This window comes from Chiloscyllium punctatum, chromosome 18 (assembly GCF_047496795.1).
Source record: "Chiloscyllium punctatum isolate Juve2018m chromosome 18, sChiPun1.3, whole genome shotgun sequence".
NCBI classification, from domain to species: Eukaryota; Metazoa; Chordata; class Chondrichthyes; order Orectolobiformes; family Hemiscylliidae; genus Chiloscyllium; species Chiloscyllium punctatum.
The window spans coordinates 14,653,604-14,941,961 of record NC_092756.1 but is presented as its reverse complement, the minus strand read 5'-3'; positions in this window follow the sequence as shown (position 1 = coordinate 14,941,961).

Below are 288,358 nucleotides of genomic sequence, written 5' to 3'. Positions count from 1 at the left end.
CTGGCGATGTTACAAAGAGAGGAAAGCACGGCTGGGAATGTAGCAGAGAGAGGAAAGCAAGGCTGGAGATGACAATAGACAATAGACAATAGATGCAGGAGTAGGCCATTCAGACCTTCGAGCCTGCACCACCATTCAATATGATCATGGCTGATCATTCCCAATCAGTATCCTGTTCCAGCCTTATCTCCATAACACTTGACTCCACTATCTTTAAGAGCTCTATCCAATTCTTTCTTAAATGAATCCAGAGACTGGGCCTCCACTGCCCTCTGGGGCAGAGCATTCCACACAGCCAGCACTCTCTGGGTAAAATAGTTTCTCCTCATCTCTGTCCTAAATGGTCTACCCCGTATTTTTAAGTTATGTCATCGGGTTCGGCACTCCCCCATCAGCGGAAATATGTTTCCTCCTGCCAGAGTGTCCAATCCTTTCATAATCCTATACGTTTCAATCAGATCCCCTCTCAGTCTTCTAAACTCAAGGGTATACAAGCCCAGTCGCTTCAGTCTTTCCGTGTAAGGCAATCCTGCCATTCCAGGAATTGACCTCGTGAACCTACGCTGCACTCCCTCAATAGCCAGAATGTCTTTCCTCAAATTTGGAGACCAGAACTGTACACAGTACTCCAGGTGTGGTCTCACCAGGGCCCTGTACAACTGCAGAAACACCTCTTTGCTTCTATACTGAATTCCTCTTGTTATGAAGGCCAGCATGCTATTAGCCTTCTTCACGACCTGCTGTACCTGCATGCTTGCCTTCATTGACTGGTGGACAAGAACACCCAGATCTCTCTGAACAGCCCCTTTACCTAATTTGATACCATTGAGGTAGTAATCTGCCTTCCTGTTCTTGCCACCAAAGTGGATAACCAGACATTTATCCACATTAAACTGCATCTGCCATGCATCTGCCCACTCACCTAACTTGTCCAGGTCACCCTGTAATCTCCTAACATCCTCATCACATTTCACCCTACCACCCAGCTTTGTATCATCAGCAAATTTGCTAATGTTATTGCTGATACCATCTTCTATATCATTCACATATATTGTAAAAAGCTGCGGTCCCGGCACGGATCCCTGCGGTACCCCACTGGTCACTGCCTGCCATTCCGAAATGGAGCCGTTAATCACTACCCTTTGTTTCCTATTAGCCAATCAATTCGCTATCCAATCTAGTACTTTGCCCCCAATACTGTGCGCCCTAATTTTAATCACTAACGTCTTGTGTGGGACTTTATCAAAAGCTTTCTGAAAGTCCAGGTACACTACATCCACTGGATCTCCCTCGTCCATCTTCCGAGTTACATCCTCAAAAAATTCAGGAAGATTAGTCAAGCATGATTTCCCCTTAATAAATCCATGCTGACTCTGTCCTATCCTGTTACTATTATCCAGATGTGTCGTAATTTCATCCTTTATAATAGACTCCAGAATCTTTCACACCACTGAGGTCAGAATAACTGGTCTATAATTTCCTGCTTTCTCCCGCCCACCCTTGTTAAAAAGTGGCACAACATTAGCCGCCCTCCAATCCTCAGGAACCGACCCCGATTCTATTCAACTCTGGAAAATAATCACCAGCGCATCCACGATTTCCAGAGCCACCTCAATCAGTACCCTGGGATGCAGGCCATCAGGTCCCGGAGACTTATCAACCTTCAGACCTAACAGTCTCTCCAACACCAAATCCTGGCAAATATAAATTCCCTTAAGTTCAGGTCCTTCAGCCACTGTTACCTCAGTGAGATTGCTTGTGTCTTCCCCAGTGAACACAGATCTGAAGTACCCATTTAATTCCTCTGCCATTTCTTTGTTCCCAGTAATATATTCCCCTGTTTCTGTCTTCAAGGGCCCAATTTTTGTCCTAACCATTTTTTGCCTTGGACATACCTAAAAAAGCTTTTACTATCCTCCTTTATATTCTTGGCCAGTTTACCTTCGTACCTCATTTTTTCTCTGAGTATTTCCTTCTTACTAATCCTCTGTTGTTCTTTAAAAGCTTCCCAGTCCTCAGTTTTCCCACTTATCTTCGCTAAGTTATACTTTTTCTCTTTTAACTTTATATGTTTCTTTACTTCCCTTGTCAGCCACGGCCGCCCATGTCTCCTCCTGGGATCTTTCTTCCTTTTAGGAATGAACTGATCCTGCAGCTTCTGCATTTTTCCAAGAAATATCCGCGATTGTTCCTCCACGGTTTTCCCTGTTAAGGTATTGCACCATTGAACTTTGGCCAGTTGCTCCCTCATAGCTCCATATTTCCCTTTATTCAACTGAAATATTGTCACTTCCGATTGTACCCACTCCCTCTCAAATTGCAGATTGAAGCTTATTGTACTATGGTCACGACTTCCCAATGGCTCCTTCACTTCGTGGTCACTGACTAATTCTGGTTCATTACACAATACCAGATCCAGAATCGCCTTATCCCTGGTCGGCTCCAGCACCAGCTGCTCTAAAAATCCATCTCTGAGGCACTCCACAAAGTCTCTTTCTTGAGGCCCGATACCATCCTTATTCTCCCAGTCTACCTGCATGTTAAAATCCCCCATAACAACTGTCGTACCATCTTTGCGACAAGTCAATTTCAGCTCCTGATTCAACTTACATCCGACATCCAGACTACTGTTTGGGGGCCTGTAGATGACTCCCATGAGGGTCTTTTTACCCTGAGTTTTTTGAAGCTCTATCCAGACTGACTCTACATCCCCTGACTCTCGGTCCCCCCGCGCAAGGGACTGAGTATCCTCCCTTACCAACAAGGCCACCCCACCCCCTCTGCCCGTCAGTCTGTCCTTACGATAGCACGTGTAGCCTTGAATATTCATTTCCCAGGCCCTGTCCCCATGAAGCCACGTCTCAGATACAGAGATAGGAAAGCAATGCTGGACATGTTACATAGGGAGGACAGGGAGGGTGGTGTTGTTGCAGAGATAAGAAAGTAACGCTGGAGATGTTACGGAGAGTGACAAGAAGACTTGAGATATTACAGAGAAAGGAAAGCAAGGCTGGAGATGTTACAGAAATAGGAAAGCACTGCTGGGGATTTTGCAAAGACACGAAACCAAGGCTGCAGATCTAACCGAGAGGGGGAGAGATGATAAGATGTTACATAGAGAGGAAAGCAAGTTTGGAGATGTTAGATAAATGAGAAAGCAAAGATGGAGATTTTACAGAGAGAGGAAAGCAGTGCTGAATATATCACAAAGATAAGAACGCAAGGCTGGAGATGTTACAGGGAGAGGAGATCAAGGCTGGAGACGTTACTGAAATAAGAAAACAACGCTGGAGATATTATAGAGTGAGAAAAGCAATTTCGGAGATGTTATAGAGAGAGGAAAGGAAAGATGGACATGTTGCAAAGATAGGAAAGTGAGTCTAGAGCTGTTGCTGATATAAGAAAGCAAGTCTGGAGATTTCACAGAGAAAGGAAAGCAAATCTGGCGAGGTTACAGAGAGGACTGAAAGGTTGGTGATGTTGCAGAGATATTAAAGTAAGGCTGGAGATGTTACAGAGAGACAAAAGCAACGCTGTAGATGTTAGAGAAATAAGAAAACAAGTCTGCAGATGTTACAGAGAGAGGGAAGCACGGCTGACGATGTTACAGAGACAGGAAAGCAAGACTGGAAATGCAACAGAGAAGGTAAAGCAAGGCTGGAGATGTTACAGAGATAGGAATGCAAGGTTGGAGATGTTACAAAGAGAGGACTGGAAGCTTGGTCGTGTAGCAGAGATAAGTAAGTCCCGCTGGAGGTGTTACAGAGAGAGATAAGCAAGCCATGAGATGTTACAGAGAAAGGAAAGCAAGTCTGGAGATGTTACAGAGATACGAAAGTACTTCTTTGGATATTACGCAGACAGGAAACCAAGGCTGCAGATGAAACAGAGAGGGGAAGCAATCCTGGAGATGTTACAGAGATAGGAATGCAAGGCTGGAGATGTTACAGAGACAGGAAAGCGAAACTGGAGATGTTGCAGCGATAGGAAAGCAAGGCTGGAGAGGGTGCATAGAATGGAAAGTAAGGGTGGAGATGTTACAGAGATAGGAAAGCATTGCTGCAGATGTTGAAGAGAGAGGAAAGCAAGGCTGGAGATGTTTGAGAAATAAGAAAACAAAGCTGGAGTTTTTACGGAGATAGGAAAGCATTGCTGGAGATGTTGCAAAGAGAGGAAAGCAAGGCTGTAGAAATAACAGTGATATCAATGCAAGGTTGGAGATGTTACAGAGAGAGGACAGGAAGGCTGGAGATGTTGCAGAGATAAAACAGCAAGGCGAGTAATTTTACAGTGATAGGAGAGCAATGCTGGAGATGTCAGCGTGATAGGAACACATTTCTTGAGATGTTACAGAGATAGGGAGCAACGCTGGAGACGTTACAGAGATCAGAAAGCATAGCTGGAGATATTAGAGAAGAAAGTAAACAAGGCTAGAGATGTTACAGAGTGAGGGAAGAACTCTGGGAATGTTGCAGAGACAGGAAAGCAAGGCTGGAGTTGTAAAAGAGAGGAGAATGCAAGCCTGGAGATGTTCCAGAGACAGGAAAGCGAGGCTGCAGGTTTTACAGAGATAGGAAATCAAGGCTGGAGATGTTACAGAAATAAGCATGCAAGGCTGGAGATGTTACAGAGACAGGGAATGACGACTGTGGATGTCATAGCGATAGAAACATTCTGCTGGATATATTCCAGGGATAGGGAAGCAAGGCAGGAGATGTTACAGAGACAGGAATTCGAGGCTGGGGATGTTACAGAGAATGGAAATTAAAGCTGGAGATGTTACAGAGACAGGAAAGCAAGGCATCTCCAGTGATACGAACGCAATGCTGGCGATGTTACAAGGAGAGGAAAGCACGGCTGGGAATGTAGACGAGAAAGGAAAAAACGAGGCTGGAGATGTTACAGAGAGGACAGGAAGGCTTGTGTTGATGCAGAGATAAGAAAGTAACGCTGGAGATATAAGCAAAGCTTGAGACGTTATATAGAATGGAAAGCAAGGCTAGAGATGTTACAGAAACCACGGATGCAGATGTAACAGAGAGGGGAACAAATGCTGGAGTTGTTACAGAGATAGGAATGCAAGCTGGAGATGTTGCTGAAATAATAAAACAACGATGGAGATATAACCGAGAGAGAAAAGCAAGGCTGGAGATGTTACAGAGAGATAAAAGGAAAGCTTGACATGTTGCAAAGATAGGAAAGCGAGTCTGGAAATGTTGCAGACATGAGAAAGCAAGCCTGGAGATTTTACAGAGAAAGGAAAGCAAGGCTGGTGATATTACAGGGAGAGGATGGAAAGGCTGGTGATGGTACAAAGATAATAAAGTAAGGCTGGAGATGTTACAGAGAGAGGAACACAAGGCTGAAGGTGTTACAGAGAGGAAAGCGAGGCTGCAAATGTTCGACAAATAAGAAAACAAGTCTGCAGATGCTACAGAGAGAAGGAAAACACGGCTGGGGGTGTAGCAGAGAGTTGGAAATACGGCTGGTGATGTTAAATAGATAGGAAAGCCAAGCTGGAGATGTTGCAGAGACATGAAAGCAAGGTATGTACCAGTTACAGGAACGCAAAGCTGGCGCTGTTTCAGAATGAAGAAAGCAAGGCTGGATATGTCACAGAGATAAGAAAGCAAGTCTGGAGGTGTAACAGTGAGAGGAAAGCAAGTCTGGAGATGTAACAGAAATAAGAAAGCAACGCTGGAGATATTACAGAGAGAGAAAAGCATGGCTGGAGATGTCACAGAGATAGGAACGCACGGCTGGGGATGTTGCAGAGAGAGGAAAATAGGCTGTAGATGTAACAGAGACATGAAAGAATTGCTGGACATATTCCAGAGAGAAGAAAGCAAGTCTGGAGAAGGTACAGAGAAAGGAAATAAAGACTGGGAATGTTACAAACAGGGGAAAACAAGGCTAGAGATATTACAGAGACAAGAATTCAATGCTGGAACTGTTGCAGAGAGAGGACAGGAACACGGATGATGTTGCAGAGATAAGGAAGAGAGCAATACGCTTGTGACGTTACAAAGAAAGGAGAGCAAGGCTGGAGATGTTACAGTGAAGGAAAAGCAAGGCTGAAGATGCTAGAGAAAGAAGAAAACAAGGCTGGAGATTCAACAGAGAGTGGAAAACAGGACTGGAGATGTTGCAGAGTGGAAAGCAATACTGGAGATGTAACAGAGAGGGGAAAGCAAGGATGGAAATGTTACAGAGATAGCATTGCAAGACAGGAGATGCAACAGAGAGGTGAAAGCAAGGATGTAATTGTTACAGAGATAGCAATGCAAGGTTGGAGATGTTACTCAGAGAGGACAGGAAGGCTGGTGATGTTACACAGATGGGAAAGCAAGAAGGAAAGGCTGGACAGGCTCTAGGGACAGGAAGGCACGACTGTAGTTTTCACATAGATAGGAAAGCAAGGTTGGAGATGCTACAGAGATCGGAAAGCAAGGCTGGGGATGCTACCGAGACATGAAAGCAAGGTGGACGATGACACAGAGATTAGAAAGCAATGATGAAGATGTCACAGAAATAGCAATGCAAGGCTGGAGATGTTAGAGAGATAAGAAAGCAACGTTGGAGATGTTACAGTAATCGGATAACAAGGCTGCAGTGGTTACAGAGACAGTAATGCATGGCTAGAGATGTTGCAGAGACTGGAAAGCAAGGCTGGACATGTCATAGAGGTAGGAAAGAAAGGTTAGACAGGCTTTTGAGACAGAAAAGCACTGCTGTAGATTTCACAGAGATAGGAAAGCAAGGTTGTACATGTTACAGAAATCAGAAAGCAGCGCTGGAGATGCTTCAGAGATAGTGAGCAATGCTGGATATGTTTTGGACAGAGGAAAGCAAGGTTGGAGATGTTGCAGAGATATTTAAGTAAGGGTGAAGAGGTTACAGAGAGAGGTAAGCAAGCCTGGAGATGTTTCAAAGAAAAGTAACCAAGGCTGGAGCTGATACAACGATAGGAAAGCACGGCTGGAGATGTTAGAGAAATAAGAAAACAAGGAAAGAGATGTTACAAACATAGGAAAGCAAGGATGGAGATGTTACAGTGATTGGAAAACAAGTCTGGAAATGTTACAGAGAGAGGAAAGCAAGGCTGGAGATGTTACAGAAGTAAGAAAGCAACGCTAGAAATATTACACAGAGAGGAAAGCAAGGGTAGAAATGTTTCCTCGACTGGAAAGCAAGGTTTGGCATGTTACAGAAGCAGGAAAGCAAGGCTGGACAGGCTTTAGGGACAGAAAGGCACGGCTGTAGATTTCTCAGAGATAGGAAAGCAAGGCTGGAGGTGCTACAGAGATCGGAAAGCAAGGCTGGACGTCTTAAAGACTCAGAGAGCAAGGATGGAGATGTTATAAACAGAGGAAACGAATGCTGATCATTTAGCAGAGATAAGAAAGTAAGGTTGGAGAGGTTACAAAGTAAGGAAAGGAAGGCTGGAGATGTTACAGCGATAGGAAAGCACGGCTGGAGATGATAGAGAAATAAGAAAACAAGGTTGGGGTATTACAGAGAGAGGAAAGCACGGCTAGGGATGTAACAGGGATAGGAAAGCCAAGCTGAAAATGATGCAGTGATTGGAACGCAATGCTGGATATGTCACTGAGATAGGAAGCCAAGTATGTAGATGTTAGAGAAATAAGAAAACGAGGCTGGAAATCGTGCAGAGAGAACAAAGCAGGCCTGGAGATGTAACCGAGTGACGAAAGCTGCTACACGAGGATTAATCACAGAAATGCTGCATCTAAATGGATTGAATTGCTTGAACGTGCCGACCATGGGATTGGGGCACTTTCACCCAAAACAGATACCGCAGCAGTACCGAATGAACAGTGTAAATGTGAATATTATATTGTGCAATACCTCAGTGACATATAGGACAGTTGGTTCTTGTGGGATGGAGAGACACCTCAGATAAAGGGTGGTTATGATATTTGAAATGCAAAGATGTGAGACAGCGGGTGTTTGAAGAAGCAAATTTATCACCACGAAGAGTATTTGTTTGTAAAAAAGGATTGATTTTCCCAGCGTATGCTTAGCACATATTTCATGGAGTAAAACGGGAAAACTGCCGATTTCTGTCACTGTGCTGTGGCCACAATTCCAAGGAAGAACCATTTAATGATCCTGGCGCCACATGGAAAAGCACGATGCAAGAAGCAATAAGGATCGTGGCAGAGGTTATGTCAGGAACAAAACCACACATACAAAGGAATACTTGTCAAACAGTGACTGAGATGTGGGAACTCAGATTCAGTTGAATATTTAACTTTAATGTCCCGAGAGACTGTAGAGATTGCAACACTGTGGTTGGAGGCGATTAAGTTTGCTAGATATCTAGAAAAATTCAAAGGGTCATGCAATACTGCAGGGTATTGCTGGAAAGGATTTCTCAATAACACTGTATTTTAACATCAGTTAATTCACAAATTTCCTCACTCATTGACGTAAACATATAATGGCATATCATATAATCCCAGTTCCCAGGCGTGGAATAAGAGAAATTGAGTCTCACTGCACTCAAAACGAATTGGAAATGGTGATGGCGATGAGCGCGAGCATGTGGCTGCAAAAATGCAATCAGTGAGCGGAATGCCATTCTCTCATGATACAGAGGCGCGTTAAATATCGAGGCTAAAAGCTCCAACCTTACCGAAAGCTGGGAGCTCCGATTTGACCTGCACGAACTTCTATTGACATGGCGCAGGGAACATTGGGACATCAGCTGGGGGAAAAGATAGTAAACTATTTTAATCTTTCGTTAAATAGTTTTCAGCAGGACACGTTTGTGGATTGACGGAATATATGCAACTTGGAAAGTCTAAATTACAAAGAAGAATTCTGCACAGAGTCAATTCTTGGAGAAACATCTGTACAGAGAGAAGCAGAGGATTTTTTTTACGTCAAGCTACCATTCCTTTTATGGTTGACTTTGCACTGGATTAATTTCCATGAAGGGAGTCTTTTGCTCGGTTCACAGTATTCACTTTCCTGCATATTCTCAAAGATCGTTACTGTAATCGAAACCTCTGAAAAGTAACTGGTCGTTCTGATGTGGTGATTAGGCGCAAGTTCACATCAGTTATGCTGAAGAAGTGGACTCGAAATTCATCAGACCAGCAGTGATTCCATTGAATGACTGAACAGATAGAGGGTGAATGAAAGCTTCATGAGGACATATGTGGTTTTTATTTTGGAAAATTCGCTGCTTTGCAAGGTGATGAAGATTGGACTGAAGCGGTGACAGTGATTATGTTTACTGCTTGTTCAACTTGTGAACATGACTGCTATTAATCATGTCCGTGCTAACATCACAACTCTTAAGGCGACTTGCATGCAGCGGGCCCGTGGTGTAATGGGTAACAAAACTGACAATGGGTTAAGAGATTGTATATTCGAGTCCTACCTGTCTCGTGGGCAATGCTGACTTTTATTACGCATCCGAACTGATTGTTCAGAAGCCGAAATAATGTATGAGTTTTCCTAATTGGCAGTATTAGGATATTTAATGCCTTCTTTAAATATCCCCTAGAACTGCGAGTCAATGCTCCAGCGTCATCACAGGAGGGACGCCGAATAGTAGCATACATTGCTCATGGACAACTTTCCATTCCACAACGCCATGGATGCAATCACTATTGATCGCGGGAATGCTAAGGAAACAATCTAATTTTCCCAGTCTCAGCTTTGAGCATTTTTCAAAACTCTTTGGCCTGTGGAATCAGAGGAGAATGAAGGGTTAACTTTCTAATTGATCTTTACAGAGAGTGAGTTCCAGAGTCTACCACACGCTGACTGATAAAGTATTCCTACCAATCTGTTCAAAGTTTTCTGCGTTTAATCAGAAATCTACAAACCCTGGTGATCAATCAAGAGCAAAATTTCCTTAATCTGTAATTCCATGTTCCTCATTATTTCGGACACGTCAATCTTGTCTCCTCACAATCAACTCTGGTCTGAGAAAAACGACCCTTGTTTTGCCGAGGTCAGACCGCTCAAAACATGCTTATGCAGGCAATCCAGCGCTATTTGTTTTGATAAATATACAGTCAAATTAACTCGGAATACTTCAGCTAGGTTGACTTCCAGTTTTAAAACAGAGAGAAAATTATTCACAAAATTAAGGAATGAAACACAATAAACAGAATATAGAATGCCCACAGAAATCATATATCCAAAGTAGAATTAATTATGTTTTTCCAAAAAATCACCACAATCCCGATAATTAAACCCCATAAACCCAGAGTAAAATGAATCAGGGGGTTACGGTCGAAATTAGAGGGTCAGAAGAAGAGAGACACGCACATCACTGGCATCGATAGGCATCTTGAAAGCCTTCGTGTAATTAGGTATGGCTGATACTTTGCCAATGGTTAACAAAGTACTTCGGCTGTCAAATACCGTTTGAAAGTCTTGTGTTCACTTTAACGTCTTGCCTGTTTTTAACAATTCAGTGTGTTGAGCACTCCCCACTGCTAACATTCAGCACAAACATTCGTAAAAGCCATTCAATCCGGGGAACTGAAGTAATGCTCTTTTATTCAACAATGTGAAAAAGTCCCCTGTAACTTTTCACATCCCGTGGCGCTATATCTCCGTGTTCAATGACATAACCCAGGAAGGTGGCTTGGGCTTTGGCAGATTCAAGTTCAGCTAGGTTTACAAGCCAGTTTGACTTCCGAATTCGATCAAACAAGCCTGAAAAATGCTGTAAATATTCAATCCATGAGTGACTGAAAGTCACCAGGCACAATATACACCACACAGTTGCGTATCCGGCAATGACTTCGTCAGTTAATCTCTGAAATGTGGCTGAAGTGTTTTTCGTACAAACGACATTATTTTAAATTTCTACAGTCAGAAATTTGGTATTACAAAATTTTTTGGCGTTACAAAATTGCCTTTCTGACAAAGTTCAATGCCAGTAACCTTTGAGGAAGTCCAACTTAGAAATTTAAGTTGCTTCCCAATCTTTTCCACGTCGCAGACATATATATGCATCAGCAATTCTAACAACATTGACTTTGTGATAGTCCACACATAACTGTTGGGTCCGATCTGGCTTTGGCACCATGATGATAGGTGAACTCCATTCGTTCAAACTCACTTCGCTTATGCCATCTTGGAGCATACGTGCTATCTCCTTATGAAGTTGTAGCAAATTTCGAGGGGTATGCCTGCAAGGTTGTTACAAAATCAGAACAGCATTTCCAATATTGACATCATCTACAATTAGGTTATAAATTCCCAGCTTATGGAGGATAACTGAATAATTAGACAAATATTGGACAAATTTTGCATTGTCCAATTTTATTTCAGTAATGTCTAATGCAGAATTCCCTGACATTGGTTCTTCCCTCTGTGTTGTAGTCAATAACATATTGTACTCTTGCGTTCGTTCTCTGCCAAAATACCGTTAGAGCATATTCCCATCACACATCCTGTGAGACTCCTTCATGGCTGGAGTCCCAATCAAGTCGCTACCTGCACCAAATTTCCTCTCAATTTGATAAGGTCTTCTAAACCTTGATTTAAAGTTTCACCGATTAATGAAATTTAAATAAATGCATTATTCCCAGTGGCAAAATTGTGATTTTTTTTTATTTGTCATTAACTTCCAGCTTCACCATATGCTGCGATAATTTTAAATGTTGTATCGACAACTCCCCAACATTATTTAGTCCAACTCTAAAATTTGATACATCGTTGAAATGTGTGGTCTTTGTAATTTGACTTATCCATTTTTCCCTAACAAATTTTAATGGTCCTCTTACTGTGTGCCCAAAAATAGTTTCAGATGGACTTACTTTTGTGGATTCGTTCTGGACATCTCAGATCGCAAATAGGAATGCCACTACTCCCTTACGGAAATAATCTGGCTATTCCTAACCATAAAACCTCAACAGAGTCTTTAATATTTGACGTCACCTTTCCATTGTACCCTGTGATTCTGGATGGTATACAGTAGATTTGAATCGTTTTATTCCCAAGCTATCTATATATTTCTTGAAAAGTTTGGATGTGAAGTTTGACCCTTGATCTAATTGTATCTCGGATGGTAGTCTTAATCTGGTTTTTATTAAAATCATAATTCTTCCAAAATCCTTTTTGCTGTCGTATTGCACAATTGAGCAACATTTTGGAAATCTCGTCAATACATCCATTTATGTTAATTAATACATATTCCCATCTTTTATTGGATGTAGTATATGTCTTCTGATCGAACTACTATGATTTTTTTCATCTTTGTGCTGTAACTCAGTAGCAGAGCGGAGCTGACTATAATTGTATTTTTAACGTTTGTCCCCTGGTGTGTACCACTTATCTAATTAAAAAAAGTACTCATATTTCTGCTTCCTGTCCGTGCGTTTTGATATCTCTTGCTTTAGCTTGTGACTCTGTGATCGCGTTAAGTCACAATCTGGGAAAATTCCTTGAGAAACTTCCTGCATTCTTACACTTGTATGCATCTCGACTGGCTTTTCAACTGGAGTAGGCAGCACGATTACCGGTGATTGAGCTATATCATTTGCAAGCACAAATTGTACTCTTGGGGCTGTGAGTTTGTCCAGAGCTCCCACCACAAAGTCTCCACTCTTTTCTGCCCTCGTATCCTCACTGTACATAACTGAGCAATATTTCAACCCAACATGAATTCCCGTACACATAGTTCTTCAGGAATACATATTTCACCATGCTTCTTCACCACAGACCGAGATGATTCTGTGTCCCTTAATATTGTTACTTCTCTATCATCTACTCCTGGTCAAGGTAAATAAACTTTAACTTTGCAGGTATATTTTTAAAGCAGATCTGGCACGTCCCCCTTACCTACCTCTGATCGGATTGTACACTCTGATGCAGCTTTCCAACCTCCACTGTGCTTTCTATTACCATGCCAACAAAACATCCAGGTTGGTTTTGTTTTACTGCATCTGGCTTTCCAATGCTTTCCCTAGTTCTCCCATACTGATTTCATGTGGCCTACTTTATTGCAATGAAATGCTCATATCTTGTTACATTCAAGGGTTTCCCATTTACCTTGTGGTACGTTATCCTAATGATCTTCACTTAGATTTAACTTTCCCTTTCCACGTGAGGATTTATCTTTGCCCCAATTTCTATCCTTCAGACTTAAAATGATTCCGGAACCCCATCCATCTTTTATGGATCAGTTCATAGCAATCAGACATTTCAGCTGCAAACGTTGCCGTTTTAACATTATGCTCTTATAGACTAAGCTTATCTTCAACCTTTATCTCCAGCCTTTTAAGGTGAATTCCTTTAATAATTGCCAATTTCTGAAGTTCAAACTCTGTCTCCCTTTCTCTCTGCTCTGCTGCTCTCTCTTCTCCCATCTCTCTGCTTCGAATCATAACTCAAACTGCTTCAAATCTGGTGTCCTTTCCCTATCTCTCGAGTCTAACTCAAGCTGGTTCATTTTCAATTAAATTTTACAGATGCTCATGGATTTTCCAGCTTAGTTAAATGCTGAACTACTGCGGGAATGATCTCTCCTTTCCTCACAGAAAGAGGCAAATACAAACTCAGCATGTCTGCTAATTCCAGAAGCCTGACCTGAATCATTTTTTGTAAAACTACCAACTTTACATCGTCAATAGCCAGACAACTCTTTGTACCTAAATGAGACATTGCTTTCCCAAGCATTGTCGACCCCCAGCCAAACAAACATCCGAAATAAAGACGCTAGCATCGATCAGTTGCTCTTTTAATTTATCAAGTACCTCCCAATTTGTTATGGACTAGACTAAACCATTCGAAACTTTATTAAGAAATCAACCCAGACCGTAACATTATATTTTGTTTCGTGAAGTGTACAGTGAAAATTACCCGAGTAAGCTAGTTGAAGAAATTATTCACAAAATGAGGGATTGAAAAACAAAAAAACAGAATATAGAATACCCACAGAACCTAGTCCATCCAAAGCATACTTAATTATGGTATTCTGAAAATACACAACAATCCCAAAAAAGCACCTCAAACACAGTAAAAATGAAATCGAAGCTTACAGGTAAAAATTAGAAGGGCAGAAGGAGTGAGGTTTTTAGTTAGTGCACCACTGCTGCAAAATCTAAAAACCAGAATTCAGCGGTCCAGAATGACCACTCTTTTACCATTGTACAGTTCATTTCTAAAACATAAAATCTTTGGCCTCAAGCCTCAGCTGTTGATGGAAAAATGAAAGGTCTCACAGCGAACGCCTTCATCTCTGTAACACTTCATCGGATTCGGAGCCTGAACTGTTTTCCAACGCCTTTGATCAAAAAATCAAAACACGGTTTCCTTGAGAAAAAGTACAGATCCTTCTTTTTGGAAAAAAAGAACATCTTTCTGAGAGCCCAGTCCGTCCAAGCTATCTTCATAAGTGAAATTCTTCGAACAGACGATTTCCTGGTAAATCTGTTCTGCACCGTTTCCGATGGTATCACATCCCTGCTATAATGGTAATTGCAGAAAGACACACAATACTCGAGCTAGAGCCGATTGAGCAAATGAAATTAACGACGTAGAAAACCGCAGAAAGTGGACTTTTCCAATAAAGTGACTTTTACACAATACCACACCGTGGAGACACTGCAGGTGCGAGAAATTAGAGTCGACAGTGTGGTGATAGAAAACACAGTTGGTCAGGCAGCATGCGACGAGTGGGAGAATTGACGTATTGAGCATAAACCCTACATCAGGAACGAGGTTTGTGGCCGTGGGGGCTGAGAGATAAATGGGCGGTGTGGGGGTTTGGGGGCGTGATGGCTATGAGTCAATGAAGGTGGAAAATAAGATACTCTTTCAGAGAGGAGGTGGAGCGGGTAGATTGGAAAGGTGATGTGCAGGTCATGATGGCAATGTTAGATTAGATTACTTTACAGTGTGGAAACAGGCCCTTTGGCCCAACAAGTCCACACCCGAAGATCCGCCGAAGCGCAACCCACCCATACCCCTACATTTACCCCTTACCTAACACTTCGGACAATTCAGCATGGCCAATTTACCTGGCCTGCGCATCTTTGGTCTGTGGGAGGAAACCGGAGCACATGGAGGAAACCCACGCAGACACGAGAAGAATATGCTAATTCCACATCGTCAGTCGCCTGAGGTGGAAATTGAACCCGGGTCTCTGGCGCTGTGAGGCAGCAGTGCTAACCACTGTACAATCGTGCCGCCTATGGTTGAGCTGGAGTCATGGAATTAGATTAATGTGAGGGGAGGGCGAATGAAGAAACTGGTGGTCCTATGTGGCATCAATATCCCAAGCGGAAGATGATGCCGTCTTCTCTCTGGTGTCACGTGTTTAAGGAATGTCACCGAAGGAGGTGAACGACCTGCATTTGGTTTGCAGATTTGGAGGGTGAGAATGATTTGCATCAATGCTGAGCTTCCAAAGGCATTTCCAAACTATCATTACGAACATGTTGTTGTTACATCTCAGGAACAGTATCTGACACTACCCCACCTGAGGAGAAGGCGGGAAGTGCAGATGCGAGAGATCAGAGTCAGGAAGTATCGCGCTAGAAAAGCACGTGGTTAGGGAACATCTGAGGACCAGGAGTGTCAATGTTTCCAACATTCCTGATGAAAACGTTATGCTTGAAATATCGACTTTCCTACTCCACGAATGCTGCGTTACCAGGTGTACTTTTCAGGATCCACACTTTCAACTCGACACCACCTCAACTCATCTTCGATAGAAAATTAAGTAATACACCTGTCACCACTCAGTTGATTCTTCTGTCACATGCGAGACAAACTGCAACATTCTTTTCCCCATAAATATCAGATCATTCGGGTCACTAAAGAAAGGAAAACTGCAGACGCTGAATATCTAAGAGAAAAGCAGTAATTGTTGTGGAATTCAGCATTCTCTCAGTTCAACTGAATGATTGAATATTAAAATTTGTGAAGGAAAAGAGAAAGCTGCAGTTAACAACTGTTACATTTTGTTTCTCAAAAGAAAAATGAGTTTCATAAAGTGGAATGTTTCGATCAGGAATTGCAGGCTCACCTTGTCAAGTGCTGACCGGAACGGAGGAATATTTATTGGCATCGTCACTGCTGAACTGATGAAAAATATCTATTTGCCTTCCGAATTAGTTGATGCTTCTGCAGAAAAGTCAATGTAACTGATATCCCAGTACAGCCAGATAGGTGTGTATTTCAGAGTCCTGCAACATCACAGTTATTTTAAAAGATCATTGTTGATTGTTCCTTATAAATATGGCATTCTCCATTTTATAGTACGTTGGACAATATTTTACCCAATCACTTACTCATTGGCACATCACTCAATTTTAGTGGCCCTAAACCTTCCATTCGTGATTAACTACCAAACTACTTTCACGAAGAAAATGTTTATTTTTAAAACCGAAGACTGTGCTGAACAAATGCCTGTTAGAAATCAAATATAATTTTTTCACTCTCTATACTTTGTTTAGTGTGTCTCAGTGCCTGTCACCTTAAACCTGTGCCCTCTCGTTCTGAACTTCACCATCCTTCACAAACCATTTAGGCCAGTTGCCTATCCATGCCCCTCATGATTTTACAAGCCATGAAAACGTTACGTGCTGCCTGGAACATTCCAGCGAAAAAGTCCCTGCATACCCCGTCTCCATGCTTAACTCAAGCCCTCAGGTCCCCAAAACATCCTTGTAAATCATTTGTGCACAGTTTCAACTTTCACAAAAACCTTCTTGTAGAAATTGACCATAATTGCAAGCAGTATTCAAAATATGATCTCACCAATGCTCTACATAGCCACAACAGGACATTCCAACTTGGATAATCGACTTCCTGATTAATGACTAAAAGCTTGCAAAGTATTAGCAATAACATTAGCAAATTTGCTGATGAAACTAAGCTGGCTGGCAGGGTGAAATGTGATGAGGATGTTAGGAGATTAAAGGTGTCCTGGACAATTTAGGAGAGTGGTCAGATGCATTGCAGATGCAGTTTAATGTGGATAAATGTATTGTTATCCACTTTGGTGGCAAGAACAGGAAGGCAGATTACTACCTAAATTGAATCAACTTAGGTGAAGGGACAGTACAGTGTGATCAGGGTGTTCTTGTACACCGGTCAATGAAGGTAAGAATGCAGGTACAGCAGATAGTGAAGAAGTCTCATAGCATGCTGGCCTTCATAACAAGAGGCAATGAGTAGAGAAGCAAAGAGGTTCTCCTGCAGATCTACAGGGCCATGGCGAGACCACACCTGGAGTACAGTGGGCAGTTCTCATCTCCAAATTTGGGGAAAGACATTCTGGCTATTGAGGAAGTGTAGCGTAGGCTCACGAGGTCAATTCCTGGAATTGCGGGATTGCCTTTCACTGAACGAGTGGAACGTCTGGGTTTGTATACCGAGGAAAAACAATAACTGCAGATGCTGGAAACCAAATTCTAGATTAGTGGTGCTGGAAGAGTACAGCAGTTCAGGCAGCATATTGCTGCTCGTTGGGTTTATATACCTTTGAGTTTAGAAGACTGAGAGGGGATCTGATTGAGACATATGAGATTATTAAAGGATTGGACACTCTTGAGGCAGGAAACATGTTTCCACAGATGGGTGAGTGCCGAACCAGAGAACACAGCTTACAAATACGGGATAGACCATTTAGGACAGAGATGATGAAAAACCTCTTCACCCAGAGAGTGGTGGCTGTGTGCAATGCTCTGCCCCAGAGAGCAGGGGAGGCCCAGTCTCTGGATTCATTTAAGAAAGAGTTGGATAGAGCTATCAAGGATTGTGGAATCAAGGGTTATGGAGATAAGGCAGGAACAGGATACTGATTACGGATGATCAGACATTATCATATTGAAAGGTGGTGCAGGCTCGAAAGGCAGAATGGCCCACTCCTGCACCTATTGTTTATTGTCTCTTGTCTAAATACTTTCTTCACAACCTTGTCTACTTGTGACACCACTTTATCTGTTTCTACAAATTTTGCCTTGACTGATAAGGTTGTGATTGTCTCCTTAACTATTATGTTCTGCTGCCTTCACGGATATGTGGCCCAACATGCACAGTCTCTCTGTTCCTCTGGGTTTCCTCGTGTGCTGCCATTCATTGAGTCATCCATTGACGTGTTACTTCCAATGTGCATCACCTCATGTTTTCCATGGTTAGTTTCAACTTCCACAAACGGCATTTGACTTTTAATAAATCCATCTCTGATTTCCTACAACCTACGACCTTCTCATCACTGTTAACCACTTTGCCAACATTCGAATCATCGGCAACTCTGCTTATCATTTTCCCCTAATTTGTTCTGTATTCTTTCCACACATTCACAAACGACATGTGTCCCAGTATTCATCCTTCTGGTACACCACTGAATACCATTTCCAGTCATACAAGCAGCCTTCTATTACCATCCTGTGTCTCCTAACACCAGAAAATTAAGTTTGGATCCAACTTGCCAGGGACCTTAAATCCTTTTTCACTTTTATTCTCTTACCAGTCTCCAGTGTGGTGTCTTGTTAAAGGCTTTGTTGAAATCCACACAAACATCATGAACTTCACTACCCTCGTTAAAAACCTGGTCACTTGCGAAAAAAAAATGTTTTTAATCCAGTCTGTTAGGTTTGACATTCTGTAACAAAACTGTGATGATTCTCCCTGATGAAACCTAGCCTGGACAAGGAATTGCTCCAAAAGTTTCCCTTCAACTGATGTGAAACTCACTGCTGTGTGATTCTATGGTGTATCTCTCCCAACCTTGCTGAAAAGTGGAACTGAGTTAGTCCAGTCCACTATCAACCCACAGACGAATGTAAAGCATTGCTCAGAACACCTACAATTTCCTCCCTTGTCTCAGAGAGGAACATAAGTTACAGTCAGTCCTGAATTGGGAATAGGTCCACTTCAAGCCGGTCAGAACCTCGAACAGTTCCTCAGTCCCTATGTCAAACTGCTTAAGAACCTCTTCATCCCTCTTCCAGCATTCTGCCCCTTTATCTTTCGACAAGAGGACTGTTCACCAGCTGACAAAGTAAAGTGATTCACTCAGTTTTCCCTTTTACTAACACAACTGTACTGTCACACTGCAGGGAGATTATTCAGGTATTTTAAATGGAAGTTGCTGCATTCAGCCTTTGTGGCTATAAAGTATTTTGCTTTGATTGCCAAATGGTGCTACAGTGAGAAATGATTTGAATTTTCTGCAGATGAAAAACATTCTCTTAATTCCACCTCTTGTGGAGATTCCTATCTGTTCACACCTGACATGTCGGAAATTGTGATCTCTGTTGTTTATTATATCCAGAACAGAACTGCGGCAAAAATCCCAAGCACCTGATTTCTATATTCATTGACCTACGAAGTCGATACCAATGGCTTACATTGTAATAGGATTAATCAAGATAAGAACTTTTCAGGATTAACACAGTTCTGTTTTATGTGCAGGGGGTGTATTATGCAAGCGCAGCATCAAGCTTCCTCAGGGGCAAGATCAAAAGATGCTGGAAAGAGAAATCGAAGTTAACATCTTCTGTCCAGTGACCCCTTCCTTAGCACTGATGGTTTCCAGGAACATTTTGGACTACATGCTGAAGATATGTGGAGGCGCAGTAATTAGCAGGAAACGAGTTATGGGGATAGAGCCGAAAGAGAGAGACTAACTGTTCAACATAGGAATTGATAATTATCTGTTTGGAGCATTAATATTGACAAAACACAGGTAGTGTGTAATGGATGATATGCTATAACTAGGCCTGGTGGATGTGTAGGGGGCAAGGATTTGGGAGATTTCAGGCTCCGAAAATGATTGAAATTGATATGGAGGGTTGCAGCGTCATCAAGCAGAACATGGTCTGTTTCATTTTCAGCACGCACTGAACTGTGTTGGAAAACTACAGTAAGCTTGAGTTTGGGATGTTTGCCAAGAAACATGGTACTATGCTAAAGGAGCAGTCAACTGGAAGCTCAGGGACATTTTTGGATATAGATCTTGGCATTCTGCAAAGCAGTCATCCAGTCAACACTTTGTTTCCCAAGGTAGTGCCGACCACAATACATGCAGTAAATCGAGTAGAAAGGATTGTGGGAGGTGTAAGGAAAGTGTTGCTTCGCCTGGAAGGTGTATTTTAGCACTTGTGTACTAAGCAGTGAGGTCAGAAATGGACAAGTGAGCAGAAGCAAGAGGTAAGAAGGAAGGATAACGTCGAAGATATTATTAGAGAAGTTGTTAATCATTAGGTAAGAAAGCGACCGTAAAGGCACTATGCTTGAATGCTCGTACTTTCAGAACAAGGCTTGAGAAATAACGGCATAAATCATCACGAACGAATACGAGTTAGTAGACATTGCAGAGACATGGAGACAGCATTGTCCATACTGGGGACAGTAAATATTCACGGCCTTGATACAATTTGGAAGGACGGAAAGGATGGTAATGATGGTGGTGCAACTCAAACATTCATAGTCAATCTTAGCCTGATGCTGAAAGATGATATAGGTTCAATGGAGAATGAGTTTGAATCCATTTGGGAGGATATTAGAAGTTATAAGAAGAAAATGTCACTGATTGTCAGAGTCTATCGGCCTCATTATTTTCAGATCACATTGGGGAGGCCAGTAAACAAAATAACACCTGAAAAAATGGTATGGCTATTATCATGCGGGATTTTAATCAACATGTTAATCGGTCGAAGCAGCTCAGTCAGGGGAGCTTTGACCAGGAGAGTGTTGAGTGTATCTGCGATAAATTCCTTAAATACTGTGTAATTTTACAGGCCAACAAGGGGAGAGGACAAATTAGATTTGGTACTATCGAACGAACACGGTAAGGTGTTAGATTTGGCGGTAGGTGAGCACTTTGGTGATAGTTACCAAAAATCAGTTATGTTTCCTTTCGCTTTTCAAATGGATAGGTATACACCGGAGGGCAAGCGCGACTGCTGTGGGAAAGAAAATTGCAATGCGATTGGTTCGATTACGCATGCACAGGTTGGGAAGGAAATAGCAGGGAATGGCCAGAATAGAAATGTGGAGCTTATTCAAAGAGCAGGTTCAGTTGTCTTTGATAAGTATGTACCTGTCAGAGAGGGAGGTAATTATCAAGCGCAGGAATCATGATAACTAAGGCAATTGTTGAGATGAAGAAGGCTTGTGTTAGCATGAGATGTGAAGGCTCAGTTAGGGCGACTGAGAGTTACAAGTTGAACAGGAAAGACCTGAAGAGAGACTGAAGACGAGCCAGGATGGGAACTGAGAATTTGGCCAATAAAATATGGCCAATGAAGGACAGTCGTGCTAAGTCGTGCGTGGAATCAGAAGGGGTAGGGGAAGGACTAAAGCAATATCTTTCGTCAGTATTCGCACTGGAAAAACAAAATGTTGCCGAGGAGAATACTGAGAAACAGGCTAGTAGACAAGATAGGATTAATGTTCCCAAGGACGAGGTGTTACAAACTCTCAAAATGTGAAAATATATAAATTCCCCTGGGCAGGATGTGATTTATCCCAGAATTGTGGTAGAAGCCAAGAATCAGATTTCCGAGACTTCGGCTTTGATCTTTATGTTGTCATTGTCCAAAGGTAGAGTACCAGAACACTACAGGATAGCAAAAGTTGATCCCTCATTCAAGAAAAGGAGTAGAGAAAACGCTGGTAATTATAGACAGTTGACCCTTCGATCGGTTGTGTGTAAAGTGTTGGAAAACTTCAAAGAGATAAGATTTGTAATCATCTCGATTGGAATAAGTTTATGAGGGAATGTCAAGACTGTTTTCTGAATGTTAGGTCGTGACTCACAAACATTATTGAGTTCTTTCAGTAGGTCATTAAACTGGATGTCGGTTTGCTCACTGAATTGGAAAGTTCATTTCCAGGTGTTTCGTCACCCTACTAGGAAACAATTTCAGTAGGTCTCCAGGCGAAGCACTGATCCTGTATCCTGCTTTCAATGTATATGTTTGGGATTCTTTGCGTTGGTGATGTCATTTCTGGTGGCGATGTCATTTCGTGTTCTTTTTTCTCGGGGGTAGTCCACGGCATCGAACTCGAACTGTTTTCTGAGAGCATTCTGGTTGGGATGCCATGCTTCGAGGAATTCTCCTGAATGTATCCCGTTAGCTTGTCCTAGGATGGATGTGCTGTCTCAGTCGGCTGTAATGTTTGTCTAATGTAGTGTTTGTTACAGTTCTTGCACGGTATTTTGAGAATGTCATTAGTTTTTGCATTTGGCAAAATAGGCAGAAAACGAGCCACCAGGATACATGAACCACAAAACGACATGACCCTCTCTCACTGGTCTCCTAACACGACACACCCATCCGAGCACGAGTGAAACAGAGACACACACGAGAATTCCTAGAAGTATGGCATTCCAACCGGTACTCGATCAAAAAACACGTCGAGTTAGACCCCATTTACCACCCCGTGACAAAAAGGACTGGAAATGATATCACTGCAAGAAATGGCATCACCAACACAAAAAACCGCATACAAATAAATAGAAAGCAGAAATCATGAACAGTGCGTCACCCGAAGGCCGACTGAAGATGTTACCCAGTAGGTAACGAAACGTCTTGAAATGAGCCTTCCAGCTCAGCGAGCAAAGCTCCATCTGGAAGCTAACCCTGAGCTACAAATCGTGTCAAAACTCGCCAAGTGACTAAACAGATGGATGAGGATAAAGCCGTTCATGTTATGCACGTATGGATTTCAGTTAGCCGTTTGATAAATTTTGCCATGGTAGGTGACTGCACAAAATATTGAGATGTGGGCTTGAGGGCGATTGCGTGTTTTGGATCAGAAATTAGCTTGCTGAAAGAAGACAGCGGGTGTTACTTGATAGAAAATCTTCATCCTGGGATTCAGTTGCGAGTGGTGTACTGCCACTATCTGTTTTGGTTTCACTGCTTTTTCTCACTTTTTATAAAGGACCTGGATGGGGGCGTAGAACGATGGGTTAGTAAATTTGCGGATGATACTAAGTTCGGTACAGTTGTGGATAGTGCTGAAGGATATTGTGTGTTACATAGCGACACATTTATGCTGCAGAACTGGGCTGAGAGTTGGCACGTGCAATTTATTGCAGAAAAGTGCGACAAAGAACATGGTATTTAAAATTAGCACAGACTATAAAAATCGACAGCAGAAGTTTCTATTAAAATATAAAATGAAAAGCAGTGGCAAAAGTAAACGTTGATCCATTCATGGATAAGAAAGGGCATTTACTTCTTGGATAAGTGGAAATAGCCGAGACATTGAACAGGCATTTGCTTCGCTCTTCACAGTGGAGGACATTAATAACATGCTAGTCATTGACAAAGTGGTGACGACCTGGGAACAGTCATTATAACAACAGAGCGAGTGTTGGATTGTTGGTGCTAATTTAGCAAAGGGAATACTTGTCGTCAGCCCTGATTGAATGCACCGCAGGGTATGAAATGCGATGGTGTGTGAAAAAGAAGTGCGCTTGTAGTAATTTTCCAAAATTCGTTGGTCTCTGGGGCAGTCCCAGCATACTGGGAAATAAATATGATGTCACTGTTTTAAAAGGGAGGCAGACAAGATATGAGGAATTAGATTAGATTACTTTCAGTGTGGAAACAGGCCCTTCGGCCCAACAAGTCCACATTGACCGCCGAAGCGCAACCCACCCAGACCCATTCCCCTACATTATAGACGAGTTTGTTTAACTTCTGTAGTGCAGAAATGTCGTGAGTGTATTATCAAGGGATACATAGCAGGGTATCTCTACAGAAATTGGACAGACGCAGCATGGGTTGATGAAGGGCAGGTCATGCCTGCAAAATCTTTTAGAATTCTATGATGGCATTACAAGCATGGTGTATAATGGGAACCAGTGAATTGGTGTACCGAGATTTTCAAAATGCCCTCGACAAGAAGCCGCACAGGGACTGGCAGCAAACGGGTGCATGCTTTTAAGTGTAAAGCATGAGCATGGATTGAGGATTGTTTGCCCAACAGCAAGCGCAGTGTGAGGATAAATGAGTGCAATTCTATTTACCATCACTGGTGGGTTTCCGGGATTGGTACTGGGACCGCAATTACGTACAACTTATATGGATGATTTGGAGTTGGGAGTCATGCGCGTCGTGTCAAGGGTTGCAGTTGATATAAAAGTGAGCAGTAGAGCAAAGTGTGCCGAGCACTGTGAAAATTTGCAGAGGAACATTGAAATCTTGGGTTAATGGTCAATATTCTGGCGGATGGAATACAATATTAATAAATGTGAAATCGCACATTTTTGTATAAATGAAATTTAAAATAACTTGTAACGTGAATTTCAAAACTTTGCGGCATGCTACCATGCAAAGGGAACCGGGTATATTTATACGAGAATCACAAGGTTGGACTGCAGGAGCGATAAGTTACAAGCAACGAAATATAATTTCGTCTTTAATTATTGAATAGATTGAGTTTAAAAGCAGAGACGTTATTTTGCAGCAGTACAATGTGCTAGTGAAGCTCACCCTGCTTTACTGTGTGCTGTTTTATTATCCTTACTTGACAAAGGATATATTGAAATGGAGGCGGAGCAGAGGAATTTCACGATTTTGATTCCGTGTTTGAAGGTGTTTGCTGATGACAGGAGACTATGTGGAATAAGATTATATCGAAAACTCAGAAGAATTCAGAAAAATTCAAAATCTTATGGAAACATAATGAATTATGAAGGGCGTGTGTGAGATAGAAGTAGAGAGCATGCTTCCATTGGTGGATTAAACCAGGACAACAGGGCACAGCCTCAACATTAGAAGGACTAAATTGAGAAGGAATTTCTTCAACCAGAGGGTTGTTACTCGATAGAACTGCTTGCCCAACGAAGTAGTTGATGTTGCATCACTCAATGATTTTAAAGCTAGGGCTGATTTTTGTTTGAACAATAAATGAAGTAAAGATTAGGTTTCGAGGGTGGTTAAGTGGTTGAATATCCATGCAAAGATCAGGCAATGATCTCATTGAATGGCGAAGCCGTCTCGAACGGCCGTACAGCATAGTCTTGCTCCTAGTTCTCATGTTATATGAATGCATGTGTCACATCTTCCGCGATTTTAGAGAAAGCTGCGATTGGGCTGTGGATGAGGTGTTGAGAGTGAAGACACAGTGCGCCACTGTGCTCCAGAGGGAATGGTTTCTGGGGAACGCAGACAAGGGCGGCGAGGGGAACATATGTTTGGTAATAGTATTTCGCTGAAGGTGGTAGAATTAGAAAAATATTTCACTGATCACTTTGAATACCATAGCGCTTAAGGTCCCAGTCCAAGTTCTGAAAAGAATGGGATTAGAATGGATCGTTGCTTGATGATGGACATTTGCAAGAGGGATCCTAAGTCCTTCTTTGGTTGTGTAAATGTCACAATGTCTTTGAGAAACTGACTTCAGCAGCCACATAGTATTGTGGCCACAAGAGAGGGTAATAGTCAGGGATTTTCTTGACTCCCTGAAGCCTGTCTATCACATAGCCTGCGATTACACGCCACTTATAATTTGCCACTGGCAGTCTCCATTAACAACTATTCGCTCTCCTAGCAAGAGCTTTATTGACCTCATTGTCCAAATGTTCTTCTCTTTCTTTTGTTCTTTCCTGACCAACTGTTTACTCCTTTATAATACAGAATGAGACATGATGGAATCGTTCCTGCTCGCCTGGATGATTGCAGTGTTAAAGAAACAATGCACAGCAGAAGCACAGCACATCAGTCAGAATCTGAGTAGCAAGAGATGTTTAAATCATAACCTTCTTGAGGTTTCCTGACCGCAGTTGAAAATTCTGAAAAGCTTGATGCTGTCCAGAACAGAGCAATTGAATTGAGCAGCAACACACAACTAACAAAACATCGACAAACATCCATTCCCTCCAAAACCAAAAGCTCATACATGCAGTCTGCACCATACACACGATGCACTGCAGATATTCACAAAGGCTCCTTAAACAGTACATTACAAACTCACAACTCCTTCCATCTAAAAGGAAAAGGGTCGTAGAGAGATAGGAGAGACCTACAACCCATGTAACATCCTGATCTGGAAATATGTTGCCGTGCCTCCAGAATCAATGGGTCAAAATTGTGGATTTCACTCCCGTATAATTTGGGTCTACAGACAGCACATGGAAACGATGGTTCAAGATGGCAGCTCATCATCACCATGTCCAGTCCAATCAGGACTGAACAATAAATGCTGACCTCTTCTGGAATACCCACATCCGACGAAGAATGAAAATCATCTGTTTTGGTGTTTTGAGAAGGTCTATCTTACTGAAATATGTCTGGTTTTAATTGAGGGATATCAAAGATGAGGATTTGCTGTTGTAAAATTGAAACGAAGCATCACATCAGAATTTGATGGAGTTGCTTTGTTCAATGTAGCCTGAACCTCACCGACTTTTGAAAATGAAAGGGGAAATCTACATCCACAGTGGAGTGATCTATTCACTATCTGAACTATCGAGGCATAATTGGAGGGACGCTGGAGAGAAACTGCTGTAAATGGTGACGATTCAATTGCTTCTCTGCACTGAAAATTCAGCAGTGCAAACACACCGGGGAAAAGCCATTCAACTGTTCTGAGTGTGGAAAGGCATTTGTTCATTTTTCTAACTTGCTGACTCACCAGTGGGTTCACACGGAGAAGAAAACATTTAATTGTCCAGAGGATAGAAAATGCTTTAAAATTTCTCACGAGCTGCTGTACCATCAATGTGTTCACACAGATGAGAAACCATACAAGTGTTCTCACAGAGGAGTGGGTTCAGGTCGTCATTTGATTTCACTTTACATCTGCGAACTCAGTGGAAAGAGGCCGTTCTCCGGTTCGAAGAATGGGCAAGGATCCATTCAGTCATTCAGTCTGCTGAGACACCAGCGAGTTCACACAGAGGAGAGACCATTCGTCCACTGCGATTTTAAGTAATTAATTGATTCCGGCAATCTGTAGAAATACAAGCGAATTCATACTGGAAAAAGACTATTCACCTGCTCATACAGTTCTCAAACTTCCTGAAATACAAGCGAATTTATGTTGGCGAGAGGATACTCATATGTTCTGAATTGGGGAAAGGATGCACTTAAGTCATCCATCGACCTGATACACCAACGGGTTCACAGTGACAATATTTTTTTTTAATGACACAGTGTGGGAAATGCTTTATATATTACCAGGAATTGAGGTCCCATCGACATGGTCAAGCGACCGAGAGCGCAATCTTGTGCTTTCACTGCAGGACTGCTGTTTTTTTGATATAAGATGTGAAGAGCCTTCAAAAATGCTAAATGCATCGAAATATTTTTAAGTACAAATCCAGACTTTCCAATGAAGAAAAGGGCAGTCAATGGATCTCCACCATTCTCCTCTAATTGTATAGAAATCAATGGAAAAAGTATTTGAATTTGATGTGTTGAAAACTGAACAATTAAACACCAAATCAATTAAATAGATGAATTGCATTCAATGAAGTAAACCCCTGCTGGCAGAACGAACGTAGTTCAATTCTGAATTCAAAAACACCATAACGTAATTACATGCGACCTCACTGGAATGTTGGTCCTATCACCGTCTTTATCGACCGTAGCATTTACCTTCATTTGAGAAAGAAGGTGCTGGTTATGATTTAACCGGAGCACCACCAGTCCTCAGGTCAGAGAAGACTTCGTGAAGGACAACCTTTAAATTAACCTCAAACCAGTGATTGGAATTGGAACCACGCTGCGAGCATCACACTGGTTTATAAGCCAAGAAACCAGCCACTGAGCGAAACAGATTCCACCAGACTTACCTGTCCCACATGCGAATGAGTAATTGAATCCCTTGCTATCACAGTGCAAATTAACTGCCTCTCCACGCATGGTGGCTCAGTGTTTATCACTTCTGCCTCAGACCATGAGGGGTTGGATTCGATTCCAGCCTCGGAGGCCTTTCTGTGTGGAATTTGCACGTTCTCCACGTGTCTGCGTGAGTTTCCTCCAGGTGCTCAAACTTCATCCCACAATACAAATCGGTGGGCCGATTAGGTGAATTGGCCATGACATATTACCCATACAGTACGTTAATATAAGTGAGGGTAATGGGTCTGAGTGCACTTTGAAGGGTTTGTGTGGACTTGTTGGGCAGAAGGGCCTGTTTCTGCACTGCAAGGATTCTTATATGTTTTCTGGTATTTCGGAACAACCTTTGTATTCCTAAAGCTCTTTTCAAAGTCAGACCATTAAAATTTTCACTCATTTGTGGGAACAAGTCCATAACTGCTTAGATTTGAGACCCGAGTGATGCACTTCCCTGACAAGGAGCAAGTAAATGTTTTTTGCTAGGGTGAGTATGCTCGTGCTCACTGAATAGAGATTTCCAGGTGAATCTCTTTCCACACTCAGTGCAGGCCGCTCTATAGTGTGCCCATTCTTGTTCATCGGATGCTTTGTTGATTAATACATTCCTTCTCATACACAGAGCAGACGAGCGATGTCTCTCAAGTGTCATGTCGATCGGGCGACATTTCGCGGAGCTGTGAAGATAATCACTTACCAAACAGAGTAGACAAACTTTCTCTCCCTTTGTTGAAGTCGTTTGCGTGTCAATAGGATTGATCGCTGAGTGAATACCTTCCCATCCTTGGAACAGCTGAGTGGCTTGTCCCCATGTGAACAGGTTGATGTTGAATTAAGATTTTGAATTTACAACCTTTGCAGATCTTAAAGTTTATTTTTCAACAGTGTGGGAAATGACTTGCAAGCCTGTCTACACACAGCGTGGCCAATAAGAACACAGAAAATCAAGCCTGCACAAGCCATCCAATGAACACCCAGAATTCCTTAGCATTGACCAAACAGGCTGACAAGGGAAAGCATGCATGACCACAGTCATTCACAAACCAGGGAATACAGTTCCCACGACAAACTACTAATAAGCTTCCTGGACCCGATAAACACCGCTGTTCCAAAGTCCGAAGGGTAGTCTAGTAACCCAGTGACAGCAAAGCCGCACAAAGCTCAGCTCCTCCGGAAATGCTCCAGAACACCTTGCTTATCTTTGGAGAGCAACAAGGAAAGTGGCATTTTCACATACCCACGAAGAGAGCTGGAAGCCCCGATTCCATTCTCGAACTGATTGATGCTGCTGAATGCTTTATTGGATCTTGATTGTATCATTCATGGCCAGGCTTGTCCCGTGATCTGGATGCAGTCAGGTGAAAGCCGGATTGCCAGAGAAGCCTGGCAAAATAGAATGAGATACTGCTGATTAAGTTTTTCGAATCATTTCCAACAGATTTCAAATGTGGAAGGAAATCGACAGGGGCTCCACAAGTTCACTTTTTTATGTCTTGTGGTTTCTGAGTATTTGCTGTGGATGTGTCTGTTTGTTTTCCGGTAGCTGACTGCATGTCTTGTCAGTTTCAGGTGTCTCATCTAAGTGTGTTTATCCAACAGACAAGTGTTTGTTTACAGTGCGGTCAGCGATTATACGCTCAGTAATCCTTTATTGCTTGATCTGTCAATCACTGCTTGTGTGTTCTGTGAGTGCTCCCTCTGTCTTTCCTCGAATGCCGAAGTACAGTGCTTTGCAGTCAATACAGGACGTCCACTACGCCATGGGGGCAGGGAAATCCACTCACTGCTGGGATGTGCTAGCTGGGCAACGCTAACCCACGTGGTGAGAACGGCCCAGGACCGAAGTTGAACAAAACATTATTGTGGAGGCATGTGAGATGAGATTCCCTACGGGGTAGACACAGGCCCGTTGTCCCAACCAGTGCACACCGACCCACGGAAGAGTAACCCACGTAGACCCATTTCTCTCCCACTAATGTACCTGACACTATGAGCAATTTAGCACGGCCATTTCACCTGGCTTGCACATCTTTGTGATTGTGGGAGGAAACCGGAGCAGATGGAGGAGTCCCAAGCAGACATGGAGAGAATGTGCAAACTGCACACAGACAGTCGCCCAAGGCTGAAATCGAACCTGGGACCCTGGCGCTGTGAGACCGCAGTGCTGACCATGCCGCCTTGTAAATATGTGAACTTCAAAATAAAAATCGGAGATTCTCTTGTTATATCTGGTTCACTGGCAGATACTGTGCTAAAAGCGATAGGGGACGTCGGTTGCTTTACCCACTTTGCAGGAGACATTCACACATAGCCATAAGGAAATTGGCCATATGGGAAGTCCTTTAAATTCTACTGGACCACGCCATTAAGGGAGGGCGTATTGACTCCTCCTGGGACATGGTATACCTGCTGCAGTGTCTTGAAAGTTTCAACAGGTTGCCCAGCATTATCAGCCCGCGAAGACGAAAGACTGCTGCAATTATAACCGACAGTGAGACCTCAATAACTCCTGACAAGGCTGCACCCCCCTATACCGCACAGTCCCCAACATTTCCCATACAGTCTGCAGATCAACACCCGTTGGGCCTGAATGAAGTGACTGCATGTTTTTCTACCGGAATTTATACAGCAATCACACGATGGGCACATTAGCCGCCGGGCATTATGAATCACCATTGCTGCCCAACACAAATGATAACTGCAGATTCACTTATAGCGCGAGTGCTTCCCGAAAATACCAGGGCACCAATTTCCAGGATCCCCGCATCATGATTACGTCCACTCCCTTCTCTCAGACCTGGATATGCGCAGAGGTCCAGGCCATGCTCCAAGAGGAACCAGACCAATTGAAGTGACTGCTCCCGTTCTACAATTTGATCCGCAAAATTTCCTGTACATACAAATGTCTGCCCCAAGATGTGCGACCGTATCGTAGCTAGTGCATATGACCCACTGTGTGACCATTAGCCCTGTTATTGACATCCCCCATCCGCCCCTCGGACACCGCTGCAGTCTGGGAAAAAATGGCTGGAGAGCACCAGGAAAAATTCAATCAACTCCAGTGCAAGACTGCACGCCGATTTTGGGCTGTTATCTGGTGTATGCAGAGCCTCCAAGCACTTGTTCGATGTCATTGTCCGCTTTCATGAGGTCTGGGACTCCACGTCAGGCATTCCATTAGTAGAGGACGAAAAGTTGGCCGTGCAGGGCTTACATATGCTCATGTTTTCACGTTGCACAATCAAACGACGAGCTGGACGGACACGTTAATTGCACTAAAAAACCGGACGGGAATGCGATGTTCACTACGCCGAAACGGAAGGGGGCATTCTACTTGCTTGCGCAACCCGACAACCACAGGGTCACCACCAGGCCAGTACAGCAAACTAAGGCAATTCAATGAAGGCAGTGCTGGAACAGTGGGGAAATGGAACACTGGGTGAGACACTGCTGGCCCAGGCAATGTCGCCCAGGATCAATTAGCCTCCCCCTCTCCCCGCAGGCATGACAACAGTGCACCACACCACAGAGGTAGCTTCAACAGACTGCCTACACTGTGGCTGATCCCTTGCCGCATGCTTCAGAAACTAACTCGGCCTATCGTGAGAGGGAGGATTCACAAGCGATCTCAATATGTCTCTCAAACGCCCCGTCTGAAATTCGATGATGGATGTGGAGGTGTTGGGGAGCGGCTCCTTTCTTTTGTGGTGGATTCTGGGTCTGTCCAATCGTCTGACGCTCCCGACTCGGAAAATTACCTGAATTACAAGACCCTCTGCACTGAAGGCTTTTCGGCAGTACCCAAAACAGACCCACTCTCCTTAGCCATTAACTTCAGTATTGGACCTGCCACTGCGACTGATGCTGCCACTATTTCAGACTCTTATCCATTCGCCCTCCTGTCCCGGCAGACCTTGTGTAAATTCAATGCCAATATCCACTGTTCCTCTGGGTGGCTCAAATTAGAGAACCCGTCCGTCCATAATTCCATGCTGCGGGCAGTAATTTCACACAGCCCTCAACCATCTGACCAGGTACGCTTTGCTACACTTGGTCATGCACCAAACCAACTACCTGTGCTCATCTCGACCGCTCCTTGCCCTGTTGCCAACGGCCCCTTTCTGTAGACAGTTCACTGACTCCCTACTCCCAGTGGGGTGCACAATTGACTGTATTGACTTGTCAAGAATCCCATCAGAATTAATTGAAAATGCCGACAATCCACGATGATATGAAAAAACCAAAGTAGATTCTTGTGAAATCTAAGGTCTTCAAGGCGACCTTCTTAAAAAATGCGGGTGCGATGATGTTGTACCTCTGCACTAACAGCTGAGGTGATGTCAAGCTGCTATCTGTTTTCTCCATTGGTTTTCATCATTCTGGATCTCTAATTGCCTGCAGACGAGAGGGTGCCGACAACCTGAGGAAAAATCTTGAACGCAATATTGTCCAAATTTGGAGCATTTGGAGGGTTCCACTTGGAAAGTTACTAATTGTCCAGGAAATGCGAGACAAAAATTGCTCCGACCCAACAACATTTGAATAGTCACTTTGGCCAGGTGCAGCCCTCAACACATGCCCAACATCTCGCTTTGCTAACCCTTCCTTTTTAATTCTTCCCACTCGCCCAAAACCCCAAGCCTCCAGCCCCACATCCCTAACACCGCTCAACTCCAGCCTCCCATAACCACTTGTATGATACTCTACCGCCTGAACAAGCTGCCACCTGACCCCACAATTACCTGGATGCGGATTCTTTCACTGCAGCTGTTAGGGTTTGGCTGTGGACCTGAGTGTTTAAATCACATCATTGACTACACTGTCAGTTAACTTTCTGATAACATAAATACCCCTGAATGATCATGTTTAATAACGTATCACTATTTTCAACAGGGGCATTCAGTTTCTGTTCGATTCCTCCCACAAACGTCAACGAAATATTGTAATTGTACCAGTCTCCACCACGACCTTTGGAGAGAAAGTGGGAATATAGCAGTGAGATCGCGAATCAGACATGATCACATTGAATGGGAGAGCAGGCTGTAAGGGCTGAATGGCTTCTTCCTGCTCCTGGTTTCTGTCATCTAAATGTCCTCCTGAAAATCTCATCATAAAAAGGTATCAGTGGTTACATTGGGGAAGCACATCCGTAGCTGTTTTTCGTTCAGACATTCCTGCATTTTGAAAATTTGATTTTATTTAAACTGACAATGCACATTCGGTCTGAGGATCAAAGTGGTCCACATGATTCCTGATAGCGTCTTAGTGAAAAGAAAATCATAGGAAGGCCAATCACATGCTGTTAATGGCCAATCACATGAAATAAAGACAGACAAATCATGGAAATTCCGGATTGTTCATGGACCCTGGATGTTAATTTGCTTTGTGATTTACGGACAATATAAACGTAAACGAATTACAAAGGATATCAGCAAATAACGTGAGGATCGATATTTATAAACACTGTAAACAAAACCTTAAGGTTATCCTAAAATGTTTTAAAGGTAATTGAACAGTTTTGAAATTTATTCAGCGTTGACGATGGAAAGGGAGGTAATTTCAGAAACCGAAAGAGAGTTACAGACACAGGTAGAGAGAAACAGCCGCAGGTACTGGATAAGATTGTCCTGGAGTCGTTTCGGAGCTCGCTCTCTAACCCACACAAGGCAAGGCAGCAGCAGATGGAATGCAGTCATTTAATGGTCATATGGACAATGTTTTGTTTCCTACCTGGCACAGTATTGTCCCTGTCCTGGGAGAGTTTGATGTGGAAAATGTAAAGGAAGCTTTACTCTTCATCGAACTCAGTGCTGTTCCTGCCCTGGGAGTTGTTGATGAGAACAGTGTAATTGGGCTTTAATCTGTACTTAACTCTATGCCGACGCTTTTCTGTGAGAGTTTGTTGGGGACAGTGTCGGGTGATTTAAACAAAACCTAACCTCATGCTGAACGTGACGTGAGTTGTCAAAGGGATCCCGTCTGACGTTAGATTACTCGACACTGAACGTAGTTGTAGTCGCCAGAAACAACAACGATATTTTCTCACTATCTAATCCTGCCGTTCCTGTCATTGACGCTCAAACTTTCATCATTTTAGACCATTCTGAATTCCAGGGTCTCAGTCCTGTGCTTGTGTCATTTCTCTGGCCATTGAACCCGTGCCGTTGAGCTCGAGTTCTCTGAATGTACTCTGCATTCATTTGCACATGGACTCCCAAGTCTCCAACCCGTTCTTGCCTTACCCGGTGTATAAAGTCGCTGTCAGCGCTGTGCTAACGTGAAATGGCTGTCTGTAACAAACCTAAAATGGCTAACTGACACTTTTGGAATCATGTGCCCTGCTTTGGCAGATTAAAATACATCTTACACTTTATACATTATTATCTCTCGGCCTCCTGCATATGGAATAAACTGAGATGAGAATCGATGTTAGAGGAGGGATAATCTAAACCAAATGGTACAATGTTAAACTGGGAGCCGGAGATGAGATGCTTCAGTTTGAGTCTGAATTCTGTCAGCACAGGAGAGGGGCTAAAGAGTGAAAAGCTTTTTTATTCCATTTATACATTCCTAAATTTTAGAAATGTTAATTTACAAATTAAAGTGTAAAAGCTGGATATGGAGAACTCTGTTACAAATTTTCCACTGATTAAGATGCAGATTCCAGAATACTTTTGAACTCCGTGCCCTGAGATTTTTAAATGTCTGTCTAACTTTGCAAACTGGAAGAGGAAAATATTATAGGAATATGATAGGTCAAGTACAGAATTGTAGGTGTGTGGTCTTGTTCAGAATCTGTCAGAGATTTAGCATGGCGTAAGATTATTTTATCCAGAAACCAGGCATTTATCAAGGGCCAGACTGACGTAATTTGCCTTCAAATTTTGTGCTTTCTAAAAACAAAGGAATTGAATTACCATCCAGCAAGCCTCGCAGATTGTGTATCATTAGTACATATTTGTGAAGGAGTAACTGTGTATGTGAACGAGCGAGTGTGGTTTTGAGGTGTCTGTGACTGATTGAATGAGAGTTGGTGACTGAGAGTGTTTGAGTGAGGGGTTGTGTTCGAGTGTAGGATTCTGAGATAGGTAGTTTGCAACGCTCTCCTGTGTCTGTTACTGAGCATGCGTGACTGCATGACAGTGTGACTGTGTGCATGAGCGATGTCAGAGTTTTTGAGAGACACTGTTGAGACAGCTTTACTCTGTTATCTAACACAGAGCTTCCCCTGACATGGGAGCGTTTGTGGACCGATCTGTACACTGTATGCAACCCGATTCTTCCCAGAGCCTGGGAGATTTAGGTGGAGAAGGTTTACAGGGATACATCGTCACCCTCTAAGCCAGTGATATAACTGCTAAGTGTGCTTGATAGGGACAGTGTTGGGATAGTGCTTGACCGAGTCATTATCCAACTCCACGGTTAACATGGTCTGGGAGTTTGAAAAGCTGAAGTGTAGAGACAGCTTTACTCTGAACTTAACCCCATTCTCTACCTAACTACAAATTGAAAGAACTGCAGATTCTGTCAATCAGAAACAAAACCAAAAGTTACTGAAAAATCTCAGTTGGTCTGGCAGCATCTATGAAGAGAAATCAGAGTTATAGTTTCAGGTCTGTTTCAGAGAAAGGGTGACCGAATCCGAAGTGGTAACTCTGATTTCTCTGCACGGATGCTGCCAAACCTGCTGAGCTTTTATCAACAATTTCTGTTTTTCTCTATTTTCTTCCTGTTCTACGAATTGATCCCCTCAATTAGCTTCGACACTTTGTTCTGTTGTACATCAGCTCGCTGACAACACATGGAATTGCAGTCTCGAACGCAGTCTATAGTAAATGAATATATAATACCAGCGGTGTGAAATTCCACTGCCCTATCTCTGTATATTTCCTTGACTACTGCACCTAACCAACACATCTCTGATCACTACGGGCAATTTTTCATGGCCAATATTACTGAATCTGCACATGTCGAAGTTTTATGGAGTACACCAGTTCAATAAGGCAATTCACTACCATCTTCTCAAGGGCTGATGGGAATGAGGGGTAAATGCTGAGCCCAGCCAGTGATGCTCATATCCAATGAACAAACGAAAACATCATCCCTTTGCCTTGCTAATACCTTTCTGCCCCTGCAGAGTAACTCAATGTGTTTTGATATCCCAGGAAACATAGATCCCTCTCTACGTCAGAGTCCGATAACGTCTCCCCATTTAGACTAAAATCTCTTTGTCGATTGTCCCTGACAAACATCACACACTCCACTTTACATTGTAACGGACAATGCTTTGCCCATTCACTTACCATCGCTCCATTGATCTATGTGTCAGCAGCTTACTTCCACTTCACAATTTACTTGTAAACTAGGTTCACCAATAATATACTCAAGTTATAAATCAAGACTTACTTGAACTATGCCTGTTGGAAATCCTAATATCATCCTGTCACTCTCCGTCTCTTAGTTAGTATGTCTGCCTGTTTCGCTCTGCTCGCCCAGAATATTGTGAATTGCCACATTCATCCGTTAGACTTTTGGAGATACTTTATGGTATCCATATCCCCGGTACGATCACAGTAAAACTTCCTCACCTCACTAGACCCAAGCCCTGGCCATAATTGCCAAACCATCCAAATATTTGATGACGCCATACTTCAACTCTCCCAATTTGTGTCCAAGCCTGTGGACAATGATGTTGAATAAAATAATAAGACCCAGAGTCAAGGATTACTTGACTGAAAACAAATACAGTTCTACTAAGGGACTGTAGACAAAATAACATCAGGATTTCCAAACTTCCAAACTTGATTAAACAATCCAAGATGTCAGATAAACAGGATATTCACACACCTGGGTCAGACACAATACTCAATCCCCCCGAAACCGCAAGGTTCCTGTACCAAACAACAGACATTGGAATCAAATGCAGTGTTTGTGAGCAGGACAGAGCACATGGGATGAGGAAAACTGTCCATGGGGATATTACGAATCAGGAATCGACTTGAACGGAATCAATCAAGTAAAGATATCTGTAATGAAGTTGTGTAATCAATCTATTTTCATTGAAAATGGAAATCCTCTTGGATAACAATCGAGAATTTGTGTGTGTTTGTGTGTGTGTGCATGTGTGTGTGCGCGCGCACGCATACTTACGTGTGTTTCTGTGGTGTGTTTCTTGATCTCCATTCCACTTGCAGTATGACAACAGAGTGACACTTTGTTGCCACGTCGGTCCCGCTGTTTTTGATCACACGTCGCTTTCTGAGTGATAAATATCTCCACTATACTGGAAGGGCCTGAGACAAGTCTAGCAGTGACCCTTTCAAAACGTGATGTTCCACTCCAGCCGTACAACACCCAAAGTGCTCAGAGACACTGAATGGGAAAGGCCACTTGTTGGGGGCACTGAGAGTGATGGTTCCATGTCAGATGGTCCTGAATCAAAATTAACTCAGTCAGAATGTTCTGATGGAAAACGAAGGGAGCTCTCCCTGGATGTTTCCCGATTCACAAGGAAAATGATTTTTTTGTGTGCCAATGTGGATATAAGTAATGAACAGTTTATTGTCAGTAACGGGAGTGGGGGTGGGGCAGGACTGTGAAGTTTTACTGTGGGACAGAAGTGATCCGGTTGAAAAGAGAAGTCAAATATCCACAGAGCAGAGAGAGTTGATCGGTCCAGGATCACTCTCCCATATTGTCTTTCTGTACCAACAACAGAAATTGCTGTAAAATCTCAGCAGGTCTTGGAGTATATTGGAAAGCAAAACAGAGTTAAGACCTCGGGACCATGATGTCCATCTCTCTGTGCCTTTCTGCACACGTTTTCTAATTGGATATCACCTGACTTCCATCTTTATATTCAGCTTCTCTTTTGTTAATCCCTCTCCAAACATTTTGGCTCATGCTAAAATCCCCAGACAACATCGATCTACTTAAAACAGCGAGGTAGTGCATTGAGCGGCTGCCAGTTTCGGTGCTGGGCGAGTGTCAGTTGGCACGGTTGCGACGTCGTTTTTTTCTGTTCATGTCACACTACAAACGTCCGCGGTTCAAACCAAACAGGGGTTTGGTTTGTTCCCTTGTTACATGCTGAAGTTTTTTGAATTGTTGGGAACGGAGCATTCGTGCTTGTTGTACTCATTGACAAACTTACTTTGAATTTGCTCGCCTTTCTCTGCCGCTGCAGTGAAAAGAATTACAGTTCCAATTTATTGTTGCGTGAAACGTTGTTCAGCTTCTCTCCTCAGATAAAGTGAGGACTGAGATGATGAAGCGCTCCTGCCAGAAACGCTGTTTCTCCTGATGCTCGGATGTTGCCTGACCTGCTGTACTTTTCCAGCACCACACTCTCAAGTCCATTTCTCTCCTCCCTGGTTGACAATGTGCTTCGATTTGTATATCTCGATGGGCGTCCACTTTAAGGGCACAGTTACCGGGCATTGATCCTTTCTCTACCTGTAGTAAGGTACTTGCTTTACATGTAAAGGCATCTGAGGTCAGTATCAAGGAGAACACCCATTTGCTCCTGTCACAGCAACACTGGAATCCTGATGTACAGTCTCTGTCAAATGCATCCAGAAGAGAGGCTCTGAAACGCCGCATTTGGATTCTCTCTGGTGTCACTCAACATGGATGAACCAAAACCAAAAATCCTCAATCATGTTTTGGAGGAAATCATACATTCGAGTGTCGAAGCACTGGACATGCTTATACCTTTTTCAGTCATGAACAGGAATAAAAAGATGAATACAGACTCAGGTGAACTGCTTGACTCACACTCTCATACAGTCACTAATATTACCGTGTGGTCTGAAATCAATCCACTGAAATTGAGGACCATGGGCACAGTTGACATTTTGTTTTTTTTCATATCACAGAGTTGCAGAAAAATATGACCAGGCAGAGGGAGGAATGCAAGTCAAATGAAATTCTGGTGAAACTCCTTCTGTCTGATTCAGTCATGAACAAGAGACATGAATAAGACTACTGAGGGAGACCATTTTGCATATTGTAAAAAGAATATTCACGTACAGTTAGCACCGCTTCCACATCTCAGATCGCCTTTGACCTTTCCTCAATATGTGTAGAGACTGAGTTTTGTACATCTCAAAGTAAGAACCGTTTAATTTACTAATAGTAAGTGAGTCGCATCTCCTCGATTCCCACACAGGATTCCAAATCAGCTGGCAGCCAGTTGGCAGTTGCTCATGGCTCTGCTGGAAAGTGCATGGTTAATGAGAAAGACAGGGAAAGTTGCAGCTCGTTATGGCACCGCATTTCGAATAACCTCACTACGTGGTCTGCCATTCTCGGATTCGCGATTGAGGATAGTTTTTCAGGTGGAGGAATACCTTTCTGCTGCTTATTCTGCAGGACAGGCGTACTCGCTGTGAGCATGCCCAAGGCTATCGTCAGGCACACGGTCTTCGCTTTCTGCTTTTCGCCTGTCTGCGACGTTCACTGAGCAAGCTGAGACGCTGCCTTTCAGGTTTCAGTTCATAAAAAGGCGTAGGTTTGAATCCCAGCGTTGCCACTTGTGTTAATGGATTAAGCTGGCAACGCTTGGTAGGGATGAGCTGGTCTTGAAGTTGAACAGAATAAAACGTAATCATTTCTTCTGAACCACGCTGTGATGTGGCAGAGCACATAGCCACTAATGTGTGTCCACTGCCGCTGTTTCACCTTAGCCTCCAGCTGGAAAGGCCCCCAGCATAATGCGGGACCCAGATATCCGCGTCATATTCCAGGTGTTTTGTGTGGTTCACCGTTTTCTCTGTAAGTGAATAGAGATCGTTATTTCACCGTTGTTGGGAAATAAGATTCTGCACTGAATCCACTCGCCGTTTTTTGTTGTTGTGGGGAAAAGAAGGGCAATCGCAATGTGCAACTGAGTTCCATTCCTCTCAATTCCTGCATTTCTGTCCACATTAGGGCGGCTGATGATCGGCCCTTTTGTTCTGGGGGAAGCACCAGCACATTGTGAACCTATTATAAAACAGATTGCAATGGGTAATCTTCACTTTTCGTGGTTCACTGCTAGTCTGTTCTGTTTTATATTACTTTAGCACTTTCCAGGTAACGGTGTTGCACTAAGGCTCCAGTGAGTTTGTGAGCACCGTTTGGAATTGCCTCGCTGCCATTTGTGCGAGCAGTTCGTGATCCAGATAACTCAACTTCCTCCCAGAAAGCATTCATGTTTCGGTGTGTCAGGAAATAAGATATATTTTCCAGTTCTGTTTCTATTCCACGTCAATTGCTCTCAGTTTTTGAATTCGCAGGAGAGCAGAGGGGGTAACACGATTTGTGACGTATTTTCTGCAGCCAAGATCTTTGACACAGAACTTGGGAATGTGTCAAGGTGAATGGTCATTAGCAGCAAAAGTTCGGAAAACCTTAACCTCTGGTTGGTTTGGAACCAACCACCTTCGGAAAGACTAGCAACATGTACTAGTTAATTTAAGAGCGCCGTGTGCTCCTGCCAATTAACAATTCAAGCTGTGGTTCGCCATCGAAGCGTCTCAGTTGTGATGTCGTGGAAATTAAATTGATTCGACTCAAATGCGAGCAAGAGCAAAGAAAACATTTATTTTAGATCTTTGCAAATGGACCCGATACATTGGCAAGACGCCTCACGTAAGGGGCGCCTGATAGCTTTCACATATTCCTTTTATTCAATGACATTATACAGCAAAGATTACCAATTGCAATCTGGATTAAATTAGGTTCACAATGTTTATCCTTGTTAACAAATCAAGGCCAGTAGCGTGAAACATTCAATCTCCTTTCGAGATATGCAGTTGTTTTTCTCATTCATTGACATTTGACATGGTCGGTTGACTGGCCTTGTAAGTCTGGTGTTATGTTGGTCTAACTGGCCTTGTAAGTCCGGTGTTATGTTGGTTTAACTGGCCTTGTAATTCTGATGTTAGGTCGGTTTAACTGGCCTTGTAAGTCTGCTGTTAGGTCGTTTTAACTGGCCTTGTAATTCTGATGTTAGGTCGGTTTAACTGGCCTTATATGTCTGCTGTTAAGTCGGTTTAACTGGCCTTGTATGTCTGCTGTTCGTTCGGTTTAACTGGCCATTTACGTCTGCTTTTAGGTCGGTTTAACTGGCCTTGTAATTCTGATGTTAGGTCGGTTTAACTGGCCTTGTATGTCTGCTGTTAAGTCGGCTTAACTTGCCTTGTATGTCTGCTGTTCGTTCGGTTTAACTGGCCATTTACGTCTGCTTTTAGGTCGGTTTAACTGGCCTTGTAAGTCTGCTGTTTAGTCGGTTTAACTGGCCTTGTAATTCTGCTGTTAAATCGGTTTAACTGGCCTTGTCTGTCTGCTGTTAGGTCGGTTTGCCTTTGCATTTTTTCTGTCTGTCTGCAATACCTGCCCCTAATTTCAATCAGGCCCTTACTTCTTTGTTTCCTCTATGCTTTATTGATTTCACAGTAAATGATAATTTTCCATTATATTTCCCCCTTTTTGTCATTTTATGACAAAATGAAAAAGACATGTACAGCGCCACATAGTTGTACATCAAACTGCTTACTAAGCACCAGAGCTTTCCTCAGTAGTTCTATTCATTGCACGCCACCAGGCTACCTCATCCCGCTTCTGAGTCTTGGTTATTATCATTCCTTGATAATAGAATACCTATATCCTGTGTGAGATGTGCATATAACCGTGGTGGCTACTACTAAATGACAGTCGCTGGGACCACAAAGAACTCTACATAAATATTTATTTTCCCATTTATAGTCGTCTTCGTTACTGAACGGCCATGGGTCGCATGTAAAGAACAACTTAGCATCCTTGGTTAAGATTACCGTCTGCAACTGTATCCCTGCCTTCCGAATCGTCCTTCCAGGGAAGCCCCATATTTGTATGAGGCTTCGAATCACTACTTGCACTTATTTGGTTCTGGTGTTGTCCGATGTCTCCTGAAGTACACCTACACGTTCGCAATGGTTGGCGTGCATCAAATGGCTCTTGCAGCGAACCTAACAGCTGCCTGTGCTATAAGGAGACCTTAAAACGGACCCAGACATCTCTTCGCCTTCCAGCTTTTCCTCCTGAGGTCTGTCACCACTATCCATTCTCCAGGTTCTCTGTCGTGCATCTTACCTTCTGCTGATTGGGGTAGTGCTGCCTTCACTTGATTCTGTATTTGAGACAGAAGTGTAGAGAGTTTTATGCAGTAACAGAAAATCTCATCCTCACAGTGGTCTGCTATCTGTCTTACCTTGGGTCTTGGGCCAATTCCTGTATTGGGCGGCCTACCAAACAAGATCGCAAACGGGCTAGGATTTGCTCTTCCTCTCCTTGTAGATCTCATATATATTCGCAAAATTGGAAGTGCTTTTTTTCATGTTACACCTAGTCCTTCACACCAAAACGCCATATTCTGATTCTGAATCGGTGAATCCTGCACGCCTGGTCTCGGACTGCAAATGTCATTAATTACAGTAACACAGTCATGTGCGTCTCCTTCCCCTTCTGTGGGGAGAATGCAAGCAGCATTCAGGACAATAAACCGCTGTATTGTAATGTTAGGTATTTCCACTGAAAATGTGTTGCTGGAAAAGTGCAGCAGGTCAGGCAGCATCAAAGGAGCAGAAGAATCGACGTTTCAGCATGAGTCGTTCTTCAGGAAACTGAAGATTCCCGAAGAAGGGCTCATGCCCGAAACGTCGATTCTCCTGCTCCTTGGATGCTGCCTGACCTGCTGCGCTTTTTTCAGCAACACCTTTTCAGCTCTGATCTCCAGCATCTGCAGTCCTCACTTTCTCCATGTTAGGTATCTCCAATAGCATCGTATTGTATCCGAACCAATGTGCTGTCGACATGTGTGTTTTGTTTTGCTCGGGAAGCATTGCGGATACGTATGTGGGACCAGTAGGGTTAATTCACTAAATGCCGGCTGTGGACATGAATGATGCAACAGCCTTTTCAGCTGCAGCCACGGCTCGCAGGTATTTTGGCAATCTTGCAGCCACGGGTTCTAAGTTTAACCGAAAAATAAACTACCGGCCACAAATTTCCCACATTATCCTGCATCAGCACAGATGTCATGCAGCCACGTTTCTCATCTATCGTTTGCACAAAACGTTTGTTTGGATTCAGAATCCCCAGTGTAGGTGTAGTTTGGAGTGCCATTTTCAAATCAACAATGGCACTATCGGCCTCTGGGTTCACTCCAAACGGATGCTGGCTCTGCAACACTTCGCCATGTGATATGCCACTTGGAGGCGCCTGAATGGTTGCGTCATGTGGGATAAACTTTCTACAGTCGGAGCGCATGACCAAAAACGATAGCAATTGTTTCTTCCTCTGAGGCTTTGGAATTTGCTGGATTGTTTGATCGCTGTCTTGACCAATGACCTTCCCTTGTTCAGATCCTAAGTGACCTAAGAACTTCACCTGCTGTTGCAGAAATTGTAGTTTTGCGAGACTAGCTTTGTGCCCATCCCTAGCTATATGGCAGAGCAACGCAAGCGTGACTTTTTCACATTGTTCCTCTGTTGGTGCTGTTATTAAGCATTCATCTACATACTGCAGAAGCGCTGATCCTGGGGTTAAGACAAGAGTCTCCACACTCCTGCGTGGAGTGTGGAGCCTCATTATTTATGATGGGGGTATCACAATAATCTTGACAAAGTCGCATGAAAGTATACAATTTTCCTTTGAATGAAAAAGTGCACTAGAATTGACTTTCTGGGTGTACCGGTACATGAAAGAAGGCATTTGCAAAACTCATAACAGATAACCATTTACTGTTCCGCGGTAATTGAGTCAATTTCCTATAGGGTTTGTAAACATTTGGGATGTGTGGAACAATAGCATTATCGACTACCTGAAGGTCTTGAACACACCTCCATTCCATCAATTCACTTGGAATGTTCGCCATTTTGACCGGAAAAATCGGGGTTCTCACTTGTGATTATGCAATTGGGATTATCACACCAGACATTAGGAGGGATTCAAATACTGAAGCAATTCCTTCCACAGCCTCGAGTGAGAACGGGTCTTGTGTTCTGCAAGGATGATACTCAGACTTCGGGGTTATTCTTCCGGGTTCACAGCTTGGTATGATACCTACATCACGTTTTCCTTTTGCCCTGATCTCAGCAGGAACCCTTCTTAATCTTGGGGCCGAGACATCTTCCATCGGTAAACACCAGGCTACTCTCCTGGCGAGGGTTTCCTGGACTGCCGATCTGCCTGATTTAGCCAATATAGTTTCTTCCTATATCTCCTTATATCTGCATTGAGGCAGATACCCACATCGACCCTGAAGACTCATTATTTCGTCTTTTGTTCCTTTCATATCCATGGTCCCAAATCATACCGCCTGTCACTGGATGTCTTTGCCAATGACACATTAGGAAAGGAGCCTTCTACATCAGAAAGACAGGGTCTACTTGCCGTCACAGATACTTTAGATAAGTTTTGTCTGACTGCACATCTGTGATCATTCCAATAAAATTCGCACAATAACAACTGATCTGGTTTCACTAATCTCCTGAAACAATCTTTCTCATATGATTTGTCAGGCCCATCGTGGTGTATGTGTTCTGTGCAGTGCAGCATATCCCCAGCAAGAAAATCGGTGTCAGTGGGACTAATATGGTTACTTGCTTCCTGGGCGAGTGAATCGCTCACTAAACTTATCAGTCTCTGACTTAATCGCCTTGCATAAACATGCAGCAATTGTCGTGAGTTGTATTTTACATTCCGCACTGGTAAATCTTCTTTTTGTATTGCCTGCAAGCCCATCGGGGAAATGCGCAACTCCAACCACAGTCTACACTATGAGATCTCGAGCAATCAGATTTAAAGAACAGACTTCCGACAACAGAAATGAAAATTGGAATATTTCCCCATTTCTGGTTTTGCACAATAGGGTTGCGATTAATCTCTCTCGCTGAGGCACTTGGGGTTGTTTCCATTGGAGAAATGAAGGTTTAGGGTTTACTTCAGAGAGGTGTACAAGATGATTAGGGGTTTAGATAGGGTTGACCGTGAGAACCTTTTTCCACGTATGTAGTCAGCTATTACGAGGGGGCATAGCTTTAAATTAAGGGGTGGTAGGAACAGGACAGATGTTAGGGGTAGGTTCTTTACTCTGTGAGTCGTGGGTTCATGGAATGCCCTGCCAGTAGCAGTGGCGGACTCTCCCTCTTTATGGGCATTTAAGCGGGCATTGGTTCGCATATGGAGGATAGTGTGCTAGTGTGGGTTAGGTGGGCTTGGATCGGCGCAACATCGAGGGCCAAAGGGCGTGTACTGGGCTGTATTCTTCTGTGTTCTATGTTCTATGTATCATGACTCCTGATGCACCCATAGAGTTCAGGAACCATCCTCTTATCTTTTTTTGCGTCGACTCCCTGAACTGCCATGATTTAAAAATTGAAAATATGTTGCTCCTGTATCAACCAAAAAGGTAACTGGCGGACCTTCCACATATAACACAGAGGTAGGCATTGACTGATACGCATCATCATTATGCTGAAAAAATGATCCATACTTCGCAATCTCAGAGCTCAATATAAAGTTGGGACATGTTTCAGTGCCCGTAACATTGGTGGAAGAGGTTAGCCTCAGGGAGAAGCAGAAAGCAAAGAGGCTTACCTGTAACTTGTGGCTGCCCACCTCCACCTTAGCCTTCTCAGTCAGTCACCCTGCTGTCCAGCCTCCAGGGCCGACCCAGGCTGTCTGTGCTGGCACGGCCTCGCACAGTGGTCCAAACATAGCACCCGCCAGATCTACCCATGCGAGCTCCTCCTTTCACGCAGCACCTCCCTCCAATGGCTTTCGCGACCATTTGCATCATAGGAATCTGAGCTTTATATGCTTGTTGTTACATCTTTAATTTCCGTTTCTCCTTCTCTTGGGCCAGAACTTTTTCAGCATGAATCGCGTGTTCTATCAAATTAAGCTTTCCCGTGTCCCAGGTAATACATTGACAAGATGGCTCATGTAACGGGCGCCTGGTAGCTTTTGCATCTTCCCGTTATACTATAATTCACTTCTTTTTATCAACACAGATAAATGCGAGGTACTGCATTTTGGGAAATCAAACCTTAGCAGGATTTATACACTTAATGATAAGATCCTAGAGAATTTTGCTGAACAAAACTTGGAGCGCAGGTTCCTAGCTCCTTGAAAGTGGAGTCAAAGGTAAACAGTGAAGAAGGCGTTTGGTATGCTTTCCATTATTGGTCAGAGCATTGAGTACAGGAGTTGGGAGGTCATGTTGTGGCTGTAAAGGACATTGATTAGGCCTCTATTGGAATATTGCGTGCAATTCTGTTCTCCTTCCTATCGGAAAGATGTTGTGAAACTTGAAAGCGTTCAGAAAAGATTCACATGGATGTTGCCAGTGTTGGAGGATCTGAGCTACAGGGAGATGCTGAACAGTCTGGGTCTGTTTTCCCTGGAGCGTCGGAGATTGAGGGGTAACCTTATAGATGTTTTCAAATTTATGAGGGGCATGGATAGGATAAATAGACAAAGTATTTTTCCTGGGGTCTGGGAGTCCTGAACTGGAGGGCATAGGTTTCGAATGAGATAGGAGACCTATAAAAGAGACTTAAGGGGCAACGTTTTCACACAGAGGGTGTATGGAATGACCAGCCAGAGGAATTTGAGGAGGCTGGTACATTTGCAACATTTTAGAGACATTTGGATGGGTATATGAATAGGAAGGGTTTGGAAGGATAAGGGCCGGCCGCTGGCAGGTGGGACTAGATTAGTTTGGCATATCTCGTCAGCATGGACGGGTTGGAGCAAAAGGTCTGTTTCCATGCTGTACATCTCTATGACTCTATGACTCTATGACCTCAATATCAGCAGCTTGAAAAAATCGAGTTCCTTTCCAGTTATGGAGTTTTTTTTTCTCAATTCTTGACTGTTGATATGGTCGTTTCCTTGCATTGTGAGTATGCTATTACTTCGGTACAACTTTACATTTTTTTCTGTCTGTCTGCAAAACTACTTACCCTTTTGCTTCTTTGTTTCCCTATGTTTTTATTCAAAATAAATGTCGATTTTCCATTACAGTGTAAATCACGTTATTTTTACAGGTCGCTGCAATGTCGAGGGCCGAAATGTAAGTACTGCACTGTATCGTTCTATGTTGTAAGCTACATTTCCTGCTGGTTTCATGTATCTCTCCTCACTGTGGAAGCTTCCAGACAGGTCTTCCAGTTATTTGTCTGCATTTCATTCAATCTCGGCAACTCTATTTCCTGCTCAGAATGTGATCTATCTGCAATGGAGAGAGGAAAACAGAGTCGGTGAGAAAGACTTCCGATCTGTCCAGAATCAATAAAACTTATCCCGATTTTCCAGTCTCCTGTCACTTCAACATTAAACTGTGTACACAAGCCACCATTTCAGTTTTCGGTCCGCGACAGTGCTCCTTCAAGGCACAGTACAAGCTGGAAGAACGGCAACTCATTTTCTCCTGACAGGACATGCAATGATGAGGATCCAACATGGAGTTCAATCCTATTTGAACCTGTCCGCAAAATTCCACATTCTTCACCCACACGCACATCCCATCTGTTCCGAACATGGATCATTGTACTGGAAACGTTAACTCTCCTTTGTGATCATAGGTGGACAAGAATTGCTGGTTTTGTTCAGACATTTCGGCTTTTCTTCAGATAACCATTTTTTTTCCCGTTGTAATCGCCAGACTGCAGGAAGCGTCTGATTGCAGGAGGAGAGGTTCGCAGGAGTTGAAAAGAATGCTAGGGCTGGAACATTCCCGTTGTGAAGGTAGAGGAGATAGGCTGGGGCTCTTCATTTAAGTGCAGAGAAGGTTGTGTGAGAAACCGATTAATGCGCACATATTTTGAAGAGGACAGATAATTATGACAAGAATAAGTCTGCTAAGGGAAGGAATAATAACCAGTACATAGATGGCGTACAGGTTAAAGGATGACAATACAGATGGTGTACAGGAGACAAGAATTTCAGTGGAGATTTAGGCGGTACGCTTTCACCCATCGAGTGTCGTTTTTCTGGAATTCATTATCTGAACGTATGGTAAAGTTAAGTGTCATGAGGTGACTCGTCAAAGGTTTTGGATTCGCATCCCATCCGAGATTAGTTTATCGTTTGTAAGGTGGTCAGACAAGACGTGGCTGCTAATCGTGCAGAAACCCAACTGTCACGAAACGCAACATTTTCCTCTCAACGATGAACAATTCGATATCTATAGAGAAGAGAGTTTGATAAATATCTGTTAGCCAGTAGGCAACACGATGATGTGGATAGGCTGGAAAAAGATTTTTAAAAGTTGTATCAGCCATGATGATTTCGAATGTCGTGGCGGGGCAGGAGCGGTGTAAAGAATGTACTTCTGCTCCTTTCTGTCAGTACCTTTTCTGGCCCAGGTTTGTAAACAATCACAATGAGGGCAATGTGAATCTGCACCAAAGAATATTTTGGTCCCAAATCCATCTCCCTGCCCTCCCAGCTGGAATAGATAGCTCCTGTTTCAGCTTTAGATCAAACAGTGGAGGATTCGCACAAGTTCTCTGTCAGGCTGTACGTTCCTTCATATAGGTTTCCAAGTGGACACATGGAGCACAAGATTACATGGATGCTGGGGTTCAGGGACAGATTTCCTCTTTGCTGGGTTGGATTTGTAGCCAAGGTAATGTAAATGAATTTCTGACATTTTGAGTCTGACTCTGGATTCTTGCGACTTCACTAACTAAACTGAAATTCAATTTGCCCTTGCATAGCATTATTCAATCTTCACTATTTATATTTAAAATTGCCACGTGCTGTTGGATGTAGCAATCCGAGGGATTGTTGACGTTGTTTGCAGTGTGGGTCATTGTGTCGTATGAACATTCCAAGGGAAGTTGGTGAAGTATCAGTGAATCGAATTCCCTGACACAATGAAGCCGATAGAAGGAAAATACCAGTACTCTGGCGACATAATATCAATGTGATCAATGCAGGAAGCCACGGTAAATGTACACCGTATTCAATAATGCCTATTTTCATCACACTTTTCTCTGTCATTTTCCTGAACCTGATTCTTCATAACCGATTATCCATCATCAGTATAACCACCTCTGCGCAGTGTTTCATTCCAGATCCACGGCAAAAATTGAGCAATTGTGTTGAGGGGCCCACTGTTAAGATCAGGAGCCGTTAGTCATCACTACACCGCAGCTGCAGTGGTGCAATTCGTCAGTTTGCTGTACTTGTACGGCAAAATGGAAGTGCATGAGCTGACGCAGTTGCACATTCAATTCTCGCCAGGTGTTGGTTTTTCTGATAGTGACCATAGATGACAGCAACTCCAAGCTGAAAAACAGTTAAAACACCGAATATTACACCGCAGTAAAGTTTCTTTGGCCCTCATGTTGCAACGACCTGTGATACAAATCTGAAGGAGGCAACATCCGAGCAAATCTCCTCTGCACCCGTTCCAATGCTTTCACATGCTTCCTATAATGTGGAGACAAGAACTGCGCGCTACGCTACAAGTGCGGCCACACCAGAGAATTTCTGGAGCTGTAAAGTGATCACTTGGATCTGAAACTCAATCCCACTCCCAGTAAAATCTGAGACACCGTGTTTCTTGCAAACAAATCTGTCAACGTGGATGGTAACTTTCAGAGTTTTATGTACATCGGCACTGAGATCTCTCTGCTCATCTAAACTTTAAGAATATTACAAACAACCAAGAACTCTGTATTATTCTTGCTCCTTCCAAAGTAAATGATCTCACCCTTTTCCACATTAAACTCCATTTGCCACCTCCGAGCTCAGCTCCGCAGATTATCCATGTCCCTCTGTAAATTTCAGCAGACGTTGTCACTGTTAACAACTCCGTCGAGTTTAATGTCATCTGCAAATTAACTAATCCATAATTCCATGCCGTAATCCAGGCAATTTATAAAAATAAAAAACAGCAGTGGATCCAAAACGGTACACCATGAGTAACTCAGCTCCAGGATGTGCATTTCCTATGAACTAGCATAATCTGTCTGCATTCAGCGAGCCAATTTCTGATCCAAAACGCTAAATTATCCTCAATCCCAAGTCTCTGTATTTTTTGCAGCAGCAGTGCCTTATTGAAAACCATATCCACCACATCAACCACTTAACTCTCATCCACCTGTTTGCTCACCTTCTCAAAGATCTCAATAAGGTTTGTGAGGCACAACCTACTATTCACAAAATTGTGTTTCCTATCGCGAATCAACTTCTTCCTTTTTAGATGATCATACATCCTAACTCTCATCACCTTTCCCAACACTTTACCAACAAGGAAGCTAAGGCTCATTGTACTATAATTGCCAGCTTTGTCTCGACTCCCCTTCGTGAAGAAAGGGACAATTTTTGCTCAACTCGAGTCTTCTCGCACTAATCACAGAAACACTGATGAAATACAGTTCATTTTCTAAAGTTCTGCAATCTCCTCCCATGATTTGCAGAGAATCCTCAGATACATTCCATCAAGCCCAGGGGCAAAACCATGGGTGGAACGGTGGCACAGTGGTTAACACTACTGCCTCAAAGCGCCAGAAACCACGATTTAAATCCCGCCGCAGGCGACTGAATGTGTGGTGTCTGCACATTTGCCCCGCGTCTGCTTGTGTTTTGTCCGGGTGCTCCAGTGTGCTCCCCCAATCCAATGATATGCAGTTTAGGTGAATTGGCCGTGCTATATTGCCCATAGTGTTAGGGGTTGTTTGTCGGTGTGGAATTGAAGGGCCTGTTTCCACACTGTAAGTGATCTATTTTCAGTTTTTCAAGAATTGTGAACAATTCCACTTTATGAATATCAATTTCGTTTATTCTAATAGGTTGCAGCTCAATATTCTCTTCAACAGCATTGTCGTTTTCGTTTGTGATATGATGAAAAAATATACTTTCAGCGCCTCTCCAATCCCTGTACTCCACTTACAACCTCCGACTGGTATTTTTGATGGGCCCTAATCATATCCTAGATATTATTTTATTCTTGAATTATCAATAGAAAGCTTTAAGGTTTTCATTGATCCTACCAGCCAAAGACGTATCATGTCCCCTCTGAGCTCTAAGTAGCTCTCTCTTCAATCCATTCCTGGCGAGCTTTTAATTCTCAATCGGGCGACCTCAGCCTTCACATCTCATGTTTTCATACGCCTCCTTCCCACTCTTGAGAAGACATTCAACTTCTTCAGTAAACCCATCTTCTTGTCTCAACCTCATGTTCCCTGCATGACGCATACATACTTATCAAAGACATGCAGTAGCTCTTCCCTGAACAGGCTCCATATATCAGTTGCTCACAGCCCCTGCAGATACCTTCTCCATCCGGTGCATCCTAACTCTTGCCTAATCGCATCAGAATGGCCTTTCGTCCAGCAATACCTCATGCTCTGCGATTAATATCTAATCCTATCAATCGCGAAATATACATGAGCGAATTGTGGTCATTATCATTGAAGTGCTCACTTCCCTCCAAATCGAACAGCTGGCTTGGTTTATTACTCAGTACCAAATCCAATGCGGCTTTGCCTCTTGCTGCCCTGTCGATATGCCGTGTCAGGAAACTCTTAAGCACGCATTGGACAAAAACTGGCCGATCAGAGGTACTCAAACGTTAACATGTTCAATCAATATTTGGAAAGCTAAAGTTCCCCAGAACAGCTACCCTGTTACTTTCGTTCCTATGCAGGATCATCTTCTCAATCTTTTCCTCCATATCTACATAACATTTCTGTGGTGACCTCTCCTTTTCTGTTTCTAATCTCAGCCCATTCTAGCTCAGCAAATTCAGTGAGCCCTCACCAAATATTCTTTCTGCTGCCATATTACTGTCTTTTATTAATAATGCCAGATCTCCCCCTCTGGAACGACCTTCATGTTCTTACAGAAAAATCGGAACTGAGATACCAGGAACAACCATTCCTTTCAGTGCTCCACTCATGCCTCTGAAATGGACATAAAGTCGAAGTCCCAGGTAACAACCCATGATGCCTTCCTATCCCAGATGCTCCTGGCGTTGATATAGGCACACTTTAAAATCAGCTTCATCCTTGCCAGTACACTCTTGCAAACCTGAAAAGCTATTTCTGACCTAACCACTCACAGCCTCCTGCAAGCTGGGACTATAATTCATGTTCCCACTCTGCTGCTGAATTCTTTTAAACCATCCTGAAGAGCATTAGCAAACTATCCCCTCAGGATATTGATACCCTTATGGTTCAGTTGAAGATCATCCTGGTTGTCGAGATTCCACCGACTCCAGAATGAGGGTCAACTATCCAGGTATCTGAATCCCACCCTCCTGCACCATCCTTGTAACTACGTGTTCAACTGCTCTCTCCATAGTATTCACCTCACTACGATGTGGCATGGGCAACAAATCAGAGAGGTCAAGTCTGTGTGGTCTAGATATAAGTTGTCAACCTAGATCCCTGAGTTTCTACCGTACATCCTCATCTCTTTTCTTACCTATGTTTTTGGTGCATATATGGACCATATCTTGGGGCTGCTCCCCCTCCACCTTAAGGATCCTGAACACACGATGTGAAACATCACAAACCCTGGTCGCTGGGAGACAACACACCAATCATGAGTCTGCCCTGTACCCACAGAATCTGTAATCTGTGCTCCTCAATATGGAGTCGCCAATAACTAATGCTCTCCTCCTCTCTCACATTCCCTCTGAGCAAAAGGGATCAACACTGTGCCAGAGACCTGTACACCATGGCTTACCTCTCATAAGTCATTTTCTTGTACCTGAAGTATTAGTGCCTCCCTATACCTCCTGTCAATTCCCCTCAGACACCCGAATGATCTGACATCCAGCTCCAGTTCCCTAATGCAACTGCCGAGGAGCTGGAGTTGCGTGCACTTCCCGCAGATGCGGATATCAGGGACATTAATGAAGACTCTTACCTCTCACATTCTAGAGGAAGAACATTCAAATGGCCGACCATCCATTCCTAATGTTCTCCACATGCACACACTAACACACCCACCCACCCACCCACTCACACAAACATATGCACACATGTATGTATACGAAAATGTGTATGCGCTTGCATGTATGCGTGTCTGCATATATATTTAAAAGTTGCAAAAGAACGTTGAGTTAAAGGGCATTTATTCTTTAAAAACAATTTATAATTTTGTGGAGTGTTCTGTTCTTGGGAAATACATCAGTTACTTACGACTAGCCAGAAATACTGCCTGACTGAATATCCATGTCTCAATAGAGGTACAGAGGTGACGTTTGAAGTCGATGACATTTGTCATATCTCTGATCCTGCGCTGCATTATATTCTGGAAAGGATGATTAGCTCGTTTCATATTACTGATTTTGCTGCAACCTCGCACAGGCCAAAACGTATTAGATTTCTCTAACTGGACAATTTAAGTGCTGTCAGAAATGCTGGAATCGAAATGATAAAGTTTTTTTTTCAGTACTGCTATGAAGATTATAGTATTCGTACAGGAGCATTTTTCGAATCTTGTCACTGGATACTTTTGGGCGACATGGGTGAACAGCAAATCGACTTGCTCTCTTCTCTGTGATTGCTGCAACACGTGCAAGGCAACAGATTAAACAAAAAGGTGCATTCCAATGACAGGTCAGTTCCAACTCACTGTAATATAATTTCACTTTGTCGCTATCGTATAAAGGGTTAGGTGAGTGGGAAATGAAGATCCTGATGATAATCTTGACATTGAGAGAATTAATCGCACACTGTTGGCATCACTTTAGATCATAAACCAGTGATGGAACGGACTGAGCTAACAGGTTTCCCTTTAATGCTGAGCTGACACAAACAGCTCAGTAATGTTACAATTTATCGAAGTTCACATCCAACAAGTTGCTAAATCTTTCCTCACAATCAGCTCTTTCGAATATTCGTCTTACTCGGTTGCAGGTGTTATGTGGTTTCTTTCCAATTAACGCTAACCAATTAGAGAGTGTGCACCCAACGTGTACACATCCCGGCCGCCCAGTGAAATTCACTCATTGTGTGGCTGCACGTGTCTTTACAAATATTTTAGAATCAGCTTCTGAAACGTTTTTCCTGAAAAAAAATAATCATTTTCGATTTCAGTGACTGTACAATGAAAAAAAAACACCGAGCTCCAAAATTTTCATTGTCCTTCTTCATTAGTTTTGATGTTAGAAAGACCAGTTACAGATCCATCTGAATGAGGGAATTTCCCTCCTGTTTACTCTCACCAAATATACATCATCTGGAAAATTTCCATATGGACACAACTCAGTTTTACCTGGTTTAACACCACATGATCTGTTCGTCTCTTCCACCATCCCAATAAACTCCGCCTTGTGTTTTCGAATAGCGTTATTCCCCAGTACCTCGTTAACTTACTTTTCATTTTCTTTGTTGCCATGTAAACGCTGTCCATTCTTCCTGACATATTTTGATTCCTGTCATCGCCACCCGTGTGTTTTATCATCTCTTTATATTCCAGTAAAGTTCATTTGATAAAGGATGCTGGTCCAAAGCAACACATGAAAACCCGCTCGAATGGTGTATACTGTCATTACCAGTGTAAGGAAGATGGGAGCTAGTTCAGTCACAGGTGGATCGGTTGGTTGTAACACAATGGATCAATCCCTCACTGGGTAATGACAGTTTTTCCTCACTTTTCTCCCCTCTCTGAACATGTGCTAAATCAACACAGTAAGCGATCACAGAATGCCTACAGTTGAGAAACAGGACATTCGATGCAACAAATTCACACTGACCCTCCAGGGATAAACCCTCACAGAACAGTTCCTTACCCTATTACTCTTCATTTGCTCCTGAATAAGGCACCTTACTGACAGTCGACCCATTTGGAGTCAAACCATGTCTCTTGCACTGTGAGGCAGTAGTGCTAACCAGTGAGCCACCTTGCGGCCCTGCAGTCAAATTGCAAGGCACATGCGGATGCATGTGAAACGAAATCACTGTCAGAGATGCTCTGCTTTTGTTGTTGTCCTTATCAGAAGCAATAAATCCTGATTCCCAGACCACGCAATGATTTCAAACAATAGCGTGGAAAGAGCTGAATCATAATCACGAGTTCACATTTAGGACGGCATGTGCAATTTCGTCTTATCTTTACAGCATAGCTTTATGTTTCCTGCGGAGAAAAGTGTCTTCTAAAAAAAATGATCGTGACATCGAACTTTTACAGAACAGAATAATGCATTATGCCAATGTCAGTCACCAAACAGTCTTCCATTCTCATTTCCAGTTTCCAGTACTTGGTCCGCAGCCTGACGTCTGAAGTGTTCACTTCAATGAGACTTTCCCTGCAAAGTTTTAATCTCAAATAAACCAACGAATGAGACTAAAGTCAGATACCATTAAATTTGTTTTAACAGAGGGAAATAGACAGACCAGAGAGGGAATTTGAGAGGACGGGTTGAAGTGTATTGCCACGGTTTCATCCAAACAAATGGAGACGTGGAAGAGTTTATGATGTTAATGTGGTGCAAGTTGGCTGACATGGTGATGATGGAGATATGTGTTTGAAAACACATCACGAGGTGAAGAATGCCACTTTTTTTATGACGTGTCTCTTTCAGACTCAGATAATTGCCATGGAGAAGATTGAGTCAGTGGCGAGGAATCTTCTCCTTGCACATGTGCGATGATGCCTTCCAGCTCATCTCATCCATTTGCCGCAACTCCGCTCTGAATACAAACCCATCCATCTATGACATGTACTGTCCTGTCTGACCACCTTCCTTCCCACCTATCCGCTCCAATCTGCTCTATGACCTATCAACATTATCACCAACTCCTTTCACCTATCACACTCTCAGATACCTTGTCCCAGCCCCATCCCCTTGTATTTGGCTCTTTGCCCCCTTGGTTCACAAGCATCTTTCATGTGAAGGCTCTTGCCCGAAACGTCGATGCTCATACTCCTAGGACGTTGCCTGTTGTGCTGTGCTTTTCCAACATCACACTTTTGACTCAGTACCAAGGCAGTGGATTTTGAGTTAGGGGCTGAAGACAGAGGTAAAAACAATAACTGCAGATGCTGGAAACACTGCAGACAGAGGCCTCAGTTTTGTCATGATTCAATTGTAAGAAATGTCTGCTCCCACACAACTGGATGTCAGACAAGTCAGGACAGCGTTTGACCTGGTGGTAACAGGGATGTGGTCGTCTTTATATCCACCTGCAGGCCTTGCCGTTGTCTGTGTTGGACATTGTGTGCATGAAAGATTCTGTTAAAATCCTGGTCACATTCTTAGCGTCAAAACTCTCTTACACTCAGACCATATCTTCAGACAGAATCCAGAGTCTTATCAAAGACGCTTTCCCACTCTCATTTTTGGACAACAATTTCGAAGAATATGAGAAGGGTAACATTTACAAACCAACCTCTCCGCCGTGATCTGAAGAAGTTGCGCATTTTATCACAAATGCAACTTGATTAGGTTTTGAACATGAAAGAAAAAACAATCTCTGGTTCTGGTGGGAGAGAAATCATTAACTTATTGTATGTGTGTACAAGGTTTCTACCCATCATCAGAGCTCACAAATCACATTTGCAGTCATACTGAGGAAAAACTGTGGAAATGTGGGGATTTATTTTCTTATCTGAGCTGAATTTCCATGGACGCAATAATACCAGGAACAAGCCATTCACCAGCTCAGAGTGTGGGAAGGGATTCACTCTGTCTCTGACCTGCTGCGACTCCTGCTCAATCAAAATGAGGAGAAACTATTTCAATGTCTGGACTGTGGAAAATGCTTTTAAACATCCAGCGATTGGATAACCGAACATCACGCTCATACTAATGAGTAACATTTTATCATTCCAGTCTTTGTGCTTCAAACCTCTATGTGCTTCCACTCTGAGAAATATTCTCACAGGAATGAGAGACCTTTAAGAATTCTAGAGACCTGAAGTCTGATCCACGTGCTCACCCGGATGAGAGATATCTTCAGTTCCAAATCTGTGAGACATGCTGTAAAAGTCCAAGCTACCGGATGGCCCATCACCTTGTTGAAAGTATTAACAGGTCTTTCTAAATGTCCTCACTGCGGAAGTGCTCCACAAGTTCCTGGAGACTAACGTGTCATCAACGCGTTCACACGAAGGAAAGACATTAATCACTATAAATTTCCTGGGGAAAGTTTATCATGAACGTCTTCTCATTGAGGAGAGACCTATCAAATATATAGTATGTGGGATGTGCTCTCCAGTCTCTGTAGAACTGATGTCCCATCGACATTTTCGCAATGTGAGAGACGTTTCAAGTGTATTTATTCCAGGAATAGTTTCAAGCGATCATCTCAACTCTCTGTACACCAGCTAGATTGCAGTGGGCAGAAAGCATTTACCTGCTCCAAGTGAGAAAAACAAAAAACTCACTCATCGATTCTGCTGAGACAGTAGAGGGATCCCACTGAGGGAATGAATTCACTGACTCACTGTGGTGGAATTTAAAACGACTTGACTCAATAATTAGCAAGAGAGAGCAAGGCTCTTTATTTAAATCTTGCAAGATTGACTCATTACACTAAGTCAGATGCCTCAATGCAATGAGTACCGAAAAAGTACATGGACGTCTGCCTTTATAGCATTCCTTATCACACTCTCAAGGTCAGAGACTGGGGAAACTCAAGTTGTTATCCTCTCAACCTCTGGTCCTAGACATAACAGTTATTCAGCTTTCGGTGAGTTCGACTATTGCAAGGTCGAGTTGAATGTTTCCAGATTTCAAACAGAGATAGTTAACTGCAAACCTTCATCAAAGCATCGTTTGCAAAGCTTTACACAGCATTGATTTAAAATTGGCTCATTCTCTTTATATTTCACAGTAAATGGATAATTACTTTCACAGTAAATGGATAATTTTCCTTTAAGCTTCCATCTTTTTGTCATTTTATGACAACAAGGAAAACTGCAGCAACAATTAAAACAAAGAGCCAGAAAAGCTATACATCAGAAAATGTTTCGGAAACACCAGGCCTTTTCCTCAGACGCCACCTACTCGATACACAGCTTTGTGGTGGGATTGTCACTTGCTCTGGTGTGACCGGTACACAGCCCATGTTCACACGTCCCGTTCGTCAAGGCCATGGTAGGGTGGTGTCCACGCAATGCCCCTGCCCTTATGAATAGTCCTACAAGGGCGCGTGCTAAATGTGTGAGATGGGGCAGCACCATATTCGTATGAGGCTTCTTATCACTACTTGCACTTAATTGGTTCCAGTGCTGTCTGACTTCTACTAAGGACTAGCTACATGCTTGCAATGGCCGTCTTGTGTCCACGTGGTTCTTTCTGCGATCTTAACTGTTGTCTGTGTTGCAATGAGCACTTGAAATGGTCCAAGACACCTCTTCGTCTTCCAGTCTTTGCCCCGAAGTATTTCACCACTATACAATCTCCCGGTTCTAGATCATGGCACTTTCCTCTTGCTGGTCGGTGTAATGCTGCTTTCACTAGATTCTGTATTTGAGATAAAAAATGTAGACAGTTTTATACAGTAGCACAACATCACATCCTCACAGTGGCCTGTTTTCTGTCTTACCTTAGGTCTTGGGCCAATTTCTGTATTGGGCGGTTGACCAACAAAATCACAAACGGGCTAAGATTAGCTCTTCCTCTCCTCCTAGATCTCATATACATTAGTACAATTGTAAGTGCCTTTGCCCATGCCACCCCTCGTTCCTCACAACATTTTGTCAATTTATTGTTTGGAGTAGCATTTTCTCTTTCCACTGCCTCACCTATCGCTGGGTGGTAGGCACTGTGTTGTCTCATGTTTATTCACACGTAATCACTTACCTGCTGTAAGGCATTATTAACAAATGGTGTCCCATTGTCACTACACTTTCAGGTGAGCCCCATCTCGGAATCATCTCAGTTTGCAAAGCTTTGTCTTTTACACTGGCATCCTGTTTAGACGTGGGGAACGCTTCCACCCATTTGGGAAATATATCAACTATTAAGAGACAATACATTTTCCCTTCACTGGGCGTTAGTTCCATGAAATCCAATTGTAAATGTTCAATAGGTTTTTGGGGTTCGGAGTCTGCTGCCTGAGTCATCTGTATTCCCCTCCCCACATTATTAGTGGCACAGATAACACAACGCTCACCATATTTCTTGGAGAAATGAGTAAATCCCTTAGTGTACCAGTGTGCGGAAATACTGTCGTACATCCCCCCTTTTGACACATGGTCCTTACCGTGTGTCAGTGTGGCATAGAATGGAAATAATTATCGTGGTAGACAGGGTTTATCATTAGGACCACAACACACTCCTTCCCTCACACTGCATCCTGCCTTCGTCCAATCAAACTTTTCTTCCGGTGTGGCCTGTGACTGTAACTCCCGTACATCTGCTGTTGGGGTACAAATGTTTGTCATGCACATGTTAATCTGCACACTTATTGGCTGCTGGGCTGCTGTTTTCGCTGCCGAGTTTGTCCTTGCATTGCTTTGATGAATAAAATGATTATTTTATGTGTGGGCTTTATACTTACACATAACGATTGATTTTGGCAACAGGACCACTTCCAGGAGGTCAGAAATCAGGCCACGGCGTGTGATGGGTTTTCCAGTATCGGTCAAGAAGCCCCTGTGTTTCCACAGAGTTCCAAAATCGCGTACAACCCCGAAAGCATAACTGCTAACGGTATAAATATGCACTGTCTTTCCCTTAGCCAATTTACATGCCTCAGTCAAGGCAATTCAGCTCTGCTGATTGCGCTGACAGATGAGAAGTGAGTGATCCCGCTTTGACTACCTCGTAGGTAGTCACTACAGCATACCCAACACAATTCTGGCCTGTCTCCTTGCCCCTGAATGCTGACCTGACTACAAAAACTCCATATCTGAATTCTGAAGTGGTGAATTCTGCAAATCGGGCCTAGGGCGACAAATATCATTAGTTACAGCGACACAATTATGTGGGTCTCCTTCTCCTTCTGTGGGGAGAAGGCTAGCAGTGTTAAGGATTTTACAGATGATTATTGTAATGTTAGACATTACCAATAACACAGTATTATATCTGAGCAAACCTGTTGTTGACATGTCTTTTGCTCTGAAAGCAGTAAGGATACTCTATGTCGAACCAGAAGGGTTAATTCACCATAGCCGACTATATCCATGAAAGCTGAAATAGCCTTTTCAGCTGCGGCCATGGCTCGCAGTCAGTTAGGCAATCCCGCCGCTACGGGGTCTAGTTTAGCTGAAAAATATGCCAGCGGCCTCAATCATCCCCCCTGATCCTGCAACAGCACAGATGTCATGCAGCCACGCTTCTCATCCACCGTTTGTACAAAGGCTTGTTTGGATTCGGAAACCCCTGTGTTGGTGTAGTTTGTAGTGCCTCTTTTACTTCAGCAAAGGCACTCTCGGCCTCTGGGGTCCACTGCAACGGACTCTGGCTTTGCATACCTTTGCCATGGGTTATGTCACTTAGGGGCACCTCAAGGGTTGCGTAATGTTGGATAAACATTCTACAGTAGGAGCAGATGCCCATAAATGATAGCAATTGTTTCTTTGTGTGATGCTTTGAAATTTGCTGGATTGCTTGAACTCTGTCTTGACCAACAGCCTAGCCTTGTTCAGATAGAGTATTGTGGTTAGGAGCATTTGGGGCGCACGGAACAATAGCGCTGTTGACTGCCTGCAGGTCTCGAACAAAGCTCCATTCCTCTGGTTCACCGGAAATGTTTGCCTTTTTGACCAGAAAAATCGGGGTATTCGCCGGTGAGTTTTCACAGGGGATTATCACTCCAACCTTTAGGAGGGATTCAAAGTCTGGAGTAATTCCTTCTATGGCTTCACGTTTTAACCGGCATTGTACTCTGCAAGGACGATACTCAGAACTGTGGGGTTATCCTTATGGGCTTACAGCCCCGTATGAGCCCCACATCATGCTTGCCCTTTGCCCTCAACTCAGTAGGGACCATTTTTAATCTTTGGTATGAGACTCATATCTTAGGAAATGGCAGACTATCCCCCTAGCCTTTTCAGGGCTCGTGGGGGTTACCTGGACGGTCCTATCTGCCTGGGAGAGCCAATTTAGTTTCTTCTTTATGTTCGCATATCTGCTTTGAACCAGATACCCACATCATCCCTCTAGACTCAACGTTTCGTTCGTTGTGCCTTTAGCTCACATGATCCAAAATCCTGCCAACTGTCACTGGACGCCATCGCCAGTGACACGTGAGGAGCTGAGCCTTTCACATCAAATAGATAGGGTCTATTTGCTGTTACAGCTTCCTGAGATGAATTTACACTGACTGCACATTTGTGATCACTCCAATCAAAATCGCACAATAACAATTGCTTTGGTCTAACCAATCTCCTGAACCACTCCTTCTCATATGGTTCGTCAGGGCCGTCATGGTGTATGTGTGCTGTGCAGTGCAACATATCTGCAGCAAGAAAATCGGTGTTAATAGGATTAACATTGTTGCGTGCTTCCAGGGTGAGAGAATCACTCGCTAAACTTATTGCTCTCTGGCCTAATCGCCACTCATAGACATAGATCAAGCGTCGTGGGTCATATTTTACAGCACTGGCAAATCATCCCTTTGAATTGCCAGCAAGGCCGTCGGAGTAAAAAGCAAGTCCAACCGTCTCACTATGAGACCCTGAGCCATCAGATTTAAAGGACAAAATTCCGATAACAAGAAGGAGAATTGGAAAGTTTCCCCATTAGTAGGTCCACAAAATAGGGTCGCGGAAAATCTGTATTGCACCACGACTCCTGATGCACCCATTGTTTTCACGAACCTTTCACTCATCTTTATTTGTGCGTGATTATCTAAACTGGCTTAATGTAAGGACTTAGTATGTTGTCCCTTTATCTACCAAAAAGGTAGCTGATGTTCCTTCCACATATAACATAGAGGTGAGCATGGACTTGTACGCATCATTGTGATATTTGACAGACTGTCCACACTTCGCAATCTCAGCGCTCAACGTAGAGGTGGGACATGTTTCAGTGCCCGTAGGGTTAGTAGAAGAGATTAGCATAAGCGAGTCTTCATTGCCTTGCATAAAGGAAAGAGGCTTACCTTTAAATTGTGGGCTGCCCACATCCACCTCAGCCTTCCTCTGTCAGTCACCCTAACACTCAGCCTTCAGGGCCGATTGGGACTGTGTGTGCGGGCATTGCCTCGCCCAGTGGTCCATTGCTCCGCAAACAAAGCACCCTCCAGACCTACCTCTGCCAGCGCATCTTCCACGACCTCTTTTTCTGCAGCTCCTTGCTCCAACGGCTGGGTGACCATCTTTTTGGCTATTTCATCGTTCATTCCATTGATAAAGCTGTTCTTCTGGTGTGCTTCATACGGCGTGAATTCTGCTGCTGTTATGTCTTCAGTTGGTCAGTCAACTCTGGACATTATGGACTTCAGTGAGGCTGTAAGGTGCTGGGACACGGTTTCACCTTCCCGTTGTTTACACATTGCTATTTTGGTCATGTCCATTGGCATTGGGAATGCCTCCATGCAGGCGGTTGCCAGCGCTGCCAGAAAAGCATTAAAGTCTCCGTTCTCTTCTAATTGCGTGTTGGCTCCTCTGGCATCGACATTTACGGCTAGCCAGTTATACTTCTCTTGGCCTACTTGGTTCAATCTGTTGGGGGTACGAGATACTACCGGTAATCCAGCAGGCGCTGAGGCGGTGGCCGCTGACGTGGAACTTTTGCCAGGCGGATCTCGTGGGGTGGGGACTGGGTTGCAGGTCTCGGAGGGCATTCATTCAGGTCAGGATCTGGAACGGAAGTTAAGACACCGTAGAGCTTCGTTAGATTTTTTGCTGCGCGCGTCTGCATGTGTGCTGGTATTTGCATGTGTATTAGATCGATCTTTCGCTTGAGATTTCCTTTCCCTGATATCAGATTCCACATGTTATAAGCACTCCTATTCACAGGTTCTATTGTTCACTTCCTTTTCTCCTTCTCTCTCTCCTCCAATCTTGTCCACAATATTTCCAGCTGCCTTTTACGAAAATTTCCTCCTTCCGGAAAACCACATTCGTTAATCCACAATTCTAACTGCTATACAGAAATCTGGGGCCTGATTATTTAGCGTGTATTGCATTTTTGGTTGGCCATTCCAAGCCCTGTGTGTTCTCCCTTTGTTTGCTCTTGCCGAAGTCCTTTTTGAGTGAAACTCGAAAAGTGTTCAGCTCTCTCGCTCGCTCGCTCTTGTGGTACCGTTATCTTTCCCCTTTGACTTGCTTTTAGCTCCAGAGGTCCCATCTCGCATTAGGCGCGTCTGCCGCAATGCCTTGGTTTTCGTATATCAAGAAACCATGTACCCGGTTAGTATTTGGAGAGTACAACTCAGCCAGTGGTGGTTCCAAATCTAAACCCATCGTTAACGTTGCTGACTCCTAAACACTCTTGAGATGGCAAGCCCCTTCCCTTTCGGTTTTCCTGGAATACCACGCGAGAGATCACTGAAGCCTTTTCTAACTGTATTTATTCGAAGACAATGAGTCTCCATGCAGGATTAATTAACCCACGACTCTTACCCCGACCCCGTATTTGATTTGAAACCCCGGCGCGAGGTGATTCCCAGATTCCCAGTCCTCTCACGCAGAAGGGCCAATTCAGCGGTCGAGATGAAGTGAAAGACCTTCAAGGCGCTGGTGAATGCACCTTCTGGGAATCTTCAGAATCTCACCCAGTCTTGGTATCCTGGAAGAGCCCTCAAGTTTACTGTCGTGAAAATTAAATCGACTTGACTCAATAATTAGCAAGAGCAATGCAAAGGTCTGTATTGAAAATCTTGCAAGGTTGACTCATTACACGAAGTCAAATTCCTCAGTACAATGAGTACCTAAAAATTAAACAGACGACTTCCTTATAGCTTTCCTTATCACACTCTCAAGAGCAGAGACTGGAGAAACTCAAGTTTTATCCTCTGATCCCCTGGTCCAAGACATAACAGTTATTCAGCTTTCACTGAGTTCGACTATTGCAAGGTCGCGTTGTATGTTTACAGAATTCATCAGAGAAAAGCTAACTGAAAACCCTCATCAAAGCATCGTTTGTAAAGCTCGGCACAGCATTGATTTAAAATTGACTTCTCTTTAAATTTCACAGTAAATGGGTAATTAATTTCACAGTAAATGGATAATTTTCCATTAAACTCATCGCTCCTGCTGAAACAGAGCAGAGTTTTCACACCTCAACAGCGATTGAACATTGTTATTCATCACATTCAGGTCTGAAAGCAAAGTTTTAATATTCTGAATAACACTCAAATAAATCAGCTCTGTGTTAAATATACTATCAAAGGTCATTGGAAGGACGGGATTACAGAGTATGTGAAACATCAGCACAGGTTCTCAAGGGGAAATCATGTCTGACAAATATATTAGAATTCTTTGAGTAGGTAATGAGCAAGTTAGACGAAGTCTACCATGTGGAGGTGACGAGATTGAATTTCCAACAAGCATTTGTCAACGTGCAGCATGGTAAACTGCTAAATAATAGACCATGGATATATGCGTTGCTGCCTGGCAGAAGGCAGACTGTTGAGTAAAGTGGTCTTTTCCCGGATGGCAACCCATGACTAGTGGAGTTCAGCAGGATTCATTGTTGGACCCACGGATATTCACGTGACGTATGAATGATCCAGTTAAAGGAATGGAGGGTGTTGTTGCTCCATTTGAAGAAGACACAAGGACAGGTGGAAGGATAGATCTTATTGATGAAGCGGGCATGCTGCAGAATGACTTGAACAGGCTGAGTGCTTCGTTAAAATAGTTGTAGTTGCAATACAATGTGGAAAAGTGTGAGGTCATATATTTGGTGGAAACAGTAGAGGCGTAGAGAATTTTCTGAAAGCGGAAAGAATTCATAGATTTGAAAGGAAATGGCACTTGCGAGATCTAGTTCAATTTTCTCCTATGTTTAACATACAGTTTCATTTGGGGTTTAGGAAGGGAAATTCAGTGTGGGCGTTCAGTTCAAGCGAGTTAGAAAATATGTGAAGGAGTGTACGCCTCAAACAATAAGATGCTCTGAACAGATGCAGTTGGAACATTGGGAGCAGTTTGTGTGCCCATATCTAAGTCATGATGTGATATGAGTGGTGGACAGGAGGTTTATAATGGCTCACTCAGTGGTGAGTACTAATGTCTTGCAGTCTTTGTTTAGAAAGGTATACATGTAGATGCCTGGGAATAATAGACCTGTGTGTGTGACAATTGTTGTAGGTAAGTTGTTGGATGCAACTACTAAATGAAAGAACTTATATGTATTTTGAGATACAAGGAGTGAATCGGGATAACCAAATGTCTTTTTTTAACAAACATGATTGAGTTTTTGAGTGAGTAAACAAGAAGATTGATGAGGATAAAGTGAGAGACATTGCTCGCTTGGACTTTAATAAGGTTTACAAGGTTCCACATGGTTGACTAATTCATAACGTTGTGGAGAAAGTGAGGACTGCAGATGCTGGAGATCAGAGCTTAAAATGTGTTGCTGAAAAAGCGCAGCAGGTCAGGCAGCATCCAAGCAACAGGAGAATCGACGTTTCGGGCATAAGCCCTTCTTCAGCCCTCCTGAAGAAGTGCTTATGCCCGAAACGTCGATTCGCTAATTCATAAAGTTAGATCACATAGAGCTCAAGATGAGCTTTCCAATCAGATATAAAATTAGTGCAACACAGGAGGCTGAAAATGTTGGTGGAGGGTAATTTTCAGATTGGAGGACTGTTCCCAATGGTGTCCCACAGGGATTGGTGCTGAGCTCACTTACATTTTTTTTTCATTTAAATAAATGATTTAGGTGGGAATTCAGAAAGCATGGTAAGGAAGTTTGCAAAATTGGTCATAGAATGGACAATTAAAAACGTTATGTAAGATTGTGATGAGATATTCTCATCAGGTTAGTTTCTCTCTATCCTCGAGTTTGAAAAGCGCGGTCGGTGGGGAGTGAAGGACCATTCGTCCATCGTGCAGCGCAAGTTATTAGATGACCATCTATTATCGTCCAAGTTTGCACCATATGGACCACAACTTTGAGTGTTCTGATGTTTCCAGGCAAAATGTCAATCAGATTCTCTCTGTGATCTTAAATGATACAACAATAGTTGGCATTGTCACACTGCATTATAAGACCTTGAGGAACGTATTCTCATGTTCACATACAGAGGAAGACACACAGGCACATTCCCCGCCAATGAAAGAGGCCTTCGCTTTATACCCACTCCATGCGCTTTGCATCCGCAAGTTTCTCCGGAGAAAGACGGCTTTAAGTGGAATACATGCAACTTCCCCAGACAATGTGTACCGTTGAGGTGAGCCGCGATATGAAATTGATACTGAACTGAAATAGTTCCACACGCTTCTCAATAACACAAATTCCACCTAAACAAGCCCTGTGTCTCCTAGGATTTGACAGGATAGCGCCCAGCAGACACTCCTCACTAAAAACAACTGACACACGGCAAACGATAAACACTTTCACGTCTCGTCTCGATCTGTTCCTGTTCCGGTCACACTTCCAGCTTCCTCTGAACTTCCAGTCCCTCGGTCAATGAGCTGTTTGATACAAGCACAGGCACATCGAGAAAGTAATCTTTATTTCAAAAGCAGAGCCAGGTAATGTAATCTGTAAGGGCTTGCTCACGGCTGGGAAATGAGACACCACGGTCTCATCGCCCTGATTATCCCATAGACTGATTCCACAAATATGCACTGTACCAGTTATTATCAATTGAAATGCCCAATGAATACCGTGACTGACTGAAAGATCAGGGATTCGACACTTTACTCGCCGAGGGACATTTTGCAAACAATTTTTCTAACTGTTATTTCTCTAACTGAGTTCCTCGCAGCTGGTTATGGACGTATCGATCACAGAAAATACCATTTGGTCCACTAAGTCTGCACGAGTCCAAGACAATCCCGTGAACTGTTCTCATTTCATTTGGCAGCACTTGGCTCAGAATCGCAAACGAATGAAGTAATGGAAGTGTACAACTAAATGGGTCTTACCTGCACTGGAGGTTTCTGCCTTTTCCATGCTGACAGACGGTTGGTTGCAGATTCTAACCTTCCTTAACTGTGTTATATGTTTTTTTAACCTCATCCTGCGGATTGACATTCAAACAATAAGGCAGAGCACAAGTACTCTTCTATTTCACTCTCGGCTCTCAATCAAAGTCAGCAAAATGCTTAACTGCACGAGCAATTCACAGTGAATTTAAAGCCCATCGCCTCAAACAACAGGCCACTATTGCAGAAGTACGGTACTAAAGTGGTTTTAAGTTCTCCCTCCCTGTGGAGCCGAGCGAGAGGCAAACATTGTTCAATTTGTTTGAATTCAATCACCATGGCTTCGACAGGGTTAAATGTCAGGACATGTTTTGTCTGGGTAATTCAATCTCTATAGTTAAAATAGCCAGACATTTCAGGAGAAAATAAGTAGATCTGACAGCATCTTGGGAGAGACAAACAGAGACAACGATTCAGAGCTTCTTTAGGAGTTTCTCAGGACTCTGTTTTCTCTCACAGGTACTGCCAGATCTGCTGAATACTTTGAGTAGTTTCTGTTTTTATTTTAGATTCCGAGCATCCGCAACCCTTTACTGTCCACTAAGAAATACAGAAACGCATTTGTTGTTCCTCACTGGATAAGTTTACTCTTTGGGGTACATATCCCTGACCCTATTAAAAACCCGAAACTGCACAGCAACTGATTCGGATGGATATGAACAGCGACTGCTCCATGCATGGGTAGGCCCTCTCGGCAAACAGCAGAACGAGAGAATTAATTGTTCCACAGAGACTGGGGAGTACCTTGTAGAAGGCACCGCACAGTATCTCATAAGTTCGACTGTTAGTGAATTCAAGTTATTGCCTGCCCTTCGGAGAATGACAATTGTCCTCAATTGGTTTGACTTTTCCATAATAGATCCTGGGAAAATGGGAACAGTCTGATTACACGCTTTGCAGACCCATCCATGTCACTGGGAACCAGCTCTCCTAAAAGCGCGACCTTCTCCCTTCGAGACTTATGAGGACCATATTACTGACCACGGTTAAAAACCCGGAACCGTGCAGCCAAAACAAAGGATGGTGTGAGAACATCTCTCGCTCTGTTCCATGGTCATGGTAGACCAGCAACCTGCCAGTGAAGAGCCGAAAGCACTGACTAGCATCGCCACAGAGACTGATAACCAAAGGTGTCAATCACCCCCGAATGCAAGCTTTAGTCTGCTCCTCCCATATTGGCAATCGTCCTTAATTAGCTCTGAATCCACTTCCCAAGGAATATCTAAAGGTTCACAAAGCTCAAGACTGGGATTTCTGTTTTGCTTCTTGAAAGTTTTCTCACCTGCCAATTGGCAAAATTATCCCAGAATCTCTTCACAATCCTTTGCCTCGCACCATCTCCTGAGATAAATAAAATCTCAAATGTGGAGTGATTCCAGACTCTGGCGATGTTTTGTTTGGAGCAAAGAAGTTTAATGGGAGATTTCTTGGGGACGTTTATAATGATGTGGGAGAAAACGTTGTCGATAGGCGAGTTGATTGTCAGGAGGAACTGCTGCCTCTGACCAGGACAACTGACCAGAAGACGAGGGAGAGAAGGAGTTCAATGACAAACACAATAAACTCAGTGAAAAGTACACATACCCCATGCGTTCGTTATTATTTATGGATAGAAGAACGGAGTGAACGTTTAGATTCAAGTCCGTTTCTGGATCAGAACGCATGTTTCCTGCTTGTCAACAAATCAGCATACCAGATAAAATGTCGAATTGTTTTTACGGTTCTTCCGGGGTTACAGGGATAACTCATCCAACAGAAAATCATTTAATATGAACAGTGAAGGAAAGATGCTCGGTATTGATGAGAGATAGAGTGAATGGGAGGGATCCATTTTCATGAGCAGAGAGAATAATAATACGGCAGAGGTCGAGCAATAAAGACGTCCTTTTATTTTTATAGCGCTTTTCGGCACCTCTTCGGTCACAGGCACTGAAGTACCTTTGAAGAAAACGTGTCATTGTCAAAACTAATGTGATAATCAGGTCAGTTCTTTCAACCAGAGATCAAAAAAATAATATTCAGAACTGGCACTGAAGATGCCAGTGAGATTATAAGTTACTTTAAGCGTTTGATCTGCTCTGGTTTATATCCAGAATAAAGCGGGACCGGAGGTCCGAATCTAAGACGAAGGGGTTACCCACTTAAGACACAGATGAGGAGGAGGTTCTCACATTCCAAAGGTAGCAAGTATGTAGAAGTATTTACACCAGAGGCCTGAAAGACTGTGTATATTCAAGGCTTCAATTATTTCTCTGTTAAAAGCATGGAGCAAGTGGCAGAGTAAAATGAGTCCAAATTTAATGACAATACACACAGGTGCGAGCGCATATTCTGATGAGATCGTGGGAATCTGCATAGGCATATAGATAGGTCGAGTGAGTGGGGAAAAACTTGTGAGATGCAGTTTCATATCAGGATTATGAGGTGCAGAGTAGTATTACAATCGAAAGAAAGTAGAAGAAACGTGTGACAGAGAGGAATCGTACGTACAACACAAACAAAGTTTCGTATCTAACTCGTTCCCTGACAAAAAGGTTGGTTTCCTTTCCGAAAGCTCACAATGAAGTGGTGGTTTCCCAGGAAAGAAAAAGGAATGAAACTAATAGCCTAATCGAAAACGAACAAAAGCTTGGCTTATTCCAATGGACAACGCTGACGCGTATGGCTCTCTAAAATTTGTTGACAATGAAGCTGGGAGTGGGAATTGTGGGAGCTGGCGAGTGGAAGTCAGGTCACCCATGATTACTGTCGTCCTTCATCTGTCTTCCTCATTTATTGTACGTTGTATATCGCATTGTGGTTCCTGTGAGTAGGCTTGCAAAATACACCGCTGGTGACTTGTTTCCCTGACTGTTCTTCACACCGCCCGCATTAGAATTCAACATTCTTTTCTCCTGAATCTAGGTGATCACTAAACATTGCACAAATACGACAAGAACGTCGATATTTCTCACGCCTGTCTGCCTTCTTGCAATATCAATTGATCCATCACTGTGTTACTGTTGCACAAATTAAGAACAAATCAAACCGCATGAATAACATCGAGGTTGGGAACGCAGATAGCTGCAGCAGCTTCTCAGAGTACTGGCAACTGTGCGATCACAGAAGCACACATTAAACAGCCAAATCTCAAAATAATTACATTCACCGAGGCCGTGCCAGGAACGGCACGTGAGAAAAAATAGTCACCCTATTTTGGGTTACAGACCTGGATTTATTTCTCAATCAGCAATTTAATTTTACATCTGTTATAGCAACGGTTCCTTCACACAAGCAACAAACTCCTGCTGCAGATGGAGGAGAAATTGAGTACTGTAGATACTGGAGTCAGAGTCGAGAGTGTGGTGCTGCAAAACACATCAGGTCAGGCAGAATCCGAGGCGCAGGAGAATCGACGTTTTGGGTGTATGCCTGATGGCTTGCTCATGCCAGAAACCTCCATTCTTCTGCTTCTTGGATGCCTCCTAACCTGCTGCACTTGTCCAGGAACACACTCTCCATTGCTGCAGACTGTCACATAATGCGAGCTTCCAGCCACGGATTCAACGACACTCAAATGTAATGAGTGAACCTCCTGAGGAGAGGTGGCAGTGGTGTTTAGTGTTAAGTTGATCTTCATGAATGCGTGTCGTGAGTTGTCTGTCCTACATAATGACTCCTGCAGTTACTACGTGCAACATTGTTTGTCCTGCACGTGATGGGTATTGGGTCCATTGTTCTGCTGAGGTTTTGTCTGAACGTAGTTCTCGGTTCATGTTCTCTCATAAAGCCGAGTGGTCAGAGGAGTGTGGCTGTCTGTTCCGAGGCACTTTTTTAATATATAAGATAGAGTGCGTGGTGCGTTGGGTCATGGCATGTGGTCTTAGCGTTGGAAGCTAAGGAAGCTGTGGGAATACCAATTGCTGCACAGCATTTCTGGCTAATCCATTAAACACCACAACCAGCTCTTCCGCAGTAGCAATGCACAGCGATGATGGCAACAAATTTGGCTGGGTCGAAACAGCAATAATGGGACAAGCTAAACAGAGGGCAGCCAGAGGATTTCGGGAATGGCGAGACGCATCCAATGACTCCATCAATAAACATGTTGACCTGGACTTCGCATACCAGGACATGCAACGAACGACGAAAACCGGCAACTGAAAGCAGTGGGAAGGAAAGCAAACCAATTCGAAACGCTATAGGACAGCAGCGCTTCACAAGAGTCTTAGCAGCCTTGAGGATGTCACCGAGATACAAGAGAAAAGGGCTGATAACCAATTTCCTAAAACCACCCAACATCCCCACACCATCTGCACCCTTCACCGGAACTATAAATCTTTACACCCTGAAACTGTCAGTGCTGCCCCAGCGGGAAAATGAACCCTGGTCTTCCAAGTGACAGATGAGAATGCTATACGTTGTGGATGTCAGAGCTAATTGAGCCTGCAGGCTACCTGTGCGTGCTCTTGTCAAAAACAACTGCTTGATTATCCTCATCCCATTTCCATCATTTAACGTTGTATACCTTAAGCATTACAAAGTCACATCTTAATATCTCAAGGTAATGAGAATTTCTGCCGCTCCAACACTTAGAGACAGTGAGTTCCACATTCCAACCACTCGCTGGCTGGTAATTCTTTTTTTTTATGAGCTCCACAAATCTTTCCACAAATCTTGAAGCCCCAAGACAGTCCTCAACAGCAGGAAATTGAAACTCCAATTCCCGCGGAATAGGCGAAGATACTCACCACCAAAGAACTCAGTATAACCGGTCGGGCGCCTTTTCATTGTGCGTGCTCTTGTCAATAGCAACTGCTTGGCTATCTTCATTCCACTTTCCATCGTTTGGTCCTGTATGCCTTATCATCAAAAACTGACCTGGATGCTTCTGAAGGTTGTGATGGTTTCTGCCTCTCCTGCCCCTGCCGACATTGCGGTCCAGATTCCACCACTTGGTGGCTGATAAAATTTTTCGCACATCTACACAAACCTTTTTAACTCCTAACTGAAATCTATGGCACCCTGGTGAATGAAGCCATCAACCAAGGGAAAGCGTTTCTTTCTGGCTACCGTGTCCATACCCCTCATTATTTTGTACTGCTTAATCATGTCTCCTCATGTTATCCCTCTTCCTCAGAAAATACAACCCCAAGGTGTCTCATCTCACCTCTTACCTGAAGCTCTTCAGCACAGAAGCTATCTTCATAATTCACTTCTCTCCTTTTCGCATCGCTGTCATTTTGCTGCTGTACCGTGAAGTGCAGAACTCCAAACAAAAATCTGCAGCTGAAGGAACAAAATGATATAAATATTACAGTAATTAACATCACTTGATCTTTTCGAAAAGAAATGTCCCTTTTCCTAGCTACTGCTCTGTATTCTTCTCCTCAGACTGATGCTCGAACACTGTCTGGTCAATGCCATTTGAAAATGGTACGTGAGAATTGATCTCACAACCACGGAGTCTGATTGATCCAAATGGTTTGATGGTTCGAATGATTTGGTGAGACTGGGGCAAGTTCACCCAGCAACAGTGACAGCAGCAACGACTAAACGGTGTCCATGTAGAATTAAGTATTAGAATTTACAATGCCTGTTTGAAATGGAATGAGGGAACATATGCACAACAGGATTACTTGCCAAATATGATATATGACTTGGAGATATGTCAGGTAGCGGAAGTTTGAAGGAACAGAATCATCATTTCAGAGAACATTTTCATGTACAAATATAATTCATGTTGAAAGTGCCAATTCAATTACTATTTCATGACATAAATGTAGCTTTACGAACTTTTTACACCAGTCATGTAACGAGTTATAATGGAGGTCACAAAATGTGCTTGGTTTTTTAAGGAGTATTTTAAAGTGAAAATCTGAGATCGAGGGAGGGAATTTAGCGAAGAGGCTATACAGTTTATGGCTTTGGCAGCGAGAAGTTGTGGGTAGCCTTTGTGAAAATATGGAAAAGTTAAAAGCGAGAAAGATGAGGTGCACGGATTTGAGGTCATGCAGATATCATGAAGGGTGTTTTAAAACTTTCAGTCTTTGAATATGGGCATCTTTGGCTATGTTGGCATTTATTCACAAGCCCTAATTGCCCTTGGAGAGGGCTGGTGGACTCTAACGACCGAAGCAGAGAGGAATTTATCAAAAGATTTGAATAGAATTACGTCAGTTTTTAAAATGTTTTATCGGGTTTCTAGTTGCGTTAGACGTGGTAAGAATACTGGTTTACTTTTGGAACTTGGTTGTGGAGGTCGTATTGCATTTTCCTGCAGGACTTTGTCAGTCGGCCACGAGACGGCTGTTCACGGCCAACAGATTCATCACTTCATTAATGTCTACCTCTGGATTCTGCAGCGAGAAAGCTGTCGTGGTGTCGGAGCATCGCAGCAGAATTGGCTGAGCATGAGCCCGGAATGTGCTCGTGACAGCGATAGATGAGTGAAGTGGTGAGGTGTAATATAACCATTGAGGTTCGGCAGCAGCAGTCAGCAGTGTGGTCAGTTGGAAGAAAAAGGTGCATCTTTGCCAACGTGGGAATGTATGACCACGACGGGGAAGTACGAAGACTTTTGCAGAAATCCCAACTTGGAGAGTTTGCAGCTTATGGCTTCGAAAAACGACTGTAAAGTCGTTTTCCTTTTCAAATTTATTCCTTTTCTCAACTTTTATATTGAGAAAGCAGATGTTTCTTCTCCAAGTTCTGCTGCAAAGATTTGATGATGGATACTTTTTCTGTAGATGTTGCTTTGTGGGGGGCATTTCACACTTCTCTCTCCTAGTCTGTACCGAAGAATACGTGAGAATTCCATCTTAAGGAATCCCAGAAGTGTGCAAACAGGACCTTTGCCCCCAATAGGAAATGAGCAAGAGCAATTCTGTTATCCTAATATTCTCAATTTACCTCAGACAAATGCATCTAACCTACATAAACCTGAACCTAAGGACAATTTAGCTTAGCCAACTCCCCTATCCTGCACATCTTTGAACTGTCGGAGGACCCTTGAGCGCCGAGAAAAAATAAATCCATGCAGCACAGTATGAATGTGCAAAATCCACACAGATAATTGCCAGACGATGAAGTTGAATCTGGGTCCTCAGCGCTGTGAGAAAGCAGTGATGATCACTGACCCAGGGAACCTAACAACTCCCTCGTGCTGTCACTTACACTTACAGAGAGCGAGGTTCTATCTTTCCCTTATTTAATGTTTAGTCATGGACCCCTCCCCATCCCTGTACCACCAGTCCACCCTTTGCTTGTTGTTGACAGTGTCACGTCACCATGCCGTTGGGTAGCGTGTTGGAGCAAAGCACAATGTTGATTATGAACATGCTCGCCATAAGTTATCTCCAGACAGAAATGTTGGTCTCTCCCATCACAGGCAGCGAGTTACCTTTGAAGGGGAGGGCAGCGTACCAAGCTATATACAGGTTTGTAGGTTTCATGATTGGTCTGTGCAAGAATGTAGCCCCAGACAAGTGGTTTATTGACCGTGATTGAAGCAGCAGAGAGCCTCAGGCTTCTTCGCACTAACAGGCCCATACAACGGCCATTATCCTTGAATCAGCAAGTCTTATTTTCGTTTGCGTTATCGCTTAACTCTTTGTCATTCTGTCTTTGGTGTGCATGGGGCTGAAAACAAATGTTATTGAGTTATATCATTGCTGTCGAGTGTGGTGCTTCAAATGTACAGCTGATCAAGCAGAATACGAGGAAGAGAGGAATTGACGTTTTGAGCAAACGCCCTTCACTGGGAATGAGTCTTCTGAGTCAAGACAGTAGTAAGATAATTGGAAGGGGGTGGGTATGGTCATGGGAGCTGAGACTGCGATAGGTGGATGAATGTGGGGATAATGTGATAGGTCAGAGAGGATGGTGGAGTGGATAAGTGAGAAGGAAGCTCGACGTTGTAGGACAGGTCATGAGGGAGTTTCCTCGTTCGAAGTTAGGATTTGGGATAAGGTGGGGGGAGGGGAAATGAGGAAATTATTCAAATTCACCGTAATCCCGTGAGGTTGGATAATCCTAAAGTGGATGATGAGGCGTTCTCCCGACAATTGTGCAGTGGTTAGGACTTAGCAATGGAGGAGGCCCAGAACATTCAAGGCCTTGGCCGAGTGGGAGGGGGTTATTTAAGTGATCAGTGGTGCGATTTGTTGGTGCCATCATTCTGCACGTAGGTGGCCTGTTTCCCCAATGTAGAGGAGAACATATCGGGAGTAACGTATACAGTAAATCACATGTGTGAAGTGTAGGTAAATCTCTGACAAATATGGAAAGCTTTTTTTGTGCCTTGGACATAGGTAATGGGGCAGTGTGGGCTCAGGATTTCCAAATCCTGCGGTGGCAGGGGAAGATGCTGGTCGAGATATGTTGGTTGGTGGTGGGCAGCGATGAAGTGTTTGTGTGTGGAAGCATGCGCTGATCTCGATTTTGCCCTGTGATGCGGCACAGGCACGGAGAGAACGTAAAATCTCCACACAAACAATCGATCGAGGCTGGAATCCGACCTGGGACCCTGGTGCTACGAGGCAGCCGTGCTGACCAATGAGCTGCCGTGTCACATATTTGCTCACTGACTTGTCGCCTTTCTCACTCCATAGAATCCATAATATCCATTCTATCTCCATAGAATCACCACTCTCTGGTCGAAGGTATTTCTCCTCGTCTCATTTCCAAATTGTTATCGCTTCACTTTGACTCTGTACTCTCTGTTTCTGGTGTGTCATAGTGGTTGAAACATCTTCTCCACATTGGGGCTGCACAGGCCTCTCATCATTCTGTAAATTTCAATCACATCGAGTCACTGACTCAGACATAATTTAAAAAGATCGCTGTTCCAAACAGTCCATGCTACCAGTTACGAACCTTACGTCGATCCAACTGCATGTTATGGCTCCATACCTCTCCTAATATTTCCTAATTATGCACTTAGCCAATTGTCTTTTAAACATTGCAACTTTATCCAAACGCACTGCCTCCTTTGCACAGGAGACATACTGTGTAAATTAAAACAAAGCGCACCTCATGCCTTTTTATAAAATTTCACCTCTCTCCATAAAAACATGTCCACTCGTACGTAAATCCCCCAAAAAAGGAAAGCACAATTGTAGTTGAGCCAATCTGTACCCCTCACGATTTGAAAAACATTAATAGGGTAAACATCAATCTCCTATGCATGCTTGAAAGAAGTCCCAGCCTATCAAACCTCCCCTGACAGCTCAATTCCTTCATTCCAACATATTCGTAATTCTCTTCTGAACGCTCTGCAGCTTAATATTCTTTTTCGTATGACAGGGGACACAGAACTAGGCACAGTACCCAGAGGAGATCTTACCAACATCTCGTACAACCTCAGCATGGCGTCACAACTCCAACACACAAAAAAAATAAGCAATGACGGAAACATTCGAACAGCATTTTTAATGGGACTGTCGATATGTGACACGACTTTCAAAGTCAATTTCGTGATCTATTCACGTGTATATTATGCAGCATTATTCAATTGTAATTGTACATTTGCTACATCAGTTTATAATTCAAAATGCAGCACCTTGCATTTATCCAAGTTAAACTTTCTCTGCCATTCATTTCGTCATACACCTGAATGATCAATGTCTCTTTTAATCTTAGATAACCTTAGATAACCTTCTTCTCTATCCACTGTACCACCATGGAGAGTTATGGAGTCTCTAAGCACAGAAAGAGGTCGCTTGGTGCAAACTGGTTTATACCGATCATAATGCCAGTCCACATTCGCCACATTTTTCTGCACTTTGACCATATCATTGTAATCCTTTGCTATTCATGTATTTGTCCAAAAGCCTTTTAAATGTTCTTTGCGTATACACAAAAACTTCTGCTGTCATCTCATTATATGCATATCGCTCATGTTGGTGTCAACCACAAACTGACGATCCCTACCTTCCATATTGACATCTAAAACATTTACTTAAGTCAAAAACCAAACAGCCAGTACTGATCCGCTTGGAACACTGCTGGTCACAAGCCTTCAGTCTGACAAACAATCCTCCAAAACTTCACTCTTTCTCTTGTTGTTAATTGAATTTTGTATCCAATTGGCAGGTTCACTGTGAACCCCATGTGATCTAACTTTACTCATTAGTCTTCCATGCAGAATTAGGTCAAACGGTTTCCTAAAGCCTAAATAAGCAATTTCTATTTTGTCTTGTCTCAGAAATCCTCTTGTATACTTGATAAAAAAATTGAAACAAATTTGTGAGATACAGTTTGCACCTCACGAATCATGCAGATGACACCCCATATTTTCTGGCCTCTGCAAATGCTGTCTACCAAAACCACCTCTAAAAACCTGCGAACCAGCAACTTCAACCTCACAAGTCTGTAGGTCCCACTCTTTTCCTTGTATCCGTTCTTCAACAACGTTCGTCACTGTCCAATCATTTTGAATCTTACCCATATTTAGAGATGACACAATTATTTCAGCAAGGAGTCCTGCAATTTCCACGCTTAACTCCCACAATGCTTTGGGATAAATTTCCGACACAGTATAAACCTCTCTGCTAATTGAAACCAGCGATACAGAACGGTATTTACTCCGTGCTATAATCCGTGAAATTTCGAGAGGCAAAGCGTGGTCAAATTGTTCACGATTTAAAAGGAAAATTACCAACTTTATTCTTTACGTCTAACAGAGAATATGAAAACTAACAACTATTTACAACTACTTTCTCTTAAAACCAAATTTTACCTTCCAATCCACAATAATTCAAAGTTTGGGAGAAGATTTGTAGCTCGGGTGCTCATTGTTGTGGTTCTGTTCGCTGAGCTGGGAATTTGTCTTGTAAACGTTTCGTCCACTGTCGAGGTGACATCCTCAGTGCCTGGGAGCCTCCAGTGAAGCGCTTCTGTGCTGTTTCCTCCAGCATTTATAGTGCCACTATAAATGCTGGAGGAAACAGCACAGAAGCGCTTCACAGGTGGCTCCCAAGCACTGAGGATATCACCTAGTCAGTGGACGAAACGTTTGCAATACAAATTCCCAGCTTGGCGAACAGAACCACAACAATCCACGATAATATTCCGTATAAAAAATTCCCAATGACGGTTTAAAAAAAAATTACTGTTCAAAACCACTTAGCATTGCCAAATCTCCTTTTGTGAATTTTTAGGTGTAGATTATTTCCAGGTTGTCACCGATGTTCTGCCACATTCCCCATGTTGGTACATTTCAGGGATCTTTTGAGCTGGATGTCTTTGACGCATTCCTCGCACTAGCTGATCAAAACATCATGTTTCATGCCCCAAAACACCAGATTGTTTCATTGGCTTTAAATTATCAAAATGCTAAGTTCAAACCTGGTTTTGGTTTGGGATCTTGATTCATAATTTAACCTGATGGATATCCAGCTCTACAGGCTGTTTCAAAGAAATGTCACATTGTTCCCTTGTTCAGAACGGGTTGTGCCATCTCCTTGCAACTCTTTTTTCACAGTACCTTCATAAAAATACACGAGACCAGGGTCTGGAGTTTTGTCCGTTTCACATTTTCTGATACCTCCAACAATTATTTTCCTGTTATATGAAGTGTTTATCATTATGTATTTCCATGATTTCTGTAGCCTCCTTAAGTCCAACATATCGTTGGTGAACAGGTTTCCCAAACTGAAATATTCCATCTAGCTTGCATTTGTTCTGAATCCCTCTAAACGCTTCCTCTTCATCTAAATGTCCCAATGTTTTTCAAATAATGTCATCGCACCTCCACGTGCCAGTTGCTCAAGCAGTTGGTTCCACATGCAAACCATCCTCTGTGTGAAAAGTATGTCTTGTCATTCCGTGTAAATGTTACGAGTTCAGAACTCCTGTATCCAATGGAAAAAGACCTTTGCTGTTCACCTTATCGAGAGCACTCCTGACTTCATGAATCTCGATAAAGTCGTCCTTCGACCTCCGATGCTGCAGTCCAACAAGTCAAAGCCTGCACAGTCTCCCTTTAACAATCCACTCCTGGGAACATGTGGACTCTTTGATGCATGAAGCCACACAGATTCGAATGCAATCCAGCCACTATAAGCATCACCTAATCTCAATTTCTTTGATGCCTGGTCAAATACTTTAAGAAAAGGAATCGTCCTCTCCATGCATGGAGTGTTAACATTGGATCTCGCTTTCTCCACAGTAAAAACTGACGTGAAAAATCCGTTTTATGTCTCTTCCATCTGCTGAGCTCAAACGCAATGTCAAACTCCTTGATCTTTAAAGTACTATTTCTCGAGTGGTTCTCTTGCTAGATATGTACTTGTAGACCCTTTTTGGATTATTTTCAGCCCAGTTGGATTAGATTATTTCATATCTCATCTTTGCCTTCCTGGTCTGCATCTGATTGAAGTCCCGACTAGAAATTAATTTCAACCTTGTTGTCTGTCTGATATATGGTATTGTTTGGTTTTGAACTGACCCAGAACACATTTACTCATCCATGGTCACCTCTGGTGAGTGTCCAGCCTAACAACTTCAGCTCAGGTTCACATCTAACTCTGTCTTAGGGAAAGTGCTAGTCTGTCATTAAAGTTGGAATAACAGAGCATGAGAAATTCATTGCAGAATAAAGTAGATTCAGTACAGCTTTGTGAAGAAGAAATCAGATCGAACATTTTTATAAGTATTTTACATCGTAACAAACACGATACATAATTGGAAATGCAGTAAATTGAAAATATCTGAATTTCTAACATTATTCAGGATGGTGTTTTATATGATACCACTTCGCAAGCATAGCAACACAAACCCACACAATTGGTGGTATGTATTAATCGAGGATTAGAGAATGAATTCAGAGGAGAGCTGATGAGGGCCTTTTCATGACATAAGTTGTAACTTGCGGATTCCCATAGCCAACAATATTGGTGCCACAGCTGTTGACAATATATACTAATCACCCGTATAACAGAAGTTAATGGACTGAGTTCAGTTGTTCAGTTTTGAGATGACACAAAATAGATGGGGATGCAAGAAGTGAGGGTGACACAGCAACATCGTGGACGGACAGAATCAAGATAAACATGTGGACAAAATCTCAGCAGCATTTTACGTGAAAAAGAAATCTTTATGCGTTTTGGCAGGAAGAATTACAGAGGTGAATATTAAGTGGGGAAATTCACTGCACAAAGCTTCAGCGTACAGATGATTTTGTTTCCTTATACGTGAAATATGTAAAGCTCACATCCAGTTTCAGCAGGTATTCGGGATGTGAAATAATCTATTTCACTTCATTTAAATGGAATGAGGACTTTTTTTTCAAAGTATGCATGGCATTAGTCAACTCGCAGTTGGATTAATGTGAACAGTTTTAGTCCCCCTTTTTGGGGAAAAGCGATTCAGGGAATTTTAACACAAATCATCCTGGATATTGGAGGATATTCTCGGGAGATGAGATTGAGAAGATTGCTCCTATAATCAGTTGAGTCTAGAAGAATGAAAAAAGACTTTAGTGAGATACATTAGATACTGAGGGGTATGATAGGATAATTTCTGCGAGAATGATTCGCCTTGTTTAAGAATAGAAGACCAGAGAACATAATCTCAGAGTAAGTAGTCACCGATTTAAGAGAGCTTTGGAGCAATTTCGTACTCCTCGAGCCGACTGATTATGTGAAACTATTTACTGCAGACAGCTCGAGAAATTGCCTGCTAAGTGTATCCAAGACTGGGAGAAATAGATGTTAAACAGCAAGAGATTCAAAGGTTAGGTGATATTGCAGGAATGTGAACCTGAGGACAATAGACAATAGACAATAGACAATAGATGCAGGAGTAGGCCATTCTGCCCTTCGAGCCTGCACCGCCATTCAATATGATCATGGCTGATCATTCCTAATTAGTATCCTGTTCCAGCCTTATCTCCATACCCCTTGACTCCACTATCTTTAAGAGCTCTATCCAATTCTTTCTTAAAAGAATCCAGAAACTGGGCCTCCACTGCCCTCTGGGGCAGAACATTCCACACAGCCACCACTCTCTGTGTGAAGTAGTTTCTCCTCATCTCTGTCCTAAATGGTCTACCCCGTATTTTTAAGTTGTGTCCTCTGGTTCGGCACTCCCCCATCAACGGAAATATGTTCCCTCCTGCCAGAGTGTCCAATCCTTTCATAAGCCTATACGTTTCAATCAGATCCCCTCTCAGTCTTCTAAACTCAAGGGTATGCAAGCCCAGTCGCTTCAGTCTTTCCGTGTAAGGCAATCCTGCCATTCCAGGAATTGACCTCGTGAACCTACGCTGCACTCCCTCAATAGCCAGAATGTCTTTCCTCAAATTTGGAGAACAGAACTGTACACAGTACTCCAGGTGTGGTCTCACCAGGGCCCTGTACAGCTGCAGAAGCACCTCTTTGCTTCTATACTCAATCCCTCTTGTTATGAAGGCCAGCATGCTATTAGCCTTCTTCACGACCTGCTGTACCTGCATGCTTGCCTTCATTGACTGGTGGACAAGAACACCCAGATCTCTCTGAACAGCCCCTTTACCTAATTTGATACCATTGAGGTAGTAATCTGCCTTCCTGTTCTTGCCACCAAAGTGGATAACCAGACATTTATCCACATTAAACTGCATCTGCCATGCATCTGCCCACTCACCTAACTTGTCCAGGTCACCCTGTAATCCCCTAACATCCTCATCACATTTCACCCTACCACCTAGCTTTGTGTCATCAGCAAATTTGCTAATGTTATTGCTGATACCATCTTCTATATCATTTACATATATTGTAAAAAGCTGCGGTCCCAGCACGGATCCCTGCGGTACCCCACTGGTCACTGCCTGCCATTTCGAAATGGAGCCGTTAATCACTACCCTTTGTTTCCTATTAGCCAACCAATTCTCTATCCAATCTAGTACTTTGCCCCCAATCCCGTGCGCCCTAATTTTACTCACTAACCTCTTGTGTGGGACTTTATCAAAAGCTTTCTGAAAGTCCAGGTACACTACATCCACTGGATCTGCCTCGTCCATCTTCCGAGTTACATCCTCAAAAAATTCAAGAAGATTAGTCAAGCATGATTTCCCCTTCATAAATCCATGCTGACTCTGTCCTATCCTGTTACAATTATCCAGATGTGCCGTAATTTCATCCTTTATAATAGACTCCAGCATCTTTCCCACCACTGAGGTCAGACTAACTGGTCTATAATTTCCTGCTTTCTCCCGCCCACCCTTCTTAAAAAGTGGCACAACATTAGCCGCCCTCCAATTCTCAGGAACCAACCCTGATTCTATTGAACTCTGGAAAATAATCACCAGCGCATCCACGATTTCCCGAGCCACCTCCTTCAGTACCCTGGGATGCAGGCCATCAGGTCCCGGAGACTTATCAACCTTCAGACCTAACAGTCTCTCCAACACCAAATCCTGGCAAATAGAAATTCCCTTAAGTTCAGGTCCTTCAGCCACTGTTACCTCAGGGAGATTGCTTGTGTCTTCCCCAGTGAACACAGATCTGAAGTACCCATTTAATTCCTCTGCCATTTCTTCGTTCCCAGTAATATATTCCCCTGCTTCTGTCTTCAAGGGCCCAATTTTTGTCCTAACCATTTTTTTTGCCTTGGACATACCTAAAAAAGCTTTTACTATCCTCCTTTATATTCTTGGCCAGTTTACCTTCGTACCTCATTTTTTCTCTGAGTATTTCCTTCTTACTAATCCTCTGTTGTTCTTTAAAAGCTTCCCAGTCCTCCGTTTTCCCGCTTATCTTCGCTAAGTTATACTTTTTCTCTTTTAACCTTATATGTTTCCTTACTTCCCTTGTCAGCCACGGCCGCCCATGTCTCCTCCTGGGATCTTTCTTCCTTTTAGGAATGAACTGATCCTGCATCTTCTGCATTATACACAGAAATATCTGCCATTGTTCCTCCACGGTCTTCCCTGTTAAGGTATTAAACCATTGAACTTTGGCCAGTTGCTCCCTCATAGCTCCATATTTCCCTTTATTCAACTGAAATATTGTCACTTCAGATTGTACCCACTCCCTCTCAAATTGCAGATTGAAGCTTATTGTATTATGGTCACTACTTCCCAATGGCTCCTTCACTTCGAGGTCACTGACCAATTCTGGTTCGTTACACAATACCAGATCCAGAATCGCCTTATCCCTGGTCGGCTCCAGCACCAGCTGCACTAAAAATCCATCTCTGAGGCACTCCACAAAGTCTCTTTCTTGAGGCCCGATACCATCCTGATTCTCCCAGTCTACCTGCATGTTAAAATCCCCCGTAACAACTGTAGTAACATCTTTGCGACAAGCCAATTTCAGCTCCTGATTCAACTTACCTCCAACATCCAGACTACTGTTTGGGGGCCTGTAGATGACTCCCATGAGGGTCTTTTTACCCTTAGTGTTTCGAAGCTCTATCCACACTGACTCTACATCCCCTGACTCTAGGTCCGCCCGCGCAAGGGACTGAATATCCTCCCTTACCAACAAGGCCACCCCACCCCCTCTGATTATCAGATCAGCCCTAATCTCACTGAATGTTGAGAGAAGACTGTACACGTTGAATTGCCTACTTCTTCTCTTGCATTTTATTGTCTTATTATGTGGAATTTCAAATGCCTCTGTGTTTCATTTATCATTTAATTTACCGGCAATATTAGAAGATTTACTGTGCAATGTCTTAAAACCAAATATCACTTCAGCATCTGATGGTGTTGTCCAGTTGCTTGTGGCCTGAATACAATTCACTTTTGAACATGGAAAGGAAAAGCATCATTCACAGTGTGGAGAAACTGTATACGTGTTGTACGTGTGGACAAGGCTTCAGCAGATGATCTGCCTTGTCAGAACATAAATACAGTTCGACTACGGAGAGGCTATTCGTCTATTTCGAGTGGGGGACAGAACTCACTTGATCCACCACACTGTTGGAACAACAGCAAGTCCACACAGAGGAAAGTCTTTTAAATGCTCTAAATGTGCGAAGCGCCTTAAAATTGCTGAGGATTTGTTGACCCATCAACGTGTTGACACTGATGAGAAACCGTCAGTTTCTCTCAAAAGGGGCCTGGATTCATGTGGTTAATTTGAATCACTGCGCACCCGCCATCTCACTTTGGGGAGAGGCTGTTCATCTGCACGAGTGTGGGAAGACATTTGATGTGAAATCCAACCTACTGAAACAACAGCAAGTGCATAAGTGAAGAATGTGCCTGTTTTTTTTTTTACTGTGCTTCATCGTGTGTCAACATCTCAACAATAAGTTTTGGTTTGAATTCCAGCTTTTGTGGAGCTGTGCCAAATAGTTTAACTGTTTTTTTAATTGATGATCGAATGACGCCCATTGTGACTTCCTTCCGATGAAGTTAATAAGTTCCATCAGAAACGAAATGTATTCCATGTTCCTCCTGTTCTATGGCAGCTAATTCATTTAAAATAAGTTCTTCAAACATCAGAGAAGTGCCTGATTTTCTCCACATTATCTGGACAGGAATTGCTTGTGTGATTGAGAAGTCTCAAATGGTGCTGAATAATATGCTGTCAGGTGTGACATTTTGGCCAGAGCCCTTGCTTCAATTGCAGCCTTGGTCATATTGTGTATGGCGTTAGCACAATCTCCCCATGTCTGTGTGGTTTCCATTCCACGGCCCAAAGACGTGTAGGTTAGGTGGATGTACAATCGCTACATTTTCCATGGAAGTCTGGGTTAGACAGTTAACCATGAGAAATGCAGGGTTACAGGAGGATGGTGGGGGAATATTCCCTGTGGGATCGTGTTTAGAAGGTAGGTATGGACGTGTTGGGTAGATTGGCCCGTTTCCATACTTCAGGGATTCCATGTTTCTGTGAATCAAATAACCAACTCTGATTTTATGATTGCAGAATAGTCATTAAAACTACTCAAAATTGTTGGGACTACGACAATAACCTGCAAAATCCCTGCAGTGATGTTCTGCGCTTGGGTTGATCGACATTCAAAACGTGCAAGCATTTGGGCTGGATGATTCTTCCCCGTGGAGAGTGTTACATTGTTGAAAGCATACATGTTCACTTTAAAACAATGCATTTTCTGAAGGTTGAAGGAAGGGAAAAGCGCATGTTTTGCTCTCTGAGTGAAAAGGCTGGGGGTCAGGCTGTTCCAAAATAGATACAGGTAACACTTTTCGGTGAAAACCTGATCTTTGCTTTCTGTTTCGACAAACAACTCACATCTAACCAATTACATTAAATTATGCCCAGGATCCCAGAAGCTAAGAAGATTTCAATTTTTGTTTCCTTTAAAATGTGGAATCTAATCAAATTATACAAATTTAATGTCATTGGAGTGTATATAAAACCAGCATTTTAAAACTAGAGTGAGAACGACTGATGGAGAGCTAGCCGCCCATCTAACACTTTCCTTTCTAAGAAATTAAAAGGCACTCTCTAAACGTTCTTTTTTTCTGCAAAACATACTCTGTAAAAATGAAAGAAGTTGAAAAATTAAGATGAGCAGGTAGAAGTTGAAGACAACGAAGCACATACAAACTGTGTGGACTTCAGATTAAGTTGATGTCATGTTTAACAACTGTGTTGTTGAAATAGCATATAAATAGGATTGTGTTCAGTTAAAGTAAACAATCTTTAGTTTGTTCATTGTTTTGTTTAGTGTTTGCAATTGCATTAAAATAAGAAGTTGTTTTTCTTCAACTAATGGAAGTTAAAAGTTCTGTGTCACTCACTCACGTTTAAACTGATTACGAGATGAGAAGAGGTTTCCCGAGTGTTTACATTTAATTAACGAGGGACTCGACGTCCTCATTGTAACAAAGGTTTCCTTTCATTCCTATCGACTCTAGTATTGCAAAAGCTTTTCAATGCTTTATCAGACAGTCGCAGCCTTAATGTCAATGTCAGTCAGTCTCACCTTGCCTCTTGAGTGCAGTATTTAATCCATCTTGGACCAATTTAAAATGAGAATAAAAGCTAAATGACTCTGATGGAACACACAACATCAGAGAGCTGCTTATTATTGACTGAAAGCACAGTTCGTACACCCTTCCATCACTTTGCTGATGGTTGAGCATTGATTGACTGGAGAAAAAGTTGGATTTGTCCTGCTTTTGAGCACTCGACACAATTGATCATTTCATTAAAACCTGTATCAATATGAATGTCGTGGCTACACTTCAATGTTGTGAAAGCGGGAGCAGGGCATTGAGTATGATTACCACCAATCAATATATCGAAAGGAAAGACAGGTTTGAAGGCCAAAATGCCGGCCAGCTGTTCCGGGAATGCTGGGAACCTCGGGGGAAGGGGATCTAATAAAGAATCGTGCATGGTCTCCATCATTTCGCACGTCTGCCTGAAGATTATTGACAATGTTTCAGACTCTCCTTATGCATGGATTGTGCTGGGCGCTCCCGTCTGCCCCATGGCAGAGACAGTCTTTGAGAAGAGTAGCTCATTTCCAATATAGCTTGTTATGTGAGGACAGAGTGATCCTTCTCCATCACCTGTCTGCGCCGGCACTGGGCTCATCCTTCTTCTCTCTGTGTTTAGTGAATAACTATTCGCGCCCCCTACTCCTATTGGAAAGCGCCACTGTCAAGCACCTGTTTAGCTTGCACGTGCAGCATTGTGAAGCAGCGGGAGAGACACAAACAACGGGATGTAGCCATATGTACTGGAACTGGAGGCTTGCTCACACTGGGAGAGAAGAAATACCCAACGTTTGCCTAAATTTCCAAATAAGACTGTTTATTGCTATGAGTTAGAGTCAGGAGCCTGATTTCTTCAGATAACAGGCGCAGCATGAACATTCTGGGCTGAATCTCAGTGAGTTAGAAGGGAGAGGGACTGTGAACATTATTGAAGATTAGAAACACTGCCTTTAATCTTCTCAGTATTTATTGGAGTTAATTAATCAGCACGAAGGGAAGCAGAAATCAAGATGGCTCACGAGAAGGATTCCAAATGCAAATGAATATAAGTGGGAGAACAGGAAAGAAGGGAATAATGGCAGGTTTAGAGAAACAACATTGAAACAATGGTCTCCAGCAGTTAATCATTTCTGCCATGACGGTGAATTGGAGAATGCGGAAAGGAAATTCCAAACAATTTTTCAAAATCATAAGGGTACTATAGAGAGTAGACAGTGAGAGACTGTTCCCACTCGGAAAAGCTTTGACAATAAGAGTTGAGACGTCAGATAAATTACAAGAGAAGATAATGTGATGTGAGAAAGAAACTTCACATAGCGAGCAATTCGATATGGAATGCTTTTTAAAATCTGTAGTTTCGTCTCATTCAGTCAAGGGCATTAGAAGATTATTTGTTGGGAAAAATTACAGGATTACAGAGGGAGAATCAGGGAAATGGCGCAAAATCAGAAAGCATATTCGGAGAATCGTGCTGACCAAAAGAGATGAATGGCCTCCTCTGTGCCTTAACAATTCTGTAATTCAAAATTACTCATTGAATCTCCACACAATCAGTCAAGAATATGGCACTAATATTACATATTCAGTCTGGTTGCTCAACTATGCTGCGATTAATTATTTGAGAGAATCAGTGACTAAATTGAATGATCAAACACAACACGGCTTCCAGATACACACTTACTTTTTAAAAAGTTTCCGAAATGAACTATTCAAAGCAGAATTTGGATTTTGTCCAACCAGGGGGAAGAATGTGGTACACAGATTTATAACTTTGAGATTCACAGAAAGGTAAAATGTTAAATACGAATTACTTTGCCTGGCAAATTCCTGTTCTATATGGACAGAGCTGAAGTTTGCACATTTTTCCCTAATCGATGAGAAAGAGAATATTTGCTGATGGGAAAATTAAACAAGACACTGCACTTAGATCTGAAAGACCCACGTAATTGATTAACAACACGCTGCTACCTCTCAATGCGTTCATCTGAAAAGATTACAAACATTAGCATTATAGATTCCCTATGTAGGGAAAGAGGCCATTTGGCCGAACATGTGCACACCAACTTAGTGCACATCATCCATACTAGAGTCACCCCTCTAAACTCCAACAGTGCATTTTCCATGGCTAGCCAATATAAATCTGAACACTGTGGACAATGCACTTCACCAGCACACATTTGAACTGTGGGATTAAACACGCACACACATCTGGGGAATGTGAAAATGCCACATAGACTGTCACACAAGGCAGAGGTTGAACCTAGATCCTTGGAGTTGTGAGGCGGCAGTGCAAACCACCGTGCCACCCTACATAGACACTGAGTTGGTGTTCCAGTAAACAGACTGTGGAAAGAACGAGGCAGTTACTCAGCTGTAAATTCACTTGTTTCCAAAATTTGTATGTTCCCCCTGAAACCAATGCTTGGATTAGTTGATGTTTGCAAAGACCAGCCTGCCTTATCAGTGAATTGATTCAAATATAAGGAAAATTCTCAGCGTTGTCCAGGGATTCCTACTTTCAGTTTCGGTCAGGATCGTGGTCTTTCCTGATGAAGATGTCGGAGTAAACTCATATTAATTTCTGGTGAGCTCCATCACTATCATTCTCACTTTTATCCACTTATCCACAGTAAAATCTATGACAGCCGTATGGTCATACATTTGGGTTCTTCATGGGAACACTTTGATTTTTCACACAGTCCTAATTCGCATTAACGTTCTCTTCCTCCAGAGACTCAAAGTTAGTAGGACAGGGGCATGGGAGAGGTAATGAGCTCCTCTCTGGCAATGGTGGGTAAATCTCCACCATTCCTTGAAAGCCCTAATTTTGTCGGTTCTCCGGCCTGAGCACCTATGACTGCACACATGTGCACTCCATTCTCACATCCAAGAGGCATATAAAATACGAATAAAAATCCGTCTCATTTGAGGGTTGCTTTTGATTCATGTAACATTTGGCCATTCTAATTCCGTGATTGAGTCACTTATTGGTGTCAGGACATGAGTGGAAGTGGTCAAATTTAAAATGCCCCCGGTGATTCAACATTAAACACATCCACAAATGTGACTCTCATACACTCCTATTTTTTCACTTTGAACCAGCAACTGGGGCAAAGATAATCCGGACAAGGAGTTAAACTCACATCGAATATGATGTCACTGCCAGTGGAATGAGAAACCAATGTTCAGCTCAAAATACAAATGTTCAATGGAATATAATGCAATGAGGGTGTCAACTTACGACCTGAGACTGAAACTCTCTTATTCTCCTAACACTGGCAAGTGGACAACACAGACAAGATACAATCACAGATCTTATCAAGGCCAGGTTACTGTATAAAAACCATACACACAATTTAATTATCTTTCAGAGGCCAACGACATCAATGCTTCCTCATCAAAAAGTCAGTGGAATCTTTGAGATATACGATATGGAAACAGTTTTCTGTGATATTTTTCCTGAGTACCTTCGTCAGCCATGATTGTCTATCCCTATCCAGGTAATCTATCTTTTCTTTTGGATTCAACCTGTACAGCCTTCAGAATTTTCTCTATTGTTTCCCTACCACTGATGAGAGAATTGATAGTTTTTATTCCGATATCTTATTTCTCACACTCTGAAAATTGAACCTGCATTAAGATGTTATCTTGTCCTATCAAACCTCCTCAATGGCCAGAGGCAAATCAAGAAGGAAAGAAATTCAAGAACCTGTAATCTCCTCGCTCATCTCCCACATCAGCCAAAGATACAGCTCATCCAGATCTGGGGATTTTCCCATTCTTTATCGCGCATAAACTTCCAATTCTTCCTCAGCATTTGCATCAATCTGTTCGAGGATAGCACTGTCATTCTCCCTGAATCCAGTCACTGCTTCTCCAAAGTGAAGACCAATATGAATTGCGTGTTTAACACATTTTCTGGCTCCGTTCACCTGCTGCCTCCTTGGTCCTTAATACAGCCAATACTTTCACGTGTTATCCTCTTCCCCTTTACAAACCGATGCAATATCGTTGGATTGTTGCTAATTTTACCCGTTAATGTTTTATCACATCACCTTTTAGCTTTTCTACTCAGTTTCTTAAGTTCAACCCCCCACTTTCTGCAATCTTCTTGTAACTGCACTGATCTGCTCACATTATACATGTTTTAATCTTTTAATCATATTTTTTATTCCGTTCTGAATATTTGTCGACATACGAGATTCTCTGTGCTACTTTTCCAAACATTCAGCTTCGATGCAACATGTTGGGCCGGCACTGACATCATTTTCATTTTAATCATGATCCCACCTCACGCTGTTCTGTTCCAATGTTAAACAGATGTAACCGCACGTTCGCCAGTTCCTGTCATTTTTAAAAATATAAAATCTGCTTCCACAATCCAAAAACATTTTATTTCTCAGACCTTTTGTTTTGTCTTTTCCTGGATAAATTTAAAATATATGAGACATGGTTACTGGCCCTATAATGGTCTCCAAATCCTGCCTAGAATAACTGACTGGCTTCACTCCCCACATTGAGTTCACAGTATTCCACCATCCCTTGTTGCGGCTTCTACATTTTAATATAAGAAACTCTCTGGAATAAATTTCAAACCATCTGGCTACTCTGAAAAAAGTTATCACGGCCCCAACAAACGTTGGGAATTTAAATATCTCAGTATAATGATCCTATTACTGTTTTACACACCTCAATGATTTGTGTTTATATCTGCTCCTGTATTTTCATTCATGTGGTGAGTAATAATATATCCCCAGCAGTTTTGTGTCATCGTGTTAATCCTAAACTACACCCACAAATCATTGCTTGAAGATACTTCCAAGATATCATCCCTTCTTAAATCAGTAACAGACTCCATGATTAATAAACAAAACCACCTCCACTTTTACCCCTCTTCTGTCCTGACTATGGTTCCTGTACAATAGAATACTGAGTTACCAGTCCTGCTCTCCCTCAATTATATCTCTGAGTGAGAATATTTAACAAGATGTTGCCTGGAATGGAGAATAGGTCGTACGACAATTGGTTGAGAGTGTTCGGCCTTTTCTCATTGGAACAGCGAAGGATGAGTGGTGACTTGATAGAGGTTTATAAGATGGTCAGAGGAATAGATAGAGGAGACAGTCAGAAACTTTTTCCCCGGTACAACAGAGTGTTACAAAGGGACATAAATTTAAGTTGAAGGGTGGAAGGTATGGGGCGATGACAGGGGTAGGTTCTTTACCAGGAGAGTGGTGGGGGCATGGATTTCGCTGCCTGTGGGAGTGGCAGAGTCAGAATTATTTATGACCTTTAAGCGGCAATTGGATAGGTACATGGATGAGTGCTTAAGCTAGGAGAAATGTTCGGCACAACATCGTGGGCCGAAGGGCCTGTTCTGAGCTGTATTGTTCTATGTTATATGTTCTATGTTATAAAGAAAATTTACAGCCCATGGACAGGCCGTTCGGTCCTCCAAGCCTGAGCCGATGCAAAAGTACTGTACAAACATGTCGATCAATTCCGAAGCATCTGTATCCCTCTGCTCCCCACGTCCTCATGCATTTGTCCAGACGCATCTTAATTGAATCAACAGTCCCTGACTCTGCCATCTCTGCGTTCCAAACGCCCACCAATCTCTGTGTGAAGTACTTACCGTCTGAAACCCCCTAAACTTTCTACCGTTCAGCTTGAAAGCGTGATTTCTAGTTATTGAATCCTTCACCCGAGGAAAAAGCTTGTCTCTATCCATCCTGTCTTTGCTCTTCATGATTTTGTGAACCTCAATCAGGTCCCCCCTCAATATCCTTTTTACTAATGAAAATAACCTAACCGACTCAACCTTTCTTCATAGCTACACGTTCCTTACCAGACCACATCCCTGTAAACCTTCTCTGCACCCTCTCCAAGTCGTCCACATCCTTTTGGTAATGTGGTGAGAACTGTACACAGTATTCAAAATGCGGCAAAACCAATCTATTGTATAATTTTAACATAACGTGCCAGCTCTTATACTCAATACCACGTCCAAAGAAGGCAAGCATACCATACGACTTCTTGATCACTCTATCTGCTTGTGCAGCATCTTTCAGGCGACAATGGACCTGAACTCCCCGATCTCTCTGTTCATCGACTTTCCCCAAAGCTCTTCCATTTACAATATAGGACTCTATCAGCAAACACATCGACCTGGACCCAATATACCCGCCACGACAGCGGACAGCTCGAACTGACAAGCGGAAGCGGCAGAGACAGGCCACTATAAATGCTGGAGGAACCAGCACAGAAGCCTTTCACAGGAGGCTCCCAAGCACTGAGGATATCACCTGGACAGGGGCCGAAACGTTTGCAAGAAAAATTCCCAGCTCGGCGAACAGAACCACAACAACAATATAGTTCACTCTAGAACTAGACCTCCCAAAATGCATCACCTCACATTTGGCCGGATTTGAACTCCATCAGCCACTTCTCCGCTCAAATCTCCTTACCTATCTATATTTTATCGATATTAATATATATATTTTCTTGTATTATTTGACGGTCCCCTGTATTTTCTGCTACTCCACAAATCTTCGTGTCGTCTGCAAAACTACCAATCAGACCATCAATGCCCTCTTCCAGATTATTTATTTATATCACAAACAACAGTGGCCCTTGCACTGATCTGTGCGGAAGACCATTAGTAAACTTTCTCCATTTCGAGAAACTTTTTTCGACTACCAGTCTCTGTCTCCTGTTGCTCAACCAGGTCTTTATTCACCTCGGTTGAAGACCGTGCGCACCATGTGACTTCACTTTCTTCATTAGTTTACATTGGGGAACCTTATCAACCTCCTTACCAAAGTCCAAGTATATGATATAGACATCACATCCTTCATCTATGAACTTGGTCACTTCCTCAAAGAATCCTAATAAGTTGGTAAGGCACGAACTCCCCCGCGCATAACCATGTTGCCTATCACTGTTAAGACCATTATCTACCAAATAGAAATGGATCTTATCCCTCCGTACCTTCTCCACCAACTGTCCCACCACTGACATTAGGCACACAGGTCTGTAGTTTCCTGAAATATCCTGAGAACCCTTCTTGAACAGGGGACTAACATTAAAAATGTTCCAGACCTCTGGCACTTCACCTGTGTTTCAGGAGGTGATAAACATCTCTGTCAGAGCCCCTGCTATTTCCTCTCTCACCTCCATCATCAACCTGGGATTGATCCCATCCAGTCCTGGGGATTTGTCCACCTTAATATCATTTAGCGTACCCAACACATCCTCTATCCTTATGTCCCTCATGATACCAGTACGATGTAAGTTTTGTAACATTTCCTTCTTCAGCAACTCTCCCAGACAATGTATTCTGGACACATACCATCCTCTTCGATGAAAGCAGGTTCCACAAATACTTTCACATTATCTTGTCTTTCACTTTAATCGTGTGTCCACTGGTTTTTAACTCACTTACTAAGAGGAACAGCTACAGTCTGTTCACTCGTCCGTACCTCTCACGATCTCTGTCAGGTCCATTGTTCAACCTTCTCTGCTCGAAAAGCAGATCTAGCTAATCTTCATGGTTGAGCCCTCTCTTGTCTTGTTTTTTTTTCTTCCAAAGTGCAGCATTCACATATTCCAGCGTTAAGTGTGTTTTGCGTCATTCATCTGGCTATCTGAATAATCTTTTTGTACCCTCCTGTAATCTAAAACGGTCCTTCCCACTGTGAACGACTCGGCTAAGCATCGTGTCATCCACAGCATTCTTTATCATTCTGCAACACCCACTCCATCCCACACATTCTAACAAACAGCATTTATGAATATCAGAAACACAATTTAATTTTCTTCCTGTTCTACACAAGTTGTTGCAGAGGAAGAATTCAGAATTCCATTCTGCTGTGTTTTTCTCTCCCTTCGTGAATTTGTAGCGGGATGCTGTTTGGATCTTTTATGAGGGAGCCACAAATAATAATTTGAACATGGAGCTGAATTCTGCCTTTATGCTCTGCTCCACGGTGGCGCAGTGGTAAGCACTGCTGTCTCACAGCACCAGAGACCCGGGTTCTATTCACCATCTCATGCTCTTGTCTTTGTGCAGTTTGCAAATTCTCCCCGTGTCTGCATAGGTTTCCTCCTGGTGCACCAGTTTCCTCCCACAGTCGAGAAATGTACAGGTTAGGTGAATTAGCCATACTAAATTGCCCGTAGTGTTAGGAGAAGGGATAAAATATAGGGGGATGAGTCTGGATGGGTTGCTCTACGGAGGGTCGTTATGCACTTGTTGAGTTGAAGGGCCTGTTTCCATACTGTAAGTAATTTAATCGAATGTATTATGCATAAGGCTAGTACATCATTATTTTTAAATAAGCTTTTGGCCCTGTGCATTGAAACATTTCCGTTTTATGCGCACCTGCAGCTTATTCTTTATGTCATTCAATGCAATAGTCAGACTGAAGACTTTTTTTCATCTGCAGCATGGACACAGGCTCTTTTGTTAATTTTGCTTGAAAGAGCGAGAGCGATGAGAATGAAGGTTTCATTAAATTCTACAGTTAAATATGCCGTAGAAGATCAATTTTCTCGTTCTCATCCCTCGGTTGAGTTGGAAGTAAATTAATCGAAGAAACATTCACCGTTCTGAATGTTGCATTAAAAAGTGACGTCATGTTGAAATAATGCATTGGGGAGAAAAGAAAATATTGTATGCACTTGATAGACAAACAGAAATGTAGAGTTAATGCACAATATGAACAAGAATCTACTGTTAGTTTTAAAAGTAGGAGAAATCTTTTCTTAATTTTCAAAGGAAACCAGTCCCCAGATTTCCTGAAAAGTGATCCTTGATTGTCCATCAATCTCACTTTTCCAAAAACAGGTTTTTCTTTGCCACTGATACTTTTTCAGCCACACCTCCTCCTCGCCTTCCTACTCTTTCCATTAACACCTCTTCCCTTGCATTGCACAGTTTGCTGCTCCAGACGCTTTCACTGACCATCTCCCACAACACTTCCTGTACTGTATGTCACTCCACTTCCCATATTACTCCCACGTTCCCTGACCATCACTTTGGCTTTTTGCTTTCAACGAGATGCTGAAAGTTGCTGATTTCTGTGCGACTTCAGGACATCAGTGAATGATGAGTTTCGAACGATCAATTTCCAACAGCTGCAGACAATAATATGTTTCCAACTATCTGCTGCACCGTGAACTGAATGGTTTTGATCAATACTGATACAAACTGAAGCTTCTTTCTGCCCCTCTCTCACAAAGCTGATCAAAACAGTCCTATTACCAATAGGACAGAAGTCTTCGGACAGAATTAAAAGTCCGTGCCCAATTTACTTTTGAACATTTTGGGGACATTATTAAATGAAACAGTATTCTCATCTTTTGCTCTTTATTCATTCAATGGATTTTCCAGTGTAACTTGAGGTGAGATAAGAGTAAACTCCCATCGAAACAGGACTTGATGACAAGTGGCATCAAGGACCCTGACCAAATTATGACGAATCCGAATTAGAGAATATTCTGCACTAGTAATGGGAATAGTGAATAAAAACAACCTCTGGAAGTTATCTTCCAAGGTACATGTCATTGTGTCTCGGGATTAATTTGTTGATAATTCACTATCAGTTATTAAAATCATCTTGAAAAGTCCCTAAAAACACCTGTGTGCGTATGTGCATCACTTGGAGAGAAGAGATTAATTCAGATGGCTCTCTGCCACCTTCTGCAAAATGATTCGGTTTGTCAAATATAATCTTCCTATGCTAGTGCGTTCAAAACTCATGAATGAAAATGTCCTGTATAAATATGCCAAGATATTTCATGTTTCATAAAGTTTGAGAGCTTGCTAGACCCCAGTGATATCAGGACACGACATGACATTGAGGTAATGATCGGGGTGTTTACTTCAATCGATTACATTCAGAGGGTTGATTATGCGACATCATGGCCACTGATTTCTACATTTTCGTGGCGAGTCATGCAGACCACGACAATGTCGATATTGAGAAATGTTTTCCAAGACAATTTTGTAAATAAAATTACATTCAAATTCTGAAACCAAATACTTGAGAGTCAACTCAAATGGCAGCTTCACCATCTCCTTTCAGGCCAGATATATATCCAGTAGTCCAAAAGAAAAAAAGACAGTTGAAAGCGCAGGAAAACGTCAGCACATCTGTCAGCATCTGAATAGCGAGAAACAGAATTTACGTTTTGAGACAAATATGAGTTTTTTCAGAACAGTGTCACATCAGACACAATATGCCTATTCTGTTTCACTCTTCGATCCTGACTCATCTGATGAATTTCGCCACCATTTTCTGTTTGCATTTCAGATTTCCATGTTCCCCAGCATTCCTTGTCACAGAAACGCAGTTGTGAGCGTGGCACGGTGGCGCGGTGGCTCAAGGTTTAGCGCTGCTGTCTTATAGCATTACGGGCCTTGGTAAAATTGCACCATTAGTCCAGTGCCTGTATTGAGCTTTTACATTCTTCCCTTGTTTGTAAGTGCTTCCTTAAGCTACTCCCGATTCCTCCCACAGTCTAAACATGCAAATTGTAAGGGAATTGACCATGTTAAATTGCTCATCTGTAGCTATTTGAGTTGGCTATGGGAGTTGCAGGGATAGTGGAGGAGGCAGGATAGCCATAGGAGATACATGCATAGGTTAGCAGGTGGTTCTGGGTGCAGTGCTCCTCAGAGGTCAGTGTAGGTTCGATGTGCCGAATATCTCACTGTTCCAATTTAGGATTCCACGTGAAAATTGCAACAAAGCTGTCAGTTACTGAGACCATCATCTCTGCATCATCTCTGAGATAGCTCAGAATGAGTTATTTCTTGACTGTTGTTGTTCTGTATTCTCACATGGCCATGCGCATTGTGTTCTCTGTGTCTGTGTTTCTAATTCCGAATATCCTATGCATATATGCTCAATCTTATCGATCTGGATATCCAGTGATAAAGTTTACACATAACGTACTCTTCCCTCCTTTTAAACTTATTCTGTTTGGTTCACATTTCGATACATTCTATCTGGCAGAAAGAGAGATGATGACTGGGGCAATATCTTCATAGCCACTGTTCGCATTTCTTTCTGTCTCCGAGTTAATGGTATATCCACTCTGTCCCTGACACATGAATCCATGGTTTTTAATGAGCAAGGTCTTTGTACATGCCAAGTTTAACTTGGGTCTGAAGTCATGAAAAGTCACTTATTGTTTCACAACGAGTAATACAGCAATACTATGCTTGTCAATTTTTTTTATACTATCCTGACCAGCATTGTGTGTTGACATGACAACGTAGCCGTGAGAGGGACGTCCAGACAAATCGAAGCTCCTTCTGTAATTCCAGGGCAACTCTGTTATTTGGCCATCTTTTGGTTGGCATTTGTTGCAGCGGAGGAGAGAGCAGCACAGTAACAACAACCTGATTGTGTGATTTTTAGGGAGGCCAGCGGTTACAGCATTGTAAATGTACAACATTCTGAATCATATAGCCTGCGAAAAGAAAACATTCATCATTTCTCCTCACCACTAACTTCGCTAGAGCAATCGTGTTTGGAGATTAAATCAATAGTTAGCGATGTTGACATCCAATCCAGTCCAAATGTTGATGTGAGCTGGAAGTTCTGTAGTGAAGGGGTTAACAGGAACTGTTTGTTCAGAGACTGTGATTGACGTCAGTCTCCATGGATCCTAATTGTGTCACTGGAGGGTTTATCTCTCCTATTAGTCAGAGGCTTCTTTCAATGTATTATGTCATTGTAGCAAGAGATGCACTAACTCCTTCACGAACAGAGTTCAGCAGCTCCATAGACAGGGCAAGGAGAAATCAGAATCTGAGTACAATCGACTGGAATATTCCAACAATCGATCAGAATCTGAGAACGATGAACTGGAATGTTACAATTGCGCACAGGCGTGTATCCGAAGGTCTTTACTGGTTGCACAGGACTAAGTCAGATTTGCCAAGACAGATACTATGTGTCCTCATGATAATTCAGGCAGGTTATTATCCAGTCCTCGCTATTATTTGTATTCCTGGTAAGTCCCTCTAATTCTGCTCATTAATAAATTCCAGAAATCATGTTGAAATTCTTTTTTTCTCTGTTTTGTATATCTGATAAATATAGAAACTATTGCATTTAGTTTCATTATAAACTCCATTCATTATATGTATATTTCAGAACCTTTCCTCACAAATATCTAAGAACAAGATAGAAAGCACCGTTATTGTCTTGAACTGAATTATATCTTGAATTATCTTCCATCACCAAACCTGTCCATTACCTGTTTCATAATACCCCGAATCTCCAACTCTGCGTCAGTGCGGTTGCTGAATAAACCAAAATCTAAACCAAGATGAAGATCAGACTTTACAGTTCCAGTTCTCTTCTGGTCACTGATCCAGTTACACATATTTCAATCACAAACATGTTCTTGTCTCCAAATTTACTTCATAATGGGGACAATGTGTCAAAGTAGGAAAGTCACTGGATGGATAATTCTGAGTCACAGGTCATTACACGAAAGACACTGTTTCAAATCCTACCACAGCTGGTAGTGGAACATAAATCCAAATAATAAGAACGGAAATTAAAAAAAAAACAAAGTTCACGAACTGTCACCATAAAATGAGCAGCATTTTGTCCAATAACCTATCCGTTTTACTGATAGCCTTTGGTAATGAAATATAATATGTTACTGAGTTTGGATTAAGAGTTATTCATACCCATAACAATGTGCTTTGGTTCTATACTGCCTTACGAAACGGTCACAGTCAATGGAAATAAGTGATGGTTATCAAATGCTGCTTTTGTCAGTGATGCTGAAATCCCGTCAAATAACAAAATAAAGGGTAAATCAAACAACGAAAGATACTGGAGATCTAAAACAGAAAGAAACAGGGTGCTGAGGAAACGGGACAGGTTTGGCAGCCTCGGTTGACATATAAATAGGGTTTTGAGTAGACTGATCACGGGTCAGGTCTGAAACTAGCTGGGAATTAGTGTACTGTGTGTTGGTGGAGTGATCTAATATATGAAGAAATAGAGAGAAAGCAAAAGGAATCAACAAAGGAATTGTTGTTAATCATCTGGGATGGAATTAAACTATGAGATTAATATCACTGATTTTCCACTTTTTCCCATATTCGTGAGTAACATGCCCAGGTCAGTATATGTCCCTGTTTAGAGTGAGTTATGTTTCCTCTGTTTCTATTCCGTGAGTGTGGTCATCTTCTTTTATTCACTAATGGTTCATCAGTGTTATTTCTGAGTCAGCATATGTTTCCCTTTCGCAGTTTCCCTTGATAAAGAATTGGTGAGCTGCTTTCTTGAACCACTGCAGGCTGCCAGTGCTTAGCCATGAATACAAACTAATGAGAGGATGGCATTTCAACACTGAGCGGGGGTACCATGTACGTGAAGATTTGGCTTGTTCCTGTTATTGGAAAGTCAGAGGAGGTTCGCTGGATCGTAGTCTTGAATTTGTGTTGTCAGCTGCACTGATTGTTCAGGGAGATCTGAGGGTCTTGTATCCCCAAAATGGACAAGGTTTAGACACGTCATTTACAAATTGTCTGGGGCAGCAGAGACCACACAGGGTGGGCTAAGACACTCCACGATCATTTTTGCTACTTCCCAATGTCGTGTCTTATCCAGGTCCGAAGTGTGAAGCCAGTTTATTTCAACAATGAGGAGGTCACAGAGCTTTGTAACTTCATTTAGCACAACCTGTAATTTCATACCAGAGACAAGATTGTACTGACAATACCAAACGAATGTTTTGATTCTAGAACATTCCGGACATGTGGGGGTGATATATCCAATACGCCACATTATCAACATCTCACATATTCGCTACGTGACAGAGGCCATCTCTGTTCGAGGTGTTGGTTCTGTCTCCACAGAGGAAGCAACAGGAAATCTTTTGGAAATGGGATGTAGTTTTGCTCGCTGAGCTGCAGGTTTGGTATCCAGACGTTTCATGACCTGGCTAGGTAACATCATCAGTGAGGACCTCCAAGTGAAGCGAAGCTGTTTTCTCCTGCTTTCTATTTATATGTTTGTCTTGGATGGGGTTCCTGGGGTTTGTGGTGATGTCACTTCCTGAACTATTTCTGAGGGGTTGATACATGGTATCTAGATCTACGTGTTTGTTTATGGCGTTGTGGTTGGAGTGCCCGGCCTCTAGGAATTCTTTGGCATGTCTTTGCTTTGCCTGTCCCAGGATAGATGTGTTGTCCCAGTTGAAATGGTGTCTTTTTTGTACGTGTGTAGAGCAACCAGGGAGAGAGGGTCGTGACATTTTGTGGCTAGCCGGTGTTCATGGATCCCAGTGGCTAACTTTCTTCCTGTCTGTCCTACGTAGTGTTTGTGGCAGGCCTTGCATGGAATTTTGTAGATGACGTTGATTTTGTCCATGGGTTGTACTGGGTATTTGAAGTTTGTTAGTTTTTGTTTGAGAGTGTTGGTGGGTTTGTGTGCTCTTAGGATTCCGAGAGGTCTTAGTAGTCTGGCTGTCATTTATGAGTCTTCTTTGATGTATGGTAAGGTGATTAGGGTTTCTGGCTGTGATAGGCCTGCTTGCCGTGGTTTGGTCCTGAGGAATCTGCGGACGGTATTTTGTAGTATCTGTTCTTCTTGAATACGTTGTATAGGTGTTTCTTCTCTGTTTTCCGAAGTTTGTCTGTGCTGCAGTGTGTGTTGGCTCGTTGGAATAGTGTTCTGACACAGCTTATTTTGTGTGTGTTGGGATGGTTGCTAGTGCAGTTCAGTATTTGGTTTTCTGTACACGCAGGTTTGTAGTTCTCCGTTGTCCATTCTTTCGACTGTGACGTCCAGGATTACGAGTTTGTTGTCGGTTTCTTCCTCCTTGGCGAAATTTATTCCTGTGAGGGTGTTGTTGATTATGTTACATGTCTCTTCTATCTTGTTTCCTTTTGTGATGATAAAGGTGTCATCTACATAGCGGACCTAGATTTTTGGTTTGATAGTTGGTCGGGCTGTTTGTTCTAGTCTTTTGTAAATGTTAGAGAACAGGTTGACTGGCGAAAGTGAGGAACTTCAAAAATCTAGATTTCATGTATTGGAATGTTTATGTATTCGAAAAGTTCAAAATAGTGAATGTTGGTAATTTTTTGGCAAAGTTGAGTGATGAATTTACAGGGCTACATAGATAGTGTTGGAGAATTGAGCTTTTGGGATCTGGTAGAGACACGATGGCCTCCTTCTGCACTGTCAATTCCTTAATTGAGGAGGGAGGAATAAGTTCATCAAAACTATTTAGATGATTGAAAAGCATCTTACAGACTGCAAAGTAACCTGTCTGAACGCAAAGTGGAAAAACAGAAAACCAACAGATCGATAACTTGACGTCGGGTTTGAGGAAAATATTCGCATTTTTTGTCATTAACGATAACCAGACCCTCGGTGAATAATGATCTGATTTAGCAGAGTCAGCCGAGATTCATGACAGGGAAATTATTTTTGATAAAAAAAACTGGAGTTTATGGAGAATTTTAGTTGTGACATCGACGAATGAAAACCGGTGGGAGTCGTGTATTTTAATCTGAGAAGATATTTTCACATGATTGCGCACAGGTGAGTGACGAAAGTAACAGTGAAGCGTAAGGGGGAATATTCGAAATTAACTGAGAATTGAATGATGGAGAGAATACTGAGAGCAGGGCCCCGTTATGTTCTGAAGGCTACTACTCATTGGTATCTCATGTATGAGTCGTTGAAACACCACGATTCACAACGCAAATAAGTGATTTGAATATCAAATGATGTGAGCATCGTATATAGTTCTTTTCATGTCGTATTTCTTAGAATGTGAGAAATAGGGAAGCGCTTTTCTAGAAACGGACCTTGATGTCCTTAGTCATAAGTCACTGACAGAATTCATGCAGGCCATCTATGAATCACGACAATGAATTGTATGTTACCCTATATTACAAAATGAATCGAGGGAGGAGTAAAGCTGTAGTGAGTTCTTGAAGCGGTATTTGGGGTATTCTGGACAGAGGTTTGCTCCTTTATTAGCAAAAATTTCCACGTCACAGAGACAGTGCAAAGGATTTTCGGCAGATTAATCCCTGGGTTTATAATACTATGAGGAGAGTGTGAAGGAAATCAGTGTTCAATTTGTAGCACGCTGACAGAATAAGAGGTGATTGTATTAAATGTTGGAGATTACGGACTAACACTCATTATGTCGAGTGAAAGATATTGATGGCATAAGAAATTGTATTTTCGCAATGATACCTTGCCTGATAGTATACGTATCTCTGTGGGCCCCTCATATTAGGCGAGAGAGAGCTGCATGCTCTGAATACTCTCTCACTATCTCAATGTGCAGTTAGTTGGGACCCTTCACTGAACATCATAGAACATAGAACATAGAACCGCACAGAACAGACCTTTCAGCCCACGATGTTGTGCCGACCACTGGTTCTCATGTATGCACACTCAAATTCCTGTGACCATATGCATGTCCAGGCGTCTCTTAAATGTCCCCAATGACCCTGCTTCCACAACTGCTGCTGGCAACGCATTCCATGCTCTCATAACTCTCTGTGTAAAGGACCCGCCTCTGACATCCCCTCTATACTTTCCTGCAACCAGCTTAAAACTATGACACCTCGTGTTAGCCATTTCTGCCCTGGGAAATAGTCTCTGGCTATCGACTCTATCTATGCATCTCATTGTCTTGTATACCTCAATTAGGTCCCCTCTTCTCCTCCTTTTCTCCAATGAAAAAGGTCCGAGCTCAGTCAACCTCTTCTCATAAGATAAGCCCACCAGTCCAGCCAACATCCTGGTAAACCTCCTCTGAACCCTCTGCAAAGCATCCACATCTTTCTTATAATAGGGCAACCAGAACTGGACGCAGTTTTCCAAGGGTGGTCTAACCAATGTTTTATAGAGCTGCAACAAGATCTCACGGCTCTTAAACTCAATCCCCCTTTTAATGAAAGCCAAAACACCATATGTTTTCTTAACAACCCTGTACTCCTGGGTGGCCATTTTAAGGGATCTATGTACCTGCACCCCAAGATTCCTCTGTTCCTCCACACTGCCAAGAATCTTACCCTTAATGGTGGACTCAGCTTTCAAATTCGACCTTCCAAAATGCATCACCTCGCATTAATCCAGGTTGAACTCCATCTGCCACATCTCAGCCCATCTCTGCATCCTGTCAATGTCCCGCTGTCAACGACTACTCCAACCTTTGTGTCATTTGCAAACATGCTGACCCATCCTTCAATCCCCTCATCCAAGTCATTAATAATAATTACAAACAGTAGAGGCCCAAAGACAGAGCCCTGTGCAACACCACTCACCACAGACTTCCAAGCAGAATATTTTCCTTCTACTACCATTCGCTGTCTTCTGTTGGCCAGCCAATTCTGTATCCAGACAGCTATGTTCATGTTGTTCATAAATCTGTCAGCAAGCATAATGTCTTTTTCCTGAAAGAGGTAGCAAGTTCCACCGGCTTCTGATCTCCAAATAGAACACTAGCCTGTCTTATTGGAGATGGAAGATTTCTTCTTGAGACACGGCACAAAACAAGCACTGTCCTTCCTCACCGTCAGCGAACCACTATAAAATAGCACGTGTGTACCATTAACACTGGAGCCAGGCAGCACAACGTGGGGCAGTCTGTCCGTCCAGTATCTGCTTCTTGGTTTGTCATGTTGGGGCGTTGATATCATCCTACTTTTTGAGGGCCTGAGGGACTGAAGCCTCCTGATCCAATTGAAGATGCTCAAGGAAATGGTTTGGAGACCGCTGGTTCCTATTTGACAGCTCAACATTTTGACTAGCTTATTTCTCTTCCTGTTGAAACAGCAGGAGGGAGAGAATGGGCTATCCCTCTTATCTAATTGTTGGGAGGCTGATTAGCTTCATCATATTCCTATAAACAAATCTTGACGTACTCAATAAGCTCCTCACTTATTCTGGGGAAATATGCACTGTCCAGCAGTATTATTACATGTATTGGACCCACACTTTAACAGCACAAGCCTGAATGTTGTCCGAGTCTTGCCGCACATGAAAATACACCACTTCAGGAGATGAGGTCGGCACATTGTTGTGAACATTGTGTAATCTTCAGTGGCCATCTGCACTTCTGATCTTATGATGGGTATAACATATTGATGAAGCAGCTGAAGATGTTTGTGCCGAGTAAGCTAAACTGAGGATCGCCTGCAGTAATGTCCCATGACAGAAATGGAAGATGTCCACGATCCCACAAACATTTCCTCAGTGCTATGAATCACTCCAACCAGTGGGGAGACTATTCCTGGTTGCCATTAAGTTCATTTTTCTTCGAATTTCTTGATACCAACCTCAGTTAAGTATTGCTTGATATGAGAACCTGACACTCTTCCCTTGTGCGCATATATTTTATTCATGTCAATAGGTCACGGTATACGTGTGGTGAGTGCTACCTTCTTGCAGAGGCTAGTCACTGTCGGGACATATCCTCTCCAGAGAGTTAGGGGAGATCGATCACTGAGAATTTTGGAAGGCAGGTATCGATAGATATTTGACATATCAGGTGGTTCAGGAGTTGGGGCCGAGAGCAGATCAGCCATGCTCTGATTGAAGGGAAAATTATGAGCTGAGTGACCTACCCCTGCTTCTTATGTTCTTTCATTCTGTTATTAGTGGTTTCTCTGTTTTTTTTTATTTTCCCAGAAGTCCTGTGAAGGAATTTTGCAGTCAGACAGACCGAATGATTTTACGAGTAATGTCTGGGTGCGGCATCAGACATGTATTCATAGTGAATCTTGGTGTACAACATTTTAATAAATGGAGACAGGGGAACATCTGTAAGAAGAAACGAAACGAGGGGAATGTTTCACTAACTCCTAATCAACCCCAAGAACGTTTTCCAATCCATATCAAACTATGCATTACTGTGAGCAGGGGCTGAATTTTCTCCACTTTTTTTCTATGCACCAGTTACAACGAGAAAGTGGTCTTCAACTGCTCCTGTCTACCCATTTTGAGGAGCTGACGGAAATGTGATGACGTAGAACTGAGGAGCAGGAGTTGTTCCATGCTCCACCTGGCACAAAGATTGTGGCTGCTCAGATTGTGGCTTCACTTTCCCATCTGTGGTTCATTATCGTAGTGTCACTTTTCCGAAAAATATTTAACTAACACACAGCTTTGAATAAATGCACACACACAGGTACCACAGACTTGTGGAGAAGAGAATTCCCATCAAACAGCCTTTTGAGAATATCTCCTGATTGCTCTTCCGACTGTAGTTGGATAGTCACTGTTTCCTTTTCTAGTCCCACTTCTCCATTGATTCCAACAAATTCCATATGCGACCAAATGTGTCTTGTGGCAGTTGACATAGGTCTCAGAGTAGTTCAGGTTCAAGACCTTAGTCCAAGAACTCCCCACCTACGTTCGGGACACCACCCACGCCCTCCAGCTCCTCCATGATTTTCCCTTCCCCGGCCCCCGACGCCTTATCTTCACCATAGACATCCAGTCACTGTACACCTCCATCCCCCATCACGAAGGCCTCAAAGCCCTCCGCTTCTTCCTTTCCCGCCGAACCAACCAGTACCCTTCCACTGACACCCTCCTTCGACTGACTGAACTGGTCCTCACTCTGAACAACTTCTGTTTCGAATTCTCCCACTTCCTCCAAACCAAAGGAGTAGCCATGGGTACCCGCATGGACCTCAGCCATGCCTGCCGCTTCGTCGGATATGTGGAACAGTCCATCTTCCACAGGTACACTGGCACCACCAACCCTACTTTTCCTCCGCTACGTCGATGACTGTAACGGCGCTACCTCGTGCTCCCACGAGGAGGTGGAACCGTTCATCCACTTTACTAACACCTTCCACACCGACCTCAAATTTACCTGGACCGTCTCAGACTCCTCCCTCCCCTTCCTAGACCTCTCCATTTCTATCTCGGGAGACTGACTCAAAACGGACATTTACTATAAACTGACCGACTCCCAAAGCTACCTAAATTGCACCTCCTCCCACCCTGCCCCCTGTAAAAACGCCATCCCATATTCCCAATTCCTTCGCATCCGCCGCATCTGCTCCAGGGTGGACTAATTCCAATACTGAACAACACAGATGGCCTCCTTCTTCAAAGACCGCAATTTCCCCTCAGACGTGATTCACGATTCTCTCCACCGCATTCCATCCACTTCCCGCTCCTCCACACTTGAACCCCGCCCCTCCAATCGCCACCAGGACAGAACCCTACTGGTCCACACCTACCACCCCACCAACCTCAAGCTACATGGTATCATCCTTCGTCATTTCCGCCCCCTCCAAACAGACCCCACCACCAAGGATATATTTTTCTTCCCTCCCCTATCTGCGATTCAGGAAGAACACTCCCGCCGCGACTCCCTCATCAGGTCCATACCCCCCACCAACCCGACCTCCACTCCCGGCACCTTCCCCTGCAGCTGCAAGAAATGCAAAACTTGCGCCCACACCTCCCCCCCTCACTTCCCTCCAAGGCCCCAAGGGATCCTTCAATATCCGTCACAAATTCACCTGCGCATCCACACATATCATTTTCTGCATCCGCTGCACCCGATGTGGCCTCCTCTACGTTGGGCAGACAGGCCGCTTACTTGTGGAACATTTCACAGAACACCTCTGGGACACCCACACCAATCAGCCCAACCGCCCGGTGGCTGAACACTTTATCTCCCCATTCCTCTCCTCCAAGGACATACAGGTCCTTGGCCTCCTCCGTCGCCAAACCATGACAACATGACGCCTGGAGGAAGATCGCCTCATCTTCCGCCTAGGAACCCTCCAACACAAGGCATGAATGCAGATTTCTCCAGCTTCCTCATTTCCGCTCACTCCACCTTATCTCAGTCCCAACCCTCGGACTCAGCACCGCCTCCATGACCTGCAATCTTCTTCCCAACCACTCTGGCCCCACCCCCTCTCTGGCCCATCAGCCTCACCTTAACCTCCTTCCAACTATCACGTTTCCTCCTCCCTACCTTTTATCTTAGCCTGCTTGGCACACCTTCCTCATTCCTGAAGAAGGGCTTATGCCTGAGAGGATGATTCTCCTGCTCCTTGGATCCTGCCTGACCTGCTGCACTTTTCCAGCAACACATTTTTCAGCTCTGATCTCCAGCATCTGCAGTCCTCACTTTCTCTTTCAGGTTTAGTGTTACCAGCAAGTCTGTCAGATTATTAATTAAAAAAAAATAAGTTCTAAACCAAAGTTACTCGAGCTAGGATGGAAAGATAAATGAGAAACAGTTTGGAAATTATCAATATGTACATCAATATTTGTTTTTCTGAGACACAGAAATGTGTACAATCCTGCAAAATATTAATTCAGAAGTTCTTCGTCCAAATAATAGTTAATTTCATGACAAAAAGCAAATTGCGATTGTCTCAGTTGTTATTCTACCTCTGAAGTTATTCTGTTCACACAAGCTGCTAGCATTGGGGTGTCTTCCTGGGATAGTTTGATTTAGCTGAATTTCCTTTGCTGCAGGCAGTAGACATATTCCGTTGAATCCTCAACAGGGATCCCACATAAGTGAAAAAGATGTCTGATGGGTTTTCGGCTCTCATATGTTGCTGTTACACGAAAATCAATCTGAACTTTTTAGAGTCTCGTTGAAAGTTCCCCTGACTTTATGACTCCATCATTGATCTCTTCTCAATTTAAGAGTGATTCATAGTTTAAAATGAAAATACATGTTTACATGTGCCTCATAAAGAAATTCACTTCTTCATAGTACCTGCCATAAAATTAATGTATTGTTTCCTTAAAATTGAGTCCTTAGTTTCATTTTCTCATCCATCGGCTATGCTTCTGATGCACTCTCCTCAGGTTAGATGGGTCAATACGAATATTTCCCAATTTCATACCAGAACTGCCCTGGACTTGCATAGGCCACGAGGGATGTAGATACGGTTAATAGCTAAGATGTTTTCAGATGCTATAAACTCGAGGACATAAATTAAGGTGATGGGGCAAGATTTTCATACAGAGGGTAGTGTGCATATGGAACGAGCTGCCAGAGGAAGTAGTAGAGTTTGATACAATTACAAATTTATGAGGCATCTGGATGGTTGTATGAATAAGAAGGGGTAGACGGTTATGTGCCTAATGCGGCAAATGGAATTACATCAGATTGAAATATCTGGTCGGTGCAGATGAGCTGGGCCGAACGGTCTATTTACTCGCTGTATGACTCTATGCATCCATCAGGCCTTCATTTTAGTAGCGAGTAAAGTACAACATCTTTGAAAAGCTTCTAAATCAATTGCATATTTTTCTGACAGTATAAGGGTTCAGAACTACACACAATGCATCAGATTATAATCTAAGCCTTGCCATGTACAAATGCAATAAAACATCCCCATGGTTATACCTGATAGCCTTTGTATGAAACTGCATCATTGCATACATTTTCGTAATCCCTTGCTAAATCTCCTGACGAAGTTTAAGTGATTCTTGTACTGGAACATATGAATCCCTAAGTAGGACAGATTATTACGATTTTTTTCTCCATTTAAGCATTTTCATATTGTTTTGTATATCCGTCACAGCATGAATTGTCGTTATAGCATTACTGCCGAAGATTTTCTCACTAAACTCCCCTGTCTTTTCTTTGCCCATTGCAGAGTCTCCATGTCCAATTTAATGACTATCTTTGTGAATGAACTAATTGAGGTCCAATCCAATCAATCCCCTCGTCCACATCATTGGTAGAGATTATAAATAGTTGATAGTCTCACACTGATTCCTGAGGCATTACGTTACTGCTTCACAACATGAAAATAAACATTTATCGGGAATATTTCTTCCTTTATAGGTAACCAGGGCTCACTTGTTGCAGAGCAGCTGACTGGATACTTTGGATCCCCCCTCTCACCACACCCCGATACTGTGTAATATACTTACAGGGCTGAATTATTTCAATCTATTCTTGCGTAAATCCGTCGAGTGCAGAAATGATGATTGGTATCTTCATCTACCGCTTCAACAGCCACGATAAGTGCACATTAGTAAGGAGAAGCAGTTATCCCTTTAGTCCGTCGAGCCTGCTGCAACATTCAGAATGCTCATTGTTGATGTGAGTGTGGCTGAACATTCCTTTTGAGCCTGTATTCTTGTTCATCAAACCCTCTGGAACAGAATCTTGAATGTGTTCAGTCTTCCAGTGCTCACAGCATATTGAAATTGAGAACAGATTGAACAATCCGAAAGAGAAAGCAACATCTCTGTCCCAGTCTGAAATGGCAATGCCTTATTCTCAAAGATTATTCCCTTCAAACCAATCACTGCCCTTTTGAAACACGACAATTAGGAACAGATATAGACCGTTCATCCCCTCAATCCTGACTACATTCCAATTAATGCACTTCTCTCAAATACTTTCCAAAGTTAGCATCCACTTAATTCGCAGAAAGTCAATTCTGTACAGCATAAGTTCATATGCGAATGAGAAACTGGAGCAGAATTAGGCTATTCGACTCATCATGTCTGAAATCTTTATCCAAGTCATTCACCTGCCTTCTCCGACTGACCATTGATTGCCCATTAATTGTTGTGTAGGCTGAGTCTTACCAGATCATAGGTTCTGTTTTTTTATTAGCGAGAAACGACTGGTGGTGATTTAACCTGAGGGCCACCAGACCACAGGTGAGGGAAACGGTGGCGAAGGAAGATCCTTCATGTGGAACTCAAACCAGTAATGGGAACTGTTCCCATACTGCTGGCGTCACTGTGCTCTTAAAACGTATCCCTATGTTTTTGTGCGTGCGTGACTGGGGGGAGGGGATTCATGCGTTTCCTTGTATGTGCCCATATTTGTGTGTATCTCTTTGTGCATGTGTTCTGTGTATTAGTGTCATTGTCTCTGCTTCTGTGCACATCAGTCTGCATCTCTGCAATCTTGTTTTCCGAGTGTTTCGTTTAAAATTGGAATCAAAGTTTTCCACCTGTCCTCTGTCTGTCCGTTTTTTTTCAATATTCATACGACACTACACTCTGCTGGCGACCCCACACGATTGAATGTGGCAGTATTTTCTTCGAGAAGACACCAAAAGATGTGAATCTCGAACGATGCACAGTTGTTTTGTTTTTCAAATTGTATATTTGGAAGCACAGAGCAGTTTTGCTGATAGTAAGCAATGTGTTTCCTGCGATATTCCGAGCACTATTGAGCCTTTTTTCAGACTTTTCGATTCTTTCTTGTGCAGTTTTTAATCATTAGGAAACATTGCAAGTTACTGAATAATTATCTCGTCCCCTGATAAAATGGTTCAGTCGGAGGTGCACAGTTCTATTCTGATGGACCCAGGTCTACATGCAATTCTTCCATATATGTGTGTGTGTGTGTGTGTGTGCGTGTGTGTGTGTGTGTGTGTGCACGCACACGCGCTGTCATGTTGGATGGTGCTATGACGTGAAATTCTCCCTCTCTGCATTACAGACTGAACCATTGAGGCCTATCACCCTCTGCCCCTGTCGCTGTGGGCGATGTTGTATCTCTTTTAGCATCACAGAGATTGCCAAACCTGCATCCACACACAGGCTCACGCAGAGACAAATACAAATATAAATGTACCAACACTTAAGTACACATTGATACAGATACACAAACAGGAATACAGAAATTCAGGCATACACAATAATGCCCTGACATTTATTAAGACGTTGGGAAGCTGTAAGGATATGTTTTGATCTTCAGTTATTTTCTCACTATTTCACTCGCCGTGTCGTGGTTTCTCAGTATTACTCTTACTCAGATGTTTGAGTTTGCCAGTATGTCAGTTGTCTTGCGTGGAGCACGACGTAGTACAATTTCCATGCTTGCAGATATGTGACAGATGAGGATCAACGGAGAGCATTGTAAGGTAGCACTTTGGTAGGAATGACTTTGAAAGACAACATAAAACAATCTGTATATTTCTCGACGTGGTCCAAGAGCAGAGGGTCCTGGATGTGTATGAGCACAGATTATTGGAGATGCCAGGACAGATAGGGAGAGAGCAAATACTACAGATACATTTCAATTTCTGAACTGTTAACAGTAGGATACGTAAAAGAGTGTCAACGTGCTTTCTTCCTGGGAGTTATTGGAAACAATGTGTTGTGAGCACGCCCTCATGCCCACTGAGACAGTGGGGATTACATTTGTACCAACTCGACACAAAAGATAGATGGCATCAGAGCCATACATTCACAGTTATGCCATGGCTACACGGAATTGCCAGTGGGTTTATAGTGAGAATTGTGCCTCAATGAACATTGCTTCTGACTCAATTGTAGGGCGTGTATATCTCCGAATCTCCACGCGAGGCATCCTAGCCCTCTCCGAATTGTACCAGGATCCCCTCCACATGGTGGCAGGAAGGGGGTGAGGACACAGATATCGGGCACTCCAACGCTTGGCTTGGCACTTTCCATGCTATTTCTACTAGAATGGGAGATCGGAAAGGAGGGAGTGAGGGTGGGAGTGCGTGGCCGTGCTGTTTATGTTGGCATATGAATTGGCTTAGTGTCAGTAAGTAGTCAGTCCGTAGTGTTGAATCCATGCAGTGTTATTAATGAGTGAAGATAGCAGAAGGTTGTTGGGGGATTGGAGAGAAAGAGAGTAAAAGAGAGAGAGAGGTAGGAAAGATGCAGTATGCAGTGTTGAGAGTGGTGGAGAATGAGCCTTGTTAACGGGACAGTTGCTATAACAGATATCCAGTGAGCATGAGGGAGCAGAAAGAGTACAGTGAAGTTCGTTGATGCTTGTCTCGTATTGCTGACCATTTCTTCAGACTGCAGAAACTGCACTGGGCTGGGTGGTAAGCTCAGACAATGCTTGGTGGGTCTGGTGGTGTGGCCGCCTCTGAGAAGAGAATGGTCCTCTTCTGGACTAGCTCATCCACCAGGATTTCGGTGCCCCCGTCGACAAAACGTTGTGTAATTGCCGCTTATCGGGAATGCTCACCGTAAACTGTGCTCCCAACTGAGAAACCTCCATTGTCCTTTTAAGGATAGCGCCAGTTCCAGGGATCCCGTGATATCCAGGAGCAGCATCCGAGCGATGGTGAGTATCGCTTGTATTTTGCGTGGGAGAATTGAACTGTCATTGAATGAGAGGGACACTATGGATTGGGGTATGTTGTTAATGAAGTGAGTTCAAAAGGAAACTAGCTCGGCCTCGTGCAGACGATTCCCTGACACACTCAATGAAAATGTGACTGAGACAAAGTATTGTCATATTCAGCCCTAAGAGTCATAGACTTTGCTGAGCCCACCTCCCGTTTCAAAGCTCAGCTGCTTGTCCGTTACTCGCTATCACAGAGAAGGAGCTAAACGTGACTTACGTTTGCTGCTGGGGGAGGGGGGGAGTATTTGAGGCAAGTCATTACAAATCTATTAGTTTTAAAATAGAGGTGGAAACGGAGGAACTGGATATAAAAGGTAAAGGTCGAAATTAGCGGAAGGTCAAATTTGATGATATTCGGCACAAACTTTTAAAATCCGATTGGACCATATAGTGGCCGTCTGGGAAGGGGGACGCCTACACAAACGAGATATCAAGATTTCAGAGTCAGTATGCTCCTGTTAGGGTGAAGGGTAAAGATGGGAGGTGTAAGAAATGCTGGATGACTCGAGAAGTTGAAGTTCTGTTCCTGGATAAGTTGGAATCATATGTCAGAAACAGACAGCAGGAATCGAGTTTTTTTTTTGCAATATTCAGTAAAGGGATGAAGGTGTCGTTGGGTAGGCAGAATTTATTGTCCACCTATAATTTCCCATAGAGCAATTCAGAGTTAAACACATTGCTGTGTGTCTGGAGTCACATGTAGACTAGACCAGGTAAGTATTAGGGTGTCGGTTTTGTTCGCTGAGCTGTAGGTTTGATATCCAGACGTTTCGTTACCTGGCTAGGTAACATCATCAGTGGCGACCTCCAAGTGAAGCGAAGCTGTTGTCTCCTGCTTTCTATTTATATCTTTCTCCTGGATGGGGTTCCTGGGGTTTGTGGTGATGTCGTTTCCTGTTCGTTTTCTGAGGGGTTGACAGATGGCATCGAGATCTATGTGTTTGTTTATGGTGTTGCGGTTGGAGTGCCAGGCCTCTAGGAATACTCTTGCATGCCTTTGCTTAGCCTGTCCCAGGACAGCCAGACTACCAGGACCCCTCAGAATCCTAGTAGCACACAAATCCACCAACTCTCTCACACAAAAACGAGCAAACTTAAAGTACCCAATGCATACCATGGACAAAACCAACGTCATCTACAAAATTCCATGCAAGGATTGCCACAAACACTACATAGGACAAACAGGAAGAAAGTTAGCCGTCCGAATATACGAACAAGAGCTAGCCACAAAATGACACGACCCTCTCTCCCTCGTAGCCCTACGCACGGATGAAAAATGCCACCATTTCAACTGAGAAAACACATCTATCCTGGGACAAGCTAAGCAAGGCATAACAGAGAATTCCTAGAGGCCTGGAACTCCAAATACAACGCCATAAACAAACACAGAGATCGAGATGCCATCTATCAACCCCTCAGAAAACGAACAGGAAATGACATCACCACAAACCCCAGGAATCCTCTGCAGGAGAAAGATATAAATAGAAAGCAGCAGACAACAGCTTCGCTTTCACCTGGTGATAGCCACTGATGATGTTACCTAGCCAGGTAATGAAACGTCTGGACATCAAACCTACAGCTCAGCGAGCAAACCGCCACCCTAAATCTCAAACTGAACTACAAAACGTAACAAACCTTGCAACAGGTAGGTATTGCAGTTTGCTTCCTTAAAGGCCATTCGTGCATCAGATTGGTTTTCCAAACAATTGAAAATGGATTAATCATCGTCATTAGACTCTTAATTCCATGTTTAAAGTGAATCGCCAGAGGAGTCTAAAGTCAGTAGGAATGCACCTCGGAAGGCAATTAGGAGGGCGCACAGTGTATATGAGGTAGCTCTGGCAAGTAAAGTTAAGGAAAATCCAAAGGCATTCTAGAAATGCATTAAAGAGAAAAGTGCAACTATGGAGATCAACAACGTTGCCGATGTGCAGAACTGCTTGAGATGAAAGAGGTATTAAAAAAGCATTTTGTGTCTTATTGACTGTACAGGAGGATATGGAAGGTCGAGAATTCCGAAATAATCAATGACATCTTGGAAATTGTCTGTATTACAGAGGAGGTCTTAAAACGTATAAAGTTGGGAAAATCTCCAGGACCTGATCAGATGTCCCCTCGAAGTCGTGGAAAGATAGGGTCTGAATGCTGGGCTCCATGCTGACATATATGAATCATGGATAGCCACAGGTCAGGTGTTGGATGACTGGAGTTTGGCTAACGTGGTGTCATTACTAAAAGAATCTAAGAAGCGTGATCAGGAAAAGCGGTGAGTCTGACAGCAGTGGTGGACACGTTGTTGGGAGAGGATTATGAGGCACAGGATTTGCATGGATTTTGATAGGCATGTACTGATTAGGAATAGTAAATATAGATTTAAGAATGGGAATTCCTGTCTCGCTAACTTGACAGAGTTTTCTGAACAAGTGACTCAGACACTTCATTGAGGCAGAGAAATGTACATTGTCGAAATGGACCTCCATAAGTGATTTGACAACTTTCCACCTCGTAGACCGGTTAACAAGAATAGTATATGTGGAATACAGGGAGAACTAGCCATTTGATTAGAAAATTGACTTGAAGGTAGGCGTTGAGGGTTGTAGTGTAGAATTGATTTTGAATTGCTAGGCTGTGACCAGGGGCGTGCCACAAGGATTGGTGCTGGCTATACTAGTTTTCATTGCTTATATGAATGTATTGGATGTGAGCATAGGAGGACCAGTTGGTAAGGTTGAAGATGTCACCGAAATTTATGTTGTAGTGGACAGGGAAGAAGGTTACCTCAGAGTACAACGCGATCTTGATTAGATGGGCCAATAGGCTGAGGAGTGGCAAATGGCATTTATTATAGATAAATGTGAAGTGCTATATTTTGGAAAGGCAAATCATTGCAAGACTTATCCACTCAATGAGCAGATCCTGCGTCGATAAACAAAGAGACCTGAGAGTGCAGGTTCATGGCTCCTTGAAAGTGCAGTCACAGTTAGACAGGATTGTGAAAAGGCTTTGGTATGTTTGTTGTTATTGGTCAGCGCTTTGACTATAGGAGTTGGGACGTCATGTACAGGACAGTAGTTCCATCAAATTTCAAATACTGCATTCAATTCTATCTGTTCTCCTGTGGGAAATACGTTGTTATCCTTGAAGAGGGTCAGAAAATATTTACAAGAATGTTGCTGGGACTTGAGCTTTCGAGAGAGTTTGAATAGTTTGGGGCTACTTTGCCTGGAGCGTGAGGGAGATGGACAGGGTGAATATCAAAGGTCTTTTCCCCAAAACTATACGGTTGCAATCTCAGGTGAGTGGGGAAAACAATTAAAAGGGACCTAAGGAGCAACTTTTTCATCCAGCGGGTGTTGTATGGTTGGAATGAACTGCCACAGAATGTGGTGGAGGCGGGCAGAATTACAACATTTAAAATGCATTTGGATAGGTATATGACTACAAACCGTTTAGAGCGATATAGGCAAAATGTTGGCAAGTGTGACTAGATTGTTTTAGGATATCTGTTCAGCAGGGATCAGTTGAATGGAAGGGTTTATTTCAATGTTATACATCTCCATGACTCTCTGACTCTGCCTGAGCTCACACCAAAATTCTGTTTATGCATCATTACTGGAAATGCTGAAAAGTGCTGTTGAAATATCTTATTTTCTGTATACTGAAACCTGTGAACACATCCTTCGACAATGCTCTCTCACAGTGTCTCTCCCGCTGTCTACTTTCCAAACACTCACATTTGTTGTTAATCAAACTGACATTCAGTTTTAAAGTGAATAACTGTCCTGTGTCTTTCCCTGGCCTTTGGTGATGCTTACCCTAGTGATTCCACTATTATGAAGCTGAGGAAAAGTTTTTTTTAAAGCATAGCTTGCGGTTTCTTTGTCCTACACGGTGCTTCATGTTGGACAGTGGGATTTCAGCAGCTTTCAGACACGTCCCTATAACTTCTGCTGAGCCTATTTACTGAAAGCCCGCATTAACCACTCCTTGCTGATCAGTTGCTCAGTTGCATGAGGAATACCTTGAACTGTTTTTGCTTCAGACTAGGGGATTTTTTTCCGTGGAAATTGTGTTTAAAGCTGCTGTGTACATTCAAGAAGCTTAGAGTATTTGGAGACCCACTCTGGAGAAGTTATAAAGTGATGAAGTTGGAAGAATACCTTTAAGAGAAAGTTGAAATGCTGTCATGTGGCTGACTGCAGGCACAAAATGTCCTGGACAATTTTAAAATGAAACATTTTGGCTGTAACATAAGAAACCTTGTTGTTTTCACAGCATTTAGAATTCAACCAAACTGTTTAAATTACGCCCCAATATTCTAAAAGTCAATCGAATTTGAATTTTGCTGCTTTGTCAGCATGGAACCAATGAGACGATCCACTGTTTTGGGGTATAAAACGCCAACATTACAGACAGTTAGCAATAAAAAGAGCAACTTCTGACATTGAACGACTGCAACTCTCTCTAACAGGTACCTTTTTTACCCATATACATACGTAAAAAAATCTGCAGCAGATTGCCAAAGATGACCAGGGTAGTTCTGCAGAGGAGGATCGACACTGTTGGCTGGTTTTGAAAGTTATAGGCTGTAATATTAATAGGGGCTTTATTGGATCAGTATATTGTCACAGAGTAGAAGTTAGCTGAATATTTTAGACAAAGGAGGATCGGATTTGGAATATTTTGTTGTTTAATGTTCACTTTAGAATTCTTAGTTTAATTGTTAAACATGATATTTGGGGAAGTTCTCTGTGACCCATGCTTTAACAGATTACGAGGCAAGATGAGCATTTCAGTGTGCGTGGTTTAATTAGCAGAAGCTTTTACCGGCATGTTGCAACAATGGAATGGATGACGGTTGCTGAGGGATAGACCATTAATCTTTCAAACATTTTAATCCTTGTATTTGTGAATAATGTCAGATCACTGCAGGGTAGCTTATGTCCCAACCTGTTTATAAAACAAGACAGAAATAAAACAACAGACCAGCTGTAATAAATGGCTGATGGAACCATGTCAAGACGCCATAGAGCAACGTAAAAATATTTATTGTTTACTGACTTTGTGCAATGCTGCTCCAAGTTTTAAATGCTCAGTTATTCGGGCCATTCAGAACATTGAGACATCATTCAGAGCACCGAGACTGCTGCGCAGGAACGGGGAGAAACCAATATGCCTGTTACAGAGGGATTTAAGGAGTTTAGTCAGCCCATACGAGCATTTTCCCACATATAAAGGTGTAAAGCTGAAATTTGGCACATTGTGCAAAAGGAATGAGTCAAAACATAGAGAAGTGTTGCTGCAGCTGCACGAGGTTTTAATGAAAGGATACCTGGAGTAAATAGTGCTGTTTGTTTTTCTGTAACTGGGAAGGGTGAGAGCTCCAGCAAATACTGTTTACTGACTGTTCATCATCCATGGGTTGCTGTGTCATTGAATACCTCAGGCCTGGTATATACGCTGATGAGAAGGCCATTCATCCTACTGAGCCTGGTACAGAGGGATAGGGCGAGGCCATTCAATCCAGACCGAGTAAATGTTCCCTTTTATTATGATAAAAAAATTCTGTAAGTAAAGGGTTAACGGAACCTATTTGTTCAGTCATGATTTGAAGACGCTGGTGTTGGACTGGGGTGTACAAAGTTAAAAATCACCAACTTATAGTAGAACAGAATATATAGCCCAATTTACAGTGGGATGCAATTGAAATTATACATTGAAAAAGAGCCAGATTATTTCTTTCATATGTAAATTACAAAACATTTTTTAAAAGATACACTCTCTGTTATAACACGGTGCTTAGTCTCTCTATGTTCACTAGCCAAACCTTTGCCAGTTTTTCACATTTGAACTGATTTCCTCCATGCGTATTCTATCTCAAAAGAACGGTTTTCAATCGACAGCAAACAACACACCCACACAAATACACTTAATGTATTACCTTATACTGGTGCAAATGAGATACAGAACTATACATTTCTGGGAATTCATTTACTTTCACTTGATGGATATGAGCGTTATACTGCAATGGTTTGCAACACAGATACCCAATTTATGGAGTACTCCACTCGAACGGTTTGCACAGCTCTCCATTCTGGCTGGTACCTTGCCCCGTTTATGGTGTCTGGGGCGGTTCTATGAGGCAGATTCAGAATTTGATGTGACAAACCATTTCTACTGATCTGACAATGTCTTTATTGAAATTTCTCATTCTTGTGATTGGGCCAACCATTGTGTCACTTCTGAAGTTAGTTCTATTCTCCTTTGTCCTTATCCATAAGTTCACAACATGATAGCAATTAAATCATTACTTGTCTTTCTGTGTCTTTCCCTGATCTTGGCTTTTGACTTCTCAGTGTATCGAGTGTTGGCATTTTGTAGATCAGAAAAAATGAAATGGTGTGTTTCGGGCCGTTATTCACTCCCCAGTGTGTCCCATATGGTGCTCCATGTTGGATAGAGGTGCTTTCAGCAGTCTGACGTATGTGCTTGTAACTTGGTCTGTGCCTGTCCCCGGACCGCCTGTTTATCCCTCTCAGCTGATTGTGTGGTCAGTAACACGAGGAAGTCCCTTAAGTAATATTCTGAACGGTCAGGCATCTATCTTGCAGCTTATGGACTTCTAACTCTCTACTGTTATTGAAACGTTAGTGCAGTTGCAGGGGATGTTACGTTGGAGGTTGTACTGTGAGCTGCCTCCGATATTCAGGGAGACATGCAGAATCTGGAAGGGGAGACAAGGCGCTCTGTCTTCCCTTTTGTGGATCGTTTCACAGAACATCTCTTGGTCACCCGCACCCACCAATCCCACCGCCCTCTGGCTAAACACTTCAGCGTCCGCTAACTCTCCATCAACAACATGCAGGTCCAGCCAACCGTTGCTGCTCGACGCCGGAATGAAGAATGCCTCATATTTCGCCTTTGGACCCTAGAAACACACATGATAAATTTGGATTCTAACAGCCTCCTCACTTCCTCTACCCTTATATTATCCCAGTCCCAAGCCTCCAACTCGACACCGCCCACCAGAACTGTCCATCCCTCCTCCCTCCGTCTTATCACCTTCTCCTTCACCTTAAAACACTCATCGCCTTCTCAGCTAACTTCCCCACAATCCCAACACCGTCCGATTTATCTCTCAGCTTTTTCCAACAAGCCTCATTCCTGCTGAAGGGCTGATGTCTGAAACGTTGATTCTGCTGCTCCTCGGTTGCTGCCTGACCTGCTGTACATTCCCAGCAACACATTCTCGACAACACAATGTTGTTTGTAAATAAACGGTTTGGGAAAAACTATTTGTGTTGCAAGTAATAGTTATCGACAAAGTTAACATGACTGTCCGATGCAGTATGGAGAAACAATGAATGCAGCGCATTTGAGTTTTTAGGAATATTTTTCATAATGACCCAAGCCTAGAGTGCAAAATCAAACCGAGTGGTAATGGGGCTAATACATGAACATGATTTTAGAATGGGCGAGCTCTAAGGAAGCAGTGTATCGGTTTAATGATATCCTTGTTGTGTAGCAAAAGCTTCATGGGATACCACAGACAGTGCTACTTTGGCCTCAGTTATTCCCAGTACATCTCAAAGATTTGATGCAGACGATCAAATGCAATATTTCCAAGTCTGCTGATGGCACTAACCGATGTTGGATGGTAGTCGGTGAGGAGGATGTAATAAAGCTCCAAGGTGATTGTGGCATGTGGAGTTAATCATATTGAGAAATATGCACATTGTGTGGGCAAAGTGCATTGATGGAATATTATCAAATGAACTAGAATGGGTGGAGGCTCAATGTGTTGAATGACCTACTCCTTTCCCGATGTTTCTGTGCAGTCTGTGCGAAAGCTTTGTAAATGTTGTCACAAGCTGTCACGTGTTCGGAAGGAGGGCTCTGCAGGTCAGCAGGACTGTGTATCCGGATACATTTTCCAGTTCTAAGCCTGGTGATGGGCGGTCTATCAGGTTTATCCTTGAAGACCTCAGAGCAATGTGATACAATTGATGGTCGTGCTTGGCTCTTTCAGAGTCTATTGAAGATTTCATCATATGTCTCTGTGTCTGACGTCACGTTTAGGCCAGACCAGGAAAGCCCGTGAGATTTGCTTCCTGAAAGTACACTGGGGAATAAAGTCGTGCTTCCAATCGACGTTGAATTCAGGGTCACTGTTACTGACACTAGATTTTAAGTCTCGATATTTTCTTAATTGTTTTTAACGTTCACCAGCTGTCAGAGCATTAACCTGGCCTGGATTAGTAGTCCAATGGCATTTCCAGAACAGCACCATCTCAACATGGCGACCTATCAGAAACCACACTGAGCAGGTTATTTCTGAGCTTCTTGACAGCTCTGTCAAACAGATCGCCCACCAATGTTACTGTCTTGATGGGACAGAAGCGGTGGTAATTGGTCAACTTGCAATTCTTCTTCTTCTTGGGGATGTGGCACAGCTAAGTAATATTTCACGTTGTTAGGGAGCTGTAAGAGTTGGAGCTGGAATGAAACAGTTTCCCCAAGGACAACATGCAGCAGAGATTTTCAGTCTTATTCCAGGAATGGTGTCATGGCCCATTGTCGTTGTTATATTTATTGTGTTCAGCTGTTTCTTCACGTCAGGTGCAGTGAATCGAAGTGGTTGAAGTCGGACATCTTTGATTCTGTAGGTATATTGGCGAGGGTGAGGTGGATCATCGACTGAACACTTCTAGCTGATGATCGTGCAAATACTGCATGCTTTGGTTTTACCCTGATGCACAGGGCTATTACATTCTTAATAATTGGGATATTTGGGGAGCCATCTCCGCCATTAAGCCGTTTATTCGTTCATCGCCATTTACGACGAGATGGGGCCGGAGTGAAGAGTTTCAATCAGATCTGTTGGTCTTGAAAGCATTTCACCTTCTCTTTCAGATGTTAGTTCTGCTCCATGGAATGCAACCAGTCCAGTCCAGTAACTTTAACAGGTTGTGATCAGGTTTCAGTACACACGTTTCTAACCGTGGCATGTGCAACACACTAATCACTGAATCATTGAACGGCTCGTTGGTGATGGAAGACTGAGAGAGTATACCATGCAAAAGGTTTCAGGTTGTGGTTCAATACCATTTTGCTGCTGCTATTGTGGCTTGCATTACTACATCAATGTTAAGAATGTTATTTTCAAAGTAAGAGGAGCACGAAATTTGAAGAGGATTTTTGTCCGAGAAATGATCTGAGAGCAGCAAAGCATTGGTGATGAAAGAGATATATAATATCATTGAGTCTTAGAATCACACAATATACAATGAAATCCTTCAGCCCAACTGAAACCAGCATAGCAGAGAGGTAGACAACAAGATGGAAACTGAAGTCTATAAGAATCATGAAGTTAACATTAATAAGGGAAAGACGAGGCAGAGAGCAGATGAACACAAAGAACTGGTCGCCTCAAGTGCATATACTTTCATGCAAGGAGTATAGTGGGGAAGGCAGATGAACGTCGGAGTTGGGTTGGTGTCTGGAATTCTGTCGTTATTACATTCACAGAGACTTGGTTAAAAGAAGGGCCTGATTAGCAAATAAACGTTCCAGGATATAAACGCTTTAGACAGGGCAGGGAGAGATGTATAAAGGGTGGGGAGGAGTTGCATTGCTGGTCAGGGATGATATCACGGCTCTGCAAAAGTAGGACATTATGTTGGGCTTCAGTAGTGAAGCATTCCGTGTGGAAATTAGAAAAATGAAGGGTGCAGTTACATTGTTGGAGGGAAAAGTACTAAACTGGGCCAAGGCCAATTATATCAAAATTAGGCAGAAGCTGGGAAATTCGGATTGGTAACTCCACATTTCATATGTGGGAGGCTTTCAAAGATAGTGGAAAGATAGTGCAGGATAAGCATACCCCGTTGAAAGCAAAGGATAGGAAAGGTAAGAATCGTGAACCATGGATGACAGATGAAATGGAACTAGTAGCCAATAGGAAAAGGGAAGCGTAAATAAAGTCCAGATAGCGAAGAACAGAACGGGCCGGAGTGGAATATCGGGAGAGTAGGACCATTCTTAAACGAGGATTAAGCGGACTAATAAGATTGAAGAATTCATTGTTGGGCAGGTTTTGGAAAAATGCAATGTAGAATTGTTGTTATGGGTGATTTCAACTTTCCCAAAATCAACTGGAATCTCCTTGGAGAAGATTGTTTGGATGGAGCCGCTTTTTGTAAGGTTTGTTCAGGATGGGTTCTTTACTCAGTATGTAGACAGGCCGACGAAGGGAGAGGATATTTTGGATTTGGTGCTAGATCTCGCGGTGGAGGACACTTTGGTGACAGTCATCATAATTGCCACACTTTTATCAAAGTTTTGAAGAGGGAAGACAGCAGTTACAGGTCGGGAAGATACTTAATTGGGGAAATGATGACGCTCTCAGACAGGAGTTGGGAAGTACTGCATGGGAGCTATTGTTCCACAGAAAGGGCACAGCAGACATGTGAAGAGTGTTTAAGGAGAAGTTGTTGCGAGTGATGCAAAACTTGTTCCTCTGAGACAGGTAAGAAGGGGATGACGAGAACAGATGAACTTCGCATCCATAGGAAGAAGGCAGCTTACGTAAGGTGGAGGAAGCATGGATCTACCACAGGTTTAGAGGATCACAGGCTCGCGAGAAAGGAGCTCAGAGTGGACTGAGGAGAGTCAGGACCGGGCACGAAAAAGGCATTTAACTCATACGTGAGGAATAAGAGAATGATCAGGGATAAAGTAGGTCCGATCAGAGACAGCGTAGGGAAATTGTGCGTGGAATATGAGCAGACAGGGGAAGCTCTAAAGGAGTCTTTTTGCTTCGGTTGTCACGATGGAAAGGGACTTTGTTTCGAATGGGAGCTTTGAGGAACTCATATACAGGCTTGATTCGATCACGATCGATGAATCTGGTGTGCTGAAAACTTTGGCAAACATTAAGATTGGTGAGTCCCCAGGTCAAGACCAGATTTATCCTAAGCTACTCCAGGAAGCGAGAAAGGATGTTGTTCCACTTTTCAAAAAGGGCAATAGGGAACCCACTGGCAATTACAGACTAATTAGTTTACGTCTATGGTCAGCAAAGTTTTGGAAAGAATTCTGAGGGATAGACTTTATGACTAGGAGGATGTGAGGACTGCACATGCTGGAGTACCAGAGTTGAAAAACGTGGTGCTGGAAAACCACAGCAGGCCAGGCAGCATTCGAGGAGCAGGAGAATCGATGTTTCGGGCACAAACCCTTCTTCATTTCTGAAGAAGGGCTAATGCCAGAAACGTCGATTCTCCTGCTCCTAGGATTCTGCCTGGGCGGCTGTGTTTTTCCAGCACCACTTTTTTTAACATAGGATTTATGACTATTTGGAAAAGCATGGCCTGACTAAAGGCAGTCAGCATGGCCTTGTGAGGGGCAGGTCATGCCTCACAAATTTTGTTTTTCTTTGGGGCGGTGACAAAGCAAGTCGATGAAGGTCGAGCAGTAGATGTTGCATTTGATAAGGTTCCCCATGATAGCCTCACTCATAAAGTCAGGAAGTGTGGGATACCGGGAGACTTGGCTATCTGGATTCAGAATTGTTTGGATTACAGAAGGCAAGGAGTGCATGTAGGTGGAAAGAATTCTGCCTGGAGGTTAGTGCTGAGTCGGTCCCACAGAGTTCTGTTCTTGGCCACTCCTCTTTGTACATTTTATAAATGAGTTGGGTGAGTAGGTTGAGGGTTGGTGAGTAAATTTGCAGAAGACACAAATTTTGGAGGTCCGTTTATAGTATCGAGGGATACTGCAGCTCCAGCGTGACATAGGTAAAATATATTGCTGGGCTGAAAATGACAAATGGAGTTCAACCTTGACAATATGATGTGATGCATTTTGGAAGGTCGAATTCGAAAGCTGAATACAGGATTACAGACAAGATTCTTGGAAGTGTGGAGGAACAGAGAGATCTTGGTGTTCAAGTAGATAGATCCCACATAGTTGCAACCCAAGTGTGTAGGATCGTTAAAGAGCATATAGTGTTTTTGCTTTCATTAACAGGGAGAATGAATTTAATGCCACGAGGTTTTGTTACAGCTCTACAAGTCACTGGCGAGACCACACATGGAATATTGTGTCCAGTTCTGGTCGCCCTATTGAAGGAAAGGCACAGAGGCTTTGGAAACGGTGCAACAAAGGTTTACCAGGACGTTGCCTGGAATGTAGAGCTTGCCTTTTGGAGAGAGGAGGAAGACACGTGACCTGATCGAGGTACGCAAGGTAATGAAAGAAATAAGTAGAGTCAATAGCCTGAGACATTTCCCCAGTGCAGGATTGACTGGTACAAGAGCTCGTAGTTTTTAAGATATTAGGAGAAAGGTATCGATGGGATGTCAGAGGAAGGTTCCTCCTGCAGAGAGTTGTGAATGCATGGAATGCGTTGTCAACGGTGATGGTAGAAGCAGAGTCATTCGGGACATTTAAGCGACTGCTGGGCATGCAAATGGAGAGCAGACAACTGAGGGGTGAGTAGCTTAACTTATTTGATTTTACATTAGGATTAATACTCGGTACCACATCGTGGATTAAAGGGCCTACGTTTCTATGTTCTATTAAAAGTGGTCATGACATAACTTTTGCGAGCACAATTAATGAGTATCCCAAAGCATTTTATTCGAATATAAGACACAAGCGAGTAATTGGAGAAAGGATTGGTCCACTGAAGGATAAGGAAGGAAGGAAGGCTGAAATTTGAACCTGAGAAGATGTGTGAAATTCTGAATGATTACTTTGTATCAGTGTTCACTGAGAAGAGGGACATGATGAATATTGAGATTAGAGATAGAAGATAGATTACTCTGGATCACGTTCACAAAAGTAGGTACGATGTGTTTGGTAGGCTAGAGCTTAGTAAGATGGACAAATCCACAAGACCAGGTGGGATGTACTCCAGGTTGCTAAGGGAAGCAGAGACAAAATACCTAGGCCCTATCAGCTAACGTTGTAGCATCCTTAAATACAGGTGAGATTCTGGAGGATTGGACAATTGCTCATTTGCCCTCCTGTAGAAGAGGGTACTAGGAACATTAAGGTTAACTACAGACCAGTTAGCCTGACATTAGTGGTTGGAAAGTTGCTGGAGAAGGTAAAATCTTTTTATATTTGGAACAGAATGGACTTAGCAGTGATAGGCAAAATAATTTTGTGCAGGGGAGATCGTGCCTTACCAAATTGAATTATTTGATTAAGTAACCGCCTTGATAGATGAAGGAAGGGCTGTAGATGTCATATAAATAGACTTTGACAAGGCGTTTGATAAGGTTGTTATGCTAAACTAATGGAGAAAGTGAAGTTACATGGTGTGCAGAGTGTTCTAGCTAGTTGAATAAAGAACTGGTTGAAAAACAGGAGACCGAGAGTAGTAGTTGAAGGGAGTTTCTCGAAATGGAGAAAGGTGACGAGTGATGTTCCACAGGGATCAGTGCCAGCGCCAGTGCTGTTTGTGATTTACATAAATGATCTGGGAAAGGGCACTGTTGGTATAATCAGCAAGGGCGGCACGGTGGCACAGTGGCACAGTGGTTAGCACTGCTGCCTCACAGCGCTAGAGATCCGGGTTCAATTCCCGCCTCAGGCGACTAACTGTGTGGAGTTTGCACGTTCTCCCCGTGTCTGCGTGGGTTTCTTCCGGGTGCTCCGGTTTCCTCCCACAGTCACAAAGATGTGCAGATCAGGTGAATTGGCCATGCTAAATTGCCCGTAGTGTTAGGTGTTAGGTAAGGGGTAAATGTAGGCGTATGGGTGGGTTGCGCTTCGGCGGAACGGTGTGGACTTGTTGGGCCAAAGGGCCTGTTTCCACACTGTAAGTAATCTCATCTAATTTAAAAATGACACGAAGATTGGTGGAGGAGCAGAAAATATAGGATACTGTCAAAGAATACAGGAGAATATAGATAGACTGTAGGGATGGCAGAGAACTGGTAGATGGAGTTCAGTCCAGGCAAATATGAGTTGATGCATTTTGGAATTCCCAATTTTAGAACGAATTATACAGTAAACGGAATGGCATTGTGAGAAGTTGATGAGCAGAGAGATTGGCGAGTGCAAGTCCATTGTACCCTGAATGTCGCTCACAGGTGAATGGATTGGTCAATTAGGCATATAGTATGCTTGCCTTCATCGGATGGGGGATTGAGTATAAGAACTGTCTGGTCTGTTAAAATTGTACAAGGCAAGGTTTATGAGGATGTTGTCTGGTATGTAAGGTGCTAGCTATGAAGAGCGTTTGAGTAGCTTTACATTCTTTTCATTTGAAATAAAAAGGAGAATGAGGCGAGACCTTATTGAGGTCCACAAAATCATTAAAGATATAGATAGGGTAGATCGAGATAAATGCTTTCCAAGAGTCATGGATTCAGTAATGAGAGGTCACGCTTTCAAGGTGAGAGGGGAAATGTTTAAGGGGGATACTCGCTGCAAACACCTTACACAGAGGGTGGTAGGTGTGTGGAACGCGTTGCCAGCAGAGGTAGACAGGCAGGCACGTTAGATTCATTTCACATGCGTCTGAACAGATGGATGATTACATGGGGACCAGAGGGATAAAAATGCTTAGGAATTGGGTGACAGATTTACACAGTGGATTTGGATTGGCTAAGGCTTGGAGCGCCATCGGGCGTCCTGGGCTGTAAATTTTCTTTGTTCATTGTTCTCGTTGTTCTATCCAGGCTACCATTATACCTCAAGACCTCCAGGCTCTTTCTCATCATTGTAAATATTTTGCACCCTTTCCGGTTTAAAACATTCTTCGTATATCACGAATTGTACACAGTACTCCAAATTTGACCTTACTGTCCTTTTGTACAGCAACAGCATCATGTCCCAATTACTATATTCACTGGTCTGACTGATGAAGGTAATCGTACCCATTGCCTTCCACACCACCCCGTCCATGTTATAACTCCTGCTCTGATTTGTCTAAAGAAAAAGGCAGCACATCATACTTATCTGCAAGAAGCTCCACCTGCCAAACCTCGGCCTACTAGCACAGTTAATCATGATCTCATTTTCCTTTTAAATGACCTTCGTCACTGCCATCTAACTGCAATTTAGTGTCATCTACAATGTTACCATCCATCCTTTGTATATTCTCACGCAAATCATTTCTCAAAATAATAAACAGTGGCCCCAGCACTGGCCCTGTGTCACACTGCTGGTCACAGCAAATCTCTCCCTGCACCATCTGTCTCCTACTTTAATTTAGAAACACTTCCTGATCCCCTGTGATCTAACATTATTAACCAGGCTACCATGTGGCATCTTGTGGGATCTCACGAAGGTCCACGGAGAAAAACGTATGCTTGAACAGGCCCTGGGTGTTTATCTAACGTTTTGCATTTTCAAAATTCTGGCACTTCCTGTTCCATAAGGTACCCACATTTCAAAATATCACTGCATCGATTTATTTCCCTAAGTTTCCCAGCTTCCATGTCTTCCTCCACAATAAATGCTGATGCGATATTGTCATGGTTGTCTGGCCCACTGAGCAATAACTGGCTCTGAGGCATCGGAGTGGAGTGAGTTCGATTCTTTGTGATGACTGTGAACCCAGCATAGGCAGAGACATATGTCGTGTGTTGTTCAAATGTTAACTGTGTTTCTGTGCTTCCACTTTTACCAGAATGTCAATAATTCCTTAAATATTAAATGTGTTTTCTTTACTTTTCTGCTTCATATCAAGATCTTGTACTTTGGTGGGGGAGGGGAAATTTGTGCCGAAGATTGCGTTATATATGGCGACTTGCAGTTTTCCCTGTCCTCATGTGACCACACGTGACAATAAACCTCATAAACGCAATGGTTTGTGTGGATCCACGCAAAGATGGCTGCCTAAGTTTTTTTTGGAGCTCTATTGTCGCTCTAGATGTTTTTTTGTCATTAATATACTAATATAATCTCTTACAATTCTCCTTAACCTTAACAGCTGTCTCATGCCCAGTTTTTGCCCTCCTGATTTCCCTGGTAAGTATACTCCGACACACATAACGCTCAAGGGATTCCATTGATCCCTGCTGCCTCTAGCTGACAATTACTTGCTTATTTTCCTTGACCAGACACTCCAATCCGCTGCCATGCCCTGATCCTTACTCCTGTTGAAATTGCTCTTCACACGAACAGGAACATGCTGTTCCTGAAATCTCACTACCATGCGTTGAAAGACTCCTACTTGCCAGATGTCCTTTTAACTGCGAACAGCTTCTCCAATCATCTTTTTAACCTTGCTGCCAAATATCATCTCAATTGGCTTTGCACTAATTTATGATGTTAACATCTGGACCAGGCTCATCCTTTTCCAGAACTATTTTCAAACTAATGGATTTATAGTCACCCAATTTAACAGCTGAACTGCTTGCTCTGCCTTAATTACCACGAGGAAATAAAGGTGATGCCAGGATCCGATCAGCCATTAACTTATTGAATGGCAAGGCAGCGACGAGGAGCCAAACGTCTGCATTGGTCGATGTGTTTGTGCGTGTGTGTGCGTGTGTGTGTGTGTGTGTGTATGTGTGTGTGTGTGTGTAGGTGTGTGTGTGTGTTTTCCTGTGTCTACATGTTCGTGCTTTAGTGTGTTAATGTGTCTATCTCTGCATCTGCGTCTATGAGCAACTGGGTTTCTGTTGTTTTGCGAGTGAATCAATTGAAATGAGGATCAAAATGCGGCTCCACATTCTCTCACTCTCTCTCTTTGTCTCTCCGTCTTGTGTTGTAAGTGATGTAATAGCAACCTCTGCTGTACGCCCCGTGCCCCTGCACAAGCAGCAGCTTTGTTTGGAAAAGCCATCAAGGACAGTGAATCACTCACATTTGAACTGAATTGGCTTCAATGTCACGTCCACTTTAAGGAGTGCGGTGGAAGCATTGCAATGGCTTCACATATAGTGCTAACTTAGGTACAAGGAATCTAGGTAGAGATTCTTAGGTATTTGGTCCAAAAATGAAAGAATTAACATTGAAAGTCCAGAAGAAGAGTAAAAGGGAAAAAAATATAACCAACACGAATTACAGTCCCTGACACACAAGTTTGTGCCAGCCAAGAGTCTCCAGACCGCACCGGGCCCAGTCTCCACACTGGGCCGGACCCCGTTTCGAGACTGCACTGGGCCAGTATCCAGAGTACAAAGAGCCCAGTCTCCCTAGTCTTCTGTCAATCTGGGGCCCAGTCACCAGAGTTCCAGAGGCCTAGTCGCCAGACAGCACTGTGCACAGTTTCCCGGTGGCTCCAGTCCAGTCTCCACACCAAACCAAACCCTGCTTCGAGAACGAAGCAGATCCAGTATCCATTTCTCACTGGGCTCAGTATCCAGACACTACCAAGTCCTGTCTCTAGGTTGCACTGGGCTCAGTAGCCAGACCTTGCCGGGCCCAGTTTGCACACCGCACCGGGGCAAGTGTCCAGACTGCAGCGACCACAGTCTCATGGCCACATCGTGCTCAGCCTCCAGGCTACAATGGACTCAGTCCCCAGGCTGTACGGCCGCAGTCTCCAGACTGTAGCTGACCTCGTCAACTGAATATACCGGGTAAAAACAATGACTGCAGATGCTGAAAATCAAATACTGGATTAGTGGTGCTGGAAGAGCACAGCAGTTCAGGCAGCATCCAACGAGCAGCGAAATCAACGTTTCGGGCAAAAGCCCTTCATCAGGAAGGGCTTTTGCCCGAAACGTTGATTTCGCTGCTCGTTGGATGCTGCCTGAACTGCTGTGCTCTTCCAGCACCACTAATCCAGTAACTAAATATACCGGCCTAGTGTCCATAGTTCCCCAGGACCACACAGCACCAGGCCCAGTCTACAGGCGGCCACTGGCATAGTTTCCACACTATGCCAGGCCCAGTCTCCAGGCCATACCAGGCCCAGTCTCCACACAATACCAGGGTCAGTCTCCAGACCGCACAAGGCCCAGGCTCCAGACCACATCGGGCCCATTCTCCGGGCCGCACCAAGTCCAGTATCCAGATTGTAGTCGGCCCAGTGTCCAGGCTTCACCGTGCTTTCTCGAGGGCCCCATCCCCGCGACTGCCCCCTGTCTGGGACTCACCTCCTCCATTCAAATCGAGGAAATTTAAAATGTTATAAGTTTGCAAAGAAGAAGTCTCTCCAGAAAACAGAATAATAAAGGTATATATAAAGAGCGGGCAGAGCAGAGAAGCTCCGGATGGAACATTCTGACTCTGCCACTATCTTTAGGATATTTGTTTCCTTCTTCAAAGAATGGCATTGGAGACCCAACGCAGTTTTGCCCAATTCGTTGCAATGCTCTCTCTTAGTAAAAGGAGATGGGCATATCCATTGCTGGCCCATAAGCTGACATTGGGTTTGTTTCAAAACTTTACAATCCATTCTCACTAAATATTGGAACAGTATATCAAAAAATATTGAAAGTTAGAGAAAGTGGATGAAAAGCCATCTCAACCTCTTCCAGTGTGCTTCACTGAGGTTAGCCTGAATACAATTGTGCTGCTGTTGTTTGCATAGCTCGTTGTGCACGACAGATATCTCGTCTGGGTTTATAGATCAATGCACTTCTGTGATCTGCATAGCTGCCAGTGCTGGACAGATATCTGGTGTGTCTGGATGAATACACTACTGTGGTGGGGTTAGCTCCCAGCGTTAGACGCATATCTAGTCCGAGTTTATAGATTAATGCACTTGCATGGTCTGCACGTTTTTCTGCACTCAGCCGATTGCTCGGTTGGACAGAACAGAGTTTGAATTTCACAGTGTGCTGAACAGATATCTCCTCTGAATTAATGGTTCTCTGTGTTGGATGGAGAATAAATTCTAACTAACTATTTCAGCTGATCTGGCAATGTTTTTAGTTCTCATTCCTGTGACTGGATCCTCCGTCCCTCCCTCAATTCATGTTGCAGTATGGCCATGCTCAGTACATCATGTTCGTGAAAACCATTTGTGCTGGCCTCTTCATTCATTGTCCTCCAGTCTCCACGTCAAAAGAAAGGATGGCCTATCGGATAAAGGCCTTCCCCTTGATACGCAGCACAAAACACACACTCCCAGCACTCCACACCGCCATCCAAAAACATAAAACTATCCGGTATGTACTGAGATCAACTGGGCCACTGAGAACATCAGGGAGCAGATCTTCAAGGAGATGTAGCAACACTTCGCATTTGTGAACGACAGCGTGAATCCTCCAGTACACACTTACCACGAAGTCCTGTAATCTCTCCATATTTATTAATTTATAGCTTGTTATTCTTCCTGTAGAAGTAACAGGTTCACAGTTACCCACGTTATATTCCAGGTAGCAAATTATCATCCATTGTTTATCCAAATAGAAATATTGCACCGCCTCCTGACAACGTTAGTTCCTGCCTATCTTAATTAGAATACATTTGTTAAATCTTTCGAAAACCTTGATAATGATGGCAAGTAACTGAGGCCCCAGCATTGGTCACTGCATCACCGCAGTCGATAATTTCTGTTAAACTGATAGAGACTGATTTATCCTTAATTTAGCACAGCTCCCATCTCAGAAACCAGTCCTTCCTGTATTCCTGTGTAGCAGCTTTGCGAGGGTAATTATTCCCTTCCATTTTCCATTAACAGACATAAGAGATGAAAAGATCTGTTTCAATTGTTGAGTAAAAGACTCGAACGGCTGAATGACCTCATTCTGTTCCTGTTTAAATTTTCTGATGGTCCGATTAGCCTGTTTTAGCATGGGTGTAGTTGTGAATGGTGCTGTACATTTTGGAACCATCAGTGAACAGCTCACTTCTGATTTTGTGATGGAGGGAAGACAATTAATGCTGCAGCTACTGCGAGCCCACAGTGCGTCATGGAGGGGCAGTTTGCATTTGCTTCAGCAGTATGTCCTACTGCACAAACGGAGTGCCACATAAGACAGTAGGCGGTATCTTCAATATGTGGCTGAGATTTGCCCTCCACTGGGACTGCGTACTGGCTGCTCCTACAGATACTGTCGGGGCAGATCCACCTGGCACAATTGTTTTGGTGAAAATGTTTTCCTCTTTATGGTTCCCCCATCACTTCCCACATTCTGGCTGCTGTGTATTTGAGGCCTCTCCCTGCTCAGTCAGTGGTCGACCTCTGGCGACAGTCTTGGTGATGGACTTTGAAGTCCCACACCCAGACTAAGTTTTATGTCCTTGGCACCCTCAGTGCTTCCTCCAATTTGTTTTCAACATCGAGGGGAACTGTGTTATCACCGAGGAACAGTGTGGAGGGCAGTAGGTATCTATCATCAGGAGTTTACCTTGACCAGCTGCGACATGTTACCTTGAGATTTTCCAGGTTCTGGAATCAATGTTGGGGAATTCCTGGGTTACTCCTTTCCCGACTGTATCCCTCCATGTCGCCAACACTGGTGTGTCTATCATGCCGGATGGACAGATAGCCCTAGTGTTGGTGATGAAGCTTCTTGAAACATTGCCCATCAAGTCTGATTCTGTGAGTATGACAGTGTCACACTGTTTCGTGATGGCGTCAGTATGAGAAATAAAGGCGGAAGTAAAGAAGGGAATAATGATTTTAAAAAGTTGATGAAAGGTACTCTATTGCAAAATGTTTTAAATTCTCAAAAGGAATTGAGAAAATGATATGATTTACTGCCATGAGAGAAAGATGGTGATCGGGCGACCAACACTGAGAACTGAACCTTCACCGGAATTTAGAATATGGGATGATATTCAGAACTAAAGATGAGGTATTGTAGATCTCTTAATAAAGAATGACATCTGTATGATTGAAAAGGAGTAGCTTAAATCCATTGATAAGGGTATTGCGTAGATGATTCCGTGTGTGTCAAAGTTTGCAGGTGACAGGAAATAAGTGGGCGGGCGAAGTGTATAGAAGACACTGAACGTCTGCAGAGGGGTATAGATAGTATTGTGAGTGTGGAAGGGTCTCACAGATTGAGGACAATGTTGGTCAATGTGAGTTAATCCATTTTAGCAGGAATAACAGGGCACTGGACAACCTTTTATGTGGTTAAAAAAATTGCAGCATGCTGCTATGCAGAGGGTCCTGGTTTTCCTTGTTCAGGATTCACAAAACATTGATTTGCAGAAAACTAAGAATGCAAATGGAATATTATCCTTCATTGCTGAAGGATCCAGTTTAAAAACAGAAAGATTGTGCTGGAGTTGTAAATGTTGCTGATGACGCCACATCTCGTGTACCGTATACAGTTTGGACTCTTTACTTTGGAAAGGATGTACTAGGACTCGATGGGTGCAGAAGAGTTTCACTATGCTGATTCTAGAACTGACAGCGTTGAATAATTAAGAGAAATTAAGTAGATTGGGACTATACCCATGGGGACTTAGAAGAATGATTGGGGATTTAAGCGAACATAAAATTGTGAAGTGAGTAGATACGGTAATAATAAGGAGGTTCTTCTCACTTTTGGGTGAAACAAAACCTCGGGGGATCCTCAAACTGAATAGGAGCAGATTTTGGACAGAGTTGGGGAGGAACATCTTCACGTGAATCGGTAGAATATCCTGTTGAATGAAATACTTGTGGCTAGTTTTCAGAATGCTTTTAAAGCAAACCTAGATTTTGGAAGAGTAAAGGAATCAAGGGTAATGGTGGGGGGGTGGGTAAGTGGAGCTGAGTCTATGAAAAGATCCGTTCTGACGTTATTGGAGTGCACCCCTGAGGGGCTAGATGGCCGACTCTTGCTTCAATTCCTTTTGATCTTATGGATTCATCTCCATAATTAATGTTTTGTTTATGCAAAGTGCCAGTTGATTTGGGTTTGGGGAGAGATTTCGAACATGAGGCTGAGGGGATATCACCAAACTCCCCACATTAATTGTTGTTTTGGTCCTCACCATGAAAGTCACATCGGTCTTCCCCCACTTCTTATTGCACACCATTCCCATCTCGGGTGAGCCTGGAATTACCCAGCATCCCAATGAACCTGTGCCATTTTTGAAAACCCATAGTGCACTGGGACAAGCACAGTCGTGTGGACAGAGCCTGCACACCCCCTGATATTGAGCCTGTACGTGGCAGTCAGGGTGACATTACTGCCCTCCCCAAACCTTTGGTCATGGGCATAAGTCCTCACAGGCAGGACATCCCCTTCCCCCAGGTCCAGGAGTGAGGGCCATGAGAGCAGACCATGCCTGCCTGCTCTGAATTTCCTCCCAAGATTAGAGCAGGTATCGGGAGCAACGTACATAATTGGAGGGATATCATTGTGATTCTCCACTCAGCCAGCACAGGGGGAGCCCCGGAAAGAATCTCACCATTCCCCTTGAGAACGACAAACACGACGCAGTGAACCTTCTTAACATCAAGGAAGGCCTCAGGGAACAGATCACTGAATCTATAATTTATCTCACCATAACCCACGGCCCTCAGAATATGCAAAAACAATTTGTCTGGACCTTAGAAATAGCAAGAAGAAACAACAACTGATGAGAGTTTTCTCTCAAAGTCAAACTGAAAATTTTTTGCATGTTGTAAGCAGGGCATTAGTTTTGCAAGAAATTGCTGGCAAAACTCAGCAGGACTCGTAACATCTGAAGGAAGAAAGCTGAGTCAACATTTCAAATCTGAGGACGCTGCAGTCGAAGAACTTTTGTTTCAGATCTCCATCATATGCACTCTTTGTTTTATTTTTCAATCGTCAATTGTTATGTTTACCACAGTAGTAATGGTTGAGTTGATCTTGGAAAGGGGGAGGCGGTGAGGACAGGAGTGCAAGACAAGGGTCAATTGCAGCTCTAGGCCCTGTCCATCAGAGTTTGGGAGGATTAACGTAAATCCTCGTGCGAGAGAAAAGGTGGGCATGCCGAAAGTACCCCACTGGAACTCGACATCAGCTAAACAGGTGATGAAATTTCCAGAGAAAGTCGGAGAATGCAATCACTCTGCACTGGTCACGGGGGTAGAATGTGGCTCAGTGGTTACCACACTGGCTCACGGCAGCACGGGCCTAGCTTTGATTCCGAACTTGGGTGACTGCATGTGTGGTTTTCGCACATTCTCCCTGGGTCTGTGTGGGTTTCCACACAGTTTTTTTGGTTTTTGTCCCACAGTACAACATGTGCAGTGAACTTGCTGAACTGCCGCACAGTATCCTGGGTTGTGGTGGATTGGCTGTGGGAGATGTCAGCTTAGCGGGGTAATACATGGCTCTATTAGTCGAGATGCAGTTTGGCGGGTCAGTGTGCACACAATGTGCCGAATGGCCTGTTCCCACACTACAGAGCTTCTATGACGAATATTTTGGTGTCTGTGGCTGGCAACATATCCCAAGATCCTACCTATAACGTCTGCGCCCTGTTGCCTCATCAAACCGTTACACCTTAAGTTTGTAGAACATAAATTCCATTAGCAAGTCTTCGATATTTTGGCCCATCTGAAAAGTGTCCCATTGTACTCTGAGTTTTCTATCTTCACTGTTCACTAAATCACGAACGTTGATGTTCCCTGCACACCCACGAAGAATACATACCTTAATCACATCCAAATCCTTTATGTTAATTACAAAATCCATTAAATCCTGATTGTACTCAGCTGGAAACTGGCCTCCAGTGCAAAACAAACACTCTCCATAACCATTTCCTTCATCTCTTACTTTCGGGTCAATTACCTCAAACTCTCCCAGTATTTCATGTGATCTAACAAGTGCTCTCCAGTTTACCATGAGGAATCTTTTTCAACACCTTACAAAAGACCATATGCAAAACCCATACTTCCACCCCTTCAACAATCTGCTTCATCACATCTTCAAGAAACTAAATCAACTTTGTGAAATATGATTTTCCGCACGAAAATCCATATTGACTATCTTGCTCAGTCCTTGCCTTTCCAAAAACAAGTCTCTCAGAATCCCCTGAAGCAAGTTACCCATTAATGACATCTGGCAGACCGGTCTACAATTCCTGGCTTTTCCTTCCCAGTTGTTCTTTAAAAATCGCACAATATAAGCCACCCTGCCATCTACTGGCAGCTTATCTGTGACTGTCCATGATACAAGTATGTCAGCGTGAGGCTGAACATTTAATTTTCGACCTTCCCAATGGATTCTCTGAAACACCTGATCAGTTCAGAGAACATCGAACAGTACAGGTCATTTAGCCCTTGATATTGTGCAGTTCTTTCACTAAAACCAAACTAACCTGCATGCCTTTCATTGTACTAAGTTCCGCCTGCCTATCCAAGAGTTGCGTTCAAGGCAGGGATTTCCAAATCTATTTTGATCTAGTCCCTGCCCTCCCCTTCGCCGTTTGATCACGCAGTATTGCCCTTTGGTATGAAGGGCACTGCTGGTCACTGACCACTTGTGTGTTACTTTTCTTCCTGGTCGTGAAAATTGAATAAAGTTTTGTACACCTTGTGTCTTTCACTATCTCACACCTGCCCACACACAAAAAACGAACAGGAGTGTAGAAAAAATAAACGGGGTGTCAATGGTTCTGTCACCCTGAGAGCTGCCTCTGAGGTAGCTGGATCAGTGTCAAGTACTCTCTCTGATGATAGGATGCCGGCCTCTGTGGAGTTATTTCAGAAGCATCAAGAATAAAGCACATTCTCGAAACTTGACTCTGTTACGACACAGGGGAAAAGTCCCTGCAAAAAAATTGGAAAAAAAGACAGGAACACAGTCACCTTAATGCACTTTAACATGGACAGCTCCTCATCGTCTGTCATAGGAACACTTGTCAAGATAACATTGTTCATTTCCTCAAGTTATCTGCATCACGTATCCTTCTCCACAGTACATACTAGCGTGAAACATCTGTTTAGTGTCTCCCCAAATCCTGTGGTTCCACATGCTGGTCGCCTTGCTGAACTTTAAGAGAGCCTATTCTCTCCCAGTTACTCGTTTGGCCTTAATATGTTTGCAGAAATTCTTTGGATCATTGCTTACCCTATTTTCCAAAATTATATTATGTTGCCATGTTTCCCTCCTTATTTCCCTCTTGAGTATTATCCTGCTGTCCCTGTACTCCTCGATGGATTCAGTGGGTCTTTGCTATCTACACCTATCATATGCTTCTTTCTTTTTGTTGACCAGAGCCTCCAACCTTTTAGTCATCCAGCATTCTCTACAGTGACCAGCCTTACTCTCATCATGAAAGAAATATACTATCGCGAGACTCTTTAATCTCATTTGTGACGGCCTCCCAATTTCATGCCACTAGCTTCTCTCAAGCGGTTTTTCAAAGTGCCAGCCTAAAATTTACAAAGTTGCCCTTACTCAACCTTTAACGTTTATGTCAGGACTAATTTCTTCATAAGCATTTTAAAACTAACATATACTGCATAACAGACTAAAGAAGTAGAATGGCTTCCTCCTGTTCGTCTGTGACAGGGTCAAGGGGCTGATTGGCCTCCTTCTGTCCCTCTGTAACAGACTCGAGAGGCTGAATTATCCAGATATAACAGGCAAGAGATGCTGATGAGCTTCTCCTATCCTTCTGCAAATGGCACATGGGGACAGAATTGCTTTTTGCTGTTCCTAAGTAGCAGTTGAAACGCTTCGGGTGATTCCTCGAGACTTTGGAAGTATTTGTAAAAGGGCACTAACAATAGGAGTGAAATTACGAAAGGCAATGGGCATTAAATCTTGTCAACATATTTTACGGTCTCGAGAAAATGCCAAGCAGACATTTTGTGCAGGTGGTCTGTTATTTTTATCTCTGTCATATACAATCCTGCAGTGTTCTGACAGTGTTCCTATATACAGGGAGGAAAGATTTATAATATTGAAAGTTTATAGTCAGTCAATCTCATCAATTCCATCCAAATCGACGAAATGTTCCTTTTATTGTGATACGTAAAGTGATGTAAGGAAGGGGTTAATTTCATCTCTTTCTTTCGTGACTATGATTAATGTCAATCTCCAAATAATCTAAGCATTCCAGATGAGGGTTTTTAACTTTAACCATAAGTCGGCTCCATTCAATGTGTTAACCCATTGGATGAGCGGAAGCATCACCAACAGTACTAACAGAGATCAGCAGCTCCACAGAGATGGGTTGGAGAGATCAGAATTTGAGAATGTAAGACTAGGATGTTCCAACAATTGATCACAATCTGAGAACATTAAACGGAATATTCCAACAGTGGACAGAAGTTTATACTGGTATATTTGACTTCCTTCTACATATTATGATCGAAGGTAATTATCATGTTGGATCAAATATTATTCAATATTTTTATTATGCAGTCCGAGATTTCTTTGGTGTCTGGTAAGTCTCACAGCTCAGTCATTTATTCTATGAATCATGTTTGACTGTAACACTGTTCTTTTCATTGACACTACCATCCTCGACGCTCCAAATGTTCCTGCTGAGGCTCTGAATTAATATATTCACTTTACAAAACACCACTAACTGCATCAGGGAACTTGATAATTCACTATCTCCTTCATTGTTTCGGGCAGTGTTACTCATGGGTCTCTATGTTGACCAACTCAATTTCAGCTGTGAACCATGTTTCATTGTATCACTGCCCTTGATATTTAAAAATTGGGAGCATAGAGCACTGTTTTCTATTCTAATTGCAAACTCAATTTTATTCTTTTGACTCCATCCCATCCCTGACCAATATCTGAGACTGAAACAGACAAATGACAATAATAGTGATCCCTTAGGCCCTGATTTGATTCCTGACACCATAACCTGCCCACTCCTAATTATAATTACTGACACCTGTACGATATACTTCACTGGCTCATCCCATCTGCGACTTGAACTTTGCGCTATGATAGACAGTCTTAATGAAACCAATACTCTGCTGCAGAAACTCTTAGCTTCAAGCCTGTGGAAGCTGATCTGCGTCGATTCCATACGGCTCTTGTCTGAACTCTCAAAAAAGTCCCCATCGTTCTGTCATTCCTTTGCGCACTGATGTTGTTATTGGGTCCGGCAATACCTTTAATTCAATACTCTCAAGCATGTCCTCACACCTGTCCATGAACTGTTTCTCAGTCCCTCTCTGTCCACCATCCCTACTCCTGCCAGTTGTGCATATTTAAGTTGATTATGTCCATATATGTTCTCTCTCAGAAAATGATTTTCACATCTATCATCGCCTCGGTAATACACACACGCATGCACACATAAAAAACCTTAAATCGATTTGATGCACTGAGATACAGAAATATATATTTTTTGGGAGCCCCATTTACCGCCATTTACAGTATGGACTACAAATCTTCCCATGCTCAACAGATATCTATTGCAAATATAGCATCAATATACTGTCCAAGGGTTTCAATATACCCCATGTTGGGGAGATAGTCTAGCTTAGTGAGAATTACAAGAGCATAGTCTGCGCCGCTCTCCTTGCTAGGCTGTCAACCTATCTCAGTTAAGACCGTCTGTGTTTGTTCTGTAAGGCGGATTCAGAATATAATGTCACAAATAGTTTCAGCTGGTCTGGCATTGCTTTTATTCAATGTTCTCTTTCTTGTGATTGGATCTATCAAGGTCTCATTCCTCTAATTAGACGTACTCACCTGTGTTTTCCCCCATATTTCAACATGTTCTGTTTCTATCGTAATTGTCTCTTTCTGTCTTCAACGCGAATTTTGCTGTCCCTCTGTATCGTTCCCTGACTTTGGGTGTTTGGTTTCTGAATGTAATCGAAGTACTTCCCTTTCTATAGTCTCCACATTCTCTTTCAATTCCAGAGTAACAGGCACAAGGCAGCAAAAGTACAGCTCCAATTGCCATGAACGAGGCGTGAGTGGTTGAATGGACTCATTCTGTTCCTACTTTACACACTCGAGTGTTGAATGGGTTTTTTGGTGTTCCAACATTATAGTCTTGATACGCTGAATGTCTACCTGGTGTTCCGATATTATGGTCTCAAAGGACTGAATTTTCTGCTCCTGTTCCGGACCAAGCCACTCATGACGTGAATGCCTTCTGCTTTTTCATCATGAGTGGATTGGGGACATATGGAAACTTGCTGCAGCAGTGCACCATTTCAAATGGCTGAAGTGTCTCCTCACGTTTCTTCATAGCAGGCTAGAGAAACTGAGCAGTCTCCTCCTGGATCCCTGAAATCGCAACAAGTGTGTGATTGGTCTTCTCCTGTTCCCATAGAACATAAATGTAGATGAATTGCCCCCTCCTGTTCACATAAACAATATCTCAAACGATTTCGTGTCTGTCTGCTATTCTTGTGCAATTGACTCAATCGGCTGAATAGCCTTAACCTAATGTGAAAATTTCCAGTAAATTTGTGGCCTCTTCCAGTTCTTGTGTTGCAGCATTTAGAAGGCTGAATGGCATCATCCTGTTGTTGTGTAACACGATTTAGGTGCTGCATGGTCTATTATGGTTCCTGTGTTGGAGTATGGAGGTGCTGATTGGTCTCTTCCTGAAAATTTATATCAGGATCCATACACGAAACATCCTCCTCTTACATCTGCTGTAACAGTTTCGAACAATCTCCTTCTGCTGTTTCTGTGTTCCAGGTTCGAGAAGTGAAACGGATTCCTGAATTTGATTTGTAATTGCTTTAAGAGGTATTGGATCAACCTGCTCAAACCTCCCTCCAAAGTTAACGTGACGCTGTGGCTTAGTTTATTGAAGCTCCTCCTTAATAAACAGGTAGATCTGGGGTTAAAAACCTAGCAGCATATATGAACCACTCCTTATTAAACGTTTCAGAAATGCCATGTTGCTGTTCCATCAGGTTGTTGATCCAACTTCGTGGTGCAGAAGGAAACGGTTATTAGTTAAACATGTGTCGTGGAACTTAAATCGACATTACTCAAATGCTAGCAAGAGGAAAGCAAAAGCTTTACTGTAAGCTCTGCTGGGGGCCCAATACACTTTGCAAGATGCTGCATGTAAGGAGCTCTACAACTTGTGCATATTCTTTTTATACTACATTTCACTTATCAATATCACACGCTCAAGGACAAGACCTGGGAACATTCCGCTCTGGGTATGATTGCATATGTTTTCATTGACTGCTGTTGAATCTGACTGTTTTCCAAGACTTGCAAGGCCAAGCTGTCTGCTTGCAGAATCGAGCAACGTCAGGCTGTCTACTTAAAAACTTAGCAAAGTGTTAGTTTTATCGAAGTATTACATTTAGCAAAGTGTTCTCTTTCAGATTTCACAGCAAATGCTAATTTTGCTAATTTTTCATTACATCTCTCCCTGTAAAATGCTGGCATTTTACAGCATTGACAAAAACAACGAACACACTGTACAAAGCGAGATTTCTCTACATCAAAATTGCTTAGGTAACACGAGGCTTTTCCTCAGACACCACCTACCTGTAGCACAGCAATGAGTTGGCATCATCACTTGCCTTTGTGTGCCGTGTACACAGCCCGTTTTTACACGGCATACTCGTCAACGTCACGGTATGGTGTGATCCTCGCAATCGGATCCTCCTGTTGCGGGGTCACTGATTGTTTTACCATTTGAAATCCCACTGCCCTCATAAGCAAACGGCGTAGCCAGGTACACAAGCATGGTCCTACACAAAGCATTATGAGAATTAGCAGTCCTACAACGAGTAGAACATGTAGTATCCAATACCCCCAATCCACCCCAGAGGGAGTTGAGCCATTTGTGCAAATACACGTTTCTCCCCTGCCTTCCACAATATGGAAGGCTGTGGTCGGAAACGTGTCAGCATTGGGACTGCAGTTGGCCTTGATTTCGAGGTGTGGTGCGAGGTTTGCCATAATTGCTCCCCTTATCAGGGGCAGGGTAGTTGCCGCCCGCAGAAGCAGACAGCTAGCATTTCTCGCCATTTCTCTGTAATTCGTTCATCAGTCCACCGTTGGGCAGTGTAGCCAGCAATAGCTGGCGTGTATCCACGCAGCCAACGACGAGTGTCTGGTGTTGTATTCGGGCCAAAGCACATGCTCTGTTCCCTTCACGTCTAGCAATGGTCCTTCGCATTTGCCAACCTACTGGCATCACACTTACTCCATTTACCTCATGCAGAGCCAATTCCACTATCGAGTTAGCTGAAGACTCCCTCCGGGTTCGGGCGTGACATTAATGCCGTCTGCTCTGCTTAGGGTTCCATCCATGATTTGATTTGGTTGGTTGTCCTGCCCCGGTTAGACTATCTGGAGAACTTAATGCACTGCATTTGGCGGGGTGTGGCGTGACTGAGCCACTGTATTCACCTGCCTATAGATGTCAAAGAAGGGTCTATCTATTTCACAAGACTCCCTCATCGCTCTTCTGAGTGGTGGATATTATTAACCGTGCCCTCGCACCTCCGACTTTGATAATAGAATACGTAGTTCCCGGGGCAGGTGTCCCTGTAGCCGTGGTAGCTACTTCGAAGTGCCAGTCACTGGCGCCACCAGAATCCCTGCAGAAACATTTATTACCCTACTTATTGTCATCCTGGTTTGTAAACGGCCATGGGTGGCATCTGAAGGTTCTTCCAGCACCGTCAGTAAAGATTTCAATCTGCATCTGTATCCCAGACGCGAGTCCTACCAGGGCGCTTGCTAACAGTGCAAACTGGGGGATGCCCATATGCGTACGAGGTTTCTAATTCCTACTTGCACTTAATTGGTTCCGGTGCTCTCCGATGTCTCAAGCCCAGTTACATGCGTGCATTGGCTGGTGTGTATCCACGTAGCTCTTTCGTCGATCTTAACAGCTGTCAGTGGCTTGAGGAACACTTGAAACGGTCCCAGGCATCCCTTCGCCTCCAGCTTCTCTTCCTAAAGTCATTCAACACCATCCAGGCTCCAGATTCTAGATAGTGCAGCTTCTCTTCTGCTGGTTGCGGAAGTGCTGCTTTCACTTGATTCCGCATTTGAAACAAAAGTGTAGAGAGTTTCATACAGTAACAGAACATTTCACCCTCACAGTAGTCTGTTATCTGTATTACCATGTGTCTTGGTCTAATTCCTGTACTGGGAGGCCTACCAAACAAAGTCTCAAATGGGCTAAAATTAGCTCTCCCTTTTCTCCTAGATCTCATATACATTAACGTAATTGGAAGTGCCTTTGTCCATGTCGCCCCGAGATCCTCACAGCATTTTGTCAAATTATTTTTTAGAGTAGCATTTTCTATTTCCACTGCCCCACCGCTCGCTGGGTGATAGGCACAGTGATGTTTAATGTTTATTCCCAAATAATCACTGACTTGCTGTGGGGCATTATTGACAAATATTGTCCCATTCTTATTACTAAGCCTTTCAGGGTTGCACCATCTCGAAATTATGTAAGTTAGCAAAACCTTGGCTACTGCACTACATCATGTTTCGACATGGGGAACACTTCCACCCATGTGGAAAACATATCAACATTTACCAGGTAATACCCTTTCCCTTCGCTGAGTGTTAGTTCAATAAAATCCATCTGTAAATGTTCGAAGAATATTTGGGGTTGGGGTGTACTGCCTGACTCATCTGCTTTCCCCTTTACACATGATTAGTGGCACAGATAACACATCCTTCACAATATTTCTGGGAGTAATAATTAAATCCCTTAGTGTACCATTATGCCGAAATACTGTCATGCATCCCCCTTTTAACACGGTCCTTCCCATGTGTCATTTTGGCATAGAAGAGAAGTAGTGATCGTGGTAGGCAACGTTTACCATTGGGGACACCATCCCTCTTCCCTCACCCTGGGTCCTGCTTTTGTCCACTCACGCTTTTCTTCCAGCGAGGCCAGTGACTGTAACTCGCGTACGCCTGCTATTGGGGTACAAATTTTTGTCATACACATGTCAAACTGATCACTTGGCGGCTGCTGCGCTGCCATTCTTAGCCCTGACCTTGCCCTTGCATTTCGTTGAGAAATAAAATCGTTAGTTTTCGTGTTGGCGTTATATCCACACACAGCGATTGATTTAGGCAATATGACTGCTTCCACGGGGTCAGAAATCTGGTCACGGTGTGTGACGGGCTTTCTGGTGGAGGTTAAGAAGCCCCGGTGTTCCCACTGGATTCCAAAATTATGTACCTCCCCGAATGTGTATCTGCAATCAGTGTAAATATTCACTGTCTTCCTTTAGTCAACGTACATGCCTCAGTCAAGACAATCAGCACTGCTGCCAGAGCTGACAGAAGAGAAGGGTGTGATCCCGCTTTGACTCCCTCGTCGGTAGTCACTACAACATACTGATTACAATTTTGGCTTGTCTCCTTACTTCTGAATGCTGACTAATCCACAAAAACCTCCATATGCTGAAGTGGTGAATCCTGCAAGTCTGGTCTCGAACTGCAAATTCATTCGTCACAGGGACACAAGCATGTGCGTCTCTGCCTCCTTATGTGGGGAGAAGGCTAGCAGGGCTAACGACGTTACACCTCTTTATTGTAATGTTAGGCATCTCCAATAACACAATATTGTATCCGCGCCCATGTGCTTCCAACATGTGTGCTGTCTTAAGCTCGGAGAAAAGTAAGGATACTGCATGTGGGACCAGTAGAGTTAATTCATCAGAGCCGATTATGTCCCTGGATGCTACAACAGCCTTTTAAGCTGCAGTCATGGCTCGCAGTCATTTAGGCAATCCTGCTGCTACGGGGTCCAGCTTAGCCAAAAAATAAGCTACCAGCCTCAATTTTCCCCCATGATCGTGCAACAGCACAGATGTCATGCAGCCACGCTCCTCATCTACCGTTTGTACAAAAGGCTTGTTTGGATTCGGAATACCCAGTGAAGGTGTAGTTTGGAGCGCCTTTTTAATTCAACAAATGCACACTCGATTTCTGGGGTCCATTGAAACGGACTCATGCGCTGAAAACCTTTCTCATCGGCTATGTCACTTAGGGGAACCTCATGGGGTGCAGAATGTGGAGTAAACATTCTACAGTAGGAGCACATGCCCCAAATGGATAGCATTTGTTTCTTCGTGTGAAACTTTGGAATTTGCTGGATTGCTTGAACTCTGTCTTGATCAATGGCCTTCCTTTGTTCAAATATTAAGTGACCTTAAAACTTCACCTGTTTTGCACAAATTGTACCATTGTGAGTCTAGATTTCTGCCCTGACCTCGCTGGATGGCAGAATAATACAAGTGTATCATTCTCACACTGTTTCTCTGTCAGTGCTGCTATTATACTGCAGAAGTGCTGACCCCGGACTTAAAACTAGAGTCGCCAGACTCCTGCGTAAAACCTCATTACATATGGTGGGGGACTCACAGTAACCTTGAGATAGACGCCTGAATCTATATGATTTCCCTTTGAATGAAAAGGCGAACCAGAATTGACTATCTGGGTGTACCGGTACACTAAAGAAGGCATTGCTAAATCCACAACAGAGAACCATTTACTGTCCGGTGTAACTTGAGTTACTATTGGATCGGGTTGGGAACAGTTTGGGCGTGCGGGACAACAGCATTATTGACAGTCTGCAGGTATTGAACACACCTCCTTTCCTCCGTTTCTACTGTAATGTTTGCCTTTTAGACCAGAAAAATGGGGGTTCTCAACGGTGAGTTTTCACAGTGGATCATGACTCCAGCCATTCCGAGGAATTCAAAAACTGGAGTAATTCTTTCTATGATCTCGTGTTTTAATAGTTAGTCTGCCCTGCAAGCACGATACTCGGACTTCGGGGTTATTCTTAGGGTTTCTCAGCCTCTTATCAGCCTCACACCATGTTTGCCTTTTGCCCACAACTCAGTCGAAGCCATTTTTAATCTTGCGTCCGTGACTTCTATCTTAGGGAATCACGAGTCTACCCTCCAATGCTCTTCACGACGAATGGGGGTTATTTGGACAGTGCAATCTGCCTGAGTTAGCCAATTTAATTTCTTCCTATATGTCTTCATATCTGCATTGAACCAGATACCCACATCGTCCCTGAAGACCCAACCTTTGTGCCTTTAGCACCCATGGTCCCAATTCGAGCCACCTGTCGCTTGACGCCTTTGTCAATGACACGTGAGGAAAAGGAGCGTTGCACATCAAAAAGGATACTTTAGATAATTTCACACTGACTGCATCTGTGATCAATCCAATAAATTTCGCACAGTACCAAATGATCTGGTTTAACAAATCTCCTGAACCAATCCTTTCCATATGATCCATCAGGGCCATCGCGGTGTACATGTGCTGTGCAGTGCAGCATGTCCCCAGCAAGAAATTCGGTGTTAATGGGATTAGCATGGTTACTTATTTCGAGGGCGAATGAATCACTCACTGAACTTATCACTCTTTGGCTTAATCGCTACTCATAGATATACATCAGGGTTTGTGGGTCGTATTTCACAGTCTGCACGGGTAGATATTACCTTTGGATTAGGTGCAAACACTTGGGGTACTGAGCAAATCCAACCCCAGACTCACTATGAGATCCCGAGCCATCAAATTTAAAGGACAGAATTCAGAATACAAAAATGAGTGTTGGAATGCTTCCTCAGTACTCGGTTCACAAATTTGGGTTGACGGAAATCTCTCTCATATCACGATTTATGATGCACCCATTGTGTTCCACTCATCTTTATTTCTGTAGTTTCTCTGAACTGGCTTAATGTAAGGACTGAATATGCTGCCTCTGTATCTACCAAAAAAGGTAACTGATGTCCCTTCCACATATAACATGGAGGTAGGCATCGACTTATACGCGTCATAGTTGTATTGAATATAGAGTCCACGCTTGGCAATCTCAGTGCTCAATATGGCCTTGGGACTTGTTTCAGTGCCCATACGTTTAGCAGAAGAGAGTCGCAGAAGTGAGCCTTCGTTGTCAAGCATAAGGGAAAGAAGCTTACCTGTACCTTGTGGGCTGCCCACCTTCAACTCAGCATTCCTTTGTCAGTCACCCTGCTGACCAGCCTCCAGGGCCGATTGGGATTGTCTGAACGGATACTGTCTCGCCCTGTGGTCCATTGCTCCGCAAACAAAGTAACGGCTAGATGTATCTCTGCCAGCGCCTCCTCCATGACCCCTTCATCTTCCTCCTCCGCGACCCACACATCTGTCTCTCTCGCTGCAGCACCTCCCTCCAACGGCTGAACATTCACATCATAGTAAGCTGAGGTTTATGTGCTTGCTGTTCCCTCTATATTTTCTGCTTATCCTTCCGTTGGGCCAGCACTTTTTCAGCATATATTGCATGTTGTTCTATGAAATTCAGCTTTCTAGTGTCCCAGGTATTACATGTGTCTTTTACATTTTTGACTATTAAGGAATGTGGTTATTCGGTGGATTTTGATTCCATTGATGACGATGTTCCTCATGTGTGCTTCATAGAGTGTAATTTCTGCTACCGTCATGTTCTTGTGTGATCTCCGTCCACAATGGGCGTTATGGACTTCATTGAGGCGCGTAAGGTACTGGGAGACAGTCTCACCTTCTTGTTGTTTACACACTGCAACTTTGGTTACGTCCATTCGAACTGGGAATGCGTCCCTACAGGCAGATGCCAGCGTTGAGCAAAAGCATTTAAGGCTCTGTTCTTTTCCGCTTGTGGATTGGTTGATCTGGCATTGATGTTTACGGCTGACCATTTATTCTTGATTTTGGTGACATCGGTTCCAGTGTTTGTCCCAGGAGATGCCTCATCTCATGTTACGTGGGACAGAACTCGACACAGAACTTGTTACTTTTTCAGCAAACCTATTACCCCCAACCTCGCGTGGGTCAGCCAACTGCCCACAGGCAGTTTCCAAATCCTTTATGGTCCATGATCGGTGGACCGGCACTCGGCGCCCTTCTGACCTGCAACCTCAACCATTGGTGTTTGCAGAACGACCTGCTTTGATGATCGCACATCAGTACTCTTGCCGTCTGACTTATAGTCCGACGTGGACTGATCGTGAGCAGGCCCTGGATGTCTTTCAGTCGTGGAGTGGCCGTCCTCATTTTAGGCTTCTTACTTCAATTGGTTGAGGGTACGATAGGCTATTGGTGATCCAGCAGACCATAAGGCGGCGGCCAATGGCTCGGAACCTTCGGCAGGTGGATCTCTTCGGGGGGGCTGTTGGACTGGGAGGGCAGTCATCATGGTCAGCATCTGAAACACACTTTAGACACTGTACAGCTTCATCAGGTTGTTTTCTGCGCACGTCTGGAGGTGTGCTACTGTTTATACGCGTATCTGATCTATCTTTTACTTGGTATTTACTTTCCCTGATATCAGTCTCAGCCTTCCACATTTTATAAGCACTCCAATTCACAGGTTTTGTTCTTCCCTTCCGTTTCTCCTTCTCCCTCACCTCCAAACCGTGACTTCAATATTTCCAACTGCCTTCAACTAAAACTGCCACCCTCCGAAAAACCACATTCCTTAATACACAATTCTAACTATTTCGCAGGCTCTGGGCCGTAATTATTTAACATGTACTGTACTTTTGGTTGATCATTTCAAGTCCCCTCTGGACATTCTTTTTGTTTGCTCTTGCTGGAGCCCATTTCAAATTTACTGGAAAAATGTTCAGCTCTCTCTCTCTCTTTCTTTGTGCTGTTATCTTTTCCTTTTTGACTTGATTTTACATCTGGAGGTGCCTCCTCACATTGGACGCATCCGCCTCAATGCCTTGGATTTCTCAAACCAAGAAACCACATGTCTGGTGCATCTTTGGCGAGCCTAACCCAGGCAGTGGTGGTTTGAAGTGTCAAACTACCCTTAAACTTGCTGTCTCTAAAGCACTGTAGAGACAGCAATCTCTTACCTTGACTTTTACTCAAATACCGTGCGAAAGTTCACTGGAACCTCTTCCAGCTGTATTTATTCTCTTAGAATGATTCTCTAAGTAGGATTACTTAAGCCACGACTCTTAGCCCGGCCCTATTCGATTGAAATACCGGCGATGGGGTGATCCACAGATTCCCAGTCCTCTCACACAAGGGGCCAATTCAGCGCTCGAGATGAAGTGAAAGTCCTTCAACGCGCTGGCGCCTTCACCTCCTGTGAATAGGCAGATTCTTACCCAGTCGTCGGGTCCCGGACCACACCCCATGTTTACAGTCGTAGAAATTAAATCGCCTCGACTCAAATGCTAGCAAGAGCAAAGAGAAAACTTTACTGTAACTTCTGCAGGGGGCTCAATACACTCGCCAATATGCTGTATGTGAGAGGCTGCACAATTTTCACATATTCTTTTTGTACTAAATTTTGTTTATCTTTGTCGAGGACAAGAACTGGGAACATTCGGCAGTTGATATGAAGTTTATGTTTTCCCTGACTATTGCTCAATCTGACAGTTTTGCAAGACTTGTAAGGGCAAGCTGTCTGCCTGCAGAATCTAGCAAAATTAGGCTGTCCACTAAAATGTTTAGCGAAGTGTTAGATTTAGCAAAGTAATCTCTTTCGGATTACACAGCAAATGTTAATTTTGTTAATTATCTATTACACGTGCTTCCTGTGTTGGAAGGTAACAGCGCTCCCACTCTTATAAGCTGGGCTTGTCCCACCATCAGATAATGTTATGTTCATTTTAGGTGATTGTGTACTGGTGCTTGTGCACTTCCCTATGCAGCCAGAAATGTAGTAATGTCCTCAGGAGCTCGTTTCAAATCCTGTTCATGGGTTCAGTTTTGCGTGATGGTGTGGCCAAGCAAGATAAGGCGCTGTTTGCAAGCTTCACTGTGAAAGTTGCTGTGGGCTTGAATCCCATCACTGCCATTTGTGCGAATTGCGTGTTATGCTGAATCTTCGTGTGAGAGAGCTATGCTTAAATTGAACATGACAAAAATGTAACCTGTTTCTTTCAAATTGATCTATGATGAGGGACAACGCAGAGCCTTCAGAAAGTCAGCGGCCACACTGTGATTCTGTGGTAGTTGTTATATTCACCTCACGTGGGAAAGGTCCCTAGATAGAAACAAGTGTGTGCTGTTCCTTTATTACGTAGGCAAGGTCTAAGACCGACAGAATGTTGCTCAGTCTTTAGCACTGCTTCCTCTCAGCGTTAGAGACCCGCGTTCAATTCCCGCCTCAGGGAACACTCTGTGCGGGGTTTGCACATTTTCACCGTTTCTGTTAAGGTTTCCATTGATATTCCAGTTTTGACGCACAGTCACAAAATTTGAAGAATAAGTGGATTTGCTATGCTAAATTACAAAGGACGTCCGGGGATGTGCAGGCTAGATGCACTAATCATGGAAAATGCAGTGTTACGGGGATTGTTTGTGCGAGGGCAATGTTTCAGGTTGGGATGTGGTGGTCTCCTGAGGCTCAATGTGGGGTCCATGGGTCAAATGACCAGCTTCCACACTGTAGAGATTCAATGATTAGAATCTTCACGGCGGAAATAAGTTAAGGGAACAATCTCTTGGTTAATTCAAATATCCTTTCCTCAGTGAGGAGATTAAATCTGTACACGGTTCTCCAGGTGTGATCGCACGAAGATCCTGTACAGCAGCAGCAACATTTAACTGCCTGGTGTAAGTTTCACACCCAGGTTAGAGCGGTCTCAGTTGTCTGGGGGAATACACGGCATTGTTGAAATATTTTGTTTTTCTCTACTTCACGAGCATAACGTTTGAATTTTTGAAAATGCCAGGATGACACTTGTAAAGAACGTCTAGGATGCAGCAAGATAATGTCAATGTTCAAATATGCCTTGGCCAAACATTTCGCCTGAATCGGCTATTAATTTTCCTTGATCCCACGTCGCTCAGATTCCACAGAATCTGCTAAAGTGGAGCTTAGAAACAGCAAAGATAATCACATATTAATGGGAGGTATTTATCGATGCCAATGCTCTGACAAAAATGCAGGGTATGTTACAAAATAGGAAAATTGAAACGTAAGATTTGGGTACTGCAGTAATTATGGAGAAATTAAAATCGCTTCTAAACAATGTGAATCAAAGTTAATGTTAATGCTAGGAAAATGCGTTTCATGAGTGTGTATGAGCTGCTTTCCTTGAACAATATGTTGAACAGTGAACTCGAGATCAGGCTATTTCGAGGTTGCTGTGTGATGAGAAAAACTATTTGAAAACCATGCAGAAAAGGAGTGTTTGGAAATAACCATCTTAATATATTGAATTTTACGTGACGTTTGAATACAAACTAATTTTTTTATTAAATTACTTGTATCTGACGGGAGTCATGAGTGCATGAGGAGCAAGGTGGCAATTTTAAAAGGTGCATCAGAAAGATGCTGTGGAAGGCAGGCACTTTCTGTTGATAAGATTCCCTACAGTGTGGAAACAGGCTCTTAGGCCCAACAAGTCCACACCAACCCACCCAGCCCCATTCCTCTATACCTAACACTGTGGACAATTTAGAATGACCAATTCACCTCACCTGCACACAGTTAGACTGTGGGAGGAAACCCACACAGACAAGGGGTGAATGTGCAAACTCCACACAGACAGTTGCCAGAGGCGGAAATTGTATCCGGGGCCCTGGTGCTGTGAGGCAGCAGAGATAACCACTGAGCTACAGGGCCGCCCTTCATTTATCGAAACACTATAAGTTGCACAGTATACATATATCCTCCAAGGCGCATATAGAAAAAGGGTAAGGTGACTCAACCATGATTAACAGACGAAGTTAAAATTTGTATGATATCAAGGAAAGTCAATCAGAAAAAAATGGAAGACAGTATGGATTCATTGGAACGAAGGAGAACTAAGAAATTGATAAGGGCATTGAAAGACAGCAAGAATGCAAGCTAAAAAATAAACACAAGGACTAATGCAAAGCTTCAGACAATATTTGAATGGAAATTTTAAAGACACGTGAACTGTTAAGCAGTGTGGAACAAACGTGGATCGGATAAAAGTGAAATTGCAGGGAAACGAACTCGTTATATTGTGTCTGTCTTCGTGGAGAAATACATGCCATCTCCCGAAATACAAAGTGACCATGAGACTTGTGTAACTAATGACTCAAATCATTCATATTAGTAACGAGGCGTGTTTGAAAACATAGGCAGGTTATTGATTGATAAGTATGACAGAACGAATGTACTTCATAATGAAATTTCAGAGAGTGAGGCAATGCACAGATTGATTGCATTGGGCAACACAGTACGTCTCCTGTGCAATTTGGAAGATTATAAATGCATTCCACGATCCAAAAAGGGAAGAAGACGATAAGTGGGGAAGTATTGTCCAAGTAACTTGTCATGCACAGGGGGAAATCTGTTTAAATCTGTGATAACAAATGTGTTATTGGTCATTTAGAATTTAATAGCAAACTTCAAGAGAATTCATATATGACAGGGAAGTTATAATTTTCAGACTTTTTTAAGATAAAACTTGTAGGTATAAACAATGGAGAACCAACAGATATGACATAATTGTATATTCAGGAGGATATTATTAAAGAACTTCCATAGCACGCTATTAGAAAGAAACTGAAGAAATGGGTATTGGAGAAACATGTGGAAACATGAAGATATATTTTTCGGTTTATCTTTATTTAATGGGAATCAGAATGTAGATGACGAACAGTCATCCAGACCAGAAGCATTAGTTTGCTCTCTCTCCATTGGTGCTGTCTGAACAGCTGTGGTCTTCAGCATTTCTTGTTTTCAGTACTGATTCCAGCATCTACTGTAATTTACTTTCATTCAAGGTAAATGTGTCTTCCCTCGCTTACGCCGAGTGTTGCTGAGACTGTGCCTTTAATACTGTGTAAAATGTCGGTGTCCTGATCTAGGGAAGAATATACTGGCAACATATACTGAAAGGACATTCTCCAGATTAATTCCACAGATGGCAAGATTGTCTGGTGAGGGAACTCGGCCTGTCGGCCTTTCAACGATTGAAAAGCAATCTTAATGAAAACGAGAAAGTCCACACAGAAAGGGCTGAATAAAACAGGGACTTGGAGAATTCGTTGCAGGCAGGATTGGGGAGAGTCCTAAGAATTTTCACAAGGACATTAAGCAGAATACTATTACAAGCGAACAGTTAGAACCCATTGTAAACCATCTGTATGCGAAGGAGGATGCATGGACAGAATTTGAGAAGATGGAGTGGGAAGCTATTGAGCAAATTGATATAAGATGTGATCTTCGATTGATGGTTTTAGTTGGTCTAAAAATTGGATAAAAATAATCCGGATGCGTGTTATCCCAGGCTGCTGTAGGAGATAAGGAAGAAAGGACCTGACCAATTTTTTTTAATATATAAAATCTGGTGATAGGAGAGAGAAGCGAGACGATAGATGCGTTTACACTGTACTGTAAGGGTGGTGCAGAAAGACCAGGGCACTGTAGATCAGTGAGTATCAGTTTACTTTCAGGGAAGCTATTGGAGAATAAGAAGAAAGATGAAATGGATCTCCATTTGAGAGGCAATGTTTCATCAAGGACAGTCACCATGGCTTTGTCGGAGGGAAGTCATGCCTAATGAATTTTATTGGAATTTTTCAAGTTCTTTTAATGGTTTTCTCACCAAATCCATTGACATAGCCCCGCATGGGAAACTGATAAATTTATTAAAATCTTATGGTATCAACATTAACTAAGCAAGTTATATTTAAAACTATCTCAGTGGAAGGAGAAGAACGTTGGTGGCAGAAGGCTGTTTGGGTGACTGGAGACGTGTAACACAAGGATCAGTGCTGTGTCACTTCCTATTTGGGGTACTCTGCAATAATGGAGATGTAGATGTTGAGGGTGGTGAGAGAATGTGGTTAACAAGTGTTTGTTTGACACTGAGGAGGAAGGTCTTATGTAACAGGAACATGTAGATAGAATGGCCAGATCAATGACAGATGCAATGTAACACTGATAAACATGAGGTGACGCACTTCAGAAGTAAAAACGCAGATAAGGGATTACTCAATGAAGGGCAGCAAACCAGGAAGTCCAGAGGGGGCTTCTGCACTGATCCCTGAGTGTGAGAACACTTTTTTCAGGGTGGACGTATCGTTGTGCGTGACTGGAATTGGGCAATTGGGTCCCAGGTATTTCCAATTTACCTCAAACATAGGGTTGTCGGACCTAAATGCAATATTTCCAAGCCTGCTGACAGCACTAAACAGTGTCTGACTGTGAGTGGGTAAGGAGGATATCAAAATGCATCAAGGTGACTGCGACAATTGGAGTGAATGGTCAAGTACTTGGCAGATGAATACCAATATATGTAAATGTGATGTTGTGTACTTTGGTGGGAACAACAGAACAGTAGCCTTCCATTTGAAAAGTGATAGGTTAGAAATATTGTTTTTAAGTGACTTACGCCGATTTTCTTGTTTTCAACTGCACAGACCTTCGAGTTTCATGCACAGCTGTGAGGTCTTGCACCAGAGATCAGGACTGTGAATGGCATTGACACAGTGACTAGTGTATATATACCCACTAAGTGGTTAGCTGTAAGATTGGAAATAATCTGGATCTTCTTGTACACTCGTCACTGAAAGCAACATTTAAGTAGATAAATGGTGTATTGACCATCGTTTCATTGGAATGCGAATACAGGAGTCTTACTGCAGCTGCAATTTGGTGAGAACCCATGTCTACCATTGTGCAAAATTATGTGCAGTTTTGATTTCTGTTTCTTATCAAGGACAAAATTGACCTTTAGGGAGTGCAGTGAAGGATCTTTGGGATATCAGGCGTGTTGTGGGAACATAATTTGTGTGGACTGAGTCTGTATTCCAAGGGGTTTAGGAAAATGAGTGGAGATCTGATTAAATAATATGGACCTGTTACAGTGAGACAGATTCGAAACAAGAATGACAATTCCCCTAGCTGGGACGTCTGAAACATGAGGCCACATTATGAGGTACAGCCAGGACACTCTGCATTGAGTCGAGAATAAATATCTGCACCCAGACACTGTTGAACTTGCGGAATTCTCTCCCACTCAAGCCTGTGAGATCAAACGCACTGAAATATGCATAGTTACTAAATGGGAAGAGAGAGCGCAGGACCATGGTTTGAAGATAAAGGATCAGACATCATTACATTGGATGGGGGTACAAAACGATGGATCGAAGGGTCTGCTGAAGTTAATATTTAATATTTTTCAAATGGATGATGACATTAAGGGATGCATACATTTTGGGGGAGAAGTGCATGAGGAAGATGTTTAAGAACTGGAATGGGGGATGCTTAACGTGTTGAATGGCTTACTCGTTTCCCGATCTTTCTGTGCAGTCTGTGGGAAAGTTCTGTAAAAGGTTGTCCCAAGCTCTCAGATGTTAGGAAGGAGGCCTCTACAGGGTCGGTAGGACTCTACTTTCCGTTCCCTTTTCCGATACGGAGGCTGAAGATCGGTGCTGTATCTTGGGTTAAAAAGAAAAAAAACTTCAAAAGTACACAACGTGTTGAAGGAGCAGCGCTCCGACAGCGAGTGCTTCAAATTAAAACTGTTGGCTATAACCTGGTGTTGTATGATTTTTCACTTTGTACACCCCAGTCCAACACCGGCATCTCCAAATCATGAATTCCATCTGGGTTTATCCTTTCGACCTCGGACCAATTTGATACAATTGATCGCCTTGCTTGGTCGTTTCTGTGCAGCTCGACAGCTGTCAAGAAGAACTTCCACGAATTTCACTGTAGTGATGAGTCTGAGGGTGTGGTACATGTTCTGATGGAAATTATTCCCCACCTGGGGAATAGAACATAGTTGAATAATTTTCCACATTGCCAGGGAGAAACGAAGATTTGGAGCTGGAATGAAACAGCTTCCCCAGGGACACGGCTTGTTGTGTAGCACAAGTCTTCAGTCCCATTGCAGGAATGATGTCAGAGCCCATTGAATTGTCAGGTTACTGCGTTGTCTTGTTTCTTTAGGTCACGTGCGAATTGATTTAAGACTGGCATCTGTGATGCTGTGGGCATCATGCGGGGGCTAGGTAGATCAATGATTAAACGCTTCTGGCTGGGAATGCTGCAGATGCTACTTCATTGTCTTTTACACTGAGCTCCAGGGCTGTTCCATTATTTAGGATGGGGAAATTTGTGAGCCATCTCCTCCAGTGCGTAGTTTGACCGTCCATCACCACTTATGACTGAATGTGGCCAGACTGTTGGTCTGTTGGTCTTGGTGTTATTTCGCCCTCTCTGTCAGATGTTAGTCCAACTGTTTGGAACGTAAGCAGTAAGTGCGGTAGTTTTAATGGTTTGCCATCAGATTTAGGTATACATGGTTCTGTCTGGAATGTTCACCCACACTCATCACCGAACCATAGATCGGCTTAGTAGTAATGGCAGACTGAGGGACTATTCCCAGAAGAAAAAGTTGCAGATTGTGGTTGAATATAATCATACTTCTGCTGCTGCTGTGGTCTGTAGCACCACATCAGCATCAGGAATTCTATACACCATTTTTCTTAAACTGAACTAGTTCTATGTTTCTGCTTTTGTCACGTACTCTTCCAACTGTTTCCTGTACATGTACACATCCAATTGTCTTTTAAATGTTGCCGTTGTACTCAGCAATAACAGTTCCTCTGATAGCTGGCTACATATACATACAAGCCTCTGTGAGAAATAACTGCTCCTTAGATCCCTTTAAATATCTTCCCTCTCACCTTAAACCTCTCTCGTTTCAGACACACTTACTGTGGGGAAAAGGCTTGGCCGTGCATCTTATCTGTGTCCCTCATGATTTTATAAACCTCTGTAGGGAAACCTCACATCCTCCTATGCAAGTAGAACAAAATCACAGACTTGCCATATATCTCAAAACCTCCCATCTCCACCACATCATTTAAAATATTTTGTCTCCTTTTCCAGTTTATAACATCCTTCCAATAGAAGGGCGACAAGAATTGTACTCAGTACACCAAATGTGTCCTTACCATTCTCTTGCATAGTCACAACATGATGTCCCAATTCCTATTCTCAATGGTGTGTCAGTTGAAGGTAAGCGTGCATATACCCTCTTCCCTACCCTGTCGACCTGCGACCTGCGACTTTCAAAGAACTATGTGCCAGCAACCTGGAAAACACTGCCCAGGGCCCAACCTTTAACTGTTTAAATCCTGCGCTGGTTTGTCGAACAAAATACAACATTGTTGTGGTTCTGTTCGCCGAGCTGTGAATTTGTGTTGCAGACGTTTCGTCCCCTGTCGAGGTGCTTTCTCAGTGCTTGGGCGCTTCCTGTGAAGCGCTTCTATGATGTTTCCTCGGCACTTACAGTGATTTGTCTCTGCCGCTTCTAGTTGTCAGTTCTACCTGTCCGCTGCAGTGGCCGGTATGTTGGGTCCAGGTGTGGATGAGTGTCATGCCTGTAGGAATTCCCTGGCTGTTCTCTGTTTGACTTGTCCTATACTAGTAGTCCTATAAAACTACTATTATAGGACAAGCCAAAGAGAGAACAGCCAGGGAATTCCTCGAGGCATGGCACTCATTCACAGATTCTATCAACAAACACATCGACCTGGACCCAACATATCGGTAACTGCAGCAGACAGCTAGAACTGACAACCGGAAGCGACAGGGACAAATCACTGTAAGTGAGTGCCGAGGAAACATCACAGAAGCGCTTCACAGGAGGCGCCCAAGCACTGAGGATGTCACCTAGACAGGGGACGAAACGTCTGCAATGGAAATTCTCAGCTCGGTGAACAGAACCACATTAACGAGCATCCGAGCTACAAATCTTCTCACAAACTTTGAAAATGCAACATTTCACATTTAACAGAAAGAAGCTCCATCTGCCATTTCTTAGCCCACTTGCCCAGTAGATCAAAATTAGATTACCTACAGTGTGGAAACAGGCCATTCTGCCCAACAAGTCCACACCGACCTTCCGAAGTTAACCCAACCCGACCCATTTCCCTCTGATTAATGCTCCTAAAATTTGGGCAATTTGGCATCGCCAATTTATCTGACCAGCGCATCTTTGGATTGTGGGAGGAAACCGGAGCAACTGGAGGAAAGCCAGGCAGAAATGGGAAGAACGTACGAACTCCACACAGAAAGTTGCCCGATACTGGTATCGAACCTGCGATCCTGGTGAATTGAGGCAACAATACGAACCACTGAGCCACCGTTCTTTTCCGGAACCTTCTTCACTACCCACTATAACAAATAATTGTGGGGGTTTCATTGTCAAACTTACTTTCCAAGGTTCCTACATTTCCATCCAAATCATAAACAAAAACAATGAAAAGAAACATCTTGCTCCTTGTGGCACATCGCTGGTCACACGCGAACAGTAGAAACAACAAATCTCTCCCAGCACCTTCTGCCTCCGACTGTTAAGACATGCCTGTATCTATTTGGCTAGCTCTCCCAAATGTTGGGGCTCGCTAAGTTCCACGTAGAAAATGTATGCTGATTGCCCTTCATCTATGTTCTTGGTCACCTATGTAAACTATTTTTGAGACCAGTTCTCCCAAGCAAATAGCTATGCTGACTATCTCTAATCAGTCCTTGTTTTTCCCAATGCCTGTAAATCCTGTCTCCCAGAAGCTCCTATAAACATTTTGCCACATCTGAGGTCAGACACACTGGTCTGTAGTTCCTGGCAGCCTTTTTAAAAATAATGTAGCCACATTAGCTGCCTTCAAATCCTTAGCACCTCACCCGTGGCTGTCAATGATACAAATAAAAAAAAATGAAAGGAATTAAGGTTCAGTGACTCGATAAAAAGGACAGAAGGTTATGGGAACTACAAGAATCTCAGGGAGTCCCTCTCCCACTGCAACGCCCAGGTCATTTCCTCTGCCCTGAAGCTATGTTAGTTTCTCCCCACCTCCACCCTCCTCTAGCTTATCTCTCCACCCTTCAGGCTCACTGCCTTTATTCCCGATGAAGGGCTTTGCCAGAAACGTCGATTTCGAAGCTACTTGGATGCTGCCTCAACTGCTGTGCTCTTCCAGCACCACTAATCCAGAATTTGGTTTCCAGCGTCTGCAGTCATTGTTTTTACCTCGTTGATTTTAACCCTATTGCGAAGCCTCTTGCAAGAATGCCTGCCTTTAAGAAGTTTTCCTCCTCTCTCTACAAAAATCTCAGGGAGTCCCTTTCCCACTGCAACTCCCAGGTCATTTCCTCTGCCCTGAAGCTATGTTACTTTCTCCCCACCCCCACCCTCCTCTAGCTTATCTCTCCACACTTCAGGCTCACTGCCTTTATTCCTGATGAAGGGCTTTTGCCCGAAACTTAGATTTTGAAGCTACTTGGATGCTGCCTGAACTGCTGTGCTCCTCCCGCACCATTAATCCACGAAAGTTCAACAGGTCTGGCAACAACCGTGCAGAGAAATCGGAATTAACGATCCAGTAACACTTCACCAGAACTCTAAGGAATGATACAAACGTCTCAGCCCGTGCTAGCCCAGTTTCTTCCCCAGCTTCCTGCAATGGTTCCGGGATACATTTGAACATGCACTGGGTTTTTGATCTGTGGTTATGCATTTTAAGAGTGTCAGCTCTTCCGATAATGTAATACGGTCTCGTTTCAATGATCACTCATTTTTACTTCCCTGACTTTCCCCTCCTCCGCATTTTCCTCCAGAATAAATACCGACGTGAAGTCTTTGTGTGGGACCTCACTCTCTGAGTACAAACAGGTAGAAGGCAGCGGAGTGGGGGAGGTTGAGTCCTTATGTAGAGTGTGAACCCAGCATGGCCAGACCGTTACGGCCTCTGTTGTTGAACAATGAACTGATTTTCTGTGTTTTTCCATGACTGCAGGAACGGCGGAATGTTTCATATTTAATGTTATTTTCTTTATTTTTCTGATTTCTCCCAAGATTTTATATCTTGGAGGTGTGGGGAGGGGGGAGTTTGTATCTAAGATTGTGTCACATGTGGCGTCTTGCAAACTTTTCACTGTCCTCACAGAGTACATGTGACAACAGACCGAATAAACCTCATTCATCTCCTGTGGAGCCAAACATTAGATGGCTGATTGATTTTTATGGGGTCCTAATGTCTCTCCAGTTTCTCTTTTGTTTAATCTCTTTCAAATCTCCTTAACCTCATAAGCCAAGCTACCTCATGCAACCATTTTGCCCTTCTCATCTCCCTGGTAATTGTTCTCCTACACTCCGTATGCTCAAGGGAATCCTTTGATCGCACGTGCCTGTACCTGACGTACGCCTTCTTTTTTCCTTGTCCAAAGCCTCAATATCCCCTGACATGTCCTGCGCCCTACTCCTGTTAGCATTGTCCTTCATACTGATGGGTAAATGTAATTCCTGAACTCTCACTATCTCGCTTTTGAATGACTCCCACTTCCCTGACATCCTTTCAGCTTCAACAGCTTCGCCCAATCATCGTTTGAAAGATTTTGCCCATTTCCATCACAATTAGTCTTGCACCAAATTGGAACGTAAACTTGTGGAGCAGTTATATCCTTTCTCCGGACTATTATCAAACTAATAGAATTATGTTCACAGGCTCCAAAATGCACTCCTTCTCAAACGAAAGTCACTTGCCCTTCGTTATTTCCCAGGAGGAAATAAAGGTGAGGCCCTGTTCAGATCAGCCACAGAATGTGAAGGTCGCCTTGAAGGGCAGAATATCTCCAATGGTCTGTGCGAATATGGTGTGTGCGCGTGTGTGCACGCGCTTCAGTGTATTGATGTATGTATCTCTGCATCTGTGTCTCTGAGCATTTGGGTTTCTGTTCTTTGGGAGTAAATCCATTGAAATGGGAATCAAAATGTTTCCCCTCACTCTATCACTGTCTGTCTCTCCTTCTTGTGTTTAAAGTAAAGTAATAAAATTCTCTCCGGATGCTCCATGTCACTGCACAAGCACCAGGTTTGTTTGGAAGGAGCATCAAAGATAGTGGCTCTCTCACATTTGAATTGAATTGGCGTCATTGTCACTTGCAGTTTAATGATTGCAGCCGAAAGTTTGCAATGACTTCACTTACGCGCCATCATAGGTACAAGAAACGGAGGTTTAGATTCTTAAGTGTTTGGTACAAAATTGATAGAATAATAAAGGAAAGTCCAGCAGAAGAATAATAATTAAAGAAAGAACTGACACGAATACAACCTGGTCTGTGCCAGCAACAAGTATCCAGACAACACTGGGCCCAGTCTCCAGACCGCACCAGGCCCAGTCTCCACACTGCACCAGGCCCAGTCTCCAGACCGCACCAGGCCCAGTCTCCAGACAGCACTGGGCCCATTCTCCAGACCGCACCAGGCCCAGTCTCCAGACTGCACCAGGCCCAGTCTCTAGACTACACCCTGCCAAGTCTCCAGGCTGCACGGGGCCGACACTCATAGAACATAGAAAGTTATAGCGGCTAAAGGCCCTTCGGCACTCAATGCCACCGAACGGTGAAAATAATCTGATTCACATTTAACCTACACCATTCCATTATTATCCATATATCTCTCCACGGCCCATTTCAATGCGCTAATATCAATCCCATGTCTATCACCTCTCAATTTAAATCTATGCCTCCTCATGTTTGCCTTCACCATCCGAGGATAAAAGGCTCTCACTGTCCATTCTATCCAACCCTCTGATTATGTTGTACATCTCGGTGAAGTCACCTTCGTCTCTCCAACGGATACATTGTAAGTCCTCATTCACCCTTTCCTCGTAAGACCTTCCTTCCATGACAGGCAACATTCTCGTAAATCTCATCTGGAACCCGTCCAAAGCTTTCACATCGTTCAGAAAATGCACTGTCTAGAACTACAGGCAGTAATCCAGATGCGGCCTTACCAGTGTCTTCCTCAGTTGAACCTTGCCATTTTGGCTCCGAAACTCAATCCCCCTACGAATAAACGCCAACACACCATATGCCTTCTTAACGACCTTATAAACCTGAGTGGCAACTTTCAGGTATGTATGCACCCGGACACTGAGATCTCTCTCTTCATCGAAAATGCGAAGTCTTTTACCATTAGCTCAATAATCTACATTATTGTCATTTCTTCCGAATTGAACTACCTCAAACTTTGCTGCATTAAACTCCAATTGCCACTTCTCAGTCTAGCACTGCATCTTATGCTTTTGTCAGAACGATCCACAACTTTGCCTCCCATCGTGTCGCCCACAAATTTACGAACCCATCCATCTTCGCCACATCCAGGTCATTTACAAAGATGACAAGCCGCAGGGGTCCCAAAAGAGGCCCTTGTAGCACACCACTGATTACTGACCTCCCGGATAAGTATTTCACACGAACCACAACACTCTGTCTTTTTTCAGGTACCCAATATCTAATCTAAACCACTGCATCACCTTGAATCCTAAAACTCCGTAGTTTGTGCAATACCCTATCATATGGAATATTATCAAATGTTTTACTGAAGTCCTTGTACATCACATCAACCACTTTACCTTCACCCAGCTGTTTTCTCACCTTACCGAAGAACTCAAGAAGGCTGGTGAGGCATGACCCAAGCTTCACAAAACTACATTGACTATCTCGAATCAAATTATTCCTTTCCAGATCATTATAAATGATAGCTCTCACAAAATTTTCCAACATCTTACTCACAACAGATATAAGGCCCACTGCCCTTCAGTTACTAGGGTTATTCTGACACCCCCTCTTAAGCAAGAGAACAACTTTTGATATCCTCCAGTCCTCTGGCACTATTCCTGTCGACAATGATGACATGTATTTTGAAGTCAAAGACTCTGCAATCGCCTCCCTGGCTTTTCAGAGAACCCGAGAATAAATCCCGCTGGCCCAGGGTAAACACCTATATTCAGATCTTCCAAAATTGCGAAAACCACCCATTTGTCAACATCATTCCCATATAATCTTATAGCCTGTATCTCCGTATTCTTAAGAACATTGCTATTTTCCAATGAGAATACTGATGATAAGTACTAACGAAGTGCTTCCCCATGTCCTCAGATTCAGTTAACACTTCCCACTACTATCTTTCAATGGACCAAATATTACTAGCGACATTATACAATATCTAGCCTCGAGACTGTAGATCACACCAGCTTCAGTCGGCAGACAACACCAGGCTCAGCCTCCAGACCGCACCGTGCCCAGTCTCAAGGCCGCACAGGGCCCAGGCTCCAGACTATACCTGGCCAAGTGTCCACACCACAGCAGGTCCAGTCTCCAGGCCGCAGCAGACCCAGTCTCTGGAACACACTGGGCCAGACTGCAGAACATTCCGGGACGTGTCTCCAAACTGCATCGGGCCTATTGTCCGTGTGACACCGGGCCAAGTCGCCAGGCCACACTTGGCCCAGGCTCCAGACCGCACGGGGCCCAGTCTCCAGACGATACCAGAAATAGTCTCCAGACTGCCCCAGGCCCAGTAACCATATCGTACTTGGACATGTCTCCTGTCAGAACTGCTCTTTAAAACTTGAAGCCTTGATTCCCCTCGCGATCCTCTGATCTGGGACTCACTTCCACCTTTCCCAAAGGCGTCACGTTAAAAATATAATAGTTTGGCAACAAAATACTCTCCAGAAAATACAATAAATAAGAAAGGCACAGAGTGTCGGCTGAGCATATACGTTCAAACTGGAACATTCTGACCCTGCCACCATCTTTACGACATTCCACGCTGTTTCCTTCTTCAAAGAATGTCTTTGAAGACTCAGAGCAGTTTTCTACGACTCCTTACAATACTGTCCTTGGGATAATAACAGAAAGAGATAGACATGCCCTTTGGTGGACCCTATGCTGCCATTGGGGTTGTTCCATTACTTTACAATCTATTCTCACAATACTTTTGAAGAGTATTTCCAAAAAGAGCATTCAAAGTTGGAGAAAGCGAACTAGAATTAAACTCAAACTCCTAAATTACTTCACTCAGGGTGACCTCGATGCAATTTGACTGCTGTGGTCTGCATAGCTCCCTGAGTTGGACAGATATCGAGTCCACGTGTGTAGGTAAATGCACTGCTGTGGTCTGCATAGATTTTGGTGCTGGACAGATAAATTGTTCAGGTCTACAGATCAATGCACTGCGGTGGTCTGCGTAGGTCCCCATGCTGGACAGATGTCTTTTTTAGGTTTATAGATCATTGCGGTGTGGCGGGCTTCCTAGCTCCCAGTGCTGGACAGACATATGAGAAAGTGAGGACTCAGATGCTGGAAATCAGAGTCGAGGGTGTGCTTCTGGGAATGTACAGCAGGCCCGTCAGTATCCAAGGAGAAGGAGAATCCACGTTTCTGGCATAATCCCTTCATCAGGAATCTGATCAGGGCTTATGCCCGAAACTCCGATTCTCTTGCTCTTCACATGCTGCCTGGCCTGATGTGCGTTCCCAGCAGCACACTGTGGACAGATACCGAGTCTGGGTTTATACGTCAATGCACTGCTGTGTTTCGGATAGGTCCGCGTGCTGGACTGATTTCCATTTCGGGTTCATATATCAATGCACTACTGCGGTCTGCATAGCTTCCAGTGCTGGAAAGACATCTCATCCGGATTTGTAGATTTTTGCTCTGCATAGCTCGATGTAGTAGATTGATATTTAGTCTGTATTTAAAGTTCAATGCACTGCTGTGTTTTGCACAGCTCCCAGTGTTGAACATGCATCTTGTCCAAGTTTAAACGTTGAGGCAATGCTGTGGTCTGCACAGCTCCCCGTGCTGGACAGATGTCTAGTTTGGGTTCAGAGCAATGCACTGCTGTGGTCTGCACAGTTTTCTGTACACGGCAGATTGCTGGGTTGGACTGAGCAGATCTTGATCGACACAGTGTTGTGTGCTGGAGAGATATCTCCTCTGATTTAATGCTTCTCTGTTATGGATTGAAAGTGTATTATATCGTTCAATTTTAGCTGACCTATAATGCCTTTCATTCTCCTTTTGTGATTGGACCCTCCGTTTCTCACTCCATTAATGTTGCAGCTTGACAACGTACATTACATCATTTCGGTGAATACCCACTGTCCTGGCAGCAATCACAGCTTCTTCATTCAGAAGGAGTCAGCTATTCCCACCGTCTTCAGGTCTTCAGTCCGAAATGATACCCTTCAGAATAAAGGCCATCCCCTTGGAACACGGCTCAAAACACAGTACCCCTCACCACTCCACACCGCCAACTAACCACTTCAAAATATCCCGCGTGTAACGAGAGCTGTGGGGCCACTGAGAACGACAGGGAGGAGACCATCAGGGAGATGGAGCAACACTTCCCATGTCTGAAGAGTTTAGACTGAACCCAACAGTACACACTGTGTCTCTAAGTTCTGTTATCTCCCTACATTTATTTCATATACAGCCTGTTATTCTTGCTGATAAATATCATAGTTTTCATATACCCACATTACATTCCAGCTGCCAAGTCACTGTCCATTGCTTATCCAATTAGAGTCTCTACCTTCTCTTGGTAACTTAATTTTCTAAGTTAGAATAAATGTGTTGCAATTCTCTAAAACCTTGCAAATCGTTGAGGTCCCAATACTGGTCACTGTGTCACTGCAGTCGTTAATTTGTGTTGAACTGATAAATACATATTTATCCCTGACTTATCCCTTCTCCTGGCTCAATAACCAGTCCTCCCATATTCCTGTGTGGCTGTTTTGAAAGGACGAATGTTCCCTGAACTTTCCAGTGGACCAGGAATGAGATATGAAAAGATCAGCTTCAATAGCTAAGCAAGAGGCTCGAAGAGATGAATAGCCTCATTCTGTTCATGTTAAAACACTTGATGGGCTGATTAGCCTGCTTCAGTATAGGTGTAGTTATGAATGTTACTGAACATTTCAGAACCATCACTGAGCTGTCCACTTCTGATTTTATGATGGAGGGAATATCATTGATGCTGCAGCTGCTTATAGACCATGATGACTCATGGTAGTCCAGCTTCCATTTGCTTGGTTCTTTCGAAGTATATCGAACTTCACAGTAGGGAATGCCACAAGACACAGTGGGCAGGATTTTCAATATGAGGCGGCCGAGACATTCCCTCCACGAGGACTGTGTGCTGGCTGCTCCAACAGATACTGTTAGAGACAGATCCATCTACAAAAAGGAGTTTGGTGAGAATGTTTCCTCATTTTTGGTTCCCCCATCAGTTGCCCCAGTCTGGTTGTTGTGTATTTGAAGTCTCTCCCTGCTCAGTCAGTGATGGACGTGTGGAGACACACTTGCTGATGGCCATGAAGTCCCAGACCCAGAGTATGTTCTTTGTCCTTCTCACCCGCAGTGCTTCCTTTGATTTATTTTCAAAGTCAAGGGAACTGACTTACTACTTAGGGGTGGGGTGGAGAGGAGCAGAACATATCCATCCTCAGGTGAATTCCTTCATCACTATTGACCTGTTAGCATGAGATTTCCCGGGTCCTGAAATCAATGTTGGGGAATTGGAGGGTAACCCTTTCCCTAACTGTACCACAGGGAATCCCCATTACTTTTGGTTCTGTCCTGCCGGTGTGACAAGATATTCCCAGGGATGGTGACAGTGCTTCATGAAACATTAACAATCAGGCCTGATTCTTTGAGTAGGATGGTGTCCGACTGTTTTCTAACTGGGAATGACATGCTCGAAAAGCACAACAGTTCAGGCAGCATCCGAGGAGAAGGGCAATCAAATTTTTGAACATCAGCGCTTCATCAGGAATGGGCCTTCTGGGCTGGGTGGCTAAGAAACAAATGGAAAGGGATTGAAGCTGAGGGTAAGGTAGCTGAGAAATTGATAGACGGATGGAGGTGGGGTAGAAGGTGATAGGTCAGAGAGGAGAGCAGACCAGATAAAGTGAAATATGAAGGAAGGGACAAGGGTGTGGTGCAAGGTTCGAGGCTTCGGATTGTGCTAACGTTGGGGGAGAGGAAATGTGGAAAATGATGAAATCTACATTGACCCTGTTCAATTGCAATTTACCACGGTGGAATATGAGGGGTCTTCCTCATGATTTCGGCTGGTTATTGTTTCTTGATGAAGAACGCAGGACCTGCATGTCCTTGATGGAGTGGGAGGCGGAGTTGAAGTGTTCAACATGGGGCGGTGGTGGTGATTGCTGTGGGTGTCCCAGACACATGGTCTGAAATGATCTGCAAGATGGCGTTCAGTATCCTCGATATAGAGGAGACCAAATTGGGTGCAAAGGATACTGTAGATGACATTGGCGTAGGCACAGATAAATTTCTGTCGGATGCAAAAGGAACCTTTGAGACCGTACTTGGATATGAGCTATGAGGCGTGGGCGCATATTTTGCAGGTCTTGCGATGGCCGGGGAAAGTGTCGGGAGTGGGATGAGGGCTGGTGGAGGGCGGCAATCTGTCGAGGTAGTTGCGGAGTGAATGGCCTCTGATCAGAGTAAGGAGGGAACTGCATTCCAAGTTGTGGGGTCTGTTCGTACCTGGCGTAAATGGCAAAGGATGATGCAATGCATGCAGATGTTGGTGGGGTGGAAGGTGAAGGGTTTCTGTCCTTGTTGCATTGGGAGCACTGGGTTTATATGCCACTGGTGCAGGAAGTGGACGAGATGCGCTGGACGGCATCATCAAACATGTGTGAACGTAAATTGTGATCTGTGAAGAAGGAGGCTAACTGGGTTTTGTCTGCAGTGTAATTGGTCCTCCTTGGAGCAGTTGGGACGGAGATAGAGCAATTGTGAATAAGGGATCGCGTTTGTACAAGAGGCAGGGTAGAAGGAAGTGTAGTATCAATGTAGGTCAGTGCGCTTGTAGGAAATGTCCGTTGTTAATTGGTCGCCAGAAATGGAGATAGCGAGGTCTCGGAAGGGATTAGATTTCCAGAATGGTCCAGGTGAAATTGAGGTTGGCTAGAATATATTTATGAAGGTGATGAGCTGTTCAATCTCGTCGTGTGAGCACGAAGTAACTCCAATACAGTCACCAATGTAGTGGATGAAAATATGGGGAATGGTGCCGAAGTAGCTGCGGACGATTTCCTGGAATACTCTGTACCCAATATTTTATAACGGACATTCCCCGAACATTCTATCCCGGGCAATATTTGTGAACGGCCAGACGTCAATGAATTGCACAAATGGTCAGATGCCGAGGGAAAGGATTCCGTTCCAGGGAGAAAGAGACTGCTCCGAAGTCCCTCAGGCAGTAAAAGTGTTGAGTACGTTTTCCCTGCGTTTGCATTTCTTTACGACACAGGATCGACCACAACTTCGACTAAAAAACAGAAATTTCGAAACTCCGTTTGTCTTCAAGGAACTGTGAATGAATCCTTCGGGGAAGCAACTTTTTCACCCTCCGTATTCGGAACTGGAAAGAAGTGACCTGTGCCTGCTCTCGAGTGATCGACTGTGTGGGAATGTTTCAGGAACCATCTGTCCTTATGGACGTGTCTCTGTGTGTTTGAAGAGGGAGGGTTTCTTGTGGCTTGTGACATTTTTGTCAGTAATTCAGAATTTCCCATTTGTTATTGCAGCTCCAATTATTTCCGTAATAAATCCCTGTGTACAGTGACACATTTGATGATCTCACTTCGTCCTCAGTGAGACTAGGAAATTTGCGTCCAGGCTGATGGATAATCTGCTTATTTTCCTTCCTCACAGTTAACGCACTGACAATCTACGTCCTGCGTGAGAAAGATTGTGGATTGTCTCCATGTGTGAGACGTTACCTGGTGGCCATGGCAGCGGCAGATCTACTGGTCATTACCTTCGACCTGATACTGAGAAGGATTCCTGCTGCTTATGGAGAGTTGTTTTATTTTTTCACGTCCATCCCCGTGTGTAATATCCACGCCGTCCTGGTTTATGCATCCATTGACTGTTCTGTCTGGTTCACCGTCACGTTCACCTTTGATCGGTTTGTGGCCATTTGTTGCCAGAAACTGAAAAGTAAGTACTGCAGTGAGAAAACAGCGCTAGTGGTGCTGGGAGCAGTGGCTGTGCTGAGTTGTTTAAAGAACATTTTCTGGTATTTTATGCTCACAACTCGGTATGTGCTGAAAAACAGCTTCTCGTTTTGTTTTCCAAAAGTTGGTGTTCAATCCTCCCATGTCTGGGTCACAATCAATTCCATCCACTACACTGTAACCCCGTCTCTCCCATTTCTCCTGATTCTGCTACTCAATGGTCTCACCAGCTTACACATTTTAGTGACCAGCAGAGCCCGCAGGATACTTCTAATTGCCACCAATGGGGACGCTCAGTCGGACAAAGAAATGAGAAATCGAATTAAATCCATCATTTTACTGTTTTTGATCTCGGCCAATTTCATCCTGTTATGGTCAATATTTACGCTTTATTCTATGTGGGTCCGGATTCAGGATATTGTGAATACCGCTGTATATCTTCATCCTTATCTGCGGGAATTGGGCTTCATGCTACAGCTCCTCAGTTGCTGCACCAACACCGCGATTTATGCAGTGACACAGAATAAGTTCAGACAGCTTCTGAAGAATGCGCTGAAATATCCATTTACCTAAATTGATCAAATTCAATCATTAATTAGTCCATTCAGGATTTCCTCATATCAGTTCAGAGGTTCAGAGATGAAGCAGTCTGTCTCGATGTTAACAGTCTGAGGGTAGCTCTGGTCTGTCCAACATTACCCCATAGTAGGGTTACAGGGACACGTTAGAATGTTTCTCACAACTTCGGGGCCAATGAGCAACGGCAACTTTTCACTGACTGTTCTCCATCACTTCAATTTGTAAACAAAAAAAACTGTTCATTAAAAAACGTCAAGCAGTATAATAAATGTTATTGTTGTTTGCTTTTTCTTTGAAGAAGCTGGGCTGGAGAGAGACAGACTCAGCCCCAAATCCTGGATCACAGGAACGGGAGGGAATGGGCCTGAACTCAGCAGTTTTGTTTAAGTTACTCTGTCCTTGCTTTCAACTCTGCATCCCCCCACTCTCACCTGGCATTCTGCACAATTCACCACTCTGTCTTTTACCTCTCCATCCATATCTCCTTCCCATGCTCACACTGTTCCTCTGTTTATCTCACTCTGTCTTCGATTTAGTCTATTTCACTATCCATCCATTCCCCACTCTCCTGCGCTCTCTGCGTTCTGCACTCGTTACCTGCCAATTTACGTCTCTCCACTTCTCCCTTCCTCGAACCCTCTCTTTGCATTTCTTGCTCGGGGAACAGAATAGAGGTGTAGATATTCAGGCCGATGCTAGGGGAGCAAACATGAATGTGGAGTGTCAGCCTATTGCTCAATTAACAGTGTGGGTCTTGGGAAAAACGTCATTGCTCGGTGAATATGAGAGCATTAGTCGTAACAAGGAGGTAATAATGGGGGAGGCACCATCGGCTGTGGCAGGGCCTAAAAGATGGGAGTTGGACAACAGGCTGCTTCAGACAAAAGAGACTGTGTGGAACCAATTGTTGATGCTCATGCATCTGAGTGACAATGTGACCAAAGGCCAGTTTGCGAGAATGAACTAGGGAAGCGTACATGACCAATGCTTAGGGTAGGGAATAGGCGGGTGAGTGAGCGCAATGGTGAGGGAGAATCCGGACGGATGAGCGTGACGGCGTGGACTGTGGAGTAGAGTAGGTGTGACGGTGTTCGAGTGTACTAGGAGTGAACATGACGGTAGGAGACTGTGCGGGGTGATTGAGTGTGACCTTGAGGTAGTGTGCGGGAGACTGAGTACGATGGTGGAGTAGTATTCAGGGGAAGTGAACATGATAATGTGGGCGTTTGCGGGGGAGAAAGCGTGATGCAGTATGAGTGTGTGTGGAGGGAGAGTCATGACGGGGAGTGTGCGGGGGATTGAGGGCTATGGTGTTGGCATGGGAAGGGTAGAGCGTGTCACAGTGGAGTAGAGTGTAGGGGAAGTAAACGTGATGATGAGGGAGTGTGGGGGGAGTGAGTGCAACAGTGAGGACGGATGCAGGGGAGTAAGCGTGATGGTGGGGAATGTGCAGCAGGGTAAGCGTTATGGGGATGAAGTGTATGAGGATTGAGCATAATGTTGGGTAACTGCACGGTAGAGTGAGCATGATAATGTGGGCATGTAGGGGGAGAGAGAGCATTGCGTTGAGGGTAGAGTATGAGGGAGGCAGTACGTTGGTCGGTGAGTGCGGGGGTGAGCATGATGGTGACAGAGCTTGTGGGGGAGTCAGCTTGACTGTGGGGAAGTTTCCAGGAGTGTGAACATGATGGTTTGGGCGTGTCCGGGGAAGAGAGGGTGACAGTGAAGAAGAGTGTAGAGGGAGTGTGTGTGAGATGGTGGGGGAGTGTGCAGTGAAGTGACAATGATCGTGCAGTAATATGCAGGGGAGTGAGTGTGACGGTGATGGAGTTTCTTGGTAATGAGTGTGATGGAATCAAGTTTGCTGGGGAGATGGTATGACAGTGGGAGACAGTGCTGAGGAATGGGTGCGACGGTGGTGCTGTGCGTGGAAGAGTGAGCAGGACAGTGGGAAGGAGTGCTGGGGAATGTGTGTGACGGTAGGACAGTGTGCAGGGTATTGAGCATTACAGTGTGGCGGTGTATAGGGAAGTGAACATGTCAGTGGGGGTGTATGCTTGATCGTGAGTGTGATTTTGGGGGCGTGTGCAGGGGAGTAAATGTGACCATGGCAAATTGTGTGGGGACTGAATGTGACTGTGGGAAGCATTCAGGGGAGTGTGCATTTTGGTGGAGCGTGTGGGAGTGAGTAAGCATGATGGTGGGCATTTGTGTGGGGAGTAGACTTGTCGGTAAGGCAATATGTGGTGGAGCGAGCATGACAGTGGGGGAGTGTATGGGGGAGTGAATATGATGGTGGAGGGATTTGGGGATGTGAGTGAGATGGTGGGCAAACATGTGGGGAGTAATTGCAATGGTAGTGAGATGAGGTTGACAGGATGGGAGTTTGCAGGGGAGTAAGCATGACGATGTGGGTGTGCAGGTGGAATGAAAGTGATGTTAGTATTTGCGCATATGAGTGAGCCTGTCCATGGGGGAAATTCTAGCACAGTAAGTGTGACAGTGGTGGAGTGTATGGCTGCATGCATTACATTGGTGGAGATTGCGAGGGAGTGAGTGTAATAGTGGGGCAATATGTGAGGGAGTGAACATGATCATCAGGGAGTGTGCGGGTGAGTGAGTGTGATGGTGGGTGTGTATGCAGAGGAGTGAGAGTGAAGATGGAGGATTGTGCGGGAGGAGAACATTACTGTGAGTGAGACGAAAAAGGAATGAGCGTGATGGTTTTGGGAATGTGCAGTGAAGAGACAGTGATGGTGGGGGAGAGTAGGTGAGAGTGAGTGTACACTGCGGGAGTGTAGGAGTGAGTGTGAAAGTGGGAGTGTGTGCAAGGCATTGAAGGTGATTGTGCGTGACTGTGAGCGTGACAGTGGGCAAATATGCGGGGTGGTGAATGAGAGTCTGCGGTAATATTTTGGAGTGAGTGTGATGTTGGAGTGATTGCGGGAGTGTGTGTGACCATGGGACAGAGCTCAGGGAGTGAACATGATGATATTGGAGGATGCAGGGGAGTGAGTGTGATGTTGATGGATATTTGTGCTGACTGAGTGCATCATTGCAAGAATGTTAGGCAGTGAGCGTGACCATGGGGGTGTGTGTCAGGGAGTAAGCATGACAGTAGAGGAGTGTGCGGGGAAGTAATGTGACGGTGGGAGCGTATGCTAGTGAGTAAGTGTCACAGTGGGGGTGTGCATGGAGACTGAGAGTGCTGATGGAACAGTGTTTAGGAAGAGAGTGTGACGGTGGCAGAATGCATTGTGGAATGTGTGTAATGTTGGCGGAGTTTGTGGGGAGTCCGCACGATGATGGCAGAGTGCGTTTGATGGGGGGATTACATGGGTGAGAGTGATGGTGGGGGAGTGCGCGGGGCAGTGGACTTACCAGTCAGGAAGCAAGAGGGAGTGAGTATGATAGTGGGGGATTGTGTGAGGGATTGATTCTGACAGTGTTGGTGTGGGCGGGGTAGGGAGCGTGTGGGAAGTAGGCATAATGGTAGAGGAGTGTATCAGGGAGTAAGCGTCAGGGTGGGCATTGTGTAAGGAGTGAGCATGAAGTTGCGAGAATGTTTAGTGCAGTGACGGTGGGAGAGTATGCAAGGGCCGGATTCTGATGCTGGGGGTATGCACGGGCAGAGAGAGTGACGTTGTAGATGTGTGTGGGGGCGTGAGTGTGATGATGCTGAAGTGTGCAGGTGAGTGAGTGTGACGGTGGGGGAGAGTGCAGAAAAGTGAGTGTGATGGTGGTGGAGTGGTGGAGGAATGACCATAATGCAGAGCAGTGTGCAGGGCAGTGAGTGTGATGGTGGGGATGGGGGGGGTGGTTCACATGGTAATGCACGTTCTGCAGGTGAGGGGAGTGAGCGTAATGGTGGGGCAGTGTGCAGGGGAGTGTGTCTGATTGGGGATTGATCATGACCGTGGGGAAGTATCTGGGATACTGATTGTGATATTGTGATAGTTGGTGTGCATGTGTAGTGGATTGTGTATGACGGTGGGAGAGCATGCAGAGCAGTAGGTGTGATGGTCGGGGTGAGAGTGACTGGGTAGTGTCTGATGGGGTTGAGCAAGATGGCGGCCATGTGCACAGAGATGTGAGCGTGACGGTGGCTTGTGCGCGGTATAAAGAACACAACACTGGGGCAGTGTGCAAGGAGTATGAAAATAAAAGTGAGATATCTTGCGGGTGTGTGAGCATGACATTGTGATGTATGTGGGGGGAGTGACAGGGATTGTGGTGAAGTGTGTGGGGCAGTGAGCGGGACGGCTGGAGATCAAGTGGCGGAGTGAGATGGATGGTAGTGGACTGCGCGGGTGACTGTGATGGTGGGTGAGCATGTGGGGGAGTGGGCATGATGGTGGGGGACTGTGCAGGCAAGAACGTATGAGTGTGGATGACTGTGTGCAGGAGTCAGTGTGATGGTGCGTGAGTGTGTAGTGTTGTGAGTGTAACGGGAGGGGAGTATTCCAGGGAGTGAGGGCAAAGGAAGTGGTGTGTGGTGAGGACGGAGTGTGATGGTAGGAGAGTGCGTGGGGAGTTTGTGTAAAGGTGCAAAGGTGGATAGGGAGTGACTGACGGTGGGTGAGTGTTGTGTTACCTGAGTGTGACACTGGGGCAGTGTGTGGGAGAGTGAACTTCATTGTGTGGGAGTGTGTGGGAGTGAGAGTGAGTGCGGGAGAGTGTGCGGTAGACAGAGCGAGACCTCGCAGGAGTGTGGGGGCAAGTGAAAATGACGTTGGGTGAGACTGCAGGGGAGTGAGTGTGAACGTGGGGGATTTTGTGCGAGAATGAATATTTTGGTGTGGGTGTGTGGGGGTGAACATGATGGTGGGGGTGTGTGCGTGGACATGCGATGGTAGGGGCGTGTGGGCAAGTGAGCGATACGGTGGGCTTGTGAGAGTGTGAGGGTGGGGATGGTGTGGGGGAATGAGCATGACGGTGGGTCAGTGTACAGGGTAGTAAGCATGACAGTGTGGAGAGTGCAGTGGAGTGAGTTTGATAGTGTGTGAGTGTGCAGTGTAGTGAGTGTGACGTGGAAGAGATTGTGGGAAAGTTAGCTTGATGTTGGGGTGAGTGAGGCAGATGCTCGGGGAGTGTGCAGTGGAGTGATGGTGATGGTGATGGACTGTGGAATGGAGTGAGCATTGTGTAGGGGAGTGTGTGGTGAAGTGAGTGTGGTGGTGGACGAATGTGTAAAAATATGAGGATAAGGGTGGATGCGTATGCAGGGAAGTGAGCATAACGATAGGGGAGTGTACAGGGAGTGAACAGGATGGTTGGGGTGTGTGCCGGAAAGAGAGCATGATGGCGGGAGACCAGTTGCATGAGTGAGAGAAAAGGTTGGGGAGCACGCAGGGAAGTGATCTTGACGGTGAGGGATTGTGCAGGTGAGTGACTGCGACTCTGTGTGCATGTACAGGAGAGTGAGAGTGAGTGAGAATGTAGGAGAGCCTGTAAGGGAATGACTTCGGTGCGAATCAAGAATGCAAGAGAGCAAGTGTGAGGGTGGGGAAGTGTGCTGGTGAGTCAAATGAACAGTGGTGTATATGCACAGGAGTGAGCGGAACATTAGTAGATGAAACGTGAGATTGAACCTGATGTTAGGAGATCATGTGGGGTACTGGTTAGGGAGCACAGTAGTGAGTGTTATACTGGGGGATAGAGTGAGGAAATGAGTGTGATGGTGCAGGGACGCGAGGGCGGTTGTGAGCATGACAGTGCAATGAAGTGAGCGCGAATGTAAGCGTGACTGTGACGGAATGAGTGTGATGTGGTCAAGGTGACAGTGATGAAGTGAGGCCTAGATGTTCAGAGTTACATTCACTGAGTGAGCGAGACGAGGTCAGGGTGACAGTGATGGAGTGAACGTGAGGTGGTCAGGAAGACCGTGACAGAGTGACGGCAAGATTGACGGTGATCGAGTCAGTGTCAGGGGATCAGAGTTTCAGTGAAGGAGTGAATGTGAGGGGTCAGGGTGACGGAGATTGAGTGTGTGTGAGGCGGTCAGCTGAACTTGGATGGAAAGTGTGTTTGGGTTCACAGTGATGGTGAAGGAATGTGTGTGAGAAGGTCAGGGTTACAGTGATGGAGTGAGTGTGAGGTGGCCAGGAATAAATTGACAGTGTGTGACGGGGTAACGGTTACTGTGATGGAGTGAGTGTATGGAGATTAGGGTAGCAGTGACGGAGTGAGCATGTGGTGTTCATGTTGATGGTGACGGAGTGAGTGTGATGTACTCGGGGTGACAGTGAGGAATGGAGTGTGAAGGGGTCAGGGTGAGTGGGATGGATTGAGTGTGAGGGGTCAGGGTGACGGTGATGGAGGGTGTGTGAGGCGGTCAGGAAGAAATTGACAGAATGTGGGGGGTCACGGTTACTGTGTTGGACTGAGTGTATGGAGATTAGGGTAGCAGTGACGGAGTGTGTGTGAGGTGTTCACGGTGATGGTGACGGAGTGTGTGAGGTGGTCTGGTTGACAATGAGGGATTTGGTTGGGGGGTCAGGGTGACAGTGAAGGAGTGAGTGTGAAGGGGTGTTGGGAGGGGTTCGTGGTGACAGTGATGGCGCGAGTGTGAGGTGGCCAGGGTTTCTGCGTGAGTCTGAGGTGGTCAGGATGACTTTGAGGTTTTGTGTGGGAAGGGGCCGGGATGGCGGGGCGGACTGGTTATGATTGGGTTTGTGTGACAGAGTGAATGTGTTGGGTCAGGGTGATGGTGACGAAGTGAGTGTGAGGTCGTCAAGGTTACAGTGATGGAGTGAGTGTGAAGTAGTCGGGTGACAGTGAGGGATGGAGTGTGAAGGGGTCAGGGGGAGTGAGATGGAGTGAGTGTTAGGGGTCAGGGTGATGGAGGGAGTCTCATGGGGACAGGGTGAGTGAGACAGACTGAGTGTAAGGAGGTCAGGATGAAAGTGGTGGAGTGTATGTGAGGGGATCAGGTTGGCAGTTACAGAATGTGTGCGTGTCTGATGGGGCAGGGTGATGGAGACAGAGTGAGAGTCAGCGAGTGAGGGTGAAAGGGACAGAGTAAGTGTAATGAGTTGAGATGACGGTGACAGATTGAGAGAGAGTTTTCAGGGTAACGATAACGGAGTGAGACTGAGTGCGTTAGCATCATGGTGATGGAGTGAATATAATGGCGTCAGAGCAAAGGTGATGGAATGTGTGTGAGGTGGTCAGTGTGATGGTGATGGAGAGAGATTGAGGATGCCAACGTTATTGTGATGGACTGAGAATGAAGGGTTCAAGGTGACATTGATGTACTGAGTGTGAGGGATTCGGGGTGATGGTTACAGAGTGAGTGTAAGGGGGTCAGGGTGACAGTCATGGAGTGAGAACGAGGGGGTCAGTATGAGAGTAATGGAGTGAATGTGAGTGGCTCAGGTGACACTGATGGAGTGAGTGTGAGCGGGTTAGGGTGACAGTAATGGAGTGAATGTGAGTGGCTCAGGTTACAGTGATGGAGTGAGTGTGAGGAGAAATTTGTGCTGGAATGGACTCAGTGTGATTGGGTCAGGGTGACAGTGACAGAGAGATTGTCGGTGTGTGCATGGACCAGTGAAAAACTGAGTATAAGGCGGTAAGTCTGACGGGGATGGAGTGATAGTTAGTAGGTCAAGGCAACAGAGTGAGTGTGAGGGAGTCAGTGGGTCAGTGACACAGTAAGTGTGAGGGAGCAGTCTGACGGTGATGGAGTGGGTGTGTGGAGATTAGGGTGATGGAGAAGGAATTATTGTTACAAGGTCTCGAAGACTATGATGGTTTATTGCAAATGTGTCAGGGTGACGGAGTGAGTGTGAGGGGGTCATGGTGAAGGTGATGAAGTAGATTGAAGGCATCAGGGTGACAGTGATGCGGTGAGTGTGAGAGTATCTTGGTGACAGTGACCGAGTGTGTGTGAGGGGAAGAAGGTTAGGCTGACAGTGACGGAGTGAGTGTGAGGGAATGCCAGTGACGAAGGCGACAGAATGGTTATGAGGAAATCGGGTTGATGCAGTGAATGTGAAGTGGCAAGGATGACAAAAATGGAGTAAGTTTGATATGACCAGGGTGATGTCAATGGAGTGAGTCTGACGGGTTAGGGTAATAGTTCCAGAGTGAGTGCGGGGGGATGGTCAGGGTGAGAATGACCAAGTGCCTGTGATTGGGTTTGAGTGAAAGTGACAGAATGAGCGTGAGGTGGCCAGGGTGACATTGATGAAGTGAGTGTGAGGTGTCAGGGTGATAGTTTCGGAGTGAGTGTGAAGGTGTTAGGGTGATGATGATGGAGTGAGCATAAGGTGGACTGGTTGACAATGACGGAATGAGTGTGTGAGGATCAGGGTGACTTTGGATGAGTACGTGTGAGGTGGTCAAAGTTACAGAGATGGAGTGAGAGTGTGTGAGTAGCCAGGGTGACATCGACAGAGTGAGTGTGATGGTCAGGGTGGTAATTCAAGTGTGAGTGTGATGGGTTCACGGGGATGGAGAGGGAGGGTGTCTGATAAGGTCAGGTTGACAGAGATGGAGTGAGCGTGAGGGATTCAGGGTTATGGCGATGATGTGATTCTGAGGGGGTCAGGGTGAAGGTGAGGAAAAGAGTGTGAGCGGGTTAGGATTACTGTGAGAGAATGACGATGGGCAGGGTAGGGGTGATGAAGTGATCAGCGGGGTGACAGGGTGCCAGTGAGGGTGACTGACAAAGTGTGAGGAAGCCAGGGTAGAAGTGATAGAGTATATGTGATCACGTCATGGTGAGGGCGATGGAGTGCGTGTGAGGTGGGTCAGTGTGATGGTGAACGAGTGACTGTGAGGTAGTCACCGTGACAGCGACAGAATCAGTGTAAATGGTCAGGGTTACAGTAATGGAGTAGTATGGATGGGGATCAGGGTGACAGTGACGGAGGAACTGTGAGCATTTCAGGGTAACGGTGACTAATTGGGAGTAAATGTTTCCTGGTTAGCTGTGACAAAGTGAGTGCGAGGGAGTCAGGGTAACGGTGACCCAGTTGAGTGTGGGTGTCAGAGTGACGCTGATGGAGTGAGTGTGCGAAGGAAATGTGACAGTGACGGTTATGGAATGAGTGAGAGCGTTTCAGGGTAACAGTGATGGAGGGAGTTTGAGGATGTTAGTCTTACTGTGATAGAGTCAGATTGAGGGGTTCAGGGTGACAGTGACGGAGTGAGACTGAGGATGTCAGGGTGGCAGAAATGGACTGACTGTGAGGAGGTCAGTATGAAGGTGACAAAGTGAACGTGTAGGGATCAGGGTGATGGTGACAAAGTGAGTGTAAGATGGTCAGGGTGACAATGGCGGACTGAGTCTAATGGAGTTAATGTGACTTGACAAGGTGAATGTCAGGGAGTTGAGGGTGACAGTGACTGATTGAGTGTTGAGGGATAGTGTGATGGACATTGTGTTAGTGCGAGGGGTCAGGGTGACAGTGAGGGAATGAGTGTGATGGGGACACAGTGACAGCGACTGAGTGTGTATGAGGGGGTCAGGCTGCCTGTGACTGCGTGAGTTTGAGGGGTCCAGAGTGACAGTGACAGAGTGAGTGTGAGGGGGCCTGGGTGACAGTGACGGGGTGTTTATGAGGATGGTCAGTGTGATGGAGTGTGTGAGAGCGCTGCGGGTGACAGTGACAGAGGAAGTTTGAGGTATTTGGGCGATACTTGGGGATTGAGTGTGAGAGAGTCAGCGTGACACTGACAGATTGATTTTGAGGGTTCAGGGTGATAGGGAGGATACCTGTGCGTGACCGAGTCAGAATGATAGCGTGAGAGTGAACGATTCAGATTGTCGGTGATGGAGTGATTGTGATGGGTTCAAGATGACTGCGATTGCGGGAGTCTGATGGGGTCACGGCGACAGGGACATAGTGAGAGTCAGCAAGTTAGCGTGACAGTAACAGAGTAAGTCTGACGGTGACCAATGAGAGAGGGGCTTTCACGGTGATGGTAACTGAGTGAGTGTAAGGGGGTCAGGGTGTCAGTGATGAAGTGAGTCTGCAGGTGTCAGGCTGGTGGTGCAGAAGTAAGTGTGAGGGTGTTAGAATGACGATGACAGATTGAGTGTGAGGGTATTAGTGTGAGACAGTGACAGAGTGAGTTTTAGGGGATCAGTGTGTCGGTGATGGATTATGCGTGTAAGCTGTTAGTGTGACAGTGATGGAGACAGTTTGAGGGTGCCAGCGTTATAATGATGAAGTGAGATTGCGGGTGTCAGTATGACACTGATGGAAGGAGAGTGAGGGCTTCAGTGTGATGGTGACAAAATGTGCATTAGAGGGTAAGGGTGATAACAAGGAAGTGAATGTAAGGGGTTTTAGGGTGACGGAGTGAGTGTGAATTCATGAGGGTGACGGGAAGAATGTGAGGGCGTCCGGTTGACAGTGATGGAGTGAGTGTGAGGGGGTCAGGGTGACGTAATGAGTGGGAGGGGGTCAAGGTGTTGGTGTCAGAGTGTGGGTGAGAGTGTCAGGATGACACTGGCATAGTGAGTGTGAGGGGATCAGGGTGACTAAATGTAGTGGCTGTGAGGCTGGGACGCGGAACAGTTACAGAGAGAGTATGAGGGTTTCAGGGTAACAGTGACAGAGTGAGTGTGAGATGTTCACGGTGACAGTGACTGACTATGTGCGAGGGGGTAAGACGATTGCTGAAGGAATGACTGTGATGGAGTCAGGGTAACAGTGATTGACTGAGTGAGGGGGCAGGGTGGCAGGGAGGACTGAATGTGATTGGTTCTCGGTGACAAAGTGAATGTAATGAGGTCAGGCTGACAGTGACGGAGTGAGTGTGCAGGGGTCATGGTGACAGAGATGGAGAAGTGTGAGTTGGTCCGCGGGGAGAGTAAGTTTGAGATGGTCAGGATGACATTGAGGATTTGAGTGTGACAGGGTCAAGGTGGCGGGATGAACTGAGCGTAATTGGGTCTGGGTGATAGTGAGGGAGTGAGTGTGAGGAGGTCAAGATGAAGGAGTAAGTGCGAGGAGGTCAGGGTGACAGCGAAGGAGTGTGTGTGAGGGGCTGAGGGTGACAGTGCATGAGCGAATATGAGGGGGTTACATTGATTGTGTCCGAGTGAGTGTGATGTATCAGGCTGCTGATGATGGAATGAGTGTGAGGGGATCAGGGAAACGGTGACAGGATGAATGTGAGGAGTATACGCTGGTTGTGACTCAGTCACTGTGAGGGGTAAGAGTGCCTATGACTGTGACTACAGGGTTACTTTGATGGACTGAATGTGATGGGCTCAACGTGACAGAGACAGAGTGAGGGTGAGGGTGTTAGGGTGACGGTGAGGGAGTGAGTGTCATGGGATCAGTGTGACGGTACCAATGTGAGTTCCAGAGTGAGTGTGACAGTGAAAGATCAAGGGTAGGGGGCTTAGCTAGATGGTGATGGAGTTCGTGCGAAAAGGTCAGGGTGACAGTACCTGAGTGTGTGGGAGGAGGACAGGATGACAGTTTTTGAGTGAATGTGAATGGGTCAAGATGCATTTGACTGAGTTTGAGGGCGTCAGGGTGACAGTGACAAAGTGAGTGTGAGTGTGTTAGAGGTTAAGGTGATGGAAAGAATGTGAGAAGGTAAGGATGACAGTAACTGATGAGTGTGAGGAGGTCAGGCTGAGAGAGATGGAGTGAGTGTGAGAGTGTCACGGTGACCCTGACGGAGTGTGTGTGAGGTGATTAGGGTGACAGCGATGGAGTGAATGTGTGGGGCTCAGGATGAAGGAGTGATTGCGAGGAGGTCAGGGTGACAGCGAAGGAGTGTGTGTGTGAGGGGGTCAGGGTGACAATGAGTGAGTGAATATGCGGGGTTGAGGTTGATTGTGTTCGAATGAGTGTGAGGTATCAGGCTGATGGTAATGGAATGAGTGTGAGTGGATCAAGCAAACGGTGACAGGGTGAATGTGAGGTCTACACAGTGATTGTGACTCAGTGAGTGTGAGGGGTCTGGGTGCCTACGATTGTGATGACAGGTTTACTTTGATGGACTGAGTGTTATTGGGCTCAGTGTGACAGAGACAGAGGAGTGTGAGGGTGTTAGGGTGATGGTGAGGGAGTGGGTATGATGGAATCAGTTTGACGGTACCAATTTGCGTTTCGGGGTGCGTGTGACAGTGACGGAGCGAGGGTGGGGAAATAGCGTGATGGTGATGGTGTTAGTGGGAGTGGGTCAGGGTGGCAGTACTGAGTGTGTGTGAGGAGGACAGGATGACAGTGACTGAGTGAGTGTGAAGGGGTCAAGGTGCATGTGACTGAGTTTGAGTGCGTCAGAGTGACAGTGAAGGAGATATTCTGAGGGTTTCAGGGTAATAATAACGGAGTGAGTATGATGGTGTCATAGATTATGGTGATGAAGTAAATGTGAAGAGGTAAGGGTGACAGTGACGGATGAGTGTGAGGAGGTCAGGGTGAGGGGGATGGAGTGATTATGAAAGTATTATGGTTACCCTGGCGGAGTGTGTGAGAAATGGTCACGGTGACAGTGATGGAGTGAGTGTGAGGGAATCAGGGTGATGGTGATGGAGTTAGTGTGAGAGGCTCAGGTTACAGTGATGTTGTGAGTGTAAGGAGAAAAAGCGCGATGGGACCTACTCAGTGTGATTGGGTCTGGGTGATAGTGAGAGATTGCATGTCACGGTATGCATGGGCCAGTGACATTCTGAGTGTAAGGCGGTAATTCTGATGGCAGTTGAGTGATTATTAGTGGGTCAGGGCAACAGAGTGAGTATAGGTAGCAATGATGGAGTGAATGTGATCAGATCATGGTGAGGGCGATGGTTTGAGTGTGAAGCTGTCAGGCTGATGGTAACGGTGACAGATTGCATGTCAGATTGTGACAGCGATGGAGTGAGAATAAGGTGGTCTGAGTGTCTGCGATGGAGGGAGTGTGAGGGTGTCAGGTGACATTGAGAGTGTGAGTGTGATGCATTCAGGGTGACGGTGATAGAGTGAGTGAGAGTGAGTCATTGTGATGGTGGCAGAGTGAATGTGATTGTGCCAAGGTTACGTTGATGGAGTAAGTGTGAGGGTATCATAGATTACAGTGATGGAGTGAATGGACGGATGTAAGGGTGACAGTGACGGGTGAGTGTGGGGAGATCATGGTGAGGGGTTTGCAGTGAGTGTGCGGCGATCCAGGTGACCCTGATCTAATGAGTGTGCGGGTGTCAGGCTGCTGGTGAACGAGACTGTGCGAAGGTGTCAGAGTGACGATGACAGATGGAGTGTCATGGTGTGAGTGTGACAGTAAAGGAGTGAGTGTAAGGGGGTAGGTGTATCGGTGATGAAATGTGTGCGAGGAGTCAGGTGACCGTCAGTTTGTGAGTGTGAGGTTGTCAGGGTGACAGAGTGAGTGTGAGGCAGTCAGGGTGATGGTTACTAATTGAGTGCGAGAGAGTCAGTGAAGAAAGTTAACACCAGTGTCAGGGCAATTGTGACAGAGTGCATGTTGGAAGGTCAGGGTGACAATGCCAGAGTGAGTGTGAGGGGATCAGGGTGACAGAATGAGTGTGAGGAGGGCAGGTGACGGTAATGGAGTGAGTCTGAGGTGGACAGCATGACAGTTACGGAGGGAGTGTGACGGTTTCAGAAAGATTTTGAATGAGTGAATGTGTGGGGTTCAGATTGATAGTGATGGAATAAGTGTGTGAGGGAAAGGGTGATAGTGACAGAGTGAGTGTGAGATGTTCAGGGTGATGGTGACTGACTACGTGCAGGGGGTAAAGTTCTCGCTGATGGAGTGAGTCTGAGGGGCTCAGGTACATTGTGACAGAGTTAGTCTGAGGTGGTCAGGATGATTTTGAGAGTTGGAGTGCGAAGGGGCTAAAGGTGTCTGAGCGGTCTGAATGTAATTGGGTTTGGATGATAGAGGGAATGTGATGGGGTCAGGGTAACAGTGACAGTATTAATGAAGTGGTTGGAGTGACAAACATGGAATGAGTGTGAGATGGTCAGGGGACAGAGTAAAGTTGAGGTGGGCAGGATGGCATTGAGGTTTTGAGTGTGAGGGGGTCAGGGTAGCGAGGTGACTGTGTGTGATTGGGTTTGGGTGTTGGTGATGGAGAGAGTGTGAAGGATCAGGATGACAGAATGATTGTGAGGGGGTCAGCGTGACAGTGACGGAGTGAATGTGAGCGGACACGGTGACGGTGGCTGAGTGAGTGTGAGGGTGTCAGGATGTCTATGACTGTGACTCGTCAGGGTTATTGTGATGGGCTGAGTGTGATGGGGTCAGCGTGACAGAGATGGAGTGAGTGTGTGGATAAGGCGGTGATTCTGATGGGGGTCAGTGTGACGGTGACAAAGTGAATGTCAAAGAGTTGTGGGTGTGAGTGATGGATTGAGTGGAGGGTAGGTAGTGTGGTTGTGATGGCGTTCGTACTTGGGGGTCAGGTTGACAATGAGTGAATGAGTGTGAGGGTGCCAGGTTGATTGTAACTGAGTGAGTGTAAGGGGATCTGGGAAACGTTGACGGAGTGAGTGTGGGGTGTACATATTGATAGTGACTGAGTAAGTGTGAGTGGGTCAGGTTGGTTTTGACTGTGAGTGTGTCAGGATGCTTGTGACTGTGACTAGTCAGGGTTCCTCTGACGGACTGAGTATAATGGGCTCAGTGTGAAGGTATCAGGGTGACGGTGAGAGAGTGGGTTTGATGGAGCCAATGTGACGGTGACAACGTGAGAGGCAGGGATTGAGGGTGACAGTGATTGATTAGGTTACTTACAGTGTGGAAACAGGCCCTTTTGCCCAATAAGTCCACACCACCCCGCCGAAGCGCAACCCACCCATACCCCTACATCTACCCCTTACCTAACACTATGGGCAATTGAGCATGGCCAATTCACCTGACCTGCACATCTTTGGACTGTGGGAAGAAACCGGAGCACCCGGAGGAAACCCACGCAGACACGAGGAGAATGTGCAAACTCCACACAGTCAGTCACCTGAGGCCCAAATTGAATCCGGGTCTCTGGTGCTGTGAGGCAGCAGTGCTAACCACGGTGCCACCGTGCCGCCCACTGAGTATGTGGGGATAGTGTGATGGTAATGGAGTTAATGCGAGGGGGTCAGTGTGACAGTGAAGAAGTTAGTGTGAGGGGATCACTATGATATTGATACAGTTAGTGTATGGGTGTTAGGGCGACAGTGATGGAGTGAGTGTATCGGGATCAGGGTGACAGTGAGAGTGTGAGTGTGTTAGGGTGATGGTGATGGAAAGAGTGTTAAGGGGGGGCAGAGAGATGGTGATGGAGTGAGTGGGGGGCGGGGGTGCAGGATGACCATGATCAAGTGAATGTGGGGAGGTCAGGTTGACAGTGATGGAAAGAGTGTGAGTGGATCGGGCTGACGATGATGTGGTAAGTGTGCGCGGTCATTGTGATATTGGGAGACTCAGCGTTAGTTGTCAAGAGTGACAGTGATGGAGTAAGTGGGTGAGTTTAATAATGACGATGAAGAAGTGAGAGTGATGTAGTCAGGTTTACTGTAACAGAGTGAGTGTTAGGGTTTCAGCGTGACAGTGAGGGCTTGAGGTTGAATGGCCAGGGGAACAGGGTGGGAGTGTGTGTGACCCAGTCAGGGTGATGGTGTGAGAGTGAGGGGTTAATTGTGATGGTGACGGTGTGAGTGTGAGGTTGTCAGGGTGACAATAAGGGATTGAGTGTAAGGATGTAATGGTCACGGGAATGGAGTGAGATTGAGTGTCAGGGTGTTGGTGAGGGAGTGATTCTGATGGGGTCAGGGTGATGATGACAGAGTTCAAGTCAGGGAGCTAGAGTGACAGTGACAGGATGAGTGTAAGGGGGTCAGACTGATGGTGACAGAGAGAGTGTGGGGGAATCAGATTGAAAGTGACGTAGTGACTGTGACCGGATCATGTTGACATGAATGAGTGAGTGTGAGAGAGTTCGTGTGATGATGGCAGAGTGAGTGTGAGGGGGTTAGTGTGATGGTGAAAGAGTAAGTGTAAGGGGGTCAGTACAACGGTGGTAGAGTGTGTGTGTGAGTGGGACAGAGTGACGGTGACTGTGTATCTGTGTGTCAGTGTGACAATGATGCAGTGAGTGTGACGGAGTCATGGTGATTGTGACTGACGGATTGTTTCCCTATCCGGAAAACTGTGACTGAGTGAATATGAGCAGATTAGGGTAACCGTGAGTGTGTGGCTGTGAAGGAATCAAAGTGATGGTGACAGAGTGAGTGTGAGGGTGTTCGGCAGACAGTGATCGAGCGAGTGTGAGAATGTCAGGGAGACAGTGGTGGAATTAGTGTGATGGCATCAGTATTACGGTGACAGGGTGATGGTGATTTAGTGAGCGTGTGGGGGTCTTGGTGGTAGTGACAAACTGCATTGAGTGCTCAGGCTGATAGTTACGGAGTGAGCGTGATGGGTTTCGTTTAACGATGACACAGTGAGTGTGGGAGGGTTAGGGTGACGGAGACTAAGTCAGCGTTGGGGGGAGACGATGACAGAAACTGGGTGAGTGTGAGGCGTTACCGGAGACGCTGTCAGAGTGAGTTTCAGGTTAACAGTGACGGAGTGCGTGATGGGGTCAGAGTGATTATGCTGGAGTAAGGGTGAGGCTGAGGACATCAGGGTGAGGGTGATCGAGAGAGTCTGGGGGATTCAGGGTGATGGTGACAGTGAGTGTGAGGATTTCAGCGTAATGCTGACGGAGTGAGTGTGAGGGTGTCAGAGGTTAGGGTGATGGAGTTAATATGAAGACTCAAGGGAGAAAGTGACGGATGAGTGTGAGGTAAGAGTGATGGTGTTGGTGTGAGTGCGATGGGGTCAGGGTGAGGGTGTCAGTGTGACAGTGGTCATGTCAGTGTGAGCGCGTCATCCCGGAACTGAGTGACCATGATGGAGCGATTTTGAGGTGGACAGCTTGACAGAAATAAGTGAGCGTGAAGGGGTCAGGAGGAAGGTGTTGGAGTGAGTTTGGGGGTGTCAGGGAGATGCTGATTGAGAGAGTCTGAGGTGGTCATGATTACAGGGACGAAGTGAGTTTGAGGGTTTATGAGTGATGGTGACACAGTGAGTTTGGGAGGAAACCGGAGCACCCGGAGGAAACCCACGCATACACGGGGAGAACGTGCAAACTCCACACAGTCAGTGCCTGAGGCGGGAATTGAACCCAGGTCTCTGGCGCTGTGACGCAGCAGTGCTAACCACTGTGCCACTGTGCCACCGTGCCGCCCACAGTTAGAGGAGTTCCGGGTGATGGTGATGGAGTGTGTGTGAATGGGTCAGGGATATGTTGATGGAGTGAATGCGAGGAGGTCAGGGTGACGGTGATGGTGTGGGTCTGATGGGTTCAGGGTGACCCTGATGGATTGAGTGCAATGGGACCAATGTGACAGTGTGAGAGGTGGTGGCGATGGTGACGGAGTGAGTTTGAGGTGGGCAGCGTAACGGAGCCGGAGTGAGTGTGTCGGCGTCATGGTGACATAGATGGAAGAGTGTGTGGGGGTGAGGGTGACAGGGACAAAGGCAGTGTGAGGGCCTCAGGGTGACGAGGACAGGCAGATTGTGAGGGGCACAGGGTGAACGTGACAGAGTTACTGTGAGCGCCTCAGCATGGCAGGGACAGAATGTGCGTTTGTGCGCCAGCTAAACAGTGATAGAATGAGTGCGACGGGGTCAGGGTGACGGGGACAGCGAGAGTGCGAGGGGCTCAGAGTGACGGTGAGTACCTGAGCATCAGAGGATCGGAGTGCATGTATGTTTGTCAGTCTGTAACTGATGCAGTCACTGCGAGGGTTTCAGGGTGATGGTGACTAAGTGATTGTGGCCCTTTCCGAGGAACAGTGACGGAGTGAGCGTCAGGGGGTCATGGAAACAATGACAGAGTGAGTTTGAGTGGATCAGGGAAAGGGTGAATGAGTGAGTGTAAGGGTTTCAGGGAGATAATTACGGAGTGAGTATGAGTGGTTCAGGGAAATGGTGACGGAATGAGTGTGAGGGGATCCAGGTGTCAGTGACTGACTGTGGGGTTTGCAGGTGTCAGTGACTGAGTGAATGTGAGCGTGTCAGGGTGACTGACAGAGTGAGTGTTGGGGTGTCAGCGTGACAGTGATGGAGTGAATGTGAGTGAGTAAGGCTGATGGTTACGGAGTGAGTGTGAGAAGGTCATGGTGATGATGATGGAGTCAATGTCAGGGTGTGAGTGTGACAATGATGTTGTGAATATGAATGGCTCAGGGTGACGGTGACAGAGTGAATGTGAGGCGGTCAGGAAGGGAGTGAGTTTGCCTGGGTCAGGTTGACGGTGTCAGTGTTATTGTGATGGAGTCAGTGTGAGCGGGTCAGTGTGATGGTGTGACAGTGAGTGTGTGGGAGAAAGTGTGACAGTGACGGATGAGTGCGAGGCATCAAGGAGATGGCGACAGAATAATTGTGAGGGCTGATCGGTATGGTGATGTTGGAGTGTGACGGTGACAGGGTGACTGTGATTGCAGGTAGTGTGTCAGGGTCTGGGTGCAGCAGAGAGTGGCGGGAGGTGGGCGGAAGTGACGTCGGAGCGCAGAGGCTACTTGGGAAGTTGAGCAACTGTTATTTAAGTAGGTGTGTTATAAGTCCCAGGTCCTATGGTGGCACGGTGGGTAGCACTGTTGCCTCCCAGCGCCAGAGACCTGCGTTCAGGTCCCACCTTAGGCGACTGTCCATGTGGAGTTTGCACATTCTCCTCGTGTCTGCGTATGTTTCCTTGACTGCAAAGCTGGTTCTGTGTGCACGATGTTGGAGGTCAAGTACTCTGGTGTGTCTGGCTCGTATAACTGTGGAAAGTGTGTGCTCCTTCAGCTTCTGACCGAGCATATTGTAGCACTGATAAAGAACTCGATGACCTCATGCTCATCCAAGCAAATGAGATCTTTCTGGACAGTACCTTCAGCGAGTTGATTACACTGAGCATACCAGAAGGGAGAAGACGGTGAGCAAGACAGAGAGGAAACAAGTGCTAGAGACCCTAGTGGAAGTATCTGTTAGGAACAGGTTGAATCTTTTGGAAACAGGAGATACAGATGACACTGCCAGTCCGCGAGGCGGTCAGGTCTGCCAATCAAAAGTTGGCGTGGAGGCAGACCCGAGGAGTCAGACATCATATAGAGCCATGGTAATAGGGGACTCCATAGTGAGAGGAAATGAACGGGGTTTCGGTGACAACAGGCGGGATTTGAGGATAGTGTGTTGCCTTCGTGGTGCCAGGATAAAGGATATCACAGACAGAGTGCTCAAGGGCGAAGGTGAAGATCCTGAGGTGGTGGTACATGTCGGCACAAATGATGTCGAAAAGAGGAGGAGGGACATACTACAGCGGGAAATCGGAGAACTCGGAAGAAAGCTGAAAATCAGCATGTCTAGTGTGGTTATCTCTGGTTTGCTTCCAGTTCCTTGGGCTGGAGAGGACAGGAAGAATGAGATAAGTGACTTGCACGCATGGCTGGGGAACTGGTGCAGGAAGCAAGGACTTAAATTCTTGGATCACTGGGGTATGTTTTGCAGTAAGGGTAAATTATACAAGAGGGACGGCTTGCAGCTTAATAGATGGGAGACCAGCATTCTGGCAGGCAGGTTTGTCACTGCAATAGAGTTGCGTTTAAACTAAATAAGGGGGGCGGGGGGACAAACTGAAAGCTTAAGAAGGAAATTGAAGGGAAAGTTAGAACAAGAGAAGTCAAGAAAGACAACAGAATCAATGGAGCTGAAAACTCACAAAGGTATCATGCCGTAGGGTCAAGTGAAATAGGGATTGATAGGAAGGGTGAGGGCAGTAACAAATTTAAAATATTATATATGAATGCACAAAACATTAGAAATAAGATGGATGAGCTTGTGGCTCATTTGGAAATTGGCAGTTACGATGTTGTGGGGATAACGGAGACGTGGCTTCAAGTGGACAGGGCCTGGGAAATGAATATTCAATGCTATATTCTATCGTAACGACAGACTGACGGGCAGAGGGGGTGGGGTGGTCCTGTTGTCAGGAATGGTATTCAGTGCCTTGCGAAGGAGGACCTAGAAGCAGAGGATGTGGAGTCAGTATGGATAGAGCTGAGAAATTCTAAGGGTAGAAAGAGCCTCGTGGGAGTTAACTACAGGCCCCCAAATGGTAGTCTGGACGTAACGTGTAAGTTCAATAAGGAGCTGAAATTGGCCTGTCGCAAAGATATTACTACAAAGATATGTCGCAAAGATATGGTGGATTACAACATGCAGGTAGACTGGGAGAATCAGGATGGCACTGGAAGCCAAGAAAGGGATCTCGTGGAGTGCCTCCGAGATGGATTCTTAGAACAACTGGTGCTGCAGCATAACAGGGAGAAGGCAATTCTGGATCTGGTGTTGTGCAACGAACCAGATTGGATCAGGGACGTCGAAATGAAGGAGCCATTAGGAGGTAGTGACCATAACATAAGAAGCTTTAATCTGCAATTTGAAAGGAAGAGAGTACAATCGAAAGTGAACTGAAGAATATTTTCATTGAATACAGGTAACTATGGACCTATGAGGGAGGAGCTGGCCAAGGTTCAATGGTGCAATACTCCAACAAGTATGGATGGCAGTGGAGCCAGGTATTTCCGAGTATAATGCAGAAGATGCAGGATCAGTTAATTCCAAAAAGGAAGAAGGATCCTAAGAGGAGGCAGGTGTGGCCGTGGCTGAAGAGGGAAGTCAAGAAACATATAAAGTCAGAAGAGAAACAGTATAACATAGCAAAGATGAGTGGGACAACGGACGACTATGAATCTTTTAAAGAACAACAGATGATAACTAAGAAGGAAATACGCAGAGAAAAAATGAGGTACGAAGTTAAACTGGCCAAAAATATAAAGGAGGATGGTAAAGCTTTTTTAGGAATGTGAATGTAAGAAAAAAATGGTTAGGACTAAAATTGGGCCCTTGAAGACAGAAACGGGTGAACTTATTCCGCAGCACAAAGAAATGGCAGAAGAGTTGAATTGGGACTTTAGATCTGTGTTCACTGTGGAAGACACAAGCAATCTCCCAGAGGAAATAGTGGCTGAAGGACCTGAAATAAAGGGAATTTATATTTGCCATAAAATGGTGTTAGGTCTGAAGGCTGGTAACTCCCTGGGACTTGATGGTCTACATCCCAGGGTACTGAAGGAGGTGGCTCTAGAAATTGCGGATGCATTGGTGATCACTTTCAAATGTTCTACAGATTCAGGATCAGCTCCTGCAGATTGGAGAGTAGCTAATGTTGTCATACTTTTCAAGAAAGGAGAGAGAGAGAGAGAAAGCAGGGAATTATAGACCAGTTAGCCTGACCTCAGTGGTGGGCAAGATGTTGGAGTCAATTATAAAGGATGAAATTACGACACATCTGGATTGCACTAACAGGATAGGTCAGAGTCAGCATGGATTTATGAAGGGGTAATCATGCTTGACTAATCTTCTGGACTTTTTGAGGATGTAACTCTGAAGATGGACAAGGGAGATCCAGTGGATGTAGTGTACCTGGACTTTCTGAAAGACTTTGATAAAGGCCAACATAGGAGGTTAGTGAGCAAAATTAGGGTGCATGGTAATGGGGGCAAAATACTGACTTGTATTGAAAATTAGTCGGCTGACAGGAAACGAAGATTCGTGATAAACAGCTCCCTTTCAGAATAGCAGGCGGTGACCAGTGGGGTACTGCAGGGCTCAGTGCTGGGACAGCAGCTTTTTACAATAGACATTAATAATATAGATAATGGTAGTAAAAGTAATATTCGCAAATTTGCTGATGATACAAAGCAAGGAGGCAGGGTGAAATGTGAAGAGGATGTTAGGAGATTACAGGGTGACCTGGACAGGCTAGGTGAGTGGAAAGATGCGTGGAAGATGCAGTTTAATGTGGATAAATGTGTGGTTATCCACTTTGGTGACAAGAACAGGAAGACAGATTACTATCTAAATGGAGTCAAGTTAGGTAAAGGGGCAGTACAATGAGATCTAGGTGTTTTTGTACATCAGTCAATGAAAGCAAGCATGCAGGTACAGCAGGCAGTGAAGAAAGCTAACAGCATGCTGGTCTTCATAACAAGAGGAATTGAGTATAGAAGCAAAGAGGTGCAGCTTACAGGGCCCTGTTGAGACGGTACCTGGAATATTGTGCGCAGTTTTGGTCTCCAAATTTGAGGAAAGACATTCTGGCTATTGAGGGAATGCAGTGGAGTTTCACGAGGTCAATTCCCGGAATGGCGGGACTGTGTTACATTGAAAGATTGGAGCGACTGGGCTTGTATACCCTTGAGTTTAGAAGGCTGAGAGGAGATCTGATTCAGACGTTTAAGATTATTAAAGGATTGAACACTCTGGAGGTGGGAAGAATGTTTCCGCTGATGGGTGAGTCCCGAAACAGAGGACACAGTTTGAAAATAAGGGATAGGCCATTTAGAACAGAGTTGAGGAGAAACTTCTTCACCCAGAGAGTGGTGTGTGTGTGGAATGCTATGCCCGATAGGGCTGTGGAGGCCAAGTCTCTGGAACTTCAACAAAGAGTTTGATAGAGTTCTTAAGGATAGTCAAAGACCTTCAAAGGTTATGGGGATAAGGCAAGAACAGGAACAGGACCAGCCATGATCATAATGAATGGTGGTGCTGGCGTGAAGGGCAGAATGGTTGACTCCTGCACCTATTGTCTATTGTCTATTGTGACAATGACGGATTGAGTGTGAGGGTGCCAGGGTTATGGTAATGGAGCGAGTGGGACGGGTGTGATAGATTACGCTGATGGAGTGAATATGACGATATAAGATGATAATGACGGATGAATATCAGAAGGTTAGAGTGAGTAGTGGAGGGTGAAAGTGACTGAGTGAATGTAAAGGTTTCAGGGTGACAGTGACAGAGTGAGTGAGAGGGGTACTGGATGACAGTGATGGAGTTAGTGTGATTGGGTCAGGTTGGCGGAGACAAAGACAGTGTGAGGGCCTCAGAGTAAGGGGGCAGAGAGATTGTGAGGGGCACATGTTGACAGTGATGGAGTGAGTGTGACTGGATCAATGTTTCGGTGATGGTGTGATGGTGATTTAGTGAGTGTGAGGGGGTCCGGGTAATGGTGACTAAGTGCATTGAGTGATCTGGCTGATGGTTATGGAGTGAGTGTGAGGCGGTCAGGGTGACGATGATAGAGTAAATGTCTGTGTGTGTGCGTGTGTGTGTGTGTGAGACAGTGACAGAGTGAGTGTGAGGGGATCAGGGTGACGCTGGTGGAGTGACTGTGAGGGGGTCAGGTTGACACTGACAGAGTGTGTGTGCAGGGGTCAGGGTCATGGTGCTGGAGTGAGTGTGATGGTGTCAGGGTGACAGTGATCGAAAGAGTCTGAAAGGCTCAGGGTGACGGTGATGGAGTAAGAATGAGAGTGTACGGGTAACAGAGATGGAGTGAGTGTGAGGGGCCAGGGTGATCGGGTTAGAGAAAGTGCGAGCAGCTGGGGTGACCATGCCAGGGTGAGTGTGCATGTCTGAGTGCGATGGGGACGAATGCACCTGTGTGCGTCAGGTTCACATTGATGCAGTGGTTATGAGTGATTCAGGGTGACTGTGACGAAGTGATTGTGACCCTGTCAGGGAAATAGTGATGCAGTGAGTGCGAGGTGGCCAGGGTGACAGTGACTGAGTGAGTGAGAAGGTTTCCGGGTGTCAGTGACTGAGTGAATGTGAGGATGTCAGGGTGAAAGTAACAGAATAGTGTGGGGTGTCTAGATGACAATGATATAGTGAGTGTAAGAGGGTCAAGGTGGGAGTGAATGTGATGGGGTCAGTTTGATGGTGACCAAGTGATTTTGAGAGGTTCTGGGTGACGGTGACAGAGTGTGCCTGATGGGGTCAGGGTGAAGTCATGGAGTGAGTGTGAGGCGTCAGGGTTATGCTGACAGAATGATTGTGCGGGGTGAGCATGACGATGATGGAGAGAGGGTGAAAATGGACGGGTGCTCGTCATGGAGAGAGTGTGACAGGGATAGGGTGATGATGATGAAGTAACTGTGATGGGGTCTAGGATCAGTGTGACGGTGACAGAGTGAGTGTGAGAGGGTCAGGGCAACAGTGATGGAGTGAATGTGTGTGTGGGTCATGCTGACAGTGATGGAAAAGTGTGATGGTATAGGGTTGATAGTGGCGGAGTGAGTGTGAGTGATTCAGGGTGACAGTGACAGGAATAGTGTAATGGGATCAGGATGACGGAGATGGACTGAGTGTGAGGGGGTCAGTTTGGGAATGAGTGTGACTGCATCAGGTTGACGGTGACCTAGTGATTTTGAGGGGTTTCGGATGAGAGTGCTAGAGTGTGTGAGACGGGGTCAAGGTTGTGGTGATGGAGTGACGGGGTTAGGGTGACCAGGTAACGGTCAGAAAGAGAGAGAGTGAGGGGTTTAGGGTGATGGTGATGGAATGAGTGTGAGGGGATCAGGGTGACGATTACTGAGTGTGTGTGTAACGTTGTCAGGGTGACAGGGATGTAGTAAGTGGGAGGGTTTAACAATGACGATGAGGGGGTGAGTGCCATGTAGACACAGTTACTGTGAGAGAGTGGGTGTGAGGTGTTCAGCATGGCAGTGAGGGTTTGAATTGTGCATTCAGGGACACAGGAAGGTAACACGTGTGACTGGATCAGGGTGACCGCAGGAGAGTAAGGGTATTAGAGTGACGGTGACGGAGTGAGCATGAGGGTTTCAACTTGACAATCAATGATTGAGTATAAGGAAGTCTGGTTCATGGGAATGGAGTGAGATTAAGGGGTCAGTGTGACTGTGAAGGAGGGAGTCTGATAGGGTCCGCGTGATAATGGCAGAATGAATATCATGGAGTTATGGTGTTAGTTACCGAATGAGTGTGAGCTGGTCAGGGTGACTGTGAAAGAGAGAGAATGTGAGGGGGTCAGGGTGATGGTGATGAAGTGATTGTGAGGGGGTCATGTTAACGGAGACTGAGTTTGAAGGAAGTTATGTTTACGGTACTACTGAGTGATTGTGAAGGGGTCAGGGTAACGGTGACGGTGTGAGTGTGAGGGGTAAGGGTGGCGGTGACCGTGTGAGTGTGACGGGTTCAGCAGGACCCTGACGGTGTGAGTGTGAGGGAGCCAGTGTTGCAGTTACAGTGTGAATCGGAGCGGATCAGGTTAATAATGAGTGTGTGAGTGTGAGGGGTTCAGGGTGAGAGTGAGTTTATGAATGTGTGCGTTTCAGACTGACGGTACGGAATGAGTGTGAGGGTATCAGTATGACGGTGATAGAGTGAGTGTGAGGTGGACAGGCTATCGGAGATTGAGTGATTGCGACAGAGTCAGTGTGACAATGATAGACTAAGTGTGAGGGGGTCAGGGTGATGGTGGTGGAGTAAGTGTGAGCGGGACAGGGTGATGGGGACAAAGACTGCGTGAGTGCCTCAGAGTGACAGGAACAGAGAGACTGAGTGTCTCAGGTTGACAGGGATGGAGTGCAAGTATGTTTCCATCAGGTTAGTATACATAAATTGAGTGTGAGTGTTTCAGGGTGAGGGTGACTGCGTGAGTGTGACCCTTTCAGTGAAACGATGGCGGAGTGAGTGTGAGGGGGACAGTGTGTTGGTGACTGAGTGAGTTTGAGGCTTCCACCTTATCACCCGTGGCTGTCAGTGATAGAAAAATAAGTTTTGGGATCCCACAATTTCTTTCTGATCTTCCCACAATATCCAGGGATATACTTGATTATTTCCCTGGGATTTGCCTACCCTTTATGCATTTTAAAACCTCCATTACCTCCTGTTCTGCAATGTGGACTCCTTTGAAGACATCACTGTTTATTTCCCTGACTTTCCTAGACTTTCTCCACAGTAAGGTGAAACGTAAAATTTTCGTTTAGGGTCTCAGCCATCTCCTCTGGTTCCACACTTGATTGGCCCCATTGATCATTAAGGAACCATATTCCATCCGTATTTAATCTTCTGTTGTTAATATACTTATATTTTCCTCAGTTTGATCTGCGAGAGCTTTCTGTGGTCCGTTTGGGCCCTCCTGATTTCCCACTCAAGTGTATTACTCCACCGCAATGTTCTTCAATGGATTTCCATAATCCAGCTGTCTATATATGACACATGCTCAATTTCTCTTGATCAGAACCTCAATATCTCCAGTCATCCAGGTTTTCATACTTTCATCAGCATTATTCTTCACACTGACAGGAATATGCTGGCCCTGAACTCTCGTTTTATCGCTTTTGAAAGCTTCCTATCTGCCTGACGTCCCTTTACCTGCAAATTGCCTCCACAATCAATTGTTAAATGCTCTTGACTCATACCTTCTGGATTCAGGCAAGGCCAGTTTTGATCAATAACTTGTGAACCAGCCATGTTCTTTCCATCACTATTTTCAAACTAATACGATTGTGGTGACTTTGCGAAAGTGTTTCCCCATGAACACCTCAGTCGCTTTCCCTACCTTGTTTCCCAAGTGGAGGTCAGGATTTACGGTTTCCTGCAGTCCGACCATTGACATTTTGACTGGGACAGTTTTATGGAACATGCCTAACAAATCCCTCCCATCCAAACTGTGAACATTCTGGCAGGCCCAGTCTAAGTTTGGAAAGTTCAAGTGCCTGACCATTGCAACGCGATCATTCTTACAGATATCTGAGGCCTCCCGACATATTTGCTGCTCCTTTTCCCGCTGACTATTGAGGGCCTGTAGTGCAGTTATATCAAAGTGATGACCCATTCTCATTTCTCATTTCCACCATTACAGCATCACTGGGCGATCCCCAGGAATATTCTCTCTAAGTGCTGCAGTGATGTTTCACTGATCAAAAACTCCAATCTCCTCCTCTCTCACCTCCTGTTCTCTCTATCCTGTAGAATCTGTATCTTGGAACATTGAGCTGTCAGCCCTGTCCCTCCCTCAGCTGCGTTTCTGACATACCTATGGTGTCATAGTCCCATGTCCATGCACCAAGTTCATCTTTCTTAACTGTTAGGCCTGTTATGTTGAAATAAAGTAGTTTAATTGATCAGTTTTCCCTTATTGTCTGCTGTATTCTTGCAGGCCTTGTCTAGTTAAATGGCTCTCTTGAAATTCTGTCCCAGCCTCAACATTCAGACTGCAGCCTGAGACCATCCCCCTCACTCTGAACAACACCCTCACCTTTCATGTCATCTGCAAAACGAGTAATGATACCTTCTGCTTTCACATCCGACTCATTACTGCCCATAAGGAACATCAATGGTTCCTGCACAGTTCCCTGTGGTACACCCACTGGTGAAAGAATTTCAAACACAAAACCAACCCTCCAACAATTGTGGATTCAATATGCTAACTTGCCTTGGATCCCATTGGTTTGTTGGACCAGCCTTCCATATGGGACTTTGTCAAAGGCCATAGTGAACTCCAAAGAACCCACATCATCTGCACTGCCCTCAATATTTTTAATAGTGATTTCAAAGAAAAGTCAGCTGAATTTATCAGACAGGATCTTCCTTTACCAAATCCGTACTGACTATCCCTAGTTGTCCCTCAGAACTGTTCCCAATGATTTCTCTCATCCCTGCTGTCTGATATCTGCTGTGTAATTACCTGGCCTACTCCTGCTGCCATTCTTGAACAAAGGAACCACATTAGCGATCCTCCAGTCATTCGGCAGTTCACCTGTGGTCAGCAAAGTATTAAATATATCCGCCAGCGACCCAGCAATCTCCTCCCTTACCTCCCGTGGCAGCCTGGGATACATTTCATTGGACACGGGGGATTTCCCCACCTTTATGCCTGAGAAAACATTTAATACCTCTTTATTGATCTGAGGATGTTTTTTAACCTCACCATCCCGACTGAAATCCCCGGCTACAAGGCCTTTCTCCTATTTTAATACAGATGGGAAATAGTCATTGAATAATTCACCTAGTTCCTCTGGGCCATGCACTGATTGTCCCTTTGGTTTCCAACAGGTCTCACTCTTTAGCTAGGAAACCTCTGACTCTGACTATAGTCATAAGATATCGGGTAGTTTTTCCTTAATAGTGTCTGCCAATGATATTTAATGGCCATTGCTTGCCCCTCAATTCTCAGGACCCTTGCCCTCCCTATACTTGTGAAGAGCTTCACCTGCTTTTATTGAACTGCATTTTGTCTATGAAACTGAAGATATCACTTGATCAGTATTCACTAGTCTTGCTGCCTATGCCATTCCCACTTTATTTACACACTGGTCATGGATCCTCACTGTATCATTTTAAAATACTCCACTTTCAAAATATAGTCCTGTCTGGAGGTAGCTCAAGACAGTCTCTGTTTTTCATTTCCTGTTTCATTATAGGAGACTCAGTTGTGAGGGGGACAGACAGGAGACTGTGTGGCTGCAGAGGAGACCCTAGGATGGTGTGCTGCCTCCAGGGGTTCCAGGTTAAAATTGTCTCTGAGCGGTTGCCGAACATTCTGAAGGTGGATTGAGAACAGCCAGAGGTCATTTTGCGCATCAATCCACATGACAGAGGTAGAAAGAAGTATCGGCTCCTGTGAAATGAGTATTGGGAATTAGGTAAGAAGTTAAAAAGCAGGATATTGAGGGTAGTGATATCCATACTACTCCCAGTGCCACGTGCCAGTGAGTATAGAAATAGAAAGATAGGCAGGACGAATGTGTGGCTGAGGAGCCGGTGTAGGGACAAGTGTTTTCAGTTCTTGGATCATTGGGATCTCTTTTGGGGTAGAGGTGACCTGATCAAGTCGGGGGAACGGGTTGGATTTGAACCAGAGGGGCACCAGTATCCCTTGGTGGTGGTGGTTGTGGAGCTGGGAGGTGGAGGTGGAGGTGGTGAGGGTGGTTGGCTGACTGGTGCGCATGGAGCCTGACTGATGAGGGAGACGAGTTCAGAGCATGGATTGGCTCTGGAGAATGGGATTTTCCAACTATAACAGAAATATGGCTGAGAGATATAGGACATACATACACTCAAAGTTTGTGAGAAGATTTGTAGCTCGGGTGCTCGTTGTTGTGGTTCTGTTCGCTGAGCTGGGAATTTGTGTTGCAGACTTTTTGTTCCCTGTCTAGGTGACATCCTCAGTGCTTGGGAGCCTCCTGTGAAGCGCTTCTGTGATTTTTCCTCCAGCATTTGTAGTGGTTTGAATGTGCCGCTTCCGGTTGTCAGTTCCAGCTGTCCGCTGCAGTGGTCGGTATATTGGGTTCAGATCGATGTGCTTATTGACTGAATCTGTGGATGAGTGCCATGCCTCTAGGAATTCCCTGGCTGTTCTTTGTTTGGCTTGTTCTATAATAGTAGTGTTGTCCCAGTCGAATTCATGTTGCTTGTCATCTGCGTGTGTGGCTACTAAGGATAGCTGGTCATGTTGTTTCGTGGCTGGTTGGTGTTCATGGATGCGAATCGTTAGCTGTCTTCCTGTTTGTCCTATGTAGTGTTTTGTGCAGTCCTTGCATGGGATATTGTACGCTACATTGCTTTTGCTCATGCTGGCTATCGGGTCCTTCGTTCTGTGAGTTATTGAAAGAGAGTGGCTGTTGGTTTGTGTGCTGTTATGAGTCCTAGTGGTTGCAGTAGTCTGTTTGTCAGTTCGGAAATGCTCTTGATGCATGGTAGTGTGGCTAGTCCTTTGGGTTGCGGCATGTCCTCGTTCCGTTGTCTTTCCCTTAGGCATCTGTTGGATGAAATTGCGCGGGTATCCATTTTTGGCGAATACATTGTATAGGTGTTCTTCTTCCTCTTTTTGCAGTTCTGGTGTACTGCACTGTGTTGTGGTCCTTTTGAATAGTGTCTTGATGCAACTTATTTTGTGTGTGTTGGGGTGGTTGCTTTCGTAGTTCAGGACTTGGTCTGTGTGTGTGGCTTTCCTGTACACCTTTGTGGTGAATTCTCCGTTAGGTGTTCTCTGTACCATCACATCTAGGAATGGGAGTTGGTTGTCCTTTTCTTCCTCTCTAGTGAATCGGATTCCTGTGAGTGTGGCGTTGATGATCCGGTGTGTGTTCTCTATTTCTGTGTTTCTAATGATTACAAAGGTGTCATCCACATATCTGACCCAGGGTTTGGGTGAATTTGCGGTAAGACTGTTTGTTCTAATCTTTGCATTACCGCTTCATCTATGAGTCCAGAAATGGGTGAGCCCATGGGTGTGCCGTTGATTTGTTCATATATTTGGTTGTTGAATGTGAAGCATGTTGGGAGGCCCAGGTCCAGTAGTTTAAGTATGCCGTCTTTGTTGATAGGTTCAACGTCCTGTTGTCTGTTCTGTATGTCCAGCAGGTTGACAAATGTTTCTCTGGCTAGTGTTTTGTCCATAGAGGTGAACAGTGCCGTTACATCAAATGAGACCATGGTTTCTTCCTTGTCTATGTGTATATTTCTGATCATGTCCAAGAACTCCTGTGTTGATTGTACAGAGTGTCTGGATCCGCTGATCAGGTGTTTCAGTTTCTGATGTAGTTCTTTAGCCAGTTTGTGTGATAGTGTCCCTGGTAGTGATACTATGGGTCTGAGTGGGATGTCTGGTTTGTGCACTTTAGGTAGTCCATGGAATCTGGGGTTGTTGCTGCTTTCAGGTTTCATTCTTTGTAAGTCAAACCTGGTTATCTGTCCTTTTTTGTAGGTTCCTCAGTGTGTTGTTTATCCTATTGGTGAGCTGTGAGATGGGGTCAAACTTACTCTTTTGGTAGGTGTTTGTATCTGCAAGTAGTTTTTGCACTTCTTGGATGTAGTCTGCTTTGTCCAGGATGACCGTCATTCTGACTTTGTCTGCTGGTAGAATGATTATGTTCTTATCGTTTCTTAATGATTTTCGTGCTTCCCTCTCCTTGGTGTTGAGGTTATGTGTTTGTCTTTTCCTTGTTATCAGAGGTACGATTCTTTGTCTCACTGTATGTTGTGCCTTTTCTGTCAGTTGATTATTCCTGAGTGTGCATTCTAGTGCTGCTAGGAAGTCTGCTGTCTTGGCGTCCGTGTGATTGTAGTTGAGTCCCTTAGCCAGTGTTGTTCTTTCCATGTCTGTGAGCTGTCTGTGGGAGAGGTTTCTAACCCAGGCATGTGTTGTGGTGTCCTCTCTGTTGTGTGTTAGTTTGGCCATTTCTTCTTTTCGAGCCTTTTTTATTGCGGTGGGTGGTCCTGTTCTGTCCTATGGTTTTTATTTTAGATTAGATTAGATTACTTACAGTGTGGAAACAGGCCCTTCGGCCCAACAAGTCCACACCGCCCCGCCAAAGCGTAACCCACCCATACCCCTACATCTATATCTACCCCTTACCTAACACTGTGGGCAATTTAGCATGACCAATTCACCTGGCCTGCACATCTTTGGAATGTGGGAGGAAACCGGAGCACCCGGAGGAAACTTACGCAGACACGTGGAGAACGTGCAAACTCCACACAATCAGTCGCCTGAGGAGGGAATTGAACCCGGGTCTCTGGCGCTGTGAGGCAGCAGTGCTAACCACTGTGCCACCGTGCCGCCCCTGGTGATGGCCTGTTCTATGGTCCGGATCTATTCCTGATCGGTGGTTTTTGAAATTAACGATTTTTGGCGCGCAATTTCTTGTCTGTATTTGTGAAGTCTGTTGTGAGCGTCTGTAATCATTACCTGGATCATCCTGAATCCATTCTGTCTGGTTGTGTCCCTGGTTTGTGGGTTGTTGACTGGTGGCCTGTATCTGACACATGGTGGAAGGATTCGATTCTTTCGGCATTCATGCAGGAACCGGAGTTGTTCAAATGTGGCGCTTAGGCGGTTGGCACAGGATTCCCATTTCCTGGCTTGTCTTAGCGTCTCTCGCCCGTAGGTGTTCAAAGTTTGGAAGAAGATTTGTAGCTCGGGTGCTACAAATGGCGAAATGGTACAAAAAATGGCCAATCTGGAATTCCCTTCCTCAGGCCATTTTGGAACATGTTATTTCAGAAAGGCAGCTTACTGCCATCTGCTGAAGGACATGTACGGACAACTAAAAGCAACCACGATGTTCCATGAGTCAATAATAAAATCATTGAAGCTAACATGACAGTTTGATAAAGTGGTGGAGGAGGCATTATTAGTATGTAATAAGCAATAAAAAGGTTTGGTGTAAAGTTCCAGAATCAGTCCATACTATGGTAGCTTCAATTAATAAAAGAGCATGAAATGAAAATGCTGGAATAATGAACGATAATGGCAGACCTACCAAAGATTTGAAGCATGTTACATGGTTCAGTATTATCCTTCAGATGAGGACGCCTGACCTACCTACCTGGCCTGCCCTACCCGTTCAACAATAAGGTGATTGTCCTTTCCTGTGCCGAACCTAACGAAGAAATGCATCATGAGAAAGTGAGGACTGCAGGTGCTGGAGATCAGAGTTGAGAGTGTAGTGCTGGAAAAGCACAGCAGGTCAGGCAGCATCCGAGGAGCAGGAAAATCAACATTCTAGGCATAACCCCTTCATCAGGTATCCTAATGAAGGCCTCATGCCGAAACGTCGATTCTCCTGCTCCTCGGACGCTGCCTGACCTGCTGTACTTTTCCAGCACTGCAGTCTCGACTGAGAAGCCATTTGGTAGTAAAAAAGCTTCTTAAGAAAGATCAACCATAATTAGCCGAGCAAGATGGCGGGCCTCCAAAAAGGTAGCTGATGACCACCTTCTTGGAATATGTGACTAACTTTTTCATAAGTCAGTGAAGAATTCAAAAAATGCAAATGACAGTGAGTCAGGCTCTTCAGACAGAGTCCGGTACACATGTAAGATTGGTGATTGGATGCAAAGTCTCCTGTGATGTTGCTATGAACAGCAAGAGAGTTCTTGCCAGTATTGCACTCCAATATTTGTTCATGATGTAAAGTGTCAGATTTATTGCATTTCTGTTTGTGACCGCTTTCTGTGCTTTTCCAATATTCGTGGTGATATCATGACACCAGTATTTCCAAACTCCAGTTTGATGCTGAATGGACGGGGATTTGGAATACCATCGTTTGTCCCCAGGGTGAAATTTGAATTCAAAGAAAGCCTGGAATCGGAAAGAAAGCCAAATGGTGACCATGTAAGGCGAGTCAATGGAAAAAAAACAAAAACAGCTGGTTCATGAATGACAAGGCATCTGTCACCTTTCCATGGTCTGGCCGACATGAGATTCCAGACCCACTGGGAAGTAGTTGACTGTCTTCTGAAGTGGTTTTAGCAAGCTATTCAATGGGCAATTGGGTATAGGGACTCATTGCTGACCCGAACCAGAAAGTAATACATGTAACAAAATCTCGCAACAACTATATCAATTAAATGTAATTTTTGCGACAGTCCCTGATGTCATTTCAAGTATTTCACGTGAATATTCTAAAATGCACTTTGAGTGATGCTGCACCGTCTAAATGGAGTATAATATAAATCAGTGGGACATTCAGAGTAGATCCAGTTCAACATTAATGTTTAATTGCAGAATTTTCAGCACTGAATACTTAACCTAAATAAAAGTTTTAAATTGTGTTTATCGTCCAGATATAAATAAAACCTGTTGCAATTCGTCTTCATAAATCTGTATTCCCTTCTGAAAATGGTCAACGTTCTTAAAATAAACTTGTTTCGATTTGAGTCTTACCAACAAATCACTTCTTTGCTTTGCTGTCACCATCACTTCCTTGAAACCATTTAAGCATTTATGTAAGTAAAAATAGAAATAGAATTCTCAAAATAAATTACAGGTAACAAAACCCCAATTTATATTTCCCCACACGAATTGTGGAGAAAATGCAAATAACTCAATGGATTCCAATACTAATTGATGTTAGGACTTTTTAAGACATAAGTTGTATGATTGTTGAATGACAGAGGTATCAATTGTCTTGTTTAGTCAAAGAAAACTATAACTAAGAGATACATTGGCACAGCTAATATTTCTGTCTCTCTTTTTCTCTCTTCCCCTCCTGCCTTCCCCCCATTTTTCTTTATATCTGATGCCTTGTTTTGCCTCTCCACAATCGGACAATGTTTTCCTTAATAACATGAAGCCAACACCTCACCAACATATGCTCTCAGCCAAATTCATCCATTTCTTTCGAGAGATTTGAGTCAGTACAGCCAGATTTTCTCAAAAATCTGTCTGAGTATTGAGTGATCTGGAAATGCTTGACAGGAATGAGGCTGCAAGACTTTATTGTGATATTGTTTTCATTGTATCTCAGCAGTATTATTCTTGGCTGAGGAATGTTTAATGATTCAGTACAACGCATATTCGTCTATAATTAACTTTTACTGCACATCTCATGGAATGTTAAATATTGTAGAGGGTGACTTATTCTGTGTTGACTCTGTGTTGTACCTGCTCTGGGAGGGTTTTTTTTAGGGAACCCTGGATGCAGCTCTACCCTGTGTCTAAACCAAAATGTATTTGACATGTTTGCATCGGACAGCACAATATAGAGCGAGATTTACCCAGCACGTTACATGAGCTGTACAATCACGGAAAACATTTGATGTAGCCGTGTAAAGGGGCTTGAATTCCTACCCACTGTCTTTCTGATTTTGAAATGCTTGATACCAGAATAAAAAGGGAACAACACTGTGCATTGAAACTTTGTTATACGATCAGAGTAACAAGAACAGGTCACAGTATTCCAGCTGTGGTAAGAGTAGAGCTTCTCTTCAGTTTTAACAAACATTATAGTCATACAGATATCCAGCACAGAAACAGACCCTTCGGTCCAACTGCACTGACCAGATATCCCAATCTTACTGAGTACCATTTACCAAACATTCAGCCAATCTTCCTCTAAATGTTACCTGTTCATACACCCAACCAGGTGCCTTTTAAATGCAGTAATTGACCCGCCTCCACTACTACCGCTGGCAGCTTTTTCCATATATACACGTGAAAAGGTTACCCCTCAGGTTCTTTTCAAATGTTTCTCCTCTCACGTTAAACCGCTGTCCTCTAGTTTTAGACTCTCCCGCTCGAGGAAAAAAGGCCTTGGCTATTCACCATATCAATGCCCCGCATGATTTTACAAGTCTTGTTCAGGCCACTCCTTAGCCTCCATTTCTCTCATTGCAGGGAAAAGAAAAGCCCCAGCCTATTCAGCTTCACCTTATACCTTAAACACTCCAGTTCCAGCATCATTCCTGGAAATCTTTTCGACACCCTGTCAAGTTTCACAAAATCCTTCATAGAAATGTTCAGCCAGATTTGTCTGGAATAATTCTAAATGAGGCCTCACAAATGTTCTGTATAGCTGAGACATGATTTCTCGACTCCTACACTTAATGTTATGACCAATGAACGAAAGCGTGCTAAACACCTTCTTCCCCACCCTGTCTCCCCGCAACTCCACTTTCAAGGAATGATGCATCTGCACCCTTTGGGTTCTTTGCTCAGCAACACTCCCCAAGGCCCAGCTATTAATTGTATAAGTCCTGCCCTGGTTTGCCTTACAAAAACGCAAAACCTACATTTATTTAATGAAGAATAGCTTCATGAAAGGTAAGTTATCTTTAACTGATTTATTGGAATTCTTTGAGGTTATAACGAGCGTAGAAGACAATGGGGAACTGGTGAACATGGTGTATCTGGATTTCCAAAAGGCATTCAGCGAGGTGCTGCACAAAAGGCTGCTGTATAAGATAAAGGTGCACAGTGTTACGGACACTGCATTAGCATGGACAGAAGAATGGTTAACTAACAGAACACAAAAATTGGGGATAAATGGGTGTTTTCTGGTTGACAATCAGTGGCTAGAGATTTGTCTTAGGGATCAGTGTTAAGACTGCAATTGGTTACAATTGTTGGGACTGCAATTGTTTACAATTCAGATAGATTGCTTCGAGTTAGAGACCAAGTGTAGTGTGTTGTAGTTCACAGAAGCCACTTAAATGAGTGATAGAGCAAAGTGTGCAGAAGCATATAGACAGGCTAAGTGAGTGGACAAGGGTCGTGCAGATGGAGTATAATGTTAGTAAATGTGAGGTCATCCATTTTGATAGGATTAATAACAAAGTGGTCTCCTTTAAAATGGTGAAAAATTACAGAATGCTGCTGTGCAGGGGACCTGGGAGTTTTTGTGCATGAAACACAAAAGTATCATTTGCAAGTCCAGTAGCTAATTAGGAAGACAAATGGAATAATATCCTCCATTGCCAGTGGATAGAGTTTAAAATTAGGACTTTCTGCTACGGCTGTATAGGGCACAGGTGTGACTACGCCTGGAGTACTCTGTACACTTTTCACCGCCTTACATGAGATGGCACTGGGGTGGGGTTTGCTGAGGAGTTTCACTACGTTGATTCTGGAAATGAGGGGGTTGGCTTATGAGGAGAGATTGAGCAGACTGGGACTATACTAATTGGAATTCAGAAGAATGGAGGAGGGGATTGTAAAATTATAAATAGGATAAATAAGACAGAAGCAGGGAGGCTCAAAGTTTGTGAGAAGATTTGTAGCTTGGGTGTTCGTTGTTGTGGTTCTGTTCGCCGAGCTGGGAATTTGTGTTGCAAACGTTTCATCCCCTGTCTAGGTGACATCCTCAGGGCTTGGGGGCCTCCTGTGATGTTTTCTCTGGCATTTATAGTGTTTTGTATCTGCCACTTCCGGTTGTCTGTTCCAGCAGTCCGCTGCAGTGGTCGGTATATTGGGTCCAGGTCGATGTGATTATTGATTGAATCTGTGGATGAGTGTCATGCCTCGAGGAATTCCCTGGATGTTCTCTGTTTGGCTTGTCCTATAATAGTAGTGTTGTCCCAGTCAAACTCATGTTGCTTGTCCTCTGCGTGTTTGGCTACTAAGGAGAGCTGGTCAAGCCAACGTATTCACCGAAGGGTTGTGAATCTTTGGAATCCATTGCCGAGTGAAGCAGCTGAGGCTAACCTGTTGAATGTTTTAAAGGTGAAGATAGATTTGTGAACAGTAAAGGAATGAAGGGTTACAGTGAGCGGGTGGGTAAGTGGAGTCTCAGTCCATTGAAAGATGATCCACGATATTATTGAAAGGCAGAGCTGACTCATGGAGTCAGAGGGCCTACTCCTGATTGTATTTCTTATGTTCGGATGTTGTTATGTTCTAACAGGCCTCCAATTCAAAAAGTAATGCTCTCTAACTACTAAATAAAAACTGAAAGAACTGTGGATGCTGTGCATCAGAAACAAAAGCAGAAACTGCTGGAAATGCTCAGAAGGTCTGGCAGCATCTCTGGCGTGAAAGGCTCACCAGTTTATGGTTCCCTGGCTTTTCCATACAACTTTCTTCAATAATGCTGCCCCATTAGTCACTCTCCAGTCTTCTGGCATCTCATCTATGATTATCAACGATACAAATATCTCAGCAAGGGGTCCAGGAATCTCTTCTCGAGCTACCCACAAAGTTCTGGGAAATACCTAATCAGGTCTCCAGGATTTATTTCCATTTTTCTACTTTAAGACCTCCAACACCTCCTTTTTCGCAAAATGAACTCATTTTAAGATCACATTATTTATTTCACAAGTTTCTTAGCTTCCATGCTCCTGTCTACTGTAAATATTGATGCAAAATATTTGCTTAGTGTTTCAGCCATCTCTTGTGGTTCCATGCATGGAAAGCCATGTTGATCTTTAAGGGCTGTATACTCTCCTTAGTTATTCTTTTTACCTTAAAATAATTTTAGAACCTTTTCAGATTTTCCATAATTCTATTTGCCAAAGCAATTTTATGTCCCCTTTTTTCCCTCATGATTTCCTGTTTAAGTATACTCTTATACCTTCTCAGGATCACTCAATCCCAGCTGTCTATATCTGATGAATGCTCCCTTCTTTTTCTGGACAGGAATTGCTATTTCCCTCATCGTTGAATTTCTCCCATGCCTTTTCTTCACACAAACAGAGACATACCATCACTGAATTCTCATTGTCTCATTCTTAAAGGCCTCCCACTTGTCAGCCATCCCTTTACCTGTGAATAACCTCCCCCAAACAACTTCTCAAAGTCTAATACCATCGAAACTGGCCACACTCTAATTTGAAACTTTCATTTTTAAATCAATTCTATCCTTTCTCATCATTATTATTAAAGCAATAGAATTATGATCACTTTCCCTGAAGCGTGACCCTATGTACACCTCAGTCACTTGCTCTGCCTTGGTTCCCAACAGAAGGTCAAGTATTGTGAACTGTCTAGTAGGTGCAACCACATAGTGAATAACAACGTTTTCTTGTACACACTTAACCAATTTCTCCACATTCCAAGATCTTAACACTACCCCAAACTCTGTTTGGAAAGTTAGAATTCCCTACTATTATCCTTTTTTCTTACAGATAGCATAATCGCTTGTAAATTTCCCACTAACTATTAGGACGCCCATTTTACAATCCCAGCAAGGTCATCACCTCTTTCTTATTTTTAATTTTCATCCATATAACTTCACTGGGCAGTTTCCAAGAAATATCCTCTCTACATCCAGGTGTAATGTTCTTTCTAACTAAAAACACCACTCCATCTCCTCTCTTGCTCCTCTGTCTCTACAGTTTATAGCATCTATATCTTGGAACATTAAGCTGCCAGTCCTGTTCATCCCTTAGCCGCATTCCTGTAATGGTAATGATATCCTTGTCCCACATTCCCATCTATGCCCTATGTTCATCTGTCTCACATGTTAGGCCTCTTGCATCAAAGTAAATGCAGTTTAGCAGTCTTACCTCGCTCTTGCCAAACTGTTGTCTGCCTTGACCCCTAGAATGGCTCACCGCATCTCACCTCAAACATTTCTCTTTTCTCACTATCTTGTTGGTTCCCACCATCCCCCTTACTAGTTTAAAACATTCAGCATACTGCGAGCAAATTTCCCCAGATTTTCCTTAATTCTATTTGCCAAAGCAATTTTATGTCTCCTTTTTTCCCTCATGATTTCCTGTTTAAGTATACTCTTATACCCTTCTCAGGATCACTCAATCCCAGCTGTCTATATCTGATGATATAGAATATTGGTCCCCTTCCAATTCAGATCCCTCTTATACAGGTCATTTCTATCCCTGAAGCGATCCCAATGATTGAAAAATGGGAATCCTAACCCCTGCAGCAGCAACTCAGCCACACATTAGCTGCTCTATCTGACTGTTCCTAATCTCAATATTCCATTAGTTTTTAAACAAACCCCAACATGACATTTGCCATCTTTATTGACAGTTAAAATTAAAAGCTAACTTTTTGTGGTTCGGAGGTGTGGACTCCCTGTAGATTTCTGAATTCAATCTCTATCTTGCCCGTTAAAATGCATAACTTCACTGTTTATGTTTGTTCTCATTTATTTCATCCACATTACATTATTATACAAAGCTCCTTGTTCACTCTCTTGTCCTATCTGTATCCTTCCGCAAACTTCTTTTTGTGTCATATTCACCACTTGTCTCCGCTCCAATTTTTGAGTCATTCTCAAACTTGCCCACAATATATTCACTTTCCTCATCTAAGTCATCAAAACACTTTGTAATTTTTTTTTGGTCCCCAGAACAGATTTATGTGGTACTCCACAGATTAACATACTCGAAAATAAAACTCTTGATCAAACTTTTCTGATTGGGATTTCAAAAATCCTCTCTCCATGTTAATACAGTACCTCCAAATTCAGGGCTCCTACCTTATTCAGTAATCTTATGCATGGGTGCTATCAAACACCTTCAGAAAATCAAAGCATATTACAATCACGGTTTCTTCCATTTTCTCAAGAATTTCAATACTTTTATCAAGCAAGATTTCCATTTTGCAAAGTCATTCTCAGTGTTCTGCCGTAACATCCTTTTTTAAAGACTCCACCATTTTCTTCAATAAATGATGTTAAACTAAGTTGCTTCAGTCAATCTTTTTTGTGCCTTAATTTTTTTTGAGTGAAGGTGTTGGCTGAAGGATCTACTATCAGCCCTCACTTCCACCTGCTGGACAAGCACTGTCATTACATCTACTGTGAAAATCTCAACAAAATGTATCTATGTTCATTTACTGAGAAAGCAATTCCACAAATGTTCTAGCTCATCACCTTCTGCTGGCGGTCCCAGATTTTACGAAGCAACTCACTGAAAGTCGACACGGCGAATTAGCATCAAACCAAGATCAATATTTGAGCAAAAATATCTCAATTCTTGGTCACGTAATTTTGTTCATCTCTATTTAGGACATTAGCTTCCACAATGTGGAGACTGTGTGGGTGGAGCTGTGAAATACCAAGGGACAAAAAACATTAGTGGGTGTCATACATAGACCCCCAGACTGCAGTGGTCATGTTGGAACAGCATTAAACAGGAAATTAACCAAGCATGTGATATGGAGACATCGGTGATCATGGGTGCTTTTAATCTGCATCGAGATTGGACAAATCACAAAGCCACAATGTCTAACAGGGAGAATTCCTGGAGTACATACGGGATGGTTTTCTTAACCATCATGTGGATGAACCAACTAGAGAACAGGCCATCTTAGACTGGGTACTGTGTAATGAGAAGGGAATCATTGCCAATCTAGCTGCGTGGATTAGATGGCATGAGTTTAAGGTTAGATGGGAAACGTATAAACAGGAACCTGAGGGGTAATTTGTTTATACAGAAGCTGCTGTATGCAATGAGCTGCCAGCGGAAGAGGTTGAGGTGGGTACATGAACAACATTTAAAGCTATTTTGACAAATACATGGATAGGAAAGGGTTAGAAGGATGTGGACCAAATGCAGGGAAATGGGGTTAGCATGGGTGGACATTTTGGTCAGTATGGACAAGTTTGGGCCAAACGAGCTGTCTCTGTGCTGTAGGACTCTCTGACTCGAAGATAGAAATCAGGTACCAAAAATCCTGGAGAATGCAAGAACTGAGGGAGGTCAATATTAGTAGAGAAATCGTGCTGGGAAATTGAGGGGATTGAAACCGATAAATCCTCAGGGACTGATAAATCTACATCCCAGAGTACTTAAGGAAATGGTTCTAGAAATAGTGGATGGTTTGGTTGTCAGGATTCTTTAGATTTTGGTACAGTCCTTGCAGATTGCAGGGTAGATACTGCCACTCCAACACTCAGAAAGAGAGGTACAGAGAAAGGGAATTCTAGACTAGTAAGCTTCAGATCAGCAGTGGGGAAAATTCTCAAATACTTTATCCTTTATGGCAGAGCATTGAGAAAGCCGTGGCAAAATCAAACAGAGTCAGCATGGAGTTATGGAGGGAAAATAATGCTTAACAAATCTATTGGAATTCGGTGAAGATGTAACTATCAGAGTTGACAAAGGGGAACTGGTCAATATGGTATATTTGTACTTGCAGAAAGTGCTTGACAATTCCCCATTTAAGAGGTCACTGTACAGGACTAAAGCACATGGGATTGGGGTAAGTGACTGAGATAAATAGAAAACTGATTGGCAGAGAAGAAACCGAGGAGGGCTGAAGGGGCCCATGTAAAATAGGCAGACAGTAACTAGTGGGATGCCACAGGGACTCCAGCTATTAACAATATATATTAATGATTTGAATGAAGGCATAAAATGTAACATCTCAAGATTTGCAGATGATACCAAGTTGTGTGGGAGGGTGAGCTGTGACGAGGATGCATAGATCCTATGGCATGATCTGGACAGATTGGTTGAGCGGGCCAATCAATGGCAGATGCAGTTTATTTTGGATAAATGTCATGTTATTCACTTTGGAAACAAAAGGAAAGTGGTGGATTACTACCTGAATGGCTGCAAATTGGGAAAGAGGAGTGTGCTGCAGGGCCCACGTGTCCTTGTGCACCAGTCGCTGGAGGTACACATGCAGGTACAGCAGGCAGTAAAGAAGGCAAATGCTATATTGACCTTCATTGAGAGATGTTCCTAGTACAGGAGCAGGGATGCGTTGTTACAGTTATACAGGGCCTTGGTTTGGCCACAAATCAAACACTTTGTGCAGTTTTTGTCTCCTTTACTGAGGAAGGATGCTCTTGCTCTGGAGGGAGTACAGCGAAGGTTTACCTGACTGATTCCGAGGATGGTAGAACTAACGTATGAGGACAGGTTGTCTAGCTTAGGATTGTTTTCGCTGGAGTTTAAACGAATGGGAGGGGACCTCATTCTAACAGGACGAGACAGGTTAGATACACGGAGGATGATCCTGATAGTGGGGGTAACACGAATCAGGGGACACAGACTGAGGATTGGGGGTGGATCATGTAGGTTGGAGATGAGGAGTCATTTCTTCACCTAAAGAGTGGTGAGCCTGTGGAATTCATTATCACAGGAACTTGTTAATGCCAAAGCATTGAATGTATTGAAGACGCGGCTACATGTAGCATTTAGGGCAAATGGGTTCAAAGGTAATGGGGAGTAAACAGGACGAGGCTATTGAGCTGGATCATGAGCCATGATTATGATGAATGGCAGAGCAGGCTCAAAGGGCTGAGTGTCCTTCTCCTGCTCCTACCTTTAATGTTTAAGAGGATATAGCCCTGAGAAAACCTTGGCTTTATTAGTGCTTTCCCATTTACCTCAAAATATCACTCATCACCCCACCCGGAAAATAATGTGGAGACGGAACCTCTCAAATTTCAATGACACAGCTCCTCCCAAGAGTCAATGTGTGATGGTTGAGGTGCAGCTTTGTTCATTCTTAACACAAAATGTCATTTTGTTCTGTGATTGCTTCTGTGTGTCTGTATTTCTGTGTGTGTGTGTGTGTATGTGTATTTGTGCGTGTGTCTGTGTGTGTGCGTGTGTGTGTGTGTGCGTCTGTGCATATCCATGGCTATGTGTCTGTCTCTGTGTAGGTGTGTGTGTGTGAGTGTAAGTACAAGTGTGTGTGTGTGTGCGTCTGTGCATATCCATGGCTATGTGTCTGTCTCTGTGTAGGTGTGTGTGTGCGAGTGTAAGTATAAGTGTGTGTGTGTGTGTGTGTGTGTGTCACGCGCACGCAGATGTATATTTCTGTGCCTGTAGCCATGTGAAGCACATCATATTTCCTTGAAACTACTTTCTTTGTCGGAGGCCACCAGCATGCTCCAGTTGCTGGAAGGTGCTGGAATGTATTTCAGATTGCGTGCCTCCATGCAATGTAACTTTCCTGCTTGACGAAGATACTAATTCATAACAGACAGCTTTCATCACCGATTTCTCACTAACACTTAGAGTGTCATTTTATGTCTTTAGTTTTAGCGTCTAAGGTGATGTCTGGTCACCCTGATAGCTCATGTCAAACCAATGGAAATCTTCCCATCCATTTCTCTCAGCCAATAGGGACTCTCTACATGTATAGCCGATGTTCAGGGCTGTTATACCATTCTTCAGCATTCCTGTAGTGGACCCTTTGGTCCACCACTAGCTGCCTAGCTGTAGGAATCTCACCATGCAGGAAGTAAATTCACAAGTCACGTGCTTCCATTCTGTTGACATGTCGAATACACACTTGTTGGATGATTTAAGGATTCTCCATTTGAGAGGACACAGAATTCAAGATTTTGTCATGTCACCTCCAAATCTGAGCATTCCAACTGGGATACCCTCGCCCATACCCCAATTAAACCCAACAACCCCTGCAAGTCTCCATACAACAGCCTTTTCATTCCTCCCTCTGCATGTTCCAGGACCACAAAACTCCTTGCAAGTGCATCTGTACCTCTCAGCTAACTTCAGACCAGACAAGACAACCGAGGGAAAAGGAGAAAGTGAGGACTGCAGCTCAGAGTCGCAAAGTGTGGCGATGGAAAAGCACAGCAGGTCAGACAGTATATCCGAGGAGTAAGAGAGTCAACGTTTCGGGTATAAGCCTTCCATGAAGTGTCCTGCCCGAAACACCGACTTCTCGGTCAGAAGTGAAGACTATTGTTGGTACAAGGTCTACTGTTAGAATTGGGCAGTAAAAATCAATAATTTAGTCATCATTCTAATAGAGCGCAATAATTCAACATACGTGTGGATGGATTATCTCATGTTCTAAATAAATACAATGAATATCACTGTTATGTGAATCATGAAAGAATTGGAAAACATTAACGGAGAGATAACAAGGTAATAAAGTCCCCAGTTGAAACGAGAAGAAATCAAAGAGTACAGAAAAGCAAGTTAAAGCAGAATTAACAGAGACCATATTTGATTGAATGGCTCAGACAAAACAAGAACAGATGGAGAACAAATCGATATTTTTAGTTCAGAGAAATTGACTGAGCGACAACAGAAAGATGAAAACCTGAAGCAATTGCATTGAAATGTATACACAGAAGAAGAATCTGAGTGTATTCCCAAATGTTACTAATTTTAAAATGATGTCTTGATGAGACAATCAGGCAGATGGGAAAGTGGGAGAAATTCCCTACCAGTGGCTTATAGAAAGGACGTGTGGCAGGTAGCACATCAGCCACCTATGGGTCATTGTGGGAGTGAGAAGAACTCACGCTAAAATACACAAACGTTTTTACTGGCCTGGACTGCATTTAGGTGGAGTTAAAAATTGCCAGAAATGTCATACATGTCATGCAACCGGAAAACCTCAGGCAATAATAAAACCAGGAACTTTAACACCCATCCCTGCATTTGATGAACCTTTTACAAGGGTATTACTTGATTGAGTAGGACCACTACACAAAGAAAAAGTGGGAATCAGTATTTGTTAACAGTAATAGATGAGTCCATTCGATATCCAGATGCCATTCTATTTGTGCAATACCACTGCGAGAAGGATTGTAGAAGAGGTACACCAATGTTTAACTCGATAAAGACCACCCACAGAAATACAATCAGATCATGGGCCAAATTTTAATTCGAATATATGCATGGAAGTTATGGGTAGCTTATCCACTGCTTACCAAAAAGGCTGGAAGGGAATGTGAGAAAGATGACGTTAAATTTTAAAGACCATTAGTGAGCTTAAAGAAGACCACATAGAGGGTTTATCATCAAGACAATCCAAACGACTGGATAAAGGAATTCCATTTGTACATCTTACCAGTGGGGTTGTACTAAATGAACCTACCACATTCAGTCCATTTGAATGAGTGTTGGGGCATGAGCTGAGAGGACCACTGAAAATAAATAAGGAGAAATTACAGAGTCAGAGTTCAGCTACCACATATTTGAACTGTGTGTCAAAGTTTAGGGAATGATTAAATTGAGCAGGGGAGTTGGCTCCAATTAAGCAATATCCTTATAGACTTATGCCAAAGAAAGTTGGCGTATGTTCAAAGACGGGCTGAATGCATGTTCCAACAACAACAGCATCAAAGTGAGTTGCAGCAACTGGAGCACAGTCAAAGTAATGGTGCCAAAGCCAGATGATTGTGTGCTGACTATTGCAAAGTGAATGCAGTTGCAGAGTCTGATTCACATACGATTCCACATTGAGAAGACTGTTATGAAAATGTAGAACAAACAACTTATATTTGTAATTTGGACTTGCTCAGAAGGTACCGGCAGGTACATTTATCCGAAGGAATGAAGAGTATTTCGGCTTTGATAACGCTGAATGCACTTTACCAACTTAAAGTCATGCCAGTTGATATGGAAAATTTGCCAGCCACATTTCAAAGACTAACCAATAAAGTCACTTCTGGGTTATCCAATTGTATGGTGTACATCAACAACCTTGTGCTCTTTTAGTCACACACAGAAGGAATGTTTGCAGCATTTATTGGAACTACTCCATTGAACTTCGGGAGGCAGGCTGGTAATAAACTTGGCTAAGTGTGAATTCGCCAAAGTCCGAGCCATGTCCCTGGGCCAAGTTGCCAGGCATGGGCAGATGGGCCGGACCATGCCATTGACAAAGACAGCAGGGCTATGATTCCTGGCAGTGAACAGGTTTACGAGAAGTTTGTACCAAACTGAAATAGTGTGGTTGCTCCACTGACTGACTAACTGAAGAAGTGTCGGTTATTTTAGTGGACAGTAGAATGTCAGAAGGCATTTGCCAGCCTGAAAGCTGTGTTAACTATTGCCCCAGTGTCAGATACGCCTAATTATACAAAGCTACTTGAGATGGCTATTAATGTGAGTGATGCGGGTGTTGGTGCAGTATTCTTACAAGACGACGATGAGAAGATAGAAAGCCCCATTGGGTACTTCTTCAGTAAACTGAATATTCATCAGAAATATTCCACGACTGAGAAGGAGACCTAGAGCTTGGTGTTCCAACCTTTCGACATTTATATTGCCAGTAATGGGTCTTGGACAATTGTACGTCCTGATCATCACCTATTAAAGCTTTTGGAGAAATGTAAGGGCTGCACTTCCAGATGGTTGACATGGAGCTTATTACTGCAGCCATTCAATTCGATTTGGTTGCAGGAGTAAATGGACTGAAACAGGATGCAGTAATGCATGGTTACAGTTGATGCAATGTGCGTATATTGTCATGTAATGATAGCTTTAGACTAAGGGCTCTAAAATGAAATCATCTTTGACTCTTATTAATGCTGCAGTACAATTACAGAACTGGTACCTAACCAACAATGCGGAAACTTGCCCAGGGATGTCCTGTGCATAAAAAAGGGCAAATTCCATCCAGCTAATTAATGCCCCACCAGTCTATTCTCGATCATCAGTAAAGTGATGGCAAGTGTCATGAACAGTGATATAAAGCAGCACTTGCTCAGCATTAAGCTGCTCAGTCATGCCCAGTTTGTGTTCTGCCAGGGCCAGTAAGCCCCCGAACTCATTACAGCCTTGTTTCAAATATGGACAAAACAGCTGGATGCTTGAGGTAAGGTAAGAGTGACAGTCCTTGACATCAAGGCTGCACTCGATTGAGTGGGGCTTCAAGGAATCATAGGAAAACTGGAATCAATGGGTGCAAACTCTCTGATGGTTGGAGTCATACCTGACACATAGGAAGATGGTCATGGTTGTTGGAGGTCAGTCACCTCAGGTCTAGGACATCTCTGCAGGAGTCCATCACGGTAGTGTCCTCGGACCGACCATCTTCAGCTGCTTCGTCAATGACCTTCCCCTCCATCACAAGGTCAGAAGTGGGAATGTTTGCTGATGATCGCACTATGCTCAGCACCATTCACAACTCCTCAGATTCTGATGTCCATGTTCAAATGCTACAAGATCTGGACAATATCAAGGCATGGACTGACAAGTGGAAAGTAACATTCCATCAAAAATAAAAGACAATCCAACCACTTCCCCTTGGCATTCAGTGGTTTACCATCACTGAATCCCATAATATCAACATCCTGTAGGTTATCCTTGACTAGAAACTCAAATGCATTTGCCACAAACACAGTAGCAACAACAGCAGGTCAGAGGCTAGGAATACTGCAGCAAGGAATTCTGCAGCCTGTCCACCATCTACAATGTCCATGTTGGAAGTGTGATGGAATTCTCCCAACTTACCTGGACGGGTGCAGCCCCATCAACACTCCTGTTGTTTGACACCATCCAGGAAAAGCAGACCACTTGATTGGCACCACATCCACAAGTGTATACTCTCTCCATTACACATGCTCAGTACACACTGCTGCTACTATCTTCATGATGCACTGCAGAAATTCACCGAGGATCCTCAGACAGCACCTTCCAAACCCACAACCACTTCCATCTAGAAGAACAAGGGCAGCAGATGTGTGGGAATTCCACTACCTTCAAGTTCCCTTCCAGGACAAGCACCATCCTGACTTGAAAATATAACGCCGTTCCTTCACTGTCACTGGGTCAAAGTCCGGGAATTCCCTCCCTCATGGCATTGGGGGTTAACCCACAGCAGGTGGACCACAGTAGTTCAATGCGGCAGCTCACCCCCACCTTCTCAATGACAACTAGGGACAGGCATAAAATGCTGGCCAGCCAGCGACACCCATAACACATAAAATGAATAAAAGATAATATTCATTGTGTGTGTGGGAGAGAGAGATCGAGAGAGAGATCGAGAGAGAGAGACAGAGAGAAAGACCATATCTCTCTGTGTGTGTGTGTGTGTGTGTGTGTGTGTGTGTGTGTGTGTGTGTGAGAGAGAGAGAAGCACTATGCCTGAGAGTGTGTGTGTGAGTGAATGAGTGAGTGAGTGAGCGAGTGAGAGAGAAAGAGAGAGAGTGAAAGACAATGCCTCTGTGTGTGTGTGAGAGAGAGAGAGACAGACAGACAAAGACCGTGTGTGTGTGTGTGCGCGTGCGTGTGTGTGTGTGTGTGCGTGAGAGAGAGAGCGTCAGAAAGAGAGAGAGAAATCATGCCTGTGTGTGAGAGAGAAAGAGCGAGACAGACAGAAAAACAAATACCATGTCTTTGCGTGACAGAGAGAAAGACGATGCGTGTGTGCGTGTATGTGAGAGAGAGAGAGAGACTGCGAGTGTGTGTGTCAGGGGGTCAGGGGAGTGGGGTGTGTGGTGGCGTGAGTATGCTGTCACTTTAAAAAGTTTCTTCAGCCTGTGTTTTTTGGAAGAGAGGTTGTAAAGACAGAGGTGCTTAAGAGTGCCTGTAGGTTTTGTTTAAAAATAGTTTAACAATGGAAAAGGAGTGGCCAGTTCTCCAATAGAAGTTCTTCTAGTTCAGCGTTATCTGCAGCATTCCCAAGATGTTTTAAGTATCAGAAGGTTGCAAGCTTCAGTAAATGATTCCTCACTGAGCACTCGGACATTTCTCTGGATGTTGTTCCCTCCGCCTGTAAGAATATGAGTTTGAATTTACCTTTTTGCTAAGGGGTGTGTTTATGTGATGTAACAGCATTGGATCAGGAAAGGAATAAGTTACTGTATCAAGTAGTCAGTTAGGTTTTCCAATTGTTTAGTTATTCTTCATGCCACTTTCTTTTTTGTGTGTTTCAAACATAGTGTTTAAGTAAATTCTGTTTGGCTGAATGCAGAGTGGTTTAACCAGTTGCGTCACATCTGGAACATCAATGTCACATTTGCTTTTAAACAAAGAAAACCTTATTTACCCTATCTATGCCCGTCATGATTTTAAAAACCTCTATAAGGTCACCCCTCAGCCCCCGACACTCCAGGGAAAACAGCTGCAGCTTCTTCAGCCTTTACTTGCCGCACAAACCCTCCAACCCTGGCAACATCCTTGTATATCTTTTCTGAACCCTTTCAAGTTTCACAGTTTCCTTCCTTTAGGAGGGAAACCAGAATTGCACAAATATTCCAAAGGTGGCCTAACCAGTGCCCTGTATAGCCACAACATGACCTTCGAACTCCTATACTCAATGCTGTGACCAACAAAGGGAAGCATATTCAATGCCTTCTTCACTATGCTGTCTTCCTGGGAATACACTTCCACGGAACTATGAACTCCAAGGTTTCTTTGATCAACAACACCCCCCAGGACATTACCATGAAGTGTGTAAGCCCAACCCTGACCTGCCTTTCCAAAATGCAGCACCTTGCATTTATCTAAATTAAACTCTGTCTGCCAACCTTTGGCCCATTGGCCCATCTGATCAAGATCCCGTTATACTTTGCGGTAACCTTCTTCACTGTCCATTACACCTACAATGTTGGTGTCATCTGCAAACAGACTACATATACCTTCTATGTTCACATCCAAATCTTATAGCAGTAGATCCAGCACTGATCCTTGTGGCACATCACAGGTCACAGGCCTCCAGTCTGAAAATCAAACATCCACCACCATCCTCTGTCTTCTACCTTCAAGCCAGTTCTGTATCCAAGTTTCTAGTTCTCCCTGTATTCTATGAGATCTAACCTTGCTGGCCAGTCTCCCATGGGGAACCTTGTCGAATGCCTTACTGAGGTTCATATAAATCACGCCTACTGCTCTGCCCTCATCAAATCTCTTTGCTCCTCATACAAAAAACTCAATCAAGTATGAGAGACATGATTTCCCACGCACAAAGCCATGTTGACAATCCCTAATCAGTCCTTGCCTTTCCAAATACGTGCAAATCCTGTCCCTCAGGATTCCCTTCAACTGCAAAGCACCCCGCCCCGAATGATATCAGGCTCACTGGGCTAGAGCTCCCTAGCTTTCCATACCACCTTTCCTCAATAATGGTACCATGTTAGCCAACCTGCTGCCTTCCAGCACCTCATCGTGACTATCGATGATAAAAATATCTCAGCAATGGGTCCAGCAATCACTTGTAGCTTCCCACAGAGTTCAAGCGTACACCTGATCAGGTCCTGGGGATTTACCCACATTTATGTGTTTTTAGACATCCAGCACCTTCTCCTCTGTAATATGGACATTTTTCAAGATGTCGCTATTTATTTCCCCACATTCTATTTCTTCCATGCCCTTCTCCCAAGTAAACACTGACGCAAATATCCTTTATTATCCCCCTCCCATCTCTTGCAGTTTGACACATAGGCTGCCTTGCTGATCTTTGAAGGGCCCAATTCTCTCCCAAGTTACTCTTTTGTCCTTAATGCTTTTTTTTGTAGAATCATTTTGGATTCTCCTTAACCGCATTTGCCAAATCTATCTCATGTCCCCTTTTTGCCCTCCTGATTTCCCTCTTAAGTATACTCCTACTGCCCTTATACTTAAAGAATTCACTCAATCTCTACTGTCTATACCTGACATATGCTTCCTTCTCTTTTATGAGCAAACCTTCAATTTCTCGAGTCATCCAGCATTCCCCACACCTCCCACCCTTGCCTTTCTCTCCAATAGGAACATACTCTCTCATTATCTCATTTTTGAAGTCTACTCATTTTCCAATCATCCCTTTACCTGCAAAAATCCGCACATAATCACATTTTCAAAGTTCTTCCCTCATACTGCGAATATTGTCCTTTATCCAATTTAGAACTTTAACAGTTAGATCCTGTCTATCCTTTGCTGGTACTATTTTAAAACTAATAGAATTATGGTCACTGGCACCAAAGTGCTCCCCCACTGACACCTGCCCTGCCTTATTTCCCAAGGGTAGGTCAAGCTTTGCACCTTCTCTAGTAGGTACATCCACATACTGAATCAGAAAACCTTCTTGTACACACTTAACAAATTCCTCTCCTTGGGTGCTCCGGTTTTCTCCCACAATCCAAATATGTGCAGGTTAGGTCAATTGGCAATGCTAAGTTGCCTGTAGTGTTAGGTGAAGGGGTAAATATAAGGGAATGGGTCTGGGTGGGTTGCTCTGTGGAGGATCGGTGTGGACTTGTTGGGCCGAATGTCCTGTATTCCACAGTGTAAGTAATCTAATCTAACCTAACCTTATATAATCTAATCTAAACCCTTAGCACTATGCCAGTTCCAGTCTACATTTAGAATGTTAAAATTCCCGACCATAACACCCTATTATTCTTATAGATAACTGAGATCTCCTTACAAATTTGTTACTCAATTCCCCGCTGATTATGTGGAGCTCTATAATACAATCCGAAAAAGGTAATAGTCACTTTCTTATTTCTCACTTCCACCCAAATAACCTCCCGGATGTATTCCCAGGAATATCCTCCCTAATTACAGTCATAATGTTATCCCATATCAAAAATGACACTCCTCCTCCTCTCCTGCCTCTCTTTCTATCCTGTCTGTAGCATTTGTATCTTGGAACATGAAGCTGCCAGTCCTGACCATCCTTGAGCGACGTTTCTGCAATTGCTCTGATTTCCCAGACCAATGTTTCTAACCATGCCCTGAGTTCATCTGCCTTCCCTGCTAGGTCTCTTGCATTGATGAAAACTCAGTTTGATTTATCAGTCCTACGTTGTTCTCTGCTTTGTTCCTGCCTGCCCTGACTGTTTGACTTGCTCCTTTTCCCAACTGTACCAGTGTCAGATTGATCTCTTTCCGCACTTTCACCCTGGGTCCCATCCCCTTGCCCACCTTATTAATTTAATTCCTCCCAAGCAGTTGCAGCAATCTCCCTGCCAGTATATTAGTCCCTTTCAAATTCAGGTGCAATTCATCCCTCTTATATGGGTCACTTCAGCCCTAGAATAGCTTCCAATGATCTAAAATGTGAATCTTTCTCCCGGCTACACATTAATCTCGGATACCACCTTCCCTCCCCTTCCTGGACCGCTCCATCTCCATCAACAGTGACCGACTCAACACTGACATCTTCTCCAAACCCACCGGCTCGCACAGCTAAACAAGGACAGAATCCCCCTGATCTTCACGTTCCTCTCCGCCAACCTCCGGATACATTTCCTCATTTCCGCCACCTACAAATGGACCCTAGCACCACAGATATATTTCGCTCCACACACTTATTTGTATTCTGTAAAGACCATTCCCTCCGCCACTCCCTTGTCAAATCCACACCCCACACCCCACCAACTCACCCTCCCCTCCTGGCACCTTCCTCTGTCACCACAGGAATTGCAAAACCTGTGCCCCGAACTCCCTCTCACTTCCCATATGCCCCAAAGCAGCCTTCCACATCCAACAGAGCTTTCGCTGCACTTCCACACACGTCATTTACTGTATCCATTGCTCCTGATGCAGTCTCCTCTATATCGGGGATACAGGTCGCCTACTCGCTGAGCGCTTCAGAGAACATCTCCGGGACACCCGCACCAACCAACCCCACCGCTGAGGCTGAAAACCTCTCAACCACCCCCCCCCGCCCCCATTCCGCTGAGGACATGCAGTTCCTGGGCCTCCTCTATCACTAAATCCTAACCACTCGACACCTGGAGAAAGAATGACTCATATTCTGACTTGGGACATTACAACCACACACTATCAATGTGGATTTCACCAGTTTCCTCATTTCTCCTCCCCCTCACCATCCCCCCAATCCCAGCCCCAACCTTCCAAATTGGCACCACCCTCATGACCTGTCCTATCTGTCAATCTTTCTTCCCACCGATCCACTCCACCCTCCCCCCGACCTTTCACCTTTACCCCCAACTCCATCCATCTAATGTACTCTCATCTACCTTTCCCCAGGCCCACCCCCCTCCCAGTTATCTCTCCACCACCTTGGCTCACAGCCTCATTCCTGATGAAGGGCTTTTTCCGAAAATGTTGATTCCCCTGCTGCTCAAATGTTGCCTGACCTGTTGTGCTTTTCCAGCACCACGTTCTCGACTCTGATCTCCAACATCTGCAGACTTCACTTTTTCCTAGACGTTCATCTTCTTGATCCTCCTATTCCTAGCCTCACTAGCTCACAGCATCGAGAGTAATCCAGATATTACTACCCTCGAGGACCTCCTTTTCAAATTCCTGCCTAACTTTCTCTCTCCTCTCTTCAGCATCTCATCCATTTTCCTTGCTGTGTCATTCGTTCCAGTGTGCACAGTGACCTGCTGCTGGTCCCACTGCCCTTTGAGAATATTCTGCCTTGATCCTGGAAACAGGGAGACAACACACCATTCTGATTTCTCGTTGTCGGCCGCAGAAACATCTGCCTGTGCCTCTGACTAGAGAGTCCCCACTCACAATCGATAGCTTGGTACCTGACATACCCCTTGTTACATTACAGCCTGTCTCTGTCCCAGAAACTTGGCTGTTCATGCTGCGTTCTCCTCAAAAGCAATCACCCGCTACATTTTCCAAAACAACATACTTGTTTGTGATGGGGTTAACCACAGGAGACTCCTGCACTACCTACCTCCCTCTGCTACTTTTCCTGGTTTTTCTCCCTTCCTTAAAACTACCATCCGTCAGATGCCCCAGTTCCTGTAAATTCCTCATTGCCTCAAACTGCCGCTCCAACTGATTGATGCGATCTGATAGGAATCAGAACCAAACACACGTACTGCTGACATAATCATCAGTATTGAGGAAACTCTCCCTAATCTCCAACAGCTGACAGGAAGAGCACATCACTCAACTCAAGGCCATCTTTGTACCGTAACAACCTACAGAAAATATTATAGTCATATGCACTAAAAAAAACCAGTAATCCAGTCTAACTTAGTATCTATGTTTCATATTTTTAAATTTTAATCAAAGGACAGATCTCAAAAAAAACACTCACTATTAAAAATGACTGCAATATTACACTTAAAAACCATTCACTTATCTGCTCCTGTGCTATGTGCTCTCCAACATAGGTTCCTCGAATGTCAGCTGTGAATTTCGCTGTTTGTCAATTTTTCTTCAACGTACTCCAATATCCAGAAACACTTGAACTCAAACAACAAAGGCAGTAACTGTGCAGATTCACTGCTGTGTCAGTTAGCAGTGTTGGTTTCTTTCTCTCTGTCTCTGTCTCTCTCTCTCCCTCTCTGTCTCTCTCCCTGACCATGTGGTCACTACATTTGTTCACTACCTCCTTTTTAAAGTGCCATTATTTTGATCTTTTTTCCCAAACTCCCAAAACAATGCAATAAGCTTAAAAACAGTAATTACTGCTTGTGGAATTCGAGGAACTCACTTCCAACACCTAAAATACTCCAAAAGCGAGCAGTTCTTACAGCCAAAACTTTTCCCATCCTCCATCTTGGATTACCCAAATCCTGATAGCTTTTGCTCCATCTCCATGTCAATCCTTATCACTCATCAATTGGTTCTTTTTGTTTCAGTTTGCTTACTTGTCTTCTAATCCTGACCAGTGTAGGACAGAAATGTTCAATTTTGTGTTTCTTTGAGCAACATTTTGGTTTTGTTCAGTTCTATAACATTAATTCATTATGTATTTTTTAAAGACCTTTCCACTTCTCTAATTGCTGTATTTATTGCCTTCAGTTGTGAGGAATATTTGTCCCTATTCTCTTAGAAACTGAGCCAATCTTGTACCAAAATGTTGAATGTGAGACAGATCAGGGAGTCAGGCCTCATTCACCCCACACTTACACTGACAAGGAAAGCCCAGACTTCAGTCAGGTTTTCTCTTGTTTCTCACCAGCTATTCCTTAAGATACTGAAACTTGACTGTCCTCCAGTGCATTTCTGGAGTTCTTAATCCATGAACCTTCAACCTTCAGTAGGGCCAATGGTGAAATTCCACAGTGGGGGTGATCCCTTCAAAAATGAACTAACTTGCGTCAGAGATGCTAAAATGGCTCAATATATCTAATGCAAAACTCATTTATTTGAATTTTATCCAAAATATTAAACCTGTCTCACACAGGTTAATTAACCTGAGCATAAACAGACTCAGTGAACATGGCTCGGGCCTGGATGTGGTTAACAGCACAATCTCATTGCTGCAGTTCCTTATGAACACGTTCGTGTCTCAGCAGGTTGAATGAGCGAGCAAACCCTTCTTACACACAGAGCAGGTGAATGGCCTCTCTCTGGTGTGAACTCACTGATGTTTGATGTCAGATAATTGACTGAACCTGGTCCTGCAGTGAGAGCCCCAGAAAGGTTTCTCCTAATTGTGAACATGTTGATGGAACATCAGTTTCCTGGAACCTTTAAAGCACTTCAAACAGTCTGGACATTTAAAAGGCCTAGTCTCAGTCTGAACTCACTGGCCTCCCAGTAGGGCAGTAGAGTGAGTAAATCCCTCCCTAAACACAGCGCAACGAAATGGTCTCACGCTTGTGTGAACTCACTGGTGTTTTTTCACATAGGATATGGTACAGAATGCCTTCTCATTCGGCTCAGGGGAACAGTCTGAGTTTGCCGATATATCTGCAACTGGACGACTGAATGAACGCCTTGCCGCAGTCAGAGCAGGTTCTCAGCCTCTACCCAGTGTGATCTCGCTGGTGTGTAGTGAATTGAAATGATTGTCTGAACTTAATGCCGCAGTGAGAACTCCTGAATGGTCTCTCCTCTGTTCGAATACGTCAATGGCGCATCAGTTGCACAGAATTTCCATGGCATTTTCCACAGTCTTGTGATTTAAAAAGTTCTTTTATCTGGGTGAACTCTATGGTCTGCCTGCATTTGAGAAGACTGAGTGAATCCCTTCCCACACTTGGAGCAGATGAATGGCCTTTCCTCAGTGTGAGTGCATTGATGAATTTCCAGTTGAGGTGGGGATTTGAATCCTCCTTCACTGTCCTCATATTCCCATACTTTCTCCCCAGCTTGACTGTAATTATATCTTGACAGTTCAGATGATTTCATCCACACACAGGACAGGTGCACAGTTTCTCCTCACTTGGTGTTTTCTCCTTCCAAGTTCAAAATTGAACAATATTCCAATCATAAAATAAAAATCAATCTTTCCAATTCTAATATGATACCTGGTTCTGTTTCCTGACCACAGAGTGTCCCCTTCACATAATCTATGAAGCTAATTAAAGAGAAGGAAAGTGAGTGAGAAGACCACAATCTGACTGAATGGTCATCCCTGAGACCTGGCTGCAGGATGAAGTTCTAGGACATTCCTGACGAGGGCGCGCAATGTCTACCCCAAAGGACGCCTGTACGCGGGAGGGGGAGGGGACAGGCATTCACAGCTCTGGTGGAGGGGGGAGAATCAGGCATTCACACCTCTGGGGGTGAGGGGAAATAGGCATTCACAGCTCTGGGGGAGGGGGGGTACAGGCATTCACAGCTCTGGGGGAGGGGGGAGAATCAGGCATTCACAGCACTGGGGGTGAGGGGAGAATCAGGCATTCACAGCACTGGGGGTGAGGGGAAAAAGGCATTCACAGCTCTGGGGGGGGGGGACAGGCATTCACAGATCTGGGGAGGGGGGACAGGCATTCACAAATCTGGGGGTGGGGGCAAACAGGCATTCACAGCTCTGGGGAGGGGGAAACAGGCATTCACAGCTCTGGGGGAGAGGGGACAGGCATTCACAGCTCTGGGGGGGTGGGGTCAGGCATTCACAGCTCTGGGGGAGGGGGACAGACATTCACAGCTCTGAGATTGGGGGGACAGGCATTAACAGCTCTGGGGAGGTGGAAACAGGCATTCACAGCTCTGGGGGGTGGGGTCAGGCATTCACAGCTCTGGGGAGGGGGAAACAGGCATTCACAGCTCTGAGGGAGGACAGGCATTCACAGCTCTGGGGGGGGTGGGGTCAGGCATTCACAGCTGTGGGGAGGGGGCGGACAGGCATTCACAGCTCTGGGAGAGGGGGGACAGGCATTCACAGCTCTGGGAGTGGGGGGCGGCATTCACAGCTCGGGGGGTGGGGAGACGGGCATTCACAGCTCTCGGGAGGCGGGGACAGGCATTCACAGCTCTGATGAAGGGGGGAACAGGCATTCACAGCTCTCGGGGAGGGGGGAACAGGCATTCACAGCTCTAGTGGATGGGGGGACAGGCATTCACAGCTCTGGGGGAGGGGGGGACAGGCATTCACAGTTCTGTGGGGGGGGGATACGCATTCACAGCTCTGGGGGTGGGGGAACAGGACAGGAACAAATAATTCACCAATAATGGAATGGTCTGAACTTCTCTCGACAGCTGGAGAAAGGAAACTCAAACCAAACCAATAACAGTCAAAATCAGATACAACACAATTAATCAGGAACTGAATGCTATCGGTCTTTGAACTTGGAAGCAGCAGTGTTACAACCAGATGGTCAGCCTAGAATTTGCACCACTCACAGCAGACAGGACCTGGACAGCATAGAGTTACAGAGATCTACAGAACAAAATAAGATCCTTGAGCCCTTCTGCAATTTAAACCAAACACACAGAAAAACTCACCTTGCCTCGTAATATGTTAAAGTATGAGAGACAGAGGACTCCCAAATTCCACTATTTAAAGAAAATTATCAATTTTATTCTCTAGCCCTAAAAGTGGATATGAAACATTAAACAAAAATGAACATTAAAATGAACATTTTAATTGGGGAAAATGAAATTATGATGCTATCAGACAGGAGTTGGGAAGTACAAACTGAGAGCAATTGTTCCACCGGTAGGGCACAGCAGACATGTGGAGACTATTTAAGGAGCAGTTGTTGCAAGTGATGCACGAAGTTGTTCCTGTGAGACAGGTAAGAAGGGGTAAGATTAAGGAGCCTTGGATGACGAGAACAGAGGAACGTCTCGGCAAAAGGTAGAGGGCAGCTTACGTTAGGTGGGGGAAGCAAGGATATAGCACAGCTTTAGAGGATTACAGGCTTGTTAGAAAGGAGCTCAGTAAATGGACTGAGGAGATCCAGGAGGGGGCACAAAAAAAGCTTGGCAAAAAGGATTAGGGAGAATCCAAAGGCATTTTACTCCTACGTGAGGAATAGAGAATGATCAGCAAGAAGGTAGGGCCAATCAGGGATAGCATAGGGAACTTGTGCTTGGAATCTGAGCAGATAGGGGAAGCCCTAAATGAGTTTTTTTTGTTTTGGTTTTCACTAAGGAAAGGAACCTTGTTGTGAATGAGAACTTTGAGGAGCTGGGATACAGGCTGGAACAGATCAAGATTGATGAGGTTGATGTGCTGGAAATTTTGGCAAACATTAAGATTGATAAGTCCCCAGGACCAGACCTGATTTATCCTAGGCTACTCCAGGAAGCAAGAAAGGATGTTGCTAAGCCGCTGGTGAAGATTTTTGTAACCTCTCTCTCCACGGGAGTCATACAGAAGGATTGCTAGGAGGCCAATGTTGTTCCCCTTTTCAAGAAGGGTAATAGGGAAATCTCTGGCAATTACAGACCAGTCAGTCGTATGTTTGTGGTCAGCAAGGTTTTGGAAAGAATTCTGAGGGATAGGATTTATGACTATTTGGAAAAACATAGTGTGATTAAAGGCAGTCAGCATGGCTTTGTGAGGGGAAGGTCATGCCTCATAAATCTTATTGAGTTCTTTGAGGAGGTGACAGGACAGATCGATGAAGATCGAACTCGAGGATGTGGTGTATGAAGACTTCAGCAATGCATTTGATAAGGTGGTTTCATCCATAAAGTCAGGAGGTATGGGTTACAGGGAGATTTCGCTACTTGGATTCAGAATTGGTTAGCTGACAGAAGGTGAGATGGAAAGTTCTGCCTGGAGATCAGTCTTAAGTGGTGTCCCACAGGGCTCTGTTCTTGGGTCTCTGCTCTTTGTAGTTTTTATAAATGACTTGGATGAGGGGTGGGTTAGTAAATTTGCAGATGACTCAAAGGATGGAGGTGCCGTTGATAGTATCGAGGGCTATTGCAGGCTGCAGTGCAACATAGGCAGGGTGCAGAGCTGGGTTGTGAAATGGCAGATGGAATTCAACCTGGATAAATGCGAAATGATGCAATTTGAAAGGTCGAACTCGAATGCTGAATATAGGATTAAAGACAGGATTGTTGGCAGTGTTGAGGAACAGAGGGATCTTGGTGTTCAAGTACATAGTTCCCGCAGATTTTTCACCCAAGTGGATAGGGTTATTAAGAAAGCATATGGTGTTTTGGCTTTCATTAACAGGGGGATCAAGTTTAAGAACCGAGAGGTTTTGCTACAACTCTACAAGTCCCTGGTGAGACGACACTTGGAATATTGTGTCCAGTTCTGGTTGCCCTACTGTAGGAAAGATGCAGAGGCTTTGGGGAGGGTGGAAAGAAGGTTTGCTGGGATGCTGCCTGGACTGAAGGGCTTGCCTTATGAAGAGAGATTGACGAAGCTCAGACTTTTCTCTCTGGAGAGAAGGAGGAAGAGAGGAGACCTGTTTGTAGATCTCCCTGGGTCGTCTTTGGACTTCTGCTGCAAGGGTAAAAGAAGTACCGTTGCTCGAGAGTATTTTGGAAGGCAGTCTCTCTCTCTCTCTCTCTCTTTGGGTTTTAGTATACTGGGGCATAATTTAAACAGATTGGCTGAATTCAAATTGTGGTCAAAATACTGAGGTATCTAATTTACAACCAAATGATGCATATTTTCAATTTTCCAATACACTCTGAGACTGCTAGTCACACAGCAGTTGCTCTCACTGCCAAAACATCCTTCACTCTCCCTTAAAGGTACAGTATACATCTTCAACTTCATAACAGCATCTTCAATATTTGGAGAGTTTCTCCTTCTGTCACCCTTACAGACAGTAAGTTCCCATTGCCCACTACCCTGGGGCTATGCTTGTGTGTGGGCAAGGCTTGAACTGATCACCCAACCTGGAGACAAGCAACAACACCAGTACCACAGGGAAACAATGTAAACATGGGGATTGTGGAAAGGCATTCAAATACTCATTCCTGTTGGAAATTCACCCGCACAATCACACTGGAGAGAAGCCATTCTCCTGCACTCAGTTTGGGAAAGGATTCACTCAGTCAACAACTCTGCTGACACACCAGCTATTTCACACAAGTCAGAGACAGTTCATCTGTTGTCTCTGTGAGAAAGGATTCACTCTGAGTGACTGGTACATCAGGTTCATACTGGGGAGAAGCTATTCATTCCCCTGCTCCATTTGAGAGAGGGATTTACTCAACTGTCACAGCCACTGATCCATCAAAATGTTCAAACTGCGGAAAAAATATTCATCTGCCGTGTGGGAGAAAGGGTTCCCTAATGCATCTAACCTTCTGACCCATCAGTGAGTTCACACTGTGTCAAGGCCATTCGCCTGCCCTGCGTGAGAGAAAGGATTCACAACTTCATCCAACTTTTGACACATCAGCAGATTCACACCTGGGAGTGACCTGTTCTACCTGTGCAAGTGTATTTAGTCAGCTCACACACCAGCAAGTCCACATGTGACTGCAGAGTTTGGAATATTCCATTATTTCTGTTGCTCGTGGCATCCAGCATTGAATCAAGTATGTCCTAACAGTTAGGGTTTGTTTCTGCTGATGTTACTTCCTTATCACAGAGAAGAGTTGAAGATTCTTGTTATTGTAGCTGACAGAGTTCTTCTGGGTATAGTGACCCTTTAAAGCCAGCTCTCTGTGATTATTCTGTCAAATTCAGAAAATTTTCACAGGCAATTAGTGTGCAACGAATATTACATTTCTGCTTCAAATAGAAGTTGCCCCCAGTGATAAGAACTGAAATTTAATATCTGAAAGGTTCCCTGGCATTGAAATCTCCAGTAAGAAAGTGTTGATGTGGTTTATATCAGACAGGAGGAGATTGGTGTCAGTGACTGTGGAGTTGGATTATATCAGACAAGGGGAAGATTGGTGTCAGTGACTGTGGTTCTGGTTTATATCAGTCAAGGAGAAGTTGGTGTCATTGACTGTGCGGCTGGTTTATATCAGACAGGGAGAGATTGGTGTCAGGGACTGTGGGGCTGGTTTATATCCGACAGGGGAAGATTGGTGTCAGTGACTGTGGGTCTGATTTATATCAGACAAGGAGAGGTTGGTGTCAGTGTCTTTGGGGATGGTTTAAATCAGACAGGGTGTGTTTGGTGTCAATGACTGTGGGGCTGGTTTATATCAGACAAGGGGAGATTGGTGTCAGCGGCTGTTGGTCTGGTTTACATCAGACAAGGAGAGATTGGTGTCAGTGTCTGTGGGGCGAGATTATATCAGACTGGGTGAGTTTGGTGTCAGGGACTGTTGGTCTGGTTTATGTCAGACAGGGGGAGATGCGTGTCAGTGTCTGTTGGGCTGGTTAATATCAGACAGGGGGAGTTTGGTGTCATTGACTGTGTAATTGGTTTACATCAGACAGGGGAGATTGGTGTCAGTGACTGTGGGCTGGTTTACCTCACGCAGGGGGATATTGGTGGCAGGGTCTGTGGGGCTAGATTAAATCAGAAAGGCAGAGATCGGTGTCAGGGACTGTGAGATTGGTTTGTATCAGGCACTGTGGGTATGGCTTATATCAGATAGGGGGAGATTTGTCTCAGGGACTATTTGTCTGGTTTATGTCAGACAGGGGGAGATTGGTGTCAGTGTCTGTGAGACTGGTTTATATCAGACAGGGGAGATTGGTGTCAGTGACTGTGGGGCTGGTTTATATCAGACAGGGGAAGATTGGTGTCAGTGTCTGTGGGGATTGTTTATATCAGAAAGGGGGAGATTGATATCAGTGACTATGGGGCTGGTTTATATCAGACAGGGGGAGATTGGTGTCAGTGACTGTGGGGCTGGTTTATATCAGACAGGGGGAGATTGGTGTCAGTCACTGTGCAGTTGGTTTATGTCAGACAGGGTGAGTTTGGTGTCACTGATTGTGGGGCTGGTTTATATCAAAGATGGGAGATTGGTGTCAGGGACTGTTGGTCTGGTTTATATCAAACAGGACGAGATTGGTGTCATTGACTGTGGAGTTGGTTTATATCAGACAGAGGGAGATTGGTTTCAGTGACTGTGGGGCTGGTTTATATTAGACAAGGACAGATTGGTGTCAGGGACTGTTGGTCTGGTTTATGTCAGACAGTGGGAGATTGGTGCCAGTGACTGTGTGTCTGGTTTATTTCAGACAGCAGGAGATTGGTGTCAATGACTGTGGGGCTGGTTTATATCAGACAAGGAGAGGTTGGTGTCATTGACGGTGGGGCTGGTTTATATCAGACAGGGGGAGATTAGTGTCAGGGACTGTGGGGCTGGTTTATATCCGACACGGGAAGATTGGTGTCAGTGACTGTGGGTGTGGTTTATATCAGACAAGGAGAGGTTGATGTCATTGACGGTGGGGCTGGTTTATATCAGGCAGGTGGAGATCGGTGTCATTTGTTGTCGGGCTGGTTTATATCCGACAGGGGAAGGTTGGTGTCAGTGTCTGTGGATCTGGTTTATATCAGACAAGGAGAGGTTGATGTCATTGACTATGCGACTGGTTTATATCAGTCAGGGGGAGATTGGTGTCAGTGACTGTGGGGCTAGTATATATCAGACAGGGGAGATTGGTGTCAGGGACTGTTGGTCTGGTTTATATCAGACATGGGAGCTTGGTGTCAGGGACTGTGGGGCTGGTTGATATCAGACAAGGGGAGATTGATATCAGTGACTGTGGGGCTGGTTTATATCAGACAGGGGAAATTGTTGTCAGTGTCTGTGGGTCTGGTTTGTATCAAACAGGACGAGATTGGTGTCAGTGACGGTTGTGCTGGTTTATATCAGACAAGGAGAAGTTGGTGTCAATGACTGTGCGGCTGGTTTATATCAGACAGGGAGAGATTGGTGTCAGGGACTGTTGGGCTGGGTTATATCCGACAGGGGAAGATTGTGGTCAGTGACTGTGGGTCTGATTTATATCAGACAAGGAGAGGTTGGTGTCATTGAATGTGCGGCTGGTTTACATCAGGCAGGGGGAGATTGGTGTCAGTAACTCTGAGGCTGGTTTATATCACACAGGGGGAGATTGGTGTCAGTGACAGTTGGTCTGGTTTATGTCAGACAGGGAGAGATTGGTGTCAGGGACTGTGGGGCTGGTTTATGTCAGACAGGGGGAGATTGGTGTCAGTGACTGTGGGGCTGGTTTATATCAGACAGGGGAGATTGGTGTCAGGGACTGTTGGTCTGGTTTATATCAGATATGGGAGATTGGTGTCAGTGACTGTGGGGCTGGTTTATATCAGACAGGGGAGATTGGTGTCAGGGACTGCTGGTCTGGTTTATATCAGATATGGGAGATTGGTGTCAGGGACTGTGGGGCTGATTGATATCAGACAAGGGGAGATTGATAACAGTGACTGTGGGGCTGGTTTAAATCAGACAGGGGGAGATTGGTGTCAGTGACTGTGGGGCTTGTTTATATCAGACAGGAGGAGATTGTTGTCTGTGACTGTGGGGCTGGTTTATGTCAGACAGGGGGAGATTGGTGTCACTGAATGTGGGGCTGGTTTATATCAGACAGGGAGAGATTGGTGTCAGTGTCTGTTGGGCTGGTTTATATCAGACAGGGGAGATTGGTGTCAGGGACTGTGGGGCTAGTTGATATCAGACAAGGGGAGATTGATATCAGTGACTGTCGGGCTGGTTTATATCAGACGGGGGAAATTGGTGTCAGTGCCTGTGGGTCTGGCTTATATCAGACAGGGAGAGTTTGGTGGCAGGCGCTGTGGGACTGGTTTATATCAGACAAGGAGAGATTGGTGTCATTGACTGTGTGGCTGGTTTACGTCAGACAGGGGGATATTGGTGTCAGTGACTGTGGGGCTGGTTTATATCAGACAGGGGGAGGTTGATGTCATTGACGGTGGGGCTGGTTTATATCAGGCAGGTGGAGATCGGTGTCATTTGTTGTGGGGCTGGTTTATATCCGACAGGGGAAGGTTGGTGTCAGTGTCTGTGGATCTGGTTTATATCAGACAAGGAGAGGTTGATGTCATTGACTATGCGACTGGTTTATATCAGTCAGGGGGAGATTGGTGTCAGTGACTGTGGGGCTAGTATATATCAGACAGGGGAGATTGGTGTCAGGGACTGTTGGTCTGGTTTATATCAGACATGGGAGCTTGGTGTCAGGGACTGTGGGGCTGGTTGATATCAGACAAGGGGAGATTGATATCAGTGACTGTGCGGCTGGTTTATATCAGACAGGGGAAATTGTTGTCAGTGTCTGTGGGTCTGGTTTGTATCAAACAGGACGAGATTGGTGTCAGTGACGGTTGTGCTGGTTTATATCAGACAAGGAGAAGTTGGTGTCAATGACTGTGCGGCTGGTTTATATCAGACAGGGAGAGATTGGTGTCAGGGACTGTTGGGCTGGTTTATATCCGACAGGGGAAGATTGGTGTCAGTGACTGTGGGTCTGATTTATATCAGACAAGGAGAGGTTGGTGTCATTGAATGTGCGGCTGGTTTACATCAGGCAGGGGGAGATTGGTGTCAGTAACTGTGAGGCTGGTTTATATCAGACAGGGGAGATTGGTGTCAGGGACTGTTGGTCTGGTTTATATCAGATATGGGAGATTGGTGTCAGTGACTGTGGGGCTGATTGATATCAGACAAGGGGAGATTGATAACAGTGACTGTGGGGCTGGTTTAAATCAGACAGGGGGAGATTGGTGTCAGTGACTGTGGGGCTTGTTTATATCAGACAGGAGGAGATTGTTGTCTGTGACTGTGGGGCTGGTTTATGTCAGACAGGGGGAGATTGGTGTCACTGAATGTGGGGCTGGTTTATATCAGACAGGGAGAGATTGGTGTCAGTGTCTGTTGGGCTGGTTTATATCAGACAGGGGAGATTGGTGTCAGGGACTGTGGGGCTGGTTGATATCAGACAAGGGGAGATTGATATCAGTGACTGTCGGGCTGGTTTATATCAGACGGGGGAAATTGGTGTCAGTGCCTGTGGGTCTGGCTTATATCAGACAGGGAGAGTTTGGTGGCAGGCGCTGTGGGACTGGTTTATATCAGACAAGGAGAGATTGGTGTCATTGACTGTGTGGCTGGTTTACATCAGACAGGGGGATATTGGTGTCAGTGACTGTGGGGCTGGTTGATATCAGACAGGGGGTGATTGGTGTCAGTGACTGTGGGGCTGGTTTATATCAGACAGGGGAAGATTGGCGTATGTGACTGTGGAGTTGGTTTATATCAGACAGGGGGAGATTTAGTGTCAGTGTCTGTGGGGATATTTTAGATCAGACAAGGGGAGATTGGTGTCAGGGGCTGTTGGTCTGGTTTACATCAGACCAGAAGAGTTTGGTGTTAGTGTCTGTGGGGCTGGATTATATCAGACAGGGTGAGTTGGCTGTCAGTGACTGTGGGCCTGGTTAATATCAGACAGGGTGAATTTGGTGTCAGGGACTTTTGGTCTGGTTTATGTCAGACAGGGGGAGATTGGTGTCAGAATCTGTGGGGCTGGTTAAAATCAGACAGGGGGAGTTTGGTGTCAGTGACTGTGTAATTGGTTTGTAAAAGACAGGGGAGATTGGTGTCAGTGATTGTGGGGCTGGTTGATGTCAGACAGGGGGAGATTGGTGTCAGTGACTGTGGGGCTGGTTTATGTCAGACAGGGGGAGATTGGTGTCAGTGACTGTGGGGCTGGTTTTTGTCAGACAGGGGGAGATTGGTGTCAGTGTCTGTGGGGCTGGTTGATATCAGACAGGGCAGATTGGTGTCAGTGACTGTGTGGCTGGTTTATATTAGACAGGGGAAATTTGGCGTCAGTGACTGTGGAGTTGGTTTATATCAGACAGGGGGAGATTTGGTGTCAGTGTCTGTGGGGATGGTTTAGATCAGACAGGGTGAGTTTGGTGTCAGTGTCTGTGGGGCTGGTTAATATCAGACACGGGGAGTTTGGTGTCAGTGACTGTGTGATTGGTTTATAAAAGACAGGGGAGATTGGTGTCAGTGACTGTGTGGCTGGTTTATATCAGACAGGGGGAGATTGGTGTCAGTAACAGTGGGTCTGGTTTATATCAGACAAGGGGAGATTGGTGTCAGAGACTGTTTGTCTGGTTTATGTGAGACAGGGGAGATTGGTTTCAGTGACTGTGGGGCTGGTTTATATCAGACAAGGAGAGGTTGGTGTCATTGACGGTGGGGCTGGTTCATATCAGACAAGGAGAGTTTGATGTCACTGACGGTGGGTCTGGTTTTTCTCAGACAAGTGGAGATTGGTTTCAGTGACTGTGGGGCTGGTTTATATCAGACAAGGGGTGATTGGTGTTTGGGACTGTTGGTCTGGTATTTGTCAGACAGTGGGAGATTGGTGCCAGTGACTGTGGGTCTGGTTTATATCAGACAGAGCGAGATTGGCGTCAGTGACTGTGGGGCTGGTTTATATCAGATAGGGCGAGATTGGCGTCAGTGACTGTGGAGTTGGTTTATATCAGACAGGGGGAGATTGGTGTCAGGGACTGTTGGTCTGGTTTATATCAGACATGGGAGATTGGTATCAGTGACTGTGGGGCTGGTTTTTCTCAAACAGGGGGAGATTGGAGACAGGGACTGTGGGGCTGGTTTACATCAGTCAAGAGCAGATTGGCGTCAGTGACTGTGGAGATGGTTTATATCCGTTAGGGGGAGATTGGTGTCAATGACTGTAGGTCTGGTTTATATCAGACAGGGGGAGATTGGTGGCATTGTCTGTGGGGCTGGTTTATATCAGACAGGGGGAGATTGGTGTCAGTGTCTGTGGTGCTGGATTATATCAGACAGGTACAGATTGGTGTCAGGGACTGTGGGGCTGGTTTATATCAGATAGGGCGAGATTGGCGTCAGTGACTGTGGGGCTGGTTTATATCAGACAAGAGCAGATTGGCATCAGTGACTTGGATTTGGTTTAAATCCGTTTGCTGGTGATTGGTGTCAGTGACTGGAGGTCTGGTTTATGTCAGACGGGGGAGATTGGTGTCAGTTACTGTGGGGCTGGTTCATGACAGACGGGGGAGATTGGTGTCAGTGACTGTGGGGCTGGTTTATATCAGGCAGGGGGTGATTGGTGTCAGGGACTGTGGGGCTGGTTGATATCAGACAGGGGAAGATTTGTGTAAGGGACTGTGGGGCTGGTTGATATCAGACAGGGGGACATTTGTGTCAGGGACTGTTAATCTGGTTTATGTCAGACAGGGGGAGATTGTTGTCAGTGTCTGTGGGGCTGGTTTATATCAGACAGGGGAGATTGGTGTCAGTGACTGTGGGGCTGGTTTATATCAGACAGGGGAAGATTGGTGTCAGTGTCTGTGGGGATGGTTCATATCAGACAGGGTGAGATTTGTGTTAATGATTGTGGGGCTGGTTTATATCAGACAAGGGGAGATTTGTGTCAGGGACTGTTGGTCTGTTTTATAGCAGACAAGGAGAGTTTGGTGGCAGGCGCTGTGGGACTGGTTTATATCCGACAAGGAGTGATTGGTGTCATTGACTGTGGAGTTGGTTTATATCAGACAGGGGGAGATTGGTGTCAGGGACTGTTGGTCTGGTTTATATCAGACAAGGGGAGATTTGTGTCAGGGACTGTTGGTCTGTTTTATAGCAGACAAGGAGAGTTTGGTGGCAGGCGCTGTGGGACTGGTTTATATCCGACAAGGAGTGTTTGGTGTCATTGACTGTGGAGTTGGTTTATATCAGACAGTGGGAGATTGGTGACAGTGACTGTGGGGCTGGTTTATATTAGACAAGGGGAGATTGGTGTCAGTGACTGTGGGCTAGGTTATATCAGACAGGGGGAGTTTGGTGACAGTGACTGTGGGGCTGCTTTATATTAGACAACGTGAGCTTGGTGTCAGTGACTGTAGGTCTGGTTTATAACAGACAGGGGGAGATTTGTGTCAGGGACTGTTGGTCTGTTTTATATCAGACAAGGAGAGTTTGGTGGCAGGCGTTGTGGGACTGGTTTATATCCGACAAGGAGTGATTGGTGTCATTGACTGTGGAGTTGGTTTATATCAGACAGGGGGAGATTGGTGTCAGGGACTGTTGGTCTGGTTTATATCAGACATGGGAGATTGGTATCAGTGACTGTGGGGCTGGTTTTTATCAAACAGGGGGAGATTGGAGACAGGGACTGTGTGGCTGGTTTACATCAGTCAAGAGCAGATTGGCGTCAGTGACTGTGGAGATGGTTTATATCCGTTAGGGGGAGATTGGTGTCAATGACTGTAGGTCTGGTTTATATCAGACAGGGGGAGATTGGTGGCATTGTCTGTGGGGCTGGTTTATATCAGACAGGGGGAGATTGGTGTCAGTGTCTGTGGTGCTGAATTATATCAGACAGGTAGAGATTGGTGTCAGGGACTGTGGGGCTGGTTGATATCAGATAGGGCGAGATTGGCGTCAGAGACAGTGGGGCAGTTTCATATCGGACAAGGGGAGATTGATATCAGTGACTGTGGGGCTGGTTTATATCAGACAGGGGGAGATTGGTGTCAGTGTCTGTGGGGCTGGTTTATATCAGACAAGGGGAGATTGGTGTCAGGGACTGTTGGTCTGGTTTATATCAGAGAGGCCGAGATTGGTGTCAGTGACTGTGGGTATGGTTTATATCAAACAGGGGGAGATTGGTGTCAGGGGCTGTTGGTCTGGTTTATATCAGACATGGGAGATTGGTGTCAGGAACTGAGGGGCTGGTTGATATCAGACAGGGGGACATTTGTGTCAGGGACTGTTAATCTGGTTTATGTCAGACAGGGGGAGATGGTTGTCAGTGTCTGTGGGGCTGGTTTATATCAGACAGGGGAGATTGGTGACAGTGTCTGTGGGACTGGTTTACATCAGACAGGGGAAGATTGGTGTAAGTGTCTGTGGTGATGGTTTATATCAGACAAGATCAGATTAGCGTCAGTGACTGTGGAGGTGTTTTAAATCCGTTGGGTGGTGATTGGCGTCAGTGACTGTAGTTCTGGTTTATATCAGACAGGGGGAGATTGGTGGCAGGGACTGTGGGCCTGGATGAAATCAGACAGGCAGAGATCGGTGTCAGGGACTGTGGGATTGGTTTATATCTGACAGGGAGAGATTGTGGGGAATCTGTGGGGCTGGTTAAAATCAGACAGGGGGAGTTTGGTGTCAGTGACTGTGTAATTGGTTTGTAAAAGACAGGGGAGATTGGTGTCAGTGATTGTGGGGCTGGTTGATGTCAGACAGGGGGAGATTGGTGTCAGTGACTGTGGGGCTGGTTTATGTCAGACAGGGGGAGATTGGTGTCAGTGACTGTGGAGTTGGTTTATATCAGACAGGGGGAGATTGGTGACAGTGACTGTGGGGCTGGTTTATATCAGACAGGGGGAGATTGGTGTCAGTGACTGTGGAGTTGGTTTATATCAGACAGGGGGAGATTGGTGACAGGGACTGTTGGTCTGTTTTATAGCAGACAAGGAGAGTTTGGTGGCAGGCGCTGTGGGACTGGTTTATATCCGACAAGGAGTGTTTGGTGTCATTGACTGTGGGGCTGGTTTATATCAGACAGGGGGGGATTGGTGTCAGTGTATGTGGGGCTGGTTTATGTCAGACAAGGGGAGATTGGTGTCAGGGACTGTTGGTCTGGTTTATATCAGAGAGGCCGAGATAGGTGTCAGTGACTGTGGGTATGGTTTATATCAGACAGTGGGAGATTGGTGTCAGGGACTGTTGGTCTGGTTTATATCAGACGGGGGAGATTGGTGTCAGTGTCTGTGGGGCTGGTTTACATCAGACAAGGGGAGATTGGTGTCAGGGACTGTTGGTCTGGTTTATGTCAGACAGTGGGAGATTGTGGCCAGTGACTGTGGGTCTGGCTTATATCAGACAAGAGCAGATTGGCGTCAGTGACTGTGGGGCTGGTTTATATCAGACAAGATCAGATTAGCGTCAGTGACTGTGGAGGTGTTTTAAATCCGTTGGGTGGTGATTGGCGTCAGTGACTGTCGTTCTGGTTTATATCAGACAGGGGGAGATTGGTGGCAGGGACTGTGGGCCTGGATGAAATCAGACAGGCAGAGATCGGTGTCAGGGACTGTGAGATTGGTTTATATCTGACAGGGAGAGATTGGTATCAGGCACGGTGGGTATGGTTTATATCAGACGGGGATATTTGTGTAGGGAATGTTTCTCTGGTTTATGTCAGACGGGGGAGATTGGTGTCAGTGTCTGTGGGGCTGGTTTATATCAGACAGGGGAGATTGGTGTCAGTGACTGTGGGACTGGTTTATATCAGACAGGGGAAGATTGGTGTCAGTGTCTGTGGGGATGATTTATATCAGACAGGAGGAGAATTGTGTCAGGGACTGTTTGTCTGGTTTATGTCAGAAACGAGGAGATTGGTGTCAGTGTCTGTGGAGTTGGTTTATATCAGACAGGGGGAGATTGGTGACAGGGACTATGGGGCTGGTTTACATCAGACAAGAGCAGATTGGCGTCAGTGAGTGTGGAGATGGTTTATATCCGTTAGGGGGAGATTGGTGTCAGTGACTGTAGGTCTGGTTTATATCAGACAGGGGGAGATTGGTGTCAGTGACTGTGTGGCTGGTTTACATCATACAGTGCGAGATTGGTATCAGTGACTGTGGAGTTGGTTTATTTCAGACAGGGCGAGATTGGTATCAGTGACTGTGGAGTTGGTTTATTTCAGACAGGGGGAGATTGGTGACAGGGACTATGGGGCTGGTTTACATCAGACAAGAGCAGATTGGCGTCAGTGACTGTGGAGATGGTTTAAATCCGTTAGGGGGAGATTGGTGTCAGTGACGGTAGGTCTGGTTTATATCAGACAGGGGGAGATTGGTGTCATTTACTGTGAGGCTTGTTTATATCAGACTGGGGGAGATTGGTGTCAGGGTCTGTGGGTCTGGTTTATATCAGAGAGGCCGAGATTGGTGTCACTGACTGTGGGTATGGTTAATATCAGACGGGGGGAGATTGGTGTCAGGGACTGTTGGTCTGGTTTATATCAGACACGGGGAGATTGGTGGCAGTGACTGTGGGTCTGGTTTATGTCAGACAGGAGGAAATTGGTGGCAGTGAGTGTGGGGCAGGTTTATATCAGACTGGGAGAGATTGGTGTTAGGGTCTGTGGGGCTGTTTTGTATCAGACAGGGAGAGATTGGTGTCAGTGACTGGTGGGCTGCATTATATCAGACAGGGGGAGATTGGTGTTAGTGAATGTGGGGCTCGTTTATATCAGACAGGTGGAGATTGGTGTCAGTGACTGTGGGGCTAGTTTATATCAGACATGGGGAAATTGGTGACAGTGACTGTGGAGTTGGTTTATATCGACAGGGGGAGATTGGTGTCAGTGACTGTGGAGTTGGTTTATATCGACAGGGGGAGATTGGTGACATTGACTGTGGGGCTTGTTTATATCAGACAGGGGGAGATTGGTGTCAGTGACTGTGGAGTTGGTTTATATCAGACAGGGGGAGATTGGTGACAGGGACTGTGGGGCTGGTTTACATCAGACAAGAGCAGATTGGCGTCAGTGAGTGTGGAGATGGTTTATATCCGTTAGGGGGAGATTGGTGTCAGTGACTGTCGGTCTGGTTTATATCAGACAGGGGGAGATTGGTGTCATTATCTGTGGGGCTGGTTTATATCAGACAGCGGGAGATTGGTGTAAGTGACTGTGGGGATGGATTCTATCATACAGGGTGAGATTGGTGTCAGGGACTGTGGGGCTGGTTTATATCAGACTGGGCGAGATTGGCGTCAGGGACAGTGCGGCTGTTTTATATCGGACAAGGGGAGATTGATATCAGTGACTGTGGGGCTGGTTTACATCAGACAGGGGGAGATTGGTGTCAGTGTATGTGGGGCTGGTTTATGTCAGACAAGGGGAGATTGGTGTCAGGGACTGTTGGTCTGGTTTATATCAGAGAGGCCGAGATTGGTGTCAGTGACTGTGGGTATGGTTTATATCAGACAGTGGGAGATTGGTGTCAGGGACTGTTGGTCTGTTTTATATCAGACGGGGGAGATTGGTGTCAGTGTCTGTGGGGCTGGTTTACATCAGACAAGGGGAGATTGGTGTCAGGGACTGTTGGTCTGGTTTATGTCAGACAGTGGGAGATTGTGGCCAGTGACTGTGGGTCTGGCTTATATCAGACAAGAGCAGATTGGCGTCAGTGACTGTGGGGCTGGTTTATATCAGACAGGGCGAGATTGGCGTCAGTGACTGTGGGGCTGGTTTATATCAGACATGATCAGATTAGCGTCAGTGACTGTGGAGGTGTTTTAAATCCGTTGGGTGGTGATTGGCGTCAGTGACTGTCGTTCTGGTTTATATCAGACAGGGGGAGATTGGTGGCAGGGACTGTGGGCCTGGATGAAATCAGACAGGCAGAGATCGGTGTCAGGGACTGTGAGATTGGTTTATATCTGACAGGGAGAGATTGGTATCAGGCACGGTGGGTATGGTTTATATCAGACGGGGATATTTGTGTAGGGAATGTTTCTCTGGTTTATGTCAGACGGGGGAGATTGGTGTCAGTGTCTGTGGGGCTGGTTTATATCAGACAGGGGAGATTGGTGTCAGTGACTGTGGGACTGGTTTATATCAGACAGGGGAAGATTGGTGTCAGTGTCTGTGGGGATGATTTATATCAGACAGGAGGAGAATTGTGTCAGGGACTGTTTGTCTGGTTTATGTCAGAAACGAGGAGATTGGTGTCAGTGTCTGTGGAGTTGGTTTATATCAGACAGGGGGAGATTGGTGACACGGACTATGGGGCTGGTTTACATCAGACAAGAGCAGATTGGCGTCAGTGAGTGTGGAGATGGTTTATATCCGTTAGGGGGAGATTGGTGTCAGTGACTGTAGGTCTGGTTTATATCAGACAGGGGGAGATTGGTGTCAGTGACTGTGTGGCTGGTTTACATCATACAGTGCGAGATTGGTATCAGTGACTGTGGAGTTGGTTTATTTCAGACAGGGCGAGATTGGTATCAGTGACTGTGGAGTTGGTTTATTTCAGACAGGGGGAGATTGGTGACAGGGACTATGGGGCTGGTTTACATCAGACAAGAGCAGATTGGCGTCAGTGACTGTGGAGATGGTTTAAATCCGTTAGGGGGAGATTGGTGTCAGTGACGGTAGGTCTGGTTTATATCAGACAGGGGGAGATTGGTGTCATTTACTGTGAGGCTTGTTTATATCAGACTGGGGGAGATTGGTGTCAGGGTCTGTGGGTCTGGTTTATATCAGAGAGGCCGAGATTGGTGTCACTGACTGTGGGTATGGTTAATATCAGACGGGGGGAGATTGGTGTCAGGGACTGTTGGTCTGGTTTATATCAGACACAGGGAGATTGGTGGCAGTGACTGTGGGTCTGGTTTATGTCAGACAGGAGGAAATTGGTGGCAGTGAGTGTGGGGCAGGTTTATATCAGACTGGGAGAGATTGGTGTTAGGGTCTGTGGGGCTGTTTTGTATCAGACAGGGAGAGATTGGTGTCAGTGACTGTGGGGCTGCATTATATCAGACAGGGGGAGATTGGTGTTAGTGAATGTGGGGCTCGTTTATATCAGACAGGTGGAGATTGGTGTCAGTGACTGTGGGGCTAGTTTATATCAGACAGGGGGAGATTGGTGACAGTGACTGTGGAGTTGGTTGATATCGACAGGGGGAGATTGGTGTCAGTGACTGTGGAGTTGGTTTATATCGACAGGGGGAGATTGGTGACATTGACTGTGGGGCTTGTTTATATCAGACAGGGGGAGATTGGTGTCAGTGACTGTGGAGTTGGTTTATATCAGACAGGGGGAGATTGGTGACAGGGACTGTGGGGCTGGTTTACATCAGACAAGAGCAGATTGGCGTCAGTGAGTGTGGAGATGGTTTATATCCGTTAGGGGGAGATTGGTGTCAGTGACTGTCGGTCTGGTTTATATCAGACAGGGGGAGATTGTTGTCAGTGACTGTGGGTCTGGTTTATATCAGACAGGGAGAGTTTGGCGGCAGGGACTGTGCGGCTGGTTTATATCAGAGAGGGTGAGTTTGGTGGCAGGGACTGTGCGGCTGGTTTACATCAGACAAGAGCAGATTGCCGTCAGTGAGTGTGGAGATGGTTTATATCCGTTAGGGGGAGATTGGTGTCAGTGACTGTAGGTCTGGTTTATATCAGACAGGGGGAGATTGGTGTCAGTGACTGTGTGGCTGGTTTACATCAAACAGTGCGAGATTGGTATCAGTGACTGTTGGGCTGGTTTATATCAAACAGGGGGAGATTGGTGACAGGGACTGTGGGGCTGGTTTCCATCAGACAAGAGCAGATTGGCGTCAGTGACTGTGGAGATGGTTTATATCCGTTAGGGGTAGATTGGTGTCAGGGACTGTAGGTCTGGTTTATATCAGACAGGGGGAGATTGGTGTCATTGTCTGTGGGGCTGGTTTATATCACACAGGGGGAGATTGGTGCAGGTGACTGTGGGGCTGGATTCTATCATACAGGGGGAGATTGGTGTCAGTGTCTGTGGGGCTGGATTATATCAGACAGACAGAGATTGGTGTCAGGGACTGTGGGGCTGGAATCTATCATACAGGGGGAGATTGTTGTCAGTGTCTGTGGGGCTGGTTTATATCACACAGGGGAGATTGGTTTCAGTGACTGTGTGGCTGGTTTATATCAGACAGGGGGAGATTGGTGTCAGTGCCTGTGGGCGGGTTTATGTCAGACCAGGGTAGATTGGTGTCAGTGACTGTGGGGCTGGTTTATCTCAGACTGGGGGAGATTAATGTCAGTGACTGTGGGGCTGGTTTATATCTGACAGGGGGAGATTGATGTCAGTGACTTTGGAGTTGGTTTATATCAGACAGGGGGACATTGGTGTCATGGACTGTGGGGCTTGTTTATATCAGACAGGGGGAGATTGGTGTCAGTGACTGTGGTGCTGGTTTATATCAGACAGGACGAGATTGGTGTCAGTGACTTTGTAGTTGGTTTATATCAGACAGGGGGAGATTGGTGTCAGTGACAATTGGTCTGGTTTATATCAGACAGGGGAGATTGGTGTCAGTGATGTCGTGCTGATTTATGTCAGACAGGAGGAGATTTGTTTCAGTGACTGGGGCTGGTTTATATCAGACAGGGGGAAATTGGTGTCAGGGACTGTTGGTCTGGTTTATATCAGACAGGGGGAGATTGGTGGCAGTGACTGTGGGTATGGTTTATATCAGACAGGGGGAGATGGGTGTCAGTGACTGTGGGGCTGGTTTTTATCAAACAGGGGGAGATTGGTATCAGTGACTGTGGGGCTGGTTTATATCAAACAGGGGGAGATTGGTGTCAGGGACTGTTGGTCTAGTTTATATCAGAGAGGGGGATTGGAGTGAGTGACTGTGTGGCTGGTTTTCATCAAACATTGCGAGATTGGTATCAGTGACTGTTGGGCTGGTTTATATCAAACAGCGAGAGATTGGTGTCAGGGACTGTTGGTCTAGTTTATATCAGACAGGTAGAGGTTGGCGGCAGGCGCTGTGGGACTGGTTTAAATCAGACAAGGAGAGATTGGTGTCATTTACTGTGAGGCTTGTTTATATCAGACTGGGGGAGATTGGTGTCAGGGTCTGTGGGTCTAGTTTATATCAGAGAGGCCGAGATTGGTTTCACTGACTTTGGGTCTGGTTTATATCAGACACGGGGAGATTGGTGGCAGTGACTGTGGGTCTGGTTTATGTCAGACAGGGGGAGATTGGTGGCAGTGAGTGTGGGGCAGGTTTATATCAGACTGGGAGAGATTGGTGTTAGGGTCTGTGGGGCTGTTTTGTATCAGACAGGGAGAGATTGGTGTCAGTGACTGTGGGGCTGCTTTATATCAGACAGGTGGAGATTGTTGTCAGTGAATGTGGGACTGGTTTATATCAGACAGGTGGAGATTGGTGTCAGTGACTGTGGGGCTGGTTTATATCAGACAGGGGGAGATTGGTGTCAGTGACTGTGGAGTTGGTTTATATCAGACAGGGGGAGATTGGTGACAGTGACTGTGGGGCTGGTTTATATCAGACAGGGGGAGATTGGTGTCAGTGACTGTGGAGTTGGTTTATATCAGACAGGGGGAGATTGGTGACAGGGACTGTTGGTCTGTTTTATAGCAGACAAGGAGAGTTTGGTGGCAGGCGCTGTGGGACTGGTTTATATCCGACAAGGAGTGTTTGGTGTCATTGACTGTGGAGTTGGTTTATATCAGACAGGGGGAGATTGGTGGCAGTGACTGTGGGGCTGGTTTATGTTAGACAAGGGGAGATTGGTGTCAGTGACTGTGGGCTAGGTTATATCAGACAGGGGGATATTGGTGACAGTGACTGTGGGGCTGCTTTATATCAGACAACGTGAGATTGGTGTCAGTGACTGTCGGTCTGGTTTATAACAGACAGGGGGAGATTTGTGTCAGGGACTGTTGGTCTGTTTTATATCAGACAAGGAGAGTTTGGAGGCAGGCGCTGTGGGACTGGTTTATATCCGACAAGGAGTGATTGGTGTCATTGACTGTGCAGTTGGTTTATATCAGACAGGGGGAGATTGGTGTCAGTGTCTGTAGGTCTGGTTTATATCAGACAGGGGGAGATTGGTGTCAGTAACTGTGTGGCTGGTTTCCATCAAATAGGGCGAGATTGGTATCAGTGATTGTAGGGCTGGTTTATATCAAACAGAGGGAGATTGGAGACAGGGACTGTGGGGCTGGTTTACATCAGTCAAGAGCAGATTGGCGTCAGTGACTGTGGAGATGGTTTAAATCCGTTAGGGGGAGATTGGTGTCATTGACTGTAGGTCTGGTTTATGTCAGACAGGGGGAGATTGGTGTCATTATCTGTGGGGCTGGTTTATATCAGACAGCGGGAGATTGGTGTAAGTGACTGTGGGGATGGATTCTATCATACAGGGTGAGATTGGTGTCAGGGACTGTGGGGCTGGTTTATATCAGACTGGGCGAGATTGGCGTCAGGGACAGTGCGGCTGTTTTATATCGGACAAGGGGAGATTGATATCAGTGACTGTGGGGCTGGTTTATATCAGACAGGGGGAGATTGGTGTCAGTGTATGTGGGGCTGGTTTATGTCAGACAAGGGGAGATTGGTGTCAGGGACTGTTGGTCTGGTTTATATCAGAGAGGCCGAGATTGGTGTCAGTGACTGTGGGTATGGTTTATATCACACAGTGGGAGATTGGTGTCAGGGACTGTTGGTCTGGTTTATATCAGACGGGGGAGATTGGTGTCAGTGTCTGTGGGGCTGGTTTACATCAGACAAGGGGAGATTGGTGTCAGGGACTGTTGGTCTGGTTTATGTCAGACAGTGGGAGATTGTGGCCAGTGACTGTGGGTCTGGCTTATATCAGACAAGAGCAGATTAGCGTCAGTGACTGTGGAGGTGTTTTAAATCCGTTGGGTGGTGATTGGCGTCAGTGACTGTCGTTCTGGTTTATATCAGACAGGGGGAGATTGGTGGCAGGGACTGTGGGCCTGGATGAAATCAGACAGGCAGAGATCGGTGTCAGGGACTGTGAGATTGGTTTATATCTGACAGGGAGAGATTGGTATCAGGCACGGTGGGTATGGTTTATATCAGACGGGGATATTTGTGTAGGGAATGTTTCTCTGGTTTATGTCAGACGGGGGAGATTGGTGTCAGTGTCTGTGGGGCTGGTTTATATCAGACAGGGGAGATTGGTGTCAGTGACTGTGGGACTGGTTTATATCAGACAGGGGAAGATTGGTGTCAGTGTCTGTGGGGATGATTTATATCAGACAGGAGGAGAATTGTGTCAGGGACTGTTTGTCTGGTTTATGTCAGAAACGAGGAGATTGGTGTCAGTGTCTGTGGAGTTGGTTTATATCAGACAGGGGGAGATTGGTGACAGGGACTATGGGGCTGGTTTACATCAGACAAGAGCAGATTGGCGTCAGTGAGTGTGGAGATGGTTTATATCCGTTAGGGGGAGATTGGTGTCAGTGACTGTAGGTCTGGTTTATATCAGACAGGGGGAGATTGGTGTCAGTGACTGTGTGTCTGGTTTACATCAAACAGTGCGAGATTGGTATCAGTGACTGTGGAGTTGGTTTATTTCAGACAGGGCGAGATTGGTATCAGTGACTGTGGAGTTGGTTTATTTCAGACAGGGGGAGATTGGTGACAGGGACTATGGGGCTGGTTTACATCAGACAAGAGCAGATTGGCGTCAGTGACTGTGGAGATGGTTTAAATCCGTTAGGGGGAGATTGGTGTCAGTGACGGTAGGTCTGGTTTATATCAGACAGGGGGAGATTGGTGCCAGTGACTGTGGGTCTGGTTTATATCAGACAGCGGGAGATTGGTGTAAGTGACTGTGGGGATGGATTCTATCATACAGGGTGAGATTGGTGTCAGGGACTGTGGGGCTGGTTTATATCAGACTGGGCGAGATTGGCGTCAGAGACAGTGGGGCTGTTTTATATCGGACAAGGGGAGATTGATATCAGTGACTGTGGGGCTGGTTTATATCAGACAGTGGGAGATTGGTGTCAGTGTATGTGGGGCTGGTTTATGTCAGACAAGGGGAGATTGGTGTCAGGGACTGTGTGGCTGGTTTATATCAGACAGGTGGAGATTGGTGGCAGTGACTGTGTGGTTGGTTTACATCAAACAGTTGGAGATTGGTATCAGTGACTGTTGGGCCGGTTTATATCAAACAGGGGGAGATTGGTGACAGGGACTGTGGGGCTGGTTTATATCAGACAAGAGCAGTTTGGCGTCAGTGACTGTGGAGATGGTTTATATCCGTTAGGCGGAGATTCGTATCAGTGACTGTAGGTCTGGTTTATATCAGACAGGGGGCGATTGGTGTCATTGTCTGTGGGGCTGGTTTATATCAGACAGGGGGAGATTGGTGTAAGTGACTGTGGGGCTGGATTCTATCATACAGAGGGAGATTGGTCTCAGTGTCTGTGGGGCTGGATTATATCAGACAGGGGGAGATTGGTGTCAGTGACTGTGGGGCTGGTTTATATCAGACAGGGGGAGATTGGTGTCAGTGACTGGTGCTGGTTTATATCAGACAGGGGAGATTGGTTTCAGTGACTGTGTGGCTGGTTTATATCAGACAGGGGGAGATTGGTGTCAGTGCCTGTGCTCGGGTTTATGTCAGACCGGGGTAGATTGGTTTCAGTGACTGGGGCTGGTTTATATCAGACTGGGGGAGATTAGTGTCAGTGACTGTGGGGATGGTTTATATCTGACAGGGGGAGATTGGTGTCATGGACTGTGGGGCTTGTTTATATCAGACAGGGGGAGATTGGTGTCAGGGACTGTGGGGCTTGTTTATATCAGACAGGCGGAGATTGGTTTCAGTGACTGTGGTGCTGGTTTATATCAGACAGGGGAGATTGGTGTCAGTGACTGTGTGTCTGGTTTATATCACACAGGACGAGATTGGTGTCAGTGGCTGTGGAGTTTGTTTATATCAGACAGGGGGAGATTGGTGTCAGTGACAGTTGGTCTGGTTTCTATCAGACAGGGGGAGATTGGTGTCAGTGACTGTGGGTCTGGTTTACATCAGAGAGGCCGAGATTGGTGTCACTGACTGTGGGTATGGGTTATATCAGACAGGGGGAGATTGGTGTCAGGGACTGTTGGTCTGGTTTATATCAGACAGTGGGAGATTGGTGGCAGTGACTGTGGGTCTGGTTTATGTCAGACAGGGGGAAATTGGTGGCAGTGAGTCTGGGGCAGGTTTATATCAGACTGGGAGAGATTGGTGTTAGGGTCTGTGGGGCTGTTTTGTATCAACAGGGAGAGATTAGTGTCAGTGACTGTGGGGCTGTTTTATATCAGACAGGGGGAGATTGGTGTCAGTGATTGTGGGGCTGGTTTATTTCAGACAGGGGGAGATTGGTGACAGTGACTGTGGAGTTGGTTTATATCAGACAGGGGGAGATTGGTGACAGTGACTGTGGAGTTGGTTTATATCAGACAGGGGGAGATTGGTATCAGGGACTGTTGGTCTAGTTTATATCAGACAGGTAGAGGTTGGCGGCAGGCGCTGTGGGACTGGTTTATATCAGACAAGGAGAGATTGGTGTCATTGACTGTGATGCTGGTTTATATCAGACAGGTGGAGATTGTTGTCAGTGACTGTGGGTCTGGTTTTTATCAGACAGGGGGAGATTGGTAACAGTGACTGTGGAGTTGGTTTATATCAGACAGGGGGAGATTGGTGTCAGTGACTGTAGGTCTGGTTTATATCAGACAGGGGGAGATTGGTGCCAGTGACTGTGGGTCTGGTTTATATCAGACAGGGTGAGTTTGGTGGTAGGGACTGTGTGGCTGGTTTACATCAGACAAGAGCAGATTGGCGTCAGAGACTGTGCAGATTGTTTATATCCGTGAGGCGGAGATTGGTGTCAGTGACTGTAGGTCTGGTTTATATCATACAGGGGAGATTGGTGTCAGTGACTGTGTGGCTGGTTTACATCAAACATTGCGCGATTGGTATCAGTGACTGTTGGGCTGGTTTATATCAAACAGGGGGAGATTGGTGACAGGGACTGTGGGTCTGGTATATGTCAGACAGGAGGAGATTGGTTTCAGTGACTGTGGGGCTCGTTTATGTCTGACAGGGAGAAATTTGTGTCAGTGTCTGTGGGTCTGGTTTATATCAGACAGGGGGAGATTGGTGTCAGGGACTGTTGGTCTAGTTTATATCAGACAGGTAGAGGTTGGCGGCAGGCGCTGTGGGACTGGTTTATATCAGACAAGGAGAGATTGGTGTCATTTACTGTGAGGCTTGTTTATATCAGACTGGGGGAGATTGGTGTCAGGGTCTGTGGGTCTGGTTTATATCAGAGAGGCCGAGATTAGTGTCACTGACTGTGGGTATGGTTTATATCAGACAGGGGGAGATTGGTGTCAGGGACTGTTGGTCTGGTTTATATCAGACACAGGGAGATTGGTGGCAGTGACTGTGGGTCTGGTTTATGTCAGACAGGGGGAAATTGGTGGCAGTGAGTTTGGGGCAGGTTTATATCAGACTGGGAGAGATTGGTGTTAGAGTCTGTGGGGCTGTTTTGTATCAGACAGGGAGAGATTGGTGTCAGTGACTGTGGGGCTGCTTTATATCAGACAGGGGGAGATTGGTGTCAGTGAATGTGGGGCTGGTTTATATCAGACAGGTGGAGATTGGTGTCAGTGAGTGTGGGGCTGGTTTATATCAGACAGGGGAGATTGGTGACATTGATTGTGGGGCTGGTTTATATCAGACTGGGGGAGATTGGTGTCAGGGACTGTGGGGCTGGTTTATATCAGACAGGTGGAGATTGGTGTCAGTGAGTGTGGGGCTGGTTTATATCAGACAGGGGAGATTGGTGACATTGATTGTGGGGCTGGTTTATATCAGACTGGGGGAGATTGGTGTCAGGGACTGTGCGGCTGGTTTACATCAGAGAAGAGCAGATTGGCGTCAGTGAGTGTGGAGATGGTTTATATCCGTTAGGGGGAGATTGGTGTCAGTGACTGTCGGTCTGGTTTATATCAGACAGGGGGAGACTGGTGTCAGTGACTGTGGGTCTGTTTTATATCAGACTGGTAGAGTTTGGCGGCATGGACTATGGGGCTGGTTTACATCAGTCAAGAGCAGATTGGCGTCAGTGACTGTGGAGATGGTTTATAACCGTTAGGGGGAGATTGGTATCAGTGACTGTAGGTTTGGTTTATATCAGACAGAGGGAGATTGTTGTCATTGTCTGTGGGGATGGTTTATATCAGACAGGGGGAGATTGGTGTAAGTGACTGTGGGCTGGATTCTATCATACAGGGGGAGATTGGTGTCAGTGTCTGTGGGGCTGGATTATATCAGACAGGCAGAGATTGGTGTCAGGGACTGTGGGGCTGGATTATATCAGACAGGGGGAGATTGGTGTCATTGACTTATGCTGGATTACATCAGACAGGGGAGATTGGTGTCAGTGACTGTGGGGCTGGTTTATATCAAACAGGCGGAGATTGGTGTCAGTGCCTGGTGCTGGATTATATCAGCAGGGGAGATTGGTGTCAGTGACTGTGGGGCTGGTTTATGTCAGACCGGGGTAGATTGGTGTCAGTGACTTTGGGGCTGGTATATATCAGACTATGAGAGATTGGTGTCAGTGTCTGTGGTGCTGAATTATATCAGACTGGGAGACTTTGGTGGCAGGGACTGTGCGGCTGGTTTATATCAAACAGGGCTAGATTGGTGTCAGTGACTGTGGGGCTGGTTTATATCAGACCGGGGGAGATTGGTGACAGGGACTATGGGGCTGGTTTATATCAGTCAAGAGCAGATTGGCGTCAGTGACTGTGGAGAAGGTTTATAACCGTTAGGGGGAGATTGGTGTCAGTGACTTTAGCTCTGGTTTATATCAGACAGAGGGAGATTCTTGTCATTGTCTGTGGGGCTGGTTTATATCAGACAGGGGGAGATTGGTGTAAGTGACTGTTGGGCTGGATTATATCAGACAGGCAGAGATTGGTGTTAGGGACTGTGGGGCTGGATTATATCAGACAGGGGGAGATTGGTGTCAGTGACTGGTGCTGGATTATATCAGCAGGGGAGATTGGTGTCAGTGACTGTGGGTATGGTTTATATCAAACAGGGGGAGATTGGTGTCAGGGGCTGTTGGTCTGGTTTATATCAGACATGGGAGATTGGTGTCAGGGACTGAGGGGCTGGTTGATATCAGACAGGGGGACATTTGTGTCAGGGACTGTTAATCTGGTTTATGTCAGACAGGGGGAGATGGTTGTCAGTGTCTGTGGGGCTGGTTTATATCAGACAGGGGAGATTGGTGACAGTGTCTGTGGGACTGGTTTACATCAGACAGGGGAAGATTGGTGTAAGTGTCTGTGGTGATGGTTTATATCAGACAGGGTGAGTTTTGTGTTAATGATTGTGGAGCCGGTTTATATCAGACAAGGGGAGATTTGTGTCAGGGACTGTTGGTCTGTTTTATATCAGACAAGGAGAGTTTGGTGGCAGGCGCTGTGGGACAGGTTTATATCCGACAAGGAGTGTTTGGTGTCATTGACTGTGGAGTTGGTTTATATCAGACAGGGGGAGATTGGTGGCAGTGACTGTGGGGCTGGTTTATGTTAGACAAGGGGAGATTGGTGTCAGTGACTGTGGGCTAGGTTATATCAGACAGGGGGAGATTGGTGACAGTGACTGTGGGGCTGCTTTATATCAGACAACGTGAGATTGGTGTCAGTGAGTGTAGCTCTGGTTTATAACAGACAGGGGGAGATTTGTGTCAGGGACTGTTGGTCTGTTTTATATCAGACAAGGAGAGTTTGGTGGCAGGCGCTGTGGGACTGGTTTATATCCGACAAGGAGTGATTGGTGTCATTGACTGTGGAGTTGGTTTATATCAGACAGGGGGAGATTGGTGTCAGTGTCTGTAGGTCTGGTTTATACCAGACAGGGGGAGATTGGTGTCAGTAACTGTGTGGCTGGTTTCCATCAAATAGGGCGAGATTGGTATCAGTGATTGTAGGGCTGGTTTATATCAAACAGAGGGAGATTGGAGACAGGGACTGTGGGGCTGGTTTACATCAGTCAAGAGCAGATTGGCGTCAGTGACTGTGGAGATGGTTTATATCCGTTAGAGGGAGATTGGTGTCAGTGACTGTAGGTCTGGTTTTTATCAGACAGGGGGAGATTGGTGTCATTATCTGTGGGGCTGGTTTATATCAGACAGCGGGAGATTGGTGTAAGTGACTGTGGGGATGGATTCTATCATACAGGGTGAGATTGGTGTCAGGGACTGTGGGGCTGGTTTATATCAGACTGGGCGAGATTGGCGTCAGAGACAGTGGGGCTGTTTTATATCGGACAAGGGGAGATTGATATCAGTGACTGTGGGGCTGGTTTATATCCGACAGGGGGAGATTGGTGTCAGTGTATGTGGGGCTGGTTTATGTCAGACAAGGGGAGACTGGTGTCAGGGACTGTTGGTCTGGTTTATATCAGAGAGGCCGAGATTGGTGTCAGTGACTGTGGGTATGGTTTATATCAGACAGTGGGAGATTGGTGTCAGGGACTGTTGGTCTGGTTTATATCAGACGGGGGAGATTGGTGTCAGTGTCTGTGGGGCTGGTTTACATCAGACAAGGGGAGATTGGTGTCAGGGACTGTTGGTCTGGTTTATGTCAGACAGTGGGAGATTGTGGCCAGTGACTGTGGGTCTGGCTTATATCATACAGAGCGAGATTGGCGCCATTGACTGTGGGGCTGGTTTATATCAGACAAGAGCAGATTGGCGTCAGTAACTGTGGGGCTGGTTTATATCAGACAGGGCGAGATTGGCGTCAGTGACTGTGGGGCTGGTTCATATCAGACAAGAGCAGATTAGCGTCAGTGACTGTGGAGGTGTTTTAAATCCGTTGGGTGGTGATTGGCGTCAGTGACTGTAGTTCTGGTTTATATCAGACAGGGGGAGATTGGTGGCAGGGACTGTGGGCCTGGATGAAATCAGACAGGCAGAGATCGGTGTCAGGGACTGTGAGATTGGTTTATATCTGACAGGGAGAGATTGGTATCAGGCACTGTGGGTATGGTTTATATCAGACGGGGAGATTTGTGTAGGGACTGTTTCTCTGGTTTATGTCAGACGGGGGAGATTGGTGTCAGTGTCTGTGGGGCTGGTTTATATCAGACAGGGGAGATTGGTGTCAGTGACTGTGGGACTGGTTTATATCAGGCAGGGGAAGATTGGTGTCAGTGTCTGTGGGGATGATTTATATCAGACAGGAGGAGAATTGTGTCAGGGACTGTTTGTCTGGTTTATGTCAGAAACGAGGAGATTGGTGTCAGTGTCTGTGGAGTTGGTTTATATCAGACCGGGGGAGATTGGTGACAGGGACTATGGGGCTGGTTTATATCAGTCAAGAGCAGATTGGCGTCAGTGACTGTGGAGAAAGTTTATAACCGTTAGGGGGAGATTGGTGTCAGTGACTTTAGCTCTGGTTTATATCAGACAGAGGGAGATTCTTGTCATTGTCTGTGGGGCTGGTTTATATCAGACAGGGGGAGATTGGTGTAAGTGACTGTTGGGCTGGTTTATATCAGACAGGCAGAGATTGGTGTTAGGGACTGTGGGGCTGGATTATATCAGACAGGGGGAGATTGGTGTCAGTGACTGTTGCTGGATTATATCAGACAGGGGAGATTGGTGTCAGTGACTGTGGGGCTGGTTTAGATCAGACAGGGGGAGATTGGTGTCAGTGCCTGGTGCTGGATTATATCAGCAGGGGAGATTGGTGTCAGTGACTGTGGGTATGGTTTATATCAAACAGGGGGAGATTGGTGTCAGGGGCTGTTGGTCTGGTTTATATCAGACATGGGAGATTGGTGTCAGGGACTGAGGGGCTGGTTGATATCAGACAGGGGGACATTTGTGTCAGGGACTGTTAATCTGGTTTATGTCAGACAGGGGGAGATGGTTGTCAGTGTCTGTGGGGCTGGTTTATATCAGACAGGGGAGATTGGTGACAGTGTCTGTGGGACTGGTTTACATCAGACAGGGGAAGATTGGTGTAAGTGTCTGTGGTGATGGTTTATATCAGACAGGGTGAGTTTTGTGTTAATGATTGTGGAGCCGGTTTATATCAGACAAGGGGAGATTTGTGTCAGGGACTGTTGGTCTGTTTTATATCAGACAAGGAGAGTTTGGTGGCAGGCGCTGTGGGACAGGTTTATATCCGACAAGGAGTGTTTGGTGTCATTGACTGTGGAGTTGGTTTATATCAGACAGGGGGAGATTGGTGGCAGTGACTGTGGGGCTGGTTTATGTTAGACAAGGGGAGATTGGTGTCAGTGACTGTGGGCTAGGTTATATCAGACAGGGGGAGATTGGTGACAGTGACTGTGGGGCTGCTTTATATCAGACAACGTGAGATTGGTGTCAGTGAGTGTAGGTCTGGTTTATAACAGACAGGGGGAGATTTGTGTCAGGGACTGTTGGTCTGTTTTATATCAGACAAGGAGAGTTTGGTGGCAGGCGCTGTGGGACTGGTTTATATCCGACAAGGAGTGATTGGTGTCATTGACTGTGGAGTTGGTTTATATCAGACAGGGGGAGATTGGTGTCAGTGTCTGTAGGTCTGGTTTATACCAGACAGGGGGAGATTGGTGTCAGTAACTGTGTGGCTGGTTTCCATCAAATAGGGCGAGATTGGTATCAGTGATTGTAGGGCTGGTTTATGTCAAACAGAGGGAGATTGGAGACAGGGACTGTGGGGCTGGTTTACATCAGTCAAGAGCAGATTGGCGTCAGTGACTGTGGAGATGGTTTATATCCGTTAGGGGGAGATTGGTGTCAGTGACTGTAGGTCTGGTTTTTATCAGACAGGGGGAGATTGGTGTCATTATCTGTGGGGCTGGTTTATATCAGACAGCGGGAGATTGGTGTAAGTGACTGTGGGGATGGATTCTATCATACAGGGTGAGATTGGTGTCAGGGACTGTGGGGCTGGTTTATATCAGACTGGGCGAGATTGGCGTCAGAGACAGTGGGGCTGTTTTATATCGGACAAGGGGAGATTGATATCAGTGACTGTGGGGCTGGTTTATATCCGACAGGGGGAGATTGGTGTCAGTGTATGTGGGGCTGGTTTATGTCAGACAAGGGGAGACTGGTGTCAGGGACTGTTGGTCTGGTTTATATCAGAGAGGCCGAGATTGGTGTCAGTGACTGTGGGTATGGTTTATATCAGACAGTGGGAGATTGGTGTCAGGGACTGTTGGTCTGGTTTATATCAGACGGGGGAGATTGGTGTCAGTGTCTGTGGGGCTGGTTTACATCAGACAGGGGAAGATTGGTGTAAGTGTCTGTGGTGATGGTTTATATCAGACAGGGTGAGTTTTGTGTTAATGATTGTGGAGCCGGTTTATATCAGACAAGGGGAGATTTGTGTCAGGGACTGTTGGTCTGTTTTATATCAGACAAGGAGAGTTTGGTGGCAGGCGCTGTGGGACAGGTTTATATCCGACAAGGAGTGTTTGGTGTCATTGACTGTGGAGTTGGTTTATATCAGACAGGGGGAGATTGGTGGCAGTGACTGTGGGGCTGGTTTATGTTAGACAAGGGGAGATTGGTGTCAGTGACTGTGGGCTAGGTTATATCAGACAGGGGGAGATTGGTGACAGTGACTGTGGGGCTGCTTTATATCAGACAACGTGAGATTGGTGTCAGTGAGTGTAGGTCTGGTTTATAACAGACAGGGGGAGATTTGTGTCAGGGACTGTTGGTCTGTTTTATATCAGACAAGGAGAGTTTGGTGGCAGGCGCTGTGGGACTGGTTTATATCCGACAAGGAGTGATTGGTGTCATTGACTGTGGAGTTGGTTTATATCAGACAGGGGGAGATTGGTGTCAGTGTCTGTAGGTCTGGTTTATACCAGACAGGGGGAGATTGGTGTCAGTAACTGTGTGGCTGGTTTCCATCAAATAGGGCGAGATTGGTATCAGTGATTGTAGGGCTGGTTTATATCAAACAGAGGGAGATTGGAGACAGGGACTGTGGGGCTGGTTTACATCAGTCAAGAGCAGATTGGCGTCAGTGACTGTGGAGATGGTTTATATCCGTTAGGGGGAGATTGGTGTCAGTGACTGTAGGTCTGGTTTTTATCAGACAGGGGGAGATTGGTGTCATTATCTGTGGGGCTGGTTTATATCAGACAGCGGGAGATTGGTGTAAGTGACTGTGGGGATGGATTCTATCATACAGGGTGAGATTGGTGTCAGGGACTGTGGGGCTGGTTTATATCAGACTGGGCGAGATTGGCGTCAGAGACAGTGGGGCTGTTTTATATCGGACAAGGGGAGATTGATATCAGTGACTGTGGGGCTGGTTTATATCCGACAGGGGGAGATTGGTGTCAGTGTATGTGGGGCTGGTTTATGTCAGACAAGGGGAGACTGGTGTCAGGGACTGTTGGTCTGGTTTATATCAGAGAGGCCGAGATTGGTGTCAGTGACTGTGGGTATGGTTTATATCAGACAGTGGGAGATTGGTGTCAGGGACTGTTGGTCTGGTTTATATCAGACGGGGGAGATTGGTGTCAGTGTCTGTGGGGCTGGTTTACATCAGACAAGGGGAGATTGGTGTCAGGGACTGTTGGTCTGGTTTATGTCAGACAGTGGGAGATTGTGGCCAGTGACTGTGGGTCTGGCTTATATCATACAGAGCGAGATTGGCGCCATTGACTGTGGGGCTGGTTTATATCAGACAAGAGCAGATTGGCGTCAGTAACTGTGGGGCTGGTTTATATCAGACAGGGCGAGATTGGCGTCAGTGACTGTGGGGCTGGTTCATATCAGACAAGAGCAGATTAGCGTCAGTGACTGTGGAGGTGTTTTAAATCCGTTGGGTGGTGATTGGCGTCAGTGACTGTAGTTCTGGTTTATATCAGACAGGGGGAGATTGGTGGCAGGGACTGTGGGCCTGGATGAAATCAGACAGGCAGAGATCGGTGTCAGGGACTGTGAGATTGGTTTATATCTGACAGGGAGAGATTGGTATCAGGCACTGTAGGTATGGTTTATATCAGACGGGGAGATTTGTGTAGGGACTGTTTCTCTGGTTTATGTCAGACGGGGGAGATTGGTGTCAGTGTCTGTGGGGCTGGTTTATATCAGACAGGGGAGATTGGTGTCAGTGACTGTGGGACTGGTTTATATCAGGCAGGGGAAGATTGGTGTCAGTGTCTGTGGGGATGATTTATATCAGACAGGAGGAGAATTGTGTCAGGGACTGTTTGTCTGGTTTATGTCAGAAACGAGGAGATTGGTGTCAGTGTCTGTGGAGTTGGTTTATATCAGACAGGGGGAGATTGGTGACACGGACTATGGGGCTGGTTTACATCAGACAAGAGCAGATTGGCGTCAGTGAGTGTGGAGATGGTTTATATCCGTTAGGGGGAGATTGGTGTCAGTGACTGTAGGTCTGGTTTATATCAGACCGGGGGAGATTGGTGCCAGTGACTGTGGGTCTGGTTTATATCAGACAGGGAGAGTTTGGTGGCAGGGACTGTGCGGCTGGTTTATATCAAACAGGGCGAGATTGGTATCAGTGACTGTGGGGCAGGTTTATATCAGACAGGGGGAGATTGGTGACAGGGACTATGGGGCTGGTTTACATCAGTCAAGAGCAGATTGGCGTCAGTGACTGTGGAGATGGTTTATAACCGTTAGGGGGAGATTGGTGTCAGTGACTGTCGGTCTGGATTATATCAGACAGAGGGAGATTGTTGTCATTGTCTGTGGGGCTGGTTCATATCAGACAGGGGGAGATTGGTGTAAGTGAGTGTGGGCTGGATTCTATCATACAGGGGGAGATTGGTGTCAGTGTCTGTGGGGCTGGATTATATCAGACAGGCAGAGATTGGTGTCAGGGACTGTGGGGCTGGATTATATCAGACAGGGGGAGATTGGTGTTAGGGTCTGTGGGGCTGTTTTGTATCAGACAGGGAGAGATTTGTGTCAGTGTCTGTGTGGCTGGTTTATATCAGACAGGGGGTATTTGGTGTCAGGGACTGTTGGTCTGGTTTATATCAGACAGGGGGAGATTGGTGTCAGGGACTGTTGGTCTAGTTTATATCAGACAGGTAGAGGTTGGCGGCAGGCGCTGTGGGACGGGTTTATATCAGACAAGGAGAGATTGGTGTCATTTACTGTGAGGCTTGTTTATATCAGACTGGGGGAGATTGGTGTCAGGGTCAGTGGGTCTGGTTTATATCAGAGAGGCCGAGATTGGTGTCACTGACTGTGGGTATGGTTAATATCAGACAGGGGGAGATTGGTGTCAGGGACTGTGGGACTGATTTATATCAGACAGGGGAAGATTGGTGTCAGTGTCTGTGGGGATGATTTATATCAGACAGGAGGAGAATTGTGTCAGGGACTGTTTGTCTGGTTTATGTCAGAAACGAGGAGATTGGTGTCAGTGTCTGTGGAGTTGGTTTATATCAGACAGGGGGAGATTGGTGACAGGGACTATGGGGCTGGTTTACATCAGACAAGAGCAGATTGGCGTCAGTGAGTGTGGAGATGGTTTATATCCGTTAGGGGGAGATTGGTGTCAGTGACTGTAGGTCTGGTTTATATCAGACAGGGGGAGATTGGTGCCAGTGACTGTGGGTCTGGTTTATATCAGACAGGGAGAGTTTGGTGGCAGGGACTGTGCGGCTGGTTTATATCAAACAGGGCGAGATTGGTATCAGTGACTGTGTAGTTGGTTTATTTGAGACAGGGGGAGATTGGTGACAGGGACTATGTGGCTGGTTTACATCAGACAAGAGCAGATTGGCGTCAGTGAGTGTGGAGATGGTTTATATCCGTTAGTGGGAGATTGGTGTCAGTGACTGTCGGTCTGGTTTATATCAGACAGGGGGAGATTGGTGCCAGTGACTGTGGGTCTGGTTTATATCAGACAGGGAGAGTTTGGTGGCAGGGACTGTGCGGCTGGTTTATATCAAACAGGGCGAGATTGGTATCAGTGACTGTGGAGTTGGTTTATTTCAGACAGGGGGAGATTGGTGACAGGGACTATGGGGCTGGTTTACATCAGACAAGAGCAGATTGGCGTCAGTGAGTGTGGAGATGGTTTATATCCGTTAGGGCGAGATTGGCGTCAGTGACTGTAGGTCTGGTTTATATCAGACAAGGGGAGATTGGTGCCAGTGACTGTGGGTCTGGTTTATATCAGACAGGGAGAGTTTGGTGGCAGGGACTGTGCGGCTGGTTTATATCAGACAGGGGGAGATTGGTGTCAGTGACTGTGGAGTTGGTTTATTTCAGACAGGGGCAGATTGGTGACAGGGACTGTGGGGCTGGTTTACATCAGACATGAGCAGATTGGCGTCAGTGAGTGTGGAGATGGTTTATATCCGTTAGGGCGAGATTGGTGTCAGTGACTGTAGGTCTGGTTTATATCAGACAGGGGAATATTGGTGGCAGTGACTGTGGGTCTGGCTTATATCAGACAGGGTGAGTTTGGTGGCAGGGACTGTGCGGCTGGTTTACATTAGATAAGAGCAGATTGGCGTCAGTGACTGTGGAGATGGTTTATATCCGTTAGGCGGAGATTGGTGTCAGTGACTGTAGGTCTGGTTTATATCAGACAGGGGGAGATTGGTGTCAGTGCCTGTGCTCGGGTTTATGTCAGACCGGGGTAGATTGGTTTCAGTGCCTGGGGCTGGTTTATATCAGACTGGGGGAGATTAGTGTCAGTGACTGTGGGGATGGTTTATATCTGACAGGGGGAGATTGGTGTCATGGACTGTGGGGCTTGTTTATATCAGACAGGGGGAGATTGGTGTCAGGGACTGTGGGGCTTGTTTATATCAGACAGGCGGAGATTGGTTTCAGTGACTGTGGTGCTGGTTTATATCAGACAGGGGAGATTGGTGTCAGTGACTGTGTGTCTGATTTATATCACACAGGACGAGATTGGTGTCAGTGGCTGTGGAGTTTGTTTATATCAGACAGGGGGAGATTGGTGTCAGTGACAGTTGGTCTGGTTTCTATCAGACAGGGGGAGATTGGTGTCAGTGACTGTGGGTCTGGTTTATATCAGAGAGGCCGAGATTGGTGTCACTGACTGTGGGTATGGGTTATATCAGACAGGGGGAGATTGTTGTCAGGGACTGTTGGTCTGGTTTATATCAGACAGTGGGAGATTGGTGGCAGTGACTGTGGGTCTGGTTTATGTCAGACAGGGGGAAATTGGTGGCAGTGAGTGTGGGGCAGGTTTATATCAGACTGGGAGAGATTGGTGTTAGGGTCTGGGGGGCTGTTTTGTATCAACAGGGAGAGATTAGTGTCAGTGACTGTGGGGCTGTTTTATATCAGACAGGGGGAGATTGGTGTCAGTGATTGTGGGGCTGGTTTATGTCAGACAGGGGGAGATTGGTGACAGTGACTTTGGAGTTGGTTTATATCAGACAGGGGGAGATTGGTGACAGTGACTGTGGAGTTGGTTTATATCAGACAGGGGGAGATTGGTATCAGGGACTGTTGGTCTAGTTTATATCAGACAGGTAGAGGTTGGCGGCAGGCGCTGTGGGACTGGTTTATATCAGACAAGGAGAGATTGGTGTCATTGACTGTGATGCTGGTTTATATCAGACAGGTGGAGATTGGTGTCAGTGACTGTGGGTCTGGTTTTTATCAGACAGGGGGAGATTGGTAACAGTGACTGTGGAGTTGGTTTATATCAGACAGGGGGAGATTGGTGACAGTGACTGTGGAGTTGTTTTATATCAGACAGGGGGAGATTGGTGACAGGGACTGTGGGGCTGGTTTAAATCAGACAAGAGCAGATTGGCGTCAGTGAGTGTGGAGATGGTTTATATCCGTTAGGGGGAGATTGGTGTCAGTGACTGTAGGTCTGGTTTATATCAGACAGGGGGAGATTGGTGCCAGTGACTGTGGGTCTGGTTTATATCAGACAGGGTGAGTTTGGTGGTAGGGACTGTGCGGCTGGTTTACATCAGACAAGAGCAGATTGGCGTCAGTGACTGTGCAGATTGTTTATATCCGTGAGGCGGAGATTGGTGTCAGGGACTGTGGGTCTGGTTTATGTCAGACAGGAGGAGATTGGTGTCAGTGACTGTGTGGCTGGTTTACATCAAACATTGCGCGATTGGTATCAGTGACTGTTGGGCTGGTTTATATCAAACAGGGGGAGATTGGTGACAGGGACTGTGGGTCTGGTTTATGTCAGACAGGAGGAGATTGGTTTCAGTGACTGTGGCGCTCGTTTATGTCTGACAGGGAGAGATTTGTGTCAGTGTCTGTGGGTCTGGTTTATATCAGACAGGGGGAGATTGGTGTCAGGGACTGTTGGTCTAGTTTATATCAGACAGGTGGAGGTTGGCGGCAGGCGCTGTGGGACTGGTTTATATCAGACAAGGAGAGATTGGTGTCATTTACTGTGAGGCTTGTTTATATCAGACTGGGGGAGATTGGTGTCAGGGTCTGTGGGTCTGGTTTATATCAGAGAGGCCGAGATTAGTGTCACTGACTGTGGGTATGGTTTATATCAGACAGGGGGAGATTGGTGTCAGGGACTGTTGGTCTGGTTTATATCAGACACGGGGAGATTGGTGGCAGTGACTGTGGGTCTGGTTTATGTCAGACAGGGGGAAATTGGTGGCAGTGAGTTTGGAGCAGGTTTATATCAGACTGGGAGAGATTGGTGTTCGGGTCTGTGGGGCTGTTTTGTATCAGACAGGGAGAGATTGGTGTCAGTGACTGTGGGGCTGCTTTATATCAGACAGGGGGAGATTGGTGTCAGTGAATGTGGGGCTGGTTTATATCAGAAAGGTGGAGATTGGTGTCAGTGACTGTGGGGCTGGTTTATATCAGACAGGGGGAGATTGGTGTCAGTGACTGTGGAGTTGGTTTATATCAGACAGGGGGAGATTGGTGACATTGACTGTGCGGCTGGTTTATATCAGACAGGGGGAGATTGGTGTCAGTGACTGTGGAGTTGGTTTAAATCAGACAGGTCGAGGTTGGCGGCAGGCGCTGTGGGACTGGTTTATATCAGACAAGGAGTGATTGGTGTCATTGACTGTGGAGTTGGTTTACATCAGACAGGGGGAGATTGGTGTCAGTGTCTGTAGGTCTGGTTTATATCAGACAGGGGGAGATTGGTGTCAGTAACTGTGTGGCTGGTTTCCATCAAATAGGGCGAGATTGGTATCAGTGATTGTAGGGCTGGTTTATATCAAACAGAGGGAGATTGGAGACAGGGACTGTGGGGCTGATTTACATCAGATAAGAGCAGATTGGCGTCAGTGACTGTGGAGATGGTTTATATCCGTTAGGCGGAGATTGGTGTCAGTGACTGTAGGTCTGGTTTATATCAGACAGGGTGAGATTGGTGTCAGTGACTGTGTGGTTGGTTTACATCAAACAGTTCTAGATTGGTATCAGTGACTGTTGGGCTAGTTTATATCAAACAGGGGGAGATTGGTGACAGGGACTGTGGGGCTTGTTTATATCAGACAAGAGCAGATTGGCGTCAGTGACTGTGGAGATGGTTTATATCCGTTAGGGGGAGATTCGTCTCAGTGACTGTAGGTCTGGTTTATATCAGACAGGGGGCGATTGGTGTCATTGTCTGTGGGGCTGGTTTATATCAGACAGGGGGAGATTGGTGTAAGTGACTGTGGGGCTGGATTCTATCATACAGAGGGAGATTGGTCTCAGTGTCTGTGGGGCTGGATTATATCAGACAGGCTGAGATTGGTGTCAGGGACTGTGGGGCTGGATTATATCAGACAGGGGGAGATTGGTGTCAGTGACTGTGGGGCTGGTTTATATCAGACAGGGGGAGATTGGTGTCAGTGACTGGTGCTGGTTTATATCAGACAGGGGAGATTGGTTTCAGTGACTGTGTGGCTGGTTTATATCAGACTGGGGGAGATTAATGTCAGTGACTGTGGGGATGGTTTATATCTGACAGGGGGAGATTGGTGTCATGGACTGTGGGGCTTGTTTATATCAGACAGGGGGAGATTGGTGTCAGGGACTGTGGGGCTTGTTTATATCAGGCAGGCGGAGATTGGTTTCAGTGACTGTGGTGCTGGTTTATATCAGACAGGGGAGATTGGTGTCAGTGACTGTGTGTCTGGTTTATATCACAGAGGACGAGATTGGTGTCAGTGGCTGTGGAGTTTGTTTATATCAGACAGGGGGAGATTGGTGTCAGTGACAGTTGGTCTGGTTTATATCAGACAGGGGGAGATTGGTGTCAGTGACTGTGTGGCTGGTTTACATCAAACAGTGCGAGATTGGTATCAGTGACTGTTGGGCTGGTTTATATCAAACAGGGGAAGATTGGTGACAGGGACTGTGGGGCTGGTTTCCATCAGACAAGAGTAGATTTGCGTCAGTGACTGTGGAGATGGTTTATATCCGTTAGGGGGAGATTGTTGTCAGTGACTGTACGTCTGGTTTATATCAGACAGGGGGAGATTGGTGTCATTGTCTGTGGGGCTGGTTTATATCAGACAGGGGGAGATTGCTGTAAGTGACTGTGGGGCTGGATTCTATCATACAGGGGGAGATTGGTCTCAGTGTCTGTGGGGCTGGTTTATATCAGACAGGGGAGATTGGTGTCAGTGTCTGTGGGGCTGGTTTATATCAGACAGGGGAGATTGTTTTCAGTGACTGTGTGGCTGGTTTATATCAGATAGGGGGAGATTTGTGTCAGTGCCTGTGGGCGGGTTTATGTCAGACCGGGGTAGATTGGTGTCAGTGACTGTGGGGCTGGTTTATCTCAGACTGGGGGTGATTAATGTCAGTGACTGTGGGGCTGGTTTATATCTGACAGGGGGAGATTGATGTCAGTGACTTTGGAGTTGGTTTATATCAGACAGGGGGAGATTGGTGTCAGGGACTGTGGGGCTTGTTTATATCAGACAGGGGGAGATTGGTGTCAGTGACTGTGGTGCTGGTTTATATCAGACAGGGGGAGATTGGTGTCAGTGACTTTGTAGTTGGTTTATATCAGACAGGGGGAGATTGGTGTCAGTGACAGTTGGTCTGGTTTATATCAGACAAGGGAGATTGGTGTCAGTGATGTGGTGCTGGTTTATGTCAGACAGGAGGAGATTTGTTTCAGTGACTGGGGCTGGTTTATATCAAACAGGGAGAGATTTGTGTCAGTGTCTGTGGGGCTAGTTTATATCAGACAGGGGGAAATTGGTGTCAGGGACTGTTGGTCTGGTTTATATCAGACAGGGGGAGATTGGTGGCAGTGACTGTGGGTATGGTTTATATCAGACAGGGGGAGATTGGTGTCAGTGACTGTGGGGCTGGTTTTTATCAGACAGGGGGAGATTGGTGGCAGTGACTGTGGGTCTGGTTTATGTCAGACAGGGGGAGATTGGTGTCAGTGACTGAGGAGTTGGTTTATATCAGACAGGGGGAGATTGGTGTCAGTGACTGTGGGTCTGGTTTATATCAAACAGGGCGAGATTGGTATCAGTGACTGTGGGGCTGGTTTATATCAGACAGGCGGAGATTGGTGACAGGGACTGTGGGGCTGGTTTATAACAGACAAGAGCAGATTGGCGTCAGTGACGGTGGAGATGGTTTCTATCCGTTAGGTGGAGATGGGTGTCAGTGACTGTAGGTCTGGTTTATATCCGACAGGGGGAGATTGGTGGCAGCGACTGTGGGTCTGGTTTGTATCGGACAGGGAGAGTTTGGTGGCAGGCGCAATGGGACTGGTTTCTATCAGACAAGGTGAGATTGGTGTCATTTACTGTGGGGCTAGGTTATATCAGACTGGGGGAGATTGGTGTCAGGGTCTGTTGGTCTGGCTTATATCTGACAAGGGGAGATTTGTGTCAGGGACTGTGGTTCTAGTTTATATCAGACAGGGTAGTTTGGCGTCATTGACTGTGGAGTTAGTTTATATCAATGCTCCCTGTGCTTTTCCAGCACCAATCTAATCTAGACTCTGGTTTCCAGCATCTGCAGTCCTTGTTTTTACCGTGTGGGTATTAAGACCACTGTGAATCCTCTTGCAAGGATGTCTGCCTTGAAGACGTTTTTTTCCTCTCTCTACAAGATCTCTCCACTCTGCAGGCTCCCTGCCTCTATTCCTGACAAAGTGCTTTTGCCCGACACATTGATTATCCTGCTCCTCGGACTCTGCCTGACCTGCCATGCTTTTCCAGCACCACTCTCATCTGGACTCTGTTTTCCAGCATCTACCGTCCTTGTTTTTACTGAGTTGGTTTGTATCAGACAGGGAGAGATTCGTGTAAGGGACTGTGGGGTGGATTATATCAGACAGGGGGAGATTGGTGTCAGTGACTGTGGGGCTGGTTTATATCAGACAGGGGAGATTGGTGTCAGTGACTGTGGGGTTGGTTTATATCAGACAGGGGGAGATTGGTGTCAGTGTCTGTGGGGCGGGTTTATGTCAGACCGGCAGAGATTGGTGTCAGTGTCTGTGAGTCTAGTTTATATCAGTCGGGGTAGTTGGCTGTCAGTGATTGTGTAGCTGGTTTATATCAGACAGGGGGAGATTGGTGTAAGTGACTGTGGGGCTGGTTTATATCAGACAGGGGGAGATTGGTGTCAGTGACTGGTGCTGGTTTATATCAACAGGGGAGATTGGTGTCAGTGACTGTGGTGCGGGTTTATGTCAGACCGGTGAAATTGGTGTCAGTGACGGTAGGGCTGGTTTATATCAGACAGGGGGAGATTGGTGTTAGTGACTGTGGGGCTGGTTTATATCTGACAGGGGGAGATTGACGTCAGTGTCTGTGGAGTTAGTTTGTATTAGACAGGAGGAGATTGGCGTCAGTGGTTGTGGTGTTGGTTTATAACAGACAGGGGAGATTGGTGTCAGTGACTGTGGGTCTGGTTTATATCAGACAGGGCGAGTTTGGCGTCAGTGACTGTGGGGCTGGTTTATATCAGACAAGAGCAGATTAGCGTCAGTGACTGTGGAGGTGGTTTATTTCCGTTAGGGGGTGTTTGGTGTATGTGACTGTAGGTCTGGTTCATATCAGACCGGGGAAGATTGGTGGCAGTGACTGTAGTTCTGATTTATATCAGACAATTGGAGATTGGTGTCATTGAATTTTGGGGCTGGTTTATATCAGACAGGCAGAGATTGGTGTCATTGACTGTGGGGCTGGTTTATATCAGACAAGGGGAGATTGGACTCAGTGACTGTGGAGCTGGTTTATATCAGTCAGGGGGAGATTGGTGTCAGTAACTGTGGGGCTGGATTATATCAGACAGTGGGAGATTGGCGTCAGTGACTGTGGAGTTGTTTTATATCAACCAGTGGGAGATTGGTGTCATTGAATTTGGGGCTGGTTTATATCAGGCAGGCAGAGATTGGTGTCATTGACTGTGGGGCTGGTTTATATCAGACAAGCGGAGATTGGCGTCATTGACTGTGCGGCTGTTTTGTTTTCAGTCAAGGGGAGATTGGTGTCAGTGTCTGTGATACTAGTTTATATCAGACAGATGGAGATGGCTGTCAGTGACTGTGTGGCTGGTTTATATCCGATAACAGGAGATTGGACTCAGTGACTGTGGAGCTGGTTTATCTCAGACAGGAGGATATTGGTGTCAGTGACTATGGGGCTTGTTTGTATTAGACAGGAGGAGATTGGCGTCAGACGTTGTGGTGTTGGTTTATAACAGACAGGGGAGATTGGTGTCAGTGACTGTGGGTCTGGTTTATATCAGACAGGGCGAGATTGGCGTCAGTGACTGTGGGGCTGGATTAAATCAGACAGGGCGAGATTGGCATCAGTGACTATGGGGCAGGTTTATATCAGACAAGAGCAGATTAGCGTCAGTGACTGTGGAGGTGGTTTATATCCGTTAGGGGGAGATTGGTGTATGTGACTGTAGGTCTGGTTCATATCAGACAGGGGAAGATTGGTGGCAGTGACTGTAGTTCTGGTTTATATCAGATAATGGGAGATTGGTGTCATTGAATGTCGGCTGGTTTATATCAGACAGGGGGAGATTGGTGTCATTGACTGTGGGGCTGATTTATATCAGACAAGAGGAGATTGATGTCAGTATCTGTGAGTCTAGATTATATCAGACAGGGGGAGATGGCTGTCAGTGACTGTGCAGCAGGTTTATATACGACAGGGGGAGATTGGACTCAGTGACTTTGGAGCTGGTTTATATCAGTCAGGGGGAGATTGGTGTCAGTGACTGTGGGGCTGGTTTATATACGACAGGGGGAGATTGGGCTCAGTGACTGGAGCTGGTTTATATCAGTCAGGGGGAGATTGGTGTCAGTGACTGTGGAGCTGGTTTATAACAGTCAGGGGGAGATTGGTGTCAGTGACTGTGGGTCTGGTTTATATCAGACAGGGAGAGTTTGGTGGCAGGCGCTGTGGGACTGGTCGATATCAGACAAGGAGAGATTCGTTTCATTGACTGTGGGATTTGTTTATATCAGACAAGGGGAGATTGGTGTCAGTGACTGTGGGGCTGGTTTATATCAGACAGGGGAAGAATGGTGTCAGGGACTGTGAGACTGGTTTGTATCAGACAGGGAGAGATTGGTCTCAGGCACTGTGGGTATGGTTTATATCAGACAGGAGGAGATTGTTGTCACTGACTGTGGGGCTTTTTTGTATTAGACAGGAGGAGATTGGCGTCAGTGGTTGTGATGCTGGTTTATATCAGACGGGGGGATTGGTGTCAGTGACTGTGGGTCTGGTTTATGTCAGACAGGGCGAGATTGGCGTCAATGACTGTGGGGCTGGATTATAACAGACAGGGCGAGATTGGCATCAGTGACTGTGGTGCTGGTTTTTATCAGACAAGAGCAGATTGGCCTCAGTGACTGTGGAGGTGGTTTATATCCGTTAGGGGAAGATTGGTGTATGTGACTGTAGGTCTGATTTATATCAGACAGGGGGAGATTGGTGGCAGTGACTGTGGGTCTGGTTTATATCAGACAGGGAGTGTTTGGTGGCAGGCGCTGTGGGACTGGTCGATATCAGACAAGGAGAGATTCGTTTCATTTACTGTGGGGCTTGTTTATATCAGACAAGGGGAGATTGGTGTCAGTGACTGTGGGGCTGGTTTATATCAGACAGGGGAAGATTGGTGTTAGGGACTGTGGTGCTGGTTTATATCAGACTGGGGGAGTTGGCTGTCAGTGATTGTGTAGCTGGTTTATATCAGACAGAGGGAGATTGGTGTAAGTGACTGTGGGGCTGGTTTATATCAGACAGGGGGAGATTGGTGTCAGTGACTGGTGCTGGTTTATATCCGACAGGGGAGATTGGTGTCAGTGACTGTGAGGCTGGTTTATATCAGACAGGCAGAGATTGGAGTCAGGGACTGTGGGGCGATTTATGTCAGACCGGGGGGGATAAGTGCCAGTGACGGTAGGGCTGGTTTATATCAGACAGGGGGAGATTGGTGTTAGTGACTGTGGGGCTGGTTTATATCTGACAGGGGGAGATTGATGTCAGTGACTGTGGAGTTAGTTTGTATCAATGCTACCTGTGCTTTTCCAGCACCACTCTAATCTAGACTCTGGTTTCCAGCATCTGCAGTCTATGTTTTTACCGTGTTGGTTTTAAGCCCATTGTGAATCCTCTTGCAAGGATGCCTGCCTTGAAGACGTTTTCCTCCTCTCTCTACAAGATCTCTCCACTCTGCAGGCTCCCTGCCTCTATTCCTGACAAAGTGCTTTTGCCCGACACATTGATTATCCTGCTCCTCGGACTCTGCCTGACCTGCCATGCTTTTCCAGCACCACTCTCATCTGGACTCTGTTTTCCAACATCTGCTGCCCTTGTTTTTACTGATTTGGTTTATATCAGACAGGGAAAGATTGGTGTCAGTGTCTGTGGGGCTGGTTTAAATCAGACAGGGTGAGATTGGTGTAAGTGACTGTGGGGCTGGTTTATATCAGACAGGCAGAGATGGGTGACAGTGACTGTGGGGCTGGTTTATATCAGACAGGGTGTGTTTGGTATCAGTGACTGTGGAGCTGGTTTATATCAGACAAGGAGAGATTGATGTCATTAACTGTGGGGCTGGTTTATATCAGACAAGGGGAGATTGGTGTCAGTATCTGTGAGTCTAGTTTATATCAGTCGGGGGAGTTGGCTGTCAGTGATTGTGCAGCTGGTTTATATCAGACAGGGGGAGATTGGTGTCATTGCCTGTGGGGCTGGTTTATATCAGACAGGGGTAGATTGGACTCAGTGACTCTGGGGCTGGTTTATATCAGACAGGGAGAGATTGGTGACAGGGACTGTGGGGCTGGTTTATATCAGACAGGGAGAGATTGGTGTCAGTGACTGATGGTCTGGTTTATATCAGACAGGGGGAGATTGTTGTCAGTGACTGTGGGGCTGGTTCATATCAGACAGGGTGTGTTTGTTATCAGTGACTGTGGAGCTGGTTTATATCAGACAAGGAGAGATTGGTGTCATTAACTGTGGGGCTGGTTTATATCAGACAAGGGGAGATTGGTGTCAGTATCTGTGAGTCTAGTTTATATCAGTCGGGGGAGTTGGCTGTCAGTGATTGTGTAGCTGGTTTTTATCAGACAGGGGGAGATTGGTGTCAGTGACTGTGGGGCAGGTTTATATCAGACAAGTAGAGATTGGTGTCAGTGACTGTGGGTCTGGTTTATATCAGACAGGGGGAGATTGGTGTCAGTGACTGTGGGGCTGGTTTATATCCGACAGGGGGAGATTGGACTCAGTGACTCTGGGGCTGGTTTATATCAGACAGGGAGAGATTGGTGACAGGGACTGTGCGGCTGGTTTATGTCAGACAAGGAGAGATTGGTGTCATTGACTGTGGGGCTGGTTTATATCAGACAAGCGGAGATTGGTGTCATTGACTGTGCGGCTGTTTTTTTTTCAGTCAAGGGGAGATTGGTATCAGTGTCTGTGACACCAGTTTATATCAGACAGGTGGAGATTGGTGTAAGTGTCTTTGCAGCTGGTTTATATCCGACTGGGGGAGATTGGTGTCAGTGACTGTAGTTCTGGTTTACATCAGACAGTGGGAGATTGGTGTCATTGAATGTGGGACTGGTTTATATCAGACAGGCAGAGATTAGTGTCGTTGACTGTGGGGTGGTTTATATCAGACAAGCGGAGATTGGTGTCATTGACTGTGATACGAGTTTATATCAGACAGGTGGAGATTGGTGAAAGTGTCTTTGGAGTTGGTGTATATCCGACAGGAGGAGATTGGTGTCAGTGACTGTAGTTCTGGTTGATATCAGACAGTGGGAGATTGGTGTCATTGAATATGGGGCTGGTTAATATCAGACATTCAGAGATTAGTGTCGTTGACTGTGGGGCTGCTTTATATCAGACAAGGGGAGATTGGTGTCAGTATCTGTGAGTCTGGTTGAGGTATTGCGGGAGCACTTTCTAAGTTACTGAGTGAGCACTTTCTGAGGTATTGAGGGAGCACTGTCTGAGGAACTGAGGGACCACTTTCGGAGGTATTGGAGGAGCACAGGTTGAAGTATTGAGGGAGCATGTTCTGAGGTACTGAGAGAGCAATTTCTGAGGTATTGAGGGAGCACTGTCTGACGTACTGAAGAAGCATTTTCTGAGGTACTGAGGGAGAAGTGTCTGAGTTATTGAGGGAGCACATTCTGAGGTATTGAGGGAGCACCTTCAGAGGCATTGAGGGAGCACTTTCTGAGGTACTGAGAGGGCACATTCTGAGGGATTGAGGGAGCACTTTCTGAGGTAATGGGGGAGCACTGTCTGATGTCCTGAGGGAGCATTTTCTGACAGACTGAGGGAGCAGTTTCTGACGTACTGAGGGAGCACTATCTGAGATATTGAGCAAGCACTTTCTGAGGCATTGAGGGAGAAATATCTGAGGTACAGAGGACGCACTTTCTGAGGTATTGACGGAGTGCTTTCTGAGGTATTGGGGGAGCACTGTCTGAGGAATTGAGTTAGCACTTTTTGAGGTATTGAGGGAGCACTTTCTGAGGTACTAAGGGAGAACTATCCGAGGTATTGATGGAGCACTTTATGAGGTACTGATGGAGGATTTTCTTAGGCACTGAGGGAGCACTTTCTGGGGTATTGAGAGAGCACTTTCTGAGGTATTGAGGTAGGACTTTCTGTGGTATTTAGGGAGCACTATCTGAGGAATTGACGGAGCACTAACTGAGGTACTGAGGGAGAACCATGTGAGCTATTTGGGGCCACTTTTTGAGGTATTGAGAGAGCACTTTCTAGCTACTGAGGAAGCACTTTCTGAGGCATTGAGGGAGTACTTTCTGAGGTACTGAGGGAGCACTGTCTGAAGAACTGAGGGAGAACAATCTGAGGTATTGAGGGAGCACTATCCGAGGAATTGAACGAACCTTATCTGAGGTAATTGAGGGAGAGCTATGTGAGGAATTGAGGGGATACTTACTGAGGTATCGAGGGAGCACTATCTGAGGTACTGAGGGAGAACTATTTGAGGTATTGAGGGATCACTTTCTGAGGTATTGAGGGAGAACTGTCTGAGGTAGCAAGGGAGCACATTCTGAGGTATAGAGGGAGCACTTTCTGAGGAACTGAGCGAGCACTTTCTGAGGTACTGAGGAAGCACTATCTGAGATATTGGGTGAGTACTGACTGAGGTATTGAGGGAGAAATATCTGTGATATTGAGGTAGCACTTTCTTAGACATTGAGGGAGCACTTGCTGAGGCATTGAGGGAGCACTTTCTGAAGTATTGAGGAGCACTTTCTGAGGTACTGAGGGAGCACTTCCTGAGGCATTGACAAAAAACTTTCTGGGGTACTGAGGCAGCACTTTCTGAGGTACTGAGGGAGCACTTTCTGAGGTATTGGGGATCACTGGCTGAGGTATTGAGGGAGCACTTCCTAAGGTACTGAGGGAGCACTTTCAGAGGTATTGAAGGAGCACTGTCTGAGGTACTGAGGAAGCACTTTCTGAGGTATTGGAGGAGCACTGGCTGAGGTAATGAGGGCGCATGTGCTGAGGTACTGAGGGAGCAATTTCTGAGGTACTGAGGGAACACTTTCTGAGGTACAGAGGGAGCACTTCCTGAGGTTTTGAGGGAGCACAGTCTGAGGTACTGAGGAAGCACTTTCTGAGGTATAGAAGGAGCACTGGCTGAGGTATTGAGGGAGCATGTTCTGAGGTACTGAGTGGGCACTTTCTGAGGGATTGAGGGAGCACTTTCTGTGGTACTGTGGGAGCACTTTCTGAGGTATTGAGGGAGCCCTTTCTGAGGTACTGAGGGAGAACGTACTGAGGTATTCAGGGAGCACTTTCTGAGGTACTGAGGGAGCACCTTCTGAGGTATTGAGGGCACACTTTCAGAGATATACACGGACCACTTTCTGAGGTACTGAGGGAGCACTGTCTGAGGTCCTGAGGGAGCACTATCTGAGATATTGAAGGAGCACTTTCTGAGGTATTGAGGGAGAAATATCTGAGGTATAGAGGGCACACTTTCTGAGGCATTGAGGGACCACTTTCAGTGGCATTGGGGAGCACTTTATGAGGTACTGACGGAGCACTTTCTGAGGTACTGAGGAAGCACTTTCTGAGGTATTGAGGGAAAACTTTCTGAGGTACTGAGAGACTACTTTTGGAGGTGTTGGGGGAGCACTGTCTGAGCTATTGATTGAGCACTTTCTGAGGTACTGAGGGAGCACTTTCTGAGGAATTGAGGGAGCACTTTCTGAGGTAATGAGGTAGCACTTTCTGAGTTACTGAGGGTGCACTTTCTGAGGTACTGAGGGAGCACATTCTGTGGTATTGAGAGAGCACTTTCTGAGGTATTGAGGGAGCATATTTTGAGGTACTGAGCGAGAACTATGTGAGCTATTGAGGGGCCACTTTTTGAGGTATTGAGAGAGCATTTTCTGAGTTATTGGGGAGCACTGACTGAGATTTTGAGGGAGAAATATCTGTGATATTGAGGTAGCACTTTCTGAGATATTGAGAGAGCACTTTCTGAAGTATTAAGGTGCAATCTCTGAGGTACTAAGGGAGCACTTTCTGAGGTCTTGACAAAAGACTTTCTGGGGTACTGAGGCAGCACTTTCTGAGGTACTGAGGGAGCACTTTCTGAGGTATTGGGGATCACTGGCTGAGGTATTGAGGGAGCACTTTCTATGGTACTGAGTGAACACTTTCTGAGGTACTGAGGGAGCACTGTCTGAGGTACTGAGGGAAAACTTTCTGAGGTACTGAGAGACTACTTTTGGAGGTATTGGGGGAGCACTGTCTGAGCTATTGAGTGAGCACTTTCTGAGGTACTGAGGGAGGACTTTCTGAGGAATTGAGGGAGCACTTTCTGAGGTAATGAGGTAGCACTTTCTGAGTTACTGAGGGTGCACTTTCTGAGGTACTGAGGGAGCACATTCTGGGGTATTGAGAGAGCACTTTCTGAGGTATTGAGGGAGCATATTTTGAGGTACTGAGCGAGAACTATGTGAGCTATTGAGGGGCCACTTTTTGAGGTATTGAGAGAGCATTTTCTGAGTTATTGGGGAGCACTGACTGAGATTTTGAGGGAGAAATATCTGTGATATTGAGGTAGCACTTTCTGAGATATTGAGAGAGCACTTTCTGAAGTATTAAGGTGCAATCTCTGAGGTACTAAGGGAGCACTTTCTGAGGTCTTGACAAAAGACTTTCTGGGGTACTGAGGCAGCACTTTCTGAGTTACTGAGAGAGCACTTTCTGAGGTATTGAGGGAGCATATTTTGAGGTATTGAGCGAGAACTATGTGAGCTATTGAGGGGCCACTTTTTGAGGTATTGAGAGAGCATTTTCTGAGTTATTGGGGAGCACTGACTGAGATTTTGAGGGAGAAATATCTGTGATATTGAGGTAGCACTTTCTGAGATATTGAGAGAGCACTTTCTGAAGTATTAAGGTGCAATCTCTGAGGTACTAAGGGAGCACTTTCTGAGGTCTTGACAAAAGACTTTCTGGGGTACTGAGGCAGCACTTTCTGAGGTACTGAGGGAGCACTTTCTGAGGTATTGGGGATCACTGGCTGAGGTATTGAGGGAGCACTTTCTATGGTACTGAGTGAAAACTTTCTGAGGTACTGAGGGAGCACTGTCTGAGGTACTGAGGGAAAACTTTCTGAGGTACTGAGAGACTACTTTTGGAGGTATTGGGGGAGCACTGTCTGAGCTATTGAGTGAGCACTTTCTGAGGTACTGAGGGAGGACTTTCTGAGGAATTGAGGGAGCACTTTCTGAGGTAATGAGGTAGCACTTTCTGAGTTACTGAGGGTGCACTTTCTGAGGTACTGAGGGAGCACATTCTGGGGTATTGAGAGAGCACTTTCTGAGGTATTGAGGGAGCATATTTTGAGGTACTGAGCGAGAACTATGTGAGCTATTGAGGGGCCACTTTTTGAGGTATTGAGAGAGCATTTTCTGAGTTATTGGGGAGCACTGACTGAGATTTTGAGGGAGAAATATCTGTGATATTGAGGTAGCACTTTCTGAGATATTGAGAGAGCACTTTCTGAAGTATTAAGGTGCAATCTCTGAGGTACTAAGGGAGCACTTTCTGAGGTCTTGACAAAAGACTTTCTGGGGTACTGAGGCAGCACTTTCTGAGTTACTGAGAGAGCACTTTCTGAGGTATTGAGGGAGCATATTTTGAGGTACTGAGCGAGAACTATGTGAGCTATTGAGGGGCCACTTTTTGAGGTATTGAGAGAGCATTTTCTGAGTTATTGGGGAGCACTGACTGAGATTTTGAGGGAGAAATATCTGTGATATTGAGGTAGCACTTTCTGAGATATTGAGAGAGCACTTTCTGATGTATTAAGGTGCAATCTCTGAGGTACTAAGGGAGCACTTTCTGAGGTCTTGACAAAAGACTTTCTGGGGTACTGAGGCAGCACTTTCTGAGGTACTGAGGGAGCACTTTCTGAGGTATTGGGGATCACTGGCTGAGGTATTGAGGGAGCACTTTCTATGGTACTGAGTGAGCACTTTCTGAGGTACTGAGGGTGCACTGTCTGAGGTACTGAGACAGCACTTTCTGAGGTATTGGAGAAACACTGGCTGAGGTGTTGAGGGGGCATGTTCTGAGGTACTGAGGAACACTTTCTGAGGTATTGAGGGAGCATTTTCTGTGGTATTGAAGGAGAACTGTCTGAGGTACTGAGGGAACACTTTCTGAGGTATTGAGGAAACACTTTCTGAGGTACAGAGGGAGCACTTTCTGAGGTATTGAGGGAGCACTGTCTGAAGTATTCGGTGTGCACTGGCTGAGGTATTGAGGGAGCACTTTCTGTGGTACTGTGGAATCAGTTTCTGACGTATTGGGGATCACTGGCTGAGGGATTGAGGGAGCACTATCTGAGGAATTGATGGGGCTCTATCTGAGATATTCAGGGAGCACTTTCTGTTGTATTGAGGGAACACTTTCTGAGGTATTGAGGGAACACTTTCTGTGGTACTGAGGGAGCACTTTCTGAGGTTTTGAGAGAGCACTGTCTGAAGTATTTGGGGTGCACTGGCTGAGGTATTGAGGGAGCATTTTCTGTGGTACTGTGGAAGCAGTATCTGAGGTATTGGGGATGACTGGCTGAGGGATTGAGAGAGCACTATCTGAGGAAGTGATGGAGCACTATCTGAGATATTGAGGGAGCATTGTGTGAGGTACTGAGGGAGCACTTTCTGAGGTACTTAGGGAGCACTTTCTGAGGTACTGTAGAAGCACTATCTGAGATATTGGGGGAGTACTCACTGAGGTATTGAGGGAGAAATATCTGAGATATTGTGGTAGCACTTTCTTAGATATTGAGGGAGCACTTTCTGACGTACAGAGGGAGCACTTTCTGAAGTATTGAGGAGCACTTTCTGAGGTACTGAGGTTGCAATTTCTGAGGTATTGACAAAAAACTTTCTGGGGTACTTAGGCAGCACTTTCTGAGGTACTGAGGGAGCACTTTCTGAGGTATGGGGGATCACTGGCTGAGGTATTGAGGGAGCACTTTCTAAGGTACTGAGTGAGCTCTTTCTGAGGTATTGAGGGAGCACTGTCTGAAGTACTGAGGGAGCACTTTCTGAGGTATTGGAGGAGCACTGGCTGAGGTATTGAGGGAGCATGTTCTGAGGTACTGAGGGAGCACTTTCTGAGGTATTGAGGGAGCTCCTTCTGTGGTATTGAGGGAGCACCTTCTGAGGTACTGAGGGAACACTTTCTGAGGTACAGAGGGAGCTCTTCCTGAGGTATTGAGGAAACACTTTCTGTGGTACTGAGAGAGCAATTTCTGAGGTTTTGAGGGAGCACTGTCTGAAGTATTGGTGGTGCACTGGCTGAGGTATTGAGGGAGCATTTTCTGTGGTACTGTGGAAGCAGGATCTGAAGTATTGGGGAGGAATGGCTGAGGGATTGAGGGAGCACTATCTGAGGAAGTGATGGAGAACTATCTGAGATATTGAGGGAGCACTGTGTGAGGTACTGAGGGAACACTTTCTGAGGTACCGAGGGAGCTCTTCCTGAGGTATTGAGGAAACACTTTCTGAGGCACTTAGGGAGCACTTTCTGAGGTACTGCGGAAGCAGTATCTGAGATATTGGGGGAGTACTGACTGAGGTATTGAGGGAGAAATATCTGTGATATTGAGGTAGCACTTTCTTAGATATTGAGGGAGCACTTTCTGAGGTGCGGATGGAGCACTTTCTGAAGTATTGAGGAGCACTTTCTGAGGTACTGAGTGAGCATTTTCTGAGGTATTGGGGAGCACTGACTGAGGTATTGTGGGAGAAATATCTGTGATATTGAGGTAGCACTTTCTTAGATATTGAGGGAGCACTTGCTGAGGTACGGAGGGAGCACTTTCTGAAGTATTGAGGAGCACTTTCTGAGGTACTGAGTGAGCACTTTCTGAGGTATTGGGGATCACTGGCTGAGGTATTGAGAGAGCACATTCGAAGGTACTGAGGAAGCTCTTTCTGAGGTATAGAGGGGGCACTGTCTGAGGTACTGAGGGAGCACTTTCTGAGGTATTGGAGGAGCACAGGCTGAGGTATTGAGGGAGCATGTTCTGAGGTACTGAGGGAGCACTTTCTGAGGTATTGAGGCAACACCTTCTGTGGTATTGAGGGAGCATTTTCTGAGGTACTGAGGGAGCACTTTCTGAGGTATTGAGGGAGAACCTTTGTGGTGTTGAGGGAGCACTTTCTGAGGTACTGAGGGAACACTTTCTAAGGTATTGAGGGAGCATTGTCTGAAGTATTGGGGGTGCACTGGCTGAGGTATTGAGGGAGCACTTTCTGTGGTACTGTGGAAGCAGTTTCTGAGGTATTGGGGAGGACTGGCTGAGGGATTGAGGGAGCACTATCTGAGGATTGATGGAGCACTATCTGAGATATTGAGGGAGAACTGTCTGAAATACTGAGGGAGCACTTTCTGACGTATTGGGGATCACTGGCTGAGTGATTGAGGGAGCACTATCTGAGGAATTGATGGGGCTCTATCTGAGATATTCAGGGAGCATTTTCTGAGGTATTGAGTGATCACTTTCAGAGGCATTGAAGGAGCACTTTCTGAGGTACTGAGGGAGCACATCCTGAGGTACTGAGGGAGCACATCCTGAGGTATTGAGGGAGAAATTCCTTAGGAACTGAGGGAGCACTTTCTGAGGTATTGAGGGAACACTTTCTGAGGTACTGAGGGAGCACTGTCTGAGGTCCTGAGGGAGCACTTTCTGACAGACTGATGGAGCATTTTCTGACATAATGAGGAAGCACTATCTGAGGTATTCAGGGAGAAATATCTGAGATATTGAGGGAGCACTTTCTGAGGAATTGAGGGAGCACTTTCTGAGGTATTGAGGAGCACTTTCTGAGGTACTGAGAGAGCACTTTCTGAGGTATTGACAGAGCACTTTCTGGGGTACTGAGGGAGCATTTTCTGAGGTATTGGTGGAGCACTGACTGAGGTACTGAGAGGGCACTTTCTGACAGACTAAGGGAGCAGTTTCTGAGGTATTGGAGGAGCACTGGTTGAAGTATTGAGGGAGCATGTTCTGAGGTACTGAGAGAGCACTTCCTGAGGTATTGAGGGAGCACTGTCTGACGTACTGAAGAAGCATTTTCTGAGGTACTGAGGGAGAAGTGTCTGAGTTATTGAGGGAGCACATTCTGAGGTATTGAGGGAGCACCTTCAGAGGCATTGAGGGAGCACTTTCTGAGGTACTGAGAGGGCACATTCTGAGGGATTGAGGGAGCACTTTCTGAGGTAATGGGGGAGCACTGTCTGATGTCCTGAGGGAGCATTTTCTGACAGACTGAGGGAGCTGTTTCTGACGTACTGAGGGAGCACTATCTGAGATATTCAGCAAGCACTTTCTGAGGCATTGTGGGAGAAATATCTGAGGTATAGAGGACGCACATTCTGAGGTATTGACGGAGTGCTTTCTGAGGTATTGGGGGAGCACTGTCTGAGGAATTGAGTTAGCACTTTTTGAGGTACTGCGGAAGCACTTTCTGAGGTATTGAGGGAGCACTTTCTGAGGTACTAAGGGAGAACTATCCGAGGTATTGATGGAGCACTTTATGAGGTACTGATGGAGGATTTTCTTAGGCACTGAGGGACCAGTTTCTGGGGTATTGAGAGAGCACTCTCTGAGGTATTGAGGTAGGACTTTCTGTGGTATTTAGGGAGCACTATCTGAGGAATTGAGGGAGCACTAACTGAGGCACTGAGGGAGAACCATGTGAGCTATTTGGGGCCACTTTTTGAGGTATTGAGAGAGCACTTTCTAGCTACTGAGGGAGCACTTTCTGAGGCATTGAGGGAGTACTTTCTGAGGTACTGAGGGAGCACTGTCTGAAGAACTGAGGGAGAACAATCTGAGGTATTGAGGGAGCACTATCCGAGGAATTGAACGAACCTTAACTGAGGTAATTGAGGGAGAGCTATGTGAGGAATTGAGGAGATACTTACTGAGGTATCGAGGGAGCACTATCTGAGGTACTGAGGGAGAACTATTTGAGGTATTGAGGGATCACTTTCTGAGGTATTGAGGGAGAACTGTCTGAGGTAGCAAGGGAGCACATTCTGAGGTATAGAGGGAGCACTTTCTGAGGAACTGAGCGAGCACTTTCTGAGGTACTGAGGAAGCACTATCTGAGATATTGGGTGAGTACTTACTGAGGTATTGAGGGAGAAATATCTGTGATATTGAGGTAGCACTTTCTTATATATTGAGGGAGCACTTTCTGAGGTACGGAGGGAGCACTTTCTGAAGTATTGAGGAGCACTTTCTGAGGTACTGAGGGAGCACTTTCTGAGGTATTGACAAAAAACTTTCTGGGGTTATGAGGGAGCACTGTCTGAGGTACTGAGTGAGCATTTTCCGAGGTATTGGGGGAGCACTGACTGAGGTATTGAGGGAGCATGTTCTCAGGTACTAAGGCAGCACTTTCTGAGGTACTCTGGGAGTACTTTCTGAGGTATTGGGGATCACTGGCTGAGGTATTGAGGGAGCACCCTCTAAGGTACTGAGGTAGCACATTCTTATATATTGAGGGAGCACTTGCTGAGGCATTGAGGGAGCACTTTCTGAAGTATTGAGGAGCACTTTCTGAGGTACTGAGGGAGCACTTCCTGAGGCATTGATAAAACACTTTCTGGGGTACTGAGGCAGCACTTTCTGAGGTACTGAGGGAGCACTTTCTGAGGTATTGGGGATCACTGGCTGAGGTATTGAGGGAGCACTTTCTAAGGTACTGAGAGAGCACTTTCTGAGGTATTGAAGGAGCACTGTCTGAGGTACTGAGGAAGCACTTTCTGAGGTGTTGGAGGAGCACTGGCTGAGGTAATGAGGGCGCATGTGCTGAGGTACTGAGGGAGCAATTTCTGAGGTACTGAGGGAACACTTTCTGAGGTATTGAGGGAACACTTTCTGAGGTACAGAGGGAGCACTTCCTGAGGTATTGAGGGAACACTTTGTGTGGTACTGAGGGAGCACTTTCTGAGGTTTTGAGGGAGCACAGTCTGAGGTACTGAGGAAGCACTTTCTGAGGTATTGGAGGAGCACTGGCTGAGGTATTGAGGGAGCATGTTCTGAGGTACTGAGGGAGCACTTTCTGAGGTATTGAGGGAGCACTTTCTGTTGTACTGTGGGAGCACTTTCTGAGGTATTGAGGGAGCACTTTCTGAGGTACTGAGGGAGAACTTACTGAGGTATTCAGGGAGCACTTTCTGAGGTACTGAGGGAGCACCTTCTGAGGTATTGAGGGCACACTTTCAGAGATATACACGGACCACTTTCTGAGGTACTGAGGGAGCACTGTCTGAGGTCCTGAGGGAGCACTATCTGAGATATTGAAGGAGCACTTTCTGAGGTATTGAGGGAGAAATATCTGAGGTATAGAGGGCACACTTTCTGAGGTATTGAGGGAGCACTTTCAGTGGCATTGGTGAGCACTTTATGAGGTACTGACGGAGCACTTTCTGAGGTACTGAGGAAGCACTTTCTGAGGTATTGAGGGAGCACTGTCTGAGGTACTGAGGGAAAACTTTCTGAGCTCCTGAGAGACTACTTTTGGAGGTATTGGGGGAGCACTGTCTGAGTTATTGAGTGAGCACTTTCTGAGGTACTGAGGGAGCACTTTCTGAGGAATTGAGGGAGCACTTTCTGAGGTAATGAGGTAGCACTTTCTGAGTTACTGAGGGTGCACTTTCTGAGGTACTGAGGGAGCACATTCTGGGGTACTGAGAGAGCACATTCTGAGGTATTGAGGGAGCATATTTTGAGGTACTGAGCGAGAACTATGTGAGCTATTGAGGGGCCACTATTTGAGGTATTGAGAGAGCATTTTCTGAGTTATTGGGGAGCACTGACTGAGGTTTTGAGGGAGAAATATCTGTGATATTGAGGTAGCACATTCTGAGATATTGAGAGAGCACTTTCTGAAGTATTAAGGTGCAATCTCTGAGGTACTAAGGGAGCACTTTCTGAGGTCTTGACAAAAAACTTTCTGGGGTACTGAAGCAGCACTTTCTGAGGTACTGAGGGAACACTTTCTGAGGTTTTGGGGATCACTGGCTGAGGTATTGAGGGAGCACATTCTATGGTACTGAGTGAGCACTTTCTGAGGTACTGAGGGAGCACTGTCTGAGGTACTGAAACAGCACTTTCTGAGGTATTGGAGAAACACTGGCTGAGGTGTTGAGGGGGCATGTTCTGAGGTACTGAGGGAGCACTTTCTGAGGTATTGAGGAACCACTTTCTGAGGTACAGAGGGAGCACTTTCTGAGGTATTGAGGGAGCGCTGTCTGAAGTATTCGGTGTGCACTGGCTGAGGTATTGAGGGAGCACTTTCTGTGGTACTGTGGAAGCAGTTTCCGACGTATTGGGGATCACTGGCTGAGGGATTGAGGGAGCAATATCTGAGGAATTGATGGTGCTCTATCAGAGATATTCAGGGAGCATTTTCTGTGGTATTGAGGGAACACTTTCTGAGGTATTGAGGGAACACTTTCTGTGGTACTGAGGGAGCACTTTCTGAGGTTTTGAGAGAGCACTGTCTGAAGTATTGGGGGTGCACTGGCTGAGGTATTGAGGGAGCATTTTCTGTGGTACTGTGGAAGCAGTATCTGAGGTATTGGGGAGGACTGGCTGAGGGATTGAGGGAGCACTATCTGAGGAAGTGATGGAGCACTATCTGAGATATTGAGGGAGCATTGTGTGAGGTACTGAGGGAGCACTTTCTGAGGTACTTAGGGAGCACTTTCTGAGGTACTGCAGAAGCACTATCTGAGATATTGGGGAGTACTCACTGAGGTATTGAGGGAGAAATATCTGTGATATTGAGGTAGCACTTTCTTAGATATTGAGGGAGCACTTTCTGACGTACAGAGGGAGCACTTTCTGAAGTATTGACAAAAAACTTTCTGGGGTACTTAGGCAGCACTTTCTGAGGTACTGAGGGAGCACTTTCTGAGGTATGGGGGATCACTGGCTGAGGTATTGAGGGAGCACTTTCTAAGGTACTGAGTGAGCCGTTTCTGAGGCATTGAGGGAGCACTGTCTGAAGTACTGAGGGAGCACTTTCTGAGGTATTGGAGGAGCACTGGCTGAGGTATTGAGGGAGCATGTTCAGAGGTACTGAGGGAGCACTTTCTGAGGTATTGAGGGAGCTCCTTCTGTGGTATTGAGGGAGCACCTTCTGAGGTACTGAGGGAACACTTTCTGAAGTACAGAGGAAGCTTTTCCTGAGGTATTGAGGAAACACTTTCTGTGGTACTGAGGGAGCAATTTCTGAGGTTTTGAGGGAGCACTGACTGAAGTATTGGTGGTGCACTGGCTGAGGTATTGAGGGAGCATTTTCTGTGGTACTGTGGAAGCAGGATCTGAAGTATTGGGGCGGACTGGCTGAGGGATTGAGGGAGCACTATCTGAGGAAGTGATGGAGAACTATCTGAGATATTGAGGGAGCACTGTGTGAGGTACTGAGGGAACACTTTCTGAGGTACAGAGGGAGCTCTTCCTGAGGTATTGAGGAAACACTTTCTGAGGCACTTAGGGAGCACTTTCTGAGGTAATGCAGAAGCAGTATCTGAGATATTGGGGGAGTACTGACTGAGGTATTGAGGGAGAAATATCTGTGATATTGAGGTAGCACTTTCTTAGATATTGAGGGAGCACTTTCTGAGGTACGGATGGAGCACTTTCTGAAGTATTGAGGAGCACTTTCTGAGGTACTGAGTGAGCATTTTCTGAGGTATTGGGGAGCACTGACTGAGGTATTGTGGGAGAAATATCTGTGATATTGAGGTAGCACTTTCTTAGATATTGAGGGAGCACTTGCTGAGGTACGGAGGGAGCACTTTCTGAAGTATTGAGGAGCACTTTCTGAGGTACTGAGTGAGCACTTTCTGAGGTATTGTGGGAGAAATATCTGTGATATTGAGGTAGCACTTTCTTAGATATTGAGGGAGCACTTGCTGAGGTACGGAGGGAGCACTTTCTGAAGTATTGAGGAGCACTTTCTGAGGTACTGAGTGAGCACTTTCAGAGGTATTGGGGATCACTGGCTGAGGTATTGAGAGAGCACATTCGAAGGTACTGAGGAAGCTCTTTCTGAGGTATTGAGGGAGCACTTTCTGAGGTATTGGAGGAGCACTGGCTGAGGTATTGAGGGAGCATGTTCTGAGGTACTGAGGGAGCACTGTCTGAGGTACTGAAACAGCACTTTCTGAGGTATTGGAGAAACACTGGCTGAGGTGTTGAGGGGGCATGTTCTGAGGTACTGAGGGAGCACTTTCTGAGGTATTGAGGAAACACTTTCTGAGGTACAGAGGGAGCACTTTCTGAGGTATTGAGGGAGCACTGTCTGAAGTATTCGGTGTGCACTGGCTGAGGTATTGAGGGAGCACTTTCTGTGGTACTGTGGAAGCAGTTTCCGACGTATTGGGGATCACTGGCTGAGGGATTGAGGGAGCAATATCTGAGGAATTGATGGTGCTCTATCAGAGATATTCAGGGAGCATTTTCTGTGGTATTGAGGGAACACTTTCTGAGGTATTGAGGGAACACTTTCTGTGGTACTGAGGGAGCACTTTCTGAGGTTTTGAGAGAGCACTGTCTGAAGTATTGGGGGTGCACTGGCTGAGGTATTGAGGGAGCATTTTCTGTGGTACTGTGGAAGCAGTATCTGAGGTATTGGGGAGGACTGGCTGAGGGATTGAGGGAGCACTATCTGAGGAAGTGATGGAGCACTATCTGAGATATTGAGGGAGCATTGTGTGAGGTACTGAGGGAGCACTTTCTGAGGTACTTAGGGAGCACTTTCTGAGGTACTGCAGAAGCACTATCTGAGATATTGGGGAGTACTCACTGAGGTATTGAGGGAGAAATATCTGTGATATTGAGGTAGCACTTTCTTAGATATTGAGGGAGCACTTTCTGACGTACAGAGGGAGCACTTTCTGAAGTATTGACAAAAAACTTTCTGGGGTACTTAGGCAGCACTTTCTGAGGTACTGAGGGAGCACTTTCTGAGGTATGGGGGATCACTGGCTGAGGTATTGAGGGAGCACTTTCTAAGGTACTGAGTGAGCTGTTTCTGAGGCATTGAGGGAGCACTGTCTGAAGTACTGAGGGAGCACTTTCTGAGGTATTGGAGGAGCACTGGCTGAGGTATTGAGGGAGCATGTTCAGAGGTACTGAGGAAGCACTTTCTGAGGTATTGAGGGAGCTCCTTCTGTGGTATTGAGGGAGCACCTTCTGAGGTACTGAGGGAACACTTTCTGAAGTACAGAGGAAGCTTTTCCTGAGGTATTGAGGAAACACTTTCTGTGGTACTGAGGGAGCAATTTCTGAGGTTTTGAGGGAGCACTGACTGAAGTATTGGTGGTGCACTGGCTGAGGTATTGAGGGAGCATTTTCTGTGGTACTGTGGAAGCAGGATCTGAAGTATTGGGGCGGACTGGCTGAGGGATTGAGGGAGCACTATCTGAGGAAGTGATGGAGAACTATCTGAGATATTGAGGGAGCACTGTGTGAGGTACTGAGGGAACACTTTCTGAGGTACAGAGGGAGCTCTTCCTGAGGTATTGAGGAAACACTTTCTGAGGCACTTAGGGAGCACTTTCTGAGGTAATGCAGAAGCAGTATCTGAGATATTGGGGGAGTACTGACTGAGGTATTGAGGGAGAAATATCTGTGATATTGAGGTAGCACTTTCTTAGATATTGAGGGAGCACTTTCTGAGGTACGGATGGAGCACTTTCTGAAGTATTGAGGAGCACTTTCTGAGGTACTGAGTGAGCATTTTCTGAGGTATTGGGGAGCACTGACTGAGGTATTGTGGGAGAAATATCTGTGATATTGAGGTAGCACTTTCTTAGATATTGAGGGAGCACTTGCTGAGGTACGGAGGGAGCACTTTCTGAAGTATTGAGGAGCACTTTCTGAGGTACTGAGTGAGCACTTTCTGAGGTATTGTGGGAGAAATATCTGTGATATTGAGGTAGCACTTTCTTAGATATTGAGGGAGCACTTGCTGAGGTACGGAGGGAGCACTTTCTGAAGTATTGAGGAGCACTTTCTGAGGTACTGAGTGAGCACTTTCAGAGGTATTGGGGATCACTGGCTGAGGTATTGAGAGAGCACATTCGAAGGTACTGAGGAAGCTCTTTCTGAGGTATTGAGGGAGCACTTTCTGAGGTATTGGAGGAGCACTGGCTGAGGTATTGAGGGAGCATGTTCTGAGGTACTGAGGGAGCACTGTCTGAGGTACTGAAACAGCACTTTCTGAGGTATTGGAGAAACACTGGCTGAGGTGTTGAGGGGGCATGTTCTGAGGTACTGAGGGAGCACTTTCTGAGGTATTGAGGAAACACTTTCTGAGGTACAGAGGGAGCACTTTCTGAGGTATTGAGGGAGCACTGTCTGAAGTATTCGGTGTGCACTGGCTGAGGTATTGAGGGAGCACTTTCTGTGGTACTGTGGAAGCAGTTTCCGACGTATTGGGGATCACTGGCTGAGGGATTGAGGGAGCAATATCTGAGGAATTGATGGTGCTCTATCAGAGATATTCAGGGAGCATTTTCTGTGGTATTGAGGGAACACTTTCTGAGGTATTGAGGGAACACTTTCTGTGGTACTGAGGGAGCACTTTCTGAGGTTTTGAGAGAGCACTGTCTGAAGTATTGGGGGTGCACTGGCTGAGGTATTGAGGGAGCATTTTCTGTGGTACTGTGGAAGCAGTATCTGAGGTATTGGGGAGGACTGGCTGAGGGATTGAGGGAGCACTATCTGAGGAAGTGATGGAGCACTATCTGAGATATTGAGGGAGCATTGTGTGAGGTACTGAGGGAGCACTTTCTGAGGTACTTAAGGAGCACTTTCTGAGGTACTGCAGAAGCACTATCTGAGATATTGGGGAGTACTCACTGAGGTATTGAGGGAGAAATATCTGTGATATTGAGGTAGCACTTTCTTAGATATTGAGGGAGCACTTTCTGACGTACAGAGGGAGCACTTTCTGAAGTATTGACAAAAAACTTTCTGGGGAACTTAGGCAGCACTTTCTGAGGTACTGAGGGAGCACTTTCTGAGGTATGGGGGATCACTGGCTGAGGTATTGAGGGAGCACTTTCTAAGGTACTGAGTGAGCTGTTTCTGAGGCATTGAGGGAGCACTGTCTGAAGTACTGAGGGAGCACTTTCTGAGGTATTGGAGGAGCACTGGCTGAGGTATTGAGGGAGCATGTTCAGAGGTACTGAGGGAGCACTTTCTGAGGTATTGAGGGAGCTCCTTCTGTGGTATTGAGGGAGCACCTTCTGAGGTACTGAGGGAACACTTTCTGAGGTACAGAGGGAGCTCCTCCTGAGGTATTGAGGAAACACTTTCTGTGGTACAGAGGGAGCAATTTCTGAGGTTTTGAGGGAGCACTGACTGAAGTATTGGTGGTGCACTGGCTGAGGTATTGAGGGAGCATTTTCTGTGGTACTGTGGAAGCAGGATCTGAAGTATTGGGGCGGACTGGCTGAGGGATTGAGGGAGCACTATCTGAGGAAGTGATGGAGAACTATCTGAGATATTGAGGGAGCACTGTGTGAGGTACTGAGGGAACACTTTCTGAGGTACAGAGGGAGCTCTTCCTGAGGTATTGAGGAAACACTTTCTGAGGCACTTAGGGAGCACTTTCTGATGTAATGCGGAAGCAGTATCTGAGATATTGGGGGAGTACTGACTGAGGTATTGAGGGAGAAATATCTGTGATATTGAGGTAGCACTTTCTTAGATATTGAGGGAGCACTTTCTGAGGTACGGATGGAGCACTTTCTGAAGTATTGAGGAGCACTTTCTGAGGTACTGAGTGAGCATTTTCTGAGGTATTGGGGAGCACTGACTGAGGTATTGTGGGAGAAATATCTGTGATATTGAGGTAGCACTTTCTTAGATATTGAGGGAGCACTTGCTGAGGTACGGAGGGAGCACTTTCTGAAGTATTGAGGAGCACTTTCTGAGGTACTGAGTGAGCACTTTCTGAGGTATTGGGGATCACTGGCTGAGGTATTGAGAGAGCACATTCGAAGGTACTGAGGAAGCTCTTTCTGAGGTATTGAGGGAGCACTTTCTGAGGTATTGGAGGAGCACAGGCTGAGGTATTGAGGGAGCATGTTCTGAGGTACTGAGGGAGCACTTTCTGAGGTATTGAGGCAACACCTTCTGTGGTATTGAGGGAGCACTTTCTGAGGTACTGAGGGAGCACTTTCTGAGGTATTGAGGGAGCACCTTTGTGGTATTGAGGGAGCACTTTCTGAGGTACTGAGGGAACAATTTTGAGGTATTGAGGGAGCATTGTCTGAAGTATTGGGGGTGCACTGGCTGAGGTATTGAGGGAGCACTTTCTGTGGTACTGTGGAAGCAGTTTCTGAGGTATTGGGGAGGACTGACAGGGATTGAGGGAGCACTATCTGAGGATTGAGGGAGCACTATCTGAGATATTGAGGGAGAACTGTCTGAAATACTGAGGGAGCACTTTATGACGTATTGGGGATCACTGGCTGAGTGATTGAGGGAGCACTATCTGAGGAATTGATGGGGCTCTATCTGAGATATTCAGGGAGCATTTTCTGAGGTATTGAGTGATCACTTTCAGAGGCATTGTAGGAGCACTTTCTGAGGTACTGAGGGAGCACATCCTGAGGTATTGAGGGAGAAATTCCTTAGGAACTGAGGGAGCACCTTCTGAGGTATTGAGGGAACACTTTCTGAGGTACTGAGGGAGCACTGTCTGAGGTCCTGAGGGAGCTCTTTCTGACAGACTGATGGAGCATTTTCTGACATAATGAGGAAGCACTATCTGAGGTATTCAGGGAGAAATATCTGAGATATTGAGGGAGCACTTTCTGAGGAATTGAGGGAGCACTTTCTGAGGTATTGAGGAGCACTTTCTGAGGTACTGAGAGAGCACTTTCTGAGGTATTGACAGAGCACTTTCTGGGGTACTGAGGGAGCATTTTC